We start from the raw sequence: 276,849 nt of genomic DNA on the forward strand, positions 1-276,849 counted from the left end.
GTCTTAATTCAAGTTCCTTGTTTCACATCACAGTTTTAGATGTCAACGATAATAACCCTGAATTTCAGATGCAGTCTTACGGTTTTGCTGTTCTAGAGGGAGATTACAGGTTAGGTTCTCCCCCTGTAGTTGGACATGTAACTGCTACTGATTTGGATGAGGGAGAGAATGCACGAATTTCTTACCGCTTATCATCTGAGGATGGAGATAACCCATATGTCATCCAGCAGGTAAGGGTTTGGATATTCTGAGAAGGAAACTGCTTTTCAGCTAGTTACTTGACATAGTTATCCTCATCAGGTAAAAAGAATAGGCAGAAACTGTTCTAGTATACGCAAAACCAAAACCAAGTCACAGACAAGTTTGGAATTATAAGCCCAGGTCCAGAAGCTAAGACTTACTGGTCATACATTGCTTTTGTCCAAAGGAGAACAGAGGATTTAAGTTCTTCATCTCCTTTGAGAATGTGGTTTGCAAGAGTTATCAAAATGCTCAGCATGTTGAACTATATTACTTTCTTTAGGATGGAACCATCTTGGTTAATGGCTATGTAGATCGTGAAACCAAAGAGAAATATGAACTGCTGTTGGTGGCATCTGATAATGGAATGCCTCAAAGGCAGGTAAAGGATCACGTTACACTTTGTTGCAACACCTTTTTATTAACAAAAATTCAGTATTTGTGCATTTTCTCAGTCACGGTTTTCTCCTTTCATCACACCAGAATTTCACATACATCAGCATTCAAGTATTAGATGTGAATGATAATGTTCCTCTGTTTACAAAAATGCACTACTCGGCCAGCATACGTGTAGCAACAGCAAAAGAAGGAATGTTTGTACTGTCAGTGTCTGCTACTGACCTTGACATTGGGAACAATTCTGTTATTTCATACAGGTAAATTTCTATGAGGCTAATAAGTATCTTTTATTAAAGAAACAAAAGGGTGTTTTTATTTCTCACAAAGTACTTTTACTGGTGACCTGAAAGATAAGACCTTTTACAAGTGCTGTAATCGATAATGGTTTTTAAACTTAGCAAAGAGGAGATCCATTAATTTGTGTTTTATTAACTTTTCAAACCTTGAGTACACCATTAAAAAAAAAAAAAAAAAAAAAAGCATTTAGAGGATAACATCAAGAACTGAAAGTCAAGGTTTATTTCCACTTCTAAAATTTTATATAAACATGTTGGAATTTGAGTGGAAAGCAAATGAATCTCCAAGAATGACTATATTTTTATACACATTCTGTTTCCTGAGAGGAGGAGATCAGGAAATATGAACATTCATAATGGGCTGTGCATAAAAATTACATAATTGAGGAAGATTCCTGGATGATCCCTGTACTATCAAAAATACCTGAATACATTGACAGGAAAATATAGATTAGGAAGTCCTTAAGATGAATGAGTCAGAAAACTATGGGTGTTTAAAAATAGGGTCTTGAAAGGGAGGAGTTTTATCTGTGAGATGGCATTCTACCTTAAACGTATACTTGTTCTTGTGAGCAATCCAGTTACCCACAAGAGTGTGCAGAAGCTAGGATCTGCAGCCTTCAAGTGAAAGTCACCTCTTCTTCTTACATTGCAGAATATGCAGCTGAGTGAACAGTGTCTGCTTCTTATTTGTGGGAAGATCAAAGGCTTGAGACCTAATGGGATGTGAAGGCATGAATTCTCACTTTCTTCAATGTGGAAGATGTACTAGGGAATAAAAAGCCAGATAGACCTAGGTTAATGTTGCTAGAGTATGTTTCTTAGACATTCTTTTAATATTTATAAATAAATGCTATTTATTGGTTCTATTCATATTTACAAATAAATACTATTTGTTTGTTGCTTGTTACAAAAGTAATGGGAATCAGGGGATACTTCCTGTGTCACTAACGTGAATATTATGCTAATTTTTTTTAAAATCAGCCTAGAGAACCATTCTGATATTTTCCATATAAATAACCATACTGGAGAGATCATCCTCATCAGCAGCTTGGCCCACATCACAGCTGACACGGTTGTTACACTGACGGTTATTGCTGCTGACCATGGAGTTCCTCAGCTTGCATCAAATGGTATGATGGTGAACAGAGAGCTTAGTTTAATAATCCTGACCAGGATAGCACAATAGTGCTTCTAACATTAAAAAAAAAAAAAAAAAAAAAAAAAAAAAAAAAAAAAGACTGTGTAAAATATTTCCTCTATTTTCTTAGAGGTAGAAATGTTTAAACTGGCAAATATATTTTAGCACTTTCAAAAAATATTTAATAATATTTTTCATGTATTTTTAGGAAATGTTTTTGATTTTTTTGTGACCAAAAAGAACAACTGATTTTCTTAAAATAAGATGAGAAATCTAAATGGAATTTGAACTCATTGGGTTTTATGGATGTCACTTTTCTTTTGTTACAATGCAATTTAGAGGAAAAAAAAATCAAATCCTGTGAACTCCTTGCTTTTCTACTTATTGAGGCAGCACTGCTGTAATCAGTGAAGTGTTGTTGCTCTGGAACTCCACTCGAGCATGAAAGGTCAGGTATAGAAGTCATTCTATCTTGTGTATCGTATATTATTCCTTTTTGCTACTGACTTTTATTTTCTTTTTTGCTACCGTTTCCTACATGCCAGTTTCTGTCTCTTTCTATAACTACCCAAAAAAATTAGGGAAATAGGGCTCAGGACGTGATTATTTCACCAGCAGCTTTGTTATTTTAGTGCTTCTAACACTTGAATAATTTTCCCTCATTAGTCTCCGTTACTGTCTACCTGCTGGTAAATGACACTGGCTTCGGACTGGCTTTTGAAAGCTCCAGCTATGAGTTCAGCATTCCAGAAGAGGAACCTGTTTGGACTGTTGTTGGCTCTGTGAAGGCGCTGACTGGAAGCATAGCCATACAAGTAGCATACTTTCTGAGACTGCATGCTGACAAGTTCGCTATTAGCGACCAAGGAGACATTGTGACTCTTGCCACGCTAGATCGAGAAGATGATGACCTATACAGCATTGTGGTAGAAGCTGTTGATTCTGTGGTGCCACCCAATACAGCTATTGCTTTGGTACAGTGTATTGCATTTTTAATCATCAGTTTTTAAAACCACTAGAACATTAAATGAAAAAAAAAGTCTAGATAAGTGTCACTGATTATGTAAGAATGAGTATTTCAAGAGACTCGTTGAATTTAATTTACGTTTCTCCTGAGGAAGTACTACAATCTTGACAGCTTCTCAAACCGCATCACTTCCAGAGTGCTCCTCTATGAAGAGCTCATAACCGAAGAAACTGATGAACACTGAAACTGATTCTGTGCATAGTTTTGCTAAAAAGCCCCAGATTATTAATTCTTATCATCTCTTCTGGTTAAAGTAGTTTATCTTGTAACAATTGAGGATTAAAAAAATAGAATTGCTGAGATGCTGAGGTTGTGGAAATGTCCAAATGCTGAAGTTAGGAACCCTCTATGGTATTGTTGTTTTTTTTTGTTTGTTTTGTTTATTTTTTTCTGTAAACTTTTGTAGACTGAAATGAAAATGTTCTCCTTTGGATACTGTTTCTACAATCAAGTTTGTTTTTAAATGCAGGTAACCGTGAGAGTAAATGACATCAACGACAATCCTCCAGTTTTCTCAAAATCAATTCAAACAAAACTGTCTCTTCCTGAGAATGCGGCTCCTCTAGATTTGGGAACATTCTCTGCTACTGATCTGGATATAGGAGATAATGCATTTATAAGCTATTATTTGCAAGATGATTTTGCTGGAACGTTCCATATTAACACTTCCACAGGCGAGTTAACAACAGGAACATCCTTAGACAGAGAAACAATGGACAATTATGAGCTGATAATAATAGTAAGTTGAAAAATTTGTTGCAAGTTTGCAAAATTCTCAAGATAAAACTGAAAAATACTGAATAAATAAATACGAAAAAAAAAAACCAAAAAAAAAACCCTTAGTATTCATGAATTCCATTAGAATTCATTCATCGTTTTTTGGTTGTTATATTTTTCACTGAGAACTTTCCTTCCTGCTGTTAAATTTTTATTATTGAATAAATGGCCCATGAACTTCAGATCCTAAAGATTACATTAGATGCATAGTAGCTTACTGTCAAATCTGTAAGGCATTCCTGAGCTTGTTTTAGACTGGACAGCTGCCACAACTGTATTTCTTGTGCTGTTTTGCCAGTCCAGTTTTGTCCATTCCTCTCAATTTTTTCCACTCCTCAAAATGTATGTATTTAGGCATGCAATATCTGAGATTTATATTAAAAAATGCACTTGGGCTAAATTTTACATTTTTACACTTACTTTGTAAACATCTCTGCTATTAATCAAATTAAGGTTTGCACATACAAGTAGTTTTTCCAGCACCTGCCATTGTGTCAGAGTGTGTTTTAAAGAATCCTTTACAGCTAGTTAAAGTACTGAGCAAAGTGAGAAGCTCTTAGAAGGTATTCAGATCAGCAAGCACAGAGTTAGACCAATATAATTGAGTGATTACTGACCCAGCAGGAAGTCTTCAGAGACAAAGATTCCTTTCTGAATTTTTATTTTGAAATAAGTTTATATCTATGTAGTGCTGTATTTAATGACTTGTTTCTTCACAGGCCACTGACTCTGGCAAACCACCACTATCAACAAGCTTAGCTCTAAGCATTGCTGTAGAAGATGTAAACGACAACCCACCTGTGTTCTCCCAGAAGTCGTACTCTGTGACTGTAAAGGAGAATGATCCTCCACACGTGGTGCGTGGCATTAGGAGTGTTCTGCTGCAGTGGTGTTCTTTATGTAAACTTGGAATTGGTGCGATGATGATTGTGCATTGGTGAATGCCTGTTCAGTCTATGGAGTCTGTAAAATCAGTGTGCATTCATGTTATATGACAGTGGACTGCCTATTCCACTTGATCTCCCTCAAGTTCTCTTTGTGCCCCTCTCCCCACCCCTTCTACCCCAGCAGTGGTTCTGCACTGTATAGGTCTGGTTTTCAAAGGGCCTACAGACATCCTGTTGTAAGCCTGCTAGGTCATGTACTTAGTATCCCCTTGTTCTTAAGGTGTTCCGTCTTCCCTTAATATATTGATTTCTGGCTCCACATCTGCCTTGTGGATGTGAAGTAATGATTGGCTGGAATCAAGGAAAGGGGTAACACCCTAGATTATGACATCTGTTACTTGTCCTGCTATATGCCGTGTCAGTATTCTAGCAATGCAATTAATGGTTTTGAGTAAATCAGACAGTGAACACGATACAGTTTAATACTTGTGCATATGCTTTGCCATTCTCCTCATTTCGATGTAAATGACATAAATGTTTGCTTTTTTTTTTTTTTAATTTAGATTTTAAGCGTAACAGCCACAGACGAAGACACGGGGTACAATGCCATTATTCATTACACTATTATTGAAGAGACTTCATTTCATGTTGGAGAATTTTCTGGAACTATTTCAACAGTGCAACCTCTGGACTATGAAAGTTGTGCCTATTATACATTTACACTAAAAGCTTTCAATCCTGGCGAGCCCCATCTCCAAGACATGGCAAACATTACAGGTAGCTCTAATTTATTACAAAAATTTTTCCTTCATTTCTCTTTCAGCACGTGTAATTATAATGCACAAAGGTAGTCCTCAAACACATTCAGCTTACGTAAATTATTAGAAATAATTGTGATCTTTTAATTATGGCCAGATGAAATTTTTCTCAAAAAATGTTTAACTGCTTTGTCAGATAGGAAGGTTTTTTTTACACACTGACATTCCTTATTTCAGTTTAAGATGAGAGAGACACAGGATGGAGCACAAGGAAACAACGAGGTGGTATTATTCATGACAGATAGTAGTGATAACGTGTGAGCCAAAAGTGAAGTCATTTTGAGGAAAATATTTTCTAAACAGTAAAGAATTTAATCCACAAAGGGCAGCTGTTTTGAAGTTCAGAAAACAAAGTTGCTGTTTTCTTTATATTGAAAGAATTTAAACTCAGTACAAAGGAACTGTGGAGACGTCCATGAGCTGAAGCAATAGCCTGTAACTTCTTAAGTGAAATTCAAACACTCAGATGTGGACCTTCTTTTCTTAGTTATCGTGGAAGATGTTAATGAAGAAGGACCCATGTTTGATAAGCCCTCATATTTCCAGATCCTTCCAGACAATTCTACAGCTGGCACATTGGTGGTAGATATTGATGCAAGAGATGAAAGTAAAGGTTATGATGAAGGAATTTTCTACAATATTACAGGTATGTTAGGAAAAGCCTCGTGGGTGTTTATTACTAGAATACTGTGTATTCTAATGTGTACTACCAAACTATTAATGTTTTTGTGAAATTTAGACCCTGAAAAGTACAAAAAACTGCATCTTGAACAATTACATTCAAAATTGATAGAAATGTATGTGAGAGACAAATATTTTAAACTATTTATGCATAAAGCTGACTTTTTTTGGATAGATTATGTTGTTGTATTATCTAAAAACTGATCAAAATAATGGCTTCTAGTGAGTGTTTACTACAGAAACAAAGAAGGATATTCTTGTCCTGGAGAGGTAATTGGGAATTTTAGGCTTTGCTTACAACACTGCCTTGAATACAAATCCTAATGAAAAGCTGGATACAGCAGGCACATCTGTGTGGTATTGACACGTGGTAGTATATCTGAGCTCCAGCAGATACCATACCTATATGGTGTCTATAGTTGTCATGCAACAAGTATGCATTGTAATCTTTAACCTGGAAGACTCAATGCCTAACATGCTCAGCTCACAGCACCATGACACTGACAAGGTATTCCAGGCCTTTGTGACTGGAGACAAGGTTCTATCTCTCTTCCTATACCTGAGAAGAGATTACTGAGAAAATGGAGCTGAACTCCTCACTGAGGTGAAGAGTTCACGACAGAAGAATTGGATATCATTGCCACAAGTTGAAGCAAAAGTTTCTGACTGCCATCGTAACATAAGGGAAAAAAACTTGTCTGTGAATGTAAGAGAGAAAAAAGTTCTCTATGAATATAACTGAGCACTGGAACAAACTGTCCCGAGAAGCCACCCTTGGAGGTTTCCATCACTAGGCTGGTCAAAGTCCTATGCAGTATGCTATGATTTCATCCAAGATCTTGCTTTGAGTGAGAGATTGGACTAGAGGCTTCACAAGGGCCCTTCCAACTGAAAGGACTCTGCAACACAAATGCAGCCTCAGGGGAGAGTTCATACTGCATCTGTATGTGTTTCACATAACATACAGAGGAGTTTTCAACTCAAGTCTTCCTAATCTTGGGCATATAGTTCAGTCACTGGTCTCTGCTGGTTCTGTTGAACATTTCCAACATTTGTTTTTCCCTCTTCAGATGGAAACTCAGAACACCTCTTTAATCTTTCCAGTACCTCAGGAGTACTCACATTAACAAGAGACTTAAACAAACAGGCTCTCCCCCTGTATTACTCCTTGGCAGTCACCGCTACGGATTCAGGTCTGCCACCACTTTCAACTTCTGTAAAGGTACTAAACTTCTTACTTTAGTGTCTACTTACAAAGTTTATTCACCAAACTGCTTTTTTTCCAAACTGAGTTTAACTACAGGTAACAGAAATTAGTGAGACAAAAGTGTGCAAGGAGGAGTTGGAATGTCATCACTGCATGTCTGCTTTGGGAACAGGATATGCTGTGATAGCTTTTAAAAAGTTATGCTGCTATAGCGGTTGCTTGGTACATTATCTGTTTTCTATTGTTTTGATCATTCCACTTCAGAAAAGATGCAAAAATGACAGAGGCTTTGGACGGTGGGGAAAGAAGTTTAGAGGAATGGAAACCTCTGTGCAAGGTCAAGAGTGAGACAGTTAGAAGGTACACAGTGGAAGTGCGTGATATAATAAAAAGGAGACAGCAAATAAGGCGTCCCTGTCTATTTTCTCATGGTATGAGAAATAAGTGCATTTTAAAATGAAGGGTGAGAAAATGAAATATGACAAAGGAAATATTTTTTTTACACAGTGATTTTTTTTTATTTTACTTTTTCTGCTTTTGCAACTACATATCCCAGATCAGCAAAATTCAAGAAAAAGTAGAAATGTATGAGGATAAAGATGGAAAATGATATTCAACAGAACCTAAAACAGTTAGAAGTCAGTGTTGTTCAGAGCACTGTACAGCACTGGCATTTAGAATTAAACTGTCCATATTTTTGTGAACTGGAGGCATTATTTACAGCCTTGCACAATTTTTCATAAAACCAATTATAACCATTCCTGTTCTGATTGTGCATATTACAGTGGAATAATTTGTTACAAATTCTCTTTCTGAAAGCTGTTAAGCCAAAAAAAGTCACTTGAAATTGTGAGCAACTATCCCACTCTGTATTTAGGAAAAAAATCAGCTGAAACTAAACTGGTGAGATCACTGGCTATTCTTTTTTTTAACAATTTTCACTAATGTACGGGTACTAATGTGTCAAACTCAGCATGCAGTAATCCTAGGATTTTTCTTACTGAAAAAGTTCCAGACTTCTGCTGTGTAATGTCTGTGCTCATGTCATCTTCCCTGCAGGTGTCAGTAATTATAGCTCCCACCAACATTTCATTCCCAGTGTTCTCTGAAGCAGTCTATCAGCCTGCACCTCTGAGTGAGAAAACACTGCCAGATACATTTGTTGTACAGATCACTGCGTTGTATAAGGTCCCTGTGATATACAGCATCGTGGCTGGAGATGAAAAGGGTAAGCTTTTCACAGGAAATAACAAGGAAAAAGATGTGTTCCTGAACCCTGCATCCCTAAACCTCTAGGTGGGGATCAGGGCAGTAAATCCCACCCTCCCCCCCACTGTAAGGGCAGAGCAAGTCCAAGACTGCCTCATGAGACTGAAAGTGTACAAGTCTATGGGGCTGGATGGTGTGCATCCCAGGGCTCTGAAGGAGCTGGCTGAGGTGGTTGCTGAGCCGCTCTCCATCATATCTGAAACGTCGTGGCTGTCAGGTGAGGTCCTGGATGACTGGAGGAAGGGTCACGCACTCCCATTTATAAGAAAGGGAGCTAGGAGGACTGAGGTAACTACAGGCCAGTGAGTCTCACTTCTGTGCCTGGGAAGATCATGGAACAGATCCTCCTGGATGACATGCTTGATCACATGAGGAATAGGCGTGTGATCTGTGACAGCCAGCACGGCCTCACCAGGGGAAGGTCATGCCTAACCAGTCTGGTGGCCTTCTGTGATGGAGTGATGGCATCGGTGGACAAGGGAAAGGTGGCTGATGTCATTTACCTGGACTTGAGCAAGGCTTTTGATGCGGTCCCCTACAACAACCTTATCTCCAAATTGGAGGGATGTGGATTTGATGGGTGGACGAACTGATGGATAAGAAACTGGTTGAAAGGCTGCAGACAGAGGGTGGTAATTAATAGTTCTATGTCCAGGTGGTAATGAACAGTGTCCCCCAGGGCTCTGTCTTGGGACTGGTGGTCTTTAAAATCTTTATCAATGACACTGATGATGGAATTGAACGCACCCTCAGCAAGTTTGCTGATGACACCAAGCTGAGTGGTGCAATTGACATGGTAGAAGGAAGGGAAGCCATTCAGAGGGACCTTGACAGGCTTGAAAGGTGGAGCTGGGTGAACTTGATGAGGTTCACTCGGGCTGGAGGAGTCCAAGTATACATACAGACCAGAAGGAGAAATCCTTGAGAGCAGCCCTGCAGAAGAAGGACCTGGGGGTCCTAGTGAATGAAAAACTGAACATGAAACAGCAGTGTGCTCTTGCAGCTCAGAAAGCAAATGGTATCCTGGGCTCCATCAGAAGAGGGGTGGCCAACAGGGACAGGGAGGCAATTGTCACTCTCTACTCTGCCCTCATGAGGCCCCATCTGCAGCACTGTGTCCAGGTCTGGGGCTCCCAATACAAGAAAGACAGGGAGCTGTTGGAGAGGGTCCAGAGGAGGACCACAAAGTGTTTAGAGTGCTGGAGCACTTCCCCTACAAAGACAGGCTGAGGGAGCTGGGCTTGTTCAGCCTTGAGAAAAGAAGGCTGCCTCATTGCAGCCTTTCAGTACCTAAAGGGAGCCTATAATCAGGAGGGGAATCAACTCTTTGAAAGGGTAGATAACAGCAGGACAAGGGGAAATGGTTTTAAGTTGAAGGAGGGAAGACTGAGGTTGGCTACTGGGGGGAAGTTCTTTACTATGAGAGTGGTGAGGTTCTGGAACAGACTTGCCAAGGGAGGCTATAGATGCCCCATCCTGGAGGTGTTCAAGGCCAGATTGGATGAGGCTCTGGGCAAATGTGGAGGTCGATGGCCCTGCCTGTGGTGGGGAGGTTGGAGCTTGGTGATCCTTGAGGTCCCTTCCAACCCAAGCTATTGTATGATTCTGCCTTAAACAGAAATACTGTTGCAAAAAACTTCACATTTTAGATTTTTTTTTGTAGTGGTTGTTTTTTTGCTTTTATCTCAGTTCTACAGCCATGAACATTTAGTGTATATGAACCAGATCTATAAATTCAGTATGGATCAAGTGTCCAGTATGGCAAGTGAATTTTTGCCAGATTAGTTACAGTCACATGGTACTGAACTGACCATATGGGGCTTTTTTTTTCTGCTACGTGAGGATCAGATGGCACCTGATCAAGCATACAGGTACAGTGACTGGAGAGAGAATACTTAAATCAGCATAAAGCCTTCTGGCTGGAGCACAAACCTACCAACCAAGTAACCAACCAAAAAACCTCACAGCAGCATTTTCTTAAGCATGAATGTGTAAAACAGGCTTCCATGTCATAAAGTGGATTGGTACTTAGTGTTATGTTTTGTTTTGCTTTTTAACTAATCTTAAACTTACAGGGCTAATTTTGCTAAATCAAATGTAGCCACTTTGCATTTATCTTACTGTAAAGTTTTTGAGGCTGTTGTTCCCTTGAAGCTGTCAAGGTACTCTAATAAATGCAGAATCCCTCATCTTCACTCACAACAGAATTCATAGTGAATAAAATAACTGCTTGCTGAAGCAAGAACAAAAAATCTCTGACTCTTTCAGAGAAAGGTGAAGATCACCTGAACAGAAAGTGGTGCAGTGAACTTCTCCCCATTGGTTTGCATACTGACTTACTTTGTTAGTAGTTTTTGTTAACTGTAGGCCTGGATTTAGCTGATATTCTTATAAATCCATGCTTAATTTTTTTGTTGTTGTTGTTTTTCTTGGAAGAATATCGTAGCCTGTGATAAGATATATGAATTACATATAGCTTACATTGAAGGCTTTCTATCTTCAGTTTTAACTAAAACAATCTGAACAACTTCTTTTTGTTTGCTTGTTTTTAATAGGGTATTTCATTATCAACCCATCCACTGGTATCATAAGAACAGGAAAGGAATTGACAGTGGAAGATTTTCCATTCTTTTTCAATGTGAGAGCAACAGATTCATCTACTGCTAGCATATATAATGAAGTTTCTGTGTATGTGGAAGTCATTGATGAAAATGATTTCCCTCCAGTTTTCACATCCTCTCTACTGGAACAACAGCTGGAAGAGGTAAGAAAACATTATCCAGACTGAATCATAAAAATGAATCCTCAAAGTAGTAATGAAAACAAATAATAAACTCTTATGTTGACTATATTAATAAATATCATGGAACTGAACAGGCTTTGTGTTCTACTATACAATATTTTCAGGTTTATTTCAACCTGAAAGTCCTAATACATAGAGAATGATCTAGAAGTGAGGACAAACTGAAGAAAAAGTGAATGTTTTACTAATAAAGGACTCCATGGCAGAAAAAAAATGCCAGCCATTCCTATCTTGCATTTCCATTCATGTGCATTTACAATTTGATTCTCACTTAGCTTTTTGTAAGGGAGCCTTGAGAAAAGTAGACTGAGTGGGGGTCTTACTAATGTTAATAAGTATCTTAAGTGTGAGAGACAAGGGGGTATGTCCAACCTCTTTTCAGTGGTCTGTGGGGACAGGGGGAAATGGCTGTAAACTGCAGCATAGGAAGTTCTGCATCAATATGCAGAAGAACCTCTTCCTGGTGAGGGTGATGGAGCACTGCAGCAGGCTGCCCGGGGAGGTTGTGGAGTTGTCTTCTTTGGAGAGATTCAAGACCTATCTGGTGGCTTACCTGTGAACCCTGCTTTAGGGAGCTGCTTTGTAGGGGTTTGGACTTGATGATCTCTGGAGGTCCCTTCCAATCCCTACAATGCTGTGATTTTGTGTGATTCTGTGGAGCTTCTTGCATGGAAGTGACAGAAACAAGTCTTCTCTATGTTTGCACATATCTCTCATGGAAGCAGATCTGCTATGACCCACCACTAAGTGGTGGCAGAAAGCAAGTCAGTCTGTTATGTTGCAGTGGTCTGCAATGGAAGTCACAGCATTTAGCTATGCATAAGGATCTAAGTTACATCTCACTCTTCAACACTTTCTGCACCTTAATCTGCTTCTGACTTAGAACAGCAACAACAAATAAACAAAAAATCCAGCACACTGATGAGTTTTATGTTTCAGGTAGCACATACATTGCCTTTGAGATTACCAGCAGATTCAGAATGTTGTCTTTAACAACCACAAATCATTTGAAATCTAGTCAATTTCTAACGTTTAACTAAATCTACATTTAATTATTATGCCTACTTTTAATATTCTCAGTTACTTCAATGTAGAAGAGTTGTAATCAAATTGCCAAACCTTAAAAATGGATTTCCATATGAAACATTTACAGAGAAAAATGGTTGGGTGCAGAATTGGATCAAATTACTTTAGATCAGGTTTCAAATGGCCCTAAAACTAAAATGCTGATATTTAGTGCCAATCTTAATGCAAATAGCATTTTTTAAAGGGATGAATTAGATCATTTATTAAAAAAAATAAAATTATTATTCAATTAATGTTCAAGCAGAAAAATGACTTCAAAGTTCAGAACATCTCTGTAGTTTCAAAGGAGTAGAAATTATTAATTATTAATAATTCCTTAACAGCAAGTCAGAAGCTTGAGATCAACATCTGATGGGTTTAAAAGAAGGTTATTTTTTTTCTGAAAAAAAGACATGGGCCGATGAAATTGTTCTATTCTTCAATATATGCAGTGTCTGTTTCCCCCTTTCACATATTTCAAGAAATTGCAGCTAACCAAAGTCTATGAGAGCCTCAATTTGTTTTCCATTGACAGAATTTGCCTGCTACCCAGATCGTCCACCTGATAGCTCGGGATAACGATACAGGAAGAAATGGTGTCCTAACATATGGCATTCTCAGTGGAGATGGAACAAAATTCCGGATAGATGAAGCAACTGGAATTCTTTATTCCACTGTCTCCTTTGATTATGAAGAGGAACCTACAGAGTACCAGGTTTGCTTTTGTTTTCTTAAAGCTTGATTCAGAACATTTTTATTTTTTCCCTGGATATTTGATGACTTTTTTTTTTATTTGATACTAAAAAGGTGCTGGAGACAAGGCGATGGTTAATCTTCTTCCCTACTGTTGCTGCTACTGCTAGATAATTTTTATCATTTTATTTTGTTTTAAGCAAAAAAACTGGTGAATTTTTTGGTTGTTCTTATGTCAATCAGCTATTCCTGAAGTTTTCGGTAACCATTCTGAAGTGATTTCAGAATTCAAGTTTACATTTCTAAGAATACTCTGAGGTTTAAAACTCATCTGGACTTTTTAATTGTAATACAAGTATCCATTTATATGGTTTCATTTCCAATAATCATGTTACTTATAGGTTGTAATATATGCTGAAGATGATGGAATCCCTGAGAAGAAAAGGGGTTACTGCACAGTTGTCGTAAAGATCACTGATGTTAACGATTGGCCACCTGTGTTTAATCCAGTGACTCCATTCAGTGTAAACGAAAATGTGGATGTGGAATTCGTAGTTGGAAAAGTCACAGCAACAGACAGAGACACAGGAGACAATGCTTTTGTGCTTTACAGCCTTACAGGTAACTAGGGGTTCTCTTGCTGCACTGGAATAACTGTCACGTTGTTGTGTACATTGCTAAAAGTGTAAATAGCCTTACATGTGTTAGCCCCTAACTCTTCTCCACATAAGCCAAGAAGGGTCGCTTTCACTATTTTAATAATTTATGCCCTAGCTTTCAAGATTATTGAATAGCAGCTTTCATTGCAGAAACTACAATTGTTCTGCTATTAAATTAAGCCTCTCTTTAGCTTGTTGACTGTGGTCATTTTGCAGCCACTAGAAGTATCACAAGTGTGTCGGGAATGGATACACTACCATGGACTGATGGAGAGCTGTCTTCTTCACCCTTGTGCTGGACTCCTTTACCTCTGCAGTAGAAGTAGCACAACAGGCAGCATCTCCTCTGATACATCAGATTTCTGCACAAGCTGTTAACATATACTGCCTCTAATTTCATTTTAAATTAGTGTGCCAGATTGTGAACTGCAGCAGCAGAGAGCTCTGGTTTGTGCTATCGCATTTTTAACTATGGTAGCTGCTGGGATCAAGGCTGAGAAGAGCACCTCTTTTGCCACTACATTTAACGTGGCAAAACAGTGACGTAGTGCCTGCGGGCACATATAAGTTTCTGTTGTTGTTTGTACCATCAAGAGCAATGTGGATATAGTTTTTAGGATCTTTTATTTCCAGTATGCATACAAACTCTGAGGTAGTTTTGGACAAGAGCAGCCAGTAAAAACCACTCCACATCTTTTGGCAGTGACAGTTTGATTTCACTTTACATCTATGTGCTACTTACTCTGCCTTCCTTAGAGCCTGAATAAATTCAGTGACATCTCTTCTTACAGAACTTAGCAGGTAGGTGCACTGTCTTGTTACAGTATTGATGGCTGTTGCAACAGGCAAATGAGACTGAACACACAGGTCAGAGGACTGCAAAAGAGTCTGGGAACACCTCTGACCTCCACTAGTCTCAAAGGGATGTGCAGGCTTGGAGGAGTGTCTTTCTAGAGAAGTACTCCATTACTCCACTGTGCTGCCCATCATCATTTGCATGCCTCAAAAACTATTACTTTATGATTGAGATGGATGTCTCTTCAGAACTCATTAGCCCATTCTGGTGGCTCACATTTCAAATTCCAGTCAATCTTTTATGTTTTTCTTGTACATCATCTACAGAATGGTTTTCATGAGCTCAAGACACAAATAAATGTATAATTAACTACCATTTTAAATGCTACATTTCTAAGATGTATTCATTAATAATACTGCTTTGATTGTCTCAGGTGATGGAGGAGAAATATTTGAAATAGATGCAATACTTGGGAACATTAAGATAAAGAACTCTCCAGACTATGAAAATGTGAATAAGTATACCCTTACAGTGAATGCAGTGAACAATAAATCTGCCCCTTTCTATCAGGTAAAAGTGTATTGCTGTAACAAACTGTGACACTTCCAGTCAGAGTGGATTTGAAATAGTGGGAGGAACACTTATCAGAGACATTTATTATGCAAAATATTGCAGTCACCTAGTTGTGTTTAGGGTCAGATTTTTGCCACCGATATTCATTCTGAAGAACACTGTCTACCATAATTCATTGAAATAATTTATAATCATGCAGGCTAGAATTTGACCTAAATTGTTTGCTGAGTAACCTGTGCTGGGAAGAGGAATTCGTGCTTGTTGCTTTCAGTTAGAACTACAAGTACTGTGTTAATTTTTCACGGCAGGAAAAGCAATTTTCAGTAGATTGTTCCAATTCTGCTCTCTTTCTCTTATTTGAAAAGTTATTACACAATCAACAGAACTACAAAATCTGTATTTCCATTATCAGCTGCAACAGTAGGACACAGAACCTCCTATACATATCCTATTCTTACTCATTCTGAAAGCTTCCTAAAAGTAGACCCCCAATGCAAGTATGAATTCCTACATCTTTTGTATTAAAATCTTGTTATGTTCTCTGATTTCAAGCTGACAAAATTAAACATTACCTGTTCTACTACAGCATTCTTAAAATCTTATTTATAATTTTTGTTACATAAGCGAATAATAACAAAATATTGCTAAATAAGACATTCCAAATATTCTAAGATTCTCTGAACTATTTTGTTTTCTAGGCAACTACTAATGTCACTGTTCTAGTGGTTGATGTGAATGATAATGCTCCAGTATTTGCTCAGACTTCCTATTCCGCTTCTATAAACATGATTAATCCAGTAGGTGCTCATGTCATAACTGTGCATGCTACTGACAAAGATCAGGTAACTACTCATGTTTCATTTTGACACTGCTTTAAGTTGCAGCCCAAATATATTTTTCTTTGTTCTTTAGGCATGAAATATCAACTGTGGCAGACAGAGAATCGTAATTTACTAGCAGTGTTGGGAACTGGAAGTTAGGATTTTGCTACTTCTGCTCTGACAACAATGTGCTCCCTATTTTTGGGCATATTTCTGCAGCTGTATTTGCTCCAGCTTTCCCCCTTATTATGTGGAGTTGTATTAGTTTTTCAAAAGTACACAGGAGCATAAGCAATTTAATGAGTGTGAAATGATCTGAACTTCTGTAATGGAGGATTCTCTGAAAACTAAACAACATGTATCTGACTTGAAGATGTAAATGTATGCTCATCAAATGCCTCTGATGTGTGGTACCCTAGCTCATTCTCTTTGTCTCCATTGTTTAAAGTAATTTTGTTTGACTGACTGACTTTGCCAGTACTGCATCTACTGCATCCACCAGGATTGTATCCAGGTAACAGGAGGTAGATCAGTCAGTTAGATCACCATGACAACATCAATGTTAATTATGTCACTTAAAAGACAAACATAACATCTAGAGGTGACAGCAGAACACAAATACCAGCTACATTCCTAATATTTCATGCACTGCTTTGGTTAAAAATATCTGTAGTTGTGATATATTTGCTGCCAATAATCAAAAGGCCCTTTTTGCTATTTGCAATTATTTTATATAAAAAATGAAAATGCTTATGAAAGTTACCATACTGAGAACCTGCACTGAGATCTAATTAAATTCTCGTCTTCAGATGTGTCTGGTGATCAGCTCTGCATCCTTTCAGAATTCTGGGGCATGGCCCAGCAATGAAGTCTTTGGCTCTAGTACTTCTACAGCTTATATAGTGACAGTAGATGCATGGTTTGATCCTGGTTCTGGGGAGCTATGGAAGAAATACAGAGTAAAGCGTAAGGTTTGACTAAGGAAAACAAAGTGCACAGAGCTACATTAAGTCCAGCTCTCATGTGGATGTAGGCAGGCAGGAATAGGACTTACACGCACAGCAGCAAGGAGGATGCAATTCTCCTAAAGGTGCCACGAGGATCTGTGGGACTTTAGATTGTTCTTGTTGATATTGCTCCTTTAGGGGACTCTTGGGTGTCCCCTCACTACCAATTTAATATTTTTGTTCTTTTAGAGACCTTTTCCCACACTTTTGTTGTATAGCTGGCAAACTGCTTCTGAATTTTCTTCCGATCTGTGTTTCCATTAACACCCATCCTAACATCACTAACTGCAAGTTTCTGAATTGACTACAGACGTTAAGACCTTGTAACATCTCTTGTTTAAGTGTGTGTTCTACCCTTTGAAATGTACTCGCAATGCATGTAGTTTTCTTTAGTATTGATACAGAAATTCTTCTCCTGCAAATTCATTATTACTATTTTTTTTTTTTTAGTAATATATAAATACAGCTCTCAATACATCTGACAGTGTGAACAAAGCTTTATGGCACCAAAGGAAAATGAACACACTTTGACAGACAGGGAATCTGAAGTGCATTGTCCCAAGTCACATGGGGAATCTAGAAGAAAAAAACATCTTCATTCATTAATATCCTCCTCTACTTAAAAACTAACTTAGATGTTCTAAGTTATGAATTTTGATTACAAAACTTTATTTATATATAGCATTTTTATTTATATGTAGCTCTTGAAGCATCAAAGTTAATAGAGGGGAGGCATTGATGTGATGCTGATGACTGTCAATCGGCTCTTGTGTTACAACTTAAGTGTGAATTATCTGTGAGTCCTGATTGTTCCTATATGGTTAAAATGCCTCTGACATTCTATCAATTTAGGCAAGGAAATATTGAGATTTCAGTGAGTCTGTGCTAAGGGACTAGGAGCTTTGAAATAACATGGTTCTGCAAGCATTAGTGACAAAATTGTGTTCCTTTCATGGCAGGGGCAAAATGGCCTTATTGAATACTACATTATCCCAGATCTAAACTTCAGTGTATTCTTCTTGATAGAAGATGAGAGTGAGGGGAAAATAATAACAACTGGAAACCTGTCTAGAGTTGAAGAGATTCGTTTAACAGTGATGGCAAAGGACAAAGGTTCTCCATCCTTAAATGGTACTGCTGTGATTACTCTTAATGTGACTGATAACCGTCCATTTGTTCCTCAGTTTATTGAGAACAAAATCAGGTGAGTTTTATAACTGGTACATATTCACCAGGTAATTGAACACACAGTAAAAAAAAGTTGAAAGTTGAAGACAACTATCCTAGCGTTTCCCTCTCACATACTAGACAGGCCTTTATTTCTCCTTCTTCTCCTTCTTCTTTTTTTTTTTTTTTTTTTTTTTTTTAAATAAGATTAAAAGTCCAGGAAGTCTTCCTATGTATGTTGGTAGTTCTGGGAGCATGATGCAAGGCATCATCTTTCATTTCTTTACCATGCAGCTTATACAAGCCAAAGTCCTTTTCCTCTTGCATGCTAGTAAAATCATTTTCCTTAGGCTTTACTCAAGGGTAAACAAATTTCTGGCCACAAAAGTAGGGCTTACGCTGCTCTCAGAAGGTCACTGAGCTCTAGCAAACAGCCAGAAGGGCCCGAGGTGGGATTACCCATGGAGACCTTGCTGTTAAGGATTTAAGTTTCAAAGCCTGTCCATGCAACTGCTGCTGGAAAGTTTGACATTAATTTATCATTTAATTATTTTTTATGCTAGCATTTCAGTTGTGGAAAACACAGGAGTGGATCATTCAATTTACACTTTTGCTGTGGCTGAAACTTCAGGAAAATCAATTGTTTACACAATTGTATCTGGCAATGAAGAAGGTGAGTGCTATTTCTTTTCTGACTTAAAAGAGCTAAGTTAACAGACTAAACTGTCTTTTGTATGGCAGATGCTTCTGTACTTAAAAGATGAAGATCGGAGATAAAAAATTGTCATTTCTTTTAATATATAAATAAATATGCACTGAACTTCTTTCAGATCTCTTAAGCTAACAGTTTGGTAACCTTTGGCTAAAAAGGTGTGTATTACCTACCAAAAGATGGGTCCCTGTGGTATTAAGATACAAAAAACTGCAGGCTAAGGAAACCAAACTGAAGTCCTCATTAGCAGGTAGCTCCCTCCCTGCCACTCACTTTCAGTGTATCATTTCCTTGCACTTGCACCTTTGTTACCAATTATCCTTCAGATTTAGCAGCCATGAGGTAACGCCATTTGTGCACACAAAGAATAGGAATAAATAAAAGCTAATAAGGAACTTGGAAATCACATGCACCAAGAGACTGCAATTTTGTTTTCCAAAATTAGTTAGTTGCTCCTTTACAAGTTTCTAAAGGTGTGTGTCTGGGATAAGACCTCAGCTATAGTGCCTCTGCTGTTCAGACAGAGTAGAGATAAATTTCACATTTTTAAGAACAGAGGGCCCATAGATGCAGGAGAGCTATAGGTGATATAACAACAAAAGTGCGTGCTTTTACTTTCAGGTCATTTTAGATTGGATCCAAGGAGTGGTCAGCTGAAAACAGCAATTAATTTGAACTATGAGGAAGTTTCTCAGTATGTGATTTTAGTAGAAGCAAATGAAGATGTCTCATCTGCTGCACAAGTCCAGTCTTCAGGTAACTTTCCTTCAAAGGACTTTTCAACTTGAATAAGAGCAATGAACACAGGACTTTTTTTTGTCATCTATATTTGCAACCAATGATGGGAATCAAGATTCTCTTTAATCTGAAAAGTCTGGCAAGGAAGACAAAAAGTGGAATGTTAAGGCTGTGCAGGCCTTCTGCACAGTAGCAGCAGCAGCCTCAGAAAAGAACTTAATACCTGAGCATTGGATTGTTAATCAGGTACAGCCAAGTGGAGAAGGCTGATCGAGAAACAGGCTTCTCACTGCCTGTTCTTACCACAGCCCCAGGAGAAGCAAAATAGCTCCTCTTCACATTTCCCTTCTACATTCCCTTACTTTTCCCTCTTCCCCGTGTGCAGCATCAATACCACTGCAAAGCTACAGCCTTGCCCAGCCTCTTTAAAAGTTGTGCTTTGTTGATGTTGCTGTTGTTGCAGACACAAGCCTGAGCAGTACCAGAAGCTGCCGGCTTCTGTGCTTTTGCTGGCTTCAAAAAAGCCCTACAAAGAGATTTTTGGTCAGCCTTTTTGCTTTAGGTCTCTTACCCAGTGCAGTCTTTTAGTGAGAACTACTGGTGATAGGTGGATGGTTGGACTGGATGATCTTGTAGGTCTTTTCCAACCTTCGTGTTTCTGTGATTCTGTGATACCAGAGATAACCTGTGTTTGCTTAACAGGACTGTTTGCTCAAAATGTGGTGATGCTGACAATCGCAGTGCAGGATGTAAATGAAAAGCCAGAATTTTTGAATAGCATGTACTCTGCTCTGATACCAAGCTCTGTGCCATACAAGTACCCAGTTATTACAGTTCAGGTAGAGTATCTTTCTGTGCTCTTCAGGAGGACACAAAACTTTTCAAATATTTGATTTTTTTTCCCAACTTGTTCAAATAGATTTAAAGGAGCTGTTAAATCTGCTTTCGAAAGTCGAATTCTGCTCATCATCCAGTTTGACCATAATGCGGGTGAAGGATGGGGTGTTTAGGGGACTACTCCATACCTGTCCTGCCAGTGTTTCTTTCAGAAGAGAGATGCAGTCTGTTCTGACTCATGCTGCTGCCTAGAGCTATAGGGCTTAAAGGATTACACACTGCACACGCTACCATTCTCTCACTGATGCTGTTAACTGCTTTGTTATCTATCAAACTCAAATGGGAAATGAGCTACAAAAAGGAGAAATTATTTTCTCTTTCTAAGTTTCATGCTTCTCAGTTCCTGTAGTCTGCTTTCTTTATTCTTGCAGTTGTAGCACCTTCTTAGGCTCTCTGGGAAATGTATTTCCTCTTCTTATACACTGGGTTTGATTCTGATAACTTGTGCCCCACTTTGCTAGTGCAAAGGGAAAAAATGTGACTATCCTTGAACTATCCAGTCTTCCAAAGAGAAACTGCAGTTTTATGATCGAAGGGTAAGCACAGCCCAAAAGTCACAAACTGTGCTTCAAAACTGCCTTTGCTTTTTTTTTTTAATTTTATGAAACCAGGCCACAGATCCAGATGCAGGAGGCAATGGACTTTTGACGTACAGCTTATTGAATTATCAAGAAGAATTTGATGTCAATGAAAACACGGGGCAGATTTATACAGTTTTTTTAGCAAGAAGAGCTGGATCAGTTTTTCTGGAACTCCAAGCTGCAGACCAAGGTGGACTCACAGCCCACACAACAGTCAATGTAAGGGAGAATGCTATCTACAGTCCTAACCACTTTCTATGTCAAAACTCCATAAAATAAAGGCTAGGTTTGGTAATGACTGAAAAACAAACAAACAAACAAAAAAAAGCAACAACAAAAAACACCCGTCCCAAAAAACAGTTAATACTAGACAGTAAGACTATTGGGTATGTACCAATACTCATTACGTATGTTCAGGCGAGAATTATGAGGTTGTTCTTTCTTTTAATTTATTGAAATATCTTGACATGAAAGTTGACTTTTAGAGGATATTGTTCTGCTTATGGACCAAATTAATCTCTTAACTAGCTCAGGCTATGGCTAAATCAAGATTTACCTCTACTTTGGAGCTGCTACCAGGCATTGCAAATTGGTACAACTTCCCCTCCTTCCTCCTTGGAGCAGTTTTTCCTAGACTATCCCCTTTATTAATGCAAGAACCTCCATGTGGCTACACAGCAGCTACACTGCATCTTTTATACATGTCCAAAACACAGACACTCCAGCAAAGACTTGAAATATGAAACTAGTTAGATAATTGTCCTTTAAATAGTTCTTTTATAATAAATGCAGATCACTGACAGGTATAACTGGAGATAGTGCAGAGAAATCTGGATGAATGAGAAATTCCACAGTTTATCCATACTTCAGTTTTGGAAATGTTTTTTTTTTTAATCACATATATGGAAATAGAATGTAAGATATGAAAATCTGGCAAGCTGTTTTCCCCAACACCTTGCTGACAAGCTTAGTAGATCTCTGTACTGGTTCAGTTACAATTTAATATATTCTTCAACTTTTGAATTGCTTAGAATGCTGTGTTAAAGACTTACTTCTCTTGAAATTAATGACATAAGAAATTGATTTCTCATTCTTAGCATTGCCATCAGTGTGTGTTTGTTTGTTTGTTTGTTTTTAAGTCAGTCTTGGAGAGAGATACAAATGCTTCAGAAAGCCTTACATGCAATTCTTTTATTTCTTAGGCAACTATTTATGTCACCTCCAGTAGCAACATTGTGGTGTTTGTTCTTAATCAGAAGATCAACGCTGTTGAAAGAAACATTGATGAAGTAAAAAGGTATATTTTCAAACTGTGAAACCTGGTGTAATGCAGAATAACTTGGGGGAGTTCTCAGGAATCTATCAGCAGGATACACCATTTTTACCTGTAAGAATTGGGCCTGAGTTGACAAATGTCAGTGTCATTGGATTAGATGATTTCAAGAGATCCCTTTCTACCATAATGTTTCTGTAATTTTCAGCTACCTAGGGAAATATTTTTCCTGGTTGGTTGGCCCAGTGTGCACATGTGGAGACAAACAGGATAGAAGATATAGAGATCTTTCATTCTTTGACAAGAGTCACAAGTCCACAAACCCTTTGCTACAAATGAGAAATCCCCCTTCTGGGACAACAGCAGTACTTTTCAAGGTTCAGCATCTACACCACTAGGAGATTAGTAGTATGTGGATGGCCACAGTACAGTTAAAAACTTACTTTGGCCTTTTTCCATTATTAATGAAGACACAGAATGCTTTGGTTTTACAGAATTTTAGGGGCTTTGAAGAGTGGAGAAAATAAGCTTTACCTTAACGCTATCATGCCACTGATTTATTGTTGCTAAGAATTAAATAAGAGATCCTGGAGCTGCTCTTGCTTCATTCCTGGAAGCAGCTGGTACTGATGCATATTAAGATGGTGGATTAACCAGGCCAATGTTCTGATCCAGTGTCTGGATCCAGTGTGATCCTCTCTTTAATAATGAGTTGGGAGAAAATAAAGTTTAGGAGATGAAATTTCCCTTCTTCCATTACTGTTCATGGTACTCTGTAAGAAGTGCTGCCTGAATTTATAAGAAAAACAACAACAACAACAAAAAGAATGAAATAAACCATATGTTGATTTGATAAAGCAGGACTAGATAAATATATGATGTATCATGCAATATTGGTTATGAAGTCTAGGTATAAGGGTTTGCTAACTCTAATTGATCGATCATGGTTTTATGGCACCTATCTAAGATTTTTTGGGCTATGTACAAAGGTTATATAGCTCTTAGTAACGAAATGCATCATGTCAGAGAAAAGGACTGGATATTATTTCCCTGCTCCTCACTGATATTGGGCAAATAGCTTAATTCCTTTGCTGATGATAATCCTGCATTTTGATGCACTTAGGTTAAAATGCTGACTAGCTGCTACATATTGCACTGAATACCAGTTTTCTGTCATCCAGTTTGGAGCGTAAAAGAATTTCTCATCTCCCAGTTAATAAAAAATGTTTTCTTAACATGATGGCAGGGTCCTGGAGGAGAAACTTGAATGGAATGTATACATTGTTGAAGTTTATTCCAATGATGTCGAAAGGACAGCAAGAAACACCATTAACGAAACCTTCATAAAAATTATTGCAATTGATAATGCAAATGGTGAAATACCTGCAGAAGATGTAAAAAGGTCTGTATAGTAAATCTTCCACGTGTCAGAGCTAGGCAGCTAGGCTTTTTCTTTCCCTAAAATTATTTCTGTCATGATGGGACAGTTTTAGATCAAATAACAGTTTATCTGACACTTACATGCAAGCTCAAACTGAAATTTTAGAATGCAGAAAGCTTTCATTATTTATCCAAAATTAGTTTCCAGAGTTTGTAGAAAACATGAATAAGTCTTTTTAATTGTTCAAAATATGTTTAAAAGTCATCTTAGAAGAAAATGGGAGAAGAAAGAATATCACTAAAATAGATGTTGCTATGAATTACAGAATTTTGATTAAAAACTTGAATTTCAGGTATATTTTATTATACATGGCAGAGGTATAAATATATTTATATTTTATTATTTATAAAATTATTTATATTTATATAAATATATTTAAATATCATGTAAACATATTATTAAGGCTATTTAAAAGCAAGTAATTTCTAGACTCAGTACCTTTCATGAGAACTGGTTTGTGGCAAATAGGAACAATGGGGCCCGTGGTCATAGGAAGCACACTGCATGGATGATCTCTTTTCTGCAAGGAAAGCACTGTTGGTATCTACAAACTGTTTATATAGAGGACTCTGCCCTTCCAAGTTCAAATTTCCAAACTCTGCAGCATTTCAGTTCATAAGCACCAGGGATGGTTTCTAGAAAAAGGCATTTTTTCCCAAAAGAAACACATGACAAGTCTGAACCTTTGGAAAAGGTAGAGCAGCATGTGGCATTGTTATTTTCTTCACCAGTCTGCAAGCCAAAAGAAAGGCCTGATAAATCATAAACACTTTGATATTTTTTTTTTTTTGTCTTCAGAAAACTCAGAGAGCAGCAGGAGAACATTGAGATAGAGCTGGAGAAAATATTTTCAGCACCTGTCACTACTGCTGTGGAAGAGGGTCCTGCATTCTCAGTAACTCCTGAACTCATTGCAACCATTGTTCTCAGTGTTCTGCTAGCCTGCACCCTCATAGCCTTCCTGATCTACATTGTTTTTTCTATTAAAAGGAAAAGGTACAAATGTTTTTACTTCAACAATGTAATTTAGACAGACAACTGGTAAGTTTACCTCAAAGGCTGGCTTTAAAAATGCCAATCTGAAAAATTACTTGTATTTGGATCAAGCGTTACCTAAGTTTTGCTGTAGATCAAAGCAGTTAGGTTTTTTACTGCAGGCACTAGACACTTTAAATGTAACTTAAACTTGATTTCTTTTGTGTTTGTTATGGAGAAACATCTAAAACAAATACTTTTAAAAATGGAGAGATGTGGATAGCTGTGAAGGGGGTGAAAAGTAGCTGTAGTGCACATGTTGAGTTGAGTTTCCTCAATCTGCATTACCTTGTATTCTGAAATCCAGGGAAAGTTTGCTGCAGGGCCATATAGGTGAGGAGAAGGAATACATCTTCAAGAAGACAGTGAATGTTTACATTGCTGCAATTAATTTAGACTCAAACAGCTGTACAGAACAGTAGGCCGTTCTCAACACTAATCCCCAGAACGATATGGAAATTAGGCATTGTATTAAAATTATGACACCAATATTTCACATTCTGTTTTTAAAACAATTGTAAAGCCAATCTTCAAAAAGAATTATATTTTAATGTAGTTATCATTTTCAGAAGGCATGGAAAGAAGCAAATGGAGATGGAGGGTGTTGATAATCCATCTATGACTGACAAAAATGGAAGTTTGAAAAACACAGTGAAACTGGAGGGCATGAATGATGTGTAAGTAGAATGCTGATGTCACGAATTTATAAATATTAGCTAATAAAAAAATGTCCATTTTGATAATTCCAGTAACTCAGCATTTTCCTTGTGTCCTTTGATAGTGTATTCCATTAACAGGTTATGAAATCTATCCTTTGAGGAGACTGAAGCCCTTTAATCTTGAATCAAAAATCATTGCTTTTTAGCAAATCACTTAGCCTTATGCTCCTCTTTCAGGAGGCAAGGTTGTTCTTGCCTCCATGTTGTTAAAATCCCAATAATTTTGAAATCAGCACACCTATTGTTCCCTGCTTCAGCCAAGATAAGATTTTGTCACGTAGCTCTTTGAAAGATCAAGGCGTTATGAGTTCTTTTTGCTCCCTTTTAGAGGAATGGAAGCAGTTAACAACATGGAAGGCACCAGGGAAGGTGGTGTTGAAGACATACCTGAAGCCAAAGGAAAACAGAGTTTTCTTGAGATGCTACAGTTAGATTTTGACAGTGATGGTGAAGAAAATGCAGTGCTTGAAGGGGCCACTGAACCTAGAAATGTAGGTGCTGAGACCACCACTAACACAGCAAAACAGGTAACTGGCTTTACAATCAAAGGTATAGAATGAAAGATATTTGGTATTACTCCTCTTCCTGAAATAGTTATCCAAAAACCTGTGAACCTGTGGCTGAATCCAGCAGTGGGGAAAAAAGAAACTACGTGAAGTAATGAACATCTTTGGGCTGTTTGTCAATTCCTGGGAGTGACCTTGTCATCCAGAAAAGAAGGGTGATTCTCTTCCATCTTTGCATACAGCAAAGGCTTCTCATGTATTGTTGCTCCTGAAAATTGCAGCCTTGGAGACAATAATTTCTCTGCAAGCTTCAAAGGCAGAATATACAAGGTTATACAGCTTAATGCTTAGCATTTGTCATGCATGCTAATTCCTTTCTTACAGGACCACTCAGATCTTGGGTCAGCTCTCTCATTAGCATCCAATCCAATAAAGCATGCCCCTCAGAAGGAACTAAAAGGAGTAACATTTTCAGAAGTGGCAATTATTTTGGATGCCAAGCTTGAAAAAGAGGAGGAGGAGGAGGAGGAGGAGGAGGAGGAGGAGGAGGATGTTTTTCCACAATAACTATGCTTGATGAAGAGAACTATTGAAAACCACGATGACACTGTGACAAAACGGAATTAAACGTGCACTGTGATTACAGAGGGCTAGTGCCTGGAGTACGCTACCTGCTGGGAGGCGGGCGGGGGGGGAGCGGCGCGGGCGAACTGTGCGAGGATGGCTGTGCAGACGCTGTCCCAGGAGCGGTGCGCTGAATGTCCCGTATACAACGGCACAAACGCCGACTCCACCCGCGCCGCCCCTTCCTGACTGTACCTGGGGACACCGCGACCCTCCTCGCGGCGCCGGGAAGGGCGGGCCTCCAGCCGGGCTGCGGGCGGGGCGCTGCGGGGCGGGCGGCTGCCTCGGCCCTCCCGCGGAAGGGCGCGGGAGAACGGCGGGCGGGGCGGGGCGGCGCGGCTTTCTCGCACCTTCCGCCGAGGCCGCCATGGCCAAGTGGGGGCAGGGGGACCCGCGCTGGATCGTAGAGGAGCGTGCGGACGGCACCAACGTCAACAACTGGCACTGGTGAGGAGAGCGGGGGGCGGCGGCAGCGCGAGGGCTGGGCTGGGGCTCCGGCTGCGGCTGTGGCTGCGCTGGGCTGGGCGGCGGCCGCGCTCAGCAGTCCCGCTGGCCTGCACAGGACGGAGCGGGATGCGACCAGCTGGTCCCGGAGCAAGCTGCGGGAGGTGCTGGTGGGACTGGTGGTGGAGGGCGAGGCCGGGCGCTGCGAGATCTGCGAGCTGAAGCAGGTGGAGGGCGAGGCGTCTTGCAGCAGCCGGAAGGGGCGGCTCATCTTCTTCTACGAGTGGAACTTGCGGCTCTCCTGGAAAGGTACGGCCGGCTCGGGCTGCGGGGTCTCGCCGTGCCCTGTCCGTCTGTCTCGCTGTGCCTTGTCTGTCTCGCTGCGCGGTCTTTGCGGCCTCAGCTCTACAGGAACGAAGTTCTCAGAGCTGCGGCCGATTTTCTTTCTATTTTAATAGCCATCGTGCTGCCCCTTTAGGTGGAGCTCCTGGTTAGCGCTGAGAGGAGAGATTCAATTGCTAAACGGTAGTTCTTGTCATCGGTTCCTTTTTCAAGTCTTCTAGGTAACTGGGGATTCCAGCTTTAATTTAAACGTGGGTATCTCAGAGCAAAATAACATAAATCCCGAAACTTGCAGTCAGTTTGTGAAGGTCAGTTTGGGAAGAGTGTTTCTGTCAGCGATTCAGATCACTGAGCAGCAGGAGTGGGGAATATAGCCCTGGAAATTGCCCTGCCTGGTGGTGCTGGGCTGGGCAGGAAGGCTGCTGTTTCCTTCCTTCGTTTCAATGAGGATTTCAATGGATTATTCTACGTGGTGGTGGAAGCTTTTAAAACATAGGCATTTGAGCACTATTTTTAAAGTCGTCTTAATGAGAAACATGCCTTCGCAGTCAGTTTTTTAAAATAGTGGATTGATGGGAAACAAATCATTGACTCCTGACTCTGCTATCAGAGTGTTGCTGTTTTGTTTTGATAAGGGTAATCGTTCTGCTAACGTCACAGCAATAATAAAAATGCAGAGCTGTGTCATGGCTGATTAGCCCAGCTCTTTAGCTGCTGGGGCTTCCCTGCAGCACAGGAACCAGCTGTTGGACAGGCGGCTTTTTGAAGGTGTTTGTTTTCCTAAATCTAGATTTGTTGTTCTGCTCTGTGTAAGTTGAGAATCCGTATTTTAGGATTTCTTGAAGTTGGTAATAAAAGCATCTGAGTGGATAGAAGTCAGGTTTATGTTGTGCACGTAAAAACATTCTTCCTACCTGCTTGCCCTTGTCTGACAATAAGACAGTAGCTGGAAACAAAATTTGCTTTACCACATTCTGCTTGTGCTAATCCTGGAAGTGGAAGAAAGCAGTGAAGTGAACTCTGAGATGACTGCACATGTCTGCATTGGGTTCAGGAGCATAGCAGTGACACTGTTAAGCTAATGAGTGTATTACTTGATTACTTGATACTTAATTACTTGAAGTTGAACTGCGTTCTCCTGGAAGACGTTGAGAAGTCCAGGAGAGGACTCCCTGCTTATGTTGTGCTGTGTAGACTTGGTTGTCTTGGCAGAGGAGGGTTTGTATACTGTGCTGTGCTTCACTGAATTAAATCCTGATGGAGATCAAGCCTTTGCACTGTGCCCTGCTGTGCACTACCGACCATTGTTAGCTCTTTTTCTCACTCTGAAATGGTTGGGTATCCTTGCTTTGTGCTTCTCCAATGCTGGCCCGTAGCACATCAGGTTGCAGCTGTGCACAGTGGCTCCTGAAGGCTGGCACTTGTTGCAGGGTGCAGTGGAGGGAGCGTTGTGTTCAGCTGGATTTAGCTAGCTCCCACATAGCTGAGAGAGTCCAAATAAATAGGATGTTGGCCTTTATGATAATTCTCCTTGTTCAGTCATGCTAAATGCAGGGTTCTTCACGTAGACTGAACAATATGAAAATAACAGGATTTGGAGCATAACTGCATGTTTTCACCCGCTTTCCACTGAGATTTTAACATGACCTTAAAGGTGAATAAATGTAAATATTAAATGATTTTGCAAGGCACAGGGAAAGAGTCTTCATTGGAATGAAAACAAAATGTTAAGTCCTTTCACAGTAAGGTGCGTGCACGCAGCATGGTGCAGGACTCGTGCCACAGGACACGGTCATTGGAGCCGTGCAGGTAAGTGATGTGCCTGGGCTCAGAGAGATGCAGAGCTCGTTCTGTTCTGACAAGGTTTTCTGTAATGGAGTTGGTAGCTCCCAGTAAATCAACTGAGAGTGAGAATGTGCTCAAATATCTGCAAGTGTTCTTTGTTTCACTGGTGTAACTTTCCATGATGTACACATATGTGCCTATTTGGTAGGAGCTTTCCAGGCCTTCCAGAAGAACTAGCTAGCATTCTGGGGAGCTTCCAAATAAAGGGCAGAGACATTGAAGGGAGGAAGAGGGTCATTTTCCTGCTGTTCCCTTTTTAGCTTCACATTCTGTAATGGCCGACGCATCTTTGCAGAACGAAGAGCGTTAGAACAGCAGATGATGGAAGATGGGAGTGGTGGCAGAACAGTAGTGTAAAATGAGCGTTGTGTGATGGCTTATCTGTGTGCATGTACCTCATGCATCTGTACAGGAAAATAAGGTTCTGAGAATAGTGCAAAAGGATTGTGACACGTTTGAGACCTTTTGTTGCTCTTTAGTTCTTTTGAATTAGATTCTAGGTATCTTGCTTCAAGGAACCTGTTCCAAGTATAAAACTCTTCTGAAGGGGGAAATAGTTTTTAATAATGCATTTAAGAATTTGTTGTGTTAATACAGGTACTGTGAAAGAGTCTGGTGAGAAACATAAGGGATCTATTGAAATTCCTAACCTGTCAGAAGAAAATGAGGTAGATGATACGGAGGTAGGTGTGAAATCCTGATATGGCTATGCAGGCTCAGCATTCTTAAAGAAAACGTTAACGCATAGGCATCACGTTTTGATTTATGCTGTGATTAAGTGCAGTAATTACACTTTGATGGTTTACTTTGCTCTTTGTGTTTTTATTTTTTGTACTTGGGATAATACATTATCTTTGTTCTCAGATTTTGTCTGCTAGGAATGTGCTTTGTTTTCTTTGCTAGTTTGCCAGTTTTTGACATGCATCTGAGACGAGCTCCAGTTGTTGTAGTCTTAACAAAAAAAAAAAGCAACCTAAGAACTCAAGGAACATCCTCGCTGGTTGTGCAATAATTGACACTGTGGCTTCTGCAGATTCCTGCTGCTGTGCAGCGCGTGCCTCTGGTTATACTTTCAGAAAGCTACTCTGGGAGGAGGGAGAGATACTTATATTTATGTGAAAACCCCCAAACAGTTATTTTTAGCAGAGATAGGATAAACTGAGAATATAATGAACTTGAAACTGCAGCTGTCCTCTGAATAAACAAAGCCAACATTTGTTGCCAGAACCTAAAAGGCTAATGTTTAGGTGCCTCTTCGGTCTTGTCAATTTTCTACTTCTAGATTAATGTTAGCAAAAAGAAAGGAGAAGGTGATATTCTGAAGGAGCTTATGAGAACTGATGGAACCACAAAAGTCAGAGAGGCCCTGAGAGATTACCTTAAAGCTCTTAAAACAGGTAATTTGAAGCAGTATGTCAGGTAATGTTTTTTTTTTTTTATATCTTGAATGGATCGGCAATGTACTGAGAATCCTTGTGTTTATTTGTTTAGATTGTTACCAGCTGGTATAAAGATTCTAGTCCTAGTAGTCTTTAACTGCTGTCAAACATGGCAGTGTCCAGAAGCTCTGGTAGCGATCCAGCCTGTATTTTGTTATACAAACTCATAGAGATCAGTGCATTACCTGCAGTGCAGAGCAAAGCTCTGTTGTCAGCTTTTCATTTCTGCAGTAAGCTGTTGAGAAGTGCATGGGGATGGTATACACCTGAATAGGCAAAGCTGGGTAATTTTGGGTCAGGTGACTATGAAAACCCTGTATTTTCAGTTGAAATTCCAGTTTGGCTATGTGTGTGATAGAAACATACTAGTAAGGTAAGGAAACTGGACTGGAGTTATATGTCCTATTCTGTGTGATTCCTACAAAGTTTTGGCAGCAAATCTTCACATTTGAAAAGTCAGGCTGGTTATTGTTGTGCAGCTCGATATTTTTTTTTTTTTTTTTTTTTTTTTTTTTTTAACACTGCTTTTGTTTACCACAGAGTTCACCTTGGGAATGATTCTGCCTACAAAAGCTGCTGGTCAGGAACTGGCTGCTGAGAGAAAACTGAATGGGAACACTGCGCAGGTATGCTGTCTGTAAGTGTTGTACGAATTTGCTTCTCCCATAAATGTAGTTCCTGCAAATTTTGCTGTGCTAACAGATCTATATTCCTGTGGACACCTGCCAAAGTGGCAATCTTTGGGGTGGCACTGGCCTGCCCACTTCTGTGATCAAGACTTAGCGTACAGAAATGGTCCATCACAGAACCTGGGCATGGAGCTGCCAGGTATGGAAGAGGGCACCAGCACGTACCTCGTGGTGTTTTGTTCTGCAGCGCGTGGTTTCTGTAAGGTGAAGGTGGCTGCTTCCCACGGTCTGAAGTTACAAATGTCTTTGGTATGAATGACTTGGAGATGTTTCATTTACTTAATGTAGTGACTACGGAAGTAGATTATATAGTTGTATATCCATTGTATGTTCACAACTCAGTATACCTAATGTTGCATAGGTAACAGCAACCCCTGCTATTTGACAGCTCATGAGTGTTTGAATTTGCTGTCGTTCACGTGAATGTGCTTGCTTTACAGGAGTCTGCTTCACCACATTTGCTGGATTTAGTAGGTGTAAAAATTCCAACAGTGAGGATACTTATGAGAGAAATATTCAGTTCACCAGCAGATGAGCTTTACAGCATCTTCACAACTAAGGAAGTAAGTAGGCAATACTTTAGAGGTAATATAAATGGATAATGTAAATACTTGTAGTATAATAATTCTGGGGACAAAGTGGCTGGCAAATTATGGAGGAAAAGGTTCTCTGGGGCTGTTGGTCAGCTGAGCACGAGCCAGCACTGCCCAGGTGGCCAAGAAGGCCAGTGGCATTCTGGCTTGTTGTATCAGTGGTCGTGCTGACAGCAGGAGCAGGAGGTGACTGTCCCTCTGTTCTGGCACTGGTGAAGCTGTACCTCAAACACCATGTTCATTTTGGGCCCCCTGACTTCAAGAAATTTCACGGAGGCTCTAGAATGTGTCCGGAGAAGGGGAGCGGAGCCATGAGCGCGTCTGGTGAGGAATTCTGGGGAAGAGTGGCTGAGGGGAAGGGTTGCTCAGCCTGGAGGAGGGTTGGGTAAGACCCTGTCAGTCTCTACAACGACCTGAAAGGAGTCTGTAGTGAGTTGGGGCTTGGCCTCTTTTCTCAACTAATAGCAATATGATAAGAGGTGAGAGAAGTTGCCCTAGAGGACGTTCAGGTTGGATGCTAGGGAAAATTTCTTCTCTAAGAGAATGGTAACTTACTGGTACAGACTGCCCAGGGAAGTGGTGGTGTCATGGACCCTGGAGGTTTTCAAGAAGAGAGAACAAAATGTTGTTTTATCTGAGCAGCTGTACAAGTAGTCAGATGTGTAATGTTCATAATACCAGGTACAGATAATTTTCTTCAAGTACGTTAAATGGAGTGAGAAGATGTGACTACCCAGAAAGTAATGAACTGCCCTTTCCTTGTAACCTCCAATAGTATTTGTAGTTCTGGTGGTCATAATTCCTTCTTAAAGTTTTGCTGGGAAGCCTCACCTTTTAAGCCTCTGAGGAATTTCAGTGGAGAAACTGCAAAAAGAGTTGATAATTACTGCATGCTAGTGTGATCGCATCCTATCAGTGAACAAAGGTACAGGACTTGGTTGTCAGGTATTTGAGATAGGGAACAGAAAGCGTGCTGGGGGGCAGCAGAACCATTCTGCTTTAACAGTTTGATGCGAATGTATTAAATATAAAAATTAATTAAATAGTAACTTAGATCTTTTTGTCGTTACCTTTTAATAGGAAGAAAAACCAAACAAGAGAAATTTTATCTTTCTGTAGGTTTGTAGCAAAGCTCCCTTGTCTCATAGTATGGTCTGTTATTTATCCCTACAGTAGGTAATTGACTTGTGCTGTGTTCTCTTCTTGTTAGTTGGTACAGAAGTTTTCTAAGTGTCCTGCTGTGATTGAAGCTGAGAAGGGAGGGAAACTCCTAATGTTTGATGGTTGCATCAGTGGTGAATACACAGAACTGGTAAGAAAGCTTCTATTTTTCACTTGAAAAATGGGGTGTTGGTGTCAGACTTAAAAGTAGCAGGCATTTGTGCTTCTCTAATGCATATTCAATTCCTCTACAACAAAGCAAAAATGACTGCTGTTATGTGATGTTCTTTGGTGATTGGGACTAGATTATCTCAGTGACCTTCTCCAACCTTAATAATTCTATGATTCCCCATCAAAAGAGCAGGCATCAATTACTAATGACCTTCACTGGCAGAGAAAACTTTGAGCACCATCATTTTTATTGAGGAGCTGTAAAGCAGTTTAAACTCCTATTCCAGACAAATGTGTCACTGCTCCCAGCTGAGTGCTGGGTACAAGAGGTACTCAAGAAAAAAATGATGTTCAGAGCTCAGCTTTTTTTCTTGAAACTTCTGGAAGCCATTTACACAGTTGCTGAGGTTGGACTTGGTATCTTATTCCCTGCAGTCTGGGTGGATTAAGCTACCATACAGTACCGGTGTGAAAACATTACTTGCTCTCATTATAAGGTCTGCAATAAGATCAGTATTTCTTATCAATAACTGATCAGCATAACCTTTTTTTCCATGGAAATAACAAAACAGTGGAATGTAGCAAGCTAAACGTTTAATGAAAAGTTTATTTAAAAACATTCAGCCTAAAAGCAATCTTCTATTGTTTGTGTTGCTCTACTTGTATGTTAAGATAATCCTCCTCTCCTTACTCTTGGGGGAGAATTAGCATTCAGTAGTTGGAATGTGAATTATCCATAAAGCAAAGGAATGTGTTATGGGAGGAATCTTCTTATCTTTGTACAGGTCCCAGGTCAAAGACTTGTCTTGAAGTGGAGGTGTAGAAACTGGCCTGATGGTGAGTCTTTCTGAGGGCCTCTAATAGAGGCTGCACTTTGCCTGGAGGAAGAAAAACAGTGTGACTGTTACTGGTATTGCTGACTGGAAGCTATTTTGGATAATAGCAGGATGTTCTTTGAAGTTGACATCCATGAAAACGGGCCGCACCCGCAAGCAAGAGTAGATACCAAGTTAGCTGCTGCATATTTAACCTTTTGAAAAACACTTTATTGAAATGTCACCTTTTCTTCCTTCAGAGCATTATGCAACAGTTGCCCTGAATTTCAAGGATATGGCTGCTGAAACAGAACTGCAGGTAGAGTGCAAAGGAGTTCCTGTCTCTAATGAAGATAGTACAAGACAATGGTGGAAGAAGCAGTATTTTGAAGAGATACATAATTTACTACAGCAATCCAGAGACAACATGGACTGATAACAGCATTGTAGTTTAGTTAGGGCATTACTTTTTTTATACATTGTTAACATTAAAAAAAATAAATTATTTGTGGCAAGAATAAAGACCCACTTCTATGATACTGTATATTTTAAGCTTTATTTATGTTTTTTTAATGAGTGAGGTGGCCTGTAAGTTAGACTATGTGTGGAAACAGCTTTACTTGGGAAAATCATTTGTTCACTTAGTACAGCTTCACTTGAGAGAGAAACTATGATTTAGACACAGTATAGTAGTGCCACCAGAGGTAGGAAAGCTACATTAATCAGTAGAAAGCTTTTGCCATTCTTTAATATTCAGTGTATCAAGTGGCAAAACTGTCATGTTAGAAAAGGGGATGTTCATGAGAGTTCAACTGAAAGATTATAAAAGGGATGATAAAGAAATGTGGGGAATGTTACAGCTTCCTTGTGTATGTTTTTAAAACTTGCTTAACTGCAGGCCCATTGTTTCTAATGCTGTAGAAAGTTTTTGGGAAAGATAATTAAAAATGTTACGTTATTCTGGATGGTACAATGCTTACCACTTGTTAAGTCTTCTGCATGCACCCTACTGCCTTACTTAACCTTATTGTGAAATTTATTACTGTTCATTTCTTCCAAAATAATGCTTTCTTGCAGTTCTGTAAGTCTTTCTCTTGATTTCTGGCCCTTCACAATTCTGTAGCTCAAAATAAAGCAAAAAAGTGTTAGATAAAATTTGGTAAGATAAACAATTGTTTCAATATCCTACTTATAGCCACATTGAGGTTTGCAAGGATAACTTAACTCTCAAACGAGTCAAGTATGCAGTTTGAAACAAATTTACCAAGAATAGCTGAGTTGCCTGGGGAGAACACTGCTGATTAATAAAATACTTTTGCATGAAATTTGTTTTCTCCACTAATTTCTGTACAAACTGGTTAGTTTGTCAGATAAGTCCTATATACTTTATCTTATAGTATGACAACATACAGCAATTTCATCAACAAACTTAAATAATGCAGAAGATTAAGCAGAAGGGGTGTTGCCTTTCTCCTCCAGGAGCAGCTTTCCCTTACAAGTTTGCAGTTGGTTATCCCCTTTGCACTTCTGTGAGGCCTGTTTTAACAAGCACAGACACCTAACATCAACAGGATAAAAGTACAAATTCTGTTAACTGAGCTCCTGTTTCCTTCTGGCCATAGAGAGAGAACAACCTCTCAAGAAATGCTGTTTTAGCAGACTGGGTTTATATTTTTCTAAATGCTTAAAGTCTAGGTACTCTTTTATTCCTAGATATTCAAGCAAAAGAACTTACATTTTGAATACAGAAATGGTTGCCAGACCAAGTATTGGTTGATGAAGAGGCAATAAGTATAGAAAACCTGGTAAATATAGAAAATCTAGGTTTAAATTTGAAAGTACTAAACAGAGATTAGGCTAATCAGTTTTGGGTGTAGACCAGCAAAGAGATTTTGTGATAGTTTGGATGTGCCAACTACTCTTAGATACCGAAGTCTTAGTTATTAGAAGGAAAAAATAATAATTACAGGTCTTTCCAAACAGCATATCTTACAGACCCAGTGCTTTTCTGGAAAGCGTGACTTTTCCCTGCTGACTAAAGAAAGAATTTCAGTTTTACAATCACAAGTGCCCACCACTACTTGCATGTTTTGCTAGCCTGAGTTTTCTTGGCTACTACTGCTAGTGGAACAAGGCATCATCTGAACAAATAGCAGTGCTTAAAGAAAAAGACTGACGTGTGCTCCAGCGCTGCACCACTCATTTCCAGGTGTGGGACAAACACCCCAGAAAAGGTTTGCTGTTCCAACAGTGTAGAAGGAGGAACAGCTCCAGCCAGCCCTCATTTCCTCTAGTAAAACATGCAGTGAACTCAACACTTTTCAGAATCCTTGTTCTCTCAGCTGACAACTGTAGCTGTCAGTTTGATGATATGTTTAAGCTTCCTTAGAAATGGGCAATGATTGCCTGTCCTTTCTCCTCCACAGAGTACCTGGTTGACTGTCCTTACATTAAAAAAAATAAATAAATAAAAGGTTTTCATGGAATCACAGAATCATTTGAATTGGAAGGTCATCCAGCCCATTTGCCCTGCAATGAACTGGGACATCTACAGCTCCCAGCAGGTGCTCAGAGCCCCATTCCAGCCTGACCTTGAATATCTCCACAGAGAGCATCCACCACATCTAGGCAATCTGTGCCTCACTGCCCTTATTGTAAAAAAAAACTTCTCCTGTCCAACCTACATCTTCCCTCTTTTAGGTTGAAACCATTTTCCCTTGTCCTGTCACAACAGACCCTGCCTAAGAGTCTGTCCCTACTTTCTTTCAGCCCCATTCAGATACTGAAAGGCTGCTATCAGGTCTGGGCAAAGCATTCTCTGAGTTCTTTTTGGCAGGACCATGCTGTTATCTTTCTGTCCCCCTGCTTGTATGCGTAGTGAGGGACTGTTGTGACCCAGTGCAAGACCTTACACTTGGCTTTGCTGAATCTCATAACCACTGTCACAGGACAGAACTGTAACTCTTCAGTGACAATTACAGTATGATTTAGTCCTGTACAAGAAGCCAAAGGCCACTGACCTGCTAGCCAGAAGCTTAAGTCTAACAAAAATCAGATGTGTATTTTTACTAAGAGTAATTAATAAGACTACTTACTGAGGGGCTAATGCCTTCTTTATCTACTGCAGATTTTAAACTGAGAGGTGTCTTCCAAACGTCTTAACCCATCCACAAATTCCTATGTGTGGTAGAAAACTCGACAGATCAGTTCTGATATTCATTAATGTACAAGTTTTAAGTAGAAGCTGTTGATGTCTCTAAATTTATACAATCTACACAGAAGCTGATCAGAAGGGGTAATAAAGTTTTTTTTCCAAAGAGAACAAAAAATGTAATTACACAATTGAAAAATGACATGGCAAACTTAAGCCCTCAGCAGGGTTTCTAATGCAGGAATAAAAGTGCTAATGAAAGGGGTTATGGAGCATAAACCTTGAGACAGAAATGCTTGACCAAAGACCATTTTTTTTAGAAGTGACGAAGAGATGAAGAGACAAACAAAAGCACCACACAATAAAATTGCAGACATGAAAATGATGCTGAACTACATTAAATGGTAGACAGAATTAAGGAGCACAGAAGAAAAAATACAGATGTGTTATGAAGACAAAAACCCAAATGAACTAAGCTACTGGAAGATCAATGTGAAAACGGATTTTAATTAGATGTCAAAATCAGAATCACTGACAATCCAGAAGGTAACTAGGAAATGCATATTACTTAGAAATAACATGAGGAAATGGAACAAAATAGATGGTGAAGTCAGTCCTGCATTTGAGCAAGCAGAGAAGGTTCTGAGAAAGCGAGAGAGCATGCCTCAAGGCAGCATGCATAGAAGGTCAAAGGAAGAGAGCAAGTGGAATAGGAGAAAAAGGAAGGAGTAGCCTCAGACAGGTTAAGTTGGAAATGGACAAAATGAAAAAAGTTCAACTAGTTTCTTCCACCACATCATGTTCTTAGCTGCTGAAAAAAAGTAAACAACAAATCTTTCTCAACTGTGATTCATGCATAGTAAACAAAAGAACCCTAAAATTTATAGAAATTGCTTAGCATACTCTGCACTTGTTTTAGTTTTTATGTTATCTTTGATGAGAAATCCAAAGAGTGAAGCAATAACATATATAAACAAATGAAAAGTCATCACAATCAGTTTAATGAAGTGCACAGAATAGCAATTGATCATGTCAATAAAAATAAAACAATTATTTTTACATCAAGTGTGCTTTATTTCCTCCACAGGTATTCTGTTAAATAAAGCACCATATATATACTGCCAGGCCACAGCTAAAGAGGATTCTTTACAGAATCAAATTTCTTGTGGTTGTTTAGTATACAAGTAAACTTAATTTTGATAATAAGAACCACAGCGATCTGAGGCAATCTGCCTCTATTATAAGGTACAAAACTGGCACAGAGGACACCATATTATACACAGTAAAAATGCCATAAGTTTAAATTACATCATACAGGGCAAGGAGGCCCTGTTCTCCCAGACAGCCATATTAAATGAAAGCCACTACAGTGAATTTTTAATTACATAAAACATATCCATTATCTGATTGCCCTTTAAGAAAGTGTATGGTAGATGCAAAAAAGAAACCCAAAAACAAACAAAAAATAAAACTGGAGATCTGCCTGACCAAGAATTAAGCATATAAGTCTATCTTGCCATTCAAGCAGAGAGCACTGGACAAACTGAAGCACAGAACAGAAATAAGCAAAACTTAGGCAACAGCATTTTTGGGGGAGGGAAGGAAAAAAAAGACTTAGAAGCAGACATGCTTCATCTAATGTCAAGAAGCAGCTTGATTTCCTTTTCCAGATATCCTTGCAACCACATGAATTGTAGACTCAATGGTCCTACACAGGATGTCTAAAATGTCATGCTGCTGCATAAGACTAAAAAGTCCTCTGGAATGGCCACAAGTGATTGATAAACTAGTTTCAGGGTCCTGGGATGATAAGGCTTGACTATCACAGCCTCTCAAATCTGCGAGGTCAGATAAAACTGCTGAAATCGATGTGGAAGGAAACTCTGAGTCCTCCTCTGCTACAGCGGAATCCTTGGAAGTCTGGTCTTTAAATTTTTTGCATTCTTGAAATTTACCGTTTCCTGACTGCTCTTCTGTATGTTGTGACCTCATTGTCAGCATTATGTCTTCTGAAAATGAAGATGGAACTTCCATTCTGTACTCTTTGACAGAATTATTTTCAGGGGAAGGAAGATCTTGTTCAGTGCCTGGATCAATGATCGAAGAGTCCCGTGTCTCATTATCTGAAGTGCTTGTTGGGGTCAATGCTTCCTGGGGTTCAGTTTTTATATCACTGATACAGCTGTCTACGGTGTGCTCCTCATCACTGCTGACCCGTCTTCTTTTTACAGGAGTAGCCTCTTCATCATCTGTAAGGAAAAAAAGAAAACTCTATAAAGGAAACATTGCTTTCACACCATACATCCAAGCAGCAGGACATTCCTTTCACTTTTTTTTTTATTTTTAATTTTTCTGTATTAAACACAGTATATTTCAACAAATACTTATTTCCTTAACAACAATTCATGTAACTGTCTTAGCCCCATAATAATACAGAATATCTTGTGTAGTGTTAAGGACAGGAACCAAGAAATGGCTTGATTTCTGTGGTAAGAAAGCCATGTGTTATGTTAATTTTGTAAAACTTTGCAAAATCAGAGCATTGTTTGACTGAAACCATTACAGAAGGCAAACCTTTAATTTTTCTTTCTTTGGCTTCTTGTTCTTGTAGTGAATTCCTCTGTTGTTGACATGCTCTACACTTGTTTAAAAGTTCTTGTAAAGTCGGAATCAGGGCTGAATTGAGCTGTTTAGGAGTATGCACTGAGAGCAGCAAGGCAAGTGCTCGGAGGTCCTAAAAAAATAAACAAACAACCTTAATCAGCCTTATTTCAAGCTCTTCTGATTAAAGCTACACAGAGACTGTAAGTTGAGGCTTCAAGATGTTCTGAACATCCGAAAGATCAAATTGTAAATATACTCACGCCACTAAAATTTCTTAGCCACTGCTAACACGCTGACCTGAACCCATATCTGTCCTGCACTGCCCACGGTAAGCACTGCTGGGTTAAAACATAGCAGTGACTCCTGCACTTCGTGTTGCTCTTTTTCCTGCTATTAGCCCACCTTTCAAGTCTTATGATTCCCACCATCTGCTTGGAGACTCAAGCATGCATTCTGTGCACACTGAAACAATGCATGCACGCTTATCTTGCATGCGTTAATTAACTCGTCCAGCCAGACAACTCAGCTAACCATACCTATCTCTTTAGAAGCTGACAAACGGTGCTGAAGAGCTTCCATAAAAGTAAGCTGCCTCTTAATGATGCTGATTATTGAATGGCTTAGAAAAGACTCACCCCATTTAAAGCAGAGCTTGCTTTGGAGATTTCAACTCTCTGGCTGCTGAAATCAGATTCTAGGCTTTGATACTGATTTATTAGATTTGTAATTAGAGTATTGATTAAATTGGCACAGTTTGCTTCAGAAAACACCTGCCCTTGGACCTGTAAAATAACAGATTCTTTTAAACCACAAAAAATGGAACTGTGAAAACAGTATCTTAAGCTGAAAGAACATACACCAGACTACAATTCTTGGAACTTCCAATAAAAGATCACTCACCTTCAGAAGAAAATGCGTCAAAAAGGTGTACACAATGTTGTTGTTAAGAAAGGTCCTTTCATCCATTAAAATACATTTTATATATTCTGCAAAAACTGGATCTTCACAGAGGAGCTTTACACTGTTCTTTGACATTGCAGACTGGTAAAGAAAGAAAGCACACTTCAGAGCCATTACTGAAAGCAAATCACTGCAGCAGCACAATTTTCAGTAGTTTAGGCGGAGAAATATCTGTGGGATATCTTGGTTATGTTTTTAATTCATACAGGAGGAATCTCACTGATAAAAGCATTTTGATCAGCTATGAGTAAACTGTACAAATTAAGTGCTGTCAATTATTTCACGTTTTCCTTTTATGAAGTTTATTCTGAAGGAATGCAGGTTTATCACGACCGGGATGTAATTGAAGGGCCAGAGTCTCCTAACCTGAGTCAACTACAGCATCCTCTTGCAAAGGTGCAAAAGTGGGCATGTTATCACAGAATCACATTATGTTCTATTCCAGAAGGAAGACCTCAGAGATCTCTCCATTTTCATTCAATCATACTTGTGATTATAAGACATAAAAAGCTGGAAAGCAGGCTACTGTGGAGACTACTACCATGATGTAATGTTACTGCATAACTGTACTATCATATACACTGCATAAGTTTCTGCAGTACCTAGGGCATACTTCAGTTTGCTACATTTTTAAACTTCATTCACTTAGTTTTATCAGATGTCAGATAACACAAGCAGGGGTATTTTTTATTCAAAACAGAATTAATATTTAATATTTTGAATGACTGAGCAAGACCCACTGGTTAAGATGTACAGGTTAAAATTTGTTTTACAGCTGTTGTGTTTTGCTTTTATTTTCATCCTGTTAGTTCTCCAGTACACTGACTCTTACCTGAGTCTGACAGAGCTCAGTCCAAAGCTTGGGGAACAATGCAAGATGAAGTGGTAAACCTTCATATGCAACAAGAACACCTGAAATTTTGAGAAAATAAAATTACTTTGTGAATAATGGCAAGTTCACCTTCCTTGGAGATGCTCACTTATACAAACAGGAACAAAGTGCCATAACATTTGCTATGAGTAAAGTATTTTGTTTAATTTATAATTAGAAAGACCTCTGGTCTGTGAAGTTTTTACAGTATCTTTAATAAATGTATGTATCCCTTTAGTACTTCTGGGAAATGTAAAAATAAAGAACAGAGCTGGCTTTAGTTTTACATTTGTAACCAGATTTTTTCATTATTTTTAAGTTACTCATTATATTCATTACTTTCAAGTCTTTTTATGGCTGGTCAGCTACAACATTCAAAAAGTTTAAATTTTCTCAAAAATAGCACATAAATTTTTAAGTGTCATTCTCATTATTTCCCAAGCACCAACAGCAAAGAGACATATTTCCAGTGAACAGTTTTAACTAACACAACCTATAGTAAACAATAATGCAAGAGTTACAATCACAGCAGTTTGATAAAAAATGTGCAGTTGGGTGATTTGGGGATCAAAAGAACATTCTATTACCATTCTTGTTTGAAGGTAACTTAATTTTGTATCCTTTTATCTACAAGTTTGGCATTTAATCTTAGCTAGCTATTTGTCTTCAACAGAAAAAACAAGCTGGCATCTCTGGAAGGTGGTTCATGCTGCTCAAGGTGTCTAAGAATCTATAGAATACTTTTTCTTGGATGTAATCTACTTCTCTTGAGCGACTACAGAAGGAAATCTGGCAAGATGCCTAATTTTAATAACTGAATTGAAGAGACAGCTCCTGAAATGTTTATCTACGCAATAACTGTATTTGTGTGACTGCAATGTTTCTGCATCTTCACTACAACACTGGAAAGTGGAGCCCATCTTGGGGTCATTGGTGGGAAAAAGATAACAAAACACGCACCATGATGTGCCTTCAAAGTAACACATGCACCTAATGGGCAGTTCATGGCAGGATGCTCTTCTGCAGTGATGCAGGCAGAATGCTTGGAGCAATTCAGACAGATAAAGCCAGCAACACCTTTGCTAACACATGTTAAAGACTAGGTTTATACTGTGATAGGAAAAAATCCCACACAGTGCTAACACTTAGTTGTGGAGCTTAAACAACATCTATGTTTTCAGGTACAAATGACATGACTGGATGGTTGTTAATTTGGGTTAACTGTTGTGTGGGCTCCCAAAAGGAGTAAGATAAACAAACCCACGTTCTACTACAGAACCAACACTGTCAGTGACAGGATAAATGGTCTCACATGCTCCTGAGAAGACAAAATAAGTGCCAGAAATTACGCTGTCTGGCAGAGGTGATGAGGATTTTGGAGCTGACACAAAGCTCTGTGTGAAACCTATTTACAAGTAGAATGAATTCTCACTGACTGTCACATGTCCATTCTGCAGAAGCCTGAAGCATAAAAGTCATGTGGGTAAGAATGTACTGCATTATACTGTTTGGTAGATTATGGGAAACTGATTTCCACAGTAATTAATACAGCAAGTTCCACAAGCGCAGCTACTTCTTAAGAATACTGAACACAAAACTTGCTGGAGAAGTGCTCACAATTATCACAATTAAAAAAACCAACATCCTTAAGCTGTTTAACTTTCATACTTACTCATTTTAACTAATGTTTCAGTAAACTTTTCACAGCTGATTGCAACTCGGCACAGTAGATGGATGAACTGATGATAAGAAAAGAAGTAGTCTAGCAGCATACGATCATAAACATCATCTTTTCCCTGGAGATTTAAGAGAACTTCATTTAAACTACGTAAGCAGCTCAACCACTACCAGATTTTCCAAGCACCTAGCCTGATTTCCCTGCACTTCTTGCCCTAAAACATGTCATCAAATACTACAGGACTACAGCAGGGAGATTTCCAAGTCTCACTCAGTCCAGATGTGTCTCACCACTGTGTCCTTGTTAAGCACAACGTCGAGAATGGCACAGGGATGGCACATAATGTTCCCTGGCAGTAAAAATGTAGGATTCTGAATAAACTGACTGAGAAGATGTGAAGCTGCATGAATACCTTACCTTGAAGAAAATGAGAATACAGTAATTTCATACCATATCCAGATACCTAATACCATATCCAGATACACTACTACTTTGCAAATCATAATTTGTCAGTTACTATGTGCAGAAGTCAGAATTTTCTCAAGATAAAGCTTCACAAGCTCTCAAAGCAGTATTTTCAGGAATATCCCAAACCGAATGGTAAACGTGCCAAGGGCTTTGTATGCCAGTATTTAATATATTTTGGATATATGTACTCAAAATGGGCTTCTGTAGGCCAGATAGCCGAAAGGAAATCTCAAACACTCAAGCAAAGAAAATGCCATCTTTTACAAAATGAACAAACTAAAAATAGCATGCAACAAAAAACCAACAGGTAAAACATAATTGCATGGGGTTCTAGAAGCTCACAAACCTTCCAGTTCTTACGGTATATGGATTATAACTTGTGAAATACTGTGTCATATGAATTTCAGTTCAAATATTTACATTATTTTCTGTTGTATCCACTGCTGCTGGATATGAGATGGAAAAACATGAGTAATTTCCTGTTCTATGCCTTTTTTAAAAAAAACATACAGTAAATTTGATGGTGCACAAATACACATCATTTTGAAAGCTTTAAAAAAGAAGGGTTACTTACCCTACAGTAACCGTGCTTCTTCGAAATGTGTTGCCCACACAGATTCCCATCTACGTGCACACACACCCCATGTGCAGGAGACTGGATTCTTTCTGAATAGCAGTGTCCACTGGGGCAGTGCCTGCACTCAGTGTGTCCTTGCGACCACTGTACCTGAGGGCATAAGGGGTATGGCGGCTTCAACCACCACTCAATCCTTCACCGGTAAGAATTCCCCTAGGGCTCTGCATTAGCACAGGAGGAAGATCACAATCTGTGTGGACAAAGCATCTTGAAGAACTACGGTTACCTTACAGCGAGTAACCAGCTTTCCTTCTTCAAATGGTTGTCCATACATATTCATTTAAGGGTGGGATTCATCTTACCTGACTTTAGCTATCTAAAATCTACTCATTTGAATATGCTCTGCTGCCCAGGCTCAGGTGCCTAATACATGAAGGATCAACCTCCTGATGGTGCAATTCTCCATTAGCCACAGGAAAGGCAGAACAACAATCTTTAGATAGTCAAAGTTTGGTAAGCTGAATCCCACCATTGTTCAACTGTAATATCGGGACATGGCAAGTGACTGTGATGTCACCCCACCAGAGCTGGCATCCCATAAGGGAAGCCCACAGAAGGAAAAGTAGAAAGGAAAAGATCCAGAGCACTATAAAACTGCCCTATGTATGTCAAGTACTGGTATTTTACCCAAACAATAAGTAGATTGTGCTTCAGTTCTCTTGGAATGGACGCTTAATGAAATGTGGAGGATCTACTTAACTGTTAATAAACCTTAACATGGTTTCAAACCCATCTGGACCAATGCCTGGGCTGTTCCTGAATTTTCTTTATAAATGCTACAAACAGACTGGAAAACTATCAAATATGGGCTTTTTTTTTTTTTTTTTTTTTTTTTGTAGCTTTTCATTTGGTAGTTTTTACCTTGAATACAAGGTTTCAACTCTTATCGTATCTGGAATAATGAAGCTGTGTATCACCAAAGGCAGGAAAATGGTGTTTCTGGAGTGCACATCTAGAATGGAGTATATGAGGACAACACATCTTGAAGAAGAATTATGCTTCGTTTACAAAGAAAATGAAAATAATACGCTAATGGATTCTTACCATACTTTTTATAGAAAGGAAAAATCACTGCAAATAGAATAAAGACCATGCTTACGTACCTTGCTGGCTTCTACCATAGTAGGCAGGAGGCACATATTGAGTTCGGGACGTGGAGGACGAATATTGCTTTTTCCCCCTATTAATTTCAAGTTTTCACGACATGGAAAGTAAGGTCCAAGAGACACTGTAGTACAAGGTAGGATAAAATAGATATGAAAAGGTCAGTATCTAACATCAATGAGAAACATGACAGAGTAATAACAGATTAACAGAACTTCAAAATACAATCACTGAAATACGTACTTGGGATATTACTGTGGTGGTATGTACAATGATTGTGCTGTAGAAATGGAACCAGAGTATGTAGGAAATCATGAGGACTTAAAAGTACAAGCTCCTTGAGGACATCTACAAACAAAAAGGTTTTTTCTATTATATATTGTTATTTCTTAGCAGAAAACAGTTCAACTTATGGCTCATGCATTTTCACTCTTTCATCTCTCTTTTGCTAGTGTGCACTGTGGAGGTAGCTTTACTGTGAACAACACGCGAAGTGAATAGACCTGAATAATTAGTCAGGACTCCCTTCACCTCTGCCAACTGTAGAAAAACCTGCTCAACAGTGAATGTACAACCAATGAGAGGGGTGCCAGCTTGCAGAAAGTAGAAGCTCAATAAAATTACCCTCTTTCCTTCTTCTTTAACATATCAGGTTTGATACCTGGAAAATGTAACCAGCAGCAGTCAGAAGGACAATTAGGAAGGCACTCAAAATAATGGGAAAATGCATGCAGATCACACAAATAAAGTTTAATGTGGACAAGGTTCTGGGCCATCATTAGCATGCCAAAAAATGCAGACTGCATCCATTAAAATTTATTTTGAAAATCTGTTTCCAAAAAAGCTTCTGGAATAGGCCTTGTAACACAAACCAGACACATTACATACAACATCTATGCATACAATTTTAAAAAGCTAATCCATTCACTGCTACAAGTTCTTAAACTTTATTTATATTATACTTTGCAGAAAATGGATCATAAAGGTAGATGCTAAAGTTGTAACGCAGATGAACTTGGTCAGCACGTTCCCCTTTGAGATTTTAAGTTAGTATCAGAATTTTAATGAAAGATCTGGGATCTGATTCTGAAATGACTTAATACTTGAGTTATTGAGTTATTCCTTAATCCTGCATCTGACTTTTACTAAGTCAGGTTTGCAAATTTGCCTCTCAAGATGGACGATGACTTTCTGTGCACAGTCTGCACACCTAGCAATGAATATTAACTGCAGCCTAATGAAAACAGAATTATTTATTATTGGAATGATGGCAACAATGATACATTGTCAACAATAATATCAAGAATTCAAATCCATAGATTATCTAGTAAGCATGTGCTCTTGCAAAAATAGAATTTAAATTTCAAATCAGGTAACTACATAAAGCAAGTTCTTCTTAACTGCATTCATAATATTATGACTTACCAATACAAGCATTTCTAAGTTCCGGAGGACTGTAGGAATTCAGCAAAGTTAAAAGTTTATGGGCAAATTCAATTCGCTCCTGCCACTGAATGAGAGCTTGCTTCACATCTGTGAATGCAAAAAAACACAGAAATCTGCTAATTTAATTTCATGAGAGATCTATAAATCAAGTATGGAATTTTACTGCTGAAGAATTTGCCTTTTTTCTTCTAACGTTACTTTTTCTCATTCTAGAAATCTAATAAATCTCAAACTAAATCTAGTTTCAGATTATGTACACAGTAATTTAGTAAGAAACAATCTAGTAATCACATGTATGTTAAGTTTAAATTTAAATACAAATATTGAGCAAGACAGAATACGAGGTTTTGGGTCACAAAAACTAATTAGTAGACAAAAAACATAAACCTTTGAGGAGTTGTAACCAAACCTTTTCTTTGAAGATACGGACGTGTCGATTTAAGAACTGAAAGGAATATAGACAGAAGTTCTACCAGGTCTCCAGTCACGTGGCAAGCGGTAGCCTCATGGTACATCATGTGTAATGTGTTAAATGACTAAAAGAAAAAATGCACAACTTCATGTTGCCGAACAACACATCATTATCATTTCTATTTCTATCCTGCAAATACCACTTTTACATTTATTTCATGTACAAGAAATCAAAGTAAGTATCAATGTCAGATGTAATCAAAAGTTACTAGAAACATAACCTTTAAAACAAGAGCAATGTTTTTTACACAATTAGAATGCGACAGAGAAAGAAGGAGGGAGGGATGGGGAGAAATGACTGGGTATCTTTTATGACAACTAAATATGATTCTTAGGGCATACAGTATTTGTAAGAATGAACTGTAAGTAATCCACGGAGGTTAAACTGAAACTTGCTCTTGGTCATAAGGCTGAACTGTGTTTTTCTCACCTAACCCAAAAAACAGAGTCATATACAGTGTTTCACATACGCATGCCAGAGGGACACTAACCTTGTAAAATTTACCATAACAACAACCTCCATACCCTTCATCTCTGCTCAAGAAAAAAGCAGTTTTGTGACACACAAAGCAACTCCTACAGATACCCATTTATAAACATTCCAAATCTGACTTCAACCTAAAAGCTTTATATTAGTGAGAGTTACGCAGACTACGATCACTTTGACACAAAATAATGACAAAGTTTTCAAAAACAAAATCTATCTAAAACACAATAAATAAAACATAACTTGAGGTACAATATTTTTACATATCTATAAGCTTTATCTTTTTGCCAACATTCCAAGTGATATTAGAAATGTATAAAGAAAGGCATGGGTATACTAATTTTTGGTAAAAAACAGAAAACAATCTACAAGACTGATACAGATAGATTTTTCCAAGTGCTGCTTAAGGACTTAATGCTCATACGACTGTACATACGTTAGGTGAATTACTTTGCTTTTTTCTAACAAAAATATCTTCTAAAATAACTTTTATAGAAATGTTGATAAGGAAAACTAATTTCCAGCAGCACAACAATTCTAGCACAAGATGTAACAAGTGTTATTTAATTTGTTGAGGGTATTTTGAAGAAAGAAACAATCTCATTCCCCATAGTGCAAAAACCTTGGCATTTTTGTATCATAATGATAAGATACATGGCAAACCCTATGTATGGGAACTGCTGATCACGGCCTGAACCTCTGATTGATCACCTGAGGTGAGCACTGAACCAGCCACAGGAGCACATGCGAAGGCAATTCACTGGTGCTACTGGAAGGGGTGGAGCCTGGCTGCACCTCTCCCAGCTCCCATTTAAGGGCTGACTGCCACTGAGGAAGGATCTCTTTCTGGAGATTGCTCCTCGTGGAGTTTATGGTGAGCCTACAACATCAATGAGCATTTTCCATTTATTATCTTTCCACCGTGATAATCCTACTTAGCCTAACTTCTGTACACCTATTGACTATACACCTTGCTAGAATGGAAAACTGTTCTGCACATGATAAATGTTTGCAGTAACTTTCACGATGCAAAATATTTTCAGTGAACAAGGGAAGAGATAAGGCCTACGACTTTCAAGTCATAAAGCAACTCAATTGAAAGTTTTATCCCAATTCTAGCAATATCTTACAAGGGACAAACTGTACTTTGTATTACACATTCTTTATAAATTAATATCAATTGTTTGTAAGAATCAAAGTTAATCAAGGTAAGTTCTTTTTGTACATGAGTACCTTAGTTTACTTACCAGTTTCAGAAACAAACAAATCAAGTTATAACTCAGTTCCTATATTTTTATCCCAAGTTTATGGAATGCAAATGTTTACAAGACAGAAAGGAACATATTCCAGGGAAACTAATTATAGCTAGTTAAAGCACTTATATTTGTAAGAAGCTTGGGAAAAATGAATTTTCAAACAGTACTGCAGTGTCTTCATTTGTGCCACTTCTGATTTGGTAATTATGTGATTGAGAAAACACAAAGTAGTGACATCAAAAGGTTAAGAATAACCAATCTCAAAGCACCACTAATCCACCTACATGCCTTAAGGCAGGCTGAATGTCTTCATATCCTTCACTACAAATGTTTGCTTGAAGAACATCTGGAGACTTCCACTTGTGCTGCTGACCTCCTTCTGTAGCAACCTATTCCAATACCTCATTTACTGTACAGCTTAAACTACCTCCTACCCAGTTGTTTTCTACCATGCATTTATATCAGTTTATTATCACAGAATTGTTCCAGGACCCTAAAAGGTGACCCAGTCCAACTCTCCTGGAATGAAAAGGGACATCTACAGGTCAATCAGGTGCTCAGAGCCCCATCCAGCCTGACCTTGAATGTCTGCAGGGACACAGCTTCCACGACCTCTCTGGGCAACCAGTTCCAGTATCTCACCACCCTTACTGTAGAAAACTTCTTTCTTTTATCCAATCTAAATTGCCCCTCTTTCACTTTGAAACCATTTCCCCTTGTCCTACCATAAAAGACCCTGCCTATACAGTCTGTTCCCTTCTTTCTTACAGCCCTCTTTTAGATACTGAAAGGCTGTTATAAGGTCTCCCCAGAGCCTTCTCTTTTCCAGGCTAAACAACCCCAGCTCTCTCAGCTTGTTCTCACTGGGGAGCTGTTTTATCCCTAATGATAACAGTCTGCCAAGAATAAATTTCATCTTATTTTTACTGTGCATCTCCAACACATCTAGATTATCCAGAATTTTATTCCTGTACTCCAAACTACCTAACATCCCTGCCCATTTTGTGTTGCCAGTGTATCTCATAAACAATTTCTAGTCTATGATCAAATTCAATAATGGAAGCACTGAATAGAATCCAAGCTCTTTCACTCACCTCAAGGGAAAAAAACACACCAAAACCACCTGAGTAATCAACTTTTTTTTTCTTCTCATTTTTATCATATCTCACTCACTTCGAAAAGTAGCCACTAACAGTCCAGAAATCTCTTTCAGGCTTCTCCTGCATTAGTGCAGGACAGTACAAATAGCTTTGTAGAATGAAACTCTTGATGGTGGGAGGCTTGACATCCAACTGCACTCATTTCAGGATGTCATTATATTATCAATCCTGTATTTTGAACCAACTTTGATCTGATCATGGACCAAATATCCATTTACACCGTAATACACTGTGTGCTCCAGAAACGGATGTTTTAAGATTAGTTTCATCTTAAAGAAATCTAGATTATGCATTCTTTAACCACTCCTTCCTGCAAACAGAAACAGAATGGGCATAGGGAACCTGAAGAGAATTGCCTCAAAAGTGCCTCAAGGCTTGTTCAAAATTATTAATCGCAATTGCCATCTGAGAATGGTATAAGCTCTTATTTCTGTATTCTAACATCTCTTTTTACTCCAAATTTACAAAAGACCTGATTCACTTCCTTTACTGGTTTGTGATCTATAGTAGACTAAACTAAAATAGCTCCTGATTTACTCTCCACTGTGAACTTCAGAGCAAGTGCTCTACACATCTGAGATATCAGCCTTACTATTTCTTGCTCATCTTTCCTATTTAAGCTACATTTTTCATAATTACCCTACCAAATCACTAATCTAGTAAGCTCTTATTTTTATCTAATATGAAGATCTTTATTGCCTCAAATTTACTCATTTAAATTTGTACATGATAGCTCAGGCATGTCTGGTGAATCTTTTGTCTTTCCTATGAGCCTAAAAATTAAGATTTACACATCAGTAATTCATCCACATAGTTCATCTGTATTTTAAATGATACCACACTAAAACAATTTAAAGTGAATGCTGAGATGGGAATGATGTATTGGATTGGTAAAAAAAGTAAGCTGTTTATCAAAATTAATAACAAAAATACCTCAGTCATCAGAATCAATCCTCTGTTAAACACAACAAGAAGCCTGTCTTCATCAGACTCCAATAATATTCTGAAGGCACTAGGAGAAAAAAGCAAACATTGAGATATTCTTGCAATATTCTTGCAATATTCTTGCAAATTCTTATACGTATTCTTATATATGCTTAGAATTATCATGCTCATCTCTGACAGGATTATGCACAGAGAATGAGTCATTCATCTCAGCACTGCATTTGGGAAAATCTGATGGCATCCCATGACAGATGACCTACGTAAACCTTTCAAGTAACAGAGGCCATCTTCCTTTTTACACAGCTGTTTAAATATATCAGCTGTTGTATTTAAAACCCCAGTACCTGACCTACATATCCGGACAATGCAGTTACATTGAAGGAAAACAACCCCAAGCAGCTGTTTCAGACGTGCTAGATATACTAGATAGTAAGATATACTAGAAAAAAAAAAAACAACCATTGGAGATTTGAACAATAAAATTCCGTCCCACAAATACAATTTCTAAATAATTTTTCTGCCCCAAGATAACAAATGTTACCGATGGCAAATGAAATTACTGTTCTGTCAATCTAGACAAATAATGGTAGGCTGAGAATGGAATTTCAGCTTATATGCTGACTTACAGCATTTAAATGATTCTTCCCCCTAAGGGCTCTAGTAGTTTTGTCATGGTGATTCTTTTTGAACCATAGCAATATATATCTTGTTTATTGTACATATCTTCTATATATCTTGTTTATATCTGCTTATTGTACAGTGTTTGTTTAGTTTCTGAATTTTTAGATGCTGAAATCTTCTAAAATACATTACATACACAACTTTGGATTTTGGAAAAAAATGTAATTTGATCTGGTTGTTTACTTCTGCATAAAAGCAACCTTAAAATTAAAAGAAGTATAGAATGACCTACACTAAGTTTTATTGTACTTCACATTCTACAAAATACTATTCTTGCTCAAGCTATGCCACAACTTCAATGCTAATGTACCTTATTAAAGTAGTCCAACAAGATCGTCCATCCAAGCAGCGCAGATAACAGCTTATGGTGGTTTTCTTAAACTGCTTTATGTCTTCTATCTCTTCCTCTCTCATGTCTGGTCTCTGAGCTACAAAAAGTTGCATGAGGTTAAACAGTTCTTCTACTGCCTGAAACACAAAAATATTAAGTTAGTGACATCTCCCTCAGTATATTATGGTTTACATCTCATTTTTAAATTCCTTTGTATTCCTCCTATTAATTAATAAATAAAATCTAAAATAGCATTTAAATAATGTATTTAAAACAACTGCAGATGTGATAAAATTTTAACCTGTCAGAAAAGCAGCAGACATTTTAAACTTAAAAAATTAAAGCTAAATAGTACCTAAAAACTAAAATTCTGACATAGAAGCTGTAGACCTCATATCTATGTTCAATGCGGTTTGGTTTTAGTCTTTACTATTTACTATGTGCATTATGACATAGACATTTGAGATAAATCTTTCTGAACCTTGAATGCATGCTTTGATGCTTTTTAACAGCTCACTGCTACATCTGCATAGACAAAAGTATCTGAGAAACCTTGATCCAAGAGCTCAATCTTCCTGTCTTCTATTGTGCAGTTTAAGGTCATTCTTTTGCAGCACAATTACACATAAACTGCAGCACAATTACACATAAACTCTGATGATGTCTATATTCCAAATAACAGGGTTCAGGAAACTGCTAAATTCGCTGAACTTTTATGTGCATGGAAAACACTAAACATGCCAAAGTAACTAAAGTCCCTTCTGACGGAGATGCAAACAGTAAGACCATTTACACAACTGCCACAGTACACCTGTAGTCAGAGAGCTGAACTAGACTGAAGTTCAGTGTAGAAGATTCCACATATCCTCCTCCCCTATGCAGGGAAGAAAATCTCCAGATCATTTTTTTCTAACCTTGCATACCACTAAATGATCCTAAAGCAATACTAAATAAGCAGTCATAGAAAACTGCATGCTTCCCCTCTTTAAAAATTTCTAAGCTTGGCTTCCCACAATGACACCAGTATCTGTTTTTACTGTGATATAACGTTGCAGAGGCAGCAGAATTCACAGAGTACCAACACTTTACAAAAGGCACCAACCAGGCCATCCAATCTTGGCCATGTACCAGAAACTGAAAGCCATCAAAAAGCTCACTGGGAATTCCTCCAACACAGCGTGTTACAATGTAAGACCACTTAAAAGGTCTTTCCCTGTTCCCTACAACTACACAGAATTTTTTGAAAACATCAGTGGCTGCTTCCAGAAAAAACATCTGCTCTTCAACTGCTATACAGCAAGGAAAAAATCCAAAACAATCCCTCCCTGACAGTAATCAGATCTGAACACACACCAGTAAATAAAAATAGAATAATTTTTCCACTGAATATATTCATACATCTTTTTAACTCCTTCAATAAAGGAGACATTCTATAAAGGAGGAAACATCGACAGCAAAATTCCACTTTTTGGCACTGATCTACTTACTCCTGGGTACTGACTGGCATGTGGCGTGAGATTCTTGAAGGCCCACTGGATGTTCTGGTGAGAAGCCAACTGCCTCGTGAACGCAGGGGACTGCTCACAGCAGAGACGCAGGATGCCATAGTAGGCAGGCAGCATCCCACGGTTGAAGAGCACTACATCCTGATCATCGTGGTCAGCAAGGATGTAATTGAAGGCAATGTTCTTTGTCACCACAGGGTTCTGCACAATAAGGCGCACGTTCTCTGGACAGTCAACACAGACGTTATACCAAAAAGACAACAAAGCCTGTTTATTGTGGTTGGTGGCTATAGCTGGCTCAGAAAGTTTAGGCTGGAAAAGGTTCCATAAGTCCATGAAGTAAGTAGAAAACATGAGTTTCTCAGTTTTTGAGATCAAGCAGTATGTCATAAAACTGAAGTAGGGCACAAGTTTTGTTGTGCCATGAACAGCAGCGTCAACATATAACTTAGCTCTCGAAAGAAGGCCAAGAAGCACGTTGTAGACTTGATGAAGAACTACTGTAGTATCTGGACTAAGAGGCAGATCACGTGTAGGGATGTGCAAAGAGCGGGTTGATCGGAACATCTGACGGAAGGAATTGCTTGGAATAAGCGACACCAAGAGATAGGCTGCAGCTTCAAATAAAAACAGATGTGTTACACTTTCAAAAATGATGTAAATGTTCAACAGCCAATAAACAGAAGTTAAATTATGTTGTATGCCCCATTCACAGATTTTAGAGTATTTTAGAGAATCTGGTGTGACAATATTTCCTCTAGAGATGAACAAAACAGTAGAGAAGACTAGCACATAGCAAGTTAAAAGAGGTGTGGAGTTAGCTTTCAGTCCTACTCAGCCTCTATTTCTGTCTGCTGCTTGATTCTCACTATTGTAATAATATGCGTTCCATCACAGAAATGCACAGAAATGCTATCTGTGACTATTTCCTACTGCTTGACTGAAGCTGCTGCAAAGCTGTACCTCCAAGATTCCACATCTCCTTCCACCACAGAAACAGTACTGAAGTTTAGTGTGGCTTATTACTATCAAATCTTCTATACAACAAAAGTTAGACATGGGAAAGGCTCAACATTTGAATGTGACAAATGTTGGCAGTGTGATCCTGGCAGAACAACTTACAGAGGCAGTACATGTTAGAGCTGGGCAGAAGCTCATTTTTGGATCGAAAAACTTATTTTCGATCCAAAAGTTCAAAGGACTCAATTCAACTAAAGATTACTTTGTGATAGCTGAAAGAAGAGCAAGAACCTACAATGCAACTATGTGATGCAAACTACAGAGAACAACTTTGCTTAGTTGTTTTTCTTCACCGGGTTTTCCTGGACACGTGGATTAATTACGTAAGGTAAAGAACCTACTAATGTACTCTTTCATTAATGAAATAAAAATACGGCTTTCACCTATAACAGCTGCCTCTTGACGAGGCACATTTATAGCAATACTTTAAAAAATAGAGCCAACTGTAAAACAGTTGGAAAGATGAAGAAAATACGTGCACAAGATCATATATTTGTCACAGGAATACCATATGCATAATAACTTGCAACAACAGCACAATTATTTAATTTAAATTAACTTACAAGTTCTCACTCTAGGATAGTTATGTGCCAGAAGAAAACGTTCAACCCAGTTTTCCATGTTTTGTAGCACCCAGCTGTGCGCTAGTTTATTTCGAGGCGTTTGCACAGCCAGCCAATCCAGGCACTGAGATGGGTTGTATTCAATGACCTGAAAGAACAACGGAAAAATCAAGAGGAACACGTTAACCCTAGCAATATTTATTAATTAAGAAAAAACTAAAAATAGCTATAATGACTCTCAAGGTACTTTTTAAAACTAAGTGGAGCTACTGAAGTACATAGAATCATAGAATCATAGAATCACTAAGGTTGGAAAAGACCTAAAAGATCACCCAGTCCAACCGTTCACCTATTCCCAATAGCTCCTACTAAACCATGTCCCTCAACACAACATCCAGTCTTTCCTTGAACACCCCCAAGGTCGGTGATTCCACCACCTCCCTGGGCATCCATTCCAGTGCCTGACCACCCTTTCTGAAAAGTAATACTTCCTCATGTCCAGCCTGAATCTCCCCTGGCGTAGCTTGAAACCATTCCCCCTGGTCCTATCACTAATGACACGAGAGAAGAGGCCGACCCCCAGCTGACCACAACCTCCCTTCAGGAAGTTATAGAGAGCAATGAGGTCTCCCCTGAGCCTCCTCTTCTCCAGGCTGAACGTTCCCAGCTCCTTCAGCCTCTCCTCATATGGCCTGTGTTCCAGACCCCTCACCAGCTTCGTTGCCCTTCTTTGAACACGTTCCAGGGCCTCAATATCTTTCTTGCAGTGAGGGGCCCAAAACTGGACACAGTACTCGAGGTGCGGCCTCACGAGTGCTGAATATAGGGGAACAATCACCTCCCTGCTCCTGCTTGCAACACTGTTTCTGATGCAAGCCAGGATGCCATTGGCCTTCTTGGCCACCTGGGCACACTGTCAGCTCATGTTCAGCCGAGCATCAATCAATACCCCCAGGTCCATTTCCTCTACGCAGTCCTCCAGCCACACCGCCCCAAGCCTGTAGCGTCGCCTGGGGTTGTTGTGGCCGAAGTGCAGGACCCGGCATTTGGCCTTGTTGAAACTCATCCCATTGGCTCCAGCCCAGCTCTCCAGCCTGTCCAGATCCCTCTGTAGGGCCTCGCTACCCCCAGGCAGATCCACACTTCCAGCCAATTTGGTGTCATCTGCGAATTTACTGAGGGTGCACTCGATGCCCTCATCCAGGTCATCAATCAAGATATTGAAGAGGACAGGCCCCAGCACCGACCCCTGCGGAACACCACTCACGACTGGTCGCCAGCTGGATTTGACTCCATTCACCACCACTCTCTGTGCCCGGCCCTCCAGCCAGCTCCTCACCCAGCCAAGAGTGTACCCATCCAAGCCTCGGGCTGAGGCTTGGATACCACATGCGAGGACTACAGCAGAGAAAACCCTTGTTAAATTTCAGTGTCTCTGCACGTCTGAATCGTGTTCAGAGCTTTTGAAAATCAAGTCCATGTAGTTCCTCTACATTCTGTACATTTTAAGAACCTTCAATGTTGAAATGTTAAGCACTTTTAAAACTGAAAAATCTTGTTTTTACAAACAGATAAAAAACATTTAAAATAACACTAAGATAACACAAAGCTTTAATACCAAATCAGTTTTTACTGCAGTTATATGGGAAGCACATAAACGGTATGCAAATTAGTCGATCTGGCTTTATGCTGTTACTCATCATCCAACTACACAACTTGAAGGAATACATTCACTTGCTGTTTTTGACAGGTAATGAAAAGCCCATGGAGTGCTGTTGTTCAATTACAAGAGCCTTACAAATACAACATAATTTCCTGTGCCTTTCTAGTTCTACAAGGTTGGAAATTTACCAATGCGTTATCAAGCTAATAAACCAAGTTCTTTTATTTTAAAGGTGTTTTTAAAACTGTTTGCTGTTAACTTTAAGGTATAGCTACCTGGATAAGAAAAAAAGGATCTCCTAGGAAAACACAAGCAGTAACTGCATTGCCAAAGGTGCTCCCAACTACTACAATCCACCTGAAGAATATAAGCAGCTAACAAGATCGACGCTCTGCTTATAAAATTTTAATCAACATTAAAAAATAAACTTATCAGGAGCAATCTCCTCTTTTTTTTTTTCCTTAAGTTTTAAAAGAGAAAGAATGTTCAATAGCTTTCCCTTGTAGTCTTCAGACTGTAATAAGTAAACTCAAACAGCAGTTTAACTGAACCTAGGCTTTAATTCCTGATCTATTTCGTTATTTCTCAATTAACTGGTGCCACTTAGTTAAAAAATGTCTTTCTCTTTAGAAATGTGAGTGAGAATGCTCCAACACCACAGTAATTATTCATTAGATTCCAATTAGCACTTATTTTATGGGTTAGACAATTCATCGCTATTTTATAGAGAACAAAAATGTCAACCCGATATTCACTTAACCAGCACATATCAGGCAAAAAAGAAAACAACTAAGAATAGTCCTCAAACCAGCTTACAGTCTTTCTAAAACAATAATTCAGAAAAATTAGTGGAATTTGCTCAGAAGCTATCCAGACCCCTATTATGCATTCATTTCTCATTAAACTAAAAGTTAACCTGAAATACCAGCCAACCAGAATGCTACTGAAACAACAGTAAAGGTTAGAATAGAACTTAACATTTACAAATCATCGCTGTTTCTCTGAAAGAAAAAGGCTCTTGAAAAGTTCATGAATTGATGCAAAGGAGGATGACAGGGAAATGTAACACCCGTTCATGTACATAAAAAAAAAAAGTAAGCAAGACAATTCAGCTCCTGATTTTATTTTTTTTAAAACAGGTTGTACCTCCCAAATCCTCTGCAGAATGTAAGAAGCAAAAGGTGGCATTCCTGGGGGTCCACCAGCAAATTCCATTAGCATAGTCAACAATTTGAAAAAAGGATTGGCTGCCTGTAATGCATAAAAATAAAAATTGCCATTTTTATCGACTTCATTCAATCCATTAATATTTTTAGAGACTTTAAACCATTCCAAATAATTGCTTAATTTCTGCTAACTTCAGAACTTAACATTTTAATTACTTTTAATCCCTTATTATTTAATCCCTAAATCAACCGATTATCTGAATTTATATCTTAATTCTGCTATATCCACATACAGATTTAAACCAGTGGTTACAATGAAGATAGCACTATCGAACTAGACAGGATCAATCTACTAGAAATATATAGTTAGAAGGAAATAACATTAATATTTAAAATCAGACATTACTCTGAACAAAGGGAATAAAATCAAGCTGGACAGCATTTAAAAATTCAAAAGTTTCCCATTAGTATAGATAACACTATCTCAGAAATGTCATTTTTAAGTGTATTTGCATAACAGGTAACACGTAGCCCAAAGAGTTTATCCAAAAAATCACTTTATTTTTTAGGTTTTACACTGATCGTTATTTCTGGCCCATGGTTTCCCTCTGAAACCACCACCGTCTACTCTCATGAAATGCATCATTATTTTACGTTTGCCAAGACTCATCTAGCTTTTAACAGCACTTCAGTAATGTGTTTACTATTATTTAATATTTCGCACCTCAGCAAAAGCATCTTTTGTGCATGTGCATTTGTGCAAAGCAAAAAAAGGAAAAGCAGTAAAATGCAGTAATAGCACGATGGGAGGGAAGTAGACTGTCATCTGATAGTGCCCATTCTATCACGCAAAGCAAAGCTGTCATGAGAATGGTTTCATACGTGTGTCTTTCCAACTATGATCATGTCTCCTCTCTTTGACATACCTTCAATTTTTCCTGATTGTTTTTAGTTTTCTGACAGCAATATACAAGAATGTCCTTGCATGAGCTCCACTCTATATTTTATCATGTGGAATCCATTTAGAACTCTCAGTATTTTTGTTACCAGGGCAGGAATTTATTCCGTCTGAGAAAAGTGTTTGCATGCACAGAACTGCAAAATAGTCTGCCAAAACTTGAACAACAAAAAGATAACTCCTTATCTCCACTTATTCTAGCGTTCATGTTTTATTTTTTTATCAATCTTATGAAAATGACATAGGTGGCGAGTCTAGAAACAAGTTACTTGGTTTTCATCTGAAATCGCATACCAGATTTCTGCTTCAGAAAACTTAATACACAGTGAAGTTAGGCTTTATTTTATGTCACAAAAACTTTCATGGACCATCTTCCATGCAATATTTTTAATGAGCGAAGTATTATTTAAGTAATTTAAAACAGAAAAGAGTTCAAACAAATTATTTAATATGCAGGTTTACATACCTCAGGAGTCAACTTTGCTATTGATGTGAAAAGCATGGACACAATCTTGAAAGAAACAAACAAAACTCACTTAGACTTTTGCTTATTCAGCTAAAATGACAAATCATTCCATTACACTTATTAGACAACATTTTCAACAAACAGCTGCAGTTACTGATACTTACATGTTCTGCAAGTCTATTATTGTACCGACACAAACTGAAGATCAGATTGCAAGTTTGCCTGATGTTGATACCATCACGGATATGTTGAAACAAAAAAGGAAATCCCTAAAACAAATAATTAGATATTCATACATTGTTTACAATTATACATGCTGATACCTGTTCTTTTTTTTTAAAAGGTCTATACATTTGTATTTAAATCAGTTACCTTTCCTCCTGTTAATGCTGCCATGTCATTCTGTGATAAAGTCAAATGCCTAAAATACAAGAAAACTTTGATCATTTTACTTCTGTGATTTTTAAGTTAGGTTAAAGAGACATTTATGACTGTGAGTGCTAGTTTATAATCTTCGCTATCATAGCATACTTGAAAATAAGGGTACTGACATAAAACAAAAATAAATATTTTTTATTAGATAGACTGAAAGAAAAAAATGCAAATCAGCAATTGAATGGATTTGAGACTTTAGTTTCTATATTTGGTCACTTATTTTAAAATGGTTAAAAATATCATGGACCAATAGCAAGCTCATTTATGCTTTTAAGAGATCAGCTTAAACAAAAATGAAACAAAAACCTCTAACCCCATTTCCAAGTAGCATATTAAAATTTGGTTTTGGGTTTTCAGAATCTCTTGCCTTTCAGAGCGAGACTGTTCAACTAGGAGAGCAATCAGAGCAATCATCTTCTCAAGAGCAGCAGGCCTATATTTTTCTTCTGCTAAAGAAAGTATATCTTCCTCCTCCTCCTCCTCCTCCCCTTCTTCCTCAGAAAGTACTTCAACCTGTGGCTGAAGGAAAAAAAAAGAAATTTCAACGTGGACATTTAGTGCTTTAACTACAGAAAGCCTGTATGTTCACAGAATCACAGAATCACCCGGGTTGGAAGGGACCTCAAAGATCATGTAGTTCCAACCCCCCTGCCTAGCAGGGCCACCAAACATACACATTCAGATCAGGTTGCCCAGGACCCCGTCCAACCTGGCCTTGAACACGTCCAACGACGGGGCATCCACAACCTCCCTGGGCAGCCCGTTCCAGGGCCTAACCACTCTCCTTGTAAAGAACTTCCCCCTAACATCCAACCTAAATCTTCTCTCCCTCAACTTGGATCCATTTCCCCTAGTCCTGCTGTTGTCAGCCCTTCTGAAGAGTTTACTCCCCTCCTGGGTGTAGGTTCCCTTCAGGTATTGATAGGCTGCAATGAGGTCACCCCGCAGCCTTCTCTTCTCCAGGCTGAACAAGCCCAACTCCCTCAGTCTGTCCTCATAGGGGAGGTGCTCCAGCCCCCTGATCATCTTAGTTGCCCTCCTCTGGACCCTTTCCAAAATCTCTATGTCTTTCTTGTACTGAGGGCTCCACACCTGGACACAGTACTCTAGATGGGGCCTCACAAGAGCCGAGTAGAGAGGGACAATCACCTCCCTGTCCCTGCTGACCACCGCTCTCCTGATGGAGCCCAGGATCCCATTTGCCTTTCGAGCTGCCAGAGCGCACTGCTGGCTCATATTCAGTCTCTCGTCCATCAGGACCCCCAGGTCCTTCTCTGCCGAGCTGCTCTCAAGGACCACTCCTCCCAGCCTGTACGGGTGCCTGGGGTTCTTCCGGCCCAAATGCAAAACCCTGCACTTTGCCGTGTTGAACCTCATTAGGTTCACCTGAGCCCAGCTTTCCAGCCTGTCGAGGTCCCTCTGAATGGCATCCCTTCCTTCCAGCGTATCAACCGCACCACTCAGCTTGGTGTCATCAGCAAACTTGCTGAGGGTGCACTCAATTCCCTCATCGATGTCATTAATAAAGATGTTAAAGAACACCGGTCCCAAGACAGACCCTTGGGGGACACCACTTGTTACCGGCCTCCACCTGGACATAGAGCCATTGACCACCACCCTCTGTCTGTGGCCTTTCAACCAATTGCTTATCCATTGGGTCGTTGTTTTTACATACACTGTCATCTTTCATTCATAAAATAGCTTAGGTTGGAAAGGATCTCAAAGATCATTTAGTTCCAACCCCACTGCTGCAGGCAGGGTTGCCAACCACTAAATACCAGGCAGTAGATCAAGATGTGTGAGGCCCCATCCAACCTGGCCTTAAACACCTCCAAAGACAGAGATCCACAGCTTCTATGGGCCAGCGTCTCACCACCTTCTGAGTGAAAAATTTTTCCCTTGGCATCTAATCCAAATCTCTATTCTCTTCCTCTCTTGTCCTGTCTATCACTCTCTACTCATGTAGAAAATCGATTTCCCTTCTGTTTAGAAGCTCCATTTAAGTACTGGAAGGCCACCATGAGGTCTCCCCTTCTAAAACACCTTAATAAATCTGCATGAGTCAAATCAGGTAAATATCTAATGTTTCACGTTTAAATACTCACAAGCTAAATAGTATTTACAAACGCAAAAGCAAGGCTGAATCACTACAGAGAGTGGTATGGTGCTGTATTTAAGAAAAAATGCAAGTTTGTAAGTCAGAGTTGTACCAAAAATATGCAACCATCTGTTATTAATAGAGTCATGAGTGCAATTTTAATAGATTCTTCTTAATTTTTATTTCTATATTAAATATAGAACCATAGACAACTATGGTTTATAGTATAGTTAATTCAGTATATATTTAAAACATAAAACTGAACATCGAAAAGAGACTGTAATATGGAAGTAAAATTTTAACATCTGAAAGATAGTTCAAGAGACATAGCACTAATGATCTCACATACGAAACAGGAAAGACTAGTTCTTGTTATCAAAGACATTCCAACTTACATTTTCAGGTCCTTTAGTTCCCATGTAGAAGTGAACCATTGTTGATATGGCTTGCAGTGAAAGCAAGAACTGGCTCTGAAATACACAGATGTTGAATTACTTGAAGATACACACACAGATATACATACACAATTCCTAAAGCTACAAAGCTATACTCACTTCCTCTTCACCCATTTTGGCAAATTCATAAAGAAAGGCAAAGTATTCTGTGAGATGTTTACTGTGTGGCTTAACGCCATGCTCCATAATAGACAAGAGAGTCTTCACAAAACGTGTCACACAAGAGCGACTGCCGATGTCTTCCACAGGACCATCCATGTCATCCGAACTGAAAACAGAAACCAAGTCAGACGTTTCACGCAATGCATGTAGCACACATTCACCTCAGTCTAGTCGTTTTCAGAAAACCCTACACTATTTCACTTTCTCCTAGTACGATATTCAGATCTCCAGAAAAAAACTGAGTTCTGTATTTTGACATAAAAACTCTCTTTCCACATCCTGAATTTTATAGCAGCAATATAGTTATTACTTGGGAAAAAGTTAACAGGATCACAGGCTTAAACCAAAACATCAAAGAAAAAGCACTGTCTTCTCACTATGCATCAAAAAGAATAAATGCTTCATAATTGCAGACAGAGCAATGATTTTGCCAGTAATTAGCAGAACAAAATAGAACCTGTTTTGTTCTTTTTTTCCTACTTTGTGATGACAGCTGATGTAGCTATACAACACAGAATTGGACTTTTAATTGCCTGTTCTGGATAATACAATGTATTATCAGATTCTCATGTGTAAGTAGTAAGATGTATAGTTGCAGGTTATTATTGTCAATGAAAGAAAGATCACACTGAAAAAATCTATTCTAGCAGAACAAATACTTAAAAAATTCTATCTACAGTATTGGCTTCCACAAACACAATAGAATTTTAAGTGAATCAGAGCATTTAGGGTAGAATAATAAACAACTGAAATCAAACAATTTTATGCTTACAAGACCATTTAGAATAATTCATTAAACAAAAAATGGTTGCTGTAATGTAAGTAATAAATAGAAGTTTTCAGGTGTTAGTATTTTACCAGTCTTCCACCCCTGGCTGAAGATAAAGATGTGCATGCACTGGTCTCAGTCTCTGTATCACATGAATGCACAAACGCTGGAACATCTGCAAATGATAAAATATATGAACTCTGCATGTTCATTCTTTTCCGTACATGTCAATACATATCTACAACAACGAATATTCAGTCTAATACTTCTTTCAGCTCTAATTCATTCAAAGGTTATAGCTGAGATTGATGCACCCACATTCCATTCATTTAAGAGAATAGTCAAACCTGATTTCTTATAAACAGATCTCATTAAGAAGCCCTAAAACCAGTTTTTAATATTAGCGTGCTACTTGAACAGGACTTAGGACCTCTGCTCATAAACATTTTCTCTTCAATCTCTATTTTCTGAAACGTTTATGGACACTTTTAGCAATTTTTTTTTTCATACAGCCTCTATCTATAGCGAGAAATTTTGCGTACGTTTTAAGAAAATTCCTTCCAGTCATTTCATTTATAAAAATTCACAAAGGATTAGAGCTTCACCTAAGATTCTGCATAGTGATTATCCATGAAATACAATGCTTTAATGATGGGTCGCATAAAGAAACTCTGTATGGTTCTATATGGAAACATTAATAATAATTCGAAGTTAAAACAGTTCAGGTGAGAAAGTAATTGCAGAAGCTCTTACCTGAACAACCAGCAATGTAAATACACGTGTAAGTTAAACTATTAATATTAACTGTGAATATCCAAATACTGCTAACACACGTTTTGTGTTTTTGCATTCTTCAATTTTAAACGTTCCAGAAAGGTAAACAACAAAAACCTGTGACATAATGTACGTAGTTTTCTGAATGTATATCTTTGAACTTTGGTTTTGAATCAATTCAGAAAGAAAACATTTTAATGTAAAATATTTTAAACGTTCAGTTTTGTAGAGATCATGTGGGAGCTGTAGAAATCTTAGTAGGTATCTGCTGTGATATTTTGTGACACTAACTACAAACATGGCACGATATTAAAATATATTTTGCTTCAAACAGTAATACTGCCATAGCTAAGTATATCCTGTAAACCATAAACAGGAACGAAAAAGACAACAATTATAGATATTAATGTAGCCTTTCCAAATCACTGTACTTGTCATAAAATTTGTCCATTTCTGCTTACTGATCAAGTAATCACCTGATTAGGAGCATTTTTTCTGTCTCACCTGTCTCACAATCTGATTGGGACACTTTATTAGAATCTGCATTGGCCACCAATCATCATCTGCCATACGATCCAAAAACCACTGCAGAAAACACATATTTTGTTAGTTTTGTTTCAAACTGGTCCTAGTCTGATCTTCTTTTTGCAAAATACTAAGTTTGAAGAGAAACTGGTGTTATGACTATTAAGGAATAAGGAATTATTAATACAAGGGAAATGTAAACATCTTCTGTGCATGAAAAACAAGGAGTAAGGATCAACAGAAACAAAAAAAATTAAATCCAGTATCTTCTTATCCCTGTGTTCGTCACACCATTACGCAATTATCTGGAAGGAAATGCTTCTCCTAAAAACTCAGTTGAAGAATCTTGCTGAGTAGGGACAGGCTTAAACAAGAACACAGTTCCTGGTTTAGACCCCTTTTGCATTTTAAAATGTAGAAAAGTCTTACTATTTCTAGAGATAACAATAGAGTACGATACACTCAAAGTTGGACTTTGCAAATAGTACTTTGATTTCCATAAATTTATTTACAGGAAAATAACCTTGAAACAAAGAATTCAAGTTGCTGATATTTTATTTCAAATTCACTCAAATATTCTTTACTATATTAAATTTACTCACCCATTTTAATCATCACAAGCCTACATCATACTATGATTTTACTTTGTCTATACTGAATAAAGTATGCAACTAGGATACAGTATGCAACTAGTATCTTCCTATATTCAAACTATCACAATAAATCTATCACAAACTTTCTTCCAGTATCTCAAAAACAGTTTTCACCACCACAGTGAATTAGTGAATTCTTTGTCTGTGGTTTCTCATTTTTCCTCCGCACTTTTGCCCAAACTCTCTTCAGTCAGCTTCTGCATTTTTTTTTCCTAAAGATTATATATATATAACACATATATATTAACACATTGAGTTGAAGAGCCTCAGTTTTTTAAGAAGGGCATTGCATAAATTTCCACCTACATCTGACAAATACCTGCTTTTAACTCCCTTTTAAGCCTCTATGATGCTGCAGCCTTTCATCACATCCCCCTGGATTCAGTTCCACTTCCTTCCACTCTACTCACTAAGATTTACTCTGTCTTTCCAAATTCATTTTAATGCCTCTTTATTATACAATATACATCATACAATAATCAAACACAAAAGCTGCAATACCACATGGTCTGTCTTCCCAGTGACAAAAGGATTTTGACCTGTTGTCTCATTGCAGGTTTCCAAAAACAAAAGTAATTCCCCAGAATCTGCATTACCAAAGAGGTGGATTTCAGTTCATAGTGCACAAATACGCCAACTGTGATACTTCATAGTCCAAAACATTCCAGAGATATGAATCTCCAGGAAAGTTAAACAATATATAGAAAGTTGGTTTGTACTTTGCTGAGTTCTAAGTCACTTACTTCACAAGCTGCCTGACTGTTATTAAACTGCTTTGTTAAAAGCTCAATCCACTGAAGCATTGTAGGCTGTAAAAAGAAATACAGAAAAAATCTTTAACTTAAAAATCTCTAAACACTCAGTTAGAACACTGAATTTTAAGCATATAGCATACATGCATGCAGCTACAAACCACTATACATATTGAAACCAATGTAAGTCACACAATGCTTAACTATCCACATATTTCCATTTTGTCATCATATTGGAATCTCATTCTTACAATGTGAGGCACTCTAGAATTAGTAATATATCATAAAACACAGACGAGAAAATTAAAAGCCTACTGAGAATAAAAGTAGTTCAGAATAAAGTTTCCTTGCTGCTAACTACACTAGTTGTAACTAGCGTTTACAACTGCTGTTCAGTGGCAAACAATGTCCTCTACATCAGACTTTAACAAGTACTTGCTAAATCATGAATCATCTATGAATTTAGAAATGAAAAGAACACAAGGTCTGTTGCTCCCAATGCTTTGCTGAGGCAAAGTAACCTAAATCCAGATCACACATTCTTCCACCGTGCAGTGTTAATTATGTTACACATTTTGTTTATAATAAAATGTGTTGAATGACAGTCTTTAAACATTTTTTGTCCGCTGTACTCAGTACATCTCAGTATCACACTTTTACAGTGAAAAAGTACACTTTTCAGTATGTTCATGCATCTACTTCAAAAGAATTTACAAGTAAACAGAATACCTTTTCCTTTGAATGAATAAATGTCTCTAGTACAAAAGAAGTGCTTAACTGTGGGAGGAAAAAAGAACCATTAATCACAGAATACCCAAATTAAAATAGAAACGGTATTCATTTTAAATAAGCAAAATAAACTTTTGAAGTATTTACCTTTGCTGTCATCAGGGAAACTGCTTTTGGATCTGGTAGCGTGCTTGGGATGCTACTACACAAATGCCACATAAACCTAGAGTCAGTAATTTTATTTGTTAATTTTAAAAAATAATGAAAATCTGCAAGAAGAAAAGAAGCATTAATATTACATTTTTAAAGAAAACTTACCCAAAATATGTATGTTCAAAAATGTTCTTGTCTTGAAGAAACTGCATGTTATCATGCCATATCCACTGAAGAAAAAATGCTAACATCAGATACAAGAAAGCAGTTTATTTCACTACATTAAGACTGATTCTAAGAATATTTAAATGTTTCCTGTGGATAAGAAATCAGTATTTTTTAAATGAAAAATTATTTTTAGAATAATTTATTCTATTTCAAAGGACTTGTTCAAAGTTGTTCTGTTTACACTACACCAAACAGTAGTTCTGCCTGCTCTCTGACTGCAGAACAGAGCTCAGGATCTTTCCCTTGCTGTGATCTCATTTTCCCAACCAAATTACATTTTTAGGATGCATTTTTCAGAAGTGATCCAGCATCGTCATGAAGAACCACATCTCAAAACCGTATCTTGATATCTATCTTCATATAACAACTTAACAATAAAATTCCCTTAGATATGTAGTTTCACTAACTGAAATAAACTTGACATTCCAGTAGCTTAACCAGAACTCTGAGTAAAAATCTGACTCATCATTAACAGCAGAGATTTTTACAGTATGCCTGTTTCTCACTCAGAAATGATGTTTTTGACCAAATCTGTTTGTAGCATTTTTCACGTTCAAATGGTTTTAAAGTTTAAACCTGTTAAAATCTGTTACTGCTTTGAAGACTGAGAAACACGTCATGATTTTTTGGCTAACAATGAAGAATCTTTTGAAGTTAAGAATTAAACAGAACAAATGATATACCAATACTTCTGACAAGAGCATGCAGGGAATCTGATTTGCCTTTCAAGTGATAAAAAAGTAGAAGAATCCCTTTCAATTCCACACTGATGATAAACCTAGCACAGTGAGGTACCCAGTATAGTACCTTGCCCCTCTGCGCTGTCTTTTCCAGTTCCCCAGGCTATACATGAATAAATAGTGTCCTCATATTTATAACCAGGTATCCTAAGTTTGAGCAGTACTCAACACTAAGGAGAACAGGTAGATGTACCTCAGGAAGACATTTCTCCTACTCATTTTATTCATACCTGGGCTACCTTCTCCATGACTATGTGTAAGAAAGGAACCTTTTCTAGCTGATGCTCCTTTACCTTAAACGCAGTCTACCAATATTTTACAACCCACTATGAAAAAGTGTGAGGAAACAGCTGGAACTACTCTTGGAACTAATTACTGTTATGTCCTTCCTGAAAGCAGTTATTTGCTGAGAAACTGTAAGATAAAAAGGATGGTGGTTAATGAGAATACTTTCTGTACTGCTGTAAGTATTGAGGGAACACTGATATAAGCTCACAAAAACCAAACAGTAACAAAAAGCGTTTCACTCTTTTTTTTTTTTCTAGAAATATGAAGCAGAACAATATAGATGCTTGAATTAAAACTTACATGACAGAATGAGAAAGCACCTGAAATTTATATACAGCGTGAACTTTCATTTACTTCCAACTCAACAGCATTCTCCTGAGGACTACATCTAAATAAAAGGATCATCATTTTTCTGATTCCAATTTTATTTGTTTTCATGTTTTTACTCAGATTCCTGATTTGTTTAGGATTTCTTGTAGCATTTTAAAAGTGGTGTCAAAAAAAATCAACTTGTACCTCCAGCAATTCCGAAGAAACATCAAATTTGTAGTCTTTGCCATTTTCCTCTTCCAGCTCCATCCGTTTGTAAAACAGCATGTAAGCACTGTGTGTCTTTAAGAAAAAAACATCTGTATAATTTTTGTTTTCAGAGAAATTATGGAAGTATAAATGTGATCATATAACGCGTATGGAAGAGAAATACCTTTTCAAAGGAGAAGTCCATAAATTTATCAGTAACAGAATCATATGTTTTTGTCTGCAAAGAAGAAAGTAACATTATTAAATACAAGCTTCTTTAATGATCTGGTCAATGACAGTCCATATAAATATGCACATGAACTACTTCAAGACAGCTGTAGAGGTGATGCTGACAGTTTATTTCTTGCACCAAGTAGTCATTTCTCTTTTTTCTTCCATTGTGATCTACTATTTACTATGACTTTCAAAATTGCTATGCAGTATTTTGGCTTTTTCAATGCAACTGTCTTATCCATCTCACTGACACCTCTTCCTTCCTGGTTCCTAAAAGGTATTTAATCCCTTTGCCAAATCAAAACAATTTTTTTCTTAAATTTATTTATTTCAGCATACTGTTTTAATATGGAAAGAGGATTCTGAACTGTTTTAATAAGAAACTGCATTATTAATGCTTTTATATAATTATATATAGAAATTTAATTTAAAAAGTTATCAATTCAAGCTGACTCTGAGAATCAGTGTTGTTCTACAGTTCTCTGCATTACTATGTAAAAATACTTAGGCTGATGTCAAAAGGTGGTGAACTGATGCAAAATACAAAGCTGTTACTGTATTAAGAAACCTTGAACTACCGAAAGCAAATACCAACTTAAGACATTTTATCTTCTTGCAATAAAAGGAACAAATAAAATCACTTAAACTTGGGGATCCACCAGTCTGAAAATCACTTAATATTAAAACACTTAATAGAGTTCAAACTTTCCAATCAAACAACAGTATGGCTATACAGAATTCCAAAAGATTTTTCAGCTCTATCATTAATTAAGAAGGATCTGATTGCAAGAGGTTTACAGATAAGAATTTGGAAATTACTGAAACAAGGCACACACAAAGACAAAAAGCCTTGCTTTTCCAGTAACTATTCCTTCACTTAATAGCCTGAGTGACAAAACCACACTGGAGAAGAATTCCTGAATTAGCTGCATACTCACCTTTTTTAACAAGCAAATAAATAATATGATAAAAGTGGATACAGTAGAAGAAATAGCTAAACTGTCTTCTTTGGAGAGAGATTTCACTAATTCATTTTGATTAATGAGTAATACATTCACAAATTCAATAAGATATTTATGGGAGGAATTAAGACCCTTCTCCTTTATTGGTTTAACTTCAGTCATACAGAAAGGGAAGAAAAAGGAGAGAACTTGCATGACTAGCCTGCAAGTATTCTGCAGAATTTTTCATTTCTGAAAGAAGAACACCCTTTGAAGAGATCAGCAGTGAAAGAACAACTGATATAAACAAGCATAACTTAGTATCACTTGCACAACAAAGATGTCAAAAGTTTTAACACAACTCAGCTTAAACTTCTATTTTCTCATACATTCCAGAACAGATGGCAAACCAGAGATGAACACTACAGATTACTTCATGAAAGTCCTCAGAACAGACATTCTAATGGTTGAACATGACAAAGACAGAAGTCATAACTTACAGTCATTTCTCCACCAAAACATTCTGAGGCAAGCTGTGTTGAATCAAATGGTTTTACTTCAGCATCGTTGAAAAGATACCTATAAGAACAGCAAGCTTTTGAAACAACTGTTGTTTGTTTCTCAGGGCAAATGAGAGTACAACAAAGAAAGTGATGCTTCAGGTTAAGCATTTTTCGGAATTTCTACTACTTAGCTCAAATCACAGCAAACTAATAAGTGATTCCCAAAGTGACCTTTTTTCAATAAGGGCAGGAAGTCAGTATTTCAACAGATGTATTTATTTAACTCCAGAAACACATTATTTTCCACTTTTTCCGAATATGACTGGTAGAAATAAAGTTCTCACGCAGTCAAAATTTGCCCTTACTTTTTTAGGTTGAGCAAAATGGAAATAAAAAGAAGAGAATCATAGAATTTATCAGTATAACTCTAATAGAAGGTGGCAAAGAAAGACTGTACAGAATTATGGATAGCCTTTTGAGCAGACATCAGCCACCGTCTGGAAATTTTTCAAAAAATGTTCCAGCCAGTTATTAAAGAGAACAGGAAAAGAAGAAGTCTCGTCTTTTGTTGCAGGGCCGCAGCTGAGAGTCTGAGATATGAACATAAGCATCTTCCATACAAGATGCAGCGAGTTTAAAGGGAAGAAAAATTAAAATTGTTGTTTTAAACTACAGAAAATGGACAAAATTAAAAGGAACAAAGACTGCAATCATTAATACTGCTATACATTCAGAGGTAACCCCTTTTATCATGAAGGGTTATCTATTAAATCTTACTGTTCACACACACTGAAATAGACAAAATAGTCATTGATACTCATGTGAAAAACCAAGCACTGGCTATATTGCAAGCCCTAGCCTGGTATTCTCTTGCTGCCTGTGGCCAAGGATCACCACAGTTGCTTCCACTACAGCACACAAACATGTATATGTAAATCAATATACAAATACCTAGCAAATTCTAAAAACTTGTGCTCTTGAAAAGACCCACACCACATAGGACACCGTTGACAAAGTCAATAATTTTTAATTACTTCAACATACAAAACAATGAAATTTAGCTTTGCATAACTCACCATTTGTTGTTTTTGTAAGCATGGGGATTTACTATATCTCTGATGAAACTGTAATAATGTCCACCATCTGCTGTTCCTGTATGAACTGTTACACCGATGAGATCATACTCATAACTCTCTGTTTCTTTCAAATATTCACCGTCTTCCTTAAAACCTTAAGTAATACAACACCGAGTATTATTTCCTAAGCATATGAGTTTCCATGTTAGTATCTTACATAAACATGTCCTGCAATTAACTTAAAACTCGTCCTAACCTTTCAGCAGGGTACAATGACAGACAGAAAATCCATATCCAGAACAAAGAGTATAGATCTCAGCTCCTTGTTTTAAAGGAGCTTTAAAAACAAGGGTTTTTTTGCAAAGCATCACTATAATAAAGAGATTGGAACTAACAAGTTCGCACACCATGATTACAACGGTATCAGTCAGCCCTTTCCTGAAGTTCAACCATTACTCTGAAAAATCAAAATAGGCCAGTAATAAACTGAGCACATATATTTGTAACCACCCCATATTTTAAAACTGAACTTAATAGTTCAAACTGAACTGCACACGAAAGCAAAAATAATTAACCAGTCTTTTTGTACTAAAGAAAATGTGTGCCTTTCAGAATATAGGTCAATAAAAAAACTTCTGATTTTCTTTTAAAACATCTCAATTGTCCACAAACATTACAATTGTAGGAGGCATACCTTCTTTTCTGTCATTTTTTCCCATGAGGAAATCTTCAGTATAAGGTGTCATATCCAAACGCAGAGGGAATGAAAAATGAGTGTTCACTTTCTCCTTCATCATAGTTACCATATTAAATGTATATCTCATAGTGTTGAAGCTTAAGATACGAGGTAGTTTCTTAAAACATGCCCTAAATGATTTAAAGCAGTTGTGATTTAGTTGGTTGAACTGTATTTCCACAAAGATTTTCAACACATTTATTTCAAACATGAAATTGGAAATCTGTTAAGAAAATCACGTACATATAAAGTTCAGCAATTTTAACGCCTTACAGTAGGGCAGTAACTGGCAGCAGAAATGTCAAATTGAGCTTACTGAACAATTTCATTTAGCACTGTGCCTTGGAAAAGGGATTGAATTTGCTCACTGTATGTTTTCTAAAACAATATAGTAAAAGGAGCCATGAAGGAATTTAGCAGTGCAAATCTCCCTACCAGATAGAATTACTATCCTGCCACTGACAAGTTTCAACAAAGAACATACCTTCTATTATACCTCATAAACTTTTCATTACTGATTTCTAAGCAGGTCACTTTCACTTTATAACAGCTACAAAATCAACTACGAGTTTTTTCATCTCGAAGAATTAAATTTTGTTAGTTGCAGTAAAAGGACAAGGCAACATTTTTATCTCCCTGTTCATTAGTAGACTGTAAAAATTTTTTATACATTTTAGAATACCTGTTTTAAACTAAGAAATACAGGGCTACTATGAAATTTGCAGTTATCCTGCATAATGAATAACACAAACACTTTTCAACAAGAAATGCTGAAATAATTCATCTTCTAAAAACTGGAAAAGATTTACAAGTTACTGATTTGACATATTTAGAATAATAGAACAGTTTGAGTTGGAAGACACCCTTTAAAGATCATCTAGTCCAACTCCCTTGCAATGAACAGAGACACATGCAGTTCCATCATGTTGCTCAGAGCTCCGTTCAGTCTGATCCTGAGTACTTTCAAGAACGGGCTTCCACCACCTCTCTGGTCAACCTGCTCCAGAGCCCTTATTGTACAAAACTTGTTTCTTATCTCATGTCTAAATCTCCCCTAGAGAGTTTTTCTTTTGATAAGCCCATACCCTTGGATTTTGTAATATTCTAACAGTCTCGTATTGCTGCTTTTAAAAAACAATTCTTTGGATACGCTTCATACTTTTCTGATGTATTTTAGAGTATAACCTGCAAACACTTTGTCTGAGCTCCTTTTCTTCCCCCTCAGCCAATTAGACACAATGCTGGGAGTTCTGGCCTAGAGCTTTTGCAATTCACAAAGCAGTCATTTAATATTTCCTGAGCACACACTTCCAGTAATCTCATTCTATTCCACAAAGGTCTTGAACATTTTGCTGTCTAGCAGATCATCTTATAAGATGCCTCTGTTTTGAAAATTTGATTTCTTAGGTTCGTTCTCATTTTGCACAAGGACCACATCCTTACAGGTCTTCACATTAGTAAAATGAGTGAAACCACAGTCTGTTTCATCTGAAGAATTAATCTAACAGGAATGGTAATCTCTGCAATTTACTAAAAAGAAACATTAGGACTATTTTTCTTAATCTTACCTTTTTTCAGCCCGCACTTTTTTCCCACAATGAGAACAGGTATACATGTTATCACCTTCCAAGGTATCTTTAATAGTTACTTCATCAAGAGATTCCTACATATAACAACAAATTCAGAAGGAGTTTATGTTTATTTCAGATATTATCTCTTGTGCTTACGTGGCCTGCTTTTCAAAACCTCTCTCCTAGTCTTAAAGCAAGTTTAATCAACATATCCACAAGTCATGAAATAAACTCATCATATGCAACAAAAAAGGAAGAAGAAAAAGCATGCGACTGAACTTTTCTGAAGAGTATGACATTATTATGGAAGATCAGTTCCTCAAAACCCAAATACAAATTTCAGGAGAAAATTCAAATAAATGGTACTCAATATTCTGAGCTTTCCCAAAGAATTCAGGTGCTCTAACTCCAAATTCCAAGTGTAAGGATTAAAACAGTTATTTAAAAACCCCAATAACCTAAGATTATATTGGTATAAATTCTCAATTAGCTTAATAAACAGCAGAACATACTAATAAAATCTTTTGACATTTACAATTCTCATACATTTTTCAAACACAGAAGAAAGTATTGCCACTAACACAGTCTTTATTCCATTCCATGAGCACACTGCACTGAACACATGAAACAATTTGACTGAATCACCTCCTCATATCAACCTAGAAACACCTAAACTACAGCACAGAAAAAGAAATCATCCACATGTCCAATATGAAGTTTTCTATTACGCTTTTACACTTGCCATCTATTTTAATCCATCTGAACCTGACATTACTTACGTAAATATTCTTCATATCTGCTACCTGGCATCTTACTGTATAGAACTCTTCAGCAGTCTGGCTTACATGTTCACAGTCCTAAATCACAGCAATGCAAGAGCAACACATGAAATAACTGTATTGAGAGGCTAAAAGTATCTTGAAAACATATGGACAGGGAAAGATTACTTACCAAGGAAACAACATTGTTTGTGATAACACCTCCAAACAAACTTTTCACTGTGTTTTTCTGTGAATGAATTAATAAAATCTGTCAAGGATATTTGAACAAATCCGTAACTTTTTAAGTGCTCTTTTGCTACCTCTCAATAACTCACCAGTTCTGGAGACATCTCTTCTATTTTTGTGATCAGGTCAGTGAAGAATTCAGTCATATCTTTTTGCTCTCCAGTGTTCAGTGGCTGCTTATCCATGGTATAAGTTTTACAAAAAGGCCTTGGATTATATGCTTTACATTCACTTTCCTTTAGGTAAAAAAAAATATTAAACAAATCAACCACAAATCCTCGTACTTTCACATTACACAGATATACCAAACACATGCATACAAATGTCAGTGTACATCTCATAGACAACAAAGTTATCTAAACGTTTAAATGCATCTGACAAATGGTAAAACAATTTTAAACTATCATCATTATGATATTCATTATTAATAAAAATAGTATCAGTAAAATATAATCTAAAATACTTAATAAAGGAAGTCACCATTAAAAAATCCAGACTGAAGACACGGCATGTTCAGGTCTTTACCTATCTGCTCAGATACAATAAATGGTACTATAAGCATCAGACAGTACCTATGGATTTCAGAACACTGGACTTAGATCTTGACAGATGTTTAATTCTCATTCAGCTGTTTCCATAATACAAACTACATCTAGTTACCCAGTGCAAGAGATCAGTTAGAGAAAAAAACCTGAATTCCAAACAGTTGTTCTATAATGCATTACCCATTCCAATGTCTTGCATGCTGCAGATACAGAACCAAATTACAGCAGATTATTATCCTTGCAAACCTGACAGACCTATTATTTTTGTTAAATCACATGTGGCCATACGGTGTTTCCTGTTAATATTACCAGGTTCAAACTAAGTCCTTTGTAAAGATATAAATAATAAATCCTCAGCAATCTAGCCATGTACGATGGAGTAATGGCATCAGTAGACAAAGCAGAATGAGGAAGAGCAACCGACGTCATCATCCTGGACTTGTGCAAGGCCTCTGACATGCATCACATCCTTATCCCTAAATTGGAGGACTTGGCAGGACTATTCGGTGCACAAAGTGTTGGCTGGATGGGGGCAGCCAGAGGACTGTGGACAACGCATCTATAACCAGGAGGAGGCTGCTCACAAGCCGCCTCTGCCACGGGTCAGTCTCAGGACCAGCACTCTTTCACTCTATGTCAGTGACTTCAGACAGCCAGAAGAACTGCACCCTTGGCAAGTTTGTTGATGGCACTAAGCTGAGTTGATGCAACAGAAGGTAGAAACGCTATCCAAGGGGACTTGAACAGGCTTGAGGAGTGGACCCACGAGAACCTAATGAGACTCAACAAGGCCAAGTGAAAGGTGCTGCACCCGAGCTAGGACAAACCCAGATACGTGTCCAGACTGAGTGAGGAAATCCTAAAGAGCAGTCCTGGAGAACAGGACTTAAGAAGTCCTGGTGGACGACAACTCGGACGTGAGCCAGCAGTGTGCGCTTACGGCCTCCCCTTTTGTGCAGCATCAAAACACAGCTGGCTAGCAAGGCAAAGGAAGTGACTGTCCCCTTCTACTCAGAGCACTGCGTCCAGGCTGGAGCTCCCAGCACAAGAAGGACGTGGAAGTTGGAGCAGGTCCAGACGAAGGCCACAAAGATGATCCAAGAACTGGAACACCTTGCCTATGAAGAAAGGTTGAGGGAACTGGGCCTGTTTAGCTTGGAGAAAAGAAGGCTCCTGTGGGTCCTGGGCAGCCTGATCTAGTGGGTGGCAACCAGTCCATGGACCTGAGCGTGACATTCCCATCTGTTCGCTTTTCAACCATTTTTTAAACAATACAGAAGACAGTATAGCATTCTAGAGCTTGTGATTGTCCATTATAGATGGGGTTTACAACTGGACACTAACTGTGATTAGTATTTGCACTGCCTCTTCACAGAAAACCATTATGCCATTGTCTGCTAAACTGATTTGCTGAATTACAGCTTTCAAGTGGGTAAAAACTATTTCAGTTAAGACAATCAACTTAGGATGTAATACTACCAACAATTCATACACAGTGGTAACTACTTTTTTTTTTTTTTAAAGAAAGTAGTATACTTCATAAAATATCCTCTTTCACACCTACCATTAAGTATGTAAACATTTTCTGGAGTTCTAATAGAGTGGTCTTGTGTTTCATATCTTCTGAATACTGAAAGAAAGTGACAAAAGAAGCCTTTATCTTTTTGCTTATAACTTCCCAAAGTAGCCCTTAAGATGATGAATAAATAATATTTTAAATTAATAAAAAGCAAACAAACAACAAAACAAACTAGCCCACCTCTACTGTGATCAAAAAAATAATAGTGCGTATGAACACTGTACATTATTTTACACCTATATATAGCAGTCCCTGCATATTTTTTGGCATGACAACATTAGCAGTGTGTCAAAAGGTAACTCAATTTTCTAAAAATTTACTTCAATTGCCAGCTTTTTGAATTTATTAGAAAAGACTACGGTGATTTTTGATTTTTTTTCTTCCCAATTCATTGATGCGGATGGGAGTTCTAATCAATTCTCTATGGAGTACCTTTCACTTGCAGACCACTAGCTTCCTTTTTTAGTTTACTTCATATTTTTATATATAAATGCCTAGTAATAGATGAAGTTAAGTTACAACGAACAATAAGTTAATGATAATGAAAAATGATGGGTTCACCACCAATTTGGGTCTTTCACAAATTATACATACCCTGTTTTTTGTTAGGGACCAAATGAAACTTTCTCTGTCAAAAAAAAGTAACTACAACTAGTACCACATTTCCAGAGTGCGTAATAATTTATGAAACTTGCAATACTTTTGGTAGCACAGCAAGCATGCTAAGGGGTTTTAAAAATATTTAAAAATGACATTTATGTTGAGAAATTAAGATAAGAAGCAACACACAACTCACATAAAAACAAACACAGTTGTTGACAGCAACAGAAACATGAGTTTGAGTGTATGCTTTCTTATAATGCCACCTTAAGAATACAGTGCATTACAAATACATATTTTTTAGAATCTCTTCACCTTAGACATCAGCAAAAGAATCCAACCAAAAGATAAACAAAAGTGTTGAAGAGATATTTGTTTGCAAGCAATAAGTCATAAATCTATACTTTATCAGCCTTTGCATTGATATTACATTTCAACTTCTAACACAATCCAAATATGGAATGTAAGATCCCAACCATACCTTTGCAGTAAAGATTGCTTGTCTGGCTTCTGGTATCATATATAGTTGCTGAATAGTTGATGCCAAGTAACAGGTTGCTCCCAGGTTAGTCAGACCCACAAATCGACATTCAGCTCGAACATCATCATGAGGCCAATAATCCCACTTGTAAGGTGCATGGGAAGCTGAAAAGTATGAATTACAGATGCACAAAAAATATTCAAAGTTAACTTCCAAAGATAGTAATTAAAAACTTTATGCTTACGTTAATAAAATACGTTCAGTTTCTACATTCTGCATTATCAAATATGAGTCAGACTGCATCTTAAGAAAATGCATTACGGATATACATCAGGAATGTAATTTTACTATTTCAGTACATGAGCCAGCATGAAGCATCTAGAAAGGTGAGAGACCACCAAGAAGTTAGATGTAAGACTCTGAAAGGCAGCTCTATATGTTTAATTGCTAATCACTGGGTAACAAGAAGTGTAGCAGCACACAGACTATATTTTACTTGCAAGTGATTTGGTACTTTTACATGAGTCTGCTGTTTTCTCCAAAAAGAGAATGCAGCAAGTGTGAGCTCTTACAGTTGTTCTAGGGTAGTATTACATGAAGTAATGGTCTTCTAGTCTCTGACTTTAAAATAACAGTCATTAAAAATCGTGATGCTTTCATCATCAAGAGCATCCATACATTCTAAATAGTAGTTACTATACATTTTTATAAGAAAGCTGTTTTCATACTTGATTCTGGATATTTTTTTTAAAGTTATCATTATTTATACCTCTTGCTGTGTAACAACTTCAAGGCAAGGCTGTTACCCACACAATAATCTAGAATTCTTTCTCCTGACCACTGACAACAAACAGGAGATATGAAAAATGATGCCCAGGCTCTTTCCTTAGCTTTTCATTAAATGCACTGCATTGATAATAAGTGCTGCTGTTAAGAGAATCATGCAAAAACTTTAACTAAAATGGAAGCAAACCAGCTCCTCAGCCAACCATAGCACATGCTATGTTTTAAGGAACAGCAGGATTTTGAGTTGAGGGACATAGTTTAGTGAGTACTATTGGTAATAGGTAGATGATCTTAAAGGTCCCTTCTAGCCTAAGCCATTCTATGGTTCTATGAGAATGCTGTTCTGAAACCTGCTTCTCTTCTGAAAATAAAGATCTTGCTTCATGTGGGGTTAGTAAAATGCAGATATATATTTTGCTCCCTATGTTTGGGTATGGAAACAATGTTTTGTTTTCTTTCAGTGTGACTAGACAGTACATGTGAATGGGTAGTAGAAATAAATTTGTGTCTATGGGAATGACTGATGAGTCTGCGTTGTACATTACCAATTCCCATCATGTTGTCAGTGTTGCTGGTTTAGGCAGTGTATGCATTGTGAGAAAAAAAGCATATCACAGAATCACAGAATCACCAAGGTTGGAAAAGAACTTCAAGATCATCCAGTCCCAGCCCCCCCTGCTACGTGCACGGACAACTCCCTCTACAACAGGTTGCTCGCAACCCCATCCAGCCTGGCCTTGAATGCTTCCAGGGAGGGAGTATTCAAAACCTCAGTGGGCAACCTGTGCCAGTGTTTCACCACCCTCACAAGACGGTAAAGAATTTCTTCCTAATATCTAGTTTAAATCTACCCTTTTCAAGTTTAAAACCACTTCCCCTTGTCCTGTTGCTACCTGCCCTAATAAAAAGTCCCTCCCCAGCTTTCCGGTAGGGCCCCTTCAGGTACTGGAAGGCTGCTATAAGGTCCCCCTAGAGCCTCCTCTTCTCCAGGCTGAAGCGCCCCAGCTGGGAGGTGCTCCAGCCCTCTGATTATCTTTGTGGCCCTTCTCTGGACCCACTCCAACAACTCCATGTCCTTCTTGTGTTGGGGGCTCCGTAGCAGGGCACAGTACTTCAGATGGGGTCTCATGAGAGCAGAGTAGAGAGGCAGAACCACCTCCCTTGACCTGCTGGTCTCATTTCTCTTGACACAGCCCAGGATGCAGTTGGCCTTCTGGGCTGCAGGTACACGTTGCTGGCTCATGCTGAATCTCTCATCAACTGACACTCCCAAATCCTTCTCCTCAGGGCTGCTCCCAAGCCATTCTCTGCCCAACCTGTATCTGTGCTTGGGATTGCCCTGACCCAGGTGCAGGACCTTGCACTTGGCCTTGCTGAACTTCATGAGGTTGGCACGAGCCCACCTCTCATGTCTGATTCATCAAATCACATTTATAAGAGAAACCAGATGACTTCTTTATACTTGATGAGAACACCTGGACTATTGCATATGTATGTGACAAAGGGCTTTCAGGAATTTTAGAAGAAGTTTCTCACAAGAAATTATTTTGTCCCAGGGAACATAAACTAGATAACGTTTAACAAGGTGCATTTTCAAAACTGCACTATATTGCAGCATTAAATTTTAAGCAATCTCTAAGAGTATCCTAGCTTCAGTCGGTTACAGTATGACGAAAAAAGCTGCAGAATAGAAGGGACAACAACTGATCAGACCACATGATGACAAGCTGTAGGACTGAAAATTTCTGCACTGAACAGCAAAACGAAAATGTTATAACCAACAACAGGATGGAAATTAGGAGAAGCATTAAGGAAGATCTTACTAAGTAGCTAAGTGAAAATAACTAGGTGAAAATAACAACTGTAATAATCGTTACAGAAAAGTTTAGTTGCTAGAAATTACTGGAATCTGGGTTGTAAAAAATATATCTCCAAAAAAATGATTGATTGCAAGAAATTGACAAGTTCAGCAGCAGCAGATATACTTCCAGCTACCAGAAATAATGGGTAATTTGACAAATCATACTCTCCATAGTTTTTCCCCTAAATATAGACATATTGGAGGTTTCTGAGAAGGCTTCAGGCATACGAGTACAGGACACAGCACATTCTCAACATAAGATTTCCCTTTAGCTTTCTGAACTGTAAGGCACTGAAATCAATTCCACAGATAATAATACATAAAAAATCCTCAGTTTACTGAAATTTAAGCTGGGCATATGAAAGGAACTCTATCAAGCTAGAAATGCATAATAAAAATTTGCAAGTAACAACCAAAATATTATCTAAATTCACATTTTTGTTATTTGCTTATTATGCACAGAAACTGAGTTTTTAAAACATAGGAAGCAGGAAAGCTAAGAGGAGTAACAAAACTGTATTAACACTGTACGCAGACATCTGAGTGCAGATGAAATTCAACTGTAAAGATATGAGGGACTCCAAAAATATGACAGTGCTGTTAATAGTCAATCCATTTGCTGTATCTTGGTCAGTGTGTTTATGAATTTTGGTTCAGGTATAGATTTTATTTCTTCACGATAAGAAGGCAAGACAAATGAATGTCCAGCAGAAGACAGTGAAGCATGTGAAACCCACTCCAGCAATGCTACCTATCTATTTGTACCATTTAAGAGGACTGCATCCTTTAATTAACCAGAATTTAGGAACGGATGATAAAAAAATTATACATGTGATTAAATCCACTCTTTTGTTAAGCAAACAAAAGATGCCTACGTCTGTTAAATGACACTACTGCAAGTAATGATGGGTAACTAGTAGCACTACAAAGGGAAATTTTAAAAGAAGTGTTAGTGGCAGCAATGTCTTACTTTATTACTACTTTTGGAAAGTACAGATATCTAGATTAACCTAAAAAAAACCACAAAAAACAAACAACAATGCAGTGTTGCCTTTAAATTTCCTTGTTTCCACCTAAGCATTCTCAACAAGCTATTATTCTTATTCATTACACAAAGACACTTATGTACTTCAGGAGAAAACAAACTCCATGATCACAGTACTTTTCACAGTGTTGGCTCACCATCACGAACGTGCAGAGTCTCCAGAATAGGAGTTCATATAACAAGTACAGTCCCATTTTCTTCAAAGTACTTGATAAATTCAGAAATTGAAAACCAAACCAAACAGAAAATGCAAAAGAGCAGCCTTCCCACAAAATACTCAAAAACTATGTATGAATGAAGGTTCTTACACTGCATATGTTGTGCCATAACCCAGTTGTGGAGTAGCCTGTAGTTTTCAACGGACCCCTTTACCATTTCTACCAACAAGTCATATGCAGCAGCCCTTGAAGAATGTGACTTGCATTTTGGCTGTTGTCTATCTTTTAAACTTGGCAGCAAGAACAAAAGATTGAAGCTGTCTCTCAGAAACTCCTGTAAAACAATTCAGTCAGCAGACTTAGTAGTGTGGATACAATCTTAAAAGAAGATAGCCATTACCAACATTCTAGAAATTTCTGTAGACTTTCTGGACTCTATCACATACAGAAATTCTGACAAGTTCTGAACTGCAAATTAGAACAATTTTCTTTGCATCACATAAATTTCTTTATATTACATAACATACTTACAATATAGCCTAAAGAGAAACATTTCCACTGGAAAAGATTGATAGAATATGTTTATTTCATGACTGATAAGTCAGTTTGACAAACTGCATACACGCATTTTCAGTACCTTTTAAGATTAGTTTGTTGTAGACAGCATATAAACTTACTTGCTCTGCTAGTTTGAGTTTTATGAACCACTAATTAACCATAAAACAAGCACTGAATTCTACAAAATATGTACTGCAAGCTTATTTTTGCATTCTTACTTACCTGGAATTTTAACTAACTAAATAAATAAATTTGATCACAACTTAGTCTACTGGCAACGCCAAATTGTTTTAGATAATTGTTTTAGATATGCTGTTGACACTCATCCATTCTTAAAAGCAAATTTTTGGCCTTCCTATGATATATTACACACAAGCAATGTTTTTTAAGACTCTGTACAGCATACTCCTCTCAACTAGGCTTCCATTCTATATTCTTCTCATACTCTTCACACATCCAATCTACATAAATCTCATCTTTGCCCACCTCTTCTATTTAGTTTCTACATAATCCTCCCCTTCAAATTTCAAGTTCTATGAACTAAATTTAATGCTCTAATTTGTAACCTCTCCATTTTTGGAACACACTAATTCTAAGAGCAACACATAGTAGTCTTTTAAAGCTTTAACAACTTCCAGACAGTAATAGCACTTTTGGAATCATTTTATGATAAGTAAATAGACAAGGCACGCCATGTAATGTAGTGTAACAGGCGACTGTTCTGCTGGTGACAGCTCACTAAAGGTCTTATCACAAACACAGTATAGTCTACAGAAAAACATGTCAGCTGAAGTCAGCTTTTACAGCTGGCCTTACGTGCAAGTATCTGTTTATCCAAGGGACTTGGCAAAGTCACTTCAAAATTCAGACAACAATTTCTCTTCAACAATAGCGTGGCCCCACAATACAAAGCAGGAAGTTTAACAGCTTCCACTGCCTGACCACTCTCCTACCTTACAGTGACAGGCAGAATGTAGCATTCCTGTAACAGACGTTTGCCACTAAATATAGAGCTTCAAAACTATTTTTAGATCAGAACTACCTCAGGATACAGTTAAAAAGCAGCTGTTAAAGATTTTTAAGATAGTTAATATCAAAAATCACTAAGATAAAAACTCTATCCTGAAATGAAATATATTTAGAAAGGGAAGAGAGTAAATGTTCTACATATAAATAAAAGAACGAGAGATATGTATGTTCTGATCAGTTATCCCCAAGGCTAGAAATATGACATCTTCAAATAAAAAGCCCTGCAACCAAGATAGAGAGAAAAAAAGGTGACATTAAGAAAGTGCAGTAAGATAATGCTATCTTGAAGTCTTCACAGTTTGTCACTGTTTTTTTCTTACCTGCCCTTCACGAGAAAACTTAAAGGGTGGCTTGTGCTTAATAACACTTGTAGCAAGACGAAGCAGTCCTGTAAGTCCATCATCTTCTATACTGCCATCTTGATGGTCAAGAATTTCTCTGCTATACACATACAAATATAAAAGAAATGTTAAAACTCTGTTTCTTTCACTAACAATACGTATAATACAATTTATAAAAGAAACTACGGCAGCCAAACCATACCTCCGAATGCAGTCAGCAAGATGTCTTGCTAGGGCATCTAGATCAAGCAGCGTGGTCTGATTAAAAAATAAACAAAATGGAATTTAAAGGGAAGAGAATTATGTACTTTAAGAATTATAACTTGCAAGCTCCGTCTGAAACTATGATTATGCTTTTGGATAAAAATGTGTTAATGCACATAGAATATCAGGACCAGTGAAAACTCATCTTTTAAATGTTTTTTGTAACAACATTTTAATACACTTTTAGAAACATGATACAATTGCTTTTGTACATCAGTGATGTGCAGTTGAAATTATTCTGTCGAGATCTTGAAAATATACTCTCTATCACAATGGGAAAAAAAAACAAACACTGAGTAGTACTACTTTGAAGAAAAATGTTTGTTACTTCTCACAGGGATATACATTTTGTCATTTGAAGTTTCAAAAGACCAATTACCATTTTGTGGTTAAGCAAAAATACGGAGAGGTATGCAGAACCACAGCTTAGCTAAGAGATTAAATTACTGGAATGGAAGGTAACTGAGTGGATGAAAGCCAGAGGACACAAAATTTTTGCCTCCAGTTGGATGAGGTATTAGAGGAAGGTAAGATTTTTTTCAACCTTACAGAAAATGTCCAGGTGTGGAGCCCTCAGTACAAGAAAGACATAGAGATTTTGGAAAGGGTCCAGAGGAGGGCGACTAAGATGATCAGGGGGCTGGAGCACCTCCCCTATGAGGACAGACTGAGGGAGTTGGGCTTGTTCAGCCTGGAGAAGAGAAGGCTGCGGGGTGACCTCATTGCAGCCTATCAATACCTGAAGGGAACCTACACCCAGGAGGGGAGTAAACTCTTCAGAAGGGCTGACAATAGCAGGACTAGGGGAAATGGTTTTAAGGTGAAGGAGGGAAGATTTAGGTTGGATGTTAGGGGGAAGTTCTTTACAAGGAGAGTGGTTAGGCCCTGGAACGGGCTGCCCAGGGAGGTTGTGGATGCCCCGTCCTTGGACGTGTTTAAGGCCAGGTTGGATGGGGTCCTGGGCAACCTGATCTGAATGTGTATGTTTGGTGGCCCTGCTAGGCAGGGGGGTTGGAACTACATGATCCTTGAGGTCCCTTCCAACCCGGGTGATTCTGTGATTCTGTGAAAATGGGATTAAGGCATTATCTTGCCTTCCTTCCCAGAATACAGTCAGAGCACTGAGAATAAATTAGAGATTTATGCAGTACCAGCAGCTAGCAAAAACAATTGCAGAAGGTGCCTAAAAAAATAACTTCAACCCTTGTTGAAGTTTCAAAAGATATGAATAGCTTTCCTGACCTTAACAGCTAAATGGCTGTTAACTAAAATTTTTTCTCTTGTATTTCTGCCTCTCTAGACTGCACTGAAATTATCAACAACCAATCTCTCCTAAGTAATTACCATATTCACTATGTCTCTGATTCACACAGTTCACATTCCTTATGTATTATATCCAATCCCCTCTTCTCAACTCTGCAACGCATGTACCTTGCAGCTTCCTTTGGTCAAGAGCTGCTAAATATACATCAGAAAGTAGAGAAGGGAATGACCCAAGAGCTGTTCCTCAAAATTCACCATATCTTCAGTAAAAACATCTAACACTCATGTAATAGTAATCTAAATACCCAAATTAAAAAAAGCAAACATTTTTATGACTGCAAAGCAAAACCTACCTGACTTGCATCTTTGACATGTATGTTATCGATCAGTTTGCACAGCAGCCAAAAATATTCCTTACAACCTGGTCGTAGCACTGGTTCTTCTTCATAGTCTTCAATCTGTGGAAAAAAAAAAAAAAGAAAATAGCTTTTCAAGAATCTATTACCAACTGCTAGTATTAACTTTGTCCTCATATTTCACTACCATACAAGGCCAAGGAGAGACTACCCCTCTAATGAAGTAGAAAAGAGGCCACAGTGGACCTCTCATTGTGGATACTGAACAAGATCTTTGTCTCAGTCTTCACTGGCATTCAGGCTTCCCCTGCCTCTCAAGTCCTTAAACCTCTATGTGGGAGCTGGGAAACCAAAAGATCTCCCACTTAAAGAAGAAAGCACGATCAAGACTGAATGTGACCGAGCCCGAGGCCCAATGACATGCATCACAGACTCCTGAAAGAACTGACTGATGTAGTAACCAAGTCACTCTCCAACATACTCAAAAAAAATTCACAGCTTTCAGAAGAAGTCTCTGCTGATAGGAATAAAAACTTCTTTTCAAGTTTTAATAGAGAGAGAAAGGAAGATCTGGAGAACTGTAAGATGGTGAGCCTTATGTGTGCATATGGCAAGATTGTGGAACACATCCTCCTGGAAGCCTTATTAAGATACATGTGAGACAAGAAGTTGATGCAAGACAGCCAGAATGGCTTCATCAAGGGCAAGTTTATGCGTGACCTGATCTGGTGGCCTTCTATGATGGAGTAATGGCATCAGTAGACAAAGCAGAATGAGGAAGAGCAACCGACGTCATCATCCTGGACTTGTGCAAGGCCTCTGACATGCATCACATCCTTATCCCTAAATTGGAGGACTTGGCAGGACTATTCGGTGCACAAAGTGTTGGCTGGATGGGGGCAGCCAGAGGACTGTGGACAACGCATCTATAACCAGGAGGAGGCTGCTCACAAGCCGCCTCTGCCACGGGTCAGTCTCAGGACCAGCACTCTTTCACTCTATGTCAGTGACTTCAGACAGCCAGAAGAACTGCACCCTTGGCAAGTTTGTTGATGGCACTAAGCTGAGTTGATGCAACAGAAGGTAGAAACGCTATCCAAGGGGACTTGAACAGGCTTGAGGAGTGGACCCACGAGAACCTAATGAGACTCAACAAGGCCAAGTGAAAGGTGCTGCACCCGAGCTAGGACAAACCCAGATACGTGTCCAGACTGAGTGAGGAAATCCTAAAGAGCAGTCCTGGAGAATAGGACTTAAGAAGTCCTGGTGGACGACAACTCGGACGTGAGCCAGCAGTGTGCGCTTACGGCCTCCCCTTTTGTGCAGCATCAAAACACAGCTGGCTAGCAAGGCAAAGGAAGTGACTGTCCCCTTCTACTCAGAGCACTGCGTCCAGGCTGGAGCTCCCAGCACAAGAAGGACGTGGAAGTTGGAGCAGGTCCAGACGAAGGCCACAAAGATGATCCAAGAACTGGAACACCTTGCCTATGAAGAAAGGTTGAGGGAACTGGGCCTGTTTAGCTTGGAGAAAAGAAGGCTCCTGTGGGTCCTGGGCAGCCTGATCTAGTGGGTGGCAACCAGTCCACAGTGGAAGACCTAGATGATTTTTAAGGTCCCTTACAATCCAAGCTACTCCATGACATGCTCTCCTTTGGATTTAAATCAGATGAGGTGAGCAGAGCCCTCCCTGATACACGTGCCTGTAAGGATAGGCGGCAGCAGATGTAACTGCTTTAAACCAGCTTTGGATCATCCAAGAAAGGCAGAGGTCACCATCTGGTAAATAAAGAAGGAATTGCTTACTCCTTTCCAAGGATCAGGGCTCACCAAATACTCCAAAGGAGGCAATCTCCAAGTAGAGATGCTTCCCTTGCAGCTGCCAGCCCTCAGATGAGGTTAGGGAGGAGTGGAGCCTAGCTCCACCCATCCAGTCCCACGGGTGAACTGCTTGCACCTATGCTCCCAGGGCTGACTACACCCCTTCACCAGGTGCTCAATCACTGGTTTAGGTCCTGACCTAACAGTTTCCATGCAATGCCTGACTGACTTAAGGAAGAATCAGGATGATTATTTCAACTATGAATCTGCATACATTAGCAGTCAGAGTTCTTCCTAAAATGAAGAAACTATCCAGAATATCTCTTCTATGTAGCGCAGCTGTGAGAATACAATAGTAAAAAATAGCAGCAATTAATGGAAGCAGATTTAACTGCAACAACAAAGTGCACCTATATAAATATATAACTATGCACTGTTTTATTTCTGGATTTATCTATGTTTTAAAGTAAAATGGAACACATATTGAAAACACAACTATTATTATTGAGATATATGGTATCTCATGTGGATGACAGATTTCTAGAAGAAAAGCATCTTCCAAGTGCTGTTCTACATTTCTCCAAGCACAAGCAAGGTCTACATTATTGCAGTGTCACAGTTTTAACTACACAACCTGTTAAGTTTCTGAAAGTGTATAAAGCAAAGGTCTTAATATCTTAGTGTATCTAAAACAGTATGTCAGAGATAACAATGGTGTGTTCTACCATTTTTCTCTTTCTATATAAACAAATGCAAGTTTAGATACATCCTTGATAAAAATCTCATAATTCCTTAAAATTCTTACCTGGATAGGTTTCAGAGATTGAGCATCAGGAAGAAATTTTAATAACGTTGATGCAGCCAGCAGCAGAAAAGACCGATTAATTGAGTCTCCTCCATCGAGACCAGAAAGAGATAACTTGTATAAACCATTGCATGACTCATGACGAACAGCAGTCTTTGTCAAAAGTAAATAAATGAACTCATTACATACATTTAGAACATTGTCTCTTTTTCAGATTTCCAAAAATTTATAATTAAGTTTCTCTTATAATACCTATCAGGTTATGAAGACAGTATTCTTTCTAAAAACAACTGAACAAAAGACATCCTTGCAATTAAAAAGTCAATCTATCTGTGCCCTCTGTCTCCTGACAATGTTGGTTTTTCTTGTTGGTTTTTTTTTTTTATAGTGAAGTTTTATAACCAGCTCCTGAAATAGGCAATGTCACACCTCCATAAAGTATGAACATTGGTGTGCTACTGTAACCTATACTTACTCATACCAAATTACACTGCTAAGTTGTGAAGTGTCACTAAAAAGTTTTTTTTATTTCTTTCATTTTTACTTATGAAAAATAAAAAAGAATCCGTAGACCATCTTTAATCCAGTTTTGGAAGCTTGCACTCACTTTTTACCAAGGTTTTTGAATGAGAGTATAGAAGATTTTTTCAGAGGTTGAGTAATAAAGTAGAAGACAATAAATCACCCCATCATGTCTACATTGAAACTTTAAGCAATCATGAGTGTATACAGACGTCTTAGAGAAAATTACTTAAGGTTAAACAAAGATTTGTTGATGACAAACATTTTTATACCAACTCTCATTCACTTTATTTTGTGATAGCTGAAAAAAAAAAGGCAGAATTTCATTTAGATTAATCCATGTTAGAGGGCATTACCCAGAAATCTTTGATGAATTGCAACAAATGAATTAACTTCAAACAGAAGCCAAGAACAAAGATAGGAGTTTACACTATATTTTAATTACAAATTATTACCTCTTCAACAGGACTAAAAGTAACTGAGTCAGTTTCTGCTCTCCCAACTTTCAGTGGGAAACAACATTTTGAATTTAATGGAAGCTTGATCCATATCATGCACTAATTAGTAATATAATAATCTCTTCTTTAACTTACCTCTGGAATAAGAAGGGTAAGTTTCTTTAGCCAGTCTTGCAAATAATCACTGTCTGCCAGACTTGATTTCACTGAGGAACAGCAGTGAGCCCAACTCACCAAGAGCCACATTGAATAATGTGTGACTAGAAGAAAATCAGATGAAAGTAAATCATACAGAATAAGCTTTTTATATTGAAGAATTACATAGAACCAGCACATATGACATTTACCTCAATCATATTAACATATGAGGCTAAATCCTTATTGGCATGTAAGATACTATCTCAGATCAGAATTTTACCAGTATGCCTACTGAAGACTGCTCACACTTATCACAGTCAAATTTGATTAGGTATTACCAGTCTGGGGCACAACCCCTCCCTGCATCTCTACTTCTTAAGTAGTGATGAGCTGGTACTTCACTGAGGATCTGCATCCGGTCTTAACATGAACACTGCCCTGAACTAAAAGATCTTAGTACATCACATAGCATTTACTGAGAATTCAGGTTACGAGATAAAGATCTATCTATAGGACAGAACAAAATGAAAACATCAAAGGCAATGTATAAGCCTTGGAGGATCTACCTGTATTTATGCAGTGACTTGGTATTTGGTGTGATTACTCTAAAACAGACTTAATCTAGCACAGGCCATTTAGACCGCTTCTGGGAATCCTCCACAAGAAGGCTAGATAGGGCAGCTTTAAGGAATTCTGGGCTCAAATGTTTTCTGTAAACCAGATGATGATCTTTGGTGACTATATTATGGCACTACATATATTCTGCTCTGTGGAAGAATACAGAGGATTTTCCCATCAAAACCCACTTTTCTTGAGATGAAGTTATAGCTACCATACAAAATTTCAACTGTGTAAACAACTTCTAGAGAAGGAAAGACATGCAGGCTTTCTTGGACCTCTGTTTTCTCACTCAGATTGTAACTACCCTCATGCTTTCAAGGAACACAATTTTACAGCACACTAATGGTGGAACAAAGAAAACAATCTGTTGATCTTGATTATATTTTCATTATTGGTTCATGGCATATATCTAATTTGCAACACTGACCTTCATGTCTTGATCTGTGATCTGACTGAGCTTTCAACACCCTGGACAGGAAGAAGAAAGCCATTTGAACTTCATCAAAGATCATAACGTACTTAGAAATGTAAGCACGTAGGAAAAACACTGTTATTACTTGTAAGTACCCATGAAGAAAACCAATACTTTAATCCTAAAAAGATTAATTTCTTGCAGTATTCAATATTAGCAGTAATAATAAAGCTATCAGGATCTACAAATACAAATCACTCCCTTAAAGCTTTACTGACTACAAGAAAAAGAAACAACAAACTACAATCCCTTTATCCAAGAAAGAAAGGATATAAAACAGAACAGACCCACACACAAGAAAGCTAGTGTTTATCATGGGGATCCACATATTGAACAAATCTTTTTGAACTTCAGACAAATTTAAATGCTTATATTTACTTATATTTTTAAAAATTGCAGCAAAAGTTTACAAATTAGAAAACATAATGTATGTACTTAAAACTACTATTTTAGCTCATCTAGGTTAAACTTAGGCTGAAATGCTCCAAATATCCTTATTAATCCTTTAAAAACATGGTAAAACACACGTCATGTTATTTGGACTCATGCAAGTAATTTTATACTGAATTTGTCAAAAATGTGATATCCTCAGCATCAGTCCAACTCTGTCACTGCACGGTCTTACAGAGACTTGCTTTGCCTATTCTGAGGGTAAAATTTTACATTCCACGCGTATACACTCATTAAAATAACAACCGGAATTTGAACAGTAATAAGCTAATGTCATCAGAACGGGAAAAATAAATCAAAGCCAGCAAATGAAGGAGCAGCTTAAAAGTGAATTCACTCCTTTATAATCTCTTGGAATTGAGAATGCTAACTGCTACAGAGAGAACAAAGACACATTTTTGGCTTTAGAATTTATGACAGTGTTCTGTACGTATTTTGTAGCATCATGTCATATACCCTGGAGAACAACTGGTTAAACAAGGAATTCTGTAGTTGCTTAGTTACTTTTTCCTCCATTATTTTTGAAAATTTGCTTGGTTCCGTGATTGTTGCATTGCTGATGGCCACTGAGAGTTCTCTCCACTTGAGAGTACTTGACATTAACTATACAAAGAAGTGACTAAGAAAAGCAAATTAATAACTGCAAATTTAAATTTCTGATACACGCTTTAACTGGAACTACCACTAGAAATGCTAATTGTTTTATTTAACACAATCAAGGAAAATGTGCACACTTTCACTTTGTAACAAAAATAAATAGATATTGTACCTGGGTGCCAAGTTGTCATACGTATAAGCAACTGACATAAGTCGTTGAATCAGACTGGTTCCCTGGACAAGTACAAGAAACACCTTTAAAAATTGAAGTCAAAAGAAAAAAGAACAGTTAATATAACAACAAGCTTTTTGATCTGTTTTTAAATTATACAGTGTGAATTTAAAAAACAACAACGTAAACACCTGCAGAGAAGGAGGAACAGCAAGAGAAACTGCAACACTTCCACAGTTAGTAGTCATATTCTATTCTTTATTAAAGCAGATCTAAAACCTTGCATTTTACTGTGTACATCTAGATGCTAAACTTTCATTCTGTAACTCAAAGGGGCAACGTAACTGAGTAGAAAAATTGCTTATTCAATCCTTTTGGTAAAAAAACAGTGTAGTTCTTTAAATCACAGTAACTTCATTTTAAAGATCCTAGGCTTAAGGAAACAGCATCAAGAGTAAAGTTGGATATGTAAATTTCTCTTGTAGCAACACACTGACCACATGTCCGTTTAAATTATTAATCTTTAAAGCGCTTTCATTAGGCTGCAGAGAATTTTAAAATCAAACTCTGAAAAGAAGTCTTTAAATGTATTTAGATAGCACAACTTCTGCAATCAAAAATATTCATCAATGACAATTACAAATTTAAACCTAATTTTAGATACTGGTAACAGCATTAATACACATGTCCAATTCTAAAAAAGTTAATACATTCAATAATTTCCATGTACAATAGCAGCTTTGGCAACTTAGGTATCTATTTTATTAAAATTATTTCAGCTCTATAGAATAATTAAGGTCTTTTCATGTTTAACAACGACAAATGGGAAGTTAGGCTACAGGTCAAAGTTCCATCTACTCATCTTGCAACCACAGTTGACTAAGAGCAACCCATTAACAGCAGCTGCATCTCCAGCCATCTGAAACCAAAATACTGTTGATTAAGTATCAGGCTTGGTCTAAATTTCGAAATTAGCTGGCAAAAATCTAAGAGGAAGATTTACAGGTTTAGGTAAATTTATCATACACTTGCTCAAATATCCTTGGTAGAAGTTACTCTACACTTAGCTTGCACTAAAGGAAGCTGAAATGCATTTGCTGAGGATAAGGATGGCATGTTTGAAAGGCTACCAGGAAAACAGGAGCAATTAATTCTGAAAATAAAATCCAAGAAATAGGGGTATAGCACTGAAATTCTGAAATTCTCATTTCACATATTCACCAATCATCAAAAAGCCTTTTGATTCCAGCTTTTAGAACTGGCAGGTTTAAAACAAATAAAATTAAATGACTACAATTCAGAGGGGAACAGTATGTAGGATATAGCTAAGCTTTAGTAACTTTTTCACTACATTATTTTATTACAAAAAAAACAAACCCCAAGGCTTCTCACAACAAGGAAGTCATCCGAAGTTCACAAAACAGCTGCAATATTTATCCTTTACCTCTGTTAAGCGAGGTATGTGAAGACCCTTCACATGGTCACTTGCAGCCTTCCTTGATTTGCCAGGCCATGTTCTTTTTCTGTGACTCTCTGCTACACCAGACCAGGCAAAGACATCATGGTAAGCTAAATCCAGATCTGAAGGATCAACTGCAAACTGGCATATCAGCTTCAGCAAGCAAGCAAGGCAGTCCAGTTGCCACTGTGAATAAGAAAGTGAATTTTTCTTTTTTCAGTATTTTACCAACAATTTTATTCCTACCACAGAATTAGTAATGAAAAACTTAAGCAAGCTATAAAGGTCAAAGAGCTAGAACTTTAACTGGCAAAACCTCAAAAGAATAGACAATAAAGAAGGATATTAAAAAGAAATTAAATTTAAAACTCTTTACAATGAGAACTTTTTCACGATCCAGTCTTATTAACAAGTGCACTAAAGACATTCGATTACTTTATCCATGAAATAACACGGAGGAAATAATACACTGAGTTCAATTAAAGCATGGGGTGTGGCATACTGAAGTGCTTTCCAATAGAATACATTTCATTACAAATACACAGTTCATAGTATTTCAATACGCCATTTTGTATTGTAACATCACTTGATAGAGATGAAAACCACCAATCTATCTAGTAACTTGAGATCAGTACATGGCTTTGTGCTGTGCAGCTGTGGCCAAACAGCACGCTGTCAGCTCCACCAGGGAAAAGTGCATTGTGAAAGGAAAATTAACAAAAAAAGAGCAGTTTCACAGTAATACATCGAGTACACCTCAGCTGTCTAGCATGTACACACAGCAGTGAACAACACCTGTGTAAGTTCAAGAATCTGTATTTGGCACTTTGCTGAAGAATCTGTTATTTTCACAGAGATGTGCACAGACCAACAAAAGCCACCATACAATCTTTTAAAGAAGAGATAATGACTGTTTGTTTTTGTTTCTAACACTGAAACAACTCTAGAACAATACATCAAAGTCTTTTTATAATTTCTTAACTGCTGTTACCAAACTGTGAATCTTACATACTTATGTCTATTGCACTAGTGTCTGTGCTCATTTCCTATTTTATAGGAAATTTTATATAAGTTTTAGCTTAGTACAGAAAAGTAAATGTAACACAGGCTGATATTAATGGAAGCCTTATAAATGACAGACATCCTATTCTGGAGAACAAGGGTGAATAATCACCTACCACAGTCCACGACTCCCGTTCTTTAGGTTCTAAGATTCCAGAATTAAAAATTTCTAGTAATTGTTGGAGTCCTCCAGCAGCAACAAACTGTAAAAATAATATGGTACCAATGTGAGAAAAATCAAATATAGAAATACCACCAACTCCACTTAGATACCAATCTAGGCTTTATAAATAAAGGAAAAAATCTGATCAAATACTCAGAGAAACAAAAGAAACCCTTACACTCAATTATGACAAATTTACAGGCCTGATCATACAGAAAAACTTTAAAATGTTATACATAAATTTCAACTAAGGAACTCCAAAATAATGTTTCAAGTGACTTTTCGTTTTACATCTTTTCAAAAAACAACATTATTTATCACAGAATACTGTAGAAAAATCAAACCTTGCAGCTCCATGTGTTTTTACTATTTTCTATTTGATCTTCACTTGAATCATCTGAGTCTGGATAAAGATCACTATAACTTCCCTAAAGACAAACAAGTAACAAGTCACTACAAAAATAGTTAAAGATCCAAAATATTATAAAATGACTCATGAATATACACTTGGATTCAGAGGGAAAAATGTATTTTGTGCAAGAAAATATATTACCGTAGATTCACGTCTTATTCTTCTGTTGGGCTTTCCCAGAGCTTCAATAATTTCCAAGGCATACAAAAGTTTATGGGCACTTTTTATTCGCAAAAGATCCTTCCAGCTAAAGCCATCATTACCCTTAGAAAATAAAGACAAGAAATAACACAGTTACACTTAATACGGATGTACGAAATGCAACGAAAGGATTTTTCAAGTGAAAGATATGTCTTCAATTTTTATTTTAATCTACTATTTGAAATTATACAATTTAAAGCATATTTCTATGCATGATTAAGAATTTGAATAACAAAAATATAGAAGTGAAATTTGAATAAACATGCAAGATTATTAAAAGTGTGCACAATTTTGAAGTACAAGAACCAAATGCTTCTTGGCTGAGTTACAATTTCCGCCAAGTTTTCCATGAGAGCGCCTATAAAGAACTGTAATACCTGAGAAAAACAATATATGACTTCTTTAATACAGGAAAACTGTTCATCTAGTGCACTAGAAAGATACTCTGTAAGTAGCCATGTTTTAAACTTGTACAACAGGCCACAGAAAAAGGATTACTATCACAACAATCATGATGTTAAAATTAACAGTGGATTTGAACCATTTTAAACACACTAGGCAGCAGATGAAAAACTACTATTTCAGTTCAAACAAAAAGACTGTGACAACTCGTACTCACTATTCACTTCTTTTAAGAAATCATAATAACAAATTTTGTTTACTAAAACAACGTGTCTAATTTAATTTCAGAATAACAATTAGGGTGTACTTGTGTCTGAATGTATCTTGCATACATATTTTGGAGAAAATTCAACTAAAACACTAAACACTAAAATATCCCTGTACAATGAAGACAAACATACAGAAGCAGCACTTGTTGTTTACCTGTTCATCTGAAATATTCTGGAATGCCTGCAACATATTAGGGCATGTTGGTAGAAGCATTAACAGTTCCCAAACACGTCTGGATAAGTTTTCTGCGTGGAGATGGAGCTCTTCACATTTTGCACTCTGATAAAAACATAGAACAACGACTCTTACTGTGAAATTACTTGTGAAAATGGCCTTAACTAAAATTTCAAAGTCCAAAAAGTATTTTTTTCTTAATTAAAAAGTTATCTCTTTTCTATGTAATGTAAATTCACTAATCAATCAAAGAAGCTGAAATCTCACTAACATGAGTGAAAATTTAAGTTGCATTATCTTGACACCATGCCATATATTGTGAGATATTTCAGTACAAATAAAATTGAAAAACAGACTACCAGCTTAAATATGCTAATGGTTATTTCATTTCACACAAGCTGGTGATGGCATGTAAAACACAAAACTTTAGGTTTTGTAATAGGACTGTACTAACCTTCCTTCAAGCCAATTTCCATGTTTAGACACAAAAACTAATTAATCAATATTTGTTCTTATTGTTCTTATTATTATTAATTGTGCTTAATTCTGCCTATTGTTATTATTTTCAGAGTGTCTCCAGTACACAGGACACTTTAAAAAATATTAGGAAAAATATGAAAACCAATAATAGCGAGCTTAACACGAGAAATTGCAAAAACAACAAATTACAGTAACTATTTATGACAAGCATACAGGAGACAAGAAATATGCTTGATAGGAAAACTGGATCCACTAAATAAGACTTAAATGCAAATATTATTAAAAAATTGCTCTAAATTACCTCACTGTCTTCCATAGATGTTTCTCCAGAAGGAGGTTTAAAGGAGGCTAGCATCTCCAACAGATCAAAAAGCGTGGTAAGATGAGGCTCTTGCAAGAGTAAAAGCATTGGAATGTTGTCCTTTTGAGGAGGAGGTAGGCAAGACGCTGGAAGCTGAACGCCATCACCTTTACGTTCTCTCCTTGGTGCTCCCAGGGATACAAATACCATCTAGAAACAGCGAGAAACAACTTCAAAATGCATACACAGCATCAGAATTAGGAACTTAACATTAAGATACATCAATATCCTTAGCATCAAAGATTTATGGATCAGCACCTGCCGTAAGTACTCTTTAACATCTTTATCAATGACACTGATGATGGAATCGCATGCACCCTCAGCAAGCTTACTGATGACACCAAGCTGAGTGGTGCAGTTGATGCAGTGGAAGGAAGGGATGCCATTCAGAGGGACCTCAGCAGGTTTGAAAGGTGGGCGTGGATGAACCTAATGAAGTTCAACAAGGCAAAGTGCAAGGTTTGGCACCTGGGCCAGAGAAATCCCAGGCATATATACAGACCTGAAGGAGAAACCCCTGAGAGCAGCCTTGCAGAGAAGGACCTGGGGTTCTGATGGATGAAAAACTGAACATGAACCAGCAGTGTGCTCTTGCAGCTCAGAAAGCAAATGGGATCCTGGGTTCCTTCAGAAAATGGGTGGCCAGCAGGGACAGGGAGGTGATTGTCCCCCTCTAAGCTACTCTTGTGAGGCCCCATCTGGAGTACTGCATCCAGGTCTGAGGCACCCAATACAAGAAAGACAAAGAGCTGTTGGAGAGGGTCCAGAGGAGAGCCACAAATATGATCAGAGTGCTGGAGCACCTCCCCTACAAAGACAGGCTGAGGGAGCTGGGCTTGTTCACCTTGGGGAAAAGAAGGCTGCAGGGTGACCTCATTGCAGCCTTTCAGTACCTAAAGGGAGCCTACAAACAGGAGGGGAGTCAACTCTTTGAAAGGGTAGATAACTGCAGGACAAGGGGAAATGGTTTGAAGTTGGAGGAGGGAAGATTTAGGTTGGTTGTCAGGGGGAAGTTCTTTACTATGAGAGTGGTGAGGTGCTGGAACAGCTGCCCAGAGAGGCTACAGATGCCCCATCCCTGGACGTGCTGAAGGCCAGGTTGGATGGGGCCCTGGGCAGCCTGGTCTAACATTAAATGTGGAGGTTGGTGGTCCTGCCTATGGCAGAGGGACTGGAGAATCATGATCCTTGAGGTCCCTTTCAACCCAGTCCATTCTGTGATTCTGTGATAAGTAAAGCTTGGTTCTGCTTTCACTTAAGGCACTTACGGTACAGTAGCGTACTCTGCTTCCTGTTGCAAGAACAGGTGGTTCTTATCCCTTACTTTTGTAGTCAGGATGACAAGATCGGTACCAATCCTACTTGACAAGTAAGCTAATAAAAACTAAACCAGAAGAAAAAGAAAATAAATTGTCTCAAATGAGCAGACAAACATTAGCCAGAGTTTAGCTGCACAAACAGAACTGTTTCTAGAAAAACTGAGATTAGTTCTAAATGCATAATCATACTCAAGAAAGCCTCCTCCAGATGAAATGTTCCTGCTGACCAGCTACCACCTCCATATATTGATCACGCACAGACACTCAAACTATATTACAAAATTATAGACTATTCTGAGTTGGAAAGGACACACAAGGATCATCAGGTTCAGATCCTGGTAAGACCACCCAAACCCTATGTCTGAAAGCTGAATCAAGAGAACAGCTTTCCCATATTGTGAGAAACAGTCTTTTCCCAAAACTTGATAGATACAAACTGAAGGACGAGATGCCTGAGTACACATAAGCTCCAGAATAGAAGGCAAAGAGTCTGTGGAAACTCTCTGCCAAACAACGCTAGGAAGAACAGATGCCATTTTGTTGAAGATAGGACAATGAAACAGATGCCTCAGCTCAACACAACACAGTACGAGCTGGTTTGGGCTACCCCCCACTTAAAAGGCTGGAAGTTCAGAGCGAGGTAAACTACTAGCCTTCATTCAATGGCCACCAGAGACCCCCACTACATTTTTAGGACACATGCACAAGAGGGTGAGACAATATGTTAATGATTTCTTGGAATTCTGGCCCATTTTCTTGGAATGTAATGAATATGTATACGTTATGTCTTTAAATATGTAACCATTGCTTTTCTCAGTGTGCAAGATAGGAGATATTCCCCTCACACCTGGTGACATAATAAATATACCTGCTTTATAATCTTACGTGGCTTATAGTTTGATTCTGCATATCAGAGCACTGTACAAACACTCCTTGAACTCCATCAGCTTGTGACCATGCCCACCGCTCTCTGGTGAAGAACCTTTCCCTAACACCCAACCTGATTCTCCCCAGTGCAGCTCCATGCCATTCTTTTAGGCCCTGTTGCTGCCCCCAGAGAGCAGAGATCTGCTCCTGTCCTTCACTGCCCCTGTACTCTCCGTAAGGCCTCTCTGCCCTTGAGAGATTCAACAGCTCCTTTCAATTTAGTGTCATCCACAAGTCCTCTATCCACGACACTGATGAGAAGTTAAAGGGAATTGGCCTAAAATGGAGCCTCACAGAAACCTGAGCGCCTGGCTGCCAGTCTGATTTAACCCAATTTATATAACCTTTTGGGCCAGACTCATCAGCCACATTTCTATTTTTGTCTTGTGGTAGAAGGATGCCATGAGAAACAGCATCGAAAGCGTTGCTGAAATTCAGAAATTACATCAACTGGCTTCCCTTGGGAATCTTGTCATAAAAGGAGCTGAACTTGGCAAGGGACATTAAAAACAATATGAAGGCATTCCACAGGTATATAGGCCAGAAAACACAGGCCAAAGCGAGTATATCTCCTCATAACATAACATAAAACATAAAAGGAGAGCTGGCTTCAACAGATGAGAAGGCTGAGGTACTGAATGAGTTCTTTGCCTCCGTCTTCACTAGCAGCCAGGATTCTAATATTTCTCACGTCCTGAACGCTGCATCTCTAAACCTCTAGGTGGGGATCAGGGCAGTAAATCCCCTCCCCCCCACTGTAAGGGCAGAGCAAGTCTGAAACTGCCTCATGAGACTGAATGTGTACAAGTCTATGGGCCGGATGGGTGCATCCCAGGGTTCTGAAGGAGCTGGCTGAGGTGGCTGCTGAGTTGCTCTCCATTGCATTTGAGTCTAAATTACCGAAAAAGGATGACGATTGCAATCCAGTTAAAGAAACATTACCCATCCAAAGATGAGGGCTCACCAAATACTCCAAAGGAAGCAATCTCCAAGTAGAGATGCTTCCCTTGTGGCAGCCAGCCTTTAAATGAGGCTTAGGAACCTGGTTTTAGTCACACAGATGAACTGCTTTCACTTGTGCACCCAGAGCTGGCTGTGTCCCTTCACCAGGGGCTCAATCGTTAGTTCAAACTGTGACTTAGCAATTACCATATGTGCTCCCAAAGAAAAAAATACCTTCCATCATCACCACAGTATATATCAGCTGTGTAACAAAGAGGGAACAACGTATCAAGCAACCCCTTTAAGTGATTGATTTCTATACATTCGTAATACCTGCATATCCTTAAAACCCAATTCATGAAGAGTTTTTTCATCATAATCAGTTGTCAGCTCATGCCCAGACGAGATCATTCTCACAGGTCCCATGAGGCCACCTAGGATATTTAAAAAAAAAAAAAAGCAAACAAACAAAAAAAAAGCAAACAAAAAAAAAAAAAAAAAACCACAGCAAATTTTTGGAGTCAGTTTTGTTTTCTAAAGATAGTGCTAAGACTCATTTTTAATAGTATACCCTTCAGCAGCAATTAACATTAAAAAGTCATGGCAATTTCCTTACAAAAACAGATTCTTAAAGTACATTTTTCTACCTGTGTTTGGAAATAGCATTTTCAGTAAGAGCTCAACCCAATCTTGCAGTAAAGTGTCCACACTACAGATGAAAAACATGACTCCCATAATTTGCAGTAAGTTACACCATTTCCCTGAAAAGAATTCTGGGAAATAATTGTGATCATCTCTTCGTATTACGTGTCTGTGATCAAGTCAGCAAAAACAAATAAGCAATAACTAATCTTACTTAAGTTGTAAATGAAGAGATTCTGTACTTCTTAAGTACAGAAAAAACAAGAGCATCCTCCAGAGAATTGTAAGCACTGAAGAAATGTGAACAATTAAAAGATTAAGATTTCAATTTGGGTGCAAGCAATCTATGTTTCTATAAACAATAAATCAAGAAACCTTGTTATCATATATACAAATTAATTTTGCATTTTAAAATGAATTTATCATCTCTGATTACTTATGTAGTTCTAACCACCAACTCCACTACACAAATATATTTTTCATGGATTAAAATCTGGTTTTCCAGTGTTAGGCTCTGGTCCCCCAGAGAAGTGAAGAGCAGCCCTACACTGTACTTCTTCAGGAGTTTGGTTAATAAGAGATGTAGCTAATTCCAGGATTCTATCAATTTATCAGTCAATCCAGATGATGAATCACAAGACTACTTAGAGACATTACTACGGATTTTAAAACTAGCAAAGGACACTGGCTCTATGGTTCTTCAATTTCCCACAGTTATGGTATGTTAATTAGTAGCAAATGAAACAAATTCCATAGAATGTTAAGTGTACATAATTATGGATATCAGCACATTATTAAATTAAAAAATACATATATTAAAATGACTAAACTGCATCTGGTGTAGGACTGCTATTCTGAATCTTCAGTTTCTGAACTCCTAGATAGAACAAAAATAAAAAAAGATCTGCTACCTGGCAATACTTGGTGGAAAACAATAACAGACTCTTTGCTAGAAGAGCTTCTAAGAAATGACTGAAAAGACAGACTTCACGAAGAAATTAAATTAAATCTAATCTAATGTTTGAAGTCTGGTACACTGACAGTGCATCTCATTAAAATATATATTTATAAATATGTATACTTTTATTTAAAGACATAAAACTACACAGTCAGACTAACGTTCATATATTTACCAGTGGTCATCAGTGTAAGAAAAGGATGACTGTGGACAGAACTTGTTCAGATAATACGCCCTACGTTTTAACTTCCTCACAACGAATACACAAAACATGAAAACATTCAGGAGAAAAAGAAGGGCCACTCTGAAAGTAAAGCCTCCTATTTTGTGATGTTGCTGCATGAAATCAGAGGTGGATGTTGATGGTATGGTGGTAGAGGCTGAACCTTCTCTATAATATTTCGTTTTATTGCCATGTGACAGATGGCAGCAGAAGCGTAGTCTGACAAAACGGCATCTGACGTAGAAGTGTGTATGAAGCAAAGATGTGTCACCGAATTCCTCCAAGCAGAAGAAATGGCACCCACTGACATTCTTAATCGCTTGCTGAAGGTTTAATGGAGAGCAAACAATGTATGTGAGCACCATGAGGTACAGGGTGGTACATTTCAGCAGTGGCGACCTGGTGCATGCTTTTGTAAGTATGGCATGCAAATTCTTGTTGACCAGTGGCAAAAATTCATAGTTAATGGTGACAACTATACAGAAAAACAGTGTTTTGTAGCTGAGAATTTGTTCTATCAAGTAGTGTTATTGTACTTTTAGTATCTGTTGTAGTTTCCATGGAATTAAACAGGAAGCATTACTTTCAGAGCAACCTACATAATTCAAAGAACAAGAATATTCCGAGCAGCAACAGCAGCTAAGAATGCTGTAATATACAGAAACAAGAGGATTCAGAAAATGTCCTTCTCCATCTAAAGGATGCAGAAAAAACTCAGAAACACATAAAGAAAGGTAACAAGTGGAAATTTCTTCATCAGACTTGCAAGCAGACAACCTCAGAAACAAGGTAACATTTCAAATTCTTTACAGAATGATCACAAATTAAAAAACCATTACAGAATTAAGAAAAATACAACTGACTGGAATACATATAGGAAGGGTATAATATAATTATGAGTCTGAATTAATTCAAATTATGAACCAAATGCAGAGTCATAAAGGTATACATATCACAAAGTAAAGTACTATATAAGAAATCTGTAAGTGACATAATGACATGATTAATTATAACTACAATGAAAATGAAAAAACTCAGGGGAACTCTATTCGATTTATTAGACATATTGGATTTTGCCAGTTCAGCAATTTATTTGCAATTTCAAGTAACAGATAGTACTTATATGTGCCATTACTGAATGTTATTAATGAAAAGTGAGAGCGATGCTAACTGTAACTACAGACAGTATCAGTATCATAATCTTTCCTTACTTGAGATGCCTGGGAAAGAAGGAAAAGAAAAAAAAAGTAATCTTTTAAGCTATGAACGGATGAACCTTCAAAATGGCAAAAAACACAGGTATGAGTACTAAAGCTTACCGGGAAAATCCCCTTTTCGACTGCTTTGGCCAAACTCCTGAAGCTGTGCTTGTTGATTTATCTGCTCTTTCTGCAAATTTTCGTACCAGTGGGTGACTTCAGCTCGTAGATCTGCCACTTGATCACTAGGATACATTTCTATAGTCATCTGAAATTAAATACATTTTTTTTTCTTTTTGAAGTGAACAATGGAGTTACTAAAATTTAACAAAGTAGGGTGTACTTGGGAAAGGGCTTTTAAACTACCTTGTCAGGAAGTCCAGCTGGCTGACATACAATTCTTAATGGTAGGGACTGTTTGTCACTCAGTGCTTTCAAATGACTGCTGATGCCAGTACCTTCAATCTGCCACTGTCTCAGATGATACGCAAACCTTGAGAAGCAAGTAAAAACTTGACAAGGTGTTTTTATTAAAACCTGTTTAACTTAGACATTCAATAAACAAGCAACACTTGACCCTTTGTTCTGTTTGTTCAAAATAAGAAGAAATGATCAGTATATTCTCAGTATTATTCAATTTTGGGCGAGGAATGGGTAAACGTAAACTACATCCATCCACACTTCTTTACAAAGACAAGGGTCAACTTTTTAAACTGTTTAAATCTTCTACCTTTAAACATTATCCACTATTGTCTTTACTTTACACAAAGAAAAAGAAAGAAGCTATTACTTATATTAATGAATTCATCACTCATAACTCATTCATCATTACTTTAAGAGAAATAGAAACAAATTCTGCATCCGAATATACCGTGGTGCTATTTACCTTCTCCTAAAAGCTTCCAGATGTGTCTTTAGCATCAAGAGTCCTCTTTCAATAATTGTCAGACTTGAATGAGAGTCTTGTTCAAGATTACTAGAAGCTATCATCAGACTTTCCATACATTTACTAATAAATTCCTGCTCTTTTTCAAGCCCAGTTTTACCTGTAATATCAACATCCAAGTAAATTATTTAAGCACATATTTAAGACCATGTATTTTAATATTAAAAATAAAGAGGGTAACATTAATATTCTTTAGAACATATTAACAGAAAACAAACTTTGAAATGAAAATTCATACCGTTGATATAATAGGAGTTGATGTACTGGATAGCTGCTCGACTGACATCACCAGACTGTGCTCTTAGAGCAATACCCCAGAACTGGTCCATGCCACACAACTGTTAGGACAAAAGGAAAACAAAGAAAGAAACAAAACATTGCCTCATTATTTTACTGGAAGTTTAACCCTTCTGATATGAGATGTTTTATTTGTTCTTGATGCAAATACTAAAAATATCTCCTTTGCTCAGCCTCTCATCACTTTAAATACCAACTGTTGTAAAATCCTAACACTGACAGGAATATTTTTGTACTTTGAAGGATAATTGGTTAAAATTCAAAAAAGTGTTTTTTATTTTTGACAAGCAGAAGTAAATTTAAATGAAGACTTAAAACCACAACCATTATTAGCATTCATTGTAAGAACACATATTTTAATCTCCACTGCATCAAATCAATGCACAGAAAAATACCCTACATATCATCTTACTTCTAAGACAGTGAAAAAAAAGCACATAAGAAAAACCTGTAAAGTACATCACAAAATAAACTGAGCCAAATTTTAACAAATATTAGTAGACAGGATGAAATACGCTTAATTCATGTAAAAGTTTCCACATAGTTTAAACGTTACTACTAACAAGTCAAATTTTCAAACCTATTCTTTAAACACAACAGCTAACAGTTCAAGTATGCAAAGAGAATGATAAACTGCACTTTCTTTATAGCTTCCTACATATTTCTCTATAAATAAGATGACCAAAGTCATGAGGACAGGTAAGGATTGCAGGCCTCTCAATTCCACGCCTACATTTTACACAATCAAATATGAAACTTCTGAGAAAGATGGTTCCAGGATTCTCTCAATGCAGAAATTCATACTGCCTTGATGATAACAGACTGTAACATAATGCTTCAAACCAATAAACAGTTTTCAAACCAGTATGTTCTCAAGATAAGTACAGCTGCGGATAAGCAAAGTAAGTTTTCCCTTTCCTCAGAAAGAAGAAAAACAGAATCTAGGCTTACCTCTGAGTTTGAGCCACCATCATATGTACTAGTAGCCAATCGAGCCAAATTGCACAAATGCTGGAAGAGATTCAGTCCAGTCATACTAATAGTTTCAGGTTTTAGCTGTGGCATCTAAATAAAATAAATACACTTTAGTATGGAAAATAATAAAATGTATTATCATTAAAGATGACACTGAATTTTATATACAGTATAAGTAATTGACTATAATCACAGTTAAGAACCCCGTTTCCTCTATCACTGAATTGGACTGTAACAGTACTGAAGGAACAAGAATCACTACTGCAACATTAGTTGCTAAACGTATCAACAGCAGATCAACTTGATAGCACACATGAAACTTCAGTGAAAAAAATCATACAGTTACGAAAAGTAGAACTTAAACTGTGTAATACTGAAAAAGAGCTGGAATACATTATTTACTGTACAATCTCCTTCAACAGACTACAGATCTGTTAAAATGAATGGGATCCACTGCAATTAGCTCTACTACAGCATGTTTGTATTTTCAGTGAATATGTGGATGAGATTTAAGTGCCCCTCCCAAAGAGGAGAAAATCTTGACTGCTTGTTTTTGGTCAGATGCCTGTACATCACATGGGAAATTATAATTTTTGGTGGCTTTAAATAAAAAAAAAAAAAGAAAAAAAGAAATGCTACCTAGCTTCAGATAAAACACACAATCTATTTACGAAGAAGCACAGCAGTAAGTATTAGCACAAAAACAATTCATGCCAATCCCCCCCACCTTCTGTTCAATTAGGAAAAAAAAAATCATTTGCATAGCAAGTAGGATCCTGTGATAGTACTGAAGATATATACACCATAGTAACCATTAACAATATTTTAAACAGCGCTGATATGGAAAGAAACATTAGAATTATCAAGGTTGCAATTAACTCTCTGCGTACCTTTTCCAAGAAAAGATGTTTGTAAGTTTCCATACCCATAGCATGCTGATCTTTACTTCGTACTTGATTCAAGAACCAGTGTAGTGCATCATCGTAACATTCAGAATCTTCAACTAAGCAGTGCCACAATATGTCCACTTGTTCTAAACTCAACCCTAAAATCAAGGGAGAATTATCAACTATTCCAGTATAAAAATCAAATACCCAAATATTCTACAAAACCCAAAAAAGCCAGAAAAATTAGAACAGGTTTTGTCAAGACAAGTTGTTTCCAGAAACCGCAGAAGAAAAATGCACCACATACCAATGAGAAACCATACGTTTTCCCTTTTCAGAGCTGGTGATCAGACAAACCTTTTAGTCATTAATTCCATCAGTTTCTACCAATCCACTGAACAGTATGAGCTGACCTGGTATCTTCTACTAATTAGCAGGTTGCTTCTCAGTTCATAAATGATTACTGAACACAAGCTTCGAGTTGGGTATTGAGCCGGTGCTCAATATAAAGATATTATATAATATTTATATATATAAATAAAGAGCACCTCTGCAACTATTTCATATAAAGTCAGGAAAAAAGTAGGTTTATTTTCCTACATCATATATAGACGCTTGTGATACTAAAAGAGCTAAAAATACTTTCAACAGACAATAACAAATGTATTACTACAACTGGTATTTTATTTTATTTTCTCTTGGCTACAGATACTCTCACTCCTTCCTGCACTCTGTATTCTAATGACCAGAGGGACAAGCCAAGCAATGGATGCTGACTTTGCTACCTATTATGAGACTACTTAAATGATCCTCATTTATTCAAACGAATCACCTAAATATACAATCAACTCAACCTATACAGAGCTGATGCTGAGACAATACTAAATGCTACTACTTTACAAGAGCTTAAGAAGAGAACGGCTGAACAAGTTTAGGAGTAAGGGTAAGACTCCAAGGCTTAATAGAACAAAAAATTATGTTCAGATTCTAATTCCATCAGGCACACAAAGAAAAAATAAATGTCAAAAAAATAAAATCAGTCACAACAACAACAACAACAAAAACTTAGTTTTATCCTTATTGAATGAAAAGATTTCAGTGTATGTTCACTATCACATGGATTACCACTTTTGCAAAGGATCCTACAAGGAGCATAAACTGTTTTGGACAGTACTAAAATATTAATTAAAAAATCTCTTTTTGGTATTACAACTTACATAAAGTGTTCTTCAGTACAAAACCTCTGAAAACACTATGGACATGAATATAAACTCACAAATGCAGCATATGTTCTCTTCATTTCAGTAACTATTATAATCCTTTTATTCAGAAAACTAAGATGTAAGAGAATGAAACACCTTGCTCTCGCGGACCGGCAAGACAATCTAAATCCTAATGTTGGTTCCGTCTATCAGCAAAAGAAACAAAATCTTCTTTTGAAGCAATATTGTACATTACTTAGAGGTGTACCTTTAACAATGTCATTTTTATTTAAAATATCAATGACTATTAAGAAGTGTGCAAGCCTTATTGCAAGGTGCTTCTCTGACAAGGTAAGCTAAAATACTTACTGAAATGATCTGGTGATCCTAGAGTTGAAAACACACAAGTCAAGAACTGAAGACGAACTTGAACTTCTGCACTGTGGCTGTATCTAAAATTTATATTGGTATAAGAAAGATAGGTTATTTAACTTAGTTACCAACATATAATTGCTTGTCGTAACCTTTTCCCCACTAATGCATATTCCTCTGAAAAGTATAGTTTTTTCCTTACAAACCTATTCTGAACTTCCAGTAGCATCCAGCTTAGACTTCCATTAAAGACATTACCAAACAAGAAACACTAGGGGTTTTAAGACTTTTATTATGTCTTTATGTTATTCTCTTTTTTTTGTCTGATTTACTATTGTTTTTCATACAGTCCAACTAAAATGCATCATTTTATCATTACCACCTTGAAGGAGCTTACCTTAATTTTTTTTGCAGCTTTAAAAAGCTGATATTTACACAATGGAGCCCTGATTACATCCAGTACATACGCTTTATAAAAATATTTTTATAACCTACATAAAAATACTGACTTTATTTCAATTTACAAGCTATAAACTAATAGTTAAAGGAGTAGAACAACGTACTATCTAGCCTGAATTTAAAGCAGATCACCTCACTTTCAAACAGCTTTGGAATTAATTTCTCATTAGTGAAATATCCAATATAACGGTACATAAAGGACTAAAAAGTTGTCAAAACTGGAACAGTCTAGTCCTCTGGAAGCTAGAAATTATTATCACTCGTGTATATACACCTAATTTTAAGCATACACACTAGAAAGTGTGGACGAGTGTGTTAAAACACAAGAACTATTGTAAAGGTTAACAATAACAAAATAGAAATATTTGAATAGATTTATAATATGACACCCATTTAAATTCCTTTGCATTTCTAAAATCCTGATTTCACTTGTAAGTAAACAATCAAAATCAAAATCATGTCTAACAAAATGACAGAATTTGCTGTTTTTTTTGTTTTTTTGTTTTTTTAAAGACGTATTTTAAATCTAATTATTTTTTATAGATCTTTCCCTGTCTAAGCATTTTAAAGTCACTATTGAATCATAGAAGTTTGGGCTTCATACAGTTTTAGTCAGTTCTATATGTCCTGCAAATTTTACATGCCAGGTTATGTACATAATAACATTGCATCATATACAAATGATGCAATATAGAATCACAAAATCATAGAATGGTTTTGGCTGGAAGGCACCTAGTCATCATCAAGTTCCAGCCCCCTGCTACAAGCAGGGACACCTCCCTCTAGATCTCAAAGCTCCATCCAGCCCAGCCCTGAATACTTCCAGGGAGGGGGCATTCAAAACCTCACTGGAGAACCTGTGCCAGTGTCTCTACACCCTCACTGTAAAGAATTTCTTCCTATCTAATACCTAGATATTAGATACTTATTCTTATTTACTTAAGAAAAAAAAAAAAAAAAGTTCTCAAAAACATCAGAAGAAAAGCAGTAAAAAATGTTTAAAATCATAAAATACCAAACACAGTCATTTGTGTACTTACAATGCATATTTATGTCGTCCCTCCCTGACTGCCTGGATGTAGTGTACCAAATTATCAAAGAAAAGTTTCATCATGTTAAGTTCCTTTTCTGCCCACCTGTGTAAATTTAGAGGGCAGAAAGTGTTACGGCCTGCTAAAAATTACCAGAATAGCTACAGAAAATAGACAGCTTTTCAAAAACATGCACATACACAAGAACAAATTTAATTTTGCATTCTCCATCTACCGTCAATTAAAAAGTTTTTTTCACTAAAGCACTCTATTTTTCCTTGTCATCCATAAAGCTCCATAACAAAGTTATTGAGGTCAGGCACAGGCTTGAAAGAAAACAGTCCTTGTTCCTTGTCCTCTTTTCAGCCCTTGTTCCTAAACTGTTCCTGAAGACCCGTATTCAGCAAAAGTCTAAGCCAAAAACCAGAACTGGACAGATATTTCAGTGCCATGTCAAAAATACCAAGAAATAACGCTGATAGAAGGAGTAGTATTACCCAGTCATTCTCAATAGTTGGACTAGCTGTTTCTCCTAATAAGGAATGCTACATGACATATTTTCACACTTCAAAGACCTTCTTAAAACCACTTTAATATTCAGAAGCATTTGATATACAATCACAACAGAACCATACATTCATAGAATATCCTTAATTTGGAAAGGACCTACAAGGATGAATCACTGAGTTCAACTCCTGGCTCCACAAAGCACTAGTTAAAACCCAAACCCTACACATGAGTACCTTCTCCCGATGCTCCTGAGCTCCAGCAGCTCAGGGCTGTGCCCATTGCCCTGGGGCCTGTTCCATGCCCTGCCCCCTGAAGCAGAGCCTTTCCTTCACCTTCCCTTCTGCTCCCTGTAGGAGCTGCAGCTGCCCTGAGACCTCCCCTCGGCCTGCTCTGCTCTGTGTGCCCAAACCTGCACGCAGTGCTGGAGGTAAGGCCATCCAGCACAGAGCAGAGGTGACAGCTCCTCCACTCATCTGGCTGGCAGTGCTGGGCCTGGTGCCCCCCAGGGTATGGGAAGTCATTGTGACTCACATTCAACTTGCCATCAACTGTAACCCCCAGATCCCTTTCTGCAGGACTGCTCTCCAGCCTCTCATCCCCCAGTCTGCATGCACATTCAGAACGATCCTGTCCCAGATGCAGAATAAGACTTCATGTGGCTGGTGACTGCCCAGTCCTTTATTCTGTCAAGACCTCTCTGCCCCTGAGGGATTCAAGGGCTCATCATGCTCATCAAGTTACTACAACATTTTACATACACTGTTACTGTATGTCCAGACAAGATTTTGACTGAGCTTAGGGGAAAATAGTAAAATAAATAAATAAATTAGTCTTCATCTTAGTTGAAACAGCGTAACTTATGAGGAATAAAACTAGACCTGATTAGACAAATTTATACAGCTATGCCAGATATCTGACACATTTTCATCTTAGGTCATTACTAATTTGGACCAACTAGAAGAGCAAGCCTCAAAGCAGTCACCTAAATGTTATTGCTTCTGTTGTTTTAGTGTGTTTGTAGGGAATCTACTCACATTGTTATCCAGTGTGTATCGTAACTGCTCCCAAACTGCTGAAACGTACCAAATAACTTTGGAAGAAGACGAAGTGAAACTACTACTGATCTAAAGGAGAGAGAAAGAATGACTCTAATATGGCTGTTATGGAATTAAAGTAGCATTAGAATTACTTTGTGAAACTCCTGTTTCCTAACTGAAAGTATTTGAAAATACCAGCATGAAGTTTTCCCAGTTTTCTGTATCTGAACTTCGAATTGTTTATGTATCATTCCTTACACAAAGAGCTGTCAGAGAAGTATTGACATAAAACACTTATTCAAAAGTATCTGAATTTCAGAAGGTAAATTCTTATTTTTGAGTTTCATAATATATATCTTTGAAAATTTCAGCAAAATGAATACTTTTCTACAAACAGATGAAGGAGTAGAAATCAATCTCCCTTAAAAGGTCGAAGCAGTTTAACAATGGTGTGTACTTTAGGACTGCTGTCTGCAAAAACTCAAGAAGTGCATAAACAGTATGTAGACGTCAACTTTCATGCCTGTAATTCATATCTTCACAAGGCTATTAGTACCTCCGTATACTTGTATATTATCTCACAAACACAGTTCTTAGAGAAAAGGTAACAAGAAACGCTGCAGGTGCTTATCCAGCAGCTGACTAACAGAATCAACAGAATTACCCTTTTGCCAGTCTATCCGTACAATCTTACAATTCTGGCTGGTATTAAAAGAATTAAGGCCAAGGTACATCTTCATCCTCTAGCTGCTTCTTCACAGAAATTAAATCCCATAACAGATTTGGTGTATAAAATCTTGTCTGCTCACCAGTCACTTAAATGCAAAATTTAAATATTCAGTTCCAAATGCTTACACTAAGGCATCTGACTTTGTACTCAACTGCTTAAGATGTGGACTTGATTTTACCAATTGGTAGAAAGGCAGTGACCTCTGCTAGAAGGGAGAATAGACAAATGCAAGAATTGAGAAATTGAGGATGCTGACAGAATAGAAAAATGGGACATTAGACTTATTTGTAGCACTTTAGAAAAAATACATTTATATTTCCACTTCTGTTTCAACTTGCCTTCCTGCAAAATTAAGTAACTGATATATTCAACTTGGATTTCCCACATATGTTGAAAAAAAAAATATAAATGTAAAAAAAATAATTTCAGTTACCTGTTGTTTGCTAAATTTTCTAAGCAGCCTTCAATAAATCTCATTCGAATCTGTCTGTCAGTGAACCAGCATACTAAAGAACAGAGCAGCTTCTCTGCTTCATTTATTAACCCTTCCGAAAGATGAATCTACAGCAAGTAGAAAGAAAGGTCACTGAATAACATATATCTATTTTCTTTAAAAAAGTACTCTTTTCTGGTATTCAACTTACTGCATCTTCATCCTGGACCAGATCCCACAAAAGGGTATTTCCTTTCTTACAAACATTATCCAAATTAATGTCCGTCACTGCACTGCTATTATATTGATGTTTATGAACTGCTGGTCCTGAACAAAATATAAAGACCATTACTGAACAACTAGAAGGAACTATCTAAACATTATTCCCTCGGTGCATGAACAACATGCTTCATTTGTACATTTGGCTATTTTCAAGTCCATACAGCAACATAACAATCACAGCCTTTTTTGTCATATGATTTCTTAGAAGACAAAACATCATGACAGCGCAAGAAGTCAGCAGGGCAGTTAAGATAATATTTACATGCAACAAAATAGTGCATGTACAACAAAAACACTACTTAGCAGATACAGGTGCATTTCCTTTTTCATTTAATTAGATTTAATTAATTTAATTAGATTTAGTTCATATCAACATCTCTTAAGCTTTTCTGTAGCCTGTGCACTAACAGAAGGCATCTTTTTAACTACTATTGTTGGAAAGCAAAAAAAAAAAAAAAAAGCAGCACATTTCAACAAATTGCTTTCACACTGATATATCCTATACATAACTCAAAACAGAAAAACAAACAAATTTTATACAACAGAGTATTACAGCTTATTATTTTAGAAACTGGTCATATTTTCATAAACAGTGATAGATGTTTCTTTCTTGCATGTGGTCACAGCTGGCATCATTCACTTATCTGCTACTTGATATTATTTCCGTTCAACAGCAAATCAAGTTGGAATTTTAGATTGTGTGTAGAATGTTAATTATACGTGAAAAACTGTGTGTCAGAAATAACCTGCACTGAAGACTTCATGCTCAAATAATAATTTGAATCTTCAGTAAAACGCACAATATGTATGGAAAAAAATTGCCAGTTTAGAACATCTTTTAACTAGGAAGTTTTGGCAGCATATCTCACTATGTCACTCCAAAACAGGTATCTTTCTTAATTTTCAGGGTCTAAAATTTTAGTTCAGTTTCAGATAACAAGAAATACTATGCCTACAGAAGAAACACTCAACCATGTTTCAGGAAAATACACAAACAGTACAGCTCTTCCTGACTGCTGGAGAGAAAGCAGACTTGGTTCTGCCGAACCAGTGAAAAACAGCATAAGATTTCAAACCCTTCACTAACCATATCCTTCTCCATTATACTTAAGAGGTGGATAAAACAATAAAAAAAGCTGCCACAAAAGCATATGTAAAGATAACACAATTCTTGCAAAGCTGCTTAAATGGCATCTGAAACTACACCATGAAGAACAGTAAAAGGTTTGCCAGTGAAAGCTAAAATAGCATAAAATGCCCTCTCACGAAAGCTCCTCTAGATAGCAAGTTGTATTTTAACTCATTTTGCAGAAGTTATCCTTTCAGAGTCCATCATGGTTAATTCACTTAAGATGATAAATGTATAAAATCATGGAAAGATTCACCCACCAGAAGAAAAGTCAGGTTTCAGGGGAAAAAATGTCTTTTCAGTAGCACTTTCCTGTAATAAAACTTGTCATGCCTCTTAGTGCCCTTGTTTAAACTTGTATGAAAAGCTCCAGTAGATATTTAAAAAAGGAAGAAATGAAAAAAAAGAAAAGCTAAACACAGTTGTATCTAACACGATACGAAAACGAATTTAAGAAGAAACTGTTTTCTTTGGAAAACTACTTTTTTATACACAATAACACACATGTATGATTAAAACAATTTAAATATTAAATTTATTGGAGACTAATTTGAAATTATACAAAACTGAGCTGGAAGTTTTGTTTGTTTTTTTATAACTCTTACCTTGACTAAGATGTTCATGATAGATAGAGGCCAGGTTGGGAAGATGCTGCTGAAGATGAGATGTTAGCTCTGCATGTGAATTAATCTGTACAAGCTCTTCTTCACAGCCAGATTCCTCCCCATCAAAGTCAGCCATATTTTTCTCTGATTTTGCACTGACTTGAGAACTACTGCAACTGACATCATCTGCACTGAGCATATCATCAACCATATGCCTGTAAAAGAGGAACATTAGAACTGACATTATCAAGTAAGTTCTTCACAGCAGACTAACCAGATGAGAGTTAAAGCATCTTCTGGAAGAAAACTGAAGCATTACTATGCGATCAACTTATACAACACATAGCTTATCCACGTACTGCAATACACAACTGAAGTAATTTAAGTGAACTGTTATCTCTCTACAGCCAAAATCAGGCTGAATCATCTGAATAACAGACTTTCATATAAATTTGAGAAACAACTAAATTTGAGAAACAAATTAAAGGTCTCTCCATCATCATGACTCTGTTGGCTTCTTTAATTTTAGTTAAATAACAGCATTCTACAGAACAACTTTAACATGATATTCAATATTACTCTACTTATTTAATACAAAGACTTGATAAAAAACTAGTCACATTAACAAAATAGACTACTATATAACTATCTGTGATAAGCATCACTCCTGGCAAACAAAATTATCCTGGAGTATAGCAAAACAACCATTCAAATTTCTGATTCGAATATTTTGCCAACATCTTTATTTCTTCTAGTGGAGAAATCAGGAGAAATGTCAAGCTACCTACCCGTCATGATGATGATGGTGATGGTGATGATGGTGGTGATGCTGGGGACCAATGAACTGTCGACAGTTAAATAATTCATTTCCAATAGTTTCTCCAAGGAAGTCTCCTGTATGTGTTATACAAGAATCTTGAGACCCTTGTGAAATGCGAGCAGTGCTCATTTCCCCTGTCATGTCATGGTCTGCATCCTCAGCATGGGAACAGGCATCCAGTATTCTAATTCGATTATCCACAGGAGTTACAGAGTCAGCATTAAAAACATGGTCCTTTCCTGTCCCATTATTTGTACTGTTCCTCTCCGATGCCCCCTGTGAATCTCCCAGACAAATGTCTGTTTGTGATTCCAGTTTCCTGCTTCGTATATCTGTGCTCCTACTGTTTTTCTGGGGATTATGATTCCTATCCTCTTCTTCTTCATCCTCCTCCTCTTTGAGAGCTTCAATATCTGCAATGTCTTCAGACTGCACTTCGCTGCCAGGGCTTTCAGCAGACTGACTTGCATGACTGGAGTTGGCCTCATTACTGGATCCATCACTGTGGCCACTGCTACTACCAGGGCCACTACTGCCATCCTCACCGCTGTTTGCTGTCTCATCAGAGCTTCCTTGCATGGATTCCTGATTTTATTTTATTTTTCCAGATTGGTGGGAAAACAAAACACGATTGAAAATACAAAATTGACAATCATCATCCAAATATTATTCTTCCTTTACATGCGTCAGACCTAAAGTTTTCTTTCATTTTTTTCAGTTTTTTTTTGTTGTTGTTTTTTGGTTTTTTTTCAGTTCCATTGCCAATGACAAAATGCTTTGTGAAAAATCCAGATTTAAGAACTTAATTTCTGTATGATGGAATTCATAATAGGCTGTGGCCATTGCACAGGATCACAGAATCACCAAGTTTGGAAAAGACCTTCAAGATCATCCAGTCCAACTGTCCACCTACCACCCATATTTCCCACTAAACAATGTCCTCAATACGACATCTAAATGTTTCTGGAACACCTCCAGGGACAGCGACCCCACCACCTCCCTGGTCAGCACATTACAGCATCTGACCAAGAAGATTTGGATTACAACTAAAGGTTCCCCACTTATGCACACAAAGCCACATCAGAACATTTTTTCACTCAAAGAACTCAAAACTGTTCAATTTCTGAAAAAAAGTACAGGAAAAAAAAAGATATTTCCATAGCTTGTAACAGGCAATTCAACAACAAAATTCACAGACTAAACTTTAACATGCTTACCTCTGTATCTGAAAGTCGCTGTTGTACATGTTTTGTTCTGTTAATAAGCTGCTCCTCCATTTCAATATCACTACCTCCACTCTGATGGGTGTCGCTGTTGTCACTACTTTGAGGGCTAGCTGCTGGTGACCCTAGTTCAAAATCATGTTTCCTAGTTAATCTGCACTATGTATTAATTGGAATGTACATATTCATAAATCTGCTTCATATGTTGAAATGAAAAACATTCTAGCCACAAACATTTGAACAAGGAAGACAACCCAAACATCCTGAATGCTTCAGCACTAAAAATTCTTTTCAGAACACTATGCATTTTATAACAAAATTTGTATTCAGATAATTTCTTGTGCCAGTATGTAAAACAGATACACCACTTGGTTAGATTCTACGCTAAATATAATTTTCATTTAATTTTCATAGAATACATTTTCAAACTTGTACCAGCTTTTCTTCTACCCAAATAGCTCTATAAGAAACATAGCATGAAATATACAAAACATGGTGTTCTGCTAAATCTATACTTACAAGGCGAAGGGGCTGCTCTTCTGAGATCCTCCTCTGAAGAGAAAAACAGAATGGAAAATCAAGAACTAAAATTCTTTTTGCCAGTCTATAGCTGTCCATCATTCATAAAAATCAGAAGTAAGAAAAGTTAGTTGAACTACAGTATAATGCTTTGGAAGCAGCTTTAGTAATGACTGCAGGAAAATACACACTCAAATAGAGAAAAAAACACAGAAATAGCAAGTAATATCAGCAACAAGGTAAAAAACAGATAAACTTTTGTAATATTTGATGTAGCTATAAAATTACAGCTGTTCTCCAGAACAAAAGTAGTTAACCGGTAAGCTGAACTATTCTTTGAATTAAAATACAAACGAAAGAAAAATAAATACTACGTGACGTGATATATAGAGCGGAGTTTGTTCATAGTGTCTGGTATGATGATGTGTTTTGGTCTGGGAGATAAATACTGTTAATAACACACAAATGTTTTAGTTGTTGCTGAACAGTACTGTACTTAGAGAGCCAAGGACATTTCAGCTTCTTGAATTATCTTGCCAGAAAGGATACTGGGGAGGACCAAGCTGACCAAACCGGGTCAGCTGATCTAAAGGGTCAAAGGGATATCGCACACAATACTGACATTGATTGGAAAAAACAATCAAACTGAGGGAAACTGACTGGGGAAGGCAGCCTCTGCTCAGAAACTGGCTGGGCATCAGCCAGCGGTGAGCAATTATGGACTGCTTGCTTCGTAAATATAAATAAATAAATACACACATACATACATACGTATGTATGTATGTACTATTATTTCTCTCTTCCGTTTGGATTAGGAAAAGTTTTTATCTCAACTAATTAATTCTACTAATTCTACTTCTTCCTCTCTCTTTCCCCTGTCCCATGCTGGAGGAGTGAGCAACAGCTCCATGGTACTTAGCAACCTGCTGGGTTAAAACCACAACTTGATGACGAATGCCTTCATCATTATTCTTTATTTTATTTTCTGCTTGAAAAATATGCCAGCAGGACCTTTCATTTATTTATTTATTTTAATACTTCAAGTAAAAAATGGGGGATACATAAATTAAAACTTTAACTACCAGATTGAATGGGATAAATACATACCTTTTTTGTTTCCTATTGGTAGATTAGTACTGAGTAAAGATGCAAAAGAGCTTTGTTTTGACAGCTGAGCTTTAGCTGCTAGTGCATTGTTCCACAGTGCTTTTATAAGCATTGATGCCAAATACAATGTCTACAAAGAAAATCAGGTAACAGTGCCATGAAGAAGCAGCAGGTTTTGTATGCAAAGATATATTGTTAATCTTTCAGTATGCCAATGCTACAAAATAAATGCATCAAAATAAACAAATGGAGAAAAAGAAGAAATATAGTATGGAACATGTTTTAACTTCATGTATAGTATAGACTATTATATCTACTTAATACATTTAATATTTTTATAATATATAAAACTATTTATGATTATGCAGACTTTGAAAGCCTCTGAAAAAAACTGCAGTTGTGAAGCAAGAAAAGCATACAGAAACATGACAGTTTTACTCATGTACATTCTTCTTTTATGCATTAGTGAATATTACTTTCATGCTTTCTTTTTGAATGATAAACACATAACTGCTAATTAAAATACTAACATAATTTCTTGTTGCAGTAATTTTGTTCATCTTTACCTGTTCAGTGTGAGCGCTTGGATGAAGAGTCGAGACTAGGTTAAGGAGATGCCTAAGTGGGACAGGGTCCAAGTTTTTGATCAAAGAAGGGAACAAATCGTGTATGTAACGACTGCAATGCTTCAGCTACAATGTACAAACAGAGAATATAACAAGTTTTACTGTAAAAAAAATATGGATAAAACTGAAACCTTTGCACAAATTCTTAATAAACGTTAGGCCAACAGCTCTAAACATCAGACTTGCAATTTTGACTGCATTTTTACATTCCATGGCAGGCTAAGTTAAATGATATCACATGTAATATCACCACATATCTTCTTTAGTTTTAGATCCAGTAGGAGCTTTGGGCAAAAGAACAAGTTATGTTCGCAGGTTAATTTAAAGAAAACACCTGAAATATTAGTTAATATGTTAAATCTTGAGGAGAATAGTATTTACTATTAGTATTATTTACTATTCAGTAAAAAGGATTAACTGACAAGCAAGTGTTAAGTAATATAAGTCAGAGAGAACTGTCGTGTTTAGGACTTCATGGTAATGCCAAAAAATACAACAGCTAACTACATATTTAAGGATATATGGTGACAGTACACATAAATACTTCTTAGGTTAAACGCTGCTCAAAGTCAAAGAGTTTCATTATGTTCAGAAGGATGTTGGTAACTCTAAAATAATGTCCAAAGATATTCTTGGAAAAAAATCAAACAAACACTGCTAATGTTGGTTATCACAAACACTACAAAAGGGTGTTTTTCTCCTCATTTATTCATTTTACTTTTCCTTCCTGTAGTATACAATATCTATGTAAGGAGTTCATGGGGTACATGTATTTACTGAAACTAGAATGAAATCACGTGGGACCTACACAAGGTTGCATTTAAACATAATGAATATCAGGAACGTTCTTAGATAACCTGCTTTAATTCAGAGAATTTTTATGCCAAAACATTAGTTAAAAGAACAAAAAGCAAACAGTTCAAGGTTTTGGACTATATGACCTTTAAAGGTCCCTTCCAACTCTAAGAGCTTCTTCCATGATTCTTTTAGTCCATAGCTGTCACCCTTTCAGACGTTAGAGGTTTAAACCTTTTACATAAAGCAATCCAGGCGTAACTTAATTCAGATATGAAACACATTTTGAAAATATCAACACATTAAAATGGGCATCTGATCTTTAAAATAAATATCATAATATGGACAATTATATTTTAAAAACAACATAAGAGAAAAACGTAGAGTGCCAACAGTAGTATGAACTAGCGTATGTGTGAGAATAGCAAAGTTGATTAAGTACCTGCAAGTGCTCTGAAAGTAATGCCTCCTATTTATTTCCACAGAAACAACAACAGATAAAAAGAGAACAGCACTATTTGATACAGCAAATTCCCAGCTGCAAAACACTATTCTTCAACATAATCACCATTAGCTGTGCACTTTCACCACAAATGAACAAAAGCCTGCATCTGCACAGCTATCTGGAACATGGATTGTCTTTCATGTTGTCACTGCTGCAGACACTCACCACCCCATACCTCATGGTGTCTACATGCACTGTTTGGTCTCTATTAAACCTTCAGTGAGTGTCAATGAATGTCAATGGGGGCCATTTTTTATGCCTGAAGGAATTCAGTGACACAACCTTGCATCATACACACTTCCACATCAGATGTGATATTGTCAGATTACCCCTCTGCTGCCATCTGCCACATGGCATTAAAAGGTAACAGAAAACTGTCAAGGAGGTTAAGCCTCCACTGCCATATCATCAACATCCTCCTCTGACATCGTGAGCCAATATCATAAAATTGAAATAATTAACCTGACACAGAAAAATGTTGAAGTCTGTTACAGTGAATATTATAACAAGCACAATGACATTTCGGCTGAATTTCATAATGACAATGGACTACAAAGTTTACAGAATGTTTACAGCAGTATTTGAAACTAAATAGACACTAATACACTGCTGAACAGAGGAAAAAGAAAAAAACTGTAACTCGTGTAAAAGTAAGTTCCAAAGTTCCATGTATCTGTTCTGTCCTTCATTTTGTGTGTATTTTTTTTCTGGAAAACCAACAGTGAAAACTTAAAGTTTCTTCCTTTTGTGTGGACCTCTTTTTTTTTTTTTTTTACCTTAATACATTATAAAGGTAGAATGAAACCATGGAAAAAGTTCGTACAGCAGGTTACCAGAATGTCTGATAACTGTATTCAAATGTCCTAAGGAAGAAAAAGCCATCCGTAATTTAAAAGAAACAGCATAATAATAAATGCAAATTAGTAAAATAATGTATTTTTCTGAAGGAAAAAAAAGCTTATCAGAGTTTCCAGTCTACCAAGCAAAAAGTAAAATCTTACTGCATTCTGTAGACTTCAGCACCAGCACTGAAGTACACCTGTGAACTTCACTGTTGCAATTTTCATCATCTGTATCTCACCAAGTAGTGAAGTACAAGTTATATGAAGAAGGAGCAAGGCAACTTACCACAACAGTAATAATATAATCTTATATTATATAATCTTATAATCTTTGTCCCTATTCTTGGTGAAAACACTATGACTTCAATAAACATAGAAACAGCTTAGTAAAATCTGAGTAACTAATGAAAAAAATTAATTGTGGAAGTTTTCTAAATCAAAATGTGGTAAGCCAAACATTCCAATAAACAAAGAAAAATCCAAGGAACTCAACTTCATGCATGTAAAATAAAATTACCTTGCCATTTTCCGATTTTTGTATTGCTTCTGCAATTATTAAATAAAATCATAATTAAATAAATAAAAACATATACCTGTGCTGCAGCCCAAATACAGTCTATATGTTGAGTACTAAGTCTCCCTTCGGCTGCAAGGAAATTCAGAATCACTTGGCACTGTTTGATGATCTGCAAAGTGAAAACATATTGAGGAAAGATATACTAGAACAAGTTAGGCCTTGATATCCACACCAAAAATGACCGACATAATTTTATACAAACCTCAATGTGTATGTTTGGTCCAAAAATGTGTTCAACTACATTGTTGTTGATAAGCCAGTCTGCAAGCTCTTTTGCAATTGACCTAGAGATGGGAGGGGAGGAAAAAAAAAAAAAAAGAAAGAAAAAAAAAAAAAAAAAGGAGGGGAGGAAATATATGTAAAAACTAACTTTCTATAATAAATATCCAGTACTCTTCCCTAGCACACAATTTCATTTAAATTAACATCTATAATTACGGTAAGCATAAAAAAATGTTTCTGAACACAGTACATTCATTCACTGCTCTCTGTAGTTTTACTTCAGTAGGAAGACCAATGCCAAACATCAACATTTCCCATTTATCCCTCTAGATTGACAGCAAACATGTAAACTACAATTATACCAATTTTTTTACTGCTTAGAGTTCAAAGACCACTGTAAGACTACTTTCAGAGACTTTACAGGAAGTTTTTGATTTAAAAAAGCTGCTATTTCATCTGAGTTTATAATAAAATTCCAAAACAACTACTGAGTTTGCAAATGTAACTAAAGCTAGGAGTGATGTAAATGATTTTTATAAGAAAAGCCCTTAAACATTTTTTAGATTTTCCAGAGTAAACAGCAATTCATACAGTTTCAAAAACCTATGTATTTACATTGCCAAACTTACAGATACAGACAGCACACAGATATTTTAAAATCTTCATCTTGTTCCATCCACAGCAATGGACAATCATTGACAATCCATAATGAAATATTCAAACAGAACAAGACAAGGAATCTGAATTTTCCAAAATAAAAGTTATAAATAAAAATTCCAAAACTAACTGCCCAGCCTGGAAACTAGTATATAACCTCCTTTTTATGCATTGTACATTGAAGCGTTTGTTATTCCAGATTTTGGCAATTAGAACACATTTCAGTACTTAAAGTACAGTCCCTAGTTTAAATGATGCTGAAATAAAAGTGCTCTGTCACACAAACAAGAGAGAAGGGGAGAGAATGGGTTTCTCAGAGGAGTACAGGAATAATTATCTTTTACCACTATTACCTGTGCTGCAAATACAGCCACTATTACTGTGGATTACAAAGACTGTCAGTCTTAGAACTACAATAAAATTGTTTTTTTTAGGTAAAAAAGGATTTCCCTGCAGGCAATTGAAAATCAAATTCACCTTTTTGCAGCATACTGCCAATTCCACGGTTGTTCTGAACTGTCTGATTGCTACAGATGAATTCCTACACTGCCTCATTCCATTCTAAAGTTCTTTGAAATATGATTTGAAAAAAGTAAGGTCCCCCAGACAGTTATGAACTAACTGGTTTGCAAGATCTGACAATTTAACAACGCTATCATTTGTGACTTGCTAATAAACCGAGGTAGAGGTAGAGTATCTGCTCAGAAAAGAGCTTAAAAAAGGTACATTGGGTCTATTTTGTTTTTATTTAACTTCCAACAGCCTCATTAAATAAATAAAAAAATAAAATTAACCACTACTCATAAAACTTCAGACACCAATCCCAAGCCAAACTTCAGAGTATGCATTTTACATATGCATTCAGAAATCGGTTTGTAACAAAATATGAAGAAACGTTCTCATATGGGATCTTACATATTTTACAGCTGAAGCTGTTATTCGATTGAATATATCTACCAGTATCCCTTGAAGACCAAAATGGCTCTGAACAACACTCTTATCCATCTGCCTCCATGTTGACAAGCAGAAGTGAGTACAGTGGCACTGTCCATATAGCTCAAGAGCTTGTAGCCCTGTGACTTTTCATGCCGTTAGATCACTAGTCTTGGCATTACCCTCAAGACCAGAATAATAGAAAACAGAGTTCTCACAGATTTACTTGTGAAATGTGAGCAATCAGTTTAATTTCTTATGTGAGAAAAATGGTCTTTACTCTTGTTTCATATGTAAACTGCATGGTAGCAAAATAAATGAATTTGTTACTGATGAAGAGCCAACCAACATAAGGACTACAATGTATGTATTCTGGGAAGTAATAAACCTACAGTGTATACACACTCATAAGGAGCAGTGATGGAATTCAAAATCAAAAATCACCATCTGTCTTACATTACAGTTTCCCAGCCCCACATTCTTGAACACTGAATGTCACTCCCTCCTTTACAGTCCTTCCTACTTAACTCTTACTGCTTTGTAATGCTTTGTCCTACTGTGGTTGAAAGGATTCTGCTACATGACACAGCCAAAAAGCATTAGTTTTCATTCTTCTCATATAAAAGGTAGACAGACCTGGTGACACGACTGAACTTACACCCACTGGGTGCAGGAGATCTGAATGGAGACATTTCTGACTATGAAATTTGAAGAAACATAACATGTCTGAAAAACACTTCAGAGTTAACACCAGAGTTATAAGTCAATTGAAGTAATTTTCTTCCAGCACCACTTAGTTTCTTCTGGGATCTGGATTGTTGGATCTGTATCGATGACAACAAACCCCAGGTAAACACTGCCAGATTCACTGTTATTGCTAATCTGGAAGGACACAAGACACAGTGCTCAGTATGACACAATAGCCATTAGATGCTGTACTCAGAGTTATACGTTGTATTCTGGCTACCTCAAAGAAAAGAAAGAGAACTCTTTCCTGAGTTGGCTCCTACGCCATCTTATTAAAGAAGTATAACAACTCTTCATCTCTAGTCTGCAAGTTTTCTTCTGAGAAATAATGGATTACTCCTCTGAAGGAATGCCCTTTTTTAATACATGTATTCTCAAAGATAAGATTTTTTTGCCTAGCGGTTTTCCTTGAATGTTTCTTCACACTTGAAAACAGACTGAACACCTTAACTCACAAGCAATTTCAGAACCTCACACAAACAAAAAAGCAGAGCAATCTTGAACAACTTTTTACAACAAACCTAGTAAGTATAATCTTCAGTATTTTCACAGATTTCACTTTGATTTACAGCTATATTAACATTCCTGTATATATAGTCTGTATTCTTCAAAAGAAAGAAGTACTCTTTCACAGAATGATTTGCAAATTATTATATGATTACTAGTATGTGATACCACTATATGTCAGATAATCCATAGAGGTATGCTCTTCCCTCTAATATGAAAGCAGCTGTACAAAGAACTGTTCTACAAACAACATATTCAAGCCCTCGACACTTAAGATTTGAGAACATTCACCTTTGAAATAACACGTATCAGCTCTGTGGTAGATTTAGTAAAGGCAAAAGGAGAAAATGAAGTGAGGGGAGCAGACATGCTAGTTTAATTGTCTCTAAATCTCTCTCTGGCTGGAAACCTACACAAAATATTGGGCTAGACAACCTCTAGGCTTCATTAATTTCTCCCTAAACTTTTAATAGAATTTACAATCAATTAATGTCTTTTGAAAACAGATGTTCTAGTTCCAAGAAATTGTGTTGAAACTGTGTTAAAATCCTAGAAAGATTTTAAGCTAAGGCTGAGGTGGGATACTTGATAACCACAGAAACATCCAGATTCAGGAACCAATCCCACACCAAAGTAACCCCCCAAAACAAAATCTTATTTACCCAACCAGTCTATTCCCATTACAATCCACCATGCAGCTACAGAAACACATCAGCTCAGTACCGGATAAAATCCAGCAATGTTTCTGAAAAAAACGTAATTCAAAAACTCAAAAAAAAAAAAAACAAACCATAGCAAAAACAAGTAGCTTGCAAAGAATGAACACTAACATTTCTTGACTAGATCACTGAAATATAGCCTTTGAATATAATCACAAACAGGAAGAGTTGATCTTAACTATTTAGGGTCAGAAATGTGAACAGCACATAGCAGCCACTTTCCCAACAAACATTCAAGTTCTTTTGTTGTTTGTTTTTTTTTTTTTATTTTAATCAGCATACATCTCCCTATTTGACAAGCACCAGAAGTATAACACAGTTGAACTACAATGTGTGCCACTAGAAAGAAATACTAGAGAGCTGAGTGAGTAACTACAGTATTCTGTTTTTGGAGAAAACCTGGGAAGATCCATATGAACGTGGAAATAGAGAGAGGGGAAAGTGGCTTTTAAAATCAAGTTGCTATAAACTCAATTGGTGAGCCAAGGCAAAATACAAGAATGTACTCAACAAACTAACAAAACAGTAGTGAAGGAAAAAACCAACACAAAACTTGCAGCTTAATATCTGCTTAAGAGAGAAGAGAAAGAAGAAACAATTTAGATCCCTATGTTGACAGGTGATGTGAATTTTTAGTGAGGTCAGTTAGGTTCTAAAATGAGGAGGGAAGTCATCTCAGCTTCAGCCTGAACTCCAAAACTCAAATTCCTGGCCTGCCAAGTGCTGATATTGCTGTTTTCACAAACCAACAGTTCCTCATTAAGGAAGACTACTTTCTCCTCTTACAGTCCATATAGGAAAAAAATCATTCTCTCCATTAAGAAAATGACCAGTTTTCAGAAAGTGACATCAGTCAAATAGTTTTAGATATCACTATTCAAAACCAAGAAGACTCTTTTATTCAATCTCATTGCTTTACCTCTGGTAAATTTCACATTCCTCAAAACCCATATTCCTCAATACCCTAGATATTGCCTTAGATATTGGTATTATTTTATTATTTTGATACCAAAAATTAGATTCTAACTTAAAAACCAGGAACACCAAAATTACAGGTATCATTTTGATGGATAAAGTTGAGTCAGCAAGACACAGCACGCAGCTGGACAGTATCAATCAGCACGAACCCTCAACCCTGCAGAAGACAAGTCAAGTATACTGAATGTAAAAAGACATGCAAATATCTACAGCTAGAGAACAGATTTCCCTTAGTTTTCTGCTGCTTCCCAGTGAAAGCTGTGAAATCCAACATTCTCCCTAAGAAAAAATACTTCAGCTTGTCTTACAGAAAAATCTGCAATCCATGCAGATAAAGGTGGGAAGCTACTGTTGCAAAATATTTGCAAAAAAAAATCTGATACTTCCATACAGGAGGAAGAGCTAGAACTACCTTGTAGCTCTTAAAAGGAAAAAAAAAAAAAAAAAAAAAAAAAAAAAAAAAAGATACCTCCTGCAAACCCACCTTATAAAGATATAGAAGCAGAAACTGCAAAGGTTGACAGTTCCAAATGCATCTGAAAAAGTCAAAACACATAAGTGGGAAGACCACAAATAATGGAAAACATCTTTCTTTGATAAATCTGCAGGGGCTACAAAGGTACAAAATAAATAAGACTTCTCCTCTGACCAAGGAAAAAAAATAAGATTGAAGTGCTTTCCTTTTGCTGTCAATTCCACAAGCGCTTTCTGATCCAAAAATTTCTCATGAATTAAGTCTAGTGAGAGAGAAGCTTTGTACTGAAAGAACTGCAGAAGAAAGACATTTTTCCCCATCCTTCTGTGTCAAACTTTTGTGATTATTTGGCCTGCAAAATAATAGGATACGTGATTCCAAAATGTGAATACAAGTAGCAACACTTGGTATTGATTTGTACCCAATTTGTCAGGTAAAATATCAGAATGACTGGAATTCAAATTAGAAAAAAAATCACATACTACAAACATGGGAAAAAAAGGTATTCTGTTAACAATGCATTCCTTTCAAATGACATGCTTACAGATGCCCTTGCCAAGAAAGTAATATCCCAGAGGAGAACTTGACAATTTCCTTTAGCTTTAAGATAACTGATCTTTTTCCACAGTACATCTACTCTTCTTCAGGGAAATTTAACACCCTCTTTTTTGTGCTCCTCAATTTGTTACTACTTGTTAAACAATTCACTCACAATGTATTTCACAAAATAAACCAAGAAACACCTCAGTTTCAGATTCATAGCATGAAGCAAGGAGGAGAAAGAATGGATAAAACATGTTTGCCCATCCCAGAGTAACAATACACCATGAACTGGCAGTACAAGACTGAAAACACCCCAGTCAACCAAGCCACCTCACTTAAAATCTTTCTACTGCATAACCTAAAAGCTAGTTTTATTCCTGCAGTATTTGCTTCTACTGATATCGAACGAAAGGCTTTGGAAAAAAAACACACCTGCTAGGGCACAAATAATTTATTAGAATACTGCAAATATTGAGAAATGTACATTTGCTTAGTGAAATTGCGTTCAGGTTTCACCAGATTATAGTGAGATATTTACATCACACTCGAAGGTAATTCTATTTTTTTTTTCCTGATACTATGTATCAAAATTCACTTCTAAATAAATGGATGTCATGTTCCAATAAACAGACTCATGTCCACCTATTCATTTAATGATGAATGACTTGAACAAAAAGACTGCAAGCAGTCTTCGGTTTGTATTCTCAAGGTATTTCCACATTTTTCTGGAAGCAAAAATATCATAGATTCTCATTCTTTTTAGAGTATCAACTTATTAACACAAATTCCACAAAGCATTTAAGTTGCTATTCACATGAACTTTACAACACTGCAATCAAAAACTGCAATAGGACTGCTGCTAGAGCTAAATAAGCAAGTGTTAAAGAAAACCAACTAACTACATAAAAAAAGGAAGCCAACTGCTGCTGTCATACACACTGCTAACATGGAAAAGATACTGGAGGTTGTGTGCATCTAGTGAAACAAGATAAACATGTGGATACAATCCCTAAGATATGAGGAAAGTACCTATTTTAAGTAAAATCCTATGTTTTAGAGAATTTGTCTAGGAATTCAAAAGAATGCTTATTTCAGCCACCTAAATAGAAAATTTTGTCTAAATCATAAACAGTTCTAATGTAAAGTTTAAAGCTGTCCAAACATAATACATTTCCTTAATGGAATACAATCCCACGCATTAAACTTCACAGAGATTTATAGGAGTTGTGTTTAAAATTGTTACACTCACCTGAAAGGGATTTTGGAAAAAAAAAAAAAAAAGAAAAAACAAGCAACAAAAACCTGTTCTAAAAGCACTTTCTCACAAAATTTGGAAAACTAGTAACAAGAATGGGTGCCAGTGACAGAAAAACAAGTCTTAGTTAACTACAATATTAGAAGCAATGAAATGACAGCAAAAATATTACTTGGATATGAGTTAGCTAGTTCATATTTATACTTCATAGCTGTTACAAGAATTTATTATTTCATAATCTACATTTTCCTAAAGGTTACCTTATCTCCTTCAAAAAAACCAGTAAAAAAATCCACAAACATTTAGTAATACTTCAGAAATAACCATTTAAAAACATTTATTACACCCCGATAAAAATATTTCTCACAAACAGCTCAGATGATCAGATTCCCAATGTTTTAAATCTACAACAATACAGAACTGCAATCATACAGAGCAGTTGAACTATGTAATATTCCTACTTACGTTTCTGTGTCTGAAACTAATGACTCATTATTACAGACATCATTGAAGGTATGAAGTTGATTCTATAGTTAGAAAAAGGAAGAAGAAAATAAAATGTTATCTAAATATGTTGTAAAGTAGTTCTGCTATATTTATAAATAATATTAGTAACAGAAAAGACATCTTTATAGTTCTTGCAGTGATTTTAAGTAAACTCAAAAATTTAAACACGCACTCTAGCAGGCAAGCAGGATTGGTCTTACTTATTTATTCATTCTTTTAAATCAACAATTCTTTTACTAAACCAGTTAAACAGTGTTAGAAAACTGTCCTCAACAGAAATCAAATGAAGGCATCTGGTAGTATCATTGCACGTAGCTCTTCATGAGTAATGAAACACACACTCTTAACAGAGGCTTCAGGATGAGTTTCTGTATCATTACGGAACTTACTACAACAGTAAAGACCTCAGTATTGGTAATGTGGCAAAAAAAAAAAGTCTACAAAGTGAGTTAAAATTTCAATATTCATAAAAATAGTGGAGGTTTTTTTAATTTTTAACAAGATGTCTTAAAGAAATCAACCTGTTAAAGGATCACGTCTCTCATGTTCTTTCTCACATTTATAAAGCACCTCAGTAAATACGTCCATGAACCAAAACCTTTTCTGATTGTATACTAATCCTAATTTTGTTCAGGTTGCTAAAATTTATTGTTAATACCCTCAAAAGCCAAGAATTCTGAAAAGCTATATTTGATAGTGGGTTTAGTTAGTTTGTTGTCAAATTGTAATGCCTTACTCTATTTACAGGAAAGCAATTTTATTTGTTACAAAAGTGTATTAACTCCATGCTCTGAAACTACAAATAAACTTATTGACAGAACTGCCTCATATCACTATCAAGTTATTTCAACCTTCTCCTATTGTTAATTTAAGGAGATTGGAATAACTTGGTGCAGAATAGCTTGCATTATTGCCATCTATAAGAAGATAAAGCTGTCTTCAGAAGCATAAGCCCACTGCCATGATCTAAAACTTAGTTCAATGCTGCATGAGAAAAGTGAATCGTTTCAATACCTGAATGTTATGATAGAGGAGGATGACAGAGTACACTAGCAGAACTGGAATTTTAAAATAAAAACTACACACAGATTTGACAAGTATGTTTTGCAGAAACTACAGACTGCAAATCCCAAGGCTGTCAATTATACAGACTAAACAATTTTTTTATGCACCTTTAAACATTTGGAATTTCTCTAGTATTTAGAAAAGCTTTCCATAAGAAATTCCTCTGGAGAAGTGCTCTCAAAGAAAATAATGAGATAGCTTTAATTATCTATTGTACAACTTGACATTATTGGATGAAACCATACTGGTTTTCCTCTGTGTTTGTAAGTTAAGGACTTTTAATAAAAAATACTCATTTCAAATGAAAAGAATAAAATTCCCATGAGCTTTCTCTTTCCCTCAGCTTCAACCTTCCAGAAACACAGGTGGCTCTGCGACCAATTATTTACATGAACATATTTTCAACATTTAAAGTTATGTAATAAAGCTTATTTGTTGATTTGTCATTTAAAAAAAAGGCATTGCAATGGAATTTTTGAAATTCCGATCAAACTTGTCGCTTCACTTCATCAAAAGGGTTATTCTTTTCTTCCTTGCAACAACTCAAGATCATGCGCTCCATAATTCTGTTGACAGTTAATCTCCTTCAAACTGTACACAAATATTTATACCTAATCCCAAAAATTTTAAGAGGGGAAAAAAGGTGTTTTTTAAGAAACAAAATTGAATATGAGTAAAAATTAGTGAGACATGCAAGCTAGATTATGCAATGATTAACAAATAAGCTATTAATAGTAATTTTCAACGAAATACAGGATATGTTGTTGTTTTTTTTTTTCCAGTGAAACATGGAACAGAACTTAACAAACAAGTTGACTGATTAGAACTGGGTCAAATAAAGTGAAAGGTAACTGGAGTTTCTGAATACATTTTCAAATTGATCAGAAAGTGAGAGTATCAAAGTATGACTATTACCAATTTTAAATCTATGGTCACATGTTGACTCAAATTTCCCATACAGAATTCTTATCCAAAGGAATTTTGTCAAAAGGTGACATTTATTATATTTGCAGGTTCATATGATTTCAAAAACTAAAGACTTAGATTTTTGACATAACAGTGCAATACAAAGTACATATGGGAAAGTGATGCACCACCTTGTTCTCACTCACCTGGTAAAAAAGTTTTCACTTCATGATATGTTATCATTAAATGTCAAAGACAATAACATTTTTCAATTTTTTGTGATATATATGAAAGACTTCAAGAAACTGAAGACACCTCTGCCCAGACATTCAATCCATCTAATAAAGATGTTCTGGTTACTGAGTACAACAGAAGGAAAACAAAGAAAGCTAAGAATGGAAAGCAATCTCCCTAGCTACTCGTGTGTCATGGTCCAGTCATCAAGGGAAATTAAACTTTCTACACAGGAAACCAATGCAGGAAGAAATAAATGTGCACTGTCTAATTTCTGTACTGATTTTTATTTTTTCCTGGGAAAATCCTATAACGCTACATTTCTATCTTCACTAAAAACCTGGAAAAAAAAAAGAATGTCCAGATAAGTTATGAATATTTATTCCTACATATTTAAGTTAATTTCTAACTAAGTAGAAGAATTTGGAAATAAAAAAGGAAAAGAATCCTATCTGTGATACAATAGCAGACACAGAAAAGGGAACTTAGGAACTGAATGACAGGGAAACGAAACTAAAGTGGGACAAGGTAAAAACTTCTGGTGTATCTTGGTTTTCTGTAGCTATTTCCAATTTGAAATTCAACCACTCAAGCTTCGTCTTTGCTAAAATTAACCTGCAAGTGTCTATCTCCAACCTTGTTTTGTAAATAAGAACTTAAGTCAGATGATATGACACATTATGTATACACTACTCCTCAAGAGAGGTAAGTCTGTATTTGGTGGTAAGCAGATACAATCCCCGTACGCCATACAGCACGTATTTTGTGAGTCTCAAGAGTTTCCATGGAACTGAAAGGTTTAATTTTAGGACTGGTCATGTCAGACCAAATAGACCAAAACCAAATCCTCAGTTTTAGACAAATAAAAGTTGAAGAATGGAAAATATTTTGCAGTTTTCTTTATTCTAAAGTCTTGAATACAAAATGGAAGGCTGAAATTGCATTGGTTGGGTAGAATAATTCAATGAAATTACTTTGACAAATTCTAGCCACCAAAGTCATGAGTAGAAAAGAAAACTTCATAAAAGTAGTCAAGAGAGCATATCAGTAAAAGACAAGATTGTGTGAAAACACTAAGTGGTTTCATGATATTTTTGCAAACAGATCCTTGTTTGCAGTCAAACTTCCTGTAAATTTTGGCTCAAATTTCACAGATCTGGCAATTAAAACTGCTCCTGGCAAAGCAAATAAACTAAATGAACCAAAGCTCAAAAGTCAAGAAAAAGCGTTAGATGCCTCCAAAGATTCTTCCATGAGATCTTTAAAAATAGAACCAAAAAAGAAAATTCCCCATGATTTGAATGAAAAAGAATAATGACTTGTCTCTGAGTTCCAAGTAGTTTTATAGACTATTTATATAAAAAAGACTCAATAATTTATTAAAAAACAACATAACAGGGTTTTTTTTCACATGCTGAAACCTATTTGCTTTAGTCAAAAAATACTGCAAAATGTTGCTTTTGATAATATCTGTTGCTAAAAATCTCACTTTGTCACTCAACAACCATTGATTGCAATATGTCAAACCGTAACTATTTAAAGAGACACAATTTAACATTCCCCTAAAAGAACAAAATGCATAAAGATTAAACTCATGCATTCGTTTTGCATATGGATATGCACAAAGTAGCTGACAAAATCAACCGCTCAAAACTGAAGTGCTACGGTAATAACACAATGTAACTCAAACACTGGAGATTTACTCTTAAACCAGTGATACTAGAAATTACATTTTCCAAATCAATACAGAATAAAATTTCAAAAAGTGTGGCAGAGGGAAATTCCTTCCACATCCAAGCAATGACCATATTTTTAAATATATCTACGAGGTATGTTAAGAGATCTGTAACTCTACAAACATTAATGTAAATGGCAATGAAAAATCCAAACAAAAACAGACGCTGTATTTCCAGCCTAGGACTTCACAATCCTCCCAAGTTTTTGCACTATACAAAACAAACCTGAAAATTCACTTTATACTAATGAGGACAGAAAATCAGAATTCAAGCATCATGCATACTACGAATAGCATTTATGCAAAGTCAAAAATTATCTATGCATATAAACAGTAACAAATACACACTATCATTATTTCTTCTAAAGGTTAAAATTCTCTGTAGTTTGCTTTAGCATCTCTATTGAGTTAACTGTCTTATGTTTTCCATTATATAAGTGCAAAACTAAATGACAATGGATTTGGGTACAAGAAGTACAGAATCTCTTAAAATAGCATTTAATACTGCATGGATATAATTTACATATTTTTTTTTAAATGTAGGAGGTCATGCGTCAACGCAAATTAATTACTGGTGTTTTTAAACAAAAATACATATATTCTAATGGAAAACACAGGTTTTTTTAAATTTTAAATTAACATTGTTATTTTAAATATTTAAATTGGTCAAAAATGCAACTGTAAATAATTCTACGTATAACTACAGTGAAAAGTAAAATGAAATCTACGTAAACCTGTCTTGTATTTACTGACACTCAGTGACGAGCAGAATAATTGAGTGACACTTTGTAATCTAATAGAGGAGAAGTTAAATGTGTCCAGAAAAGACTGCAAATCATTCAACCATTCTATAACATTTCGTCTCTATTCATCGTTTTTTGTATTAAGGCGAACACGACAATAAGTCCTATAAATCTTATATTTAAGATTGTCAAACAAACCCAAAAACTGAAAAGACTCAGATTAGTAACGTTCACTTCTGTCCCAGTATGACTTGAATGCATATGTTGGAAACAATGACTGACAAAGGATGCACAATGTACACTGACTAGTGATGTGCACAACATATCCACGGCAAAGACAAAACTGAGGATTTTTGTTTTAAATGTACTTATATTTTTTGCTGTATATATTGATCTTCTCAATTCAGTTTCTGTTAATTGATGCAGAAATGCACTCTCTTGATTAAGAGACTATACAAAACAAACAGGAAAACAGTACATATGATACAGAGAGGCAGCCAATTACAGTAATCAAAACAGTGTGAAGGTGAAAATCAAAACATTGCTTTGTGGTAAGCAACAAATATAGCCATGTCAAGGGATTTAATTTCACACAGCTGACACAAAACATATTTAAAACACAGTTGTGTTTAGGATGGTAAATTGTTCAGGGAATACTTTACACTCATATCTCTCAGTGAACCATTCACAACCACGACTATAACTTCCTAATATTGCATAGATTAGGATTCCGCTGTTTTCACACATTAAAAAAAAAAAAAACAACCTGAAAAACAAGTCAGAAATTTGTAAGGCACAAAAAGACATTTTCTTCTAAAAATTATTATATTTTTAAAAGAGTTCTTACTGTTATTTGACTCAGCCCAGCCAATCTCATTGTTAGAGTTGGAGACATAAAGTATTTAAACGCAAGATCAAGACTTTCTTTATCAAAGCACAAAGCAGTATCCAGTGGCTCTTTAACTGTGCTCCACATTAAATCTGCCATGTTCCGGGCTGCACTCTGTCGTAACTCCTGGTCTGATAGTTTACATAAATACCTAGAATAAATTACAAAAGGAAGAATAGAAAAAAGAGTGTGATTCAAACTAGAACACTCCTGAAATACATCTGGATTATAGCAAGTACGTATTTCCAACAGCCCTAAGAGTACTAAGCCTTAAAATACCATTATCAATAGTCTATCAAAAGTTGACAACAATGAAAAAACCACTATGGAATCAGATAAAATATTATAAAAAATAAATACATTCCTTATTTTAAACCTCTTCAAATTTATTTTCAGAAGAAACAGATTTATGTAGAATGGCACAAATCTCATGCAGTTCTTTGGAGAGGCAGATTAGAAGCCTTCAGTATTTCAACTGCATCCAAACTAAATTTAAATACACAAAAATATAGTATAAATACATTTGACAGTCTTGAATCTGGACCCATCCTGGGAAGACTTGGCAAATATAAGAGAATATTATAAAATGCAAAAGAGATATTAAACTGCACTTAATTACACTTGCACACTATTCTTTCGCACTGCTGTATAAACATCAGTAAATTTAAAAAACAACAACAAAAAACCTACAGGCCTTCTTTCTTAGACTGAGGTCCTTTCTCGTAGCTCTTGTGTAGAGGCCTTAAAATAAACACACTCCAGTGATACTTAACATTGTTAAACACAGAAAAGATGCTCTAGTGCAAATGATCAGAGACGACATCCATAACAGAAATCACGGCTAAGTTAAAGAAAGACAAGATAAGGACCACTGAAGGTCCTTATTAATTATGAAATTTACTTCTTACACGGAGCAGTGGAAGTCAGATAATGGTATGCTTCTGTGCTATGATTTCTAAACAAAACTGACAATGAAAAGGCACAACTCACTTGAAAGAGTTCAGCAGCAAACCAGAGCCAGTAAACTACATCAAATCTACAGACAGGTGACAGGAGCTGCACTCTGACAAAATAAATTAACTGGTCCATGGTACAAAATGTAATCATTTCAACTCTCAGCAACTTTTGACCAATTTTTACCTCCACATTTTTATATGCAAACTATAATTAGCCCTTGTTCCCAAAGTTCTTCAATCATAATATGCATTGTCATATTTTAGACAAGAAATCCGAAAGACCAAAGATCTTAAAAGAAATTACATGTAGAATGAAAAAAAATTGCGTAAGTTTCCTGGTTTCAGCTAGGACAGTTGTTTTTTTTCCCCTCATCCTGTCTGGTTTGATACTACGTCTCAACTCCGGGAGAAAAACAGTATTGATAGTACACTGATGCTTTAGATGTTGCTGAGCAGTGCTGTACAGAGAGCAAAGGACATTTCATTTCCTTGTACTGTCCTGCCAGAGGGGGCTGAGGATGTCCAAGGAGCTGGGAGATCTGGACAGCTGGCCTAAACAGGCCAAAAGAATTTTTCATGTCATATGATATCATGTGAAAAAAAGATAACATTGACATGACCTGGCTGGGGTGGCAGCTGCTGCTCAGGGACTGACTGGGCACTGGTCAGCAAGTGGTGAGTAATTGCGTTGTGCTTCACGTGTTTTGTAAATACACATAATTATCATTCCTGTTATTTCTCTCTTCCTTTCCTACCATATTAAATAGCTTTTCTCTCAACCCACAAATCATCCTTTTTCTTCCCCCCCCCCCCCCCCCCCCCAGTTCTCTCCCATCACACTGGAAAGAACAGAGAGTGAATGACTGTGTGGTGCTGCCGGGTTAAACTACAACAGACAGATAATGAGTGACTGTCGAAATAGGCAGGAAAGAACACAGTCTTTTTATACAGAAAGAAGGGTGCACTTGTGGCCTCACTAGATGTCACTAGCAGGGCTTTCACTGAAAATTCTGCTTACACTCAAAAGTTTGAAGCAATTATGCTGATCTAGTAAATACAACAGATCTTTTTTATCATAATACAGATATCCATGCTAGGGTTCTGAAAGAGATGGCTGATGTGGTCACCGAGCCGCTCTCCATCAATTTGAAAAATCATGCCCAGCCACTGGAAAAAGGGAATATTACTCCCATTTTTAAGAAAGGAAGACCCGGGTAACTACAGGCCGGTGAGCCCCACCTCTGTGCCTGGGAAGATCATGGAGCAGAACCTCCTGGTTACCATGTTTAGGCACATACAAGATGAAGGGTGATCCAAGACAGTGTGGCTGCACCAAGCCACCACTGTGCCTGACCAATCTGGTGGCCTTCTGTGATGGAGTGATGGCTTCAGTGGATGGGTGAAGGGTGATGGATGTCATCTTCCTGGACTTTTGCAAAGCCTCTGACATGGCCCCTCACCACATCCTTCTCTCTAAATTGGAGAGGTGTGGATTTAAAGGGTGAACTGCTTGATGGGTTAGGAATTGGCTGGCTGGTCGCAGCCGAAGGACTGTGATCAGTGATTCTATGTCTGGGCAGAGGCCGGTCACAAATGGAAACTCCCCCAGGAGTTGATCTTGGAACCAGTGCTCTTCAACATCTTCATCAGTGACATCAAGTGCATGAAATCAAGTGCATCCTCAGCAAGTTGAATGGTGCAGTTGATACGTTAGAGGGAGGGAAGCCATCCAGACAAACCTGGACAGGCTGGAGAAGTGGACCCATGAAATCCTAATGAGGTCCAATAAGGCCACGTGCAGGGTGCTGCACCTGGGGCCGGGGCAATCCCAGGTGTTTATACAGAGTGGGGGAAGAAGTCCTTGAGAGCAGCCCTGCGCAGAAGGACCTGGGGGTCCTGGTGGACGAGAAGCTGGCCATGAGGCAGCAGTGTGCGCCTGCAGCCCGGAAGGCCAGCTGTGTTCTGGGCTGCATGAAAAAGGGGCGGCCAGCAGGAGAGGGAGGTGATCGTCCCCCTCTGCTCGGCTCTTGTAAGGCCCCATCTGCAGCGCTGCATCCAGGCCTGGGGCCCCCAGCACAGCAAGGACGTGGAGCTCTTGGAATGGGTCCCTAAGATGATCAGAGGGCTGGAGCACCTCTCCTATGGAGAAAGGTTGGGGGGACTGGGCTCGTTTAGCTTGGAGAAGAGACGGCTCCGGGGAGACCTAATTGTGGTCTTCCAGTGCTTGAAGGGAGCGTGTAAAGAGGAGGGGGAATGGCTGTTTCCATGGGTTGATAGCGACAGGACAAGGAGGAATGTCTTCAACTGAGGTTCAGGTTGGATATGAGGAGGAAGTTTTTCACCCAGACGGTGGTGAGGTACTGGAACAGGTTGCCCCATCCCTGCAGGCATTCAAGGCCAGGTTGGATGTGGCTCTGGGCAGCCTGGTCTGCTGGTTGGTGACCCTGCACATAGTAGGGGGGTTGAAACCAGATGATCTTTTGAGCTCCTTTTCAACCCAGGCCATTCTATGTTTCTCCAACTGGTGCATATAATGCATATACCTGTTTTACACAGTATAAACATAAAAAAATCACAGAATCACAGACTGTTAGAGGTTGGACCATCTGGTCCAACATCTGTTCAAGAAGGGCCACACAGAGCATGCTGCCAGGACTACATCCAGGTGGCTTCTGAAGGCACCACATACGCCTTTATGAGTAAAATTGCATCTACATTAGAAAACTTATCAGCCCTACAGTGCTGATCATAGATCAAACATGATCATATTTCCACCACCAAGACTAAAGCTACTCAAATTTAGAATCACAGAATTGCTTGGTCAGGAAGGGACCTTAAAGATTACCTAGTTACAACCCCTGTCCATGGGCAGGATTGCCAACCACTTGATCAGAAACTTGGAGAATAGGTTAAATCTCTTTCTGAAAGTGGAAAGATAGAGTGGCCTAAGCCATTTAATGTTTTTTGCCATTTTAACAAATAATGAAATATTTAGTTAGCACTGACAATTAACACAAACTTTTCTTTATTCTTTACACTGACTAACTGTAAATTTGCTGCACTGCCTTGCATAACAAGAGTGTCATTGAAGCAAGGTCTAGTCAGCCCAAAATAGACTTTCTAAAAGCAGATGAAAGATTTATCCCATACATAAATAAAAGATGAACCTATGTGCTACTGTGAAATCATTTCTCTCCTATTTGTACTCTTAACTTTCTTATTAACATGTGGCAGTTGGTTTCACAACTGTGACTGCAGGAAAGCCAGTCCCCTTTCATTTAAGCCTGCAACCTAATGACTACTGGATTTTCTGTTGTTTTGAAAAACTGGAAATCATTCCCTATTTATTGCCTTCGTGTCACTCGTAACAGCCATTTTCGTGGGAAAAAAAACAAAAACAACCAACCGCCATCCCTAGAACGTGCCTTTTAATGTTTAAAAAAAAAAAATCTCCTACCTTCTTTATCACCCTTACTATCATCTCAGTAGTACTTGTTACCATGTCATGGGTTTATGATTTTTATTATCAGTATTCCACACCTTAACATTATGTGGTGCACTGGGAGTTAAAGACTTAATCCTTCAGTTCCATGGATTGCTGATATTTCCAGCTACCTGGTTCTCAGGAGAAAAGAACTACATATTCCAGAAGACTTTCACTGCTCCGTTTCTGTTTTCTGTTTAGAGGGAAAGATAAAATTGCTCACAAGTCACAAGACTGCCTCTTCTTTTACCACTTGACTCTTCGGTGTGTGCTCCATCACCACCTTGCATTAGAGGAGGGACCTTAGGTTTCAGATAGTCACTCTCTCTTTCCCAATCATTTATTTGATTTATTAGCTTCAATTCCAATTATATTATATTGTATTATCTCCTATTTCACTATCACATTTGGTAAATTAGTTTTCTCCCTTAGCTTGTTGCTGTTGTTTTTGTTTTTAGGCCCATGTTGGTGGTCTTGGTGGGATCTCTAATAAAACTCAAATTCTTAAGAAAAATACTTTTGAGCAGAAGAATAATTTAAATTTTTTCAGCTCTGTTCTTTCTTGTTGTATTGCACAGGAAACACTGTGGATCAAGAATTCTGATCAGAGCTTCCACTTCCTCTGCACATACCAGGACTGCGTCTGTGACTTGTACCAAGACTGACAGGCTAGTACTCTTCTGTCCGCTGGTATCATTTTGATAGAAAGCGTGTTACAATGGGGTAGGTCTGTATCCAAACAAATAATTTTCATGCTCCTAAAATTAATTACAATTAAAGCCAGAACATTTTAATATACAAAACCTATTTCTCAGCCTCATTAAGTGTAATTTTCTGTTGCCCATCTTTTTAAATTGTTTTTATACTGTTATAGTTAAGACAATACAATCTGCAAGAGCATATTTATTGATATTAAGAAAATCAGCTTTGACCACAATAAGCACATTTCTGAAAGTACAGTTACAGGAAATTCAAAGTCTGGAGAAGTTTTTGGGCCAATGCAAGAAAAGTTACTTTTAAGGTCAGAACACTGAAGAACTAGCAGTGACCAGTATATAGCAGTACTGAAATTTCAGTGACTACATATTACTCTTCCACTTCCATCGCCTCATTGCAAATCTTCTTCAAAGTTCTAAGAAAATTGTTTTATGATTGATCCTGATGTGCCAACATAGGGCTGAATGTCATATGAAAAATATTATTCTCAAGATTGATCCGATCCACATTGAAATCAGGTAGGTGGAACAAGCTGCCTTAACTACCTCTAAACGTTACCATCACTCACCTTATTAAAGTAATGCAGAAAAAGCAACAACTTGAATGATTAGAAAGTACATGTAAGTAGGTATTCAAAATGCCCTCAAGAACAAATTCTTAAATTAAACATTTACCTGATAACGTAAGTCCTAAAGGGTATAATGTGCTGCATGACAGCAGGGATGTGTAGCCATATTCTGATCTATAACGTAAAAATATACATAGATAAAAATTTCATTAATGACATTTAATAAGAGTGTTAAAGAATGAAATATTGCTGGTACATTTGCGCATGCAACCCCCACTCTGAAAATGGCTTTGTTGTTTTTTCCATATAAATCATTTCAACTTGCTAATTTTCCGATTTTCAAGGCTAGGTGAAGAACATTCCTGTGACTTTTAAAAACATTTTTCTCATCTAGTCAAATAGGAAATAAAAGATTTCTGTGTAAGATCTCAGGGCAGTATGATTTGTGAATTTTCTGCAGCTTCTCCTGTAGGAATAACTACTGCTCAGCCATGTGTTGGTCTTGTTTTGTGGGATTTTTTGTTTGTTTTTTTAAAAGTCCACATTAGAAATTCTGTTCCTTACAAAAGACTTCAAAATCATGAAAAATGACTTTACTTGTGTTGACTTTTTGCTTCTTAGAGTTTATATACCCTATGAAATAAAACTATGTTTTATAACCAGCAAGAAAAAGCAGACCTTTTCAAATACTGTCTTTGCATCCCTGTGTTCACCACACTGCCTTTACCACTTTTACACAGCTGTACACAGTAAGAAAATATATGCAGAAAAGAAACCTGAAACAGCTTTTTAGCACTGCTGTGAGGAAAAGAGGACCAACCAAACTACTTACACTGGCAAACTTACAAGTTCCTTCTGCATTTCAAAAAGGAATGCTAAGCCTGTTAAACCTGTTACAGAAAGACAACTAGGTGCCAGGTAAGGGATCTAGCACAGATGCAGTGTTAGCAGCTGTTACTACTACTGATATAATTTAAATAATGCATGCACAGCACACAGCTCTTCCCAATAGATAACAGTGACAGTCACTCAAAGTGACATGTCAGTTTACATCTCCATGCTTGTTCTCAGAAGAAAGTTTAATTGTTGCAAGTGACACAATAAATTCTGGCTAAGAACTAAATTTTCACAAGTATTTTGGTAAATTATATATGCAGAAAATGCTACATTCCTCTTCTGGCTAGGAGAAAAAAAGACTAGGCAAAAGAAAAACTGTATGATCAGTTATTTTAAATGTTTGTGGAATCAGCCAAATCACACGCGAGTCAGCTCCAAAAAATAATATTTTTAGACTTACTTTTTATAATGTAACTAATACAACAGCAATACCAAACTATTTCACAAGTCAAACATGCCAGATCTTTACACTGCAAAAAAGATCACATTTGGAATAAAACTCTGAATCTACTTGCTGTCTCAATAAGAAAAAAAAAAAAAAAAAAAAAAAAAAGACTAGTACACTAAATACATAAAGTTTGACTAGAAGATGCTTGGACTAGAAACAAAAATTAAATATTTTGTCAGAAAATTGCAAGACTGACAAACATATTGTTGCATTCAAGCTATCAGATTTATAACATGATCTGTACTGTTTTCCACACTCAAGCATGAAGGGTCACAAGGAAATACATTTCCTTATGGAATAAAAGTAGCAAAGGATTTTTATCATTTTGTTTCATTGTTTGTAGCAATTTCCACTCTGTATTAATTCAAACTTCTACAGCCATTTCAGTCATCTGGATGTCTGCATTACATTACAAACTTCATTCATAGAATTGAGTTAATTATCAATTTCCTGTTATAAATGAAAGCAGTTTTCATTGTGAAACCAAAGTTTTATATTATAATAGATAATAATAATACAAAAACAAATACACTCTTATGTTACATGTTCTTTATCATAGGCAATTCATTTCTAAAAGATAGTGTCTCGCTCAATCAGAATGATTTTCGGTGCTGTTTAAACTCCCCACAGAAGCTCCAGGTCACGGATTTCTCTGCATCTCTTAGTTCTTTCAGGAGACCCACATTACATTGGGTGCAAATGTGCAAATACCACAAAATATGAAATAAGGGAAGGAAGGTGGAACAAAATATTTGACTAAAAATGCCACAAAATATTTTAAGACAGAACAGCGCTGCTGCAATGTATGTTGCTATGAAAACATTTTGCAGAGCTGCAAGTTGGAGAAAAATAAGACTGCCAACTAGTCAGATCCTTTATGGATGCCTCGTCCCTAGAGGTGTTCAAGGCCAGGTTGGATGGGGCCATGGGCAGCCTGGTCTGGTATTAAATTCAGAGGTTGGTGGCCCTGCCTGTCGCAGGGGGGTTGAGGTCCCTTCCAACCCTGGCCATTCTGTGATTCTGTAATACTGCATTATATTGTATTTGCTGGCTTCATTACAGAAGTAAGGTAGTCTGATTAAGACTTTTAGTGAAAGAAAATTTACCGTACAAAACATTTCAAGAAAACATCTTTTCAGTATTTTTTTCTGTCCTCTGTGTATAGGAAACACAAGTAACCATCACCAAGCAGTTGTTCAGTTGTCCTGAACAACTTACTAACCTGTCCTGGTGGCCTTCTCATGAATGCATCTTTACAGCACACCTGATGAGATTCGCACCTTCCTTTTAGAAAAAACAGTGCAAACCCTTCCCACAGCACAATGCAGCTTTATCTACTAGGAGCTTAATGCTACAGGTTATTAGTAGAGTCATTTGTTTTCAGTTTATTATTTCCAAATTTAATTCCTGAAGATTACTAGATCTATCTTTTTAATGAAAAACAATTGGTCCATCTACACTAAAATCTTACTTAAAAATATTTTTTGAAACATTCAAGATAGTAGCTAAACAACTCATTCTTCTCACAGATTTTAATTCCAGCATTACTATTTCTAGGAATCTTCTAAATGATGGCTACTGAAATGCAATTCTTGAGAGCTTATATTACTGTGAAAATGTATTTAACAATAACCATACACTATGGTTCCCGCTTTATATATTGGTACCTCGTAACACTTGGTCTGCTCTCAAGTTCGTACCAGAACCTATTTCACTATAAACATGAAAATCAGGTACAACAATTCAACTTGCCGTTTTCTCTCTCTGCTCATTTTAATATAATGGGGTTAGGAGCAACTCAGCTGCTATACTGGAGCAAGACACATCAGCAGGTTGCTCTGACAGCTGCTAGAGGTGAAGAGCTTATCAGATCCTACAGAAAGGGGCAGAAGAGAACGCAGCAGTGTAACACATGGAGGTCCTCTAGCAGTCCTCCTGCATAACATTACATGGACTGATTGCATCATGCTTTACCAATCTGTTTTCTGACCTACATGTTAAGAATCATTACACTGGAAGGATAAGGAGTAGGAAATACAGATCACAAACACTGGCTTTATTTCAGTAATCAGTTCTCTCAATGCAAACATATTTCAGTACTCATTTAGAACATCATCCTGGATGTTCAGTAACAGCAAGGAAAAGCTGTGTGGAAACAAGGATCTGATTTTAAACATTTAACATTGTTGCAATCAACATAAAAATTATGGTAAACTCACTTCTCAGAAGGCACAGCAAACTACTGGTTTCCCTTATACCCTTATGCAACATCCACAAGACAGGTCACAACTTAAAATTCATGTTACACTAACTTCACTAATCCTTTTTCAGAAAGAAGTTTTCATTTCTCTTACCAATCTCCTTCAGATTTCCACCAAAGTTAATTCATAACTTTGGAGGAAAACACTGCTATTATTCCAAAATGAACAAACAATGAAGGGTGCTTACTTTAAAACTAAGTAATAATAAAACATGGCTCCCTCTACACTTCAAATGTGCATAAATGATAAAACCACAGAAAACTGAAAGGAAAATAAACCCACAGGCTTCCCCTTTGTGCCAAACAGGGAATATATAAAAAGTTAATATATCCTAAAAGCAGCTTGAAATATTTTCACAACACAACTTCAGGGACAGAAACAACATCCAAAAATGTTCCTACAGATAACTTCAGAGGCTCTTACAAGACTGATGTCTAGGGCTGATGAAATGATCTAAATCTGCCATGTTAGTTATGTGCCTCAAGGGGATATATAAAGGACTCCAATAGTGAAAAGCTGCCTCAGTGAACCAGGAATGTATTCCCCACAAGGAAAATTTTAGTGTTTTTCTTCCTTCCCTGCTCCTATGGAATTTTTCCAGACTTCAGAACTGTTTACTTTGTACTCCACCTAAAATCAACATCAAGACACTTGTACTTACGTTAGACACCACTGTGATAAATGCATGTGCTATAAGAAATGGCAGTGTCTCAGGAGTTCCATATTCAAAGCAATCCTTCATGAGGGAAAGGCCATTTTTTCCACAAAACAGACAAACATAACGAAGCAAGTGCAGTGGTACTTCTACATCCTAGAGAAATTGAAATATTTATTTAAAAAAGCAGAAGAATTTGAACAATCAATACTAGAGTGATTCAGTCACACAGGTAATTTGAAATAAAATACATTATCGTAACAGCAATCTACACAGAGGAGAGAACACAGCTACTGCAAGGTTCTGAGAAATGTGCACCTATCAAAAAAAACGGACAACTTACATTCATGTCACAGAATGCTCCTAGTATATTGCTTTCTTGAGCAGAAATATCCTGTTTAAAAAGAGAAAAAATACATCTCACTAACATAAACAACAACAACAAACTTTTAGAATAAAACACAAGTGACCATTAACAGATGTTACAGTCCATCAGAAAAACAAAACACCTAATTTAGAGGAAGCCAGCCTAGTCTTTCCTCTTTCACACTGGAAAACACTCATGAATTTATTTTTGTTAAAACCTAAGTACACAAACATACATTAAGGGTAACATACCAGCTGTGGCTCTCAGTGGCTGTGATCAAAAGATAATTCTTCAACCCTCCCCTCCCTTTTCACCTGCCTCGAGATCACCAATTTTTCAACAGAAATGCTACAGAGGAGAGTCTAGCACACTGGTTGCAGACTTGTATGAGAATTACAGGACAGAATTAATCTCAGTGCTTCTGAACACATTTTTACATAAAAATGAGACATATAACCAAACACATTAAGTTAGATGAAATATAGAATAGTCTATAGTCCTACATTTAATAATCTAAGTGATAAACTATCAAATTATTTGCACCCATCAGAATGTTATAAATCCCTAACTTCAACTACTATATTATTTTATGTTTAACAAAATATCCCTTATAAAATAAGGACCTAAATACTCTTCACAGGTTAAAGAGAATACACCTATAGCCCTATCAATCTGTAAGCTATCTGTTGTGAAGACAAAAATATTTCCCAGAAATTCTAAACTAAAGAGAATTTAGAAAGATACCTTTTCTTTACTTGTTAATAACACCCACTTGCTGGACAGCTAGAATTTCCCTTATTAGGATTGCTACGTATATTGCGTAGATCTTGCATACGGCTAAAGGCAGTCAAACTATAGTAAAACATGATTGTAATACCACAATATTGCCATGGAATTGCAGTACACATTCTTCCCCTTCCTATCCTTCTGTACCAAACATCCAGTTGTAATATTTGCAACCAAAATGCAAGTTTAAGATAAAGCTGTTTTGAAATTAAGTTTCCTGAGTATATTTCAAATACCTCTGCAGAAGTAAGCTTCTTTAACTATACCATAGGATGCTGGAGGCAAGTGATTTCAGATGGATGAAGTGTGATACAAACATTTTGAATTAGAAGCATATTGGACATATTTAAGCACTGATTTTCCTTCTGATTATGATACACTTATAGCTATTTTTAAAACAGCTCTGAAGGCATACAAGTGGTATACAAGAAGTACTCAGTACTCCTACTGTGAAAAACTCAGAAATAATATGAGAAATTTCATTAGTTTTCTGGAACAAAACAAAGAACTGTCAAGTGACCTACATTACTTAGAAACAAGAAGTCAGAAATTTATGTCTGTTGCGTGAGTCCTGCTAAGATTACTGAAAGCATCATCACTAGGAGACTGAGACTGGAAACCTGATTTCTGTATTTGCAGGCACGAAACAGAACAGAGAAATCCCTAAGATCAACTTCATAAGGAAATAGTAGAACCATCCTTACAGGAAACTAACATAACATTAAAAAACACCACAACTTCAGAAGAAATACATTAACTGAAGTCTGTCCACCTTGGGTGGAGAATACTTGATTAGGGTTAGCTTTCCAGAAAAGATTTACCTGAAAACAAAAAGCAGAAATAGCCATATCCCAAAGCATTAGGGAACTAAGGACACCCAAATAACTGTTCTTTTTTCCCTTTTTCATCTTCTGTCAGGAACTGCTTAGCACACTCCCTTAAGATTTATTATTCATTCATGTCTGGAGGAATTTTTAGACACTGAAAGTTCAGGAGTGCATTTCATGCTACAGGATTTTAAGTGTTTCCCTTTTTAAAACTTTTTTCCCCCTCTGAATTCCTCATGTATAAATTTGCTGCATCAAATATAAACTAAAGAACAGAGCACACTGTTTTGAACTACCCTGTATGCGTGGTATCTATAAGGATACTGAATTGCCCAAACCCCAAGAAAGTGTAATTTATAAAAGTAGAGTGAATTTAATGATGAAAAATACAAAGATCTTCCTGCACACCAAAAACACTGGTAGAATTCAACAGACGTAAACAGTCTGCTTCCAGATTTTATCTTCACAGAAGTTCTGTTCTTCAGTGTTGATGACCTGAGATTAACTGTCCTCTAACAAATCACAATCAGTTGCACTCTTCTGGAAAATCAAACTTATCAGAAATGCAATGAAAAGTGCCTTTCTACCAAGTGTAAGAAAAGTTGAGGCACACATTCTGTCTGTACTGACCTACATTCTTTTTGTATGGGTTAAGAGTATGTATTCATCAATTCTCATGTAGCGTAAGCCATATTTATACCACGTAACGTAGTGCCACTATCTTATGTCCAGCACATTTCTAAGTTTCTTCCCCCTGCAAGGCCACGTTAACTTTGCTGTCAGAAATGAACTGTTCATGGAGTTTCTGCTGTTAATATGCAGCCCTTCTGGCTACCAACTTATCTTCGTTTTATGATACTTTTGAACTGAGAAATGTGTAAAAGACAAAAATTAATTTTTTATCCATATTATTTAAGGACAGAGTCTATAGGATTAACTACGGGCTGATACCCTAAATTTTATTGTTCTAAATTTTATTGTTCTTTTTTTATCCAATTCAGACTATCTAAAATAAGGAAAACCTGCTACTTTCATATCAAAGTTTTTCTCTTCTGCTAGATGGTCAAGTTTAAAAACTGCTTTGGAATCTAATCTAATCCTCTTACTTGCTAAGAGGATTAGACTTCAGGAACTCTTCTGTCATTAAACAGAAAGATTCTGGATGTGTACGCAGAGCGAAGACTAGTAATAAATATTTTTGTCCAAAAATATTTTGTCCAGAAGATGATACCATGTAAAAGCATTACATAGGAAATTTTTAAATGACAGCCCTGTTAGTTATTTCCAGGCAAAGTGAAACCTTACTGGACTTGATGACTCAAACTGTGCAAGTTAAACTCAAAAATCTGGAACAAGAAATTTCTAAAGTGGAGACTGGAGTCTATTTTCCATCAGAAATTTTCCCTCTTGCCAGAACAAAGGACAACAAAGAACTTAGACAAGAGAGCTACGCTGGCTCTTCCCACCAACACCTGGCAGAACTAGTCTGTCCAGGAATCTGTTTATCTTACAAGAACAAACAGCGCACTCAAAACACATACTTTTTTTTGTTATGAGTTCTTGAAGCCTGCTTTAAAACAAAGCATACAAAAAAAAAAAAAATCCATTATCCAGGATTAATAATTTGCTTCTCAATTCAATTAAGAAGTGTTCGATACTGAAATCTGACGTTAAATTCTAAACGTCAAGAAGTACCAGAAAGTTTTGGTATTAAAACAGCTATCACTACTATGAGTTTCTTAAATATAGAAATATCTCAGTTTGTGAGAAAAACAATTAATGCTGGAACCTTTAAAAGAAAACACTTCAATAAAGAGGAAGAATGTATCTAAGTATGGCAGGCTAACAAACCTTTATAATGCATTTGTGGGTACACAAAAGTTGAGCAGAAAAGGAAGAAGCACTTTTTTCTCACTCGCCTGCATCCCCATTAGTGTGTTTCTTAGTCTCTGCTTCCTTTCAACCCATATGTTTTTAGCAAAGCTAATCAATAAATACATTCAATAACTCAAGTGATCCACACAACATATATACTGCCTAGTGTGACAGCTGCTCACAATCCCACAATCTACCATGTATCTATGGCCAACCGTTTAAAGTGAAGAAGAAATCCCTCCAAGCATTTCACTATTTTCTTTTTGTCATTTGGAAGTGAAATTAAGGAAGAAAAAATATACGTAAAAGAGTCATTTAAAAGAAAAAAGTGCATTCATACATAGAGAACTTGTTTTAAAATTCTTCGTTGTATATTCCCACAAAAGTTTTTGTAAGTCATTGACTTTTTAATTTTGATTTTCAGCTGAGAAAATAGATCAGTTGTCTTCAGTTTCTACTTGCTAAGGCTGAGCTACAGATATACTTTTGTATGGTTAAGGTTTAAAAGGCAAACCAAGACAAATGATGGGAAACCTGAAAATCCTAGACTATGCCTCCTTTTTCTATTCACACGTATCTGTGAAATGACCTATGTTAACTTACACCCATGCTTCCATAAGAGCTCACTGAAAAGAACGGCTGTGTTGCCCATCTAACTACATCGCATATTAGCTAGATTTATCATCAGATGTGGAAGGATCTGTTCAAGAATTGGTTTTATTTTGTGATCACACTAGCTTACACAAACAAAAATGATGCATGATTTCTTCTCAATCTGAACTCAAGTTTAAAATGCAAGCTTAACTACTCAGAGCTCTAGAGCTCCAAAAGTATGAATAAAAAAAAATTAGGACTAGCTTAACTGTTCTTTAATTCCACACTTTGACTCTTTCAGAAGTTTATTGGATAGAAGCTTTGTTTATATAGCTAAATATACATAACTAAACCTTTCCATGTTCCAAGGAGATGCTAACAGGTAAATACCTATTCCGGAACATTTCCAAGAGTCTGAAAGTGTTTTATGTTTGCTGTTGTTGTTTTGCATTCAGAATAAAATACAGAAAAAAGTTAGCAGTAGAGACTCCTCAAATACCTTAGAGAAAAATCACACCTACAGAACAAATTACTTGTACAAAACTTTGTTATTCCAGTCAAATAAACAGCTATTCTAACAAGAAAGTCTGGGCTTGCACAGAGTTTAGTTTACGACAGCCTGCTTTTAGAAGCATAGATTATAATGAAAACTATTAATAGGTTACCTGCTGGAAGAAAGGCTTCACTACAGTTCCCTTTTTGCCTTTCTGTTATTTAAACAGCACAATAACTCAGTGTACAATTCCATACAACACTTACCAATATGTTACCTATAACAATCAGGCACATTTTAAAGAAAGTGCAAGGGTATGTCATTTAAAAATTTTTTCTTGTAAGTCCTACTGAAGTAAACAGGAGACTTGAATTTGCTCATCCTGTGCAAAAGTAGCTATCGGCACACAGACTGGTAAGAACACACACTCTGTCACAAGATAATTAAATACACATATCAAGATAAAACATACCTCTATTGTAGGATGAGTATTATGCTTATAAGCAGTGTACAAAGGAAACTGAATCTGAAAGATTTTTGCCACACACAGCAACAACTTCTCCTTCTCATCAGTGCTCCAGCTAAAACCATCAATGCTCTTCGTAGATGACTCCTCAGTCAGGATACAAGTTCTTGCAGAATCTATTTTTTTCTCTATAGATCTTTGCCGTTCTCTATCTTCTTCATCATGAGAGTCTCTTTCTACATTCAGGGGTTCATCAGCACAATTACTATGATCTTGCCATGTTGAATCTATATTAATAGTGCAATGTTTACAGAGCTGGTCCCGCAGAGCTTGAACTTCAGCAATCACCAAGTTAATAAGCGCGCATACTACTTGGTTAAAGATCTCCAAATGTTTATATTCCTTGAAACAGCACAGACATTGCCTGTAATAAGAGAGAAAAAATAAAATAAAATCTCCTGAAACAGCTGAAAAAATCTCACTCGGACTGAACTCTATCAAAATTGAGTTAAAAGTAAGAAAAAAAAAAAAAAAAGAAGGACAAATTGGAATATTCAGATGACTGACAAAAAGGAGTCTATACATTAAGACTATTTTAACAACAAAATATTTGACTGACCCATAAAGGCAATATTACAGTCAGAAAGATTACTGTGGTGGAAAAGCAATACAGGAATAGAACTCAACTCTTGGAAAGGGTAGATAACAGCAGGACAAGGGGGGGGTTTCAAGTTGAGAGAGGGAAGATTTAGGTTGGTTGTCAGGGGGAAGTTCTTTACTATGAGAGTGGTGAGGTGCTGGAACAGCTGCCCAGAGAGGCTGTGGATGCCCCGTCTATCCCTAGAGGTGTTCAAGGCCAGGTTGGATGGGGCCCTGGGCAGCCTGGGCTGGTATTAAATAGGGAGGCTGGTGGCCCTGCGTGTGGCGGGGGGGGTGGAGAATCATGATCCATGAGGTCCCTTCCAACACTGGCCATTCTGTGATTCTATGAACATAAAAAGGGACAAAGAGGAAAGGAATGCTCACCCATTCCCAAGGATCTAAGCTTGTGGGGAAAAACTCTGCAAGGAAGGGATCACCAACCAGAGATCCTTCTCCACTGGCAATCAGCCCTTAAATGGGGCCTTCTCGTCACACAGCTGAATTGCCTTCACCTGTGCTCCCAAGGCTGACCCAGTCCTTTCCCCATATTATTAATCAGTGGTTCAGGCTGTGACTCAACAGTTCCCATACAGGCAATAAAGTCCAAATGAAGCTAGAGCTACCCAGAAGCAAGTTGGAACCACAAAGCTCTCCTTAAATCCTGTAAACACACCACTATTCTCAAATTATATATATATATGTATACAAAAAAGGTATCTTACAGGTAAGCTCACTGAACTACTAAAGAAGCAACGTTCTTGAGAATGTTCCCAAATCCATTCCTCACCTAGTTTTCCCTATCAATACTGCTGCATTAAACCACAAGACATGCATGTTAGCTGAGCAAGAATTGTTTTTTAATTAGTAGAGTCACAAAACGATTTTTTAGTATTTAAGTTCACTTCCTTTATCTGCATTTGGGTAGATAAAAACCCCATCCACGTTAGTACCCTTTAACCATATGGGAAAAAGCAGTATCTGCTATCTTCATTTCTTCCTTTACTTGGTAGACAGAGAGATTACTCTGAATATCTACTGACATACTGTAAGCTGAAAAGAACAATGGGAAAACTGCACATCATTGTTCTAACAATACAACAGGAAAGACAATCCACTTATCAATCTGTATTACAATTGTAGGTGTGGACTAAGATAGCTAGATATACGGAAGACATTCAAAGTGCATAAACACCCGAGATATATAAACTCAGAACTTAGTCTGGGAACATTTGTTTCTTCCATAGAAAAGAAAAGGTGTTCAATAAGAGGATTGTAATCCTGGAGAAAGTAGAAAAAACTGTAATCAATAAGCAAAGGAGCTTCAGTGAAGATAAAAATTCAAGGTTATTTGCTTGTAACACAGTCTTTGAGATGGATTCATTTCTCTCTCATTCAAACTCTAAGAAATGATGCAGCTCTTATAAAATGTGATCATCTTCCTCTCTCCTACTGTATACAGCGCAACAGACTTCAGTTCATAACCAGAGCTCTCAGCTACTAAAATAATACAAAAATTACATGTTCTGTTTCTGAAAAATGAGCAGGTAGAAGACAGGGGAAGAAAACATCAAGAAGAGATTACTGAGAATTATGATGGGTAGAGAGTGGTGCCTCTCTGAGGAAATACAAAGATGGCCTTGAGCTACAGCACCTGAAAATACCTCTGTACACAGTTGTGTGTTTTTTGTTTCAGTGAGTTAAACATAGTTATTCAGTACAGAATATTCAGTATTCCCTACTGCCAGCACAGGAATAGTGATGGATGCACCTAAAATTTCTGATGCAAAGCAGAAAGAAACAACTTTTTAGTATCATGCAAGCAGAGTGTCTTCACCTATTTAAACACATTCTCATGATTCACAATTAAATGAGCACTTTAATTTACTGTATAGTATGTACATTATGAGATGCATTATCATCAACACAGTCTCATTAAAAAGAAAAAAAATACCTTTGTGTCCAGGAATTGATATAAGCAAATATCTTGAGCACATGTTCCTTTCTGAGCTGCAATCCATCAGCACCTTCAACATCAGATACTGAAGGAAAAAAAGAACATATTAGTGCCAAAAAACCTCATGTAATTGCTATACTTTTATTACAAATTATCTTTACGGTTTGAGTAGAATCCAAAGCATAGCTTGAAAAATTATAAAAAATACTCTGTAATAATAAACACCAATCAAGTTACAGTAACTTTATATCAAAGATCTTTCAAGATGAAAATGCATAACATCCAAATAAATTAACTTTTCATATTAGAAAATAGTCAAACCAAATCCATCCACTTTTTCCTTTCAGTAAACAGACATAAGGTTTAAAATGCAACTAACTTTAAACCAGAAATTGCATAGTAATAGTGGAAACTGCTGTTCAAGTTAGTCACTCAGAACAGCCTTTTCTTCTACTCCAATACCCCACATGCAAACTGATTAATGGCAATCTCTCAAGCACAGAAAATGAATCTTAAAAATCACAAAAGATGTCCCTAGTTATTAGCATTCCTAACTCCACAGACTTGTACTGTAGAAACAAAGATTTCCTGCTCCATAAACATACATTTCTGATTAAAAATCCCACTCCTTAGCTGCAAGGGGCAGGCAAGTGTTTCAGAACAGGATGCTTGTAAAAATATTTTAAAGGAATCAAAAATAGCTAAAATTAAAAAGACAGTTCAACATGAAGTACACTTCATACACTCCACTGGGAACTACTGACAGATCTGTATTTTCAAATACACATCTTCAATAATTTCACTCATTAGCCAGTTTTCTGCTTTCTTTTTTCCCCTCCAGATTTTAAAAACATGCATTTTGAGATGAGTTTGAGACCTTAACTCCCTTCTCCTAGTCAGACAAAGCTTGGAAAAAAGAGACTATCAAGCTAAGGATAGACGTGCAAACTACAAGAAAGTTATTTCAGGCTAGTAGATGATTACTAGCAAATATAAACATGTCTATATTATTTAATGATAATGAATCCCCAAGTGGCAAAATGAAAAATCTTTGCACTTACTAGAGCCAGATATCAGAACGGTTATGAGTCAAAAGCAAAAGCAACAACTACGAATGAGGTATTATCACGTGCCCCATTCTCATCTAATAAAATGCTGAGGCACTTGAATAAGCCAAACATCAGCAGTAGTTGAAGACGCATCCATATCAACAATGGATTCTGTTTACTGTTTGTATACCCTTCTCCAAATATTCTCCAAATATCAGTGCACAACTGTCATGGCCTCCTTAGCCTAAACTTCCATTTTTCTCTGCCTATTATCTTACATACGTATTCTTGCATTAACAATGTTTGCCTCCTTGCCACCTCTCCCCACTTAAAAACGAATCCTACAAAGTAGGTCAGTAACACCTAACTTCCAGAGCAGCCATTTGACTTTGAAACACACTCAAGATTTCCATTCTTTTAAGAATAAGGTACTGAAATTTAAGTAAATGGATCGCTCTTTTGAGCCAAAGCTACAACACAGTCTAGTGTACAGTCTAGAGTACACAGTCTAGAAGTGATTGAATACTGAAGCTTGTGTTACTGGGTCAAAAACAAGCAAACAGGTATATGCATTATATGCACCAGTTGGAGAAACATAGAATGGCCTGGGTTGAAAAGGAGCTCAAAAGATCATCTGGTTTCAACCCCCCTACTATGTGCAGGGTCACCAACCAGCAGACCAGGCTGCCCAGAGCCACATCCAACCTGGCCTTGAATGCCTGCCGGGATGGGGCATCCACAGCCTCCTTGGGCAACCTGTTCCAGTACCTCACCACCGTCTGGGTGAAAAACTTCCTCCTCATATCCAACCTGAACCTCAGTTGAAGACATTCCTCCTTGTCCTGTCGCTATCAACCCATGGAAACAGCCATTCCCCCTCCTCTTTACACGCTCCCTTCAAGCACTGGAAGACCACAATTAGGTCTCCCCGGAGCCGTCTCTTCTCCAAGCTAAACGAGCCCAGTCCCCCCAACCTTTCTCCATAGGAGAGGTGCTCCAGCCCTCTGATCATCTTAGGGACCCATTCCAAGAGCTCCACGTCCTTGCTGTGCTGGGGGCCCCAGGCCTGGATGCAGCGCTGCAGATGGGGCCTTACAAGAGCCGAGCAGAGGGGGACGATCACCTCCCTCTCCTGCTGGCCGCCCCTTTTTCATGCAGCCCAGAACACAGCTGGCCTTCCGGGCTGCAGGCGCACACTGCTGCCTCATGGCCAGCTTCTCGTCCACCAGGACCCCCAGGTCCTTCTGCGCAGGGCTGCTCTCAAGGACTTCTTCCCCCACTCTGTATAAACACCTGGGATTGCCCCGGCCCCAGGTGCAGCACCCTGCACGTGGCCTTATTGGACCTCATTAGGATTTCATGGGTCCACTTCTCCAGCCTGTCCAGGTTTGTCTGGATGGCTTCCCTCCCTCTAACGTATCAACTGCACCATTCAACTTGCTGAGGATGCACTTGATTTCATGCACTTGATGTCACTGATGAAGATGTTGAAGAGCACTGGTTCCAAGATCAACTCCTGGGGGAGTTTCCATTTGTGACCGGCCTCTGCCCAGACATAGAATCACTGATCACAGTCCTTCGGCTGCGACCAGCCAGCCAATTCCTAACCCATCAAGCAGTTCACCCTTTAAATCCACACCTCTCCAATTTAGAGAGAAGGATGTGGTGAGGGGCCATGTCAGAGGCTTTGCAAAAGTCCAGGAAGATGACATCCATCACCCTTCACCCATCCACTGAAGCCATCACTCCATCACAGAAGGCCACCAGATTGGTCAGGCACAGTGGTGGCTTGGTGCAGCCACACTGTCTTGGATCACCCTTCATCTTGTATGTGCCTAAACATGGTAACCAGGAGGTTCTGCTCCATGATCTTCCCAGGCACAGAGGTGGGGCTCACCGGCCTGTAGTTACCCGGGTCTTCCTTTCTTAAAAATGGGAGTAATATTCCCTTTTTCCAGTGGCTGGGCATGATTTTTCAAATTGATGGAGAGCGGCTCGGTGACCACATCAGCCATCTCTTTCAGAACCCTAGCATGGATATCTGGCCCCATGGATTTATATACCTTCAGTTTAATGATGGGGTCTTCGACTTGTTCTGCTGTTACAGTGGGATGGAATCTGCTCCTCTCACCCTCACCTAGAGGCTCATGGTCCTGACAGACATGGGGAACCTGACCAGTGAACACTGCGGCAAAGCGCTCACTGAGTACCTCAGCTTTTTCCATGTCTGAGGAAGCCAGTTCTCCATTCTCATTTATCAGAGGATGAACACTCTCCTTGGCCTGTCTCCTCCTGCCTTGTACCTGTAGAACCCCTACTTGTTATTTTTCACATCCCTTGCCAAGTTCAGCTCCATCTGTGTCTTGGCTTTCCTGACTGTATCTCTACATATGCAGACAGCATCCCCGTATTCTTCCCAGGCTACACAAACCTGCTTCCATTTCCTGTACATTTTTCTCTTCTCCCTCAGTTTAAGCTGCAGGTCCTTGCTCAGTCACACCAGCTGCCCATCTCCTCTGCCTGATTTCTTCTGCTGGGGTATGGAGAACCCTTGCACAGAAAGGTGTCCTTAAAGAGCTGCCAGTTCTGTTCTGTTCCTTTACCCTTATGGACAATTTCCCAGGGATCCCATCCAGCAGTTAAACTTGCTATTTCCCTGTTCACATACTCTACACCCCACATGTAGACCAAACCAAATTTGTCTAATTTACTAATCATTGTGAAGTAATATGGTGGCAACATTTTTTTCTTTTAGAAAAAAACACCTAGAAATAACATTACTCTTGTTCTTGAAAGTACTCAAGCTTAAAACAGAAGCAACCATACAGAGGCTTCAGTTTCCCAGTGGATTTAACATGATCTATTCGGTAAAAAAGTAAGGCCCCCTATTTGTTTCCATGGAAACTACAACAGATACAAAGACTACAATAACACTATTTGATAAATTCTCAGCTGCAAAACACTACACCATAATCACCACTGTTGTCTATGCATTCTCTGCCAGCAATGAACAAATGCCTACATGCTGTGCTCAAAAGAATCTGCAATAGTGGAGGTGACCCACTGTCACCACTGCTGAAACACCCATCACCTCATCATGCCTCCATCAACATTCAGCAAGTGTTGATGAGTGTCACTGCGTGATTTTTCCCACATAGAGGAATTTAAAGACACACCTTTGCATCATACACACTGCCACGTCAGATACTGTTTTGACAGACTGTCCCTCTGCTAGTATCTGCCACATGACAACAAAATTTAACAGAATATTGGTGGGAAGGTTCAACCTCAACGGCCATACCACCAACATCCACCCCTGACATTGTGGGCCAATGCCGTAAAACAGGAGGCATTACTTTCAGAGCAGGCCATTTACGAGGTGGCAGGCACATCCATACATCTGTGCCACTGACTGCCAAAAGGGGCAGCTGCACATCCTGCAGGGCTTCTCCTGATGAATCTTAACTGAAACCCACCTATCCCTTAGTAGAAATTACATTTTTCAACACAGCTGATTTAAATTCTCACAGTCAGGACTTTAGTCTTAAGCATTTAGAGTTCTTATTGTGAGTATCAACTCTGTGGATACTCTTAATTTACAGCCCCCCTCTTTAAGGCCACACAGAGCTTTAAGTACAGCAATAATTGCTTATGAAGCCTTTCCAAAAATTCCTAGTTGAAAAAAAAAAAACAAAAAAACACCACATACAGAAAAGCAACAGCAGCAATTTCACTCATCATTCCCGTGCATTTCTTGATTTTCGACAGTTCTGTAAGGACTCCCTTACTGCATATGACTTCACTTTCAGATCTCTCTCTCAACTTTCAAACTGTTTTTCTTCCACCTTGAATGGATCAGTAGTTAAAACAGACATTTAAATGAAATATGTCTTTTTATTCACTGCCATATTCAAGCATCTTGTATGCCTCGGGTCCTCCTTAAGCTGCTGTCTCCCAGTGTCTCACACTTTCAGAGGTTCAAATCCAGCACTGACAGCCACGTAGAACTTTTTGAAAAGCTTTTCTTAAGACAACCCCCCTTGCAAATTTATTTGGTGGTTAAGATTTTTCCTTGTCTTTCATATCTAAAGAAGCAATTCCAGCAGAATGCGCTAACGCATACTTGCTTGCTGTTAGAGCAAGAAGAAGCATGCACCCATCATGTGCCTTTAGCAGCCAACTTTTGCAGACTAGAAGAAATAAGCAGAGATGCACCATGTAACAGAGCTACAGGCAGAGAAACTGAGGATACTACTAGAAAAGGAACACAGAAAGAAAAGAAGAACTCCAGATGTCAAAAGAAGATCCATCCAAGACCAGTGGAAAGATTAAAAAAAAAGACTGGCCTGAGGGAAATTCCAGCCAGATGTTCTACAGATACAATTAAGGAACTGAACTCTTTTTACATATTAGCAACATCTCATTTCACTGATTCCTTGTAATAAGATAGTTTAGAGAACTTTTTGCTGCAGCAACACCACTCAAGAAAGGGCTGAGCTACTTACTCAAAATAACTATTAATTACTTGGGTGCTGGTTTCATTATTAGTTTTGCGTTGCTTTCTTAAATCATTTTCTAAGCTGTAAGTTTTCAGGTGTTTCATTTTCAAATGTAATGAAGTAGCTCACAAGAGGCCAAAGCAAGTGACAAGTGAAAACAGAACAAGAAAACAGAAAAAAAAACCAACAACAACAACAAAAAAAAACCAACAAAAAACATTCCTTGCTGTTATTTCCTTTTTTACTTAAAAATTTGAGGGATAATCTCACCTTCAACAAAAGGCTGATTTGTTCAGGGTATTTTACAGTACTAAAAACAACACAATCACCTAAACTAAGAAAAAGTCTATTAATGAAGTTACTAAAGCCTAACAGTAACAAAAGATGAGAAAAACACTGATCAACTGCACAAGGCACCACATAATTTTAACTCTGAACAAACGAAACTCACATCACAAGTGCATTTTTAGCAAGAACTTCAGAGCTGGATGAATAGTCTTCAATTAGACCTCAAGGACAACTATTCATACTAAGACTTGTGAGGAATATGTCATACACAAACGTCACTTATCTCACTAAATATAAAATTCAAACGGCAAGTAAAAATGATCTTGTTAGAGAGTATATTTCCTCGACTTTCAAACAACATAAAACACCAGGCAGTAAACAGAAAACAATAAATAAAACTAATTTCTGTATATTCAAAACTGGGACAAGTTCACAAGTTCTGGTAGCATGCAGATTCTGCTTCCTTTCCCTTTTCTCTCCCAAACCTCAAGTTCTCATGGGAAAGAATAGATCACTTTCAAAATGCAGCTTAATCTCAGAAGAAATAAAAAAAGAACTGTGCAAAACAAAATACTAGGCACAGCAACACTAATCTTAAGAGAAATATATACATAACTTTGTGTGTAATTACCGTTGCCCAAAGTGAAACATACGCACTGAGATGTTTTCTGTTATTTGTACAGGTTTTTCTTTACATCAAATACTAAATAATACGACAACCATACAGCTTAACCTTCACATTCGCTTTTTCCTTCATCTTTTGGAATGCCTCCTTTTAAAAAAAAAAAAAAAAAGTAAGTAATAATAATCAAAATAGATTCATGGTTGCCTCAGGTTTATTCACTGGAGTTCTTCCTTACAATATCAACGAGGACAGCATCAACTTAAAGTTCAATGACAACAATTTAAACTGTTAAAGCTTCCCTATTAATTTTCAATGAGGAAAAAATTCTTTCTCCTCCCCAGTCTCCACTGAACAAAAACACTGCAGCATACTGACTAGATATACACCACTGGAAAGTGCTGGGGCACTACGCAGAACACGCTGTCATTCTGCAAAGGCTCTTCAGTTCTTCCCTACTACAAATATTGTTCAAGAGCCAGTTTAATGTACGAAAACAATCAGGTCCATCACTCAAAATTCTGCAGTGATAGAACTATATGATCATACAGTGAAGGTGCTTCCGAGTGCCTTTATGATGGTACTCAGTTGTCCATGCCCACTCTCATCAAAGCAGAATGATGTCTACAAACGCTTCCATTACATCCTTTTAAGACTAAATCTGGAGTTAGATTTCTCACATTTACATATGCTCCAACTTGGTAAGTCTATTTATTTCCTAAAAACTTGTAAATGGGAATTATCAAATCTTTTAAGTCTCATTTCCTTAGTAAAACCAGTCACAACCAAGTCAGCGATCTCTGTCAGAAACAAACTTCTGGATATAGAAGCAATTTCAATAAATCTGACAAATTTTTGCAATTCTAAACAATACTGTGTTGGGGTTTTTTTTGTTTGTTTGTTTGTTTGTTTTTAATGGAAACAGAGAAGCTAAACAAAAGCGTAAGGTAGAACCAGTCCCCCAGTGAACCCAGCAGCCATGTGCTGGTCACTTCGCACCTGCACAGCTCCTCATAGCCAGCACATCAAAAGGGCCTGAGGACTTTTATTTTCATTCAGGGTTTCAACAAACAGCACAGGGACACACACTAGCCACGGCATATTCAGACAGTGCTTGTAACATACAGCTCCACCAGAACTGGGCAGGACAGCTGATCTTAGGTGATTTTTATCTTTGCACATCTCCATTTCCCAGAAAACACCACAAAATATTTTCTTTTTGAATCTCACTCTCTTTACTGAGCATGCACTTTTCTTTCAATTCTAACACCTTCATCTTCTCTATGAAACACCTATTATCCTCTTCTACCATAAGATGCTACAGCAGTCTGGAGCAAAACAGCAGAAGCTGACACTGAGAAGATGTACAAAATTTAAGTCTCATCTTTCAAAAGCACTGCCAACCTGAAGCTTTCACTGTGCTAGCATCAGTTACTCTGGATTAAAAAGTGCCTTTGAAATAGCCATAGATGTTACTTAAACAACCATGATTGTTAAGAGTATGATCGCATGACCCTTACCATCCCGAAGAGAGCGTGCCACAGCAATTGTTCCCAATGAGGACCCTTCCACGACATTGCTTTAAATGCAGCTATATGTTGATTAACAATGGATAATTTACACAGAACACTGAAGCTGGTTCTACCCAGAATTGCTCAAATGAATTATCACCTAGATAAGGTCTTCGATATCCACCTGAAATACAAAACACAACTACGCTGCTTAAATCAGATCAGGTCACGAGCAGCATTGCAACTTTCAGACAGAGCAAGTTTTAAGACATCGTGCTGCAGTGAACCCAAACAGTTCATAGAGCAGGCCACAGTTCAGATTCTGAATCCACGCAATATCACCGTACAACAGACATATGGCCTGGATTAGGTAGAAGCAGGAAATTCACAATTCGTGTTTAGTTATGTCAATGGTGGGAGAACCGCAGCACCACTAAAGGTCTGCTCGAATTCAGTGCGATGCCTGAGCTGTGCCATTTCCATGGAAGCCTAAGATAGAATCCCAATGGTGCAGGAGGGCAGGCCCGGGTACAGAAGGGTTTGTCAGCTCAGGTTTAACATGAGCTGTCTCAGATGCAAGGTGGCTACAGATACAGGGTATTTTTGCACTGCACTTTTTAATGCTTCTGCTACCCAGGGATTTCCATTTGCTGAGATACTGCGTATCTGCTTCTCTAGAGAAGTCACATTGCTAAGGTAAAAATCTATTATTGTTGAATTGATTTATAAAGTTCTATTTCAGATTCCTGCTTTAACTCAGTTTCATAAATTGAGTTTGGTTCCAAGATAAGATGTTATGAATCTGGGAAGCATGCATCTTCACATTAAATTTGTTGTATCTCTTCTTTTAATAGGAAAAAAAAAAATCCAACTCAGTTTAAGTAATGTTCCCACACAATCAGCTCTGCTTTACATCTCTTCAGTGTACACTAGATGCTCATCCTAAGCATTTCACAACGGCTACTGCCAGGATGCCTAAGGAATTAATTTGGGATTGGACAATTATTATATAAAAATCAGTCTTTCTTACCATATCCCTAGTTACCCAACAAACTTCAAGCCTAGGGTTGACACTGTCAGTGCTGAAATGACTGCTCCATTAAAGATTGCTTACCTTCAGTTTAAAATAAAGTACTTATTTTCACTCTTACTTTTTAATAGCATAAACTTACAAAATAATAAATCACAACCTGAATGACTCTGGTTTTGGATGACTTCTCCATGTATTCCGGCTCTGAAACTTCTTAAAATACTGATTTAAGGTGAAGACATAGAATTCTAATTTTATCGAACTGTTTTATAAGTAGAGTCTAATGAACAAGGTTTGAAAAGCCAAAGAGGCTTTCTATTAGTCTTAATTGAAAGTATCAAGGAATGCAAAAATTAAAGTTAAAACTCAGGGAAACATTCTGTTTTGAAGAGGTGATCTTGCAAAGTAGTTGAGCTGTACTACTTCGCTGAATCAGTAACAGAAAACAACAATAGCTTCTTTCCCACAAGAACAGAGTAAGGCCAGAGCCTGTGACTGCATTCATCTAAGGTACTAGAAAGCAACAGATTACCAGCAAATTTACAACAAAATCATCTAATGACTGTTCTTAATTTTTTAGGGACAAAATCTGAGAAAAACAGCTATTAATTTCTTACAAAGTATATTTGAGCCTGCTTAAACAATGAGAAAAGAAAGATAAATTGGCAGCAGGTCAACAAATGGAGCATCAGGCAGTTCTCCCAAAAGTACAAGAGCTTGCTGAATAGTTGAACCTCAAGGCATTACTTGTTTCTTCAAAACAGACACGAGCAACCCTCCAAATGGGAGAATAAAATTCAGAGAAGGGGCATAAAAGAAAGTTGATCTCTCAACTTTCGAACATATGGACTTAAGTTTTGCATTTGTTTCACTAAATAATCAATATTTAATAATTCACTGAAACACATGGTGTATTCAGTAATTTATTCACTAGTGCATAAAAACACTTTTTTTTTTCCCCTTGAAACAGACTAATAGAAATAAAAGGCTGTTAAGGCAATGTCTGCTGTTGACACAAGCATCTCCAGTACTGCACTGTCTCATTACAAGCATAGTCAACATCACACTTACAGATACACACGTGCTATCCATAAATATTTTGCAAGTCAAGTACCAGAACTGCACACACATCAAAATCCGTACCTATGGCTGAGCACAACTTCAAAGCCAGCTCACTTCGAAAAGCATCAAACCCACATTGTTCTTAAGAGAGCTTTCAGTTGGCGGTAAAAACTGATCTCAAAAATTGATCCAACTAGATGAGACCACACCTGATTTAAATACTACACCAACAGAACGACAAGACTTACAATGTGTGGTGTAAATTTAATTTCATTAGTTGTTATTCAAGTAAAAAAGGCAGCTCAAAGGAAAACAACAACACTGTTTTATACGCTAAGAAATACTGTGTTCCAACCCACGACAGATTGGTCAATGCAGCAAAAAAAATGCAGGCCATCCTAAAACCAAGAAAACAAACTTACTGTATTGAGTTTCTGAGCTTACATTCCCCAGTACTATTCTACAACAGTTTCAAGAAAAACAAACAAACAAAAAACCCAAAATCTTTGCTCAGATTTGTGTCAGCTGATGACACGATGACAGCTAGCCTAGAGTACAATTCCATCATACACCTCCTGACTGAAACATCAGGTGACTAAGAAGATTGGCTAAATATATTAGGTAACCCTTTTGCAGACAAATGATTTCACAATGCAGATTTTGATATTCTGGTCCTTATATTGCTTTTCTGGACTTGTTCTTCTCTGCAAATGTGCCACTGTTCACTTCTAGCAATGTTCACAGCTTTTCTGAGCAGAAAAGAGGGTGGACAGGAAAGAACTGTCAGTTTTGTTGATAACCAGAAAATTTAGAATTAAAAAACTGATTACTGGATTTGTAAAAAGCAGGGCCTGTCAACAGAGAGATCTCTGGAAAAGTTTAGTTTTTCAGCCCAGTTCCCCAGACTCACAACTTTAAAAAAAAAAATTCGTTATTATTATAGCAGTGGTAAAAACTCAAAACAACTTTATAGTTACGTGTCATAGACTAACACACAGGCAATGGGCTGTTTCCTGAAATTGAAATTAAGCTCTCTGAAAGATTATCAAGTTCCCCAAATGGTTTGGGAAGCACAGATATCAAAATACCAGAGATACCAAGACAGTCAATGCCACAAAACACAGCATAAAGCACACAGATCACTATGCGACTTTCTGAGCCCGTTATTTCTGTACAGGGGTACTCACACAGGGTTAACTGACTGCCTTATCAAAGAAAATCCTCTTGCAGCTTAAGAGGTGGAACTAAGCATAAAGAAATACTTCATGTTTTGAGAGCTGGCTTTAAAAAATGAGAAAGTGGAAGTGATATGCTCCCACTGTTCGACAAAAACACTTATCCAAGGCTTGCAGAAACCTCTAGTGCTTCAGTTGTTCTTCACAAACCTGCCAAAAAGCATCTTCAAGTGTGGATGCAGATCTAGAAATCGCACCTCAATGGTCTTGTCCTTTCAGTCATTCACACACCTTCCACAAATTAGCTAAAATAAGGTGAACACTCAAAGGCACTTCTTCCACAAGGACTTCTGACAAGCTTCATCTTCAAGCAGTTGCTCCAGCACCAAATCTCCCAGAGGACTTCTATAGGCATGCACACAACTCCAAACAGATAAACAGCCTACATCTTTACTCTTATATTATCCAAAAATAATAGTAATGCCTTTACTTTCTTCCTCAAGAAGTCGACCTTTCATCAAACATTTCAGATCTGGAAAATTCCAGAAGTATATCCATTTAAAACTACAAATAAGGTGGATATTTCAATAAAGCATCAAGAAAACCAGAGATCCTGACAGTTGTATGTTCATGTTGAGCATTCAGATTGCAAATCAATTTCCATGCAAGAAACAAAACAAAAGGAACAGCCACTGGTGTCACTAGTACAGGCAACATTCAATAACCAGTGGAACCGCTTGCTTTTGAAGACTGCAATGTTCTTGTTCAGGTTGTCCCAGCATCTTCCTGACTGTAACTGCATGTCTTAGCCTGCAAAAATCCTTATTTACTTTCTACTTGTGCTGGTAAAACTAAAATTAAGTAACAAAGAAAATGAACTTTTCTGCCTTAATGGTCTTTTGTTGCTTTGTTTTTTAAACACAAGTACATCACTCAGGTAGAGAATCTCTGTCTCCCTCACTAACAAGCTCCCCTCTGTACAGTGGCAGACTTAATGGGACTTGCTGAAAGCAGAAACACACATCTGTACCAACAAACACAGGCAAGTTTTGGACTGATCTCTAATCTTTTCTGAATCAGTATCCAAGAAAACACGGGAAAGAAAAAGAATATATAGCTGTTATGGAACCCTATTAAAGGATACATGTGTATGTAGTAATATGAAGGCACATAACTATGGATACAGCAATACTGAATAATAAAGTAAGGTGAAGGACAGAAAAGACCAGAAAATGCATACAAACAAGTAGAACGCAAACTGAGAAATAGAAGAAATTGTGAGCACAAAAATTTAACTTTGAAAAAACAGCTAATAGAAGAGTTGTAAGAAAGAAGAAGTACAGGATAGAGTATGAATGTTATCAAGTATTTAAATGAAGCTAAATAGCCAAAGCAGAAAATACAAGAACAGGAACTGAGTAAACACAGCTCTTCCCTTCCGATTTCTAAAATGCCAAATCGTAGACTGTTCATCACTTGTCTACAGAACATGATCCTAGGAAGAAAGGCTGGCTTTTCTCACTCAATGCTACTTGAATGCTGGCAGACAGAAGTAAACTGCAGTTGACATGAAAAATTGAAGTCGCAAGAAATCAAAATCCCGAAGTTAAAAAATTGTATTAACAAATAAAGAAAAGTATCTTACAGTTCAACACAGGAGAAAAATAAGCAAAAAGTAATTCTACAAAGTTAAAGAAAGGGTGAGTCTCCTAATTCCCCAAGGCTGCACAAGTTCCTCTGCGAACAAGGAAACCCCTGGTCTCCCAGAAGCCAGGGCAACTAACTCAGCTCCAGGCAGGGAAGCAGGGCCAGCCTCTGCTCTCCAAGGTCCTGTCCTTCACCCACAGCACCACGCCAGCCCCACGTTTTCCTCACCACCAGAGTGCTGGGGCTCCTGCCAGCAAGAGTGGCCACATCATGCCTCTGAGGCAGCGGCACTGACCACACCATAACTGCTAAAACACAACAACTTGGGCATGTCTCAGGAATAATTTGGGATTTCTGCATCTTGAAAGCTATCCTTGCAGAGGAAAAGTTGTACAGCAACAAAAGATACTTAGAAAAAAAAAAAACATGAAAAGGAAGTTTTCCTACACAGGGATTAAAAAGACTTAAAAGTCTACAACATTCAAATACTAAAGAAAGATGAAATGCAGCAAAGCATGTTTTTCTTTCTTGAATTTCATTAAAGTCACTTACATAAATAAGCAGGAATAACTATAAAATTTATGTGTGCCCCTCAATAGGAAAGTAGAGAGTATTCACAGCAAAATAATTGAGAATCTTAACTGTAATCAAAATTTCTTTAATATCTCATGTGGTAGAAAAAGTGAGGAAGTTAGTTTCTACAGCTGACCTAAGCTTTAAGCATACTGTAAACAAATGTGCTACCAACATGAGATTTCACTATTACAAAGAGAAAAATCTCAACAAACACATTCCAATGGTCCATAACTCACAACAAAACTCAGCAGAATGGGATTTATGTAACTAATCTTCAGCATCAGTGATCAAGTTGCTCAAGCAGTGAGAGAGAACCAATCTTCTGGAGCCGTAACAGGAAAAGTATCTGGACAAAATCATTTTTAATCACATCAGATAACACAAACCAAAGTCACCACACAGAGCAAAAGCTGAAATACCTTTCTAAAAAAAGAAGCCTTCCAGCTATGAAAACCACACTTTCAATTGCTTCACAATTACAAACAAGTTAAAAGTACTCTATCTTAACATCACCTTCCCGTTTTCTTTAGAAAGTTCACAGTTTTAAAGCATGTAAGTTCCTCCTCCCATTTTCTTTTTTTCTGGTTATTCTGATTCATCTAGAGTAACACTTTAACACAGCCCACAATAACTACAATTTGGGAAATACCACTACAAAGCAAGAGTTATTTCAATTTTCCTTTAAATCTGGCTGTTCATCCCCTTAAATGTGTCTAAAACAAAAGCAAACATGAAAGTCGCTGAATTTGAATTTTACTAAAAGAAAAAAAAAAAAAGCTTATTTTATTGAATGGGACAAAGCAAAGATCTAGGTTAGTGTTAATAAAGTTACACTCCTCCACAGAGTCACTATCTATATCTCATTACCTGGGGCCCTACAGGCATGCCAGCCTGACCTCCTTACCAGAGAAAGAGGGAAAGTTACAGAGCAAATCATTTTGGGTGAGATCACACGGCACATGCGTGGCATCCTGGGGATCAGGCCCAGCCAGCACGGGCTCATGAAAGGCAGACTGTTCTTGACCAACCTCATCTCCTTCTATGACTGGGTGACCAGACTGACATACGAGGCTGCCAATGTAGTCTGTCTAGACTTCAGCAAAGCCTTTGACACAGTCTCTCTCAATAGTCTCCTGGGGAAACTGGCTGCCTGTGGCCTGGACAGGTTCACCCTTCTTTGGGAAAGGAACTGGCTGGAGGGCCATGCCTAAGGGGTAGTGGTTAATGGAGCTAAGTCCAGCTGGAGACACGTTTCAAGTGGTACCTCCTGGGGTCAGTACTGGGGCCCATCTTGTGTTTGTGTTTGATCTAAATGAGGGCATTGAGTGCACCCTCAGTAAGTTTGCAGATGACACCAAGTTGGGAAGTGCTGTCCATCTGCCTGAGGGTAGGGAGGCCCTTCATATGGATCTGGATAAGCTGGACCGCTGGGCTGAGGTGAATGGGATGAGGTTCAACAAGGCCGAGTGCCAAATCCTGAACTTTGGCCACAACAACCCCATGCAGCGCTATGGGCTTGGGGACGAGTAGCTGGATGATTGTGAGGAGAAAAGGGACCTGGGGGTGTTGGCTGGTGCTCGGCTGAACATGAGCTGACAGTGTGCCCAGGTGGCCAAGATGGCCGACGGCATCCTGGCCTGCATTAGAAATAGTGTGGCCAGTAGGAGCAGGGAGGTGATCATCCCCTGTACTCAGCAGTGGTGAGGCTGCACCTCAAATGCTGTGTTCAGTCTTGGGCCCCTCACTACAGGAAAGACATTGAGGCCCTGGAGCGTGTGCAGAGAAGGGCAAGGAAACTGGTGAGGGGTCTGGAGCACAAGTCTTATGAGGAGCGGCTGAGGGAGCTGGGATTGTTTGGTCTGGAGAAGAGGAGGCTCAGGGGAGGCCTCACTGCACTCTACAGCTTCCTGAAGGAGGCTGTGTTGGGGAGGGGTTTGGCCTCTTCTCCCAGGCAACAAACAGGACTCGAGGAAATGGCCACAAGTTGTATCAGAGGAGGTTTAGGTTAGACATAAGGAAGAACTCTTTCTCTCAGAGAGTGGACAGGCATGGAATGGCTGCACAGGAGGTAGTGGAGCCGCCATCCCTGGCAGTGTTCAAGAGGCATCTACAAGATACTACTTAGTAGTTTGTGGTAGCAATGGTAGCGGGAGAATGGTTGAACTGGATCTTGTAGGTTCTTTCCAACCTTGTGATTCTATGATTCTCAATGCAAAAGATGCGAACAGGAAAATACCATGAATATCATGGAAGTGGAAATTTAAAAAACAAAAAAGCACCATACAGCAGAGACAACTATAAAGTCTCACACAAGAGGAACAGTCAAATGAAATGAAATTCTAGATCTACACAAAAACCTACAGGTAGTCAAACAATCAATACTACTGTTCAGAGGCAACCACCATAACAGCAGCTCCTACAGACAGAGTGAAGCTAATTACGCAACATTTGTAGTATTCTTATCATAAAATATACTCAATATCCGAAATAATACCTGAATATTTACCATACTAAATATTCATCCTCCCCAGACAGCGAAGATCAAACTGAACAACGCACTACTATGAATACCTTTATTTCTTTTCTACCTTAAGGTAGATAGCTTTGCTCAACCTTTGTACTTTCTACACGCCAGAATTATAGGACAAGCCAAGCATCTGCAGCACCCAAATTAAGGGCTCTCCTAAATCTACAAAAATAGCAACAAAACACTCCGTATCTCAAATGTTTTATGGACCTGATCATACTAGAGTAAGTTCTGCAAGCCAGCAGACAGTGATAACAGACAGAAAACTATTAGTCTACATCCATCTCTTGTGCCTGAATAAGCCTTGTTGTTGTGATTTTCAAAGTATTAAAAAAAAAAAAAAAAAAAGAAAGAGAGAGAAATACAGCCTGAAAGCTTGTGTAAAAGAATGATAACTAGACATCTCAACTAATTACTGTGAACTGATTTTGTAAGTCCTCAGAGCTGCTAGACAAAAAAAATTGTGCTAAAGAGCCAAACACTGAAAAAAGCAAAGCGGAATGTTGGGAAGAAAACAAACCCAGTTTCCAGAAATGCAAACAACACAGACCTACCACCACTACCTGAAATCATGACTGCTGCTGTATATTGAAATCTACTTTTCTAAATTTGGTTTTTGGCTTCCTTTTTTTTTTTTCCCTTAACTTTTATAAAAGCTACGGCAAAGAAAAAAAAAACGAAACAAGTGTAGACCAAAACACTTGTTTTGTATCAACATACACGAACATCATCTGCAGAGTTTTGTATCAACATACACGAACACCAACTGCAAAGGAAGCCTTTTATGCATCCAAGCTGGCCAGGCTCTCTGGGACAGATCACAGCCAGGATTGCAAGTGCAGCTGACTCAGGACCAGTAGGAGAACTGATTTCCACTTTGGGCTACAAGAAGCCCAGGCACACAACAGCAATCTTTGTCACTCCTGGAGCATCATGCACTCTTCATTCTTAAGACAGGACACAGCATCAGCAGCCAGTGATCGTGTGGTTCTGCAGACAACTGGAAACCATTACTGCAGTCTCATTTGACACAGTCACCTGCAAAACTGAGGTGTAAGAGACTGGAAACAGGACAATACTTGATTACAATACTTTAATTTTTTTTTTTATTATTTAAATTATGGGTTAGACTATCTGAATATCTGCTCAATAACTAGCAAAACGGTACTACCCTGATTAGGCCTCTGGACAGCACAGCAATGTAAGTATTACCAATGAACAAATGAAACTATATATAACCCTTCATAGATTGACAAGAACTGGCATCCAAAGAAACCAAGGACTGTTGATATTAGGGTTCACATTGGGATACAGAATGTATTAACATGAAATCATATAATGTCCTCTAAGTTTTTCCTGCAGAAAGCATGTATATTTAAATAAGTCCCTACAATTACACAAGAATCTGCTTTTACATCTTTTGTAAGTACACCAACCTTATAGAGTAAAGGTCAGATTTTTCAGTTTAAATGTAAGGCTACATAAAATGTTCATGCTGAGATTAATTCCGAACTTGGACTAACATTTAAAGAGACTTCATTAAAACTTTGCCTGGGAAAAGATAAGTGATGCTAATATACCTAGAACACTCAGCAAGAAATTAAACTGTTTACTCAAAATGAGCAGCAGACTGTTCTGCTACACAGGAACTACTTCAAAGCCCAGGCACGTTCATGGAGGATTTTGTCTTTTATTGAGTTTCTAGATCAGATAACAACTGAAACTTTTACTACTACTTATGAAATTCCCTCAAGATCAGCAAGCTTACAGTGTTTCACACTTCAATCAGATGCTGACAATAAGGAACTGTTGCTCACTGTGCATATAGTTAGCAATGAAACTACCTGAAGTATATATGTACCCATACACTCAGTCAAAAAAAAAAGTTTTTTTTTTTTTTTAATTAGTCTTCCAATTCCACAAGAATTGTGGAATTCATCTCACACTTAAAAATGCCAGAGAAGCAGCCTCAGCAACAGGCCTAAGGCCCTAGAATCTCGTAATGAGTTTCCACCAGATATAAGCCTAGGCCTACACCAAGGCCACTGCTAGACAAAACTCCAGCTCTGCACACTGTTTGGGGGTTTAAAATTAATATTTTCACAGTTCAGAGAGACTAATACCCCTATATTAAAAATATGCCCAGTTGTTTGCAGAACCACAAAGTTCCATCCTTCTTTAAGTTGGTAACTTTTCTTTAGAAAACTGGAGGTTCCCATGTGCTTTTTATACAGAATACATTGAGATGATAGTCAATTCAACTTTTAAGTCACTGGTCATGTAACAGACACCAAATAATTATTTGGTAAACGCTGGGATAAGCAAAGATAAGGGCAGTACGTGTTCTCAGTAAAAATGTTTAGTTTACCAATAAATTTCTAAAACAAACAAGATGTTTCCTGGACCTACTTCAAAACACTGTTTCAGTGAAAAGGCAATCCCAAATGCTCAGCAGGAAGAAAAAGAAACTGCTTGCAGTCTCTGGCTCACACATTTTGGGCATGACCTCATTCTTTACTACCACTTTTCATTTCTGCTGCAGCATTTTATAAACCAAGGCTTGACGTTATTCTTGCACATTATGATTAAATATTACATACCAAATGCATATGAATGCAGATTAAAGTTATAAAAGAAATGAAAAAGCATCAAAGTGTATCCCTTATAACTCCTCACACAGTAAGAACTTATTTGGTGTGCACAAGGCACCATCATATATATTAGCCTCCAAACATAAAAATAGATATGTCAAGATTTATTTAACCAGAATTTCTGCAAGTTTGCTATACAACAGTGACATACAACTATCTCCCCAAATTTAACTAGAAAAGCCAAATTTCCTTTTCAAAAATTGCAGGTTTGGATCATAACTTACAGGGAGCTGTTAAGTTACCCATACTCTACTTATCAAAGCGCCACTATTAAAGCAATCTAATATCCCAATTACTTACAAGGAAGCACCTACATGCTTATATCCCAAATGCCTTGAAATGGTTCTAACAATAAGCTCACACTGGAAATTCAGCGATTTCTTGAAATATCAAATATCCGGTTTAACGTTGCCTTTTTTCTCTTTCCTATTTGATCATATCAGTCAAGCTTAAACAATGATTATGTATCAGTCCATCGAAACTAAACAGTTACCACTTCCAATACAACTGTCATCAGCGCACCGCTGGTAACACAGTTCTGTTTAGTACCAGGTACTTAAATAAGCACTCAGCTTTCTGTACCAACCTGTTTCCAACCTCTGCAGTTAAGAAAGCTAAGGTACACAGGCTAAATTAAGCAAACATCCCAACAATTGCTCAAAACAAGATATGAGAATTATAACTTTAAAAACTCTCTGACGTTAACATTTTAACCTGATCTATTCATACCATCAGGCTTTCCTGAAAGATAGTTTTACACACCCGTTTTTGCTTTTTTAATTAATTTTTTGCTGACCACCACGGAATAGCGTATTTTAAGAAAGCGGCCAACATTCACCCACCGTAGCAGTAAGTGTTTTATCAGCGAAGAACAAATACCACAGGTAACGAGGCCTCGTCAGAGTTAGAATAAAAAGGAAAAAAAGAGGAAGAATAAAAGAAAGCTCTACCCAAGGACCGTTCTAGGAAGCGTTCAGCGTTTCGGTTTATCGGAGGCCGAACCGCTCCTAAACTGATTGTGGCATACGAGGAGGAAAACGTTTAGGCGAAAGATTCCAGCTCCCCCAGGCTCGGCCTCCAGCGGCTCGGCAGCTCGAGGCACGGCGCGGAGCAGCTAGGCCCCGCCGCGCCGGGCAGGATGCGCGGCCGGCAGCGGCAGTTCGTCACGTCCCGCCCGGCCCCGCGCGCCCGGCGGCTCCTCGGAAGGCCCCGAGGGGCCGAGCCTCCCCAGGCCGCGGGCGGAGAGGAGGGAAAGGAGCCGCGGAGCGGGGCGGGCTCCGCCGTTATGGCCGCCCCGGCGCCCGGGAGGCCCGAGCCGGGCGGAGGCGGAAGGCGGCGCGGGGTTACGGCCCGGTCCGCGGGGAGCGGGAGCGCGGCGCGGGGCGAGGACTGCCGGAGAAGGGCAGCGGAGAGGGCGGCCGCACTTACTCTCGTTTAACACCTCCAGCAGCTCGGCGCAGCTCTCACACATTGTTCATTAACAGCAGCAGCCGCCGCCACCGCCTCCTCCCAACCATTGATTGATCCGCGCGGGGCCGCCGATCGGTGATTGATGGGGGCCGGGGCGGGGGTCAGCGGATGGGGGGGGATGGGGGGAGGGGAGAGAAGGAGGGGCGGGAGGGCGGGGGCCGGTCCGGGGCGGGGGGGATGGGGCGGCCGAGCGATGCCAATAAGCCCGCGGCGGCGGCGGGAGGGGAAGCCGAGTCACTCACTGGCTGCCGGCGGCTCCGCGCGCCGCCATTTTGGCGAGGGGGAAGGAGGAGGAGGGAACGGCAGCGAGGGAGACGGAGCGCTCGGGCTCCGCTCGGCGGTTTCCGACGAGACGAGAGACGAAGGCGGCCGAGTCCCTCCTCCTTTTCGCCCCGCCTTTCGCAGCCCGGGCCGGGCGGCAGGCCGGCGAGCGGGGAGGGAGAAGGGGGCGGGCCGGCAGCGGGGCCTGGAGGGCAAGATGGCGGCTAAGGCGGCGCGCTGACGGGTGAGGCGCGAAGCGGCAGTCGCGGCCCCAGTCCCGCCCCCCGCCGGGAAGGACCTCCCCGGTGCCGCGCGGGGCGGGAGGGCCGCTCCCGCTTTAAGCGAGCGCGGCGCGGGGCGCGCCGCTTTGCGCTCCCCGGCGCTCCTCTGAGACTTAGGAGCGAGTTCGGCGTGCCGCCGGTTCTCTCCTCGCCATCCCCAGGACGCGTCCCCGCCTGTCAGCAGTCGGCGGCTACTCGTGCAGCGGCGCTGCGGGGACGGCCGGCCGCAGCGAGCGCCCGTCAGGCCACGCGCGAAGCCTGCCCGCTTCCGGGGCTCGCGTCTCGTGTTTGATTGGCGCTTTCCTCATGCGTAAGTCCGGGATCGGTCTTCGTTTGCTTGTTTTTCCTAGCGATATCGGTATTGAAGTTCTTGAAATTCAAAGCCGAAAAGCGTGGTAGGCGTCTTCGGCGTGGTTGTCGTACTTAACTAACGCGAGCACCGTTGCTGCAATAAATTGGTTTGCTTCCTTCCTCGACCATTACCATCATTTTGCACAGGTATTCCTTCTAGTGAGGAGCGATCGGTGGCCGCACAACCTGAGTGTGTCAGTTGCGTTTGCAAAAAGAGAGCGTTGTTAACAAAAAATACAGTTCCATTCTGCGCATAATCAGAGTTGAGCTTGTGTTTGTTTCTCTTTGTCCTCTTCCTTACTTAGACCCGGCAGTCCCTTTGATCGTAAATCCAAAATTAACTGCCAGGGCATCAGAAGTTTACTTTTCTGACAAATCGGCTCTTACAAGAGGGGGTCTTTTGAATCACAACATCACGTGCTAAGGTCAGTATATACGAGAGGAATATGAGTGAGCTTGTTCCTAACTGTGCAGACTAGAATATTTTAAAGTGCATTTTATGACACGCAATCTTATTTTTGTTAAAGAAAAATGACATTACAGTTTTAAAATGGAATGCAAGCTTCCAAACAGAAGGCAGCAGGACCTATAAGTGGCCTACAGTTTTCATGATAGTGATCATCAGCTAGTCTTTCTTCTATCCACTGCTTGCCTTCTCTTGTCTTCTCTCCTCATGTGGCATCACTACAATGTGGTTTGATCCCCAGGAGGCCCTTTTCCTTCCCCTGACTGTGATACTGCTTTTAATCAGGAGATGCTTCCTTTGGTAAGCTGACAGTAAAGTTGTGAAGTAGTAATTGAAGAGAAACGTGAGACTTGAGCAAAAGTAAAACGCTGTATCCAAATGTTGTACAAGGTGAATAGTCTGAGATCCATACGTACACTTACAGTGTCAGCGTCCCAAGACCAAACGAGTAACCCAGTCCTAGCAATTTTTTTTATTTTTTAATTTATTTTTTAGGTTTTAAAGTAAATGAACCATTCACCAGAAGAAAAAAAACCCTGGTGTGGATTAGGGGTCACGTCATTTTTCTAAACCTTTATTTAAATAGCCTGAGGATTGTACCCAGCCTAATTCTGGGATCATCTCTCTTACAGTATTTTTCAATTTTCATTTTGATTATTTCAGACTATAAAGCACTTTTCACATAATTGATATCCCTTTGATTCAAAAGCAAGCAGAACTTTTGGACTCTTCATGGGTAGAGCATGTATTTACGACTGTTTTTGTAGAAGTTTGCTATAATGATTGCACATTTGGACGCAGTTAATCCAAAAAGCAAAATGATCACAGGCTCTCTCTGGGGAGAGAAGTTAATAGAATAAGACTGATGCAAAACAAACAACAACAACAACAACAACAAAAAACAGAAAAACCCAAACACCTCACACTAGATCTAATGCTAGATTCCAAACAAGAAAATTGATCATTACTATCTTGTTATCAACAGTCGTGTCAAAATAACAGCTGTGGTAAGCAGGCTGCAGACAGTTCTTTCCATCACACACAGATGTAGTCACACCGAGATAAAACAATTTTAACTCCTCTCCCTCATCTCCAGTTGTTCCCAATAATCTTTACATGAAGGAACCCCCAAAGGCTGCAGATTTGCCAAGAAGAAAAACTGAGACAGTTCACGATAGAAATATAAGCCCTTTTACAAACTTTGATTGGGTATCTGGAAAAGTGCTTTTTAGCCCACTAGAAGTGTAAATATGAGTGCTTTGCTTAGATCTTTTTAACTTACGGCATATTCTGATCCATTCTGATGTAACTCATCTATATTCTGATCTTTGAAAACATCCCTTCTTAGTCCTATCTTTGTTTTTTAAACTGTTTTCTTGTTCCCACTGAACAGCATGAACGAACACAGGTAGACACGTGTATGAAAATGAAAAGCACGCAGGGCAAGTACATACCTGCAGTAGCATTTGTTTCATTTCATAGTTCTAATTTAGACAAGAGAAGTGTCTTGAGGAGACTGCTGGCAGACTGAGTAACTACACTCAGCTTTAAAAACAAACAAAAAGATAAAAACCAAAACCATAGTTCTGCAAAGCTGTTGTAGTTGATAAATGCAGCCAGTCTCTTTCAGTATGCTAACATGCTCCATCAGGTAGTTCAAATGTATAAATACTCCAAGTAGGGAAGCCGGAGTCCCAACGCCAAGCTGAGTTCCCAACTGTTCACCATTGTTCTAACAGGAATAGTAGTAGAAAAGGTCTTCTCCCATTCAGCCCTTGGTGTCAAAATTTAAGTTGAAGCAGTATCAGTTATTTTCCCTAGGGACATGTCATGTTTGTTTTTGAATTTACCTGTGAATGTGCAAATTATCACAGAAAATGTGCAATAAAGCGTAGTTGTAGAGGCTAGAAAAGTTATCTGGTATTTCCTTACATAGTATTTGTACTACTAGAAACACAAGCACTCACTGTATTTTCACTTTTTTAGCACTAAGTGGATCTTTTCTCCCCGTACTCAAGAAATGATTCTTGATTTCAGTGCATTTAGTAATTAAGGTGCATTTTATGTAAAATTTGGGAAGTGATTGGCTAAGCTTTTTTCCGAGAGAACGTTGCTGATCAGTCAACTTCAGCAATGACATCCTGGATGTGAAAGGCTAAATAGAAATACAGTCCCATTAAATCACATACAGAGGTGTATTCATGAAGGGCAGGAAGGAGAGGTATGTTCTTATACTCAATTTTGTAGCCAAAATGGTTTTTAAAAACAATCTCTCAACACTGGGGTTTTGCCCTATTAAATTTGGAGACACACCTAACATGGAAGAAGAGAACAAAAATTATCTAGGCACAATATGAGCAAGAAAATAGTGCCCCGCAAGTTTTGGGTGAGTAATAATTTATCTGGAGGCACAATCTCAGAGGCACAGTTCAACACTAAAGCAACTTCCTTGCTTCAGTCAACCTCTCTACATTTTAGTGCTGTGATAGTTGCAGTATCTTTTCCTAATGCCGCTCCCCTTCATCCAAAAAATCCACAGCCAAAGTTTTATTCCTTTCCAGTGCTGAAGTCTACTGGAAATAACTTCAAGCTCCCTTGAGAGATGAACATTATTCTAAAGCTTTTTGCATAAATATTAACTTTATTGGAAAATAGTTCACTTAACCAATCAGATTAACACACAGCAAATTATTCAAGTTAGAAAAAGAAAACTAACCTAAAATGCTTTGGAAAATAATTGCTCCAGTTACAGTAGCAAACACATGGTAGCCTGAAACAAGCACTTGGGGGTGTCTTCATCTGCTAACAGGCAATCAAATCATGTAAACACAGAAAACACCCTGTAATATTTTTGTTAACGAATGTACCTAGAGTACATAGAATTTTTTCTTTTAAAATCTGTATAGAAATATGCACAAAGTAAACATTGGTTTACATATAATTACAAGTTGTAGTTGTTTTTATGATGGGTTCATGCTTTTTATCCATTTGTTTTCATTTCCAGAGTGTGCATTCAACACAGTATCTACAACCTTCTCAGGTGTACATTGTAATAATTTTTCGACAGAGGATAACTGCACTAGGAATAGACACACCCTTCCCCCCAAATTTTATCAAGAACTCTGCATAAGCTGCATTTTCATAGCATCTGCAGAGATCAGCAAAAGGCACCAATTTTGAAGATAATACAGCTTTTTGTCAGATTTAAAAGGGAAGTGAAAACTAACATCACCATTTTGTTACTAGATAATCTAAAAGGTTTCAAAATAATGAAAAACTCGTATCCAAATTGCATTTTTAAACACACTTCAGGTGTTCTTTGAAAGTCAGATGTAATTCTTAAGTACGCATCAGACCACAAGTCTTGCACATTTACTTCAACCTTGAAAATGAAAGGTGCACATAAAAGCACACATGCGTTTTTCATTGAAACAATTTTCACTGCATGTCTGAACTAGTCCTGTGATTCGTGGAATACGGTCATTCTCATGTCGCACTATTGGGGGTATTTCCATTTTAATAGTTTTCTTCCTGGTCTCCACAGCTTTTGATAATCTGCAGCTCTATAATGCTGTGACTAAGCCTGGTCACAAGCCATTTTAGTATCCTTCAACAGTACTTCAAACACTTTAAACTGCTTCTTATGTTACATATTGCTTTACAAGAACAAAAATCTATAACTCAACTGGACAGAACGACATGAAAAAGCTTAAAGCGTGAGTTTGAGAAACAAATGAAATCTTTCATCTAACAAACTAATTAACAATGTTGGTAGGCTACATTGTAAGTCCCAGACATAAAGGGTTTGAGGAACGTCGTCTCCACAGCTTAGCGCTTTCAGATTGCAGTATTTGTGATGATAAAAGATGTTCCAGAAGTAGTGGCTTTGGTTTTTTAAGGCCAGCTAAGTCAAGCAAGAGAGATTTTCAGACACAGAATGGACCAGTCCTTAAGACTGGAAACATTCTGGTTACGGTAAAATTATACATTGAGCACTGCTATCTCATGCACTTCTACTTCAAAATTAATGTACAGCACAAAATTACCTACAGTATCCAAGCTTACATAAAGCACCTCCACAACTGTCTAACTTCGTTTTACAGCTCTGAATTAATTGCTATGCTTTGCATCACATTAACAATCCTAAGACTAGAGACCAAATAAAATGGAAAGAAAAGTGTGTGGGAGATTTTAATGTCAACTGTTAGAAAACAGAAGAGAGACACTGCAAACATGGGGAAGCCAAGACTGTACACCGTCTTTGTGTTCACACTAAAGTTTTCTCATCTGTACTTCATACATCTGTGAAAATTATTTAACTACAAAACTTTAGGTAGAAAAATAACTGCACATCTGGTCTATACGTGTTATTAATATGTACTAGTATCAATTTTTAGTCAAGATACAGTTCAATAACTCTTTGGAATAAAATACAAAGAGTACATATAGAGAGCAAGAATACCTTATTACTGGCATTCTACAGCAATGTAGTACGAAGTATTTTTAGTCATGGTGTTAAGTCAAAACAGCTACCATACTTTCGAATAGATAGAACCCAACTTATTTCTTGTTAGCTTTCAAGCATAGCCGAAGTCCTTGAGATCAGGGGAAATCAGAAGCAATGGTAACCCAGACCTCAAGGACCATCTCCTATGCCTTCAGGGTATAGGAACAAACCTTTAATACGATCACAGCATTTTCATCCAATGAAAGAATAAGCCGAAGAAAGAAAAATAAATGTAAACCAAGTTTATTTTGCTCTTAAGTAGTGTTCTTTAAGCACTACAGCATGGTAAACAATGTAAATTAGTATAAGTCATCTCAAAAGCCAGAGGGTTTTTTTTTTTATTTTATGAGTTGTTAAAAAGATGCAGCCTATTCTAACAGGATAAATATTTTAACCATTTCACTTCGAGTTAATGAAGGCTCACAAATGAGCAACACTCCTCATTGAGGAAAACAAAAAGCTGTTGTCGACAAAGCGACAGCACACACACAAAAACAAAAGAACTGTGTAAAAATAACTAACTGTACTGTGTTCCCATACGCTTTAGAAGTTGCTTTACAATGGGATGATATGCACATGATCTTGCTGCAAACTTGCCATACAACTTGCAAATACATGTAAGCCTAGCCTTTACCCACTCAAATCCAAAAAGCTGCTAACTGATCAAAAAAATTGCAGCACTATAATCCTCTGCTTAACAATTAATTAAAACTGTTTTACTCATTACTTTTTCTACTAGACTGCAAGACAGGCTAGAAAGAAAAAGATCCCAAATTAAAAATTGATACTCTTACAGGAAGTTGTATAGTTTTGCAATATAGTCCTTTACAATTTATGTTTTGCCTATTTTCCCCTTAGCCACAAAAATGGGCATGAAATAATTACTTTGAAAATGCATTAATTTTCAATTCATGCAAATCTAAATAAAGATGACCAAACGAAAGCTTAAACAATGGAAGGATATTTCACAGAAAAATTCTTATACAAAAACACATAAGAAAAGAGGGCCACTAGGTGACGTTTTAATTTACAAATTGGCATCATTTTGGTCAACAAATATCCAAGTGCTGTTTTCTTCTGTCACAACAAAGTGGCTGCACAGAAAGAAAACCGCAAAACTTGTTTTTTAATCACACATCTCCTCAGGAATTTCATGTGGATTAAGAATGCCAGGTACAGACATCTGAAGTTTATGTTTCTCCTCTTGAGCTTGTCGAAGGGCTGTTTCTCTTTCCTCCAAGAATAAATCCGATGTGTCTTCACCTGCGAATTCCTGTGTAATTCACACAAAAACAACACTTCGCTTTAACTGCGTCAGGAAGGGTAATAAGCTTCTGACAATCAAGAACAATGCTGGAAACATCTTCCCTTCACATCCTCGTCACGCTATTTCTTGTTTTGCCTTCCATAAGTAAGATTAGGATTAGTATCAGAGACAAAAATTTTCAGCATGCATTATACTGTAGGACGGTGCAGCTTTTTATCATTAAAGCAGTATCTTTACAATTTTTGAAATATCTACCTAATGTAGCCTGAAAACAACTTTAACATATACTTTCAGAATCATCTCAAATTTTAGCATCTTTGGAAAAATAAAAGCAGAGCACTAGTCTGTCTACTTTCAAAGCATGCCTCAGTCCCTAGCAGAAATGAAACAAAATTTATTTTATGGCCTCTTTAGACCTATATGTACAAAGGATAAGCAACAGCATGCATTTAAACCCAATCTCTACAATTAAATTATGCTCAAGTGGATTACATGATCCAGTACCTAGACTCTCGAGCCAAGACAATTTTAAGTAGTAGTAAAATATACACCCTATTATAAACACTGTCTAATGACTTTTAAAAACATCATCCTGCTAAATATTTTTACACTTCTTGTAAGAAACCATGCCAAACATACCTTTATTTGGACCAGGAAATCCCTTAGGTGCTCCTTAAAGGCAGGAATATCCTGGTTTAAACTGAAGAGTCCTGTTACAAACAGCTTAACCTGGGCACTAATAGTAAATACATCTGTTAGTATTTCAAGACGTAAGTATCCACTAAGTATAAAACAACTACAGCACACTTACTCTTGTAGATGAGGAAATGCAGATTTGAGGAGATTAGCAACATACTCCTGAATAAACATTTGGTTGTTCACTGGATTTCCAGGGTTTAACGGAGTACTTATTTTTCCTTCTTCTACCAAGTTGAACATGTATGCAAGGATTGATGCATGCATGGTCAAACCTGAACAGATCAAAATTATACATATGTTGTTATTACTCAGAACAGGAAATGCAACATTAGTATGATGCTTGAAAGGCTTGTTTTCATCTGGCTCACAATCTTACCAGCAGTGTGTGAAGTATCTGTTACAACAGAGAAGATGTGCTGAAGGATGTCACAGAAATATGTCTGATAGAAACTCTGAGCAGCAGCCTCTTCTTGTGCAACATTTTGTAGCAGAGTGTAAAGTATTTGAAGTCCTGCAAAATTTGCATAAAAGACAAGATGAACAATAAAACTATACAAAAGCTCCATGCATCCTTCCACCTTTTTAAAGCGAGACAAACATCCCAAGAAATTCTGAGAAGCATTGAGAAGTATTACACTGATCATTTTCACAGGCATTTCCTCAAGCAGCCAGTAGAGGGCGGCAGCCACATTTATAGTGAGCACCAACTCGGTTTTCACTAATAGACTTGGAACCCTAAGAGCCAACCAGCCAACCACACAATTTCTCCGGTACAAACTACAGAAAAACTACACAAGCACAGTTACCTTACTATCTGAAATGCAACACGAAGTTATCTTTTATCCCTTCCAAACATCAACAATTGGCTAATGAGGTAGGTTCAAAACAGTAATTTTCATCCTGTGATTGGGATGCTTTTAGAATTTATGACATTCACATAGCTTTTCCTAGCCTTCCTTGGCAACTCCATCCCAGAGGACATTTAATTAATCAAGTGTACTAAAAACAGCCTCTCAGTGAAACCAGAGATGAAGTTTAACCTGCTGTTGTTCAAAAGAAGCAGTTTACCTTTAGTCTAAGGTTTTACCCTCTACTGATGTAATAGCTGACTCTCAGATTGAATTCACTCACCATTCATTTTCCTGCTGTCTTTTTCAGTAGTAACTCAGAGACTGTCTTAGTGAGGCAAGAAGTTAAACACTCCAGACAGCACAATGAAAGCCAAAGCAGAATACCAGCAATAAGCTGTTGCATCAGTTCAGCATTTCAGAAAAATCCTCACATTTTAAAGAGAAAGCATGCAGAAACTAACAGTGCTCTCTTCTGTGAGTACAACAGCATCCAACTATTTCAATACATTAATGAGTATCTGGTTGTCAATGTGAAATTGAGACAGGAAAATACTGTTCTTCTACAGCAAATACAGTATTTAATAGTGCGACTGGAATGCTATGTTTGACTAAAAATACAAGAAAGCAACAATCTACAGACTTAAAACTTCAGTTTTACCTGTATCTGCAACGTTTCTCATTGTATGTTTGAAAGCCCAAATAATAGAATCCAAAACAAGTTTGAACTGTGCAGGTGGAATGGCCAGGAATGCTGGGAAGCAATGAGAATTTACAGCCTGGAGTAGCAAGAAAAAGTTTGTTCTATGTTCAGGATATTCTTCGAAGTCCTGAGAGTCAGGGGCAGGGAAAAAGAGGAGAGAAAAAAATAGCACAGTCAGCAAAGCTTACTGAATAGCTTAGAGATCCACCATAATATCTTTTGCTAAGAAGAGTGAGTCAATATCCAATATGGAATGGCATTCACATCTCAAGTTTGAAGAAATGTGAATACAAAACAGAATTTACAGTTCCCAGTTTCCCAGTAAATTTTTTTCCCCAATACTTTTACTACCAAAGCTTAGTAAGGCCATTTTCTACAGTTACACAGTATCAACAGGCTGAACCAGATTTTGTCAGTACGGCAACTTCAGTTACTACTTGCTCTACAGACACAAGATACATGGCCTCAGCATTAAGCACCTAGCTACTACAGGGATGCACTACTGCAAAATGACCCTAATCTAGCCAGTATTATGCAACTACTTACTGTAACTTCTAGCACAGAAACTCTATCAACTATGGAATTCAGCAAAGTAAAGAAATATTCACAGAACACAATTTATGAATACGAGTATTGATAACTATATATGAATTCTAGTCATTCACCCTACACTGAAGTCTACTTAAAGTATTCTTCAGCTTCCAGAACCGGTGACATTCCAAGGTCTTGGAACAGAAAATCAACTAATCATTTAATTTCAGAACTGTATTAAGAAATCAAATGAATGAGATTAAGACATTCACCTGAACAGCCAGAATCCATGAACCTCAATTAAATTTCCATAAAACAGAAGCCATGTAACGACACTATGTTAACTACATACTGCCCCCTTTCTTGCAATACCCAAAGACCAGTACTGTTAATATAAACTCCCTTTTTTTCCCCGCTTTATCCAAAATTTACATATAATACCTTATTGATCATATTTAATGTGCACTCAAAAACAGCATCAAATATCTGAGGTATTTCAGCAGTAATGTGTCCACCCAGCTTGTTTACAATGATAGCCATAGTACTAAGTACTTCAGGTTCTCTAGCAGCTGGAACATTTCTCTGGTAGTCAATGAGAACTGCATCCAACAAAGGAGGAACAAAGTTTTCAGCAACCTAAATAAAACAGCAAGACTCTGTTATAGCAGCGCAGTTACTGAACAAAGTCTCAAGCAATTACAAGGTAGTTCTGAAAGAAGCTAAAAATATGTAGCAGAAACAGACCTGGGGGTACTGGCTGTATCTGGGCTGAACATGAGCCAGCAGTGTGGCCAAGAAGGCCAATGGCATCCTGGCTAGTTTCACTAATAGTGTTGCCAGCAGGACCAAGGAAGAGATCATTCCTCTACATTCTGCTCTGGTGAGGCTGCACCTCGACTAGCGTGTTCAAGTTTTGGGCCCCTCACTGCAAGAAAGATATTGAGGCCCTGGAGAATGTCCAGAAAAGGGCAGTGGAGCTGGTGAGGGGTCTGGAGCACAAGCCTTATGAGGAGTGGCTGAGGGAGCTGCGATTGTTAAGACCACAGGACACTCAAAGGAGACCTTACTGCTCTCTGTAACTACTCTGAAGGGAGGTTGTAGTGAGCAGGATTTGGTCTCCTGCATAATTAGCGACATGACTACAGGGAATGGCCTCAAGATGTGCCTGGGGAGATGCAGGCTGGATGTTAGGAAATACTACTTCTCCAAAGAAGTGATAAGGAACTGGAATGGGGTGCCTAGGGAGGTGGTGCAACCACCAACCCTGGAAGCATTCAAGGAACTTTTAGATGTTATGTTGAGTGAAGTGGTTTAGTGAGAACTACTGGTGATAGGTGGATGGTTGGACTGGATGATCGTGTAGCTCCTTTCCAACCTTGGTGATTCTATGATGATATTCTATGATGATATATTACACATCCATATACTTCCCACCCACTGTACCCATCCAGCAGTGGTTGCCTGAGGACTCTCATACAACTTCTTACTTCCCCTTTGGATTCCTCTCAGCTGAAACTAACTGAAGCAATCAAAATATAGCTCAGGCCTACCCCTCCGTACGATCAGACCTTATCCTTCCTTCAGATATTGCAGTTCTGAAAACAGTTCCTGTGAACAGAACAGTATTGACTGCTCTTCAGAAAAAGAGCAGAGCTGTTCCTGATTTTGTTGTATGAACTATTTCTGCAAAATAAATTTACTTACCATCTGAGGATCATTGGACCTGCTCACCCAGCCAGAAATCAGTTTTAAAGTTTCCCTTTTTACAGTCCTCATACTTCTAATCAAGGGCTGCTTTGTTACCATTTCACCTGAAAAGTTGTAAAGCTTCACTTAGGTAAGATGTGCCAACAAGCAGACTCACTTAAATCGGTTCCACAAAGTTCAGAATGTTTCGTTTTTATATCCAATTGACAAAGAAAGAAGACTTTTCATTCATATTATGCAGATAAAAACTAGCTCCCCATTATTTCAGCTCCATAGGTCCAAGTTGCAATTTGGTATTACAATACTACCAGTGACAGTACACTGCCTGCACAGCTCAAAAACAAAGCTGCAACTTACTTTTCAAGTAAGGGAATCATGCATGTTCATTTAACTATTTGGATGAAGCTTACCTCTAGCTCTCACTAAGTGATGAGAGGACATCAACTTACACAGTGTTTTAAAGCAAGGTCCTGATTTTGTCACAGACAAACCTAATCATTCAAACTTTTCTTTATTACAAGGAGCCTAATTTTTACTTCATTTTCTTACATCCATATCAATGTAAACCTCATCAGTAAAACCTGCTCTAATTGAGTGCACAGCCACACAATCATAACAGTATATCCAAGGAAAGCCCTGGAAGACTGCAGCCAGGGAAACAAGGGTAGAATTGCTTCTGCAGGCATCAGAGATAACCAGCTGTGAGAACATACTCTGAGGCAAGTGCAATATAAATAGCTCTTGGTCTAGTGAAATATCAGGACTAGAAGTCCTAGCAACTGCTTCCTATTTTGGCTGTTGTTGTGTTGTTGTTTTTTTTTTTTTTTTGTTTTGTTTTAAATAAGAATGAGTTCTGGCAATTAAAGCTGCAGAATTAAGAAATGTATCGATTTTACAGCTAGTTATATTCTGAACTCTCAGAAGCTACTTCAAGTTCAACCAGTTGTTCAGTGGTTAAGTCTTAACATTCACATATATGATTATTTTCATAGAAAATCTGTCTTAAGACAGATCCAATAATCAATTCATTTCATCTTGTCAAGAACTACTACAGCAGCACTTTCTACTTAGATATCAGATTCTAATTTATCCAGTAAAAATTGGTTAGATAACTTCGGTAACTCTTAATTCCTTCTCAGTGATTATCAGTCTAGTTTATGACATATTTGAGGCACCTTCACTGAAGTTACACTTCTGCAATAAGGCTTTTTCAGTAATACGATATCATCAAACCAGAACTCTGACAAAATACTAGGGTCTTTTCTTATTCAAAAAGAGAGTAAGTCAAAAGAATGCAGGCCACAACTTCATCTCTGCAAGACCGCTACTGGTCAACAGTCTCTTGCATCATTCCTAAACTCATGCTTATAGCTTCCCTCCTTCCAGAATCAAGAGTTTCTTTGAATAAAACATTTAACTGGTTAACATAATAATCTAAGCAAGCACATTTTCAGTCATTCTCTTGCCCGAACATACGCACAGAGAAACAACAAAAAACACCACCAATGTACACACAATAAGATAAGCCCAGTTGTAACAAATGTGAAACCTGATGACATGCACTGCCAATCCCATTATGAAAAACATACAATATCTTACCATTAGCCTGAATAGCTGCAGAAATATTTTCACTTAGGCACTTGTATACATTCAGCATATCTAAATAAATTCTTCCAAGCTGAATCACAAAGGGGTGGCCAACTGCTTTACACGCTCTTACATTGGTTTTCAGAATGCTACCAAGCTGCTTAACTGTTTCAGGATCCTTCAGAATATCAACATTCTGTTGAAAAAAAAAAAAAGAGTTACTTCCTTTCAGTTAATAAAAATGCCATTTATCTTCTAGTACAAAAATGGTCACTTTCAAGAATTTATCTTATACACTGTTAAGGAATGTTCTGTAAAATTCTTTAAACTGGATTTAAACCACTCAAGTCATTTCAGTCTTCTCTCTCCAAACAATGCTTTTACTGTCACATCAATCATTGCTTTAGCTAGGTTCACCCCAGATAGTTCACCTAATTTCAGGGGTAAAAACAAGCAAACAAGAACAAGAACAAACATTCAACAGCTTTATTTTAAAAACGCTTCTAATTTATGGTCTTACTTTTGTTGCCTGTTGAATTATGCTATCCCATACTTGATTGGGGAGCAACATGTATTTTTCTATCAGATGCTCCTGTACAGTCTGGTCTGTTTGTGCCCCAATCATGTATCCTACTGCTTCATAGAAAGTATGCACCTGATTGAAAAAACAAGAAGTCAAACAGAAAGGTTAAGGAAGAGCAACCAGAAGTTTACGATGTTCAAAACTAGCAGATAGTAAAAGCTGAAAATGGGTTTCCAGTGACTAAATACATACTTTCCATTTCAGTTTACAAGACCTTTCTTCACTCTTCCCTTACTTACACCACATTTAAAGCAACCCTCCATTCCCTTCCAATACTACTATGTACATCTCAGAGACTTCCTTTGTTTTACCACCACATCCTGAAGCAAGCAATTTCAGGCATATGCTTTCTCTTACAATACAGCTCCATTTATATCTTTTACAGAACTTTGGGCTAAATCAAGTGCAAGTAAATCAGAAGTTGGAACTTAATACCTCCTCTGCCCAAGGTTTCCATGTCACTGCAATGCATCAGCCTATGCAGTGCACGCACTACACTGTCAGAGCACATCCTCCCTGCAAGTATTCTCTTGCCCCGCACATGCAAGACCTGTAAGTATGCTACCACAGTAGAATATCCTTCTTTGCTAATCAAAACCTCAAAATCAGATTTACTATGTCATTTATTCATAAAAGCATTCTAGTAAAGAATTTCAACTTAGCACACTTTAATTCTCCTTCCAAGAATTCCAGTTAGGACCTTAATAACTCTGACCATACTATTTGTAATGTGACACTCCCACTTACACTTACACACACTACGACTAAGAGACACAATTCAAGCCTTAAAGACTACTACCAGGGAAAAGTTGCAACATAACAAACACTGGTCTTCACAAATTTACTCACACTATCAATTAAACATACCTGTTGTGGCTGGAGGTCACAGATGATTGTATTTATATTGTTCAAGATTTCATCAATGAAAGGCATTACTTCTCCCACTTGAACCTGAACAAAATGTCGGCGGCACTTTTGTGCTATTTTTATGAAGGTATCACAAGCCATATCCTGAACACCATCATGGGTTTCTAAATTAAATCAGATCAGTTACTATTTTGTATTTTTCCCCAGACATGCACATGTACAGAGCATCAATTTTTTTTCTTTAAGATTAAAGTTAGAACAGTAAGTGAAAGAGATAATTACCATGCATAAACTCAAATAGCTTGTTGACTACTGTCTTCAAAAACTTCCAGTGAGCTCTCAAAAAACGTGGGTATTGGCCTACTATGTACATTATATTTGATGCAATAATGGCTTTGTTGTCTTTTCCTCTCTTTTGTTCACAGAGCCCTAGGAGATCCTACAATATAACAAATTATTAGTTTCCTCCCCAAGTTCGTAGACTAGAAGAGCAGTATAAAGGCCAAAATAAGCAATAATAATGATACAGTAAAGTAGTTGCTATTATTAAACTCAAAACCAAAATAATTAAAACAAAAAATGAACAAAAAAAAAACCTGCAACAACCCTAGTTAAGGATCAGGATAATTTCTTAAGTTTCAGCCAACCCTAGAACACCACATTTTCAGTCATACGTTTTAGATATAATTAATAATTTATACAGGGCAGACTACAGCAACCCTTAGTGCTGAGTACTGACCAACCAGACAATACTGATAAACATACAGGTATTACACAGCAAGTAGAGGAAACTAAATCCTTTCTGCAGGATTTCTGTGATGTAATATTGATGCATAATTACTCCGGTACATAATATTTTCTTCCTGTACTCTTTCCACACACACATTTACTTAAAATGAAGTGGCAGAAGAGAAGGATGCTAGTTGGTTGAAAACAATGCACATTACTTTGCTTCATTAGTGCTCTTACTTCATTAGTGCTTCCTTTCCATATCTTCTGCATCCCTAAAGCAAAATATTTTATCATAAGCCAAATGTTCTCTCCAGAATTTTTACAATGAAGAGGCTATTTGGATTCATGTATTTTTCATGACTGAGGAATTCATCAGCCTAACATTCAGGATATGACATTTCCCAAATTATTCCCATCAACTTGTTTGCTGTACAAGGTAGCTTACTGAAGAATGTAGAGAAGTGTCTTTTTAAGCTCAATTTCTTGAGCGTAAACTATGAAGTGTGACAAAGCTGTTAGTCTTATACCATGATACCTTAATTACTGTAACAAGGAATCTTTTTTCATCTTCTTCATGCATTGCTCCACTGATTGAGCCAATAGCCCAACAGAGAGTATTCAAATTTTTCCATGACCATTCTGTCCCATTCACTTGATTATGAAGTTTTTCAGTCATTATTCGTTCTGTGTCTGCATAATCCAGATGTGTAAGATACACTGAAAGACAATTAACAGTAACAGGCACATCTTTAAGCAACAAACTGGATCACATCTCTTTGAAGTTAATTTCTTCTAAGAAAAAGACAAAATCAAAATGCTAAGTGCAATAGTTCTTTCGTGAATTTGTGACAGAACAAGCTAAAGATTTAAACCCAGAACTGCTAGAGTGGTATTTAAAGACATGGGAGAGAAATATTTTGTCTGTCAGTCCGATCAGTAAAGCTACTAAGTTAAATTATTAATAAAATGCATACATACTCCTAAGCCATAGGAAATATGAGATAGGCTAGCTCTGAGGAACGCTTACACAGCATTTATCAAGTCAGTCCATAATTTTCCTCTGTTTGTTATTTCAGTGTCATTATATCTGTTGGTTTTAATAACCTACCATTAAAATGGAGATGGTACTCCTGAACTAGTCTAGGTGAAAAGATTCAGCTTTTTCAACTCAGACCATTCTATCAGCCCCTAAAATGATTAGGCTCTCTAACATAAGTAAAATTCAAAATCCTGCCAAGTTGGAAAAAAAAAAAAAAAAAAAAAAAAAGCATAAAGGTCAGATTTAGCAACGGATTTTTACAGCGCCACTTTCTCTGCACTCTTGCTTTTTTAAGAGGTGAATCTTCTATTACAATAACACACTAAGCAATAACAAACACCAGAATTCAAACGAAGACTGTACACCTGTATCTGGAAACATTACTGAAGATGAGAATATACTGTAGTAATTTCAATACAATAAATAGAAGTTTTGATATTAAAAAAACATACTAGAACTACAAATCTACTGTTAAGTATACTTCACAAGAACAGCAGTGAGAATAAAAAAAAACAAAACATTTTGTTTGACATTCATAAAGTTGCTAATGAACACTCAGTGCACCCCTCCGGTGTTTCCATTTAACAGAAAAATGTTATTACTGAAGTCTAATGACCTGACCTTAAATATGTGACAACTCTGTTTCAAACTTACCTTCTCCCCCGCCCTCATATAACTGTGCTACATACATGCTATTGGCGAAGTTGCACAGATCTACAGGACAACTACAGGACAATAGCCACTGCACTTACCCAATGTTTCTCTCATATTTTTATATAAGTTTATGGAATCTGTATCCTTCATGAATTCACGTACTACTTCCCCTTGATCATTTTCCACCACTAGCACTTCTTCAGGCTTAGCCATACGGCTAACCATTAGCAATCGAACCTGTACATTACAAAGGAAAGTTTCAGCTGAATTGCACTGTAACACGAAAATAAAGAGCATGTCCAGCATTTCCTCACGTCAGCTCACATACAAGCAAATGAGAAGGAAAATTCTGAAGAGACAGGCTAACTAAAAAGCCATTAAGAGTAGAGCTGATTTCCATCTCTACAAGAATAAGAGTTCCTTAAACAAGTACTATACGTTCTAGAGTTTCAAAAGATGTATGTATTAAAGACCTTTCAAATACATTTTTTAAACACTTCTTTTTTCCTCCAGCACATGCAGCTTTTATTTTCACCACAGCCCTCGTACAAGCAATTCATTAACAATACATTGCTTTTAAAACTATAATAAATTGTCTTGGTTTTGAGATCTCATTCTTAAGTAAAAAACACAGCTCCGCCACACGAAGAAACTGAACAAAAACATCAAGTTGTCCTCCTTCTCTAGGCAGAAGTTAGCTATGTTTTCATGAACCCCACACCAAGATCCATGCTGGAAACCACTAATTACAGAAATTGTTAGCATGATTTAGCAAATCCTACATAGCAATTGTATTACGAAGTTAAAACGAAGCTGCTGAGGTGATAACATGGAAGAAAACAGGGTTGGTGTATTTAAATAAACTGTACAGACATATATTCTCTCTTACTTTATTATACACAGTATCAAAGGAGCACACTATTAATAGTTCTATCATCTACTGGTGCCATCCTGTAAGTTCAGCAATTTCAGCACAGTAAATAACTACAGATGAATCAGCTATTACTCAAAGCAAGGAAAGTTTTCTGAAGTCATCCCTTACATACAGTGAAGTCTCTGCATTTAGGAAAAGCGTCTAAACTTACATATTATTTTCACTTAAGCATTGATTACCTTGGATAATACAGGCAAATAAAGCTGTCTCCTTGGAGGAACATCAAAGTGTTGACTTCCAGAAAGCAATGGAGAAGCAGATGTTGAGAATGGACTTTCCCTGTAGAGCTCAGCAGCTAAATGATTCCAATATTCAAGACAAATCTTGAAAATTTCAGTTTCTTCTACTTCTGATACCAACAACATATAATGAAGAGCCTGGAAAAGTGTTTTTTAAGCATCTATTTACTAATTATTTTTGAACACAGAAGTAAATTGAAACTGTATCCCTTCAAATTTTGTTATCCTGGCACTGATAAAAATACTGAATTAGTGTAAAATTTACTAACAAGTAATACTGCAGTGGCATTTACTAGTCAAAGTTATCACCAGTGGAGCAACTGAAAAGAACACAGCACCATGTCAGTTCATGTTATTTTGAAAGCGTGGATCAGTTCTTAAACACAGAATAGCCTAAAGATATCTTAAAAAAAAAAAAAAAAAAAAAAAAGCAATAGCCAAATTAGTCCCTCACTGTATTATCAAAATCACATCCTCTAAGCTTCTGCAAGACCTCTTTTTTTAGACCCTCAAAAAAAAAAAACCCTTAGCTGCTTGCTTTAAGGACTGCTATTCTCAATACTGACTGCTACTCTCTTCTGCAAATTCTCTGAGAATGTGCAAGAAAAACTTCAAAACCACACCGCTTATCTGCATTCAGTGCAAGACATCTACTAAGACATCTTCCTTTATTAACTGAACAGCCACTATGAAGACTGAGTGCAGCTCTGAGACTGATACCAAATACAGAGGCCATTTCTACATAGTCAAAAATTATTTAGCTATCTTATTTTAAAATCCCTAGTGAAATGTCGAACAACAGCCTATCAGTGAATTAAACAGAAGGGAGCAATGAAAACAAACTACATTTTTGCAGCTCAGACACTAAGCCATCCAAAGTACTTTAGGCGGAGAAGTCTGATTTGACATCTTTCTCTACAACACTGAAAGAGGGATTCAAAAACAACTCACATTATTCCTATGCACATCCATTTTGATCGGCAATTTCACTTTTAAATAACTTAACTAGCTTCTTTCACTACTCTAGATGACTCCAATGAATTTCAGAATTCAGCTAAGTCCAGTGTGGGAACATCCAGATTAAAATTACATAGCTACCTTAAGGCTTTCTTCTCCCCACTACGTTCTGTTATACTGTAAGTTACAACAGTGAAACTTGCAGCAATTTTAAGCCACTCTAAAAATTTTGTGGAACATTTCAATATCCTGTAGAAGACCCAAAGTCATTCAGAATTGAGTTTTGCAAAAGTCCATTTAAATGTCAATTTTAACTATTCAACAATTTAATATAGTTGTGCTGAACAAGACAGGAGGCAAGATTTAATGACTGCACTCCAACTTAAATGACATTCAACTTCATATTCTTAATAATGTCTCAACAAGGTTTGAAACTTGATCTCTTCCTTGATTGACAGGACAGACAATTAACAAAATCAATAAACGGATAAGGGAGTGGTGTTGAGAACATGGCTTTGGCTACTCATGTCAAGGAACTCACTTGGAGGAAATCTGGTTTTCTGGAGTAGGATAGGGTTCATCTGTCAGACAAGGGCAGACCATTTTTGGCAGCAACCATTCCAATTTAATCAGAAGGGTTTTAAACTAGAATTGCTGGGAGTAGAGATTCTAAGTCATTGCACTTTGAGGCTGACAATGGTAATGGATGCCCTGGGCCTGGAGTAGAATCACAAAGTTAGAAGCGACCTATAAGATCATCGAGTCTGTTTCCTCATCACCATTGCCACCACAAGCACTAAACTATATCACACAGCATGTCGTCCAGACGCCTCTTGAACACTGGCAGGGACGGCGACTCCACCACCACTCTGGGCAGGCCATTCCAGTGCCTGACTACTCCCTGAGAGAAATAGTTCTTCCTTATGTCCAACCTAAACCTCAGATACAACTTGCGGCCATTACCCCATGTCCTGCTTGTTGCCTGGGAGAAGAGGCCAAATCCCTCTTCACCACAACCTCCCTTCAGGAAGTGGTAGAGTGCAAAGAGTAGGATCAAAGGCCAGTAAAACAGGACCTAACTTACAGGGTAAAGGAACTGTAATTGGAATATCAGCCTCAATGGGAGCCCAACTCAAGTGTCTACACCAATGCATGGAACACGGGGAACAAGCAGGCATGTAGGTGCCTAAAGGGCTATGATGTTTATACTGTGGTTTTGAGTTTTTTGAGTCTGTCTCAGGATAGTTCCTCAACCTACAGACTCCATACCTGCAGAGGGCTCAACTCTGGGACATCGCAAAGGCTGCTACAAGGGCCTATAGAGACAGTTTAATCCCATAGGAGCTCAGGGGTGGGAGAGAGCTAATAGAAATGTCACCAAAAAACAGCTCACTCTCAGCAAGTCAATACACGTCTCCCAGCAAGACCCCTTAATACTATATAAAGCATGTTTGTTAACTAGCACTTTGTAGAGCTCCAGCATTAAAGGCTATGCTTGTGACACAGAAACTAAGCACAGACCACAAGGACAATATTCTAGACATTTGGGAAATGACATCTTAGGCAAGAAGTTACACCAGGACAGAAAAGCTGGAGAATGGCATTTGCTATCCTAGTATCCTAGACGCCAAGCCTGGATGTTGAATAAAAACAAAGTACACCGTTTCACACACAAACTGACAGAACTCACAGCAGCAACCACCCGCATGAATGAGTTAAACAAAAATAATGAGTTTTGATACCCATGGAAAAAGGTTACGATACTTCTTTGAATGCATTTTAGAGCAGTATTTACACTTCAGAGAAGAGACAAGTAAGAAGAAAGAGAGAAAAGCACATTCTGCACATTTTGTTTTTTGTTTTGTTTTAAGGATAACACCACTGAAAATAAATTGCTACTGAAGCACACTTGGAAAGTCTGAAAGGTTTCTTGCGTTCACATCATTTACTGATTACATTTACTGATTATGGGGAAAAAAAAATCTTCTAACCAATATAAGCACAACAGTCTAGAGGTCATATTAGTATGTTATTCCAGAACAAGAAACCTCTACTTTTGAACTGGATAAACGATGCAACTTACCTCCATTAATGTTTCTCTCAGATTTAATCTTTTTTCTATAAGTTGACCATGTTCCTTCAGAAACGTGCAGAGAAACAAACTGAGATTCTGAATGAAGTTCTGTTCATCATCTTTTCCATTTGAGTAGGCAAGTCGGATATTAGTATTTAAAGGAAGCATCTAACAAAAGGAAGGCAAACATAACCAATGTCCTACCATGCAAGTAGAACTACTGCATACTTACATATTATCAATCACATTGCTTTTTTATTGTTGTTATTGGCTCCGAGCTGGACAGTACAAAAGAGTACACAGACACTGAAGTTCTGATCAACAAAAGCTTTCCCTAGCACTTTTAAACAGGAAAGACAAGAGAAGCACCTACCCTATCTCAAGACATTTTTGACTGGTATCAAGCGAAACTGTTCCAAAAGTGTCTTTATTACCTGTACCTTGTAACATGGCAGTCATAGTATTAAAACAGTATGAAAGATCTCCCTCACAATGTTTATAAGTTAGTAAAAACGACCTACAAAAATACAAATATTTTTCAGTAATCTACCAAAGATCTCAGTGGTACCGTCTGAAGTAGTACAGCAACTTTCAAATTCTACTGTTATAAAACAGAAGAATTTTCAGTGTTGTCCGGCTTCTTTAATGCCAATACTGTTACACCCAATTCAGCACTCAACTGTTACTTTAAGTAAAAGCTCTGGCTGAAAGTATTTGCATTCACAATCAAGAGCATCATCTGTAGAATCACAGCATTGTAGGGATTGGAAGGGACCTCCAGAGATCATCAAGTCCAAACCCCTACAAAGCAGCTCCCTAAAGCAGGGTTCACAGGTAAGCCACCAGATAGGTCTTGAATCTCTCCAAAGAAGACAACTCCACAACCTCCCCGGGCAGCCTGCTGCAGTGCTCCATCACCCTCACCAGGAAGAGGTTCTTCTGCATATTGATGCAGAACTTCCTATGCTGCAGTTTACAGCCATTTCCCCCTGTCCCCACAGACCACTGAAAAGAGGTTGGACATACCCCCTTGTCTCTCACACTTAAGATACTTATTAACATTAGTAAGACCCCCACTCAGTCTACTTTTCTCAGGCTGAACAGACTGAACAGGTCACTCAACCTTTCCTCATAGCAGAGATGCTTCAGGCCCTTTATCATCTTTGTGGCCCTCCACTGGATTCCTTCCAGGACATCCCTGTCTTCTTTGTACCAGGGAGCCCAGAACTGGATACACTGCATCAGGTGAGGCCTGAGCAGTGCAAAGTAGGGGGGGAAGATCACCTCCCTTGTCCTGCTGGCCATAGTCTTTTAAACACACCATAGGAACCCACTGGCCTTCTTGGACACCAGGGCACATTGCTGGCTCATGGCCAACCAGTCATCCACAAAGAAAAAAAAAAAATGAAAACAAAGAAATGAAAAAGAAAATAGGAAACATTCAAATGCCTTAAATAGAATGATTTAGCTGCAAGAAAAAGTCAACTTTTAAAACAAATTCTAACTAAAAAGTTCTACAGCTCCTCTTGAAGCCGACAGTGAGGGAGAGGAATGAGGGCAGAGATACTTCTTTTAGAAGCACACCTTTCTGAAAAGACCTCAAAGACTGATGAAAGCTGTGTTATACACAGCAGGGAACAAAAACTGATACAAAAACAGAATCTAATTGTCCAGAAGGGCTATAAAAAAATAAAACCCACAGCTTTGGCATGAGTGAATCCTCATTGAAATGGACAAATGTGAAGCACCATCTACATTTATCCTTTCTTCCCTCAAAATAAAAAGTATGCAAAATTCATTACAAACTTCTGGCATTTCACTATGATTGTGTGCTGAGGACAACACAGCACCTCACCTACCTGCCTTTCTCAGACAACCTGAGAGCACAAAACATACGCTGAATTAACCAAAATACATCAATCCTGCAGAAATACAGCTGTCCTCCATAGTCACAACGTTTGTCTTTTGATAAAGCTATAAATACACAATCAAATGGCACAATGAAATCTAACATTTCCGAACAGCTCTAGAGAGTATCAACTTGTAAACTGAACTAGGTTGTTAAAAGTAAAAAAAAAAAAAAAAAACCAAACATTTACTAAAACATTACCTGTTTTAACTGCATCATGGTCAAGGTAAAAAGCGTTACAAATTGTTCTTCATACTGGCTTACACTGACACCTGCAATCTCTGTGAGGCACTTTAAAGAGACATTCCGAAACATGGGAACATTTAAGAACTGTTGAGAAAAGAAAAGAAAGCGTTTTACAAAGGTGTTATATGATACACATTTTGCAACTTTTAAACTGAAAAGCTGTCAGTAATTACATGCATACCTTGTATATTAGTGTGCTGATTAACTTAGTCTCAAATATGTATCCCAGGGGAATCCAGTTCAGAAATCGTAGCAAAGTTTCCAAAGTCGCATGAACTAAAGGAGCATTTTGGGAGTTTTCCTGTGGGAACACATCAGTGAATATTACTAAGGCATAACTGGGAGGAGGTAGCGTGGAAGAGGTTAAAAAAAACTAATACTTACCATCACGAACTGACACAGTTGAAATATCTGAGAGAACTCATTGCACATACTATAAAAAAAAAAAATAAAATAAATGAAGCACTCCCAAGTTCCCAAAACAATCCAAACTGTATTAAAGCGCCTGTGACCACAACACAACTTCTGAATACCTACAAATCCTTGCTTCTTTACAAAAGACAATGCCAACAGCATTTTTTTTTTTTTTTGAAGTCCAGTGGGATCAAGTGCATCCTCAACAACAAGTCTGCATGCAACACCAAGCTGAGTGGTACAGCTGACAAGCTGGAAGGAAGGGATGATATCCAGAGGGACATGCATAGGCTTGAGAGGTGGGCTCGTGCCAACCTCATGAAGTTCAGCAAGGCCAAGTGCAAGGTCCTGCACCTGGGTCAGGGCAATCCCAAGCACAGATACAGGTTGGGCAGAGAATGGCTTGGGACCAGCCCTGAGGAGGATTTGGGAGTGTCAGTTGATGAGAGATTCAGCATGAGCCAGCAACGTGTACCTGCAGCCCAGAAGGCCAACTGCATCCTGGGCTGTGTCAAGAGAAATGAGACCAGCAGGTCAAGGGAGGTGGTTCTGCCTCTCTACTCTGCTCTCATGAGACCCCATCTGAAGTACTGTGCCCTGCTACGGAGCCCCCAACACAAGAAGGACATGGAGTTGTTGGAGTGGGTCCAGAGAAGGGCCACAATATCAGAGGGCTGGAGCACCTCCCAGCTGGGGCGCTTCAGCCTGGAGAAAAGAAGGCTCTAGGGGGACCTTAGAGCGTACCTCAAGGGGGCCTACAATGAAAACTGGGGCAAGATTTTTTGTAAGGGCAAGTAGCAACAGCATAAGAAGCTAATGGCTTTCAACTGGAAAAGGATAAATTTAGACTGGATACTAGAAAGAAATTATTGACTGTGAGGGTGGTGAGACACTGAAACAGGATGCCCAGTCTGGTCACGGATGCCCCTTCCAAGGCTGGAGGCGTCCAAGGCCAGGCTGGATGGGGCTGCAAGCAACCTGGTCTAGAGGGCGCTGTCCAGGCCAACAGCAGGAGGGTTGCAACCTTAAGGGTCATTTCCAACACAAACTATTCTATGTTTCCATGACCATCATGGGATGAGGCAGTCGCAATAATGCAGAAATATACGTTGCATGGGAACTGCTGAGTCACAGCCCAAACCACTGATTGATCACCTGGGGAAAGGACAGGGTCAGCCCTGGGAGCACAGGTGAAGGCAATTCAGCTGTGCAACCCGAAGGGGTGGAGCCTGGCTCCACCTCTCAGTCCCCACTTAAGGGCTGACTGCCACTGTAGAATAATCTCTGGTTGAAGACCCTTTCCTGTGAGTCTTGATCTTCAGAGATGGGTGAGCACATTTACTTTCCTGTAAAATACCATCCTATCTCTGCTGGTCCCTTTGTAGTTACATTTTGTATTATCCTTCCACCTTGGTAGTCTTTCCAATTGTAACATATGTATAAACTAAGTTTTTTCCCACGTAACTGTACTGCTTTAAAGGAGGAGAAAAGAAGAATCACATTAAAAAAAAAAAAAAAAAAATCAGTAAGCCACTTAAATCTCAGCTATAAAACTAGATATATCCTTTTACTGAAAACCTCCTAGCACGACAAACTATTTGCCAGCAAGCCCAGTATGCACTATTTATTTGTTATATTAAATACTATACTTGCCTGTCTTTCAAATGCTTTGCTTTCACTTGAGTTATCTGGCCACTGGAGAAATCAAACACTTCTTCACTCAATAGCTTGAGGATCACCATGTTGTTCTGACAAAGGCTTTCACTAGTCCTGCTTGCTCCTACAATATCACTTATAAAAGTTGGCCAGTGCTTTGGCCATTCCTGTTTCAGAATCTGAAAAGTGAAAAACCAGTATATTAGGTACTTATGCAAAACCAAATGCTTCATGACAAGATTTAATGCTTCCTGAACTCCAACTTACCTGAACAAGAATCATGTTCAGTTTCCCAATATACACCTTCTCTTTCTGGAAAATGGAAAAGACAAGTCAAGTTACGCATAGTATTTACCTCCCTTTTTTTCCCCTGAGATAATTCACTTACTTCTACACATGTTGGATCAGATGACGTCTTGATAATTAGGCCAACAACATACTTTTTTATACCTGCAGAAGAATTGGAGAAATACTTTAACTGAGCCAGATATCACAAATAATGTTTCTGACTCAGGATTCTTGCCATATCGTTAAAACAAGGCATAAGGCTGCAAGGCAATGCTAACTGAGTTGACTTAAAACCCATGTCACCTGTCGTATGTGCTCCTGTCAACTGGCAAGTAAAACGCTATTACTGCTGATAATCCTTCAGCCTATTTACATGTGTGTGTGCATATCTGCAAAGGCATGTGTTTTGTTATAATGTAGGCAGATAAGTTTTCTTATTAAATTATTTAGCAAAATAACAGAAGTTCAAGATTAATAGTTAAGTTACCATATTCACTGCAGAAGAAATATCCCTCCTGCTTGTGTGGTGCTGACAAATTTTCTACATTCAGAAATCTCACAAATTAAGGAAACAGAAGTAGTTTTGTTAATTGTATACATTAACTCTATACTTTCTATGTGGCTCAAGACAATTCTTCTTTACTGAATGCAGTGCAGGCAAGCAGTAGGATTGGAAACTTATGTTTTAGAGTATATATGTATCTTGCTATTTGACTTAATGAAGCCAAAATCTAGTTGATGTATATTTCTTCAATGAGATAGTCAACAATACAGAAATAACACAGATTATTTTTTTTTTAAAGTTATCAGCAAACTAAAATGAGTTTAAGCCTTATTTTAAGAAATTTCATTTTTTTCCCCTAGCCACTACTCCTACATTATAAAACGTTCCTAGTACTTAAGCAAAATTAGCTGTTTTCTGCATTCTGGGCATGAACAAAACGAACATTTCATTCAGTTTTTAATTGCATTTTCAAGAAACCTGGGAACAACACATCTGGAAATTACACTATCGGTAGCATACCAGACAGCAGCTGCTCTGTGAGTGCTTCTGATGACAAATTAAGCTCTTCATCATTGTCAGCAAGGATCAATGGACACTAATTCAGAAGAATACTCAATAACAAAATATATCACTGACAAGCACTGGTTTAAGCCTGGTATCATGGCCCTCACCCCCTCAAGAAAAAACACACACACAAAAAAATCACACTTTGATGAAGTGTTAAAGCACCCAAACAGTACATAAGAAGTGTTCAGGGCCAGAAGCTAAACTATTCATCTGCTAAGCTACTGAGATAATTCAACTTGTTGCAACTCTTTTCATTCCAGAAAGAATTTGAAAGTGAATGTTGTTCATAAAAACACTGTTCTGACATCAAAGCTGCCTATTTTTTATTTTAAATCTTGCTGCCCTAATAGAATTCAACTGTTCATTTACAATCTCAGTGCCATGCTACCATCAATCCAGCCTTGAAAACATCTGGAGATGGAAATAGTTGCTCAGTTCTAAAGCTTATCCACTGGAAAAAAAAAAAAAAAAAAAAAAAAAGGCAACCACAGCAGAACAGAAAATCTAAAAGACTTGACAGTTCCTGAATGTCATGCTGCAGGCTTTTGAGCTCCTCCATTCATTCAGGTAATGGTCACATTTTTAATCCCTCAAACGTAGCAGCTACTGAAATCAAATGTTTTCTTTTTCCCCTTTTTGGCTTAAGCTACATTTTTCATGTAATTACTTATTTTTTTCTTTTAAGTTAAGAAGGAATATAGTTTCTGCTTTATATTTAACAGCCCTGTTTTTTTAATAATCATTCCACAGATGAGATGAAAACACCATTGTTGAGACAGAACCCATAGTCCTAGCTCCTGTTCATGGAGTTGTTCATAGGCTCAACTAGGAAAAAACTGGTTAACAAGAAGTCCAGTTCATTTCAGAATAGTTTGGAACCTACCTTCTGCCAACCTCACTCCAGTACTGCCTCAGAGGCAGCGCTCCTCCTCCTTGTGTCCCACAGCAGTTAACCAGTATGTTAGCCAAGCTCCGCCAGTAAGAAAGGTTCTACTTATTGCTAAGACTGGACACCAGGCCACTGTCAGAAGGCCTGGAATAGTGCTGCTGTTTGAATTTTCTGGTAAGCAAAATGCAAAAGGAGAGAACAAGGACACTGACAGAACACAGCAACTAGAGCTCTCCTTCAAGGCCTTTCCAAAGTTCCTGGACAAGTACTGCATATCACAGTCCTCACATGAAAGCAGCTCCCCTATAGAGGGAGACCTACAGGTAACAAACCACTTTCTGAAGGGAAAGCATTTTCACAGGCGAACCAAGCTAAATGCCAGAGCAAGGAGAGAGAGGAACATCACAATCACCACATTACTAAATTCTGTAGTCTGTCTAAACTGACAAATATCAAATATCCTAGTTTCAGCATAGGATATGCTTGCAGAAGCAATTATGTCTCATCTGGGCCACAATCTCAGAGCAATTCTTATCATAACAGAGGTCTGGCATGTCATCAGTATGTACGCTTCAGGTACCTCTTCCATTTGAAAATGAGCGAAGTTGTACAGTCAACTCAAGTTTCATAATGAGGAAGTGCTTATCCATTCTGACTCAAAGTATTCCAGACAAGCTTTCTCTGTTCACAGGAACAGAATTTTATTTCACACTGCACGATTAATGAAGTGTATCACTGAATTGCAAGACCAAGAAGCTTTTTATTTCTGGGCAGGTTTTCACACAATAAGAGAAAATCCTATTGAGACCACAGCACATATATCAAGTGACATCCTTCGTAAGTACTATTAAAACACAAACTCTGCATTAGAGGAGTACAGGTCTGGCAACAGGACAAGAAGAGCTTAAAATTAAAAGCCATTTAAAAATAAAAGTAAATTTAATAATGGGGATTCACATCTAAATAAAATCTTCTGAATAAAGCTCATTTCACTGCTTATATTTGAGATCCTAGGCCGGAGTTAAAACCTCCCGATGCTAAACCAGAAGTGAACAAAACCCTGGCTAACTTCAAGGCCCAAAAAGAGATTCCAATGTGTAACTCCAGGTACAGCTAAGGTAAGATCTCAAAGGAAAGATTATAGGGTTCAGGTTCTGTAATTACTGACATTTGTTTACTTCTCCAGGATTTTCAGACAGGTTGTCTTTTTACATCACTGATGCTCAATTCAGATCAACACATCAACTGATAAACACTGCTACTGCTACAAGAGAAGAATACTACTTTGTAATAAACACATGTAGTTCCTTCATAATAAAAAGATTTTTCAGCTGTGTTTACTATACAAATTTAATCACACATACTAAGTTTTACAAACTAAGATACAAGCAGAATTAACTGATTTGTGAAGGACTTTGTTACAAAGCATTACTTTGTGACATTGAATTTTCGTTTCCTGCAACCCCTATTTCACTAGTCACACTTCAAACCAGAAAACACTGCCAACCAAAGGAGCCAGAAACCTTTATTCAACCAGTCTTCTCATCTCCCAGGTAATTATACTGTCCAATTAAGTTAAGAGCAGTTATCTTGTACCAGCTGGCATAATAAAAACAAAATCCCAGCAACTATGACCAAAGACTAGATCAAACCAGACGAGAACATCTAGGCCAACATGGATCAAGTATCATGGTACACCAAGCATTTAGCTGCTCTTCTACTGATGTACTGGAAAAAACAGAATTAAACGCCACCTGACTCATTTCTCCTAAAACAAGTGAATTTTACAATTTCTCTTTGGCTTGTAAAAATATTCCAGAAGATTTTACTACAAGATAGATATCTGTTGGGATGAAGGATATTTTTTTCTTCTGCAATCTTCAGAAGCACAAAAGGCAAGGAAAATAGTAATAGTGTAAGTTATCATCAGGTGATTACACAACTTCAGACAGTAATTTTATCTTGTCATGTATTCAGCCACTTACTGCATCTGCTCAGATGATCATAACTAGTCAAACAATATTACCATGCTTACTAAAAGTGAAATAAAATACAAACTACCATCTCAAATTCTGGAAGCGATGTCCAAGTCACATATGCATAATTCGACATCTGAAATCCAGACGTGATAACATGATCCAATGCACAGCCAAGCATCGCCTCAGCACAACCACTTATCCGTTCTATGCATTAAGAATTTTTAAAACTTGAAATCACTTTTGTAGTCTATTTTTGGCCCTTATTCTGTCCCAAACTATCAAATAAGTCTCCCAGTTCAACTTCTCCTATCTGACTATAGCTTCCTCCAACAGGCATCAGTAAGGTGACCGTTAACTAATTCAACCTGCTGACTCCTCCCTGCTTTGCTCCAACAGCCAAAAACTTTGAGACAACTTCCAAATGCTGAACATAAGTGTTCACACTCAGGAAAATGGAAACACATGAAATTTTTAAGTGCAAACAAAAGATAACTTCAAGGTTCTCCCTCAGTTTCTCAAAAAGGCACGATTCTGTTTGAGCCTTCAGTTTTTTTCTTAGAAGCCTGTAAGGCTGCTTCTAACAGCACGTAAGTGAAACCTTTTCCAAAAGCTAGGCTACATCTGTTTTAAAGTGGAGGTGAGGAAAATAATCACAAACATTGAAATTTCCCTCTTCAAAGATGTGTTTTACTGACATTTACTATTACATTCCCATCAATAAACTGGCAGTGAAACTTCTGATCACATATTCACAATGTTAAAAACAGCTCATGGCAGAACATGGAAATCCAATTAATGAGTTCTGAGAACAGTATTTCATAAAGACCAAGTATAAAATGGTGACAAGTTTTGAAAGTAGTTCAACTTAGTGTTCCGAAATCTGTTTCATGACTTGACAGAAAGCTTTGAACATGCATTAATCCTACACCAGAGGATTACTCTAACAAACCTCTTGCTGTTTAACACATACTGCAACATATAAAGGAGGAAAGAAAAACAATCACAGAATATCCTGAATTGGAAGGGACCCACAAGAATTTGAGTCCAGCTCCACAGAAAAAAACTAAAAAACTAATTAATCTGCCTGAGAAACACTGCCCTAACTCTTACTATTCTAAAATAATTATGATTAGTTAGAAGTTTAAATAAGTTTAATCAGCATATGCTACCATAGTCTACAAAAAAAATTAAGAGTACATTGGTGGAGCTGTGCACATAGTCCAGACAGGCTGAAGACTGCCCAGTACAGAGAATCCAAACTTCTACTTCAAAGGCAGAAGCCAGCCCTCTTCAGATTAAGTCTCACCTACAGATCAATGCATCACTGCAGCAGTGGTGTTTCGAAAAGCATCAGCTGATGTTTTTACTTTCGTATAACACTTACAGAATCCTAGCTGCCCACCATTCTAGTGAAACCACTACTGCGGAAGCGCAAGACATGGTGTGATACAGAAATGCACAGATAGCCTTACTTCGTGACAAAAAGCCTAATGAGAACTTTAGAATTACTTACATGTTACATGTTCTAAATCTCAACAAAAAACGTAAGAGGAAAAGACAAAATACAAGTGTAAGAGGTAAGCACAAAAATCTCTTCCTACCTTCACACTGGTTCCTCGGAAGAATCTTCCATCTTGTTTTTATCACATTTTCCAATATTTGCAGTCCATAATACTGAAATTGGAGAAGAGCAAAATGTGAGCGTGTTACTGTAGGACTAACTCCCTGTCAGGATTTTCATTCAATCAGACATTCACATGTAACATCTAAGGCTTCAAGAATATTAAACTAAAAAACTTATTTAATATGTCTATTCACCCGTTTATTCAGATTTCATGCATTTTTTTCCATTTTATTTTTGCTATACTAAATCCTGCTGTTTGATCATGCTCACACCAGGAGGAAAAAAAAAAAAAAAGAAAAAAGAAAAAATCTCTCTGGTAGACAATTTTGGCCATCTGGAAAGGAGGAAGTAGCAGCCAGATAAGAATTTGCATCATAATTGACTGTCCATATGTTCAAGTACTATCACAACCAGGCTCCTAAAATATTTAGTAGCTTGGACGGTTTCAAGTGTCCTATCATTCCTCTAAGAGCTGAAAAAAAAATAAATAAATAAAAAAATCATGTCTTATAACATGTTCTGATGCTGGCACTTTCTAAGGAAAGTATTTCCCAAATTTCACTGGTGTGTTACTTTAGGAACAGCAAGACAACCCACAGGTTTATTCAATTTCAATACCCACCCCAATATGGCAGCTATTTCTACTATTTAAAGATGAACTTTTGTGCTCAGTCAAAACATGCATAAGTTTTTATTTTATTTTACTTTTTATTTTATTTATTACCTTTCAGGAATTCCTTCCTAGGTTCTTTGCCGAAAATGTTATACGTGCAAAGGAACTGGTAAGGCCACTCCCTCTGCCCATTTGTCCCTACTGTCAACTCACAGTAACAGGGAGAAAAGTTTTGATGTGATCACGGAACATAAAACCCCATTAGCATGAATAGACAGCAGAGAAAAGGAGATGAGGAATTTTGCAATAGTTTTATCAGCATAAGATCAGAAGGAATACAATAAATCACATCAATACCTGAAAGGTAAACTCATGTTTATAAAGTTAAAAGTTTGGCTGAGAATAAGAGTTCTTCTTTAAAATGGTTAGTTGTTATATAAAGTAGGATCATTAACATTTCAACCAAAGGGATCACATAAACTTCAGTTTAATAGAAGAAAAAAACAAAAGAAACAATAGAGAACAAACCACAATGTAGGTTGTCCCAAACTACATTGTTTTATTAAAATCTTTGCTGTTTTCATCTTAACATAACCTACGTTTCCCACATGCTTCCCTCTGCGACCCAAAAACTCCCAGTAGAATCACATGCAGACCCTGGATTTGCAAACCAGTGTCGGCTTTCAGGATGTTGGGGTACAGAGAAAAAATTGAAATTACGGAAAATTGTCAAGTTTTTGTTTTTTTTTTTTTTTTCCAGTATTAGCAACAGAAGTTTATAAACTGCATATTAATCTTTAAGTTTACAAGTAATTAAACATAAAAGCTAAATTAAATCAAGGGAATGTTCATACAGAAAAATGTATGAAACTGTTTAAGAAAAATGTTTCACAGGCAGTGACTTCAGTCACTGACCTAGGTATATGCCATTTTGTACCTGATCTACACAAAAAAATACAAAACATTCAAAAATGCTTCTAACAACCTTGCGAGTATGACTACTTACAAGACAGGGTTAATCTTCCTGAAGCAGAAGCTACTTGTTTTATTTCTAGCTTGTACAGGCACACCTATTAAGAGGCTTTCCATGTAACAGTTAAGCAAAAACAGTATGTCTGCTTCCAAACATTTTCCACAAGTCAACTTAATTGGCTTTAAAATCAGAATGGCAAGTTTCATTTTACAAGAGTTAAGAAATTTTCTAGAAATCAAGGGCAGAACTCATCTTCAGTCTTTTTTCTTCCCTTAGAATTTCATTCAAGTACTGGAAATGTCTTTTTTTTTTAAATGAAAGCTGCCACATCTTTTCCCCATTATGCACTTAAGTACCCAATTTAAAATCACATACTTAAAAGCCATAAAGGTTCCTTCTCTACATTTCTACAGATTTCTGCACATGTGATTTGAGTTCTGCCTTCTGCCAGCCTCTTGTTCATCTCCTCTCACTTTTGATATTAGTATTATTCATTTCTAATATTTGTGAGGGAAATGAAATGGGATCAGTAATAAAATCACCATAAATGACCTCTACGCATGCATCCTTCTTGCCACATTGTGTTAGAAGCATGGTGTGTTGTTTTTTGTTGTTGTTGCTGTTTTAAATTGAAGTTACTTTTGATATAGTGATTGCAAAAATTTGTGTTATCTTCATACCAAGGAAGTACCAAAATGTCCAAAAAAAAAAGTCACTGATGTCAATTTTAAATTCTGCCATCTGAAGTAACAGAAGTATTTTTATTAAGTCAAACAATACACGTAAACACATTTAAACTCAGCATAAAACAGAAGCCTTTCCAATATGCATTTTCTTAGTTTACTCCTAATTGTTTAGTAGCAATTCACTGCCAAGTTATGAAGATGAGGGACAGGTAACAGCAAAGACTGAAAGAAACCCTATAAAATGATCCCTATGGTAGAAATTTCTATGATACCCTTATTACTTACTCTATGCACCAAATCCCCTCCCACCCACCTCCCAAGAAACAAAAACAATTGATGAACAGAATTCAGTTAAAGGGAATCAAAAGGGTAGACCTTGTGGAGGCCTGCCGTCAAAGCCTAGCTGTGTCAGTTGCACAGGAAGACACCCCTTTTCTTCCTATTACAAGCAATCAACATAATGGAACATTATGATTAATATCAGGTAGTGTTAACAGCTTTAATTAAAGAAAAAATATGATTGCATAAAAGCCAAATGTCATAGTGCATAAATTTAGCACCAAATAATTTGCAATTTATGTAAATGGAAGAATTCTTTACCTGTTGCTTTCTTTCTGTTCCTCAAATCATCTCATTTTTCACAAGACAAATTTGAGTTTTTAAAAATACTGTTGGTAAATCAACTTAAAAATTAGTAATGTCTGTCAGTATAATAAGCAAAGTTTACCAGGCAAGCAAACAGGCAAACACTGTTACTTAAAGGTCAGCACTTTGAGGAAGTTCTTTAAATTCTTTTTTCCTAAACTTTAAAGCAATGAAAAGTATTGAACTTTTTCATGAGTACCTCCTGAATTCAGAGACCATCCAATCACTGTCATTTTCTGTTCAAATACTGTGTATCAAGCAGAAAACCATGCCTATCAATTACTTAAAATAATAATCATCAACCTTAATACTGTGGAAACATTTCAATCAATTTTTCAGTTCAAACTGCAGAAGTCTTATTTTAAGGTAAAACCTGTAAAGGCATAGTCAACAACTGAATGCTATCCCTTTCTGACACTATCACAATGGATGGATTTACAGTAGTAGTACAAAGCAAGTTTGTTTTCTGTATTAGTAAGGACTAATCTCATACTACGAAGAGTTTGAGGTACTTAACTTTCATCAACTGCTCAAAACAGTGGTCTAATACAGTTTCTATTTTGTCTTCAATATACTTAGGGACAAATTATCTCCTCACTTACACGGACATGGCTCTCATTCACACCAAAGACAGCCAAGCACTTAACCAAGAACAGAATGTGGCTCTAAGACTTTGCATTACATGTATACACCAGTCTTTGAACTGGCATTATACTTATATATGTGCCTTGAAGAAAAAAAAAAAAAAAGAAAAAAAAAAACCTATTTCCAATTCAACTCTTCCTTATTTTCTTTCCCCTCCTTTTTTTTAAAAAAGGAGAAATACTCTTGTGAACATAAAAGGAGATTTAAATATTTTATCCACTTATAGTTTCTGTTTAAAGCCACCTTTGGGAAGAAGACAATGAAGACGTGGTTTGAATAAAGAGTCTATGGCTAAAAATGAGATACCTTCCTCAAAGTTCATGAGTGGAAGAAAGATGAAAACCAAATAAGTAAAAGTTTATTTGCTTACTTTGGTATTCATATTCTGAGAGAACTCCAAAATAGTATCAACTCTTGTCCATGCATCAGGATGTTCTTTTAAGTGAGTCAAGACTTCTTGAGCCATTCTTTGCTAAAAGCAAGTTTGGAAAGAAAAAAAAAAAAAAGTATTAGCATAGGATTATTTTAGGAAACATATAGTATAATCAAATATATTAACATCATGTCACCTTTAAATCATGTATTCAAGACTTAGTCAGAACAAAATGAGAAGCATTAAGTTCATAGATTTCCTTCTGCCAATTAAGATTTATTAACAATCAAATTCAAGAAATGCACTAAAGCAAGATGGTCACTGACTTACTCCCACTCTTCCATACTGAATGGTTAATCTAGACCAACACCAAACGTGAGAAATGCACACACACGAAGTGTACTAGGGATGGAATCTGGCTTCCATTCAAGAAATCTTCTTGATAAAATTTTATTCAAGGGCACCCCAGCTTTCTGTTCCATTTTATTTTGAAAAACCAAAGAGCAGAACCAGAAGTCACCATTTCCTCTACTTGAGAGGAATCTCCTGATATATCCATTACCTTACAAAAGCAGAAACTATTTATTGGGGGACAACAGGCCAGCTGGTCACACTAATCCTTTGTTTTTTCCTTGAGACTAACATTGCCAATTATTAAACTAGTTTCCCCAGCTCCAGTAACTTGCAAAACCTTCTCATCTGAGTCAGTTATGCATATAAACAGCTGAACTCATTTAAGATACCTTTCTCAGACATACACTTTCATGAACATCTTTTTAGGAAGCCTAATGTTAGCCATTTTCAAAGATGCAGTGTACTGACAAACCCTGCTGCAAACTGCACCACCTACAAGCATCAGACACTGCCTCCCAGCAATACAAACATCTTCCAAGTTACAAGAAACACATAATGTGAAAATTAACAGAACTTAACTCATTCTTTCAGAGCAGTGCAGATCCAATTCAATGGAATTAAAACAGTTACTGCTTTAACTTCCCCATTTACAACTTTACTACAGATACACAGATTTTTAGTTAGCTAAAAGAATATACCTGACCTTGTGGGGAAAAAAAAAAAAAAAAAAAGGAAATACCTACATTCCTTTCCCAACACAGAAACCCCATCATGACTCAGAATCAACGAGATGAAATAAAAATTCTGAGCTGAAACACTATAAAGCAAGGATGTATGAAGTACCTATGCAATACCAGCATCTCTACCTAAGACAACTCACTACAGTAGAGCATTTCCAGGTCCAGTACTGACTTGGAATTGCATGTCCTTGTAAGTGCCATATGCAGTAATACCACACATACATTCTTTACTTCAAAAGGCAGTACAACTATATTCACACAGTTCCACAGAGGTAAAACGTTCAGCAGTTTTGATGCAGTTCAGTTGTACTAAGAGAGAAAGAATCACTTACTTCCAGACTCAACTTGAGCGCACTTTTATACTGAACCTTCTTAGTGCTTCTAATATTGGTGACATACCACAGAATCAAGCGTCAATACCAACAAGAAACATGATCAGTATCCTTCTCCCAGGTCCTATGAAGTACACTCCCTTACCCACTATTATCTAACATGACTGGACAGCAGCTCCTGTACAAGCAGTAATGCTTAACCAGATTGAAGGCTCACCGTTTTGTTGCCACAGAAGGAAAAATCAGCAAGCAAATAACCTGGCACATGACAGTCTAACAAACCAACGGAATTTAACCGTCTGTGATGAGTATGACAGTTTTGAGCTGTCTCAAAACTTCTTACTCATGCGTTGGGGCCTTTTCTTCTCAGAAAACACACACAAAAAGCTGAGGAAAAAAATCTCCAAGTCAAGGACAGAATAGAGCTTTTATTTGCCTATGACACATCTGCAGATAATTTTGCAAGCAGTAATAAGAATTAAGCAGGAGACAGGAGATATTCAAAGATGATAATTAAGGTGAAGAAGACCAATACATTTGAAAGCAAGTTCAGCATGGGCTATCCAGACCACATCATAAGCTTTTTCACATTCCAGAAATACCGTTTATAATACCTTAACGCTTAGTATCCCTCAAATTTTATTATTCTTGTCTCCTTTCATGTCATGTTCAGAGCTGTCAGACTCTACAATAAAGTGCTTTTCCCTGCAGGAACTTTCAAACTTGTCTTGGAAAAGAAGTAAAAACTCACAGATATTCACTGAAAAATGCCTGGGTCTCTGGTAAAGTACTGAAATAGCAAACCAATTAAACATGAAAGTATAACATATTAGTACACCTATTTGTAAGTTTATATCATAATTCACTTTTGCCAATTAACAGCTTCTTTGTGAAGTAGGGCAGTGAACTGGCCTACGACTAGATAAGACTAAGTGTTCAGCATTAAGAGTGAAGTCTAATTGAATGCTTATACAGTAATGTAATACTTACACAGAACTTGCTTAGTATCCATACCTAAGTTTTTTGAAATTCATAGCTTGCAACCTAAGGCTTTCAGCAAGTTAGACAAAGACATCCAATTCCACTCAGAGGATAAGAAAGTTTCATCCTTCAGCAGAAGGAGATACTAGCAAGTTAACAAGAAGTGCATCCCTGCCAGCATATAGAGGAAGGTTCCAATAAGGAAGAAGGCCCCAGTTCTAAACGTTACTGTTGGTCTGAACCTACGTGTGATGTTTGATCCTATGATACACCACCAGTATTAGAACCAGTAAGAAGGTCCGGTACAAAACTTAAAAGAATTTGACCCAAACTCTGACGCAGAAATGCTACAGTTGAAATGAGTGGAAAGAACTGTGTGCTGGAATCCAGAAAGGGCATCATCTCCCTCCATGATGGGACTGCTAACTGCAAGTGGATAGTCTCTGGTAGTATGAGTGGGACCCCTATGAAAGATGAAGCAAGGGGCTCATTTAAGTGACACAACTTCTCCCAATGTAAGAACAATGGAAATTAGACCACCATATTTAGAGTTAATCCTTTAGTCTTAAAATACTACAAGCACCACCTGTATAGCAAACAAACATGCCGCTTACAGAACAAGTACTCAAAAGTCTCTACTACTGAAGGCAAAAGCTAGAAGTAGCTTTCTGCGACATGGTAATTTAAAAAGCTACAGCTTTTTTATTTTTACTTGGGATTTAGGAACCTGAAATTGCAAGTGTCTCAAAAAAATAATCACGGGATTTTAGAGCCCATTGGAATTTACATTAATAAGCCATACACAAGCTTTTAATTAGAAATACACAAACTAAATACAAGCAAGTATATTTTTGTTTATTCTAATAGTTGGAAGGAGAGAAAAGAAAAACATCAGCTACTCATCTCAATTTATTTTTATTGTAGCACAATAATACATTAGTAATAGTTGCTTGACACTGAAACTCTCAGTTTCTTAAGCATGGACAATTAAAACTTGCCATAAAAGAAACTATGCTAACACCCTTGTAACAATACTTGCTTTCAACATTGAGTCTTTTTTCCCCCCACAGTTCAAGAAATCAATAAAAGCAACAAAATATGAGATTCAGTTTCAACACAGTATGTTTGCATACACTCTCCTTCTCCGACTTCACACTTCCTACTAAGGCCAGAGAATAGTGTGAGAAGAATCTATGGAGGGGAAAAAAAAAAAAAAAACACCAAAAAACACAGTAACAGGGGAAAAAAAAAATAGATAAGGGCAAAATCTTCTCTTAATACCTCTAATACGCTTTTTAGTAAGTATAAATACCCAAACACTAAAAATATTTCTCTTTCAATACAGTCCTTCAGTGAGGCCAATACTGAGGCTCCGACTTTATAGTCCCATCCAGAATAATAACAGGCAATTCAGACTTTCCTGAAACATTAAGGTACAGAGGGTGAGCTGCGAGCAAAAACGCTCATGCTAAGCTGCACTTGCTCATCTCTTATAACAGCAAAAGGCATGCTAGGAACAGAAACACGATGAACTAATACTTCAACATTAATTGCACCAGGACTACTTTAAACACAGGCATATGATATTCTTGCCACCAGCACAGAAAATCCATAAAGAGTAATATTTTTATTCCAGTAAATTAATTTTGCTCAACTGATTTGCTGCTAGTATTGAACATATCCATAAACATAGGTTCCAAGTTCACATTACCTGTGCACCTTCTCCATGGTACAAGCAGTTCACCACATTGTCCAGAAGATTGATATCCAGTTTCTGATTAAAATCCAGCAGCTGACGAGCTGCATGGTCCGCTAACATTGTCATAATTGCTGGCATAGATTACTGGAAAAAAAAATATTTTTTTGATCAATAAAATTATTGTCAGATTTAATCACATAAAATGCTGCCATCAAAGCATCATTTAAGTGAGACAAACCTAGCAGCACTGAATGGCACAACATTCCTACCATTGCTAAGCAAGCACCAGGACAAACCTGTACTTAAAATTCATATAATACTACCTTAACCTAATTCTCAGGGCGCTCAGCAGGTACAACGCATAATGGCAGTTTAACTAACCAGTGAGCTATATAACCAAGCAAGCTAAGCAACTTTTTATTAAGTAAGCAGCAGCCCCTACTACAAGTATTCAGCCTCTGAATATGTGTAAATGAGTAAGTTTGATAGTACATACTTCTCGCATCATTACAATCAAAACGCACCCTAGTGATCTCAGGAGAATTTTAAGCTCTCAAGAAAAACGAGCACATTTGCAAATCCAGTTCTGAAAGCTTTTCAACGAACAGTTACAGAAGTGGAGCATCACCTACATACTTGGTAAAAGTTAAAGAGATCATTTTTCATATACTTGGGAAAACAGCTCACAAACTATCTAAATAGAAGCAAGAAATTATGACTGAAATTAAGAAAGCTGTCTGCTTGAAGGCATTTAACATAAAGTGACAGCAAATTAAGCATACCACTTTAGAGCACCTAGTGGAATTCTACTGAAAATCCTGCTGCAGTTTTCAGGCCCTTAACACCCCCAACACAAGTACCAACTTCTCATCCCAGGCCTAGCAGCCCTGCATTATGAAAAGACAGTCAGGGCTATACACAATCGTGCATGCACACCAGCTTACTAGCTGGTGACTGGTAGAAAATGAAGGTGCTCACAAACAGTAAGCAAGCAAGCCAAAGCCACAAAGCTGTGCATCAGAAGTTATACACCACTCTGGCCTTTTCACATCACCACGCAGCAGCTGACCAACTGCACTGCTCTCCTCCCACAGTCACCAACAAACATAGCACTTTTTTCTACCCTCTTCCCTATATCAGCTCTCTCCCATTCACCCTCATTTTCAGTCTTCCATAGAACTACAAATTTTCTACTGAACTTGAGAAATATCCTCAAGTCTGGAGAACTGCAAGGTTACTCAAGAAGTTACATTTGATCCTGCAGCACATACAAATAGATACCATCTGAAACTCTTCTAGAAACAACCATGACATGCACAAAACTCAGCAGAAATCAAGACTCAGAACAACCCATGCTTTAGAGTAAAGTGGAAGTCAGTTCTGCTCTTACTAAATAGGTTTACGTGTGAATAAGAATGAATGTTATCCCTTACTTAAATCTCATGCTTAAAAATAAAGAGCAAGAAAAACCTGTGACTCAACTCAGGTAACCCCTAAGTGAAAGTCTCACAGTAACACGCACATTGGAAAAATCTTCTGTTTACTATATACATTTCCAGGTATTATCAAACGGTTTTGTTCTGATACAGACATGCAACAAAGTAAAAAAAAAAAAAGTTTTTGCTGTATTTTGCATTAAAAGAAGTCATGTAAATAGTACTACTGCACTACCATAGTAATTTTTAAGGGCTAGCATCATCATCCTATCGACCTTTTTACACCAAAAAAACCCCAAGAACATAAGGAAATAAAAATCAAGCAGGAACCAAAATTAATTGAACACTACATCTTCACCCAGCTCCAAAAGTTTCCAGAACTGTTAAGTATGGAAGCAAGCAGAGCAGCAGCAAAAGCTGATTTCCTTTTTCTAACTCATAAGGGTACTTAAAAATTTCACTTGGCAGAGTGGCAACAAGCAGCACTGGGAAGAAATCTAGCCCATTAACAGGCAATGCAGCTCAGGACATTAATACTGCTGCTAGACACACATGCTTCCTCAACCTCCGCAACTGCCCTCATGGCTGTGGCATGAGCAGGTGAAGCAGCTTTTGAACTACAAGACCATTTTACATTGGTGGTTCCTTGGACAGAGTCACACATTGTAGGTAAGGGCCTTTTTCAGCGGTTTTTACACAATTCCAAATGCTGTGAAGCACTGTGACAGTTTTCAGGTAACAGGAGATAGATTTGCAGAAGGTTTCTGCCTACATAGCAGGACCACTCCACAAGGCTAATACTAAGATAAGAACCAGTTACAACTAGTCCTTGGTACAGCTACCAGCAAAGTATCCCACAAAGGAACTTTCCTTCCCAAATAAGGTTAAAAAAAGACTACAGAGTTCAACTAAAGGACATATTAAGATTACTACCAGGGTTCCTGAAAGACCCCCCAGGACCTCTATCATCACAAAGGACTGGTGTATGAGCAAGGAGGTGGAATCATATGTTGATGATTTTGGAAAAAGTACTGCATACAGATGAGTTCTCTGGGAAAAATCATTACATGCAAGTCATGTGTATAAGCTGAAGATCTTCTGAACCAGTTATGGGTAAAGGTGGAACAATCACCTGTGCACCTGCAGCACAATGAAGAATACTGCTTCTTAACAGCACATTGCTCTTAAGAAGTTTCACTCAGCAGTTAGGCTGGTAACACTCAGAACCGAAAGGAACAGCCACGTGACAAGCAGACACTATTAAGCACATGAAGACAAAAAAGAAATATTTTGAACAGGGTCCTTTGCCACTCCCAGCGTTATTTTCACACTGACCTGCCTACTAGCAAACTGACTCAGAAATGGCGGCTTTGTGGTCACTATCAAAGGCGATTGACTCCAATTCCCGCTACCAACACTGGGCACACACCACGCACATTACAGCTTCCATTCACTGCTCTCCTGCACACTAATACTACCATACCTGAACATGATCAGCTTTAAATCTCTATTCTCACATCAACACTAATCAGTTCTTTAACATTAACAATAAATGAGGTAACAGAAACTAGAGAAAAAAATCTAAGCTACAACATAGCAAGAACATGACATCTACCGAAGGTCAAATGAACTGCATTTGTCAAAAACTTTAAACAGCTATCCCCATTCTCAACAACACGGGGGTCTTCAGCTCTACACAGCTGTACTCAATTCATTTAAATATTTCTCGGGAAGAACAAAACACAATCATTTTACATCAAGAAGAGATGCCGAGGATTTACAGCGAGCTCTAAAGCACGGCTTCTACGTGACTACGCGAGGCTCACAGGGGCGGCCATAGGAAACTCGAGGCGGGCACTCCACCCCGCCGCCCGTTACAGAGAGCGCAAACCACTCCACCGCACAGCGCGGCAGGAGCTCACGGCCTCATACACGCGTGAGAACACGGAGCAGCCGTGCAGCACGGCGCCCGCCGGCAGCCCAACACCTTCCCGGGACGCGGCGCCCAGGCAGGGCAGAGGCCCGGCCTTGCGGAGCGCCGCGGCCCCTCCCTCCCTGCCCGCGCTCTATACGGGGCCCCCACGTGACGCGGGCGGACGTTTCAATACTGCTGCACAGACACACCAAAATATTTCTGGAAACTTCCACTCCTAATAATTCGCAGACTAAGGGCCCCGCCGCTCCCCGCGCCTGCTCCCCGCCTGCCGGGCCCCTCGGGAGGCCCCCCAGCCCCGGCCCCGCCGCCTTTCCCGCGCCGCCCGCTCACCTTAGTGCTTCTGCGGCCTTTTGCTTCAGAAACTAAGGGGTGGGCGAATCAAGTTCCTAACCTCAGGGCAAAAATACAACAACGCAGAAAAAAAATGAAAAGCCGCCCTCCCCTAAAAAAAAATAAATTAAAACCGAGGTAAGAGGAGGCTCCGCGCACCCGGCCCCCGCCAGCCGCCCCTCGCCGGCGCCGTTCTGTCCCCACTCGTCCCGGCCCGGCCGCGACAGGGCTCGTCTCGGCCCCGACACGGCGGCACCTAGCCGGCCGCAATGCGCTCCTCGGGCCCGGCGCGCGCTCGCGGGGCGCCCCGCCGCCTCGGGGGAGGAAAGAGACGCGGGCTCGACGCGGCGCCGCAGCCACCTGGCACCCCTCGGGGAACCTCTACCTTCTTTACGGCCGCGGCTGCGTGACGACTCGGCTGCGTTCCGCTTCGCTGGCTCTGGGCCCGGGCCCTCGCGGTCGCTCCTCCCGTGCCTGCCGCCCTTCCTTCGGCCTGGCGGGCCCTCAGTTCGGCCCTGTGCCCATCCCCCCCCCCCCCCGCTCAGCGCTAAACTTCGGCCCCTCAGTTGCGCCGGCGGCTTCCCCCGCGAGCTCCCCCGTCAGCAAGAACCGCGACAGCGGCAGCGAGAGCGGCGGCGACTGAGCACGGCGCCTCTCCCCCTCCTAATGCCACAAGCTCGGAACCGGCTCAAACCGGTTCAGACTGGGAGATTCCATCTCGGTTTAGTTTTCAGCCCATGGCGCCGCGGAGCGTTTGGAAACCTCAGGCCCCCGCCCAGCGAGCGCTCTCATTGGTCCCGAGCGATGGCGCCTCGCGAGCGCCCTGCGCGATCATTGGGCGTACGGCACGTCACTTCGTCGAGCGCCGCGGAGGGTAGCGGGGAGCAATCGGCGGAGGAGGGAGGATTGGAGAGAGGGGATCCGCCCCCTCCCCGGCAGCGAGCGAGGAGCGCGAAGGGGAAGGCTGCTGCCCGCTGAGTGGCCGAGTCGAGCTATCACTCAGAGGCTGGCCCGCCTTCGAGTTCTCAAATGGCGGGCGTAGGTCCTGCCCTGTTTCTATTGGCTAGCACGTCGGTCCAGTGCGCGCGGCTTTTAGGCTCGTCTGTCGTCGCGCGCGGTGCTTTGGGTGCGTTGTGTTGCCGATGGCTGTTAGCGAGAACGGTGCTGATAGAACGGGGCGCCGGTGGCGACGCCGGGCTGTGCTGTGCTGTGATGCTTTACTTCATGGCCGCCCTCGCCTTGGGGAGGTGGGTGGCGAAGTGACTCAAGCTCGCGGGTGAGGCCGTGTCTCCGGCCGGCGGGAAGGGAAGGCTGTGGAGCCCAGGCTGCGTGGTGGAGGACTGAGTGCTGCTTTGTTTCCAGCAGGCCCATGTCTTGCGCCTTGAGCTGGGCTCAGCGGTGTGCCCAGCGCGGCATCCGCTTCGTTCCCATCCCTGTGATGCCGACCTGAAACGGAGACTGGGAAGTTGTGGTTTTTGGGAAGTTTTATATTGTCCTTAGCGGTCCTGAATGGTTATCCAGAGCATAAATGAGGTATGGGTGATAAATTGTGGGATGGGTTTAAATTGCTGAACTGTGTTCTTACACTGAAGTACTGCGACCTTTAAAGTGAAGTGGTACTTAGTACATAATAGACTAGATTAATGAAAAGAAACCCTACAATTCCTATGTTACAAGTTACCAAGCTGAAATGGAAATTGAGAGACATAGTGAGATACGTATGCCTTTATTTACATGAAACCGTAATCAGTATGGAAACTATGCAAGTCTTTTACCCTGTGAGTCCCTGACACATTGATTGTATAAGCCTCTCAGTTACTGTTTATTTTCTTGTCTGGAGGCTTCGAGAAGTTTGTGGGCTTAACCTACTAGGAGAAGTTCTCTAAGCTTTACTTAAATAAAAAAAAAACTGTAGAACTGAGTTGAGTATGGAAAGCAATGCATGGCCGTAGACATGCTGGGGATAATAATAATAGGTGAGGTGACTACCTGTGAGACCCCATTGGTGGTGTGGAATGGCTTCAGAGTAATTCACACCAACATAAAATGAAGCATTCAGTAGCATTAGAATGATTAGTTGTTCAAGTTCCCCAAATCTTTTTTTTGCTGCTTAATTATCCTTTAACTGTTCCTGTTGGCAAAAGCATTTCAATATGTGTTGAAGCTAATGGATAATTCTAGCTTAATAAAATGTGCTTTTTTTTTTTTGTAGACAAATGTTGAAGTTTTATCAGAGAACGTTTTTGACTTCATAACAACAATTTATTCTTTTCTGCACTGTAGGTCACGGATATGCATATAATGTTATGAGTTCTTGCTGCCAGTGTCTTAAATCCTACCTTTAAATAAAGCTTCATGCATCTTTAAAAATCAACTAGCTTCTGTAAAAGTGTTTAAGAAGTTAGTGGGTTTAAGTGGAAGCTAATTCTTTCAATAGAGGGTCCTTTAATAGGTTTATACGTATTCGTGCTGGGAGCTTATTCTGTTACATTAAAGGAACTAAGTTACTATTTAAAGTAATATGTGAGATTATGAAATTGCAAGGTGTATGCAATAGATCAGAATTGAATTTAAGAATCAGATATTCTTGTAGGTTGTCTCATGGTGCACTTGTTTCTTGAACTAAGGCTGCTTTTGATACCACAGTACAGAAGAGGAGGACATTTCACTGTGATTAATATTTGATATTCAGCAGTGACATGTTGTGTTTCCAATCTGAACAAGCATTTCCTCATCAGTGTCATTGCTGCAGAGAAGGCTTAGTTCTCAAAACTAAATCAATACATCCAAGTTTAGTCTACCTATGCCATACTCATCTTACCGTTAGTATGAAGGAGCACTTTAGAAAAAAGAACTCAACAGATGTGAACTGTGCTGATGTTAATAAGTCACCAAAAGAAAACTCAGGTTTTTTTCCTGAAGCTTTCCACCATTACAAGTAGTATGCATTCATCCATGAGGCTATTGATCTGTGTTCAAGAACTGTTTTTTCCTGTGACTTTAATTCATTCCTTCTCTGAAATTTGACACTTCAAGATTGTTTATGTAGTAATTCCCAGTGGAGAAAATCAGTTGCATCTACTTATACTCTACTCATAACTTGTGATTTTCTGTTGCCTTACAAGTTGTAAAAGTGTCTTGAAGTAGTCCCAGCAGAAAGCTTCCTTGCCAGTCCTCCCTCCCCTACCCCAGTCTGAAATCTTTTTTTTTTCTTTTTTTTTTTTTGGAGCTGAGTGGTTTGAAGTATTTAAGGATTTCAAAAAGTACACTATCAGCACTCAGTTTTTTAACTGTGCATAAAAATTACTGCATCCAGTAACATTTGTCATGATGATAGCAAAGTACATTGTTTATCTTGCCTTGTTTACTTTCCTCTGGTGGGTTGGCTTGTGTAGTAATTAACAAATCTGTAGTTCTTCCAGTGTGGCTTATGACAGGAAATGGCATTGTTATTGATCGTATTGAATTGGAAAAATTTCATGTAAACAGGATGAATAGATCTAGGAAGTCCCTAATGGGTTAAAAACAGAGTTGTAATTCTGTAACTCAGAATTCTAGCTAGCCCTGGTGTTCAAAACAAACTGATGTAGGACACCAAAAAGTTAGATATGTTGTTAACTCCTTTGGCTTGAGTTCACTTTTCTGTGTTTTCTTTTTGTTTGGATTTTTTGTGCAGGAGAAGAGTTCAAACCTTAAATTTTTTGTTAAATTGAATTTTCACTATTTCAATTTAAATTAGTTATTTTTGATGGAAGGTTAGATGGAGCTTTTCACACTTCCACCAACTATCTATAGAGCCCCTGAAAAAAATCAAAACAGTAAAAGTACGCTTTAAAAATATATATATGCTTATAAAAAATCATAACAGTAAAAAACACAGTGGGCCCCAGTTTGATGTGCTTGATTACGGGGCTAGTTTCTGCCTCTCCTCTTGTAGGAAGTTATCACTAACTTTGCTTATCTCAAATAACACTTCAGATGTTTTGGTAGAACTGGTCCTTATATCTTTATGCAAGCTGTGGCTTAACATGCTGTAGACAGAATACTTCTTATCTCTCTTCTGTTCTGCACAAAGCTTGTTGAAGACTGGTTCATAAATGGAGCGCAATCTTAAAAAGCAGCCATTTTAGCAGGGCAAGTATACCTGGATCTCAATTTCTTTCTAACAAACAGTTAATGCAAGGTTACGCCTTCTGTTTTTGTTGCCACTGATGTCTCCTTTATTACATGTTCAATCTAGAATTTAGGCCTTACTGAAGGCAGTAGGAAAATTTACTTTGGTTTCAGATCAGCAGTGTGCTCTGGTAGTGACAAAAGCTAGCTATGTGCTGGGCTTCATCAAGAACAGTGCAACCAGTACATGAATTGATTATTCCCTTCTGTTTGCTACTCATTAGGCTGCATCTAGAACACAGTGTCTGTTTTTTTGGTTCTTCAGTACAAGAAAGATGTTGAAAATTCCATGCAAGTCCAGGGTGAAGGGAGGCTGAGAGGAGCAGGGCTTTTTCTGTTTGGAAAAGAGAATGGAGGTGCCACCTACTAGCAGCTCCCCAGTACCCACGATGATTTGTACAAAAAAGAGACAAGTTCTTTATTTAGATGTAAAGTAGGAGAACAAGAGGTGAGAGGTGTAATTTTTGTTGGGAGGTTCCTGCTGGAAGAGAAGGCCTACTTCGTGTTATAAAAATAAGCATAACAAAACAGTCATGTGATTTGAGAAAACTTTGAGCTATGTTAGTGTTTATAACTTTCTTTAATATTTTTGTATGGAAAAAAATGCTGCTTAATTCTAGTCTTAGTTTAACTCCTTGTGCAGTCAGCTGATTGCCTTCACTTTTTGGAAGGTGTAATGTAATTCACTCATAAGAAAAGCAGCAATATATTTATTAATATGAGCGATTTAGCAAATTTTTGAAACTAAGTTACAGTTGATTATGTGACAATAGACTTGATTATAAAATATATGAAAGACTTTATGTACTACACAAAAACAGAGTCAGTGAAGTTACTAGGGAGGCCTTGTGGTTGAGTGATGGGGTTCAGAATGGAGTCCCCATACTACTTAGGTGGTAAGATGATTGACTCGTAGGCATATTACATAACTTCAGTTCTGAGCTAGATGTTAATTCCTCCAGAATCTGGCTTGACCAGACAGTGAATAGCACTGGATTTAGGCTGCGGTTAGATTAGTACTTGATCAGTTAGCCCTTAGATGTTGAGCAAGATGCCATTTTCTCCAGCATCTAGCCTTGACTGGAAAGCAACCACTGTTATGGTTCCCACCCACTCAAGCAAGTCTGATGGTAAAATGGTTGGGCTGCAGAGAGGAGGATAAGGGGGAAACGCAAGTTGACGTCACTAATTTTTATTTTAATGCATTGTGTCTGGAATGTTTCATGGCCTTTGAAAGTAATTTATGCTGTGATGATTAGCTGTCTTATACCCTGCTAGCATATGTTATATGATGTAAATGCTCCTCCAGAATTATTGCATTGATCTTTTATGAAGAATCAAATTATTATTTTACAACCTTACAATTGAGTGCTGAGTTGATTATTCATGGGTTTGTGAATGTATGCCAGTTATCACTGCAAATCGCTGAGTAGAGGAAGAAATGCACAACACAGTAAGAATGGGGTTGCAAATCAAGAAGAGTAGTTTGTTTTCCTTTGCCAAAGGAAAACTGAAGTGTATTTTTAGCAGGGAGGTTGGACACAATGATCTCTTCCCAGAGGTCCTTTCCAACCCCTGCATTTCTGTGATTTTGTGATCTTTAGGGCCTTCACAGAGCTGCTTTCCTACCTTTTATGAGGAAATCTTAACCTTCCACGAAAGCCAGCAGCCCACGCAGCGGGATGGGAGGGAATGGGAAGTGTACAGGCAGAAGTAAATTGCTTGTTTAGTCTATTTGTTTTTCACAAAGGTCCCATAGTCTGTGGCAGCTTGTGTATTTTGAATGTTTTATTAATCCCTATATGTGTTGTTCATGAGTAAAGGGATGATCTGTAGTCACTAAACAACAATGATGCTTTGATTGACAAGTAGTGGTCATTAGCTTATACCTTGAAGCTGGAGTGCTGTGTAGCACTCCTTACTTTTATCTCTTTATGCGTCTTTTTTTTAAACTGTTGACAGTTTATTTGGGTTTTTGAGCTTTCTTCACATAAACATTCTCATCAGTTCAGTAAGTTAGCAGTTCAGCAGCGTTTTAGTCTTCTGAGGTCATCAGAAGCGCATCTTTTCTTATGTAATGCACTCACATTAGGTGATCTGTGCCTAAGAAAGGTGATTTCTAAAAGGAATGAAAGTTATGTGAGTAGGAGAAAAACATCAAGTTAGTGTCATAATTCCTTTTCTTGGTGAAATATGATTAGTATAAACAGAAGGGAGAAAAAGGCAGTAAGTCAAAGTGAAAGCAGATGCTGACTGAGGATGAAGCGTTCAGAGGAAATTGTCAGTTACAGATTTTCAAGAATGTCTGGGCAGTGCACAACAAACAATCCATTAGCATAATACCAGTGTCACAGTAAACAGCTTCAGCCTCTGCCTCATTCTTCAGTAGAGGTCCTTTCTCTTTCATGGCCGGGAGATTAGTGCAGAGTTCTTGCATTACTATGCAGTGTCCCTTGTGAAGACTTCCAGCAGAAAGCAGGGAAGGATGTTGTAGTTTCCACTTTCTCATGCAGCTATCAACTTAGTTCTATAATTTTCCGATGTAATAGAAGCAGAAAATGTGATTGGGTGATTACTGAATGTAGAGAACTTGTGCTGTCCTTACATGCTTGCTTTGTCAGAAATGGCAGAACTAATCCTGCCTAACACATCCCTCTTCTCACTGAGCATCTGCTATTGTTTTTAATTGTTTTGGTCTTCTTTTCAAATAGATTCCATGTACCTATTTCAGTTACTTTTGGCATTTCACTGTCTAAATTAGGTCAAACTGAAGAATGAGAGAAGGGCCCCACCGCAAAAGATGAGAAAAAGGCTTCACAGGAACTGGGGATAGTTAAAGGTAGTTTACAGAAGTGAATATGTAGAGGTTGCTAGAAGAATGGGAATTGCAGACACTGGGACTGAGACAATGTGGGGGTTAGAGAACATAAAGATAAGAGTTTGAGAACAGCCTGAGGACCTCTGGCTGGGAGGTGATAAGATGTCCTCAGGGCAGGCTAGAACTGGATAGGGGCTGCCCCTCCCTCAGGGTCAGAAGTTTACAACAAGGAAGACTACGAGCCTTACCTAGAAAGACTGCTTCTTCATCCCATGACCACCAGGAGGAGGCCCCCCCACAACTCACTGCACATGTGCGAGGGGGAGGGCCTGCATGCTAATGGATTCCCAGAAATGTAATGAATATGTATCCAATTTCCTGGAAACAATTGATTATGTATTAGTTTGGCCTATATCTATAGCTCTCTTTTTCCTCACAGCTGCAAGTTAGGCAGATCTATCCCCCTTGCACCCAGCATATGCGCACTGTTGAAATAAACATACCTGCTCTAATTCCTTAATCTGGCTATAGAGTTTGATTTCTGCACATCAGTTTGGCAACTCGGATGAGACAACCTCTGTTTGGCTGTGGGACCGGCTGAGAGGTGAGACATCTTTGGTGTGCCCTGAGATTTCACAGAAGGACTCTCCTTCCTCATCCAATCACTGCAGGAACAGACAAGGACCATTTGTCGGCGGGCCAGGTATGTGTATGGAAGAGGGGAACTTGTAAGTCATGAGGAGACTTCCTACGCAGGGTATGAAGGAGTGTGCATCGTGCGTGCACCCCCCCAAGGTATGTGAGCTCATGGGTTAGGTTGCCAGCTGGGGTAGGAAGACTCCTTGGGGAAGTTCCTACTAAGGGGACCTGTAAGTCATATGCAAGGAAAGAGCAATAGCTCTCCCTTAGGTGATCAGTAACAGTGGCTATCTTGTCAACTGATAATGTGGAAGTTATAGGTTGTATTATCGTGATCACCATCTGTACCATGTGTTTGAGTAATTGCTATCAAAACACACGAAAGTAGTTCAGAGCTCTGATTTGGTAAAGTATAAAGTTGGCATTGTGTGTGATTGCAAGTGAATGTCTTGAATACATGAGACATTGTGGCACAGCTGCAGGGCGAGTGCAGAGTATAAGGGTGATCGTTGTCTGTCTGTATGTTTTTGTATGAATTTATGAATGGGGACGACGAACCCATAGAGAGATTCCCACTCCATTTGGGAAATGAACGTCAACTTGTTTATGTAACACTGTGTTCTGCTTGCAAGGAGGTGTGTGAGGGAGGTGGGTCAATCAGTGCTGGTTCTATGGCGAGGTGTTTATAACCAAGCGATATAGATTTATTAGGGGGAAGTTATATGGTATTAAGGGTGTTTGTGGAAACTGAAGAACTGTGTGGTTTGATTTGTGGGTTTTGAAGGGAGTGGGACAAACTGTTTTGATGGTATAAGAAAGTATAATTGTTAATGGTATACAGAAGTAGAATTGAGGGTATGTGGAAGTGTAACAGAGGGTACAAATAGTGGAATAGTGTACAAAGGAAAAAGGGTTAAAGAGAAAGTGAGTTTATCTGTGCTGGCGTGAGAGCAATCCCCCCACCCCCTTCCCTTGCTAGCAGAACTCTAGGAGTGAGAGACTGAGCCGGGGTGGAGACTGCTGCTCCCATTGCTTGCAAAGAGGGGAGGTGGAGAGGATAGGGCACTGGAAGTGAGAACGGCCTTCAATCTGCAAAGATCTAAGAAACCCAAAATCCTAGTGTTAGCACTGGAAGCTTCTGGAGAGGAGGAGGTAAAATTGAAATATGATGTTAGTAGTTTAATGATGAGAGTTTGGAAACTGAAAAGTTTGGGAAGGACACAGACTGAGGAAGGCAAAGATGAGCAGGGTGTAACAGGGATGTCAGTACTGAGAGGTGAGCAATATGAAAGAAAAGAGAGAAAAAAACTGATCGAGAAACAGAGATAGTAAGGAAACTGGGAATAACAGCAGCTGTTACTTTTGCAGCACTAGAGCTGGGCCGTAGGACACGGAGATCCCCTCAGAGGAAGGTGGGAGGGCTGGAAGAGCCAAGAGAAGAGGGGGCTCCGCCCTACTGGAACAAACTGCAGTGTAATGGGACACTGGTGGAGAAATCCTACCAAGATGAGTGAGGGGGAACTGTTTCTGGTTGCAAAGCTGAAGGATGGGAACCTGGGAAGTTTACCAGAGCAGATCCACTGATTAACTTGCAGCTAGGGGAGCAGGATAAAGAGGTTTATTTTCTGGTGGACACGGGTGCCTCTTACCACCTATAGATGATTTTGCAACAGTAGTAGGAGATGCTTACTTTTGGGGATCAATTAAATACAGGCTGAGAAAACATCTAGGAATACGTAAATTCTTGTACATGCCAGGTTGCTCTGGCAAGAAATTGAATGAAACTGGAGTAAGGGTCAAATTGAGAATTGTAAGTCTGGTTTTAACACAAACTGGTAGAAACAAGGTTGTACCCCAGAGGTTACAGAAATCTTAAATAAGGTGCGCTTAGGAGTGTGGGTATCAGGGATACCTGGCAGAGCCAAAAATGCAGCCCTAAACAGAAGTTAAGTTAAAAGCAAGAGTTAGCCTAGTCAGGGTAAAGCAGTGCCCTTTGAGGATATGTGATTGTAGAAGGATAAAAGAAATAGTAGATAATTTTTGGAGTTTGGATTACTAATTGAATATGAATCCCAATACAATACTCCAAACTTGCTGATGAAAAATTGGAAAGCAAGTGCTATAGTTTGGTACAAGATTTGAGGGCAAGTAATTGCATACTCGGTGGAAAATTCATACGCCATTAACCAGGTTAAGGAATGACTAGGTGGAGTTTACCTTCTGGATTTGAAGGATGCCTTTTCTGACTGGTTTGGCCAAAGGAAGCCTAAAGTTGTTTACCTTTGAATAGGAAAACCCTGATATGGGGATAAAAAAAAAAAAACCTGGACAGTGTTACCCAGGGTTGTGAGAACAGCTCAGTGATTTTTGAGAGCTGGTCAACTCGTGAACCTGAGACTTGGGTTCCTCCATCCCAGGATGGAACTTTACTGCAAGGATGTGGATGCCACAGAAGCAAAAGAGGACTGTGTACAATGGACTGTGAGTTTACTGAATTTCTTGGTTTAAATGATTATTAAGTTTCTGAACAGAAAGCACAAATAACTCAGCAGCAAGTGACGTATGTGGGATAAGAGATTACAGCTGGACTTCAAACCTTAACGACTGTCAGGAAAGAAGCCATCTGCCAACCCCTTGAGCCACAGACTGCCAAGGAACTCCGTACATTCCCAGGAATGACAGGTGGTGCTGACTGTGGATACACAGCTATGGACTGTTGGTAAAACCAAAATATTCTATGAAATGGGGAAGCAAGGAAGCCTTTCCCTCAGTTGAAACAACAACTCACGAAGGCCCTCTGCTTTGGGGCTAACAGACATGACTAAACCCTTCTGCCCTCGCATGGAAAACAAGGAATAGCCCTGGGAGTCCTTGCCCAGAGCCTTGGACCCTATCAAAGGGGTAGTGGCATACTTCTCCAAACAGCTTGATAAAGTGAGTAAGGGATGGCCAGGGTGCATGAGGGCAGTAGCTGCACTATTGCTCAATATTCAAGAAGCCAGTAAAGTTATGCTAGGCCAAAGAATAACAGTTTTAATATCTTATTGCATGTCTACTGTATTGGAGGTAAAAGAGGGGCATTGGCTTTCACCTCAGCGGTTCCTGAAATACCAGGCCATCCTGGTAGAGCAGGATGATGTAGAAATAATTGTAACTAATGCTGTCAACCCAGTATCTTTTCTTAGTGGAACTCGTAGAGAACCAGTATTTCATGACTGCTTTGAAACAACTGAAGCTGCATATTCCGGCTGGTCAGATAATGAAGGATGAGCCCTTAGAAGATGCAGAAGCCACCTGGTTTACCGACAGTAGCAGTTTTGTGAAATAAGGAAACGGTAAGGCAGGACATGCAGTAACTGCTACTGACAAGGTAATCGAAGCACAGCCATTATCTGTGGGGACTTCCCTCAGAAGGCTGAAATAACTGCCTTGACAAGAGCCTAAATTATATAGACAGACACTAATTATGTATTTGGGATGCTACACGCTCTTAGTGCAATCTGAAAAGAGCAAGGATTGTTCATACAAGGAAAACAGCATGATGTAAATCTACCAAAGTGTGTGGCTATTATATATTGTGAAGGACATCAGGAAGGTAACACTGTACAGGAAACTGGAAATAAGAAGATGGATCAGGTGGCAAAGCAGGTAGTTGAAGAAGGCTTTAATTCCAGATAGTAAGCTTAAGATCTCTGAATCTGAGTCAAACCTGTAAAAATATTCTAATGAGGTTAGGAATGTATGATATAGAAGGGAAGAAAGCTGACAGATGGGTGCATGCCCAGATGGACACATTGTTATGCCCTTCAGTATTTTACGAAAATTAGTTCTAGGGAAAGATAAGAAAATCTATCAGTAAACAGACACACAAAGTACAATCCTAGTACCAGGAATAGGGTACAAGTGGGCCTATTGGGAAAGGGGGCCTTCCAGGGCAACAATGCAAATTGATTTCTTGGAGCTCCCAAGAAAAGGGGTGTTGCTGTATATTGGTACTAACTGATATCTTTTTACAATGGCCAGAAGCATTCCCTTGTAGAACTAATAAGGCATGTGGGGTAACTAAAGTATTTTTACAAGAGGTTATTCCAAGATGCTGAGAAACTACTCCGTCTGTCAAGTGCACTGTCAGAAGTTAAACTCATACAGAAAAGATGAGTCGGTTACTAATTTGCTTTATCTCAGTATACACAGGGTGGTGTTTGTGGCAAAGTAATATTGTGTGCTCTCCACCCCTTCGGGTTGCACAGCTGAATTGCCTTCACCTGTGCTCCCAGGGCTGACCCTGTCCTTTCCCCAGGTGATCAATCAGTGGTTTGGGCTGTGACTCAGCAGTTCCCATGCAACGTATATTTCTGCATTATTGCGACTGCCTCATCCCATGATGGTCATGGAAACATAGAATAGTTTGTGTTGGAAATGACCCTTAAGGTTGCAACCCTCCTGCTGTTGGCCTGGACAGCGCCCTCTAGACCAGGTTGCTTGCAGCCCCATCCAGCCTGGCCTTGGACGCCTCCAGCCTTGGAAGGGGCATCCGTGACCAGACTGGGCATCCTGTTTCAGTGTCTCACCACCCTCACAGTCAATAATTTCTTTCTAGTATCCAGTCTAAATTTATCCTTTTCCAGTTGAAAGCCATTAGCTTCTTATGCTGTTGCTACTTGCCCTTACAAAAAATCTTGCCCCAGTTTTCATTGTAGGCCCCCTTGAGGTACGCTCTAAGGTCCCCCTAGAGCCTTCTTTTCTCCAGGCTGAAGCGCCCCAGCTGGGAGGTGCTCCAGCCCTCTGATATTGTGGCCCTTCTCTGGACCCACTCCAACAACTCCATGTCCTTCTTGTGTTGGGGGCTCCGTAGCAGGGCACAGTACTTCAGATGGGGTCTCATGAGAGCAGAGTAGAGAGGCAGAACCACCTCCCTTGACCTGCTGGTCTCATTTCTCTTGACACAGCCCAGGATGCAGTTGGCCTTCTGGGCTGCAGGTACACGTTGCTGGCTCATGCTGAATCTCTCATCAACTGACACTCCCAAATCCTCCTCAGGGCTGGTCCCAAGCCATTCTCTGCCCAACCTGTATCTGTGCTTGGGATTGCCCTGACCCAGGTGCAGGACCTTGCACTTGGCCTTGCTGAACTTCATGAGGTTGGCACGAGCCCACCTCTCAAGCCTATGCATGTCCCTCTGGATATCATCCCTTCCTTCCAGCTTGTCAGCTGTACCACTCAGCTTGGTGTTGCATGCAGACTTGTTGTTGAGGATGCACTTGATCCCACTGGACTTCAAAAAAAAAGAATGCTGTTGGCATTGTCTTTTGTAAAGAAGCAAGGATTTGTAGGTATTCAGAAGTTGTGTTGTGGTCACAGGCGCTTTAATACAGTTTGGATTGTTTTGGGAACTTGGGAGTGCTTCATTTATTTTATTTTTTTTTTTATAGTATGTGCAATGAGTTCTCTCAGATATTTCAACTGTGTCAGTTCGTGATGGTAAGTATTAGTTTTTTTTAACCTCTTCCACGCTACCTCCTCCCAGTTATGCCTTAGTAATATTCACTGATGTGTTCCCACAGGAAAACTCCCAAAATGCTCCTTTAGTTCATGCGACTTTGGAAACTTTGCTACGATTTCTGAACTGGATTCCCCTGGGATACATATTTGAGACTAAGTTAATCAGCACACTAATATACAAGGTATGCATGTAATTACTGACAGCTTTTCAGTTTAAAAGTTGCAAAATGTGTATCATATAACACCTTTGTAAAACGCTTTCTTTTCTTTTCTCAACAGTTCTTAAATGTTCCCATGTTTCGGAATGTCTCTTTAAAGTGCCTCACAGAGATTGCAGGTGTCAGTGTAAGCCAGTATGAAGAACAATTTGTAACGCTTTTTACCTTGACCATGATGCAGTTAAAACAGGTAATGTTTTAGTAAATGTTTGGTTTTTTTTTTTTTTTTTTTACTTTTAACAACCTAGTTCAGTTTACAAGTTGATACTCTCTAGAGCTGTTCGGAAATGTTAGATTTCATTGTGCCATTTGATTGTGTATTTATAGCTTTATCAAAAGACAAACGTTGTGACTATGGAGGACAGCTGTATTTCTGCAGGATTGATGTATTTTGGTTAATTCAGCGTATGTTTTGTGCTCTCAGGTTGTCTGAGAAAGGCAGGTAGGTGAGGTGCTGTGTTGTCCTCAGCACACAATCATAGTGAAATGCCAGAAGTTTGTAATGAATTTTGCATACTTTTTATTTTGAGGGAAGAAAGGATAAATGTAGATGGTGCTTCACATTTGTCCATTTCAATGAGGATTCACTCATGCCAAAGCTGTGGGTTTTATTTTTTTATAGCCCTTCTGGACAATTAGATTCTGTTTTTGTATCAGTTTTTGTTCCCTGCTGTGTATAACACAGCTTTCATCAGTCTTTGAGGTCTTTTCAGAAAGGTGTGCTTCTAAAAGAAGTATCTCTGCCCTCATTCCTCTCCCTCACTGTCGGCTTCAAGAGGAGCTGTAGAACTTTTTAGTTAGAATTTGTTTTAAAAGTTGACTTTTTCTTGCAGCTAAATCATTCTATTTAAGGCATTTGAATGTTTCCTATTTTCTTTTTCATTTCTTTGTTTTCATTTTTTTTTTTTCTTTGTGGATGACTGGTTGGCCATGAGCCAGCAATGTGCCCTGGTGTCCAAGAAGGCCAGTGGGTTCCTATGGTGTGTTTAAAAGACTATGGCCAGCAGGACAAGGGAGGTGATCTTCCCCCCCTACTTTGCACTGCTCAGGCCTCACCTGATGCAGTGTATCCAGTTCTGGGCTCCCTGGTACAAAGAAGACAGGGATGTCCTGGAAGGAATCCAGTGGAGGGCCACAAAGATGATAAAGGGCCTGAAGCATCTCTGCTATGAGGAAAGGTTGAGTGACCTGTTCAGTCTGTTCAGCCTGAGAAAAGTAGACTGAGTGGGGGTCTTACTAATGTTAATAAGTATCTTAAGTGTGAGAGACAAGGGGGTATGTCCAACCTCTTTTCAGTGGTCTGTGGGGACAGGGGGAAATGGCTGTAAACTGCAGCATAGGAAGTTCTGCATCAATATGCAGAAGAACCTCTTCCTGGTGAGGGTGATGGAGCACTGCAGCAGGCTGCCCGGGGAGGTTGTGGAGTTGTCTTCTTTGGAGAGATTCAAGACCTATCTGGTGGCTTACCTGTGAACCCTGCTTTAGGGAGCTGCTTTGTAGGGGTTTGGACTTGATGATCTCTGGAGGTCCCTTCCAATCCCTACAATGCTGTGATTCTACAGATGATGCTCTTGATTGTGAATGCAAATACTTTCAGCCAGAGCTTTTACTTAAAGTAACAGTTGAGTGCTGAATTGGGTGTAACAGTATTGGCATTAAAGAAGCCGGACAACACTGAAAATTCTTCTGTTTTATAACAGTAGAATTTGAAAGTTGCTGTACTACTTCAGACGGTACCACTGAGATCTTTGGTAGATTACTGAAAAATATTTGTATTTTTGTAGGTCGTTTTTACTAACTTATAAACATTGTGAGGGAGATCTTTCATACTGTTTTAATACTATGACTGCCATGTTACAAGGTACAGGTAATAAAGACACTTTTGGAACAGTTTCGCTTGATACCAGTCAAAAATGTCTTGAGATAGGGTAGGTGCTTCTCTTGTCTTTCCTGTTTAAAAGTGCTAGGGAAAGCTTTTGTTGATCAGAACTTCAGTGTCTGTGTACTCTTTTGTACTGTCCAGCTCGGAGCCAATAACAACAATAAAAAAGCAATGTGATTGATAATATGTAAGTATGCAGTAGTTCTACTTGCATGGTAGGACATTGGTTATGTTTGCCTTCCTTTTGTTAGATGCTTCCTTTAAATACTAATATCCGACTTGCCTACTCAAATGGAAAAGATGATGAACAGAACTTCATTCAGAATCTCAGTTTGTTTCTCTGCACGTTTCTGAAGGAACATGGTCAACTTATAGAAAAAAGATTAAATCTGAGAGAAACATTAATGGAGGTAAGTTGCATCGTTTATCCAGTTCAAAAGTAGAGGTTTCTTGTTCTGGAATAACATACTAATATGACCTCTAGACTGTTGTGCTTATATTGGTTAGAAGATTTTTTTTTCCCCATAATCAGTAAATGTAATCAGTAAATGATGTGAACGCAAGAAACCTTTCAGACTTTCCAAGTGTGCTTCAGTAGCAATTTATTTTCAGTGGTGTTATCCTTAAAACAAAACAAAAAACAAAATGTGCAGAATGTGCTTTTCTCTCTTTCTTCTTACTTGTCTCTTCTCTGAAGTGTAAATACTGCTCTAAAATGCATTCAAAGAAGTATCGTAACCTTTTTCCATGGGTATCAAAACTCATTATTTTTGTTTAACTCATTCATGCGGGTGGTTGCTGCTGTGAGTTCTGTCAGTTTGTGTGTGAAACGGTGTACTTTGTTTTTATTCAACATCCAGGCTTGGCGTCTAGGATACTAGGATAGCAAATGCCATTCTCCAGCTTTTCTGTCCTGGTGTAACTTCTTGCCTAAGATGTCATTTCCCAAATGTCTAGAATATTGTCCTTGTGGTCTGTGCTTAGTTTCTGTGTCACAAGCATAGCCTTTAATGCTGGAGCTCTACAAAGTGCTAGTTAACAAACATGCTTTATATAGTATTAAGGGGTCTTGCTGGGAGACGTGTATTGACTTGCTGAGAGTGAGCTGTTTTTTGGTGACATTTCTATTAGCTCTCTCCCACCCCTGAGCTCCTATGGGATTAAACTGTCTCTATAGGCCCTTGTAGCAGCCTTTGCGATGTCCCAGAGTTGAGCCCTCTGCAGGTATGGAGTCTGTAGGTTGAGGAACTATCCTGAGACAGACTCAAAAAACTCAAAACCACAGTATAAACATCATAGCCCTTTAGGCACCTACATGCCTGCTTGTTCCCCGTGTTCCATGCATTGGTGTAGACACTTGAGTTGGGCTCCCATTGAGGCTGATATTCCAATTACAGTTCCTTTACCCTGTAAGTTAGGTCCTGTTTTACTGGCCTTTGATCCTACTCTTTGCACTCTACCACTTCCTGAAGGGAGGTTGTGGTGAAGAGGGATTTGGCCTCTTCTCCCAGGCAACAAGCAGGACATGGGGTAATGGCCGCAAGTTGTATCTGAGGTTTAGGTTGGACATAAGGAAGAACTATTTCTCTCAGGGAGTAGTCAGGCACTGGAATGGCCTGCCCAGAGTGGTGGTGGAGTCGCCGTCCCTGCCAGTGTTCAAGAGGCGTCTGGACGACATGCTGTGTGATATAGTTTAGTGCTTGTGGTGGCAATGGTGATGAGGAAACAGACTCGATGATCTTATAGGTCGCTTCTAACTTTGTGATTCTACTCCAGGCCCAGGGCATCCATTACCATTGTCAGCCTCAAAGTGCAATGACTTAGAATCTCTACTCCCAGCAATTCTAGTTTAAAACCCTTCTGATTAAATTGGAATGGTTGCTGCCAAAAATGGTCTGCCCTTGTCTGACAGATGAACCCTATCCTACTCCAGAAAACCAGATTTCCTCCAAGTGAGTTCCTTGACATGAGTAGCCAAAGCCATGTTCTCAACACCACTCCCTTATCCGTTTATTGATTTTGTTAATTGTCTGTCCTGTCAATCAAGGAAGAGATCAAGTTTCAAACCTTGTTGAGACATTATTAAGAATATGAAGTTGAATGTCATTTAAGTTGGAGTGCAGTCATTAAATCTTGCCTCCTGTCTTGTTCAGCACAACTATATTAAATTGTTGAATAGTTAAAATTGACATTTAAATGGACTTTTGCAAAACTCAATTCTGAATGACTTTGGGTCTTCTACAGGATATTGAAATGTTCCACAAAATTTTTAGAGTGGCTTAAAATTGCTGCAAGTTTCACTGTTGTAACTTACAGTATAACAGAACGTAGTGGGGAGAAGAAAGCCTTAAGGTAGCTATGTAATTTTAATCTGGATGTTCCCACACTGGACTTAGCTGAATTCTGAAATTCATTGGAGTCATCTAGAGTAGTGAAAGAAGCTAGTTAAGTTATTTAAAAGTGAAATTGCCGATCAAAATGGATGTGCATAGGAATAATGTGAGTTGTTTTTGAATCCCTCTTTCAGTGTTGTAGAGAAAGATGTCAAATCAGACTTCTCCGCCTAAAGTACTTTGGATGGCTTAGTGTCTGAGCTGCAAAAATGTAGTTTGTTTTCATTGCTCCCTTCTGTTTAATTCACTGATAGGCTGTTGTTCGACATTTCACTAGGGATTTTAAAATAAGATAGCTAAATAATTTTTGACTATGTAGAAATGGCCTCTGTATTTGGTATCAGTCTCAGAGCTGCACTCAGTCTTCATAGTGGCTGTTCAGTTAATAAAGGAAGATGTCTTAGTAGATGTCTTGCACTGAATGCAGATAAGCGGTGTGGTTTTGAAGTTTTTCTTGCACATTCTCAGAGAATTTGCAGAAGAGAGTAGCAGTCAGTATTGAGAATAGCAGTCCTTAAAGCAAGCAGCTAAGGGTTTTTTTTTTTTGAGGGTCTAAAAAAAGAGGTCTTGCAGAAGCTTAGAGGATGTGATTTTGATAATACAGTGAGGGACTAATTTGGCTATTGCTTTTTTTTTTTTTTTTTTTAAGATATCTTTAGGCTATTCTGTGTTTAAGAACTGATCCACGCTTTCAAAATAACATGAACTGACATGGTGCTGTGTTCTTTTCAGTTGCTCCACTGGTCATAACTTTGACTAGTAAATGCCACTGCAGTATTACTTGTTAGTAAATTTTACACTAATTCAGTATTTTTATCAGTGTCAGGATAACAAAATTTGAAGGGATACAGTTTCAATTTACTTCTGTGTTCAAAAATAATTAGTAAATAGATGCTTAAAAAACACTTTTCCAGGCTCTTCATTATATGTTGTTGGTATCAGAAGTAGAAGAAACTGAAATTTTCAAGATTTGTCTTGAATATTGGAATCATTTAGCTGCTGAGCTCTACAGGGAAAGTCCATTCTCAACATCTGCTTCTCCATTGCTTTCTGGAAGTCAACACTTTGATGTTCCTCCAAGGAGACAGCTTTATTTGCCTGTATTATCCAAGGTAATCAATGCTTAAGTGAAAATAATATGTAAGTTTAGACGCTTTTCCTAAATGCAGAGACTTCACTGTATGTAAGGGATGACTTCAGAAAACTTTCCTTGCTTTGAGTAATAGCTGATTCATCTGTAGTTATTTACTGTGCTGAAATTGCTGAACTTACAGGATGGCACCAGTAGATGATAGAACTATTAATAGTGTGCTCCTTTGATACTGTGTATAATAAAGTAAGAGAGAATATATGTCTGTACAGTTTATTTAAATACACCAACCCTGTTTTCTTCCATGTTATCACCTCAGCAGCTTCGTTTTAACTTCGTAATACAATTGCTATGTAGGATTTGCTAAATCATGCTAACAATTTCTGTAATTAGTGGTTTCCAGCATGGATCTTGGTGTGGGGTTCATGAAAACATAGCTAACTTCTGCCTAGAGAAGGAGGACAACTTGATGTTTTTGTTCAGTTTCTTCGTGTGGCGGAGCTGTGTTTTTTACTTAAGAATGAGATCTCAAAACCAAGACAATTTATTATAGTTTTAAAAGCAATGTATTGTTAATGAATTGCTTGTACGAGGGCTGTGGTGAAAATAAAAGCTGCATGTGCTGGAGGAAAAAAGAAGTGTTTAACTGTCCTTTCCCATTTCCCTAACCTGGCAGATTGATGAGAAGACTACCTGTGCTCCCAAATTCTTCAGTGTTGCTCCCAGCTGCTTCTAGTCCTTGATATCTTCAGGTTGCTGGTAGCTGTGTTGCTGGTGCCTCCATGAAACAGTAGCAGGGAATAGCAATCTGTGTGACATACAAACTCTGGCAGCAGACCTCTCTAGATTGCAGGTCAGAGTGACAAACTGCTGCTTCTGTACCCCTCAGAAGAAAATCATCCACTACTTTCACCCATTGCTTTTTCTTAGTTGCAGTAGTTGTTATGCAACAGGGTGCAGGTCTGGCTGCCTTGCATAGTTCAGATGACTTACCTGCTATCTGTTTCTTTTTCCTTCTCAGGCTGGAGAACTGCAGAGGCACCTTTTAGAGTGCCTAAATCCTGTAGAGTCTTAGAGGCTGGCTTTTTCCTCTAACAAGAGGAAATTTTTTCTCATGGCAGCTTGCCATTTCTCATCCCTGTTTGTCTCCGCTCCAACTGGATACACTAGTGGGGAAGTTTAGGGCTATTTGGGCCCATACTGTGTATTTAATGCAGATTGCACATAAATCTGGCTGACCGTCTGTATCCCTACCTCCTAGATAGCACACAGCCTGTCTCCTTGATGTCAGTCAGATGTTGCAGAAGGTCTTCCACCTGGGCACATCTTACACAGGCAAGTTTGCCACTCACTTCTGCTGCAGCTGAAAGGTGCAGGCACTTCCCACATACCATGGCCTGCACAGATGCCTTCTTCCTTTAGAAGCTAAGTCTGAGTGGAGGCACTGATGATGACTGGGGTAGGTGGTGCACACTCCCCTGCCAGAGCTGCAGCCTTAGCTTGGCATTGTAAATGCACCATTCTGCTTTGAAGGTCACTTGGAATGAGTGCCCCCTCACTTCTGAAGCTGGTAAAACTGTGGTGCCCTGCCATGCAAGGTACTGCTCCACCTGTTACAGCACACACACACAGGTGACAGCCATGCTCTGTTTGCCAACCCTGTACTTTGTGGGCAGCAACTTGTCACTGCTTTTCCCAAGGAAAAGAACATGGGTATGGCCTCTGTTGCCTTGCCAACACCCACTTCTGTTATGAGAGCTGCACACTGCTGGAGGGTCCTTCTACTGTCTCGGTGTTTCCCTGGGAAAGGAAACCTGCAGGCCTCCTCCTACCTTGAGATCAGTTGCTCTGGTTCTGGCTGGGCCAGCTTTGAAGCAGCTGCTCTTGATGACTGGTGGTTCTGGGCTTCAGCCATATAATTCTCCTGCCTTTGCCCTGGCAACACCAGTGCCATGTCAGCCTCTCTTGCGAGAGCTGCCCATTGCTGGAGGGTCCCTCCATTGCCTTGGCATCACTGCAGTTTCATGTACGCGTTAAGCTGTCACTGAAACCTAATGTGACAAAATGATTTGTTTTAACCTGGATAGTGATTGCTGTGGCTGTAATAATACTTTCTGATAGGAATGGCTATGTACCTAGAATAGGTGGGAAAGGGGAATGCCAGTACTATCTTTTAGCAGCAGTATTTGTATTCATAATTCTTATTATAATTGAAGGCACTACCAGAACCTGGAACCTCAAGGCACAATGCGTCCCCACACAGCCCAAGTCAAGTGCTATTCCTAAAAAGCTTACCAAGTACGTGAAAAAATAATGTTTGAAACAATTCTCACAAAATTTATACAGAGTGAGAGTCTGAGGACTTTGAGGAGTATGCGGACTTTGCTCTTGTTTGCAGAAGAAATACTTTTCACCTGAAGCTGAAGTCAAACAGTCACTACAAACCACTGTCACAGCATGATGTAAAATGCTTTCTAAGGCAGCCAAATTAGCATATATTAGAGGAGACTGTAAGGTTCTAAAGAATCAGGTTTTATGGATTTATTCTGTTTTGTTTTTTGTTGTTTTTTTTTTTTTTGTGGGGGAAGCAGGGACAGGAAGAGAGGCAGGTTTGAGGTGCAGATGGGGACACAGTTGGAGATTGTAGCCAGTATTTGTTAACTGAGTTACTAAATTTTGTTTGTCTCTGTTGGCAAGAGTTATTAAAGTACTTGATTATGGCATTTGTTTCCCTTCTTTGTCAAGAGAAAAAGCCCCTAGTTAAATCACTCTTCGAAGAGTAGTCACTGAACCAGGGAAGCTAACTTCAACAGCAGTTAATGTTGTGTGTTTTGTCCCTTCAAGGTAAAATTAGGGACCTTGATAAGTCCTGGGAACTTGCTGCTGATCAATTTGCAAAGCCAATTTGCCTCCTATTTCTGTCACAATCCTGGGACAAGGAACCTCTAAAGTATTTTCAAAGACCCCTACCTGTAGTCAAATGGAATAACTATTGCTTTAAGTAGTGATTCAGTTCTGTCAGCAGTTTACAGCCTGGTTCTGCCTGGCTCCATGACTAGCAGGGCAAGGGGACCCACAGAGCTATGGCTGGGGAAAAGATAGGGAGATGGGCCTAAAAACAAAACCAGCAGAATGATCTGAGGAAAAACAAAACTGATTTAGTAAGTAAGATATTGGAATGCAAGATAATACGCTGTAGTACAATATAATTAGAATTGAAGCTAATAAATAAAATGAGAGCGTCCAAAAACCAAAGACCTTACTCTAATGCTGAGTCAAGACATCTGGCCAGGCCAAGCAGGAGGGGAAAGGGGGAGGTCTCGTGATATCAGAATAGTTTTGTCTTTCTCTCTGAACAGAAAAAAGAAACAACCGGGTACCCGGAACTATCCACAGTCCACAGAATTGGAGTATTAACTCTTTAAATCCCAGTGTACAACATCATGCTACGATGTGGAATACCAATAACAAAAACCATAAAACTATGACAAGTTCATATTTCTTTTGTTAATATAGATAATTTTACATGGAGAGTGATATTTATGTTCCACTAATACAAAACTTTCCACCAAATGTTAATGTAGAGCATTTTTGTAGTTTGGAGGGGCCTGTTCAGTAAGGTTTATAAGGAATAGCTAATAATAAGGTTATTTATTCATTCTGTTGAAGTATCTTATACATAGAATGTATGACTCTAATTGTCATTATTCTTTTTGTCAGACAATACTTTGTAATTTCCATCTCAGCAATAATCATTTTCAAAGAGAATTTCACTCTAGCTATCTCCTGCTGAGGTAGTCATTTTTGTTTGTTTCTGATTCAGCATTTTTCTTCTTTTCTAGATATACTAGATACCACAGGATTTGAGTTTTAAACAAATATTTGTTTTCTGCTTCCATACTTGTGCCATTAAAAATAAAAAAGACAAAAAAAAAAATTCTGATGGGTGACTGAGAATTATTTAGAAGTCTACCTGCAGACTTCTACCGATGCAGAATTCAAAGTTTTCCTGTCTTAAATTCAAAGTTAGTACCTTTATGCAAACATTAAATGCACTATTTTATAGGCCTGGACTTTGTCTACAATAGTAGAGTCATAGAATCCTTAGAGTTGGAAGGAACCTCTAAAGGTCATCTAGTCTAACTCCCCTGCAGAAAACAGGGACATCTACAGCTGGATCAGGTTGCTCAGAGCCCAGTCCAGTCTGACCTCTCCAGGGAGGGGTCTTCCACCACATCTCTGTGCAACCTGTGCCAATGCCTGACCAAGCTTACTGTAAAATACTTTTTCCTTATATCCAACTTAAATCTACCCTCTTAAATTTTGAAAGCTTTTCCCCTTGTCCTGTCACCACAGACCCTGCTAAAGAGTCTGTCCCCTTCCTTCTTGTACCACCCTTTTGCTATTGAAACCTTGGAGCCTTCCCTTCTCCATGCTGAACAGCCCTAGCTCTTTCAGCACATCCACAGAGGAGAGGTGTTCCATCTCTTAGATCATTTTTTGTGGCCCTCCTTTGGAAACTCTCCAACAGGTCCACATCTCTTCTGTACTGAGCATTCCACATCTGGATGCAATACTCCAGGTGAGGCCTCACCAGTGCAGAGTAAGGGGGAAGGATCTCCTCCCTTGACCTGCTTGACCTGCTGGCCACACTACTTTTGATGCAGTCGAGGATATAGTTGGCTTTTTGGGCTGTGAGGGCACATTGCTGGCTCATGCCATCAACCAGCACCTCCAAAGTCCTTTACAGCAAGGCCATGCTCTATCCTTGTCTCCTCCAGCTTGCATTGGTAGTAGCGGTGGGGGTAGGGGGAGGAGGAGATCTCATTGTGTACAAGACCTTGCTCTTGGATTTGTTGAACCTCATTAGGTTTGCCTGAGCCCACTGCTCAAGCCTGTCAGTGTCCCTCTGGATGGCATCCTGTCTCTCCTGTGAGTCAACTGCAACTCACAGCTTGGTGTCATCCACAAACTTGCTAAAGGTGCTCTTGACCCAGCTGTTGATGTCATTGCCAAAAACATTAAAGACAACTGATCCCAGCTCTGACCTTCAGGGACACCACTAGTCACTAATCTCCATCCAAACATGGAGCCATTGCCCGCCACTCTCTGGACTCAGTCCTGTTGCCAGTTCTTCATCTGTTGAACAATCCATCCCTCAAATCCATGTATTTCTAATTTGAAGAGAAGAATGTTGTGGGTTACTGTGCCAAAGGCCTTACCTGAAGCCCAGACAGATGACTTCAGCAGCTCTTCTCTTGTTCATTGATGCAGTTACACCGTCATAGTTGGTGAAGCCATGTTGGTTCTGCTCTATCACCTCCCTGTCTTCTATATGCCTTAGCATAGCTTCCAGGAAGATCAGCTTCATGGTCTTTCTTGGCACACAGATAAGACTGAGCAGTTGGTAGTTCCCAGGGTCTTCCTTTTTACCCCTCTTAAAAATGAGTGTGATGTTGCCTTTTTTTTTTTTTTTTTCCTCCAGTCACCAGGGACTTCACCTGACTGTCATGACTTTTCAGTGAAAATCCTGTACCGTGAAACTCAGTATGTGTCTGCTGATAAATGATGGAATGTTTAGCAAGCACTTCTAATTAGCTCCTTCGGTGCACTTGGGTAGATCCCATCTGACTCCATGGACTTGGGCTCACCACCACTGATTTTGTTTCGATGGCAGCAAATGGATACACACAAATGGATAAACAGGGAAGAAGGAAGATGTAGTGTATTTTCAGAATTCAGCAGAGCAAGAGCAAAGGTAATAGGCTCTCAAATTATTCTTGTAGGTAAGCCTCTGGTACATACCTACTTAGGACTATTATTGTCATACCTGTATACAACTTTCAGGTGACACAACTGAGTAATGTGTGCACACTGCAGCCTAATTAGAGATGGAGTTTTGAAAGAACCATGGTTTCATAACAATAAATCTGGTTTTAGTTCACTTAGGATTGAGCCAAAGCATAGTAGTCACAAGATGCTAAGCAGTACTTTACTCAAGTTCACTCTGCTAAATCAAATGTATTTACATTTTGTTACGTCAGGCCAGGCATAGTATCTTTCTGCAGCTGGCATAAACACCACGTCACATGTTCAGGCTAATTCAACAGAACTAGTCATGCTGTTAGGGTCAAATAAGTAATACCAGGTAAGCCAAGTTCTCTGAATTTAGAATTATAGCTCAATTGTTGCAAGTAACAAATAATTTCTCTTGTGATTGGTAACTTGGTTACTGATCTCCATTACATCCCGGAAATGTAATGCAAGTGTTGGACCTGTTCAGGAATTAAGGCAAACAGCTCCAATGTTGATACCTGTAATAAAACTAGAGTATTTTCCCTGCTAAGTGATGTCATTGTAACATTGCTTTGGAAACACTGCTCTGACTTCTGTTTATTTAAAAAAAGGTGTTCTTCAGCAGGGAGGAAATGTTGTCTACAAAGTTTCAGGTGTTTCTATCATTCTTGTCACTTGTCCCAGACTAAAGGTGTACCACATTAATTACTTTAAGCACACAGTCTTGTCGATTAATATAATCTACTAGCTAGGCTGTGGTAGGCAGTTTTTCACCCTCACTTCTTTCACGGCTGGCTGTATGTTCCCTCTCTTCCTGTCGCATTGGATTTAGCAAGCATATAGTGAAAATTGGTTTGATTCAGTAGAAAGCTTTCCTTCAGTTCTACCTATTGAACTGACTCACTGCACAAGATCTAATCAGAGGTGAGTGGGATGAGCACTACCTGGGGTCCTGTTAGCTTGCAGTTGTATTAGATTTCAGGAAAAATTAAGACCCTGATACTTATTAGCATTTTAGTTAGAAATTCTTGGCTCAGTGTATAAAAACATTCTTACTTATAAATTCCAGCCCATCATTTGACTACTTTTTTGTTTTCCACAGTTATTTGATAAATTACTTGTTATTTTAATAACTAAACCAGGAAATTCACATTATTTACATATGTTCTCATATTATTAAGCTGTAATTTGCCCAACAGAGATGAGAATAATTTACCCTACAACTCAGCAGCATTTAATATGTGACTCTACTCTAAGTAACTGCTATAAAGCTAAGTGGTGTACCCTGTAAAGTGACACGATATTGTAGTATTTCTTTGAGAATATGAAATTAAGTGCCATTACAACCTATAATTGTATAACTTATCTTTGCAGCTTAGGAAATGGACTCTGATACAGTCTATGTAATATAGTAGTAAGTGCATCAATGACAGCAGAGCAGCAAGAGCCCAGGCAAGTGAGAAGTTGCAGTGGACACAGAAATAAGGGAAGGAGGCCTGCAGAAGGCCTCAGATGTGCACATACCTCCAGAAAGATATCCTCATCTTCACTGCCAACCCTTAAATGAGGTCTGGGAAGAGATGCATCCTGGCTCCACCCTTTCTCATCACTCAGGTATGCTGCATACATCTGAGCTCCCCTGGGTTGGCCTTGCTTTCCCACCAGGTGCTCAATCATTATTTCAAGCTGTGACTTAGCATTTCCACTGCAGCCTGGTTCTTCTTTCTCTACTATTTCAATAATTCTGTCAATATTGTAGGATAACAAGCTTTGTGTTCTTCACAACATCAGCGAGATTTCTTTCTTCAATCTTGAATTTCAGCATGAATCACTTCCATTGTTCTTTTCTTTCTGAGAACTAAGATTTTCCGGGATTTAGTTGTAAAAGCAAAGCAACCAACTGGTTTATTTCAGGGCTTTGTTTGTTTTTTTTTCTTTTGAACTAGAAATTATCTGTTTTATGCTGTTTGTTAGGGGTTTTTTTCTTGTTTAGAGAGACACTCCGCAGAGCCCGATAACCCACGATTGCCTCTGTCATGAATGATTTGTGTAGAAGTATGCTTGCAAGTATGCCTGCGTATGAATTGGTTTCATTCAAAATGCGTAGGTATTTTTGGCATTTAAAACTGACTCTCTCCTACATTGGATAAAAGTGTTTTTCACTTAGTTCTGAAATGATGTGCATTTCAAAGATGCTGTTGTGTGATTGGCATTGTGTAAGTTGCTCCCAGCACTTGTCATTATAGGAAGTTCTGTTAGTCACACTGTAATTATGGAATTAGCCAGTGAAGTTAAAAGTTTCACCAGTAGATATATCTTTTGAAATGCTATCTCAATAGGACCTTTTCATGCTAGGTTCATTTTTTGCAGTGTTCAGTAAGTACTTTATATTTAACAGTATTGCTAGTTGTTACAAATATACAATGAGCTTAAAATGTAGTGTGCGTTTGTTGACTATTTTTATTGCGTGACGTGGTAGAATTGAATTCTTGTATTACTTCTAAATGTTCTCTTGACCTGGCTGATAATTCATGTAAGTGCCATGTCATTGATTGTCTTAGTGTTGCTATACATTTATTCTAAAAACAATGAATCCTACGTTGAAGGTAATAGGTGATTCTGTGACATTACAATACTGTGATGAATATAATGAAATAAATGGATTGTGCCATCTACTGGTCTGAACAGAATCTGCATTTCAGTTCAGGATGAGTTGTATGTCCTAGGGAAGCATTCAGTGTGTAAGAGAAGAAAATCACCATAAGTAATGTAATTTTTAATGCCTTTTCTGTATTGATACCATTGTGTCCTGTGAAAAACAGGATGCAGGTGGGCATCTCCCTGCTCCCTCTTATCTGCTGGCAAGGCTCAGAAAATGGGAATCACAGAATCACAGAATCACCCCGGTTGGAAGGGACCTCAAGGATCATGTAGTTCCAACCCCCCTGCCTGGCAGGGCCACCAAACAAGGGAACAAGGGAGTTTCTGCTGCGATCCCAAAGCCAGAAGTTGTCACTCCAAAGAGAGCTGACTTGACCACTTTGACTTATAAATAAGTTGGAAAGGGTCGCTGTCGTCATTGTCAACCAAACACAACCCCCGACGACCTATCACTACTGAAGATCAATATCTGACCTACGAGCAATGCTGGAATCCGTGGTGGTGACTATCTCCCTCTGGCTTCCTACAAAGACTCCTTGCTTTTATTACATATCTTTTCTATTGCCCATCTTCCCTTCCCCATCTCCCTCAATGACTAGGATTTGTAATAAACTGGTCAGGCTAGCATTGTGTCTTAATGTTGCTGTCAGGTATACATATATTAAAAGAGCCTTCTCTCCCTCCTATAAACTGGAGTGAGACAGGCTAGGTTTCCTTTTTAGTGAAATATCTGACTTCCTTACTTCATGGGCTGTGCTAATGCAAAGCACAGTCTGCATGCATGTGCTCCCAGTATAGGTGAATTGCTGGTATTTGCATAGTATTAAAGAAGCCAGCAACTGAAGCAGAGTGTGTCCTTAGAATATCCTTCAAGAGTTACATGAATTAAGAAAGTTTCTTTCTCTGGGTACATTACTCTGACTGATCCATCCTCCAGAGTGGGTATATCTTTGAAGCTTTGACTAATTTTTTACTTTAAGTTAACAGATTTTTACACCTCTCTCCTCACCACCACTCTCTCCCCAAACTAAACCAATATATCTCACAAGGAATAAAAAGTAGTAGCCTGCTAACAGTGCCATCTTTCAGTAGCATCTGGGGTCCTTCAGTCCAGGGACACTGCTGAGTTGCGCTGCCTGAGCACTAAATAGCTGCACATGTAGCATATTTCTAGCAAGTCCATCTATTTCAAGCCAGTGTGGTAGTAGACGTATTATCATTTTCATGTTCACTTTTAACACTACTTGCTGTCCTTGTTTGTTTTTTTTTATGGAATTGCTAAACAGGCTGCTTTTGTGACATGAACTCACATGTTCTCTCACATATTCCAATAGCTTGGTTCCAGGGTGCACCACTGCTGTAAAAACACCTGCAGAAAAGATTATAACACATAGTAGCCTTTCTGCTTGCTGAGGGAAGAAAATCTGCAACCAGTTCCTCACCTAGATTTGTGTAAAGCAAACAAAGGTGATAACAGAGCACCATAGAGCAAGATATCAAAGATAGAGGAACCAACTCACCTCTCCCAGCAACAGCCTGGAGAAAAGGGTGAGCTGAGGAACACGGCCCTCTCCAGTTCAAACTCTGGAGCACCAGGAGAAGGAAGAAAGGCAGGGATGGGGGCTCAGACTCAGACTGCATACGCGCTCCAGGAAGCACTGCTGAGACAGAGAGGGAGGACCGGGTGGATGGGTGTAGGCTCAACCTGCTCCAGGCACTCACTTGCTCACGTACTTGTTCAGGCTGTGGCCTGGCAATTCCACTGCAATTTGTCAGCATCAAATTTGTTTTTTTCATCCTGGGAGGGACATCAATAAGGAGACTATTTTGATGAAGACCAGCTAAGGCACTGTGTAAAGCTATGAAGAGCCAATTATAATAACTCTTAATACTAAATATCATTCAGCCATGAGATTAAAAGACAAGTTAAGTAAACAATGGGAGAAGAGATAACAGGATAATATTGGTGATAATCAAAGAAATTATCACAGAAATTTCTGCCAGTAGGAACAGAACCAACTGAGAGCACTAGAAGCAAACTTCCCCATCCCACCAAAGCGAGATTTCATTTAGTATTTTTTGCATTTTTCACCATCAACTGTGCAGTCCTGCTTTCAGTATCAGTCCAAAAAGATGATCCCAACCTTCTCCTTTGACCTTGCGTGGCATCTGTTATGGCTCATATCGTTTTTCCTGTACCTGATATGGCATCTCCTTTCTTTCCAGGACAGAAAGGATTGGGCAGTCTTTAAAGCTGTGCAGAGTCAGACTTCACGCTGCTCCTATGATTTATAGTCTTGAGCTGGGAGCTAAAAGAAGCCTAGCCTATGTCTGGCACTTTGAGAAAGGCTTGTTATGTTGGCAGGTGTGTGGGAACTGTTGATCACGGCCTGAACCTCTGACTGTGTGTGTGATCACTCCTCTGTTTCCCGCAGTGGGTCTGGAGCACAGTCAGGCACTGGTTTATGGGCCTGGTGTCCAACAGGATAGGCAGTGGGAGCTGTATTTTCCACATTAAAAAAAAAAGAGTAGGTTTGGTAGTAGGACAGACAGCAAAAGAAGTGTGTGCAGAATTTGTCACCAAAAATTTGTGCATGGAGATTGCTTAAAACCTCACAACTTTTTTGTCTTTCCAAGACATTTCTACTCCCCTTGGTAGAGAGCTATGCATTTAGGGCTGTAATTTGCAAAATCAGTTACAGGTCCATGTGTACTGACTTTGGAAAGAGATTTGACTGAAAAGAGACTTGCTTGCAGTGTGCATTGTGTTTAGGCTAAGAGAGCCTGATTCTCCTTGCTTTAAAGTAATTGCAACACAAACTTAGCTGGAAACAGGATCAATCTATATCATTTATTTGTGATGAGAACTGTGTAGCAAAATTGCCTAATTTCTGGGTTGTATCTGCTGTCTGAACTCTTTCATATGCTTTTTGTCTCATCACCTTTCCTCCTCCTCCCTCGCCCCCAGGCTCAAACCTTGCCCTGGGTGCAAGCAGGGCTGCTGCAATGCATGTGAACATGGCACAAAGGCTGGGGCTGCAGAAAGGTCAGGTCAGCCTGGTGGCACACAGTGAGGTGCAGGCTGAGCAGTAGAAATTTACAGCCATTAGCTAGGTTGAGGACAGTTTAAGAAATGTCCAGCTCATTCAGAAACGTCAGCTCATTCTGAAGAGATTCAGCATAAAAAAGACTGTGAGTCAAAACTGTTGCTCTTGAAAGTGTTGATTCAAGGGACTTCATATGAAGAGAGAAGAGTTTGGTGTTACCTGTGACATATGTGTAATAAGGGAAATTTGCTTTGATCACTCTAATGTAAATCTGCTGCTTATAGGGTCAAATTCTGCAGACCTCTGTGTTTTACCAGGACTTGTTCATTGAAAATTATTGTGATGTTAAACATGATGGTTCTGTGGAAAAATGATAGCAAGTATGACTCAGGGAAAAATGATCCACAAAAACTGGAATACACTTAGTTCAGAACTTTCATTTTTCACTGCATATTGTACAGAGCATACATATACAATTGTGCACAGTTATTTGTGTTTCATAGGGATATGGAACAGCAATCAGTAAATGCTAACGTGATTTTCCTTCATCTCCAAGAAAGAGCTATTTATCAAAATGTAATTTTCTAGATGTAATATGGAATTTTATTTATCTTACACTACGCTTTTTCATATACTTTCACATTACATTCTTGTAATTATTTTAAAAGTCTGGGTAAAGGGTCATGACAACAGCTCAGCTATGTAGCACTTCTTTTTTTGTAGACAAAACAGTGAATTGTTTGACCAGCATGAAGTAACAATTCCCCAACTTATTCTGAATGAATATGCTACAGATATAAACAGATTTCATTAACTAATGTGAGCCTCGGAAAGGAAAAGGAAATACAGAAAGAATAACCTCGTGTAATTTATGTTACAAACATACTTGGAGATGCGGATCACACACCATGTTTTGTCTGGCTTTTTGGAAAGAATGGATTTCTCCTTGTAAACTGTTGTTGCTTATGTTCCAGTAAGTACTTGAAGTCTTGTGCTTCTGAGTGTGAAGTGCCTGTGACCTACTGCCATAGTTAATTCCATTATTTTCTTTGCAACAAAAAGCCAGTAGTTTGAGTTAATGAGGCGTGGTGTCCTTATTGTTCCCATTTAGAGATGAGGAACTACGGTCAGACATACCAAATGACTTAATCAGTATTGTGAGGCATTCTGGTGGGAGCAAGTTCTGTCCTTTTTTCCTGGTTCCTTAACTGCAAGACCCTCTGGTTCCCTGCCAGTCTTAGTTGGATTTAGTCACCCTCTGCCACATCGCGTCACTCAGGTGCATAACTATTGTGTGGTGCACACAGAGCCCAGACATCTCCCACTACATATATACCTGACTCACCTTTAGCAGAAGTTCCATTCAAAATTAACCTGCAAGACAATTTCCAATGGTAAAAGACATGATAGCATAGGCTGAGCATTAGCTTTTTAGTCAAATTACTCAATAGTAAGAAAGTTTATATTTTTCATTTCTTTTCATTTTTTCATTTCATTTGACTTCCTTAGAAGTGCTATCACAGTTTGTGAAATGCAGCTTTTATCAGAGTTGATACCAAATACCTTCCTACAGAACTGCTCAATATGACCTTTCCTTTACATACCTTGTAACGGTCTATACAATTCTTTATTAAATATGCAGGACTAAACTACCCCCTAATCAGTTCTACCATCTGATTCCTCTGTCAGTTTACAAAGGCAGTGTTTGCATCACAGAAAGTGGTCAGGAACCTTTGGAACTTTGTGAGACCTAAACCACCAGTAGTCTATTCTATCATGTAGCTGAAAGTAGTTTGGCTCTTCTCATTAGATATACTCAATGATATAGGGTATATTTTGTCCAGCAGCACAGAAAAATCTCATCCCTCCCTAGCTCTCTTTTGGGGCTCTTAGGTACAAATTACTGTTCTATTTGAAAGTGTAGTTCTGGCTGCCCTTAGTAGCACTGGCACAAAATTTTCTGTAGTATTAACTGACTTCTGTATGACAGGTCAGACTCTCATACTATAACACTCTAAAGGTGATACTGAAACATGTTGCTTAGTGGAATACGTGGCTCCATTAAGACAGGTAGATGGGGATCTGCTGCTGCTGTTTAGAATGACCTCAAACAAGCTCTGTAAGCAGCCTATTTCCATTTCTTGAAGGCATGTTAAAGCTTCAAGACAGAGCAAGAAATAAGTAGCACACAAATGAACATTACCTTTCCCATTCTGAACAAACCCTTGACATGCTGTGAGAGATGATTAATGGGATGTCTGTCACAGTGTGAGCCTGGCAGAATGTAATGCCTAGCATGAGTTTGTTTAGCTTTCCTTGAGATTGCAGGTCATTCCTAGCAGTAACACTGCTTATTGCAGCTCACTTAACAACACTATGTTATACTCAGGCCATCATAGGCCTTACTTAAAATTCATTCCAGACCAATATGCAACCACAGAAGAAGACAATAAGGCACTGGTACTGATTAGGAAGGCTCTGTGACCTGTTTGGAAAAGGCTGAAGAGATTTACCATCAACTCTCACTTGGAGACTGTAAAAATTGCAGTCAGCCAGTGGTCTGGGAAGAAATCTTACTTGAGGTAGTAGATTTGTTTCAGTAAAAGTTACATACGTTTGGATGGAAAACTTTCAATCTCTTAACACTCCCCATATACAGTGTAAAAATGCAGAAAACATGCCTTTTATTTATAAATAAATTTATTTATTTACAATAAACTTTATGGATTCATTTCTGAGTCCAAAATGAATATCCAGCTGGTTTTAAATCATTTTGAATCCTTTTTTTTTTTTTTTTTTTTTTTTTTTTTTTTTTTTTTTAAATTTATGTGTACTTGTAGTCAGGAAGCCCGAAGTGCAATTTGTGTGCTACAATTTTAGGTTCAGATTCTTACCTTCCTACATCTCCACACTTCTTTGGGGATTTCATCACGGTGACATAAAAGACCAGGAAACTCAAAATTGTTTCACAGTGTTTGTGCTTCCTGTAGAAATAGAGAATGTTAGTATTCTGTACTGCTAGTATATTGTGTTTTTATACTGCAATATAAGACATTGTTTCCCTGGCCTGTTACTTCACAGTGTCACCTATAATGTTCTAAATGCCCACAAATCTAGTAGAACGGTGACCATAGGGCACTGAAGGGAAAAGAGCAAGAACAGTGAAGTTCTACAGTAATAAACCAAAAACAAAATGTATATGGAAGACTGCTTAAAAACAGCTTGATTAACTCCACATGACACTAACTATGCTGGGTCTGCAATGCAGCAAAGCCCAGATTTCCTTTAGGTTAGTGTCTTCTTTTTAAACGCCAATGCCAGCTGAAGCTTTTTTATTTTGTACTATCTGCCATGGTTCAGTAAACTCTAAAAAAGCTGAATCAAAACATTAGTACATAGGACTGATATATGATGGTGGTGGTGGTGGTAAAAACACCACAGACTGTTTTCCAAATTCTGCTTCAAATTCTAAAGAGCTCCATAGCAGCTACCAATGGAGTTTCACCACTCCTCTCTTTTAATACAGAACTGACATTCCACAGCAGTCAAGCATTTTCAGACATTAAAATGACATCACCTAAGAAACTGGTTCAATAGTCAGGGGGGCTGCCTTTCCAGAAAGTATCATTTTCTTTTGTGGTTACTCGTGGTATACTAGAATCAGCCAGTGACCTTAATAGTTTGATTCACCTGTAGGAAAATCTCCTGAGATACAGCAACTTGAAGAGAAGCTGTTAGATCCATGTTGATTTCAGTCAAGTTGTGTAAGGAAGAATGCACAGAAGGGGCTTAGGAGGTATAGTGAAGAATGAAGAACAAAGCCAAAAATTGATGTCCTACGTGCATATGTACTTCAGAAAGTTCCAACTCTCCTGCAGCTTTCTGCAAGGTTTGTGGCTTCTTGCTGAAGAGTTCCTCACGTTCTTCTGCAACATCATTTCTGCTTCCTCTGGTATCATACTGGGAGATGCTGCAGAGTTCATTAGCCTGGACTTCCTTCCTCCCATCGTCAGCTGCTCCTGCACTGACCTTCACTCACACTGTGATACCGTCCATTTCCAGCACGAGCTGACCTGCAAGGCAAGAAATAAAATGTGGGATTAATGCAAATGCAGAAGCCCAAGGCTGTGTCACTACCACATATTGCAGCCTTGGGAAATCAGCTGCAACTACAACCTTGGTCAGAATTAAAACAGGCACCATACATTAAGGCTGACTTCTGAACTGAAGTAATTGCTACAGTCTAAAAAAATACTAAAAAATACAGTCTAAAAAAATACAGTCTAAATAAATACTAAATCGCTCACTTAACTGTAGGTGGTTACCTCCAAATTCTTTTCCATTTAGGAAAATATGGACTCAGAATTGAAGGATACAAGAAGAACAATATCAGCTTTGCTGTAGGTGGTTAAGCTTGGAAGTAGGATTTTAACAAGAAAAGGTTTTCAACTCCTTGTAAGGCACAAAGCGATGGGACGATTGTCCATGTCTGCAGAAAGCCTGATCTGCTCTGCCACAGGTGGCTGAGTGACACAAAAGCTGAGCTGTCCACTCAGAAGCACATGGGGCATGGAGCGATTACGCACCAAGGCATGGGCTGTAAACATTCCTCGGGCACTTTCCCAGCAGAAGGCAAATCCCTTCTCCCTGCCATGCCATGTCCACACTGTTCCTCAGGGCTGTACTGACACAGTCAGCACAGAATCCATGCAAACTTTCTTTTCTCATCATGGTGGTTTTTAACAGCTCCAAAAAATGAGACTGCAGTTTGCTCTGTGGGCTCCTGGGTGACACTGCCATTTCCACACCATTGCTTCCTAGCGGCAAATAAAGTAAAATACTTCAAGGAAATTTCACACAGAGATTGCATATTTTACTATTCTTTTGCACAAAGCAGAAGGACAAAACACGAGATATGTGCAGCTGCATCAACACCCCATTTGCAAAAGGAATGGAAAGACAGAAATATCAAAAGTTAAGATATTATTCTAATACAAAGAGGGAAGCTATTTTTAATATTACTTTGTATCATTTAAAACAGGCAGTGAGCGCTCTTGAAGGAAAATCCTAGGCCTCAAGTTCTGACAGGCATAAAATAAAGCCACAGCCCCTGCCACAAAGGTCAGCCCTTCAGAACATATTACCTGAGGAGCACTAGGCAAATCATGCAAACTGAGCAGTGCAGGGAAGATTGTTGCATTTCTTCTCATGGCCCAGAAATTAATTTCCTACCTAGAAAAGGGAAAAAAAGCCTGACATAAAGCAGACACAATTGTTACTATAGAATTCTGCAGGGCAAGGGATGTTGATTGCAAAGGATTAAGAACAGCAATGATCATGTTGAGAACTTGTGGGCAAAATTAGGGACCACGCCAATACAGGGTTTCTGGAGGTCAGGGTCTAGTACAGGCCACCTGGCCAAGGGAGCCTGTTGATGGGGCCTGCTTACTGCAGCTACCAGAAGCATCGCACTCACTGACTCTCATCCTGATGGGGGATTCCAGTCACTCTGGCAAATCAGCACGGCTGGCTGCAAGCAACCCAGGAGACTCCTGGAGTGCACTGAGAAAAACTTTGTGATCCAGGCATTAGGCCAACCAGAAGTTGCAACCAAAAGTGAAGCATTACTGCACATGGTGCACACTAGGGGTTAAGAATGGAGTAGGTTTGGGCTGTAGCAACCATGACCTCCTGGAGTTTGTGATCTCAAGGAATTTGCGCCTAACAAAAAGGAAAGTCAGGACCCTGAACTTCAGGAGACACAGTTCAAGAAACAATTGCCTGAGCTCCCCTGGAAAACTGTTTTTAGGGGCAAAGGGATGAAACAGAGCTGGTAACTTTTTCAGAACAACTTTCTTAGAGTTCTAGAGCTCCCCATTCCCCACCATGGGAAATCAAACAGAGGAGGCAGGATAGTAAATATTAAACAGATGTGAATGAATTAATTCACAAGCTGCACAATGAGTTTGTTCTTTATAAAACAAAAAAGCCAACATAGATTCCAAGACAGAAAAAATGACATCAGGAGTTAATATCAACTGAAGAGGTTCTGTTCCTACACCTCATCTTCTTACCCCAACTTTCCTTGCCTTAGCCCTTATCCCAATTTCTGGAGGACGCCCACAGACTTCAAATCATGTCTCAAATCAATAGGACTCCTTTCACAGTACTCCATAAAAAAGGATGTCAGACTTGTTTCATACACACAGACTGACAGAGCAGTGGTAGCACAGTCACTTTAAACACACAGAAGCATCCAAACTCTGAGCATGCACATCCCCTCCTGTGTTATCAGAGCCCACAACTCACCTTCCCACCTCTGTGGATTACTGGTGTTTTACACTGATGCAGCCTCGCTACAGCTTCATGGGCATCGCACAAGACCTGCAGGACTTCTTTCTCCACAAACTCTATCTGCAGGCATTGATTCATGAGATTCACCTCTTGCCCTCCTGAGCAAAAACAAACACTAAGAACGAGAGCAAAGCGCAATGGATTCAACCTGGCCTGGTCCGAGCCCCAGTCCTACCAGACATACTCTGGTATGTAGTCTGCTCCCCAAAGCCTGGCTGAGCATCAGCACACAAGATTATCAGATCAAATTCAAAGCTGGCACCAAGCTTCCCTCAGAAGCAATTTGCAGGCAGCTCAGTAATCATGTTTCATTCCCTCTTCACCTCAATCCAAAAGTATTGTCCATATCTGCCAGCAGGTGTTACCTCTGACTTTGTCACTGGACAATGCTTCAACAGCAGCAAGTTGTCTCTGTGGCCGTCATTTACCTCACAGCGTTAACACTCAAATTTCATTCTCATTAAACCACATTCTTTCCTCCTTCAAATAAAATATTTGTCAGACTAGAGGAACAGAAGTCTGAATTTGGGACACCCACAGTCTGCAAAATAGTCTGCTACAAGGAAACAATGCTGAAGGCCAAGAGCAGTCTCTGCCATCTGCAAGCCACAAGAGAAAAATCACCCTGCTGCCTTCTCCTTTGAAACAGAAGGGAACACCTTAGAAAGATGGAGCACACTTCATAAGCTCAAAATCCAACACATCACGGCAAGAGAGGATTCTGAACTGCCATTGTTTACACATCCCTACACAGTGGGGTCCATCACACAAAACTGAGTAGGAACTTACTGGCACTGGCAGGGTCCTTTCTTGCAGCACTCCTTCTGATATTTAGGATTAAAATTATAAAGAAATCATAACAGAAGTCCTCTGTGAAAACTAAATGTAATGTTGTTCCTTATACAACTGAACAAGCCCAACACATGCTAGTAAAAATTCCTGCATCAAAAAGAAACAACAATGGCATGGCAGAACAGAAATGGGTTGTGTGCATGTTTAAAGGCATTTTAGAGCCTAATGGTTCTTGCTACAGCACACCTGACTGATGTTCAAAGCTGAACAGCCACAGGAATACCTGTTTCCATCAGCTGCCATCATCCAAAACAGCCAGACTTCTGAGGTCACCTGGCGCAAACATTCTTTTTGCTCAACACTATTCCTGCAAGAGAGATTTGATCACAGCACGTGCATCAATTTTCAAACAACCCATCCTAGAAGCAAGGAGCAAGGAGTGGCACTAATACTTCTTCATTGGTGGGAATCTCAACAGAAAGTGTAGTGCTAAAAGCGTGTGGTTAAGGTAACATCCCTATCACAATATAACTTTTAGTATGCAAGGTTAAGTTATGGCATAGAATTGTAGAATCACTCAGATTGGAAAAGAACTTGAAGATCATCGAGTGCAACCACAACCTAACCATACTACCTTTACTACCCTTACTCTAACAACCCTGCACTAAATCATGGCCCTGAGCACCACATCCAAATGGTTTTTAAACACATTCAGGAATGATGACTCAACCACCTTCCTGGGGAGCCTATTTCAGGGCTTAAAAACCCTTTCTGTAAATAAGTTTTTTCTCATATCCAACCTAAACCTCCCCTGGTGCAACTTGAAGCCATTTCCCCTCGTCCTGTCACCAGTGAGAAGACACCAGCCCCACTCTTGCTGTGGGCACCTTTCAAATACTGGGAGAGTGCAACAAGATCTCCCCTCGGCCTCTGTTTTCCCAGACTGAACAGCCCCAGTTCCTTCAGTCTCTCCTTATAGGCCATATTCTCCAAGCCCTTCCCCAGCCTTGTTGCCCTTCTTTGGACCTGCTCCAGCACCTCCATGTCCCTTCTGTACTGAGGTGCCCAAAACTGAACACAGCACTCGAGGTGAGGCCTCACCAGTGCTGAGTGAGGGCAGGATGACTTCCCTGCTCCTGCTCACCACACCATTCCTGATCCAAGCCAGGATGCCATTGGCCTTCTTGGCCACCTGGTCACATTGCTGACCCATATTCAGCTGCCTATCCGTCAGCACACCAAGGTCCCTTTTTCATCAGGCAGCTTTCCAGCCACTCCTCCCGAAGCCTGTAGGCAATGCTGACTAGAAGAAAAAAAATGTATTTTTTTTCTTTGTGTCTCTCTCATCATATAGACCGGAAGGTGACCAAAGCCTGTTGCTGTGAGCTTTTCTGAACCCATCAATATTGTGCCTTAGAGGCATTACACCAGCATATGGTATAGGAGAACTCTGTAACCTAAGTACCAAGGGAAGAAGAAGGGGAACTGTTTAAATTCATTACCTCTTACCTGATAAGAGGTAAAGTGATAGTCACTGGCTTCTTGTCACCCTACTCCTGTAAAGCAGGATAACAAAGATTTATTAAAGATGTTTACAACTGTGGTAGAGATTGCTGTATACAACCAACCACAAAGGCTGAGCACATTCTCCTGTCTCTGTTCCAATCCTAGAAATACCCAGAAGAGCTCAGCGTTCTCTTGCTTTCCTTTACTTACATGAACCATTTTAAAATGCATGTTGCTATAGGCCAGCACAAACTCTATGGCTTAAAGTCACAGCCTGAGAGGCCAGCCACCAGCCCAGGGGCCTAAAAACACAGCCAGAGAGACCAGCCCCGACCCCGGGCCTAAAGCCACAGCCAGGGATGCTGACACCGGCCATGGGGCTCAGAGCCACAGCCAGACAGGCCAGTACCAGTCCTAGGGACTAAAACCACAGCCTGGAAATGCTGGAACCAGTCCAGGGCTTAAAGCCACAGCCAGAGAGGCCAGCAATGACCCTGGGGCCTAAACCAACAGCCAGACAGACCAGCACCAGCCCTGGGGCCTAAAGCCACAGCCCAAGAGGCTGGAACCAGGCCAAGGGCCTGAAGCCACAGTCACAGCTCGAGTGGCTGGCACCAGCCTGGCTGTGCAGTACAGCTACGGCCGCAGAGGCCGACAGCAGCCCTGGGCCTAAAGCCACATCTACAGCCGGAAAGGCCGGCACCAGCCCTGAGGACCAAAGACTCGAGAGGCTGGAACCAGTACAGGACTGAGAGCCGCAGCCACAACCAGAGAGACAAGAACTGGCCACAGAGCCTGAGGCTGTTGGAAATATCCAAATAATTTACCAGGACGTATCTCTGATAAAGCAGGTTTTATTTGCCATTGCAATGGCGGGCCTCCTGCAAGCAGGAGCGCACCAAGAAAACAGAGTTCCATCTTTCATTCCCTATCCCCAATGCTGGACAAACATAAATTTTTGCTGCACAAGCATAAATCTGTAGTTAATTAATTAACTTATTCCACACCTGATCATTGTTTTGCAGATATCTGCTTGTCCTTCTTTCCACAAAGATGAGCATCTTGGTGCCTGCCTGGCACGCCCCAACCTTCTCACGGAGTGACACAGTCCGGCCTCGTGCAGAGGCCCTGGCTGCTTTGATGTTTGCTAAATCTGTTTTTCTTTTGCTGGGAGTTTCTTATCCTAACAGAACAACTCTACAATATGTCTTTTAATCCCTGACACACTATACTCGCATTGTTTGGAACATTTAACAGCTACTGCAGAGGTGTTCTCCTGACTTCTCTGCAGTGATACCTTCCCTCATTGTCACCTGTCCCCCTCTCTTCAGCCATTTTGATACTACTTTTCACCCTTGGAGCAGAGCTTGAGTGATGCATCATTGCATAGCTTTCCACTGAGCAGTGTGGAATTTTCTGGCTTTGCTTTTAAAATCCTAGGCTGAAAACTGCAGCGTGCATGCTAAATGTGGGGTAGCACTATGGAAGTGGATAACTTTTGGGATGGAGCTTCTTTTGTTTTTTTAATGAGTGTATAATGAGCAAAGTTTGCCAACAGGATCATGTTTTTTCAAAAAATGAAAGACTTTTGGTCCAAAGTAGCAAATAAAGTAGTTTTTATCTCCACTCTCGCATTCTACTTTTCTGCTGTGTTTGTGTTTTGTTTTGTTTTGTTTTTTAATCTCTGCCATTCCACTGGAAGGGAGGGGCTGAGCCAATGACTATGTGGTGCTGTCCTACCTGCCAGGTTAAACCACCACCATAAGGAAAACACGCAGTCTTTGTGCAGCCTATTTCTTGGGTGTGTTCTTGACAGAAGCTCTTAAAGAAGACCTGCAGCTGCAGGCATTGCCCTGAGCAGATCCCCCTCCAGGATGGAAGTGCTGTGGTGGAGGGCAGCTCTGTACAGCAGCACCCACTGCCAGCCCCTGCCTGCGGACACAGCACTGCTGCACAGCAGCACTGACACCAAGCATAGCCAGGCTTTGCACCAATACAAGGGATCAGAAGTAGAGTGTGGAAGGGCACAGGGAGCTGCTCTGCATGGCGCAAGCTCCAGTGCCTCATGGCACTGCTGCGCTGGGACAGTTTTCCTCTTCATCTTTGCACACAGACACTGCTCCTGCAGCTCCACAGATGGTCTTGCAAGAAGGATGTCAGATAGTCAATGCTGGGTCCCATGTTTCATTGAGATTTACAAACAGACTCATGTACAGAGCCTCCAGGCTACACTATTCAGGAGCAAAAATAGGAAATGGAATGAATGATGGCATATTACAGGGCAGGTCATAAGAGATAGAGGAAAGAAAAAAAAATACACAAATAAAAATGGGCTGCTACTGCTGTCAGTTTTATTACAGGTCACATGCAGATGCAAATGGGCAGTTTGAAGCTCATGACAAAAGTAATCAGTTTCAACAACACATCCTCGGGCTCCTGGATCCTCATACTGTAGATGAGGGAGTTCAATGCTGGAGGCACCATGGATTGCAGAACTGCCAGCACCAGGTCCAGGGATGTGGTGGAGGTGAAGAGGGCTTCAGGTTGGCAAACATGGCAGTGCCGACAAATAGGATGACCACAGCCAGGTGAGGGAAGCACATGGAAAAAGCAGAAAAGCACTGCCATGGCAGAGTGGCAGAGAAAATGTATTGGCAGTGTCATTCATCCACGGGTGCTGAAGGAGCTGGCAGAGGTGATTGCTGAACCGCTTTCTGTCATCTTTGAGAAGTCTTGGAAGACGGGGAAGGTGCCTGAAGACTGGAAGATAGCCAACGTCACCCTGGTCTTCAAAAAAGGAAAGAAGGAAGACCCAGGCAATTATAGGCCAGTCAGCCTCACCTCTGTCCCTGGAAAGGTGATGGAACAGCTTGTACTGGATGTCATCTCCAGACAACTGGAAGAAGAGGAGGTTATCAGGAGTAGTCAGCACGGGTTCACAAGGGGGAGGTCGTGCTTGACCAACCTGGTAGCCTTCTATGATGTTGTCTCTGGTTGGGTGGATAGGGGGAGAGCAGTGGATGTAGTCTACCTTGATTTCAGCAAGGCATTTGATACTGTCCCCCATGACGTCCTTATAACAAAGCTGAGGAAGTGTGGGATAGATGAGTGGACAGTGAGGTGGGTTGAGAACTGGCTGACTGGCAGAGCACAGAGGGTCGTTGTTGGTGGTGCAGAGTCCGGTTGGAGGCCTGTAACTAGCGGTGTTCCTCAGGGGTCTGTGCTGGGTCCGGTCTTGTTCAACATCTTCATCAATGACCTTGATGAGGGGATAATGGCCACCCTCAGCAAGTTTGCCGATGATACGAAGTTGGGAGGATTGGCTGACACGCCTGAAGGCTGTGCTGCCATTCAGCAAGACCTGGATAGGCTGGAGAGCTGGGCAGAAAAAAACCGGATGAGGTTTAACAAAAGCAAGTGTAGAGTCTTGCATCTGGGGAGGAATAATTGCATGCACCAGTACAGGTTGGGGGATGACCTGCTGGAGGGGAGCTCTGCGGAAAGGGACCTGGGTGTCCTGGTGGATGACAGGTTGGCCATGAGCCAGCAGTGTGCCCTTGTGGCCAAAAAGGCCAATGGCTTACTGGGGTGCATTAAAAAGAGCGTGGCCAGCAGGTCAAAGGAGGTGATCCTCCCCCTCTACTCTGCCCTGGTAAGACCTCATCTGGAGTACTGCGTCCAGTTCTGGGCTCCCCAGTACAAAAAAGACAGGGATCTCTTGGAAAGAGTCCAGCGGAGGGCCACGAAGATGGTGAAGGGCCTGGAGCATCTCCCCTATGAGGAAAGGCTGAGTGAACTGGGTCTGTTCAGCCTTGAGAAAAGGAGACTGAGAGGGGACCTGATCCAGGTCTATAAATATCTAAGGTGTGGGGGGCAGAATGGCGAGGCCGGACTCTTTTCATTGGTGAGTGGAGACAGGACAAGGGGAAACGGCCAGAAACTGGAGCATAGGAAGTTCCGCACAAACATGTGCAAGAACTTCTTTACAGTGAGGGTGACGGAGCACTGGAACAGGCTGCCCAGGGAGGTGGTGGAGTCTCCTTCTCTGGAGACGTTCAAGACCTGCCTGGATGCCTACCTGTGCTACCTGGTGTAGGGAACCTGCTTTGGCAGGGGGGTTGGACTCGATGATCTCAGGAGGTCCCTTCCAACCCCTACAATTCTGTGATTCTGTGATTCTGTGATTCTGCGAATATTGAATGAGAAACCAGGAACGTAAATGGAGTAATGGGACCAGTTGTATAATTGAGTATCCTAATCATGAGACCAAGTGCTGGGTGTTTGTGGAAGTTGAGGAATTGTGTTGTTTGATTTGTGGATTTTGAAGGCACTGGGAGAAACTGTCTTAATGGTATGTGGAAATGCAATTGTTAATGGTATGTGGAAATGCAGTTTTAATGGTATATGGAAATGCAGAAGTGCAATTTTAATGGTATGTGGAAATTGTGTGGAAATGCAAATTTTAATGGTATGTGGAAATTATGTGGAAATGCAGTTTTTAATGGTATGCGGAAATGCAACTTTTAATAGTATGTGGAAATTGTGTGGAAATGCAGTTTTTAACGGGATGTGGAAATTATGTGGAAATGCAATTTTAATGGTATGTAGAAATGCAGTTGTTAACGGTATATGGAAATTATGTGGAAATGCAGTTTTTAATGGTATGTGGAAATGCAGTTTTTAATGGTATGTGGAATTGCAGTTGAGGGTACAAATAGTGGAATTGTGGAAAAACAAACAAACAAAAAAAAAATGGCAAAAAGGTTAAGGAAAACAGTGAGTTTGGGATATTGGAGTTGGGCCGGCACGAGAACACAGCCCCGCACCCCCCCCCCCCCTCCCCCCCCCCCCCCACTGCGGCTTGTAAGAACAACTTGGAGTGGGAGAAAGAGCTGGGGGCTGGAGCCTCCTGCTGTGATGTGAAGGGTGCAGTGCTTGTGAATGGGAATGGGACGGGACATTGGAAGTGAGAATAGCCGGCATCTGCAGAGCTGAGGAAACCCGATATCCAGTGTGAGCACTGGAAGCCTGGGGAGAGAAGGGAGTGAAACTGAAATAGAATGTTAGTAATGGCTGTGATGATGAGAATTTGGAAAGTGAAAAGGGTTTGGGAAAAACAAACTGAGGAAGGCAAAGTTGAGCAAGGTTGTCAGGGATGTCCTTACCTAGAAGAAGAGGTAAGGGGAGCCTGGAAGGGCTCAGGGAGAGTTCCACCCTGCCAGGACTGAAAGCAGCAGGGGAAGCAGGTTGAAGAGGTTTATTTTCTGGTACCTTTGGGTGCGTCTTACTGTTACCCGTAGATGATTTTTGTAATAGTTGTAGCAGCTACTGGCAAGAGAAGTTTACTTTTTTTTTTGGACCAGTTAAATACAGGCTAGGAGAACAAGTAGGAATATATAAATTCTTGTACATGCCAGGTTCTCCAAAATGATTATTTGGGCATGACATGTTAGAATAGTTAAATGTAGAGATTAAATTCAGTAGAGACGATTGGAACTACTTGTCAAGCAAGAGCAATGGACTGAAAATGTTAAGTCTGGCTTTAACACAAACTGGGAAAAGCAATGTTGTACTCCCAGAAGTTACGTAAATCCTACATTGTGTATACACAGGATTGCAGGCATCAGGGATGCCTGGCAGAGCCAAAAGTGCAGCCCAATGAAAGTTAAGTTAAAGATGGGAGCCAGCCCAACCAGGGTAAAGCAATGCCCTTTGAGGATACAAGATTGTAGGAGGATAAAAGAAATAAAAATAACCTTTTGGATTTTGGATTACTAATTGGATAGAAATCCAAATACAACACCCAATCTTGCAAATGAAAAATTGGATGGCAAGAGCTATAGTTTGGTACAAGATTTGAGGGCAATTAATAGAAAAGTTGAATATATACAACTCATGGTGTATATCTTTATTAACCAAGTTAAGGAATAAGCAGGTGGGGTTCACCGTTCTGGACTTGAAGTACACCTTTTTCTGCCTGGTTTTGCAAAAGAAAGTCTAAAATTATTTGCCTTTGAATAGGAAAACTCAAATATGGAGAGAAGAAAAAGATAATAATTAAAAGTAATAATAATAATAATTCAGTTAACCTGCACAGTGATACCCAGGGTTGTGAGAACAGCCCAGTGATTTTTGAGAACTGGTCAACTCGTGAGCCTGAGATTTGGGTTCACCATCTCACAGTGGAACTTTACTGCAGTACGTGGATGCTACAGTAACAAAGGACTGTGTACAATAGACTGTGAGCTTGCTGAATTTCTTGATTTAAATGGCTATCAAGTTGCTCAACAGAAAGAACAACTGATCAAAGAGAAGGAAGCAACTTGCTGAACACCCAGAATGCCAACGCAGAGCTGCCTCCAAGCCAGCAGTGTGCGACTGCATGGAGGCTGTCTGTACAAGTTGGTCAGAGCTACAGGAGGAACCGTTGGACGATGCTGAGGAGTCCTGGATTCATCAATGGAAGCAGTTTTGTGAAGACAAGGAAACCGTAAGGCAGGACGTGCAGTAACTGCTACTGACAGGGTAATTGAAGCACAACCATTACCTGTGGGGACTTCCACTCAGAAGGCTGAAATAATTGCCTTGACAAGAACCTTAAATATATGGACGGATGCTAAATATGCTTTTGGGGTGGTACCCACTTGTGGTACCATCTGGAAAGAGCAAGGATTGTTTACACACAAGGAAAACAAATTCAGCATGATGTAAATCTACCAAAGAACATCATGGCTGTTATACATTGTAAAGGACATCAGAAGAGTGACAGTGTACAGGAAACTGGAAATATGATGATGGATCAGGTGGCAAAACAGGCAGCTGAAGGAAAAGAAATTGGTGAACGGCTTTAATTCCAGACGGTAAACTTGAAATACCTGAACCTTAGTCAGAACCTATAAGGTACTCTAGAAAGGATAGGAATCTAATTAATGAAGGGAAGAGGGCAAGCTGACAGATGGGTGCATACCCAGATGGACACACTGCTGTGCCCGTTAGTATTGTATAGAATTTGGTTCTAAGGGAACATAATAAAACATGGGGGGTACAGACACCAGAAAGTAACTGTACAATCCTAGTACCAGGAACAGGGTACAAGTGGGGCTTGTTGGAAAGGGAACCTTCCAGGACAACAATTGCAAATTGATTTTTTTTTTGAACTGCCAGGAAAAATGAGGGTTTTGATATATGCTAGTTCTAACCAGTACCCTCTCAGGGTGACCAGAAGCATTCCCTTGCAGGACCAATAGAGCAAAGGAAGTAACCAAGGTACTTTTGCAGGAGATTATTCCAAGGTTTGAGTGTCCTGCAACAATACCCTTCAACCAGGGAATTCATTTTATTGCAGAGATTGTCCAACAGGTCAGCAAGCATTGGGAATAAATTGGCAATTGCACACAGCACACAGACCACAGGCGAGTAGTCAGGGGGAAAAGATGAGAAGGAAGCACGCAGTGCACCACTACTTGGCCTGGGTCTTCTGGGTCAAAACTGCTTAGATTCACCTAGAAAAGAGCAGATGCACAGAGGTGAGTGTCAAGCTTTCACTGTCCAAGGAGGCAATGGCTTGGTTTTGTTTTTCAAGCAGGCTTGAAGCAGCATGCATGATGCTCACCATATGGAGTTAGCAATAGCTGTTTGCCTTTTCCACCTTAGAAGAAAAAGGGCGAGATGGCAAGGAATGAAAGGCAAGTGAGGTCAGCTTTAGAAAATCCTTAGAAGGAAAACAAAGATCTGAAGAGCATTGCCCTGACACTGCTGCCCAACACAGATGGATAAGCTGCTTCATTAAGGCCAGCTTTTACTGTGGGGGTGGAAGGCATCTGTGCTGTTGTTTATCTGCAGTCAGGAATATCATATCACCTTTTTTTCAACCCACATTTACTCTTTCACAAAAGAGTATCAACTTTCTATATTTGTTCTGCAAACTCGGGAAGAGTAAACTGCAGAATGCTGACTGCTGCAGAGGACAGGTTGGAAGACAGCTGCTCGCTCATCATTCCACGGCTGCTCCTTGCTGGATGTGCCTGTGATAACTGGTTAGTTCCTGACGGCAATCCCCTCACAATGGGGAAGAAAGCAGCACTTGAACAGCTGGTTTTACAAGCACTAAACAAGCACAACTAAAATGCTCAAGGGAGACTGTCTTAAAGCAGTCACAGAATGTACTTGTTATACTGAAGACTGAAGGACATTACTTCAAGTTGGCATCAGGGAGAAGATAAAACTCCCCACTGGCCCACACTTCAGGATTTGTGGTATGTTTTTCTGCAAAAATGCACAGTTGCTGTTTTTAAATTTGGAAAGAGACAGTAAAATATACATGGAAAGAGTTCAGAAGTCAGATTTTGCAGCTACAGAAAGACGTTGGATGCTTTCTTTTTGTGGGAATGTTTGTGGAAAAGTGACTTTATGTAGTTTAAATGTCTGTCTTCTGACACAAAAGCAAAATGGAGCCAGTAATGTATTCTTACTTCCATAATAACAGCATCAGAAGGAAACATTCTGAGATTTCTTGTAGGGGTGCCCATGTGCTGTATCTCAAAAACTACTCAGGGGACAGACACGAGATGGGTGTGCTCTGCCAGCTCCAGATGTGGAGTTAACACGAGATTCATTTAGGAAAGATAGGGGTGAACTGAAGATGTTATGCACAGGCTTGAACACTAGAAGGAGGTACAAGCACACTGAAAGCATGAACTCTATGCTGCTGAAAAACAGTTTTTTGAAAGCTGGATTTGCATCCTTACCTGCCAGGGCTATTTCTGAGGGCTCCTGGGATTGCACTGCAGTTTGCATTCAGCCACAGAAGATGGATTTCTCAGGCTGAAGCAGGAACACCAACTGCCAGCTGCTGATTTCTTCATCTCATTTGCTGGACCTTTTATGGAGTGACAGAGAAAATGGAGTGAATGGTGTGAGTTGTGGTACTGGGTGATGGAAGAGCTGAATTGAGCTCTTGCCAACAGCTGCTTGTTCCCAGCACTGCCTAGTTTCTGCTGACACAGACCTTAGAAACTCGGTCTCTTTCAAACAGTTGAGGATGTTTCCATTCTTATAGTTCAGCCCTGAAGTCTTGCTTGTTAATTTCCTCTAAAGTATGCATAGGAAGATGCAGTGCAGGTGAGCAAAGAATCCACAGCTGTACAGCACAGCATCTAAGAGATAGCTTTTATTCAGCTGGCAGGTGTGACTGCTGTCTGGGGAATTGTGCAGCAATAAAAGTCATTCAAAAGCATCTCTTACTCTTATGTTAACACATTATTGGCCTCATCTCACTGCCATGTTTAATTTCCAGTGCCGACAGGTCTGTCCAACACCTCTGCTTAGAAAAGAACCACAATTTGTTTCAGGCACGTGGTCCTGAAATCTGGAAAACCCCACTGTTTCCAGGTGCAGGCCTATCCTTAGAAATAGTTGATCTAAGAAATAAAATACTGTATATGTTAGCGGAAAGTTTTAGAAACATTATTACTGAATTATGTGATTAATTCTTTCCTGCAAAACTGCAATAGCTGTTAAATGTTCCAAACAATGCGAGTATAGTGTGTCAGGGATTAAAAGACATATTGTAGAGTTGTTCTGTTAGGATAAGAAACTCCCAGCAAAAGAAAAACAGATTTAGCAAACATCAAAGCAGCCAGGGCCTCTGCACGAGGCCGGACTGTGTCACTCCGTGAGAAGGTTGGGGTGTGCCAGGCAGGCACCAAGATGCTCATCTTTGTGGAAAGAAGGACAAGCAGATATCTGCAAAACAATGATCAGGTGTGGAATAAGTTAATTAACTACAGATTTATGCTTGTGCAGCAAAAATTTATGTTTGTCCAGCATTTCCATGTTTAGTGAAGCGTAGAGAAGATTGTGAACCTGAAGCACTCAGCCAATGAGGAACCAGGAGAGAAAGAGATCAACGCTGGGGATAAGTAATGAAAGATGGTACTGTTTTCTGGGTGCGCTCCTCCTTGCAGGACGCCCGCCATTGCGAGTAAAATCGTAAACAAAACAATAGGGCGCACCCTGAGGCCCCGCCCCTCCGCCCTGCCCCCTGCCCGCATTCCTCCTACCAACGGCTTTGTGCTGCCCCGCCCCCAGCCTCTCATTGGTCAGCGGCAGCACCGCTGGCTCAGATTGGCTGAGCCGCTACACGCCGGAGCTGTCCGTCAGCACCGAGACGGAACCGCGGCACGACGGGAGTGGTGCTGAGGACAACGGCGCCAGAGCCGGGAGGGATGGAGAGCGGCACCGGGACAGGGAAGGGCACCTGTCAGCCATAAACCACCTCCGTGTGGGGTGAAGGGCTGGGAATAGGACTGGGATGTGGGGTTGGGGTATGGATATGGGGCTGGGATTGGAGATGTGGGACTTGAACATGAGGATATGTGCGGATACAGGATGGGATATGGGGAAGTGGGATATATATAGGATGGGCTGTGGATATGGGATGGATTTGGCATCAGTATGGGAAGAATATGGGAGGGGACTGGGATGATAGTGTGATGGGATAAGGATATGGAATGGACATGGAATGGATGTGGGGAAACGGATGTGGGATGGATGTGGGATGGATACAGATATGATATCCATCGCCAATCCCCACACAACCCACATCCCCCAGCATCCAGGCCTGTTGGGGTTATGGGACTACAGGGAGCTATGGGAGAGATATAATGGGGGATAACAGAGAAATAGAGGGGTGATAGGGGCTATGGGGAGCTGGTGAGGACTGTGAGGGGGTTAGGGAGCTCCAGAAGGCTGTCAGGGTATAGGGACGCACACGGAGCTATGGTGGGCTGTGGTAAGGTATTAGGGTTTTGGGGTATATGGGGCTATAGGGGTGGATATAGGGGGATTTAGGGTAATAAAGGGCTTTGAGGGGGTTACTTGGGGACACAGTGCTATAGGGAGCATTGGGGTGTTTTGCGAGGGTCTATATGGGGCTATGTGGGAGTATAATGTGGGCTATGGAAGGATGTGGGGCTAGATGGTCCAGATATAGGCCCAAATACAGGGACTGTAGGGGATTATAGGGGGAGATGGGGGAATATTGGTGGGATATATGGTTGTAACAAGGTTGTGAAGTGATACAGGGTAATACAGGGCTACAGGGGACAGGAGAGAACTATGGGGAGAGATATAGGGGACTGGGGGAGGATATAAGAGAATATGGTTCTATGAATGTCTGTAAGGGGCAAATAGGTGGGACAGAAGGGGATATGGGGCTGCAGGGAGCAGTGAGAGGGCTACAGTCATGATATGGAGAAACAGGCACAACAGGGGTCTGTGGAAGAGTATAGGGGGGATATAGGGAGATATAAGGTTATAAAAGGCTGTAGGGGGGCTTGCATATGCTACAGGGAAATATAAAGTAATATGGGGCTACAGGAAGGCTATAGGGTAATGTGGGGAGAGAAGGATCAGGTAGAGGCCCAAATATCAAGACAATGAAAGGGATAAAGGGGGGGGTCAATAGCTGGATACAAAGTAACTTCACTGGGCTGGGGAAAAAAAGAAACAAAACAAAATAAAATTAAAAGAAAAAATAAAAGAAAGAAAGAATAGAAAATAGAGAAAGAAAAAAAAAAAAAGAAGAAAAGAAAAAAGAAGAATGAAAAGGGAGAAAAAAAAGAAAATAAAAAAATAATATATGAAAAAAGAAAAAAAGAGAAAAAATGAATCCCAACCTACCCACAGAGTGAGGCAATTCAGCCTTGTGTAGAGGCCCTGACTTCTTTGATGTTTGTTAAGTCTGTTTTTCTTTTGCTGAGGGTCTCTTATCCAAACAGAATAGCCCTACAGTGTGCTTTCTAGTCCATAATACTATACGTATGCTATTTGCATCATTTTAAAAACTATTGCAGTTTTTTAAGCAAGAATTAATCACACAATTCAGCAACTATATTTCTAAAGCATGTTACTAACATACAGGGTATTTCTACCTTTTCACATCAGCTATTTCTAAGGACAGGTTACAAAATACAAATACACCGTGCTCTACTTCTTCAGATCAATTCCCCTTTTTTCACATCTAATGCAGAAACAGCATTCCATTCCTACACGCCCATGAACACACAGCTGCCCCAGCTCTGCACCCCGTTCCTGCAGCAGGACAAGTTTTCCTGCCTGGCCAATTCAAATGCGGGTTTGTGCAGAGCAGTGGCTGCTCTGAGGCTTCGGGAGCCAGGCGCGTGCCCGGTGTGCAGTGACACCACCCATCTCTGAGGAGCTGCAACCCAGCACCCCTACAGTGCGCCGAGTAACCGCGCCGCGCAGCACATCTCTCCGGCAGCTCGGTGGCCTCCAGTCCCGCTCCTGCCGCTCCCGGGGAGCTCCGGGAGCTGCTGCCACTTACAGCAGCTGCTACGGCTCGGCCACGGTGTCCCGAAGCTGGGCCACCACCTGCTCCCTGCTCCCTGCTCCCACCGGGCACGCTTGCTTCGTGCGACTGAAGCAAACTGCAGCGAGTCCAACCCATTTAACTCCAAAAAGAGCAATTCCAATATGCCCCAAAGCCAGAGGAGAGCTTTGATCCCACCAGGGGACAGGGCAAGGACTTTCACCCTGGCCATCCCGTCACTGCATAAAGACGTTGCTCATAGAAACATCTCCAGTCTGGAGACGGCCAAGGCATGGAAGAAACACAAGCTAGTAACCTCTCTGCATAGGGCAGAAGGTGGAAATCAGCATTGCTCTGCACAATTCCCATTGTTCTGGTGTAAAAACATGCACAGATCATCCCCAGGATTCCAGTCTCCTCCTTTTTGAGAGATGCTTAACATTCAGTTCAAACCTGTGGCAAATAGGAAGTGTTTGTGCTCATGTCCAGTCCCTGGGAAATCAGTGATGATGTCAATCAGAGAACAATTACTGCAAGGCTCAATGGGCTAGGTAAGCAACGGGTTCTTCAATCATTTTACACATGGCCATTAATAGCTGCAATTTCTGCACTTTTGCCTGTGTTTTACGTTTATGCTTTTACTCATAAGTCTCTCCCCCTCTCTATCAAGTTCAACAGCATCTCTATTTCACTCTTGCAGGAAAGGGCCACTTTCCACATAGCCATAGCTACTTAGCAGTGGATGAGCAATCAATTTTCCTTCCACACAATAGTAAAGCAGTGCATTCTCATGTCATTCTATGTTTCTGCTGAAGAAGCCTACTGACACCACAGGTAAGACCACAGGGGTAGAGGAAGCTGAGTCAGGAGAGATCGATGGGGGCTTAAAGTGGGGTGGGAATGGCAGCACGTAACACTGAACTGAAAACCAGTGCTCTGAGAGCAGCTCAGAAGGGCTGATATTCAGACGGCCCTCTGACTGTTTGCGCTCACCCGCTGCAGTGATTTCAGTGCCTCCACTTGTTTTCAGCTATTTGGGACCTTGGGACGAGGGATTTCACATGAAGTCTCCAGCAGAGAAGAAGCCTGAAGAGCACTGACCCATTTGCATCAGCTCTCGAAGAGTTTCAACCCCATCTTTTGAGGGATCACATTTCCATACTTACATACACACCCCCTGGAAGAACATGTAGACACCGCGGCCTCCATCGGGCTGTGATGCACTTTCCATCTATTATCAGACTCCTGCAAATACACAGCAGTCACTCTGAGGAGGGACTCTGTGCATTAAGCAACTCCTTGGTTCTTACTCTGGCAACCACCATGCACTGTAGCTTATTCTAGAACTGGAGCAAGTATGCTTGCTCGGCTGTTGCTTGTTTCACCTGTAGTATGGAGCTTTTAGGCAATGACATAACATACAGACAGTGCTCACAGAGCCCAGAGCACCTGTTTTGTGCTGGAGCCCAATGGGGGGCTTTGCAGCACAGATCGCTCTCAGCTGGTTCCATCCTGCACTGCATTCCTAGGGCTGGCAATGGAAATGTGCAAACCTCGAGGACTCATATTCCAAAAGACAACCAAGTTAAGTTACCAGTTCACCAAAGTAAGCTTTTTTCCCCTTTTCCCATTTAATTCACAAGTCTCTTGTTTATATGTTTTTTTTCTCCTCAGGATCTTCAAAGGATTTACATAAAGAGAAACAACTTCAATGGCGGTGAATTCTTGAAAGCTAATTTAAGGTGTTTTTCTCCACATGACAGCCTAGCTATAATAAAGTTTGCCAGCAAAACAAGACATCTTTCATTTAGAAGTTTGATATGTATTTATTCTACTGTACTATAGCAAGAAATTTGACCAACTCAATTTCCTTTCTGCTCCCTGCTGCTCTGTGCTGCAGAGCCCTCTGGGCAAGACTCAGGGAGCATGGGCCAAATGAACCAGCTGCTCAGCCGCCAGTGTTTCCCGGCCAGCACCTTTCCTGGAGAAGTCCCAGCTCAGCTGGTTCCCAGAGCTAGGCCTGTGTGCTTCTTAATAATATTATGTCTGGGTGGTTGTTGGTGGTGATGTCAGTCCTCACATCTGTTAAGCTTCACACTTGGGTCAACGCAAATGGTTTTGCAGGTCATCCTGGCTCACCAGCACTCCCTGCACTGTGGCACCATTCCTTCTGACCCCTTCGTTCACTCCCTTTATCAACCTGATGATGATTGCATGTAACTCCTCCGTGGTATATCTAACTTCCCAACAAACAGGGAAATGAACCAAGGGTCCTATCTACTGTCCATTCGATGCGGTCACAGAAGAAATCCATCAAGCCCTTTGCAACATGATGTAGTGTCATGGAGTCATTAATTGTGACACCAGTCCACCAGTTCCATTCGACACACGGCTGTTGGAAAGCGTCTAAGCTTTGATAAGAGACATGTATGTGCTGGGGTTGCCCCTCTTGTAGTTCATATTGTGGGCTACCCTACACACACTGCTCTCTGAAGTCCTATAGACTGTATCAACATCTGAGCTGGCCAAATCAGTTTTCATCCTGAACCATTTGGACTGCCTTGGAGATGCTCAAATGGAAAATTCTATTTGTGTTTAACCTTGGAGCAACGTGCAAAGTCGCAGTGTGGTACAGTAATACCTCTGCCCAAATCGAGTGTTCAGTTCAGCTCAGAGCTGACCGCTGGACAGAGAATCTCTATGATACGAGAGAACATATTTGCTGTATATATGGTCTGGGCAAAACATCAAATGGTCTTTGAAAACACCACCTGGCAAGTCCACATGTTGTCAATTTGGACGAGACATGCTTTTGGAGAGTTAAACAAGTTCACAAGTACTGAAAATGGCACTGCAACACCAGTTAGTGCTTGATGTGCTGTTACTCAAGGCTTAGCAGAGTGCATGTGGCATGTTAGATCGAACCAGAGGGTAATGTGTTACTGTTCATAATGCCACAACCTCCATAGAAGAAGCTTTAGATAAAAGAGATGACAGAGCAAACATCTGAATTGTTCCACTCTCTGCTGATATAGGTTGGTTTGTTTATCAGTGAGGATTAGTACATTAGTTTAAGAACGTGTATACTAGTTCAGCAAAAGGAATCCACGAGTGATAGTTCTGAAACCTTTCCGTTTCAGCTCAAGTGGGCGAATAGTCTTGCTTTCCTAAATAATTTTGCGTTAGGGCCATAATAGAATAGTTTTATCTTCTGCCTCAAAAGGTGCAAGGACATTTTCCTTGGGCTCCACATGCACTGTTGTTAAAAAGTGGCTCACCGTGTCCTAAAAATCAATGGGAATCTTCCAAATGGGGCAAGTGGATGGCAGTGGGTCAGAAGTCTCAGTGGTAAAGCTGGTAGTGGAAAATGGGGAAAAACAGGTGGGCACTTGACCACCCTAGTTAGCACTGGGCGTCCAAAGGGACATTAGCACGTATCTGAGTCCTTGAAAAGAATGGATTTGTATGCCAACGTATTGTATGCCATACTGCATATGCATGTCAGAACTGTTCAAATGTAGATCCTGAACTCTGAGAGGGTGTGCTTGCTTGTCATGGCACCTGGTGCTGCTGTGAGGAGTAAAGGAATGGCACTTTCTGCGTCACAGTGGAGTTAGTTTTCTTCCCAGATTTCAGATGACACTGCAACCCACAGACTGATCTGATGGGTTCTCGTCTGGGTCCTGGTTTACCATCCTTTAACAGACACTGGGACTCACAGGATACAGAAAACGACTGGCACAGATCAGACTAACCGTGATAATTGGACCTCTATTTCTCTTAGTTGGTATGGCTATTGTTAAACGTATGATTACTCAGCTACTTTATATGGGGCTTCAGTGGGAATGCTGGGGGAGATATGGGGTGCTGTTGGGGACTTCGGGGAATCCGTGAGATCCCATTCTGGCTGTGCGGGAAGTCTGCTGTGTTTGAGAAGGTCCTTGAGGGGCTCTGGGGCTCTGTGGGAGGCTGTAGGGGATCCAGGCACGTGGGGGAATATGGGAACACAGCCTGAAGGAGCAGAATGCTGCTCAGGAGAATGCCAGATGTGGGCTTCAGATGGGACATGGACATGGGGTGGTATGGGGACATAGGGGGAATGGGGGAATGTGGGGAGCATTTTGGATTAAAAAGGGGGGTTGTGGGGCAGTGTTGGAGTGGTTTTCTTTCTTCCTGAGAGGGGACTGTGGGTCCCTGTGGCCCAAAGGTGGGGCTCTGAGCCATGACCCCACATGAGCTTCCCAAGATAACCCAAGATGACCATATAACCCTGTATGTGTGTGACCCCATGGCTGCACCCACTGACCCAGAGCCCTGTGTGACCCATACCCCTGCATGACCCTGTGACTCCCTGACCCTGCCTGCCCCCATCATGCTGAGATCAGATACCATGTGGCCCCAGAACTTTGGGATCCCTGCCCCCACATTACCCCTGACCACATAATCCCACGTGACCCGTGCCTCCATGTCAGCCCATCTGTCCCTACCATCCCATCTGACCCCATAACTGTGACCCAGAACCCCATAAAACTGTGCCACTCAATGATACCACAACTCTGTGATTCTGCAGGACCCCCATATGACTCACAACCCCATGTCCTGACCCCATGTGGCCATAGAACCAGCTGTGCATGGGGAAGAGGCATCCTCTCCTAGGGGTGGTGTTGCCCCAGAGCTGTCCCAAGGAAGCCATGGGGTGGGCTGCAGGCATACATCTCATTTTGGAGGGCTGGGAAGTGGCCGAAGGGGCCAGAAAAAGGATACAAATGCTTTTGTAGAGAAATACCTTTACAAGGTTTTGTTGTTGGTAGCTTTAGTTTTTCTAAGTGGACGAGAACAGAACAAACTGTTGTAAAGCAATCTGTTGCTTTGAATCATCCAGACTGTGAGACCAAGCGTGGATGAGATCCAACACTTGGAAGGCACTTTTACAGTTCCAGCTATAAATCCTGGAGGACTTGATGAGCTGGATGCACATTGAAGGAGGCTATACTTAGCATAGCAGGAACAGTTTGCAGTCAGCACCATCAGAAATGGCCACGGCAACCTGCACATGCACCACGTTCTGTCAGCACAAGGACTGATCCCACTGAGACTGGGGAAGGGACTGGAGCTTGGCTGCTGCAGTGCTGCGTGACTCCCTGGGGATGGCAGCAAGTCCCAAAGCTTGCAGATGGCAGAGTAACCCCTGTGACCTGAAGGAACACAAAGCCAGTCGTGACCCAAAAAGCAGAATCTAAGTTAAAAGTAAATCTGAAACCAGAAGTGGTGCAGATTGTGCAGCCTTTGGCACAGCGCAGCAGCCCTGGGGAATGACATTTGCAGCTGGCTGAGGTGTTTCCTGATGGATTTAGCAGATGAGCCCACAGAGATCTCTCAGAGAGGTGGTTCTGCAGCGTCTCCTTGAGCTGTGGTAGGTTTCTGTATCATTTGTGAAAGATTTTGCTTTTTGGAAATACACGTTGCGTGAGCAGGGCGCTTATAGCACAGGTCCCTTGGGAGTATCTTCTCAAGGGTAAAGGGGCCCAGGAAGCCTGGATGCTCCTGAAGACGGAAATCTTAAAGGCACAAGAACAGGCTGTCCCTGAGTGCCGTAAGGCGAGCTGTAGGGGAAGACGACCGGTGTGGATGAGCTGGGAACTACTGCTGAGACTCAGGGAGAAAAAGAGAGTCTATGTCCTCTGGAAGAAGGGACAGGCTACTTGGGGAGATTACAAAGAAGTAGCTAAGGTATGCAGGGAGGAAGTTAGGAAGGTGAAAGCCCAACTTGAACTCAGGTTGGCCACTGCAGTAAAAGACAATAAAAAATCCTTTTATAAATATATCAACGGCAAAAGAAGAACCAAAGATAATTCTCATCCTATATTTCATGCAGCAGGGAATGTGGTCACTGAGGACAAGGAGAGGGCTGAGATCCTCAATGTCTTCTTTACATCTGTCTTTAATAGCCAGATCAGTTATCCTCTGGGCTTTTTATGCCCCGATCTGGAAGTCTGGGATGCTGCTCAGAATGTGCCCCCAGCGATTCCAGGGCAGACAGTCACAGAGCTCCTCCTCTGTCTGGACTGTCACAAGTCCATGGGACCGGATGGGCTGCACCCTCAGGTGCTGAGGGAGCTGGCGGGGGTGATTGCTGAGCCTCTCTTGGCCATCTGTCAGCGCTCCTGGTTGACTGGTGAAGTCCCAGAGGATTGGAGGCTCGCTGATGTGACTCCCATCTTCAAGAAGGGCTGTAAGGAGGATCCGGGGAACTATAGGCCTGTCAGCCTGACCTCAGTGCCAGGGAAGGTTATGGAGCAAATCATCTTGGACAAGATTGCACAGCATGTGCGCAGTGTCCAGGGGATCAGGCCCAGCCAGCACGGGTTCGTGAAAGGCAGGTGGTGCTTGACCAACATCATCTCCTTCTACAACTGGGTGACCAGACTGGTAGATGAGGGAAGGGCTGTTGATGCAGTCTTTCTAGACTCCAGCAAAGCCTTTGACACGGTCCCTCACAGGCTTCTTCTGGGGAAACTGGCTGCCCGTGGCCTGGACAGGTGCACCCTTCTTTGGGTAAGGAACTGGCTACAGGGCCGTGCCCAGTGGGTCATGGTGAATGGAGTGAAGTCCAGCTGGTGACCCGTTTCAAGTGGTGTACCCCAGGGGTCGGTACTGGGGCCCATCCTGTTTAATATCTTTATTGATGACCTAGATGAGGGCATTGAGTGCACCCTCAGTAAGTTTGCAGATGACACCAAGCTGGGAGGTGGTGTGGATCTGCCTGAGGGTAGGGAGGCCCTTCAGAGGGATTTAGACAGGCTGGATCGCTGGGCTGGGGTGAATGGGATGAGGTTCAACAAGGCCAAGTGTCACTTTGGGCACAACAACCCTATGCAGCGCTATAGGCTCGGGGATGAGTAGCTGGATGAGTGTGAAGAAGAGAAGGACCTGGGGGTGTTGGTTGGTGTTCAGCTGAACATGAGCCTACAGCATGAGTTTTGGAATGCGTCACTATTAAACAGAGCAGAGCTGTGCACTGTTCCACCATTAAACCCAGCGGAGCTGTGCCATTGTGTCTCCATTAAAATGAGCAAAGATGTGCCAACGTGTCACCATTAAACCCAGCAGAACTGTGCTAGTGTGTAACCATTAATCACAGCAGAGCTGTCACCATTCAACCCAGCAGAGCTGTGCCAATGTTTCACCTTTGTTGGAAACTGACATCAGTTAGTGAGAAAGCTGGTATTTGGGGAAAAAAGGCAGTATTTCTATAATATGTGTATTTATAATAATTTTATAATACTGTGGCTGTGCCACAATTAAACCCAGGAGAGCTGTGCAATGCGTCAAAAATAAAACCAGCAGAGCTGTTTCAATGTATCACCATTACACCCCACAGATCTTTGCCAATGCTTCACAATTAAACGCAGTATAGCTTTGCCACTGTGCCAATCTGCCATCAATAAACCGGGCAGAGCTGAGCCAATGTTTCACCACTGTTGGAAACTGACCTCTCATAGTGAGAAAGCTGGTATTTTGGGAAAAAAGGCAGTATTTTTATCTTTGTCCATTTCTCGGGGTCGTTGCAGCAACTGCAGGTCTTTGCACAAGGCTGTGTGGTTTTGCTCACATTTGCATGCACGTGGCTGGAGTGTGCAGACAGGGCTGTGCAAGGATGTGCTTGCAGGTGTGTGAATGCACAGCTATGTGTGCAGGGAAGTCCTTGCACGTGGGTGTGTGGTTCTGCACACGTATGTGCACACAGATCTGTGTGTAAGGAAGCAGTGGAGGTTCCTGGGAACAGGAGATTCCTGGAAGAGGCAGAACTCACACGGCACTGCTGGAAAGCACAGGGCCGGGAAGCACAGCTCCGCAGCACTGCACTGTGCACAGCAGGATGCAGGATGGCATGGAGCGCTGACAGAACCAGAACAGAATCACAGAATCACACGGAATGTCCCAGGTTGGAATGAATCTCAAATATCATCTCTGTCACCTTCCCAACACAGGCAGGGCCACCAACCTCCACATTTACTGCCAGCTCAGGCTGCCCAGGGCCCCATCCAACCTGGCCTTGAACACCTCCAGGGATGGATGGGGCATCCACAACCTCTCTGGGCAGCTGTTCCAGCACCTTACCACTCTCATAGGAAAGAATTTCCCCCTGGCATCCAACCTAAATCTTCCCTGCCTCAACTTCAAACCATTTCCCCTTGTCCTGCAGTTATCTCCCCTTTCAAAGAGTTGACTCCCCTCCTGTTTGTAGGCTCCCTTTAGGTATTGAAAGGCTGCAGTGAGGCCACCCCACAGCCTTCTTTTCTCCAGGCTGAACGAGCCCAGTTCCCTCAGCCTGCCCTTGCAGGGGAGGTGCTCCAGCCCCCTGGTCATCTTTCTGTTTCTTCTCTGGACCCTCTCCAACTGCTCTCTGTCTTCCTTGTACTGAGGGCCCTAGACCTGGACACAGCACTTCAGATGGGAAGTGTGTGCTGCCTCAGCTTCTACAGGATGTTTGTGGGGGCACCGAGGAGGGGACTGGGCTTAAGGGAGCCGGGGCCGCATGCTGCTCTGCTTTGGCCCAGTGGAGCTTCTGTATCGCTTAGGACCTCTGCTTGGTGGCAGGAGGTGCCCTGTGTCCCCTCCCAGTGGTTCAGCAACAACCCCCCCAGTCTCTCTTTCTGACCCCCAGGGTCACACCCTGCTCTGTGGTCTCCCTCCCATCTGACTATTGGAGCCCTCTCCTCCCTTCAGTTCCCCCATTCTGATCCCTGCAGTCTTCCTCCACCCCCCACCTCACTGCCTCCCTTCAGTTCGCCCCACATTCCCATTCTGACCCCCCAGGGTCCCTTTCCTCCTCCCTTTACCTTGTACCACTCTTCCTATTCCCCCATTCTGATCCTATTTAACCCCCCCACCACCACCGCCACCCCACCAGGACAAACCCTCAGACCCCCATTCTGACCCCTGACCCCTAGAATACCTTCCCCCCCTCCCCCTTCCCTCCCCCATGAAACTCCCCATTCTGACTACCAGGGGCTCCTGTTCCCCCCTACTGAGTCCCTCTATTCATACCCTAAGGATCCCTTTTCCTCCCAACCCCGTCCCACCCCTTCTGTTCCCCCGTTCTGATCCTCGTTCCCCCTCCAATGTCCCTCCTCAGTCCACCATCCAGAATCACACAATCACCAAGGCTGAGATCACCCATAGCTCTCACTAGTCCGTGTCCCTCAACACAACATCTCAATGTTCCTTGAACACCTCCAGGGCCGGCGACTCCACCGCTGCCAGTGCAGCCCATTGCAGCCCAACCACTCTGCTGGAGCGCTAATACTTCCTAACGTTCAGGCTGAATCTCCCATCGTACAACTCGAGGCCATTCCCTTTTGTCCTCTCACTGTTAAATGAGAGCAGAGACCAACCCCCAGCTCACCACAGCCACGCTCAGGAGTTACAGAGAGCAGTGAGGTCTCCCCTTCTTGCAGCGAGGGACCCAGAGCTGGACACAGCACTGGAGCTGCAGCCTCACCAGAGCTGAGTGCAGAGGAACAATCACTTCCTGCTCTGCTGGCAGCACCATTTCTGATGAAGGCCAGGATGCCATTGGTCCTCTTGGCCACTGGGCACACTGATGGCTCGTGTTCAGCTGAGTGTCAACCAATAATCTCAGGTGCACTTCCTCTACGCTGACTTCCAGCTGCTCTGCCCCATGCCCATAGCGGTGCCTGGGGTTGTTGTGGTCAAAGTGCATCTCCAGTTGACCAGGAGGGCTGACAGATGATGGAAAGCAGCTTGGATTTTCACCTCCACCAGCTCCCCCAGCACTCTTGGATTAATCTCTTCTGCCCCCATGGACTCGTGGCAGTACAGGTGGAACATAGGACTCTGTTTCCACCTGAATTATGGGGGGTTTATTCCATTCCCCATCAAAGATGTCCACATCAGAGAGCAGAGAACTGAACAAGAGCCTTTTTTTTCCACCCTTTGCACTTCACATCCGTAGCCCAATGCCATCTTCCCTCCCCTGAAGCTGCTCTGCC

The 276,849-nt window shown here is 39.2% G+C and overlaps 4 protein-coding genes and 1 long non-coding RNA gene across 18 annotated transcripts; 2 read left to right on the plus strand and 3 right to left on the minus strand.

Annotated features, from left to right (window-relative positions):
- Window positions 1–27,164: 27,164 nt before the first annotated feature.
- LOC125689471 (activator of 90 kDa heat shock protein ATPase homolog 2-like) lies at window positions 27,165–35,676 on the plus strand. The gene is made up of 9 exons (XM_048936633.1): window positions 27,165–27,299; window positions 27,415–27,605; window positions 30,081–30,166; window positions 30,766–30,880; window positions 31,463–31,548; window positions 32,052–32,174; window positions 33,415–33,516; window positions 34,322–34,373; window positions 34,612–35,676. The coding sequence occupies exons 1-9, from the start codon at window positions 27,220–27,222 to the stop codon at window positions 34,785–34,787; spliced, it is 1,011 nt and encodes a 336-aa protein (XP_048792590.1). The 5' UTR covers window positions 27,165–27,219; the 3' UTR covers window positions 34,788–35,676.
- A 2,804-nt stretch (window positions 35,677–38,480) lies between these two features.
- Window positions 38,481–172,633, minus strand: USP34 (ubiquitin specific peptidase 34). 6 transcript variants are annotated; one of them, XM_048936625.1, is made up of 81 exons: window positions 172,483–172,633; window positions 152,415–152,502; window positions 149,828–150,245; window positions 144,757–144,807; window positions 144,420–144,569; window positions 140,259–140,326; window positions 134,386–134,578; window positions 128,814–128,875; window positions 121,515–121,596; window positions 121,329–121,421; window positions 118,534–118,659; window positions 117,968–118,097; window positions 116,861–116,893; window positions 116,336–116,466; window positions 115,087–115,703; window positions 114,299–114,513; window positions 112,494–112,609; window positions 112,283–112,410; window positions 111,117–111,206; window positions 109,582–109,677; window positions 108,080–108,162; window positions 106,512–106,666; window positions 105,598–105,711; window positions 104,588–104,687; window positions 104,290–104,449; window positions 103,770–103,896; window positions 103,524–103,671; window positions 100,715–100,815; window positions 97,134–97,343; window positions 96,332–96,457; window positions 95,447–95,569; window positions 95,238–95,321; window positions 94,847–94,933; window positions 93,654–93,854; window positions 92,210–92,271; window positions 90,946–90,986; window positions 89,895–90,019; window positions 88,780–88,932; window positions 86,154–86,258; window positions 84,476–84,531; window positions 84,253–84,373; window positions 82,496–82,679; window positions 78,496–78,659; window positions 77,400–77,465; window positions 75,380–75,526; window positions 75,235–75,291; window positions 75,063–75,140; window positions 74,281–74,375; window positions 72,671–72,843; window positions 71,977–72,130; window positions 70,898–70,976; window positions 69,407–69,460; window positions 69,220–69,315; window positions 67,613–67,677; window positions 67,442–67,517; window positions 67,295–67,342; window positions 66,557–66,622; window positions 65,140–65,220; window positions 63,951–64,036; window positions 63,030–63,198; window positions 62,871–62,945; window positions 60,745–60,896; window positions 60,315–60,363; window positions 60,107–60,211; window positions 59,943–59,987; window positions 58,499–58,603; window positions 55,690–55,837; window positions 54,089–54,723; window positions 52,581–52,738; window positions 51,578–51,656; window positions 47,680–47,806; window positions 47,250–47,357; window positions 46,068–46,172; window positions 45,824–45,948; window positions 44,658–44,810; window positions 43,610–43,733; window positions 41,899–41,978; window positions 41,007–41,147; window positions 40,742–40,888; window positions 40,077–40,236; window positions 38,481–39,751 (listed from the first exon to the last, which is right to left on the minus strand). In XM_048936625.1, exons 1-81 carry the CDS (start codon window positions 172,523–172,525, stop codon window positions 39,144–39,146), a joined length of 10,779 nt encoding a protein of 3,592 aa, XP_048792582.1. In that variant the 5' UTR covers window positions 172,526–172,633; the 3' UTR covers window positions 38,481–39,143. The 6 variants fall into 6 exon arrangements, with proteins under 6 accessions (XP_048792582.1, XP_048792581.1, XP_048792584.1 ...); XM_048936624.1 differs by having other exon boundaries at window positions 92,210–92,292; XM_048936627.1 differs by lacking the exon at window positions 95,238–95,321 and having other exon boundaries at window positions 92,210–92,292.
- Window positions 172,634–178,617: 5,984 nt separating this feature from the next.
- Window positions 178,618–216,177, minus strand: XPO1 (exportin 1). 2 transcript variants are annotated; one of them, XM_048936631.1, is made up of 25 exons: window positions 216,017–216,177; window positions 211,942–212,073; window positions 207,821–207,922; window positions 203,866–203,938; window positions 198,425–198,486; window positions 198,304–198,348; window positions 198,034–198,215; window positions 196,351–196,399; window positions 196,148–196,267; window positions 195,922–196,050; window positions 193,821–193,979; window positions 190,721–190,918; window positions 189,706–189,844; window positions 188,450–188,631; window positions 187,465–187,621; window positions 187,183–187,346; window positions 186,253–186,387; window positions 185,745–185,928; window positions 184,143–184,249; window positions 182,880–183,074; window positions 181,866–182,034; window positions 180,733–180,867; window positions 180,469–180,628; window positions 180,297–180,393; window positions 178,618–179,663 (listed from the first exon to the last, which is right to left on the minus strand). In XM_048936631.1, exons 2-25 carry the CDS (start codon window positions 212,065–212,067, stop codon window positions 179,517–179,519), a joined length of 3,216 nt encoding a protein of 1,071 aa, XP_048792588.1. In that variant the 5' UTR covers window positions 212,068–212,073; window positions 216,017–216,177; the 3' UTR covers window positions 178,618–179,516. The 2 variants fall into 2 exon arrangements, with proteins under 2 accessions (XP_048792588.1, XP_048792589.1); XM_048936632.1 differs by lacking the exon at window positions 216,017–216,177 and adding an exon at window positions 215,632–215,743.
- Window positions 215,726–243,430, plus strand: LOC125689472 (exportin-1-like). 8 transcript variants are annotated; one of them, XM_048936638.1, is made up of 10 exons: window positions 216,651–216,757; window positions 216,994–217,164; window positions 223,154–223,325; window positions 228,694–228,742; window positions 228,826–228,945; window positions 229,043–229,171; window positions 231,115–231,273; window positions 234,171–234,368; window positions 239,967–240,104; window positions 241,517–243,430. In XM_048936638.1, exons 4-10 carry the CDS (start codon window positions 228,695–228,697, stop codon window positions 241,547–241,549), a joined length of 825 nt encoding a protein of 274 aa, XP_048792595.1. In that variant the 5' UTR covers window positions 216,651–216,757; window positions 216,994–217,164; window positions 223,154–223,325; window position 228,694; the 3' UTR covers window positions 241,550–243,430. The 8 variants fall into 8 exon arrangements, 7 of the variants coding, with proteins under 7 accessions (XP_048792591.1, XP_048792598.1, XP_048792595.1 ...); XR_007375294.1 differs by lacking the exons at window positions 216,651–216,757; window positions 216,994–217,164; window positions 223,154–223,325 and adding an exon at window positions 215,726–215,769 and having other exon boundaries at window positions 241,517–241,756; window positions 242,965–243,430; XM_048936635.1 differs by having other exon boundaries at window positions 216,994–223,325.
- Window positions 243,431–259,422: 15,992 nt separating this feature from the next.
- On the minus strand, window positions 259,423–264,477 carry LOC125689473 (uncharacterized). Its single transcript, XR_007375295.1, has 3 exons — window positions 264,367–264,477; window positions 263,250–263,380; window positions 259,423–262,004 (listed from the first exon to the last, which is right to left on the minus strand). It is a non-coding gene; the product is annotated as an uncharacterized LOC125689473 (long non-coding RNA).
- Between the last annotated feature and the right edge of the window lie 12,372 nt (window positions 264,478–276,849).

The sequence above is a fragment of the Lagopus muta genome, chromosome 2, assembly GCF_023343835.1.
Source record: "Lagopus muta isolate bLagMut1 chromosome 2, bLagMut1 primary, whole genome shotgun sequence".
Taxonomy (NCBI): Eukaryota; Metazoa; Chordata; class Aves; order Galliformes; family Phasianidae; genus Lagopus; species Lagopus muta.

What these genes read in the sequence shown, in the direction of transcription:
- LOC125689471 (XM_048936633.1), top strand. Translation starts at nt 27,220, where the DNA reads ATGGCCAAGTGGGGGCAGGGGGACCCGCGCTGGATCGTAGAGGAGCGT. An exon ending in CTTGCGGCTCTCCTGGAAAG is followed by an intron (nt 27,606 to 30,080) that starts GTACGGCCGGCT and finishes GTGTTAATACAG; the next exon opens with GTACTGTGAAAGAGTCTGGT. An exon ending in GTGTAGAAACTGGCCTGATG is followed by an intron (nt 34,374 to 34,611) that starts GTGAGTCTTTCT and finishes TTCTTCCTTCAG; the next exon opens with AGCATTATGCAACAGTTGCC.
- USP34 (XM_048936624.1), bottom strand. Translation starts at nt 172,525, where the DNA reads ATGTGTGAGAGCTGCGCCGAGCTGCTGGAGGTGTTAAACGAGA. An exon ending in CTGGAAGCTTTTAGGAGAAG is followed by an intron (nt 103,897 to 104,289) that starts GTAAATAGCACC and finishes TTGCTTCTCAAG; the next exon opens with GTTTGCGTATCATCTGAGAC. An exon ending in ACAGTCAGGCAGCTTGTGAA is followed by an intron (nt 65,221 to 66,556) that starts GTAAGTGACTTA and finishes TGTTTTCTGCAG; the next exon opens with TGGTTTTTGGATCGTATGGC.
- XPO1 (XM_048936631.1), bottom strand. Translation starts at nt 212,067, where the DNA reads ATGCCAGCAATTATGACAATGTTAGCGGACCATGCAGCTCGTCAGCTG. An exon ending in AACTGTGTCAGTTCGTGATG is followed by an intron (nt 196,268 to 196,350) that starts GTAAGTATTAGT and finishes GTGTTCCCACAG; the next exon opens with GAAAACTCCCAAAATGCTCC. An exon ending in AGATACTTCACACACTGCTG is followed by an intron (nt 180,629 to 180,732) that starts GTAAGATTGTGA and finishes TGATCTGTTCAG; the next exon opens with GTTTGACCATGCATGCATCA.
- LOC125689472 (XM_048936634.1), top strand. Translation starts at nt 215,726, where the DNA reads ATGAAAAGCCGCCCTCCCCTAAAAAAAAATAAATTAAAACCGAG. An exon ending in AACTGTGTCAGTTCGTGATG is followed by an intron (nt 228,743 to 228,825) that starts GTAAGTATTAGT and finishes GTGTTCCCACAG; the next exon opens with GAAAACTCCCAAAATGCTCC. An exon ending in TCAGCAGAGCAAGAGCAAAG is followed by an intron (nt 240,105 to 241,516) that starts GTAATAGGCTCT and finishes TTATCTTTGCAG; the next exon opens with CTTAGGAAATGGACTCTGAT.